The 282,607-nt window shown below is 48.1% G+C and overlaps 9 protein-coding genes, 1 long non-coding RNA gene and 1 pseudogene across 23 annotated transcripts in view; 5 read left to right on the plus strand and 6 right to left on the minus strand.

The window, feature by feature from the left end:
- Positions 1-4,014: 4,014 nt before the first annotated feature.
- SLC9A1 (solute carrier family 9 member A1) lies at positions 4,015-52,485 on the minus strand. Of its 2 annotated transcripts, none has more exons than XM_042948501.1 (12): positions 51,343-52,485; positions 17,676-18,136; positions 14,175-14,425; positions 13,039-13,256; positions 11,624-11,826; positions 10,016-10,105; positions 9,457-9,527; positions 9,165-9,338; positions 8,800-8,914; positions 8,563-8,664; positions 7,307-7,379; positions 4,015-6,648 (listed from the first exon to the last, which is right to left on the minus strand). In XM_042948501.1, exons 1-12 carry the CDS (start codon positions 51,695-51,697, stop codon positions 6,311-6,313), a joined length of 2,451 nt encoding a protein of 816 aa, XP_042804435.1. In that variant the 5' UTR covers positions 51,698-52,485; the 3' UTR covers positions 4,015-6,310. The 2 variants fall into 2 exon arrangements, with proteins under 2 accessions (XP_042804435.1, XP_042804436.1); XM_042948502.1 differs by lacking the exon at positions 51,343-52,485 and adding an exon at positions 28,941-29,703.
- A 3,434-nt stretch (positions 52,486-55,919) lies between these two features.
- On the plus strand, positions 55,920-56,428 carry LOC122228604 (annotated as a pseudogene).
- Positions 56,429-76,530: 20,102 nt separating this feature from the next.
- On the minus strand, positions 76,531-86,373 carry LOC122228068. Of its 3 annotated transcripts, none has more exons than XR_006206381.1 (3): positions 86,252-86,373; positions 83,863-83,952; positions 76,531-76,616 (listed from the first exon to the last, which is right to left on the minus strand). It is a non-coding gene; the product is annotated as an uncharacterized LOC122228068 (long non-coding RNA). The 3 variants fall into 3 exon arrangements; XR_006206382.1 differs by lacking the exon at positions 76,531-76,616 and adding an exon at positions 77,144-77,216; XR_006206380.1 differs by lacking the exon at positions 76,531-76,616 and having other exon boundaries at positions 83,457-83,952.
- A 584-nt stretch (positions 86,374-86,957) lies between these two features.
- Positions 86,958-150,675, plus strand: WDTC1 (WD and tetratricopeptide repeats 1). Of its 3 annotated transcripts, none has more exons than XM_042952925.1 (16): positions 86,958-87,213; positions 103,728-103,875; positions 105,588-105,671; positions 130,099-130,145; positions 130,545-130,656; positions 133,364-133,551; positions 135,964-136,146; positions 137,094-137,188; positions 137,598-137,713; positions 139,172-139,247; positions 139,858-139,966; positions 140,974-141,147; positions 144,201-144,436; positions 145,988-146,203; positions 147,119-147,311; positions 148,659-148,818. In XM_042952925.1, exons 2-16 carry the CDS (start codon positions 103,828-103,830, stop codon positions 148,726-148,728), a joined length of 1,947 nt encoding a protein of 648 aa, XP_042808859.1. In that variant the 5' UTR covers positions 86,958-87,213; positions 103,728-103,827; the 3' UTR covers positions 148,729-148,818. The 3 variants fall into 3 exon arrangements, with proteins under 3 accessions (XP_042808859.1, XP_042808858.1, XP_042808860.1); XM_042952924.1 differs by having other exon boundaries at positions 86,959-87,213; positions 145,988-146,168; positions 148,659-150,675; XM_042952926.1 differs by having other exon boundaries at positions 86,959-87,213; positions 145,988-146,168; positions 147,177-147,311.
- A 9,256-nt stretch (positions 150,676-159,931) lies between these two features.
- TMEM222 (transmembrane protein 222) lies at positions 159,932-171,677 on the plus strand. Its single transcript, XM_042952927.1, has 6 exons — positions 159,932-160,186; positions 166,048-166,132; positions 167,366-167,397; positions 169,138-169,234; positions 169,319-169,449; positions 170,592-171,677. The coding sequence occupies exons 1-6, from the start codon at positions 159,993-159,995 to the stop codon at positions 170,677-170,679; spliced, it is 627 nt and encodes a 208-aa protein (XP_042808861.1). The 5' UTR covers positions 159,932-159,992; the 3' UTR covers positions 170,680-171,677.
- Positions 171,678-174,200: 2,523 nt separating this feature from the next.
- On the plus strand, positions 174,201-182,959 carry SYTL1 (synaptotagmin like 1). Of its 3 annotated transcripts, none has more exons than XM_042951492.1 (15): positions 174,203-174,545; positions 176,946-177,174; positions 178,148-178,296; positions 178,450-178,573; positions 178,654-178,699; positions 179,119-179,191; positions 179,527-179,612; positions 179,750-179,863; positions 180,042-180,208; positions 180,448-180,544; positions 180,886-181,044; positions 181,310-181,388; positions 181,496-181,595; positions 182,380-182,585; positions 182,793-182,959. In XM_042951492.1, the coding sequence occupies exons 2-15, from the start codon at positions 176,984-176,986 to the stop codon at positions 182,930-182,932; spliced, it is 1,731 nt and encodes a 576-aa protein (XP_042807426.1). In that variant the 5' UTR covers positions 174,203-174,545; positions 176,946-176,983; the 3' UTR covers positions 182,933-182,959. The 3 variants fall into 3 exon arrangements, with proteins under 3 accessions (XP_042807425.1, XP_042807426.1, XP_042807427.1); XM_042951493.1 differs by having other exon boundaries at positions 174,205-174,545; positions 178,489-178,573; XM_042951491.1 differs by having other exon boundaries at positions 174,201-174,545; positions 178,148-178,573.
- MAP3K6 (mitogen-activated protein kinase kinase kinase 6) lies at positions 181,602-196,148 on the minus strand. The gene is made up of 29 exons (XM_042951490.1): positions 195,470-196,148; positions 194,064-194,203; positions 193,954-193,977; positions 193,515-193,705; positions 193,231-193,399; positions 192,742-192,848; positions 192,144-192,314; positions 191,945-192,057; positions 191,137-191,296; positions 190,750-190,912; positions 190,563-190,670; positions 190,388-190,437; positions 190,203-190,298; positions 189,964-190,051; positions 189,730-189,863; positions 189,248-189,375; positions 188,857-188,993; positions 187,272-187,377; positions 186,616-186,773; positions 186,321-186,513; positions 186,075-186,213; positions 185,614-185,773; positions 185,297-185,473; positions 184,876-185,017; positions 184,456-184,627; positions 184,249-184,361; positions 184,089-184,162; positions 183,715-183,791; positions 181,602-183,502 (listed from the first exon to the last, which is right to left on the minus strand). Exons 1-29 carry the CDS (start codon positions 195,810-195,812, stop codon positions 183,412-183,414), a joined length of 3,924 nt encoding a protein of 1,307 aa, XP_042807424.1. The 5' UTR covers positions 195,813-196,148; the 3' UTR covers positions 181,602-183,411.
- A 1,610-nt stretch (positions 196,149-197,758) lies between these two features.
- On the minus strand, positions 197,759-203,020 carry FCN3 (ficolin 3). Its single transcript, XM_042953736.1, is given in 8 exon segments — positions 197,759-198,040; positions 198,868-199,002; positions 199,111-199,240; positions 200,506-200,633; positions 201,023-201,067; positions 201,423-201,518; positions 201,788-201,869; positions 203,015-203,020. Coding segments are annotated over 8 exon segments (864 nt in total). The 3' UTR covers positions 197,759-197,798.
- Positions 203,021-204,526: 1,506 nt separating this feature from the next.
- Positions 204,527-208,734, minus strand: CD164L2 (CD164 molecule like 2). Of its 3 annotated transcripts, XM_042953064.1 has the most exons (6): positions 208,566-208,732; positions 207,934-208,101; positions 207,762-207,833; positions 207,110-207,154; positions 205,413-205,557; positions 204,527-204,855 (listed from the first exon to the last, which is right to left on the minus strand). In XM_042953064.1, exons 1-6 carry the CDS (start codon positions 208,651-208,653, stop codon positions 204,849-204,851), a joined length of 525 nt encoding a protein of 174 aa, XP_042808998.1. In that variant the 5' UTR covers positions 208,654-208,732; the 3' UTR covers positions 204,527-204,848. The 3 variants fall into 3 exon arrangements, with proteins under 3 accessions (XP_042808998.1, XP_042808999.1, XP_042809000.1); XM_042953065.1 differs by lacking the exon at positions 204,527-204,855 and having other exon boundaries at positions 205,409-205,557; positions 208,566-208,733; XM_042953066.1 differs by lacking the exons at positions 204,527-204,855; positions 205,413-205,557 and adding an exon at positions 206,586-206,737 and having other exon boundaries at positions 208,566-208,734.
- A 157-nt stretch (positions 208,735-208,891) lies between these two features.
- GPR3 (G protein-coupled receptor 3) lies at positions 208,892-218,770 on the plus strand. 4 transcript variants are annotated; one of them, XM_042953062.1, is made up of 4 exons: positions 208,892-209,035; positions 211,084-211,400; positions 216,715-217,637; positions 218,467-218,770. In XM_042953062.1, exons 3-4 carry the CDS (start codon positions 216,720-216,722, stop codon positions 218,653-218,655), a joined length of 1,107 nt encoding a protein of 368 aa, XP_042808996.1. In that variant the 5' UTR covers positions 208,892-209,035; positions 211,084-211,400; positions 216,715-216,719; the 3' UTR covers positions 218,656-218,770. The 4 variants fall into 4 exon arrangements, 3 of the variants coding, with proteins under 3 accessions (XP_042808996.1, XP_042808995.1, XP_042808997.1); XM_042953061.1 differs by having other exon boundaries at positions 208,892-209,010; XR_006206438.1 differs by lacking the exons at positions 216,715-217,637; positions 218,467-218,770 and adding an exon at positions 211,903-212,391 and having other exon boundaries at positions 208,892-209,010.
- Positions 218,771-227,577: 8,807 nt separating this feature from the next.
- The window catches only part of WASF2 (WASP family member 2), a 71,793-nt gene continuing 16,763 nt past the window's right edge, over positions 227,578-282,607 (minus strand). The window contains exons 1-9 of one of the 2 annotated variants that reach the window (XM_042953060.1): positions 248,866-250,535; positions 247,516-247,688; positions 239,923-240,057; positions 239,251-239,404; positions 236,979-237,096; positions 235,825-235,955; positions 233,579-233,734; positions 231,434-231,948; positions 227,578-230,019 (exon numbers count right to left, since the gene is read on the minus strand). In XM_042953060.1, the coding sequence (XP_042808994.1) occupies positions 229,862-230,019; positions 231,434-231,948; positions 233,579-233,734; positions 235,825-235,955; positions 236,979-237,096; positions 239,251-239,404; positions 239,923-240,057; positions 247,516-247,645 (1,497 nt within the window). In that variant the 5' untranslated portion in view covers positions 247,646-247,688; positions 248,866-250,535 and the 3' untranslated portion in view covers positions 227,578-229,861. Of the gene's footprint in view, positions 230,020-231,433; positions 231,949-233,578; positions 233,735-235,824; positions 235,956-236,978; positions 237,097-239,250; positions 239,405-239,922; positions 240,058-247,515; positions 247,689-248,865; positions 250,536-282,607 lie in introns of those variants that run through there. The other variant, XM_042953059.1, reaches the window with a different exon arrangement.

The following is a 282,607-nucleotide window of genomic DNA, read 5'->3' on the forward strand; positions in this document are numbered from 1 at the left end:
ATCTCACTTTGGCTCAGGTCGTGATCTCACAGTTTGTGAGTTAGAGCGCCACTTTGGATGAGCTTGAACCCTGCTTCGGATGAGCCCTGCTTCTCTCTGTCTCCCTCTGTCCCTCCTGGGATTCTCTTTCGCAGCCCCTTGCTCACTTGTGCCCTCTTTACCTCTCTCTCAAAAAAAAAAAAAAAAAAAAAAAAGACAGCTCCTGGCTCACAACTGGACATAAATGGAGACTGAAAGCCTGACTGTGGACACCAAGTGACCCATGGCAACCAGAACTGGATATTATCTGATCCAGCTAATCATAAAATTGGACATGCATGGTAGCATTCTATTATTAAATAGTATATAGGAGATCAGGTCTGAGCAAGTCCAGAAGGCACAGGGAAATTGCATGAGCAGGTGGTTCAAATTCCCATGGCATCTCCTCTCATTGCTTCACTGCTTCTCCCTCTAGTTGGGGAAGTTGCTTTGACCAGTTAACATGGAGGGAAAAGCACAGACGTGATTTCCAAATGGGTCTGCACGGTATGTAAGCACCGGCCACAAGTGGACAGCTGCTGCATTAAAGCCACACTGAGGGCATCTCTAAAAGACAGCGATGAAGGGATAACCTCTCAGGGTATCAGGGTAGAACTTCTGATTATATGGATTGTCCATTTTGTGGGGAAGGTGAGGTGACCTGAGGTACGGATCTACACTGATTCACGAACAGGGACTAACAAGTTTGCTGGCTGGTCAGAAACCTGAAAATAACAAGATTGAGAGACTGGTGGTGAGGTCTAAGAGAGGAATATATGGACAGACTGCCTGAAATGGGCACAGGTGGTAAAGCTATTTCTGACCCACACAAATGCCCTGAGAGAGCATCCATTATGAAGAAGCCTCTAAATAATTGGATGAGATCTATTCTGCAGATGTCAACTTCTTCTCCCAGCTACCTTGGTTCTTACTCAATGGGCCCACATACAAAGTGGTCATGGTGGCAGGGATAGGGGCTATTCATAGTAAGGTAGGCAGGATAAGTGACCTCCCAGAGATGTCCTAATTCTTGGGATCTGTGAATATATTTTATATGGCAAAGGTGAATTAAGGTAGCAGATACAATTAAGGTTGCTGATCAGCGGACTGTAAAAGTAGGGAGATTATCTTGCAATATCTGGATGGGCCCAAAGGAATCACAAGGGTCTTGAAATGTGGAAGCAGGAGGTAGTCAGTGTCAGGGTGGTGTGATGTGGGAAAGGATTGGCTGTGACTAGTTTTGAAGATGGAAGGAGGGCACATGCTAAGGAATGCAGGTAGCCTCTAGAAGCGAGAAAAAGATTCTCCTCTAGAGACTTCAGAAAGGAATGCAGCCTTGTTGACACCTTGATTTCAGCCCAGTGAGACTTATGCCAAGCTCTTGACGTCCAGAACTGTAATACAATAAATAAATCTGTGTCATTTGAAGCCACTAAATCTGTGGTAATTTTTTACAGCAGCCACAGAAAACTAATACACACAGGCTCAACTCATTTCCCTCACCGAATCGAATGGACAGCTGGCACTGCTGAGCGCCCAAGCTGCCAGCAGCAAAGACCAAGAGTTTCCCATGTGGCACCATTCCCTGGGGCAATGGTTCTCAAAGTGTAAACTAGGAACCCCTGGGGGTCCCCCAAATTCTTCCAAGACTTCTGTGAGGTAAAATCTATTTTCATATTAATACTAAGGCATTCTTTGCTTATTTCATTGTCATTGTTTCATGAGTGTATAGTGGAATTTTCCAGAGGCCTGACATATGTACAACACACTAAATGCTGAAGATTTGAGAAGCTAGCTGTCTTGTATTAAGCCCAATCTCTTTAGAAATTTGTAAAAATGTTAAGTAATGCTGCTCTCCTCACAGTTTTTGTTTTGAAAAAGTTTTCATTCAAAATTTTATATTAACATGTACTAGATTTATTCATTTTAAACGAGTATTTTAAAGCTTAATTTTTAATCCAGGAAAATAAATATGCCCCCCCCCCAGAATCCCTTTTTAATTTTTAAGAGTATAATTTTTCAGTAATTTTTAAGAATGTAAAGGATTTCTGAGACCAAACCTTTGAGAACCACTGTTCTAGGGTTGCCAGCTAGCTAGCTTCCCATTGGCAGGTTGATTACGCTAACTCCTTCTTTTGTGAAGGGAACAGTTATCAGCTCACGGTAATAAATATGTATTTGTGGTATCGACTTGCCTTCCCTGCCTGCAAGGATTCCGCCAGCACCATCATCTCTGGACTTTCCAGAATGCCTTACTCATCACTAGGCCATGTCACACATTGCCTAACTTCATTTTATGGTGAGGGACAAACAGCAGTGGTCTTAATGCACTGTACTTACAACGTACCCTGTCACTCAGAAACAGCTGAATGGATAGAATAGTGTTAAAGCACCAGTTGGGAGGTACTCTGCAAGGTTAGGTTGACAAGTAGAAAGCAGTATGTGCTTTAAATCAGTGGCCAATATCCGGCTCCACCTCTCATAGCCAGAAGGCAGAAGCCCAGGGGCCAAGGAGTAGGTAGCAATGGGAGTGGCTCCTCTCAATATTATTCCGAATAACCCACTGGAGGAATTTTTGCTTTCCATCCCCTCAACTTTGTGTTCGGTGGGTCTACAGTCCTTAGTGCCCAAAGGAGGAATACTTCCTCCAGGGAGCACATAAATGGTTCCTTTAGATTGGAAGTAGAGTTTTCCCTTGGCTCAATTGGAGCTCTGTATGTTATCTAATCAAAAGGCAGAGAGGGGATCAACTGTACCAGATAGTGTGATTGATCTAGGTTACCAGAAGGAAAATGGGGGATGGGCAGGAAGACTATGTTTGGAATCCAGAGTACTGGGTGCCTCTTGGATCTCCCATGGGATCTCCCATGTCCAAGGGAAACTTGGCAACCCTGCAAACCTAAGACCAAGAAGAACCTGAACTGTATGGCTCTTACCCACCAGGTAAAGAACCAAACCAGCTAGAGAGCTAGCAGCTGGTAAGAGGGACAGAGACGGGGGTGGAAGAGGGTTGCCATTGAGTGGAAAATTACGTCTTGTGACCAGCGGCAGAAGGGGGTGCTGTAGTGGGTTTCTGGGTTTCTGTTGTTGGTTTTCTGCACCCACCCACCACCCCACCTTACTGGAAGAGCCCTGGTGATGGGTGACATTTTAAGTTAAAGGGTATGACCGGAGGATATCAAGAGTATGGTTAAGTATGAGAAGGAGGTGGTGGTTGATGAGACTGTGTTTCTCCTATTGAAGGTGAGCTTTCCTTCCATTTTTAGAAAATTGAGGTGAAGTTTACATGAAATGAGCCATTTTAAAGTAAATGATCAGTGGCACTTTGTACCTTCACAGTGTTCTGCAACCAGCATCATAATCTATTTCCAAAACTTTCCATCACCCCAAACAGAAATTATGTAATCATTAAGCAACAGAGACATGAGTTTTTCATCTGAAGGATCAGTGGATGGTGGGGGCAAAAGGCATGGCTGTTTGGATGTCTTGTCCCCTAAATCCACTCTCTCCTTGCTCCCTTTACTGCAAGGCTGACCCTTGTGGACTGAACTCCGTGAAGTTACTCAGGTGCCTTCCCTTCTGGCTCCCTAATGGATTTGGCTAAGGGGAGGCACCAGCAGGATCAAAAGCAGAATATTTATCCCCTGCTTCCCCATCTGGCAGGGGCTTTGCTCTGCTCCCTATGGCTGTGGCTCCAGCAGGGTGGCCCCCTCCTCTAGGAACAGCTCCTTCTTCTTGTTCTAGGGGGAGGGAGTCTAGGGGTTGTAATGGCTTTCTGAAGTGTGAGTCCCCTGGGCCCCATTCCTGGTAGGTTCCCTTAACCCTGCCCATACCTCTGTAAAGAATCCTTTAGTTGAAGGCTCTTCAGTATCCCTTTGGGTGTATCGTCTGTTTCTTGTTGAGACATCGATTGCCACAGGAACGGATGGCATGGTCCTTCCCTACAGTCCTTTTGCACTGACCACTCCTGACTCCCAGTCGAAGCAAACAAGATGATTTCCTGGACAGCCCACCTTCCAAGGGTGCCTGGGGCGTGTGCCAAGGCCCCACTGCCCTCTGGTGGTCAGCTCCTGGAAATGCACCTCAGGGATCCAACCTCCACTGAACTGAGCCCATTGGGCACCCTGCACAGTGCTGAACCTCATACACCTGAGCACTTTCATCCACGTTACTGTCCCCACTTTACAGGTACCAGAACCTTCCCACTGCCATTATGTATAAATCAAAATCTAGCCAAGGATTACAAGGTCCCATCTTTGTCTCCCTTCCTGTCACTCTCTGACCCAGCCAAACCGGTCGTTTCTCAGATCCTAAGGTCTTCGCATGTGCAGCTCCCGATTAGAATATTCAGGAACTCTCTGAAACCTTCGTCACCTGATCAATCTCAGCTTATTCTCTAGTCCTTTCCTAAGATCACTCAGGATAGTCCTCCTTGCCACTCCCGACCCCCTCTCACTCGCTGTCATTCACAAACACACTGGGTTTTTCGTGGTCTGCATGAACGTCTGCTGGATAGTGCTCTCTCCTCAGGAGGCCGGAGGCTCCGGAGGGCAGGGACCATCTTGCTTTGCCCACTGCTGTTATCTCCAGGGCCTGGCACACAGCAATAACCACACCAGTGCTGACACGGATTAGGCATTTCTCTGCGCTAGCCATTGAGCTAAGTCCTTCAGGCGCCCAGGCCAGGCCACCCTCCTTCCCAAAGTCCTGGTCCCTAGGAAGCAGCCCTCAACTGTATAAAAACTCACACGTGTTTATTAGAATATGAAAAAGATTCGGTTTCTTCTGTACAGGCAGCAGAGCGGCAGCAGCTGTGGTGGCTTTGAACATGGTTGTCAATGTCACCCTTGCATGGGGACTCCTGCCCAAAACAGCACTTGCACGGAGAGGAGGGGGACAGATGAGCACCCACTGCCCAGTCCACTGGGAAGAGGGGCACTCTGACTATTGCACAATCCTGGGGAAGGACAGACACCAATAGGCCTGGGTCTGGCCATGGTGGCAGTGGGGGTGGAGTGTGTGCCTGTGAGCAAAGGCCCCTAAGGGCCCAGGACTCTGCCCACCACCAGCCCTGGTGGGGTGGGAGATGCTGGGGGAAGGCCTTCTCCCCCAAGGGCTGGGCTCCACAGCAAGCTGGGTGCGGTGCACATAAGAGGGGGAGTCTGGGGGCACATAAGAGGTCCAGGGGCCTAGGGGGTGGGTGGGGGGAATGAGAGAAAGAACAGGTCAGCAGGGACTGAGGGTCAGGCCCAAGAGCAAAGGAGGTGCCAGGAGGCCCAGCATCAGTGAGTTAGAGAGAATCGTGAATCGGGATGTGTGTGTGGTCACTTCTAAAATCACGGCCTTGGGGCCACAGTTAAGAGCCCAGGAGGCAGAGGACTGATCTGGGGGAGAGTGTTGGGCACACAGGCACAAATGAGGAGGGGTAATGCTCTGGAGTAGGAGGGCCAGAGCTCTGTTCAATCAGGGGTTTTCAAAATGTTTTAAAAACAGGAATGCCCTCTGTGCAAACTGAATCATACATGGAGTGTGAACAAACAAAACAGATAAAAAGGCAGCACTTTCTGGATCCCCTGACAGTCCCTCCCCTGACAGTAGCCCCTGAAGGGTCTGGTGGTCCCTGGGGAAGCAGTCTGGAAAGCTAAGTCACATCACTGTCCAAAGTGCCCCAGCTCCAGTCAGGGAAGCTCAGATATGCCCTCGGCCTGCAGCTCTGAGTGAAGACAGGTCAGGGTGGCTGGCCAGGTGACAGAGCCAGCAGGAGGAGGGTGGGCCTGCCGTGTGTCACTGATTCGTACCCCAGTCAGATACCTGGTCCCCTAGTCTTCCCACTGTTAATGTAGGGCCCAGCCTAGGCCAAGAGAGGTCTCGGCTCCTTCCCTTTCCAGGTGGAACCAAGACTGAGCCAGAGGCTCTTTGGTTAGGAACTAAGATTGGTTTGAATGAGAAGGGCGACGGAGTAGGAGGCAGGCCTCTGAGGGCTGGGAATCCCAGAGGCCCTGGACCAGGTTTGGGAGACAGCCTGGATCAGGAAGGGGCAGAATCTGCCTCCCAGCCCAACAGTTCTGCCAAATGGATTGGGAAGGCAGTTCTGGTGGGAGGGAGGGCGCTTCCCAGGAGGCAGGGGAAGCCGTGCTGCGGTTGGGGCTGTGGGCCCAGCTGCCATGCGGTCAAGGTAGGGGCAGGGCCAATCCAGGTCAGGAAGGACGAGGGGAGTCCCCAGCTCCCCCAGCAGCCCCTGTTCTGGTGGGAGAGTCTGTGGTGGGATGGGCACTGCCCACTGACTCCAGTGCTACTGCCCCTTGGGGATGAAAGGCTCTCCCTCCCCAGGCTCAGGGTGAGGACCTGGGTCACTAAGGCAGCGCTGTATCCTCTGGGAGCTGGGGCTGTCACTTGGTCCAGGGGTGAAGACATCATCGGTGCCTGGGGATGAGGGCTCCTTGGTCCGCATCACAATGCCCCCATCGTCCTCCTCGTCCTCCTCCACCACCCTCGCTGGATCCCGGTTCAGCCCCAAGACCTTGCCCTTCAGCTCCTCGTTCACCAGGTCCACAGACTCGGGAGACTGCGGGGAGGCTGGGTCGATGGTGATAACAGGCAAATCGGCCTTCGGCTCATAGGCCAGGGGGTCTGGGGACCAAGAGCAAGGCACACGTTGGCTTCTGCCCTGAGTCTGGCCTGGCGTGTGCTCCACCTTGATGTGGGTCAGCAACCCCCCCAGAACCTTCCTAGGAGCATGGCAATGCTGCCACGTTTCAGGATTACTCCACGTGGCTCCATATGAGCCCTTATCAGATGGTTTCTCTTCCCTTCAGGCTGGGGCTCCAAAGGTAAGACTGTGCTCCTCTCCTTAGACCAGGGACTCCCACAGGTGACCCTCCTCAGACCAAGGATTAGGGCCCCTTCCTGAGTCACCACCTGCCCCTGGGGCCCAGGCCTGGGAGAAGGTCCGCTGCCATTTCCCTCACATGTTGGGATATCCCAATGGTGCAGACCCTTCTTGCCTCACCGCCAGGCACCAAACCCCTCCACGGTCCTCACCGTGAGCCCCACATGAAGCATCTCTGTCCCTAGGGAGGACAGCAGGGCCATTCTTCTGCCCCCTTGGGGAATCCCCAACTCCATCTGATGTAGGAGCTCATGGCTTGGGAGGAGGTCAGAGGGAGTAGCCTGTCCTCCCCAGCGGTTCTCTGAGCCCCATTCCTGTCAGAACCTCATCTTCAGGAGACACTGGCAATGAGTGCCCCACCTCAAGGCCCCTCGTCCGGCACCCTGCACTCTGCCTTACCTGAGCCGATGCGGGCCCTCGACATGGTGGGTGAGTCCAGCTTGTGGGCCGGCACCGTCAGGTAGTTGTTGATCTGACAGAGAGAGGGCAGACAGGGGTGAGTACGGGCAGCCCCTCTGGATGGCGCCTGAGGCCGATGGCCACACCCTCCTTTGGCGAGCTGGTGGTGCCCGGGTGCTCGCTCCCTCTTTGGCAGTTCCTCACTAGGCTCTTCACTTGCCTCTGCCAGCGCTGAGGCCATGCTGGCACTTTAGGGGTTCCTGAAGGCTTGGCCCAGCCTGTGGTCAGGCCACGCAATCTCCTGAGCAGCCTTAAACTGCCCTGCCTCTCACACAGTGACACTGCCCTGGTTTCTATCTACTCCAGTCCACACTCGCCCCTGAGGTCCATAAAGTCAGCTCAGGAGAACTGGACCCCAAATGGCCCTCAGGTATCTCAGTGCAATATGTCTAAACTGAACTCAGGTTATCTTCCCTTAAGCCCTTGTTCTATCCTAGGGACACCTGGGTGGCTCAGTCGGCTCAGTCTTGATTTCAGCTCAAGTCCTGATCTCCCTCATATATTTTTTTAATGTCTATTTATTCATTTTTGAGAGAGAGGGAGAGCACAAGAGGGGGAGGGGCAGAGAGAGAGAGAGAGAGAGAGAGAGAGAGAGAGAAGGGCGGGGGCGGGAGACACAGAATCTGAAGCAGGATCCAGGCTCTGAGCTGTCAGCCCAGAGTCTAATGTGGGGCTTGAACCCATGAACTGCAAGATCATGACCTGAGCTGGAATCGGACGCTTAACGAACCGAGCCACCCAGGTATCTGTCTCTCATACTTTCAAGCCCTGTGTCGGGCTCTGCTCTGACAGTGTGGAGCCTGCTTGGGATTCTCTCTCCCTCTCTCTCTGCCCCTTCCCTGCTCACATGTGTGCGTGCAATCTCTCTCTCTCAAAATAAATAAATAAACGTTAAAAAAAAAAAAAAAGAAAATGAGAGGTTAGAGCACATGGATAGACTCAGATGTCTGAGGATACGATGAGAGAGCAATGGCCTCTTTGCTGCTCTGAGAGGGAAGGAAGTGGAGGAAGAAGCAGCTTTCTGGAACCTGCCCTGGGGCTCAGCCTTCAATACAAGTGGAGGAGGCCCCCCCCCAAAAAAAAACCCCAAAAACCCAGACTGCAGTGGCTCTCTCTTCACAGGGGCTTGGTGGTGGGGGTGTGGGAAGAACCCAGACTCCCGGAAAGGCGGGAGCCAGCTCCAGTCCTAGACGCACCTTCTGCTCTAGTTGCCGGGCCTTCTGTCTGCGCAGCAGCATCTGGTTCCAGGCCTCCTCATAGGGATCTGCCACCAGTGTGTGTCTGTTGTAGGACCGCAGCTGTGGGAGGAACAGCCGTCAGGCACTAGAAGCTGGGCCTGGAGGAGCCAGGGGGGGTCTGGGCATGTGCGGGGCAGGGCTGGAGCAGAGAGACTCCTCTGCTGGAGGGGCACCAGGCGGGGAGCAGCCCCTCACCCGCTGCCTGGTCTTCTGCAAGTTGTTCCTCAGGATTTTGCGAATCTCCTCCTCCTTGTCCTTGGACAGAGCTGGCAGGATGCGCTCGGCAGGCAGGGACTTGGGGTGGATGTTCCTGGACAACAGGGCACAGGTTAGGTCCCCGGGAGAACTCCTGTGACCCTGGAGTGCAGGGTCCGGGCCAGGAGGTCACCCAGGGGGTGGCCTGGGGGTGGGGGTGGTCCTCACTGCGGCCCTGCAGCCCTCTCACCCACCCTGCTTGGACAACAGAGGGGCCTGCCCCCCTGCCCCCCCCCCCCCCCCCCCGGCGGCCTGCCAGGTTGGTGTGCGTGCAGAAGCTGCCAGCATCGGCCACGGGCACTCACTGCATGGAGACAGTGGAGACAGCAGAAGGGATCTTCCCCATGCCACCGCTCTCCACCAGCTCAATGGCCTGCTTCATCTCCATCTTGTGGTAGAAGGCGATGAGCTGTGGCTCCTTGGAGCGCTCCCCGGCTATCAGACACTTCTTCACATACTTCTTGTTAAACCGGTTGAGCCTGGCGGGAGGAGGGAGGAGGGAGGAGATGCGTGGAGCCAGTTCCTCAGGGTGGGATGACACCCAGGGCCCGGGAGACCCTCACCTGCCCCTCCCTGCCCACCAGGCCTGCCACCTACTTGTCCTTCCAGTGGTGGTGGCCGTAGTGGCCACAGATGTCCTCGATGCCTGTCAGAAGGTGGTCCAGGAACTGAAATGGGCCCAGGGCCAGGTCAAGCCTCACTACTGGGCTCCTTCCCTACGGAGACTTCTGAATGGCCCCCCCACCCCACCCCACCTTCCACTCTAGTGTAGCTCTGCTCAGCCCAGCCCTGTAGTTCCAGGAGCAGCCAGGAGGTGGCACCAACACCTCACTCATCCTGAACCCATGGCACCTCAAACCCTCTGCCTCTGGGGCCTGGCTGAGCACCCTTCCCTGAACCCACCTGTGCCCAATGCCTGCAATAGGTTCCCAGTAGAGGTAGAGATAGCATGACCCCCACCCCCCTCCGCCGGCACTCCTGGCTGCCCACACCACACCTGCCTATGGCACAATATGGTGACCTCAAGGGGCTGAAGGATGACCCAACACTGGGATGAGGGAGGAAGGAGCTGAGTGAGGCAACGGACATGAGGCCTGGCTGCTCCCCAGCTCCCTGAGCCTTTTGCAACCGAGCGCCAAGGCCCAGCTTCCAGTACCTGTGTGTGGATTTCCTCGTTGATAGAACGCTTTGTTTCTTGCTTTTTCTTCACAGCCAACAGGTCTACCAGGGGCCGAATGGTCATGCCCTGGGGGGCAGGTAGGTGTCAGGCACTCCAGTTCTGCTACCCTGGCAGGGAGGCCCAGCCTCCCCTGCCCCCACCTGCAGAGCTCCTGAGGCTGGTATGCCCTCTGCTCTGAGGTCCCCAATCTCCCAACCTCCGTGCCAGCCATCGTATAAAGGTAGGTCCTTAAGGGCTGCTTCTTCCTGAAGACACGAGCCCATCCAGGGGAATGACTCCCTTAGCCCGGGCGAGGGGTTGGAGGGCCTGGGTTCAAATGTGAGCTCCGCCACAGACATACTTTGCAAGCCCAGAGAAGTCAGGCCTGGCTGATAGGGAAAACTACTTCTGCTCTGCCTCCCTCACAGGACTGCCACTGATAACCTAGTAAGAAGTGACAGCAAATTTAACTGCATGTTTTCCAGGTGCCAGAGCCAGCTGTGATTTACTAGTATTAGTTCGTGAATACCCACAATGACCCTAAGAGGTAGATCTTTCCATTGTCCCCATTTTACAGACGAGGAAACTGACATAGAGGGTAAGTAACTTTCTAAGGTCTCTCAGGAGTAGTAACGCTGGATTCAGACCCAAGCAGGAAGGCCCTCCCTCAATGCTGACTTCATTGAAAATGGGCTCGGTAAACCATTACCATATACAACTGCAAAGTTAAGGTCATAAAATATTTTTGAAGATGGAAACAGGGCAAGCGGGTGAAAGAGGCAGCCCCCTATCCTTATTAAGGACAGAAGGTAAGTCTAGCCCCAGGAGGATGCCGCCATATCTTTTTCTTTTGAGAAGGCAATGCTGTTTCCCAGCTAAGGCTTTGCCACGATTTATATCTAGGAAAGACAGAGGGGATAGAAATGGAGGCCTAGACAGACCATTTCTCACTTGCCCAAAGTCACAGGTCAGGTAAGGTGGAGCAAATTTCCGCCATCCAGGCTGGGTTTCCTTGGGGATTCTGAGGGGTTTGGGGGGACTCTCAGCTAAGCCAGGTTCATTTAAATGCACAGAAAATACTGACCAGCAAGGCTGGAAGGACTCTGGGATCATCTAAGCTGATGCCCTCACTTCACAGATGGGGAACTGAACCCAGAAACGGGAGGAGGGTCTTTCCCAGGGTCACACAGGGGCAGCACAGCTCGGGCTGACTCCAGACCTCCTGCTGCCCAACTCAACAACCTTTCTAGCTCCCCCCGTTGTGCTATGATTATCCCATTTTACAGGCGCAGAAACTGAGATCCTAGGACATTAAATCACTTCCCCAAAGCCCTGTAAAGAGCCTGTGGGCCTGCTGACCACACCCACTTCTCTCAATGCCTTCTGGATCTCTAACTAAGTTAGGCAGCATTCTGGCTGCTCTACTTTCTGATCGGTTGCTCACTATCATAATTCCCCCTTCACAATTAAGGAAACTGAGGCCCAGAAAGGGGGAGTGGCTTGCCCAAGATTGCACAGCAAGTGATCAGTGGACTAGAACCCGTGGCCCCCTCTCACTGGCAGACCCAGGGTCCCCAGGCAGGGCTGCTCCGCCCTGTCCAGCACCTGCACAAAGACGGTGAAGAAGATGACAGTGATGATGGCAGTGAGGAACAGGTCACACATGGGGAAGTGCTTCTTGTCCAGGAGGTAGCCCAAGGAGAAGGCGATGGCCCCTCGCAGGCCTCCGTAGGCAATGATGAACTGGTCCTTGGGGGTCAGCTTCACGATTCGGAACTTGTTGATGAACCAGGTCAGGCCCAGCACACCTGCCAGGGAAGGGCAGGAAGAGTGTCAAACTTTCCCCACCCCTCCCGGCTTCCCCGCAACCGCTCTGTCTGGAGGAAGCCTCCACGAGTACACCCACCCAGCGTGCTCACTTCCTGGGTCCCTCAGCCGACAGCTGGGTGGATCCCTCAGAGGGTTTCCCAACCTGGATGTGCTTTAGAGATATCACAAGGCCTCCGGTGGCTGGATGTCAGAAGGGGGGTGGGAGAAGAGCTGAAACAAGGCTGGCCACATGTTGGTATCTATTAATTATAATGGGTTCATGGGCTCAAATTTTCTGTGTGCTTCAAATTTTCCATAATAAAAAAGTTTTCTTAATTTCTTTTTTTTTTAATGCTTCTTTATTTTTGAGAGGGAGAGACAGAGTGCAAGTGGGGGAGGGGCAGAGAGAGGGAGACACAGAATCTGAGGCAGGCTCCAGCTGTGCTGACAGCTCAGAGCCCAATGCCGGGCTCGAACTCAAGAACTGCGAGATCACGCGTGACCTGAACCAAAGGTGGACGCTCAACCGACTGGGCCACCCAGGCGCCCCTAAAACGTTGTGGGTATTTTGGGTTTTTTTTGTTTTTTAAATGCAGAGACTTGGATGCAACCTCAAGCATAGAACCACAATCTCTGGAGGATGAGGCCCTGGAAGAAAGGGGATTTAGAACAGTGCACCAAGTGGATGTGACACCCAGTCAGGCTTGGGGACCAAAGACTGAGTCTCAGAGGAGAGGTGAGTGAGACCCAGAGGGGGAAGTGATACAGTCTCTGCGGTGAGGCGTGTCTGTATAAGTATAAGCAGGACCCAAGGACTGGAGGCCTGGTCCCTGGGTGTGGCCCTGGGCTGGCGGCGCGGCCAGATTTGGAGGAGCCGTCCCCAGCTTTCCAAGGGCTCGAGTCACCAGCGCCACAGGACCACGCAGAAAACATTCACAGATCCGAGCTCTGGGGCACAGGCTCCCCGAGGCCCCTCCGTGCACTCACACACGACTGTCTTCCCAGAGGTCACAGACTCACCGTGAGCATGGGCTCCTTTCGAGGACCCATCGTGGTCTCAGCGTGGCAGAGAGGGGCAGGGGAGCACCTGCTGCACAGCCAAGCAGGGGCTCTCCACACAGGGCACCCTTCCCTCCCCCCAAGCCGACCCCCTGCCCCCACCGTGCACGCTCGCACACACACCTCCACCCGGCTCCAGCCCAGGACCTCACCCAGCACTCGGGCGATGAGGCAGAAGAGCAGGGTGCTGATGACAAAGGTCCAGTTCCAGTGGTGGGAGCCAGCCACCGTGGAGACGCCGAGGAAGATAAAGATGAGGGTCTCACTGACACTGCTCCACATCTTCAGGAAATATTTGATGGTCGTGTGGGACTTGTGGGAGATGTTGGCCTCCACGTAGGGGCGCATCACCACTCCCGAGGCAATGAGTCTGGGGTCAGAAAAGAGCAGAGTTCGGGGCTCAGGCGAGCTGCACCTTCCCAAAGCCCTTCCACTGCCAGGGAGGCTGAGCGATACCCATTTACTGAGCTCCTCTGACGGGTCGGGCACTCACGGTGGGCTTCACGCGACTTTTCCAGCTCAATCCTCTCACCCAACCCTCAGACACCGTCATGTTTTTGCATTTTTCAGCTGAGGGACCTGAGAGTTAAGAGACACTTCACCCTTCCACTGTTACCCAGGCAGTGAGTGGCAGAGCTAAGATGCAAACTGAGGTCTGCCCGACTCCAAGGCCTGTGCCTCCTCCCCAAGGCCGTGCTGCCTCTCTGCCTAACAGGAGTCAATTACACATGTCCGTGGCCTTGGTTTATTACCCTGGAGTGCGGTGTCTCACAGATGGGGGTCTCCACAGTAGCTGCCCAAGCTCTCCCGGCCTGGGGTCCATACCTGAGCTCTGCTCCTGCTGGCCTGGCCTCCTCAAGGTCACCCTGAATCCTGTGATCCAACCCGGCCTCTCCACTTCCAATGTCCTGCTCTACCGGGCACACCTCACTGCTTCTCCACCTTACCCTGACTGCAAGGCCCAGCTGAGGCCTCAGGACCTCTACGACTCCTCACAGCAATGGAAGCCCCAAGCCTCCTCTCTAGGGCTACAGAAGGGCACACACAGTGAATGCAGGAGCCTGTGTCTAGCTACAACCAAGGAACCCCCTTGGAGGCCAATGAAGGGAAGAAGTAGCAGGGCTGAGGCTTTCCAGAACTTTAAACTCAGTGCTTCCGGGGGCAGTCCCAGGACCTGGAGCCTGGTGCATGAATCTTATCCCTGGAGCTGGAGGCTGGGCGATGGGGAGCTCCCTTGTGTTGGCAGGCCGCGCCCCCCACCCCCCACCCATGCCACGCCCAGACTCACGCCATGATACCCGACAGGTGGAAGAGCTCGGCTGATAGGTAGGCCATGTAGCTGTAGAGGAAGACGAAGAGCGGCTCGATGACACGGATGTGGGAGGTGAATCGGGACGTGAAGGCTGCGATGACCCCGTAGACCACGCCCACAAACACCCCGCCCAGGGACACCACGAAGAAGCTCAGGAAGCCAAGGACGATGTCCACGATGCCCACTCGGTCGTAGTTTGCAAACTCCTCAAAGAGATGATACAGGACCTGGGGAGGACGTGCAGGCTGGTTGGCAGGAGGGCAGGGCCCTGGCCCTCCAGCTCTCTGGGGTCCACCCCAGGGTGATCATGTGCCTTCCACTGACCACGGCCACAAGAAGAGGCCACGTGATAGCGGAGACACGCTAGTGCCAAGCAGGTGGTCCAAACCACTGGGCCAGGGGCTCGAGGGCCTCGCTTCCGGCAGGCAGCGTGCCGTGCTGATCAAGAGCACAAACTCTGAACCCAAACTGTCTGGGTTGAACAGTGGCTCTGCCGTGCCCTAGCTGTGTGCATGGGGCAGATTACGGTCTCCCTGTGCTGCAATCTTCCTAGCCATAAAATGGGATTACAGTACCAACCTTACAGGACTATTGTGAGGACTAAACTAGTTAATAAAGGCAAAGTGCCCAGGACCATGCCTATCACAGTGTTGGCTATTCCTGGCACTAAGGGGCCTCTCTCACTGTCTGACCTTGGGCAGGTCATGTCCCTGTCTGGATTTCAGTCTCTTCTTCAGCCTAAATCAGGGAGAATTCAGACAATGAACTAGAACAGGACTTCTTAACCTGTGAAAATTTCTGAAAATATACACAGGCAGGCCATACCCGCCTTGGATTCTCTGGAGGTGGGGCCCAGAAATCTCTACTCAACAAGCTCTTCAGGGGGTTACCGTGAATGGCCAAATTCAGATACTATGGAACTAGAGGCTTTCTAAGGCTTCCCCACCTCCTGGACTGGGAAAGAAACAGTCACTGTAATGCTATTGTCAGATGTTTAAATGGGACTTCATATATTGTAAAGCCCTTGGACAACGGTCACCCTGCTTGACACACAGCAGCCTCATGAGGTAAGCGAGCCAAGGATGCCCACTCCTTTGCTCAACTGAAGCCCACAGTGGTGGAGCGACTTGACACAGGGCCCTCAGACCCCATCAGCAAAGCCAGGCCCAGAACTTACTCCCTGATAGCAGTGGGCAAGCCCTCCCCAGCAGGTACAGCTCTGAGGATCCACCCCCACTCAGGTGCCAGCTCCCTGGCTACCAGGCCTTCTCCTAGACAGCTGTGCCAGGAAACCAGCTGGAGTTTTCAGGCCTGGGGGTGCTGAGGGAGAGGGAAAAGGACCTGAGGGTTACTGAAAGGGGACTCTCCAAAGCCCCCAGCACCTAGAGACAAGGAGGCCTGGGTAGGAGTGGTGACCTGTTCCAGGGCAAAAGCCTGAGACCATGGGACTCAGGGGGAGCCTTCAGCTTTAATGTTGGGGACAGGGCACTCACGTTTGTGGCCAGAGCTCCAGAAAGGGTCTGACTTGGGGCAGACAGAAGGGGAGATGCCAAGCACTGGCCAGTTGCAGTGCTGCCTGGACCATAGCTGTCTGGGAGACAGGCAGGGCTCCCGCAGTGGCCAGCAGGTGCATTCTTAGCCCTCGGCTACCTAAACTCACTCCTGGCCTGAGGAGGTTCATGGGTCCTCACAGTGCACTACCTGGGCCAGTGGGGCAGGTGAAGGGCGAGGTCCTTCTCTCCCATCCGGCTATAGACTAGAGAGGCAGTGTAGCATAGTGGTAAGTGTGTGGGCTCAGGGCTCCGACTGTGTAGATCTGAACCCCAGCTACCTCATTTATCAGCTAACATGACCCTGGATGAGCTCCTTAACCTCTCAGTATCTCAGTTTCCTCACTTGGAAAAACGGGATAGTTACAGTGCCAACCTCCCGGAGTTTCTGTGTGGATCAGATGAGGCAAATACATATTCAGACAGGAAGTGCTCACATAGGAAGTGAGCTTACTACCAGCACTGCCACCACCTTGGGAGGCATGGCCAGATGCCCAAGTTGGCCAGACTGCGGTATCCACTTGACATAAGCAGGCCCCACTGCTCCCCGATAATGCCAACCTGAACCCCAACACCCAGATCCAACTGGGGAGGGCTTTGGCTTTGGTACTTGCTGGTAAGCGTGCCTCCTGTAAGAACCCTGGGAGGATGACAGGCTGGGTACTGCAATCCTTGTTACAGATGGAGAAACTGAGGCAAGAGCTGGTGCCAGAAGACCCAGCACTGAGGCCTGCCTGCTTAGACCAGACTGCTGCTCCCCCAGCCCCACAAGGACCCGATGAAGGCAGCAGGGGAGGAAGAGGAAGCTGAGGCTGCCGGGGGGGCCCCCCCCACCCCCCTGCTGTCTGTCTCTTCTTTGAAGTGCGGCTTCCTGAGGGGCTGGGGTGGGTGAAGAGGGAGCGTGTGTGTGAGCATGCACTGGCGTGCAGGTGTCCTTGTGTTTTCCCGTGTGTGCAGTGCTCTCTGAGGGGGCCAGCTAGGAGAATTGGAGTGTTTTCACAATATGTGAGTGTGCACATACACATACCTGTTTCCTGAGGAAACCAGCTGGGAGGAAGGGCATGTGTGAGCACATACAGCACAGCCATGTGCCAGACTCTGTGTTGGGGGTGTCTGTTCTTATTAGATCCTGGGAGGAAAGCAGTATCTGCTCTGCCACTTTGCAGCTATCAAGGTGAGGCCCAGAGAGGTATGGTGATTTGCCTAAGGTCAGGTAATAAGCAAGTGGCCAACCCCAATCTATTTTACTTATCACCTTCTGGAGGGTTCTTTTTTTTTTTTTTGATAAATTTTATTTTTTATGTTTTTAAAGTAGGCTCCATGCCCAATGTGGGACTTGAACTCGTGACCCTGAAATGAAGAGTTGCCTGCTCCACTAACTGAGCCAGCCAGGTGCCCCTTCTGGAGGTTTTGAGGGCAGGGTCCCTTTCCACCACTGCTGCCCCCAAACTGCACACACCTAACTATAACTCAAGACCCAGCCAACATAAAGCTGAAATGGCCCTCATAGACTAAATGGCCTATAAAGGACAAACTGAAGTCTCAAGAGGATATGTAATTTAACCAAGATCACATCACGATCTGAGTCAGGGACAGAGAATATGCCCCGGGAAGGCCAAGAGCTCAGGTCCGGGCGTCTGACAGACCTGACTTCTAACCTTGGTTCTATCATATGTTAGCCAGTTGTCTAACTTCAGCGAGCCTGATGCTTCTTCGTTTGTAAAGTAAGAAGCACCTCCGAAGATCATCATCAGGATTAAATGGGATAATCCACACTGAGTGCTCAGAGTGATGCCTGGCACAGAGTAAGCAGGAGTGGACATTAGCTGTTTGGCTACTGTGATTAGCGGGTGGATGTGGGATTCACTCTGGACCTGGATTCAGGTCTGTGCCCAATGTGCACGTGTGTGTGGCCACTGCCCCTCACCACAGTGACGGCGTCATTGAGCAGGGACTCCCCAAAGACAAGGATATGCAGCAGCTCATTGATGTGAATTTCCTCAAAGACAGCCAGCACGGCCACGGGGTCCACGGCTGAGATGATGCTGCCAAAGAGCAGGTTGTCCAGAAGGCCAATGTTGTTGATCTGCTCGCCGCCCACCAGGCACACGGCGTACATGAGGCCGCCCAGGAAGAAGGCATTCCACAGTGTGCCCACCACGGCGAAGATCAGGATGGTGCCCAGGTTCTCTGTGAACTGCCGCAGCGGCAGGAAGTAGCCCGCGTCCAGGATGATGGGCGGCAGCAGGAAGAGGAAGAAGACGTCGGATTGCAGGAAGGGGGGTGTCTCGCCCACGCCCTTGATCAGGCCCCCCACCAGCAGCCCCACCACGATCAGCAGGCAGCTCTCCGGGACGATGCTGGAGATAGTGGGGATCACATGGAAACCTGCGGAGGGTGAGAGAACAGGAGGCCATGGTCTTGCGGCGAGCCAGGACGGAAGGTTGGGGACAGGGCTGGGGACAGAGGAGCAGCTGGTGAGAGGGGCACAGGCTTGGTCTCGGAGGGCCGCTCTGTTAACTCTCTGAGCCTTGGCTTCATCATCCGTAAAATGGAAGCAGTAATACCAGCTTCACCGGGTTTGCCGTATAAACTAATTGACAATGTTTTTAAAGTGTTTTTTCCAAAGGATATACAGATGCTATCTCTGGCTCTGTCATAAAATAGTGGAAAGAAGCAGCTCTGTATGCCTCCGGAAGACAGAAAGCATACATTGATTACCGACGTTCCAAGTATCTAAGGGCATTAGCTACACCTGAACCCAAGTCAGCTTTCTAGGTACAAGTTCAGGGTGGCAGATGTGAGCTCGAGACCAGGCACAACAATCTAATGATTCTGTCTGAGGGAAGGAAGTGAGTTCCCCATCACGAAGGTGTTTAAGCAGAAAGCAGACAACCGGTTGGTCAAGAAATAACACAGGAGATAGAAGGAAGCACAGAAGAATCAAAGAACATCAGCACAGAAAGGAACTTGGGAATCAAACCACCTGACGTCTGCAAACCTACAGAATGTACACAGTGACCCCTAACTCCAGATTCGTGTGCTTTCCTGCTAAGCCCAGAGAGCTGCTCAAGAAGCCAATGGCGATCAGTCCATTTTGCATGTGAGACAAAACCTATATGCCATCCTGTTTTCTAGCCTAATCCCATCCACTTTAAAGATAGAGCAACCGAGGCCCAGAAAGGGGAAGGGACTTGCATGAGGGCACACGGCAAATCAGTAGCAGAACCAGGACAGAACCCAGGTCTGACCCCCGTAGCTCCCATCAAACTCCTAAGTTCTAGAAGTCAATCCTCACTCTCCCTCCTCCTCATCAGGGCATGAACATGCCCCTCTGCCTGACACCCTCTCCCCAAGCTAGCAGCAGTGGTCCACACTGAGGCTCCAAACCCAGAGCTAGGAAGTAGCAAAAATCCCCTTCTGAGAGGTGCTCCTTCAATGCCAGGTTTGGTCCCAAGCTCCCTAAGGGTTTTGGGTTTATTTTTGGGTGGGGAGGTGGGTGGAGAAGACCCAGGCATCTAACCCCATGTTGAGTACCATAAAACCCAGGGTAAGCTTGGTTAAGAGAGTATGACGGTTTGTTTAAGTTAAAAGTTCTTGCTCCCGTCCCCTCCCTAGTCTGTAATCTGTGCAGGCAGATTCCCTATCCATTTATAATGAGATCCCCAGGGCTAGGGACATAGTAGGAACTCAACAAGTATCTACTGATCTGAAAACGCACAGGGCTAGGCCATTACTGACATAATTCCTGACAACCCATCTGGCCAAGCTTTGGCTCTCATTACCCCTGAGATCCGTGGGAAGGAGAAGAAACATCCCTCCTCATGCCCAAAGCCCCTTCTACTCTCCAATACCGATCTGGGTAGTGCCAGTATAGCTACAAGTCAAGACTCACCCTCAAAACACTAGCTAGGCCCAGAACCGTTGGTACAGTGCCAAGCACCCAGGAGACACTCAAAACATGTTAGAAAAAAACACGTCTCCATTGTAGGCGAGGAGAGAACCCCAAAGCCACCAGTACAATTCTCTTGACTTCAAAACAGACCTGACCAAACTCACCTCTTGCTGAAAAATTCCCCAGTCTTTGTAGTGTCTAGGAGTAACCCCCGTGTTCAGTTGGCTGGTGCAATGGAAGGGGCATTTCGCCCAAATGAACCACATCCTCTCTTGTCTATAGATCTTTGCCTGGTCTAGTCTGTCTCTCCAGAACGCCATTCCTGTACCTCTATCCCCACGTGTGTGGCTGATGCCACATGCTTCTATCCTCCTGCGGCTCCAGGAAGCATTCCCTGACCATCCCTGTCTGTTCACATTAGGGCAGGAGTCCCTCTCTGGTGCCTCCCCTTCTCGAACCTTCAATCCACAGACCCTGTCCAGATTTCTCGCTCTCCCCGGCACCCAGCAAGGTCAGACAACCCAGGCAGGAGCAGTGGAGACGGGACAATGGTACCACACCCAGAGACCTGCACTGCCCTGGAGGGGAGATAGGATGGCGTGGGACTTTGGGGGAGCAGAGCTCCTGCCGGCCACCAGGAAGCTGCTCCTCAAGGCCAGGAGTCCAGCTCCAGGTCTAGCCAGCTGACCTTGACATCCTGCCCTGGAACTGAGCACCAACAGCTAGCTGCCTTAGGAGAAGGCATAGTCTAAAGAGACAGCCCAGGCAAGCAGACGACAGCCTCCACCTCCATCTAGCACATTAGGCTTTGAAAATTCCTCCCTGCCCCTCCACCCCCCAATGCTATCAGTCCGATCCACAAAGCTTTCCTGGGACCGGGAAGTGCCACACCATGCATCGGAAACCCAGAGAGGAGTACCACATGGGAGGACGGGGTAGGGGGACATGCAAAACAAGCCAAGAGCAGTAACGTGAAGAATGTTCCTTGTTCCTAAAGATGCACTGTGAGCCAGGCACTGTGCTGGGAGCCTGGCATATAGCATCTCTTTAGTCCTCACGACAGCCCCGTGGGATAAGTATTGTCCCCATTTTGCAGAAGAGAAAGGTGGGGCCTGGCAAGATTCAGTGGCTTCCCCAGAGTCTAAGGGAAGAATTCTACTCTAGCTTAGAATGTCTGTAGCAGAGAGAGCTAATTAATCTTGTACTGAAACATGGGTATTTTCTCTGAGCCCAGGCTGGTGCTGTGCACTGGGGACACTGAGGTTACTGAAAGTCAGAACCTTCATGAAGAACTTGTGGGAATGGCCATGCTTTACTCACCCTTGGGACTTTTTAGGCCATCAGGCCTCCCTTGCTAGGCTAGGAGACAACTGGCACTCCTATTTGATGGAAGAAAAGCTAGAGCTCAGAGGAGGCAGGACAGGTCCCAGCTACCCAGGATCACTAAGTCTCAGGCCTCCTGACTTGAGTGCAATGCACTTTCTTCCACATAAGCTTGCTCCCAGAGTACCTGGGACTGGAGCCATGTTCCCAGAGTGAGTCTCCCCGGGTCTTCCTGTGCTGGCCTTGCCTCTTGGTGAGCAGACCCTGATGGGCAAGGACAGGGAAGGGCCAAGCCCAGACTGAAGAGGAAGGTCTGGGATCCACACTTGGCTCCTTACCCCTGGTAGGCGGTACATTACTGGAAAGCAGTTTCCAGTGGGGAGGGCGCAGTGGTACACCGGTGTGGGGAGGGGCATGAAGGCCTGTTCTGGCTTGTCCCTCTCCCAAGGCCCTGACTCTACCAGCTGTCCCCACCCTGTAGCCCTAGAGATCTCAAGGTGCGGGAAGTTTGCTGACACCACGTGTGGTGAAAGGGGAATAGTCAGGCCCCAATCCCCTGACAAAGGCCCAGCACTGAGGGGAGATCCCAAGATGCCAGGAAATGAGGCTGGACTTCCAGGGCCCAAACTTTGTGGCAGCAGTGATATCATCAGGATGGAATCTGGGGTGGGGCAGAGGCGGCTGGAATCAGATCCAGAGCCAGGAGAGTGGAACAGACCCTGGAGACCATCCAAACCCTCTGCCACATGGTCAGGGAAACTGAGACTCAAAGACAGCCAGTGACCTGTCAGTGTCACGTGACCATTCCACGGTGAGAAGCCAGGAAGCTCCAGGCCCAGTGATCTCTCAAACCACGTGGCCTCCCATGAGGGTGTGGAAATTCCACATCCCTGGGCCACAGGGCAAACCCACGGACATAGTTCCGACCATGGGAGGGGAGAGATGTTTCCCACTCTGTCCAGTGTAGGTGGCAGATGGGCAACTGCGGGGACTAGGGGACACACACACTCACCCACACTCTAACTCTCTCTCATAACACACTCTTACACACATTCACACACTCTAGTTCTCTCTCATACACACACACACACGCACACTGAGCAGACACTGACCGAACTTCAAAGTGGTGAGGGGCTCCCGGTGCCTCTGCAACCTCCACGAGAACATTTGATTTACATCTCCTGGGACGGTCCCCATCTGCTGAGACTGGTGCAGTGGAGCAGCAGGCAACGCTGTTGTACGTCACCCTCGGTTGCCAGGGTGACCGGACACCCCCGATCCCGCTTCCCGCATCTCACCCCTGGCCTGGCCAGTCAGAGGGGAGTGCCAGGAAGAGGGGCCTCCTTGGGCCACCAGTGCTGGTCACCAGGGACCCAGGGGTGTGCGAGGGGCTCTGCCGCCCTAGTTCCGGGCCTGAGGCCTGCTCTGGGGCTGCAACTCGGCCAGGTCCCGAGGGATTCCTGGTTGCACACGACTCCGTTTCTCTAACTCCCTCTTCAACTGCCCCAGCAACCAGTCTCAACTCCCGTCCTGAAAGGTAATACCTCCCAATGAAAGCCTGGCGCTCTACAGTTTACAGCGGTGTGCTCTCGTACTTTCCATCTCGTTTGCACCTCACCACAGCTCCGGGAGGTCACAGTGACCATCCCCTCATTTTACAGATGAGGAGACCGAGGCACAGAGAGGTTAAGCAACTTGCTCAAAGTCAAGCAGCTGATAAGTGACTCAAACCCAGGCAGCGTGGCTCCAGGGTTTGTGTTCTTAGCCACTCAACACATTATCTCTGGTTTTATTCTTATTTTGTTTCTAAGGGGAGCATCAGCACCCAGGCCCAAAGAGGCCCGAAGTGGCCCTGAGAAGGCCAGAGACGGTATTCTCTTCACGAGCTCTCCTCCAGGGAAGTCTTACCACTGCTCCCCTTTCACTCCAGTGGCCTCGTAAAGACCTTGGGAAATCCTTTCTATCGTCTAGGTCTGTTGCCTTCAGGAAGCCCTCCCCGTGTTAACTCAGCCAGAAGCGCTCAGTCTTACCCACTAAACTCCTAAGGTAGGAGGTGGGAATTTTCAGACTGCTCAGCCCCTGCCTGCCTGATCTGTATTCAGCTCCGGTTTCCGCTGGGGCTGGAGGCTCCTTTGGGGTAGGAGGGGCTCTGATTCTTCTTTAATCTGATTCTTTCCACCTACAATGTCAGCTATGAGGACCAAGGAAAAAGGTAAACAGACCAGAACACACTCCCCACCGCCCCAGCTGCTTCACAGCCAGACCAGCAGAGACAAAGATATGTGGCACTAGTCTCTCCTCCCTGGGTTCCAATCAGGGCTCCCAGCTGGGCAGCCTTGGGCATTTATGTTTTATCTCCTATTCTCAGTTTCCCCATCTGTGTAAAAGCCTATTTCAGAGGGTTTATGGAGTACAAGAGGAAATAATCCAGGCAGAGAATGCCAAACAGTGCTTGGCACTCACCGTTAGCAAAAAGTGGTGACTGCTTTTACTATTATAATTTTCTTCAAAACCCAAGTATAATGTGAATCGCTCTACATTATCATGACGTGTCAGTGTAAACTTGTCCATCACTGGGCCTTAAGCTCCCCGAGGGTGGAAATTCTCTAGAGTCATCTGGGACTCCAGCTTCCAGCATATAGTAGGCATTAACTACTTGTGAACTGAGATAAAACTGACTTTTAGATGTCAGGAAAGAGGAAAGAGGAAGAAGGTGGGGATGGCTACATTTGATTTAGGGTAGGTGTTGCTCCCAGGGCAGGGACCATTTGGATTGGGCTTTGAAGGATCAACACAAGTCTGCCAGAGAGTGAGAGAGAAGCAGAAGGAATGTCATTCTAGGATCTGTATCCTCTAAAGAGCCCAGGACAAGTATCCTGCACATAGCAAATAAATATACAGGTAATGAATAAATGAAACATGAGGAAAGAGAAAGACAAAGGGGAAGGCAGGCTGACTTCAACGAGCCTCTGCCAATATCCAAGTATGAGTGCCGTTGTGAAGGTTAAATGTTACACGGTACACGTTACATGTGTCTCTGAATCTTGGTCCTTCCTCTGTAACCGGGGTGATGATGCCACCCTCAGGGTAGCTGTAAGGGTCACTGAGATCATTTATTTATAGCTCCTGGCCTATAGGAGTCACCCAATGAATGACAACTTATAAACATGTCAATCAATAGTGCCCACTCAATAATACTGTATTTGATCATGATTCACTTTAAGATACAATCTCTACACGGAGAAGAAAAAAAAACACTCACTAGATAGACGCACTTAGAGTGTCTGATGCAAGGTGTGGGGCTGGAGCCTTTACGTATCTCCTTTCATTTCCCCTCTTTAAAAAAAATTTTTTTAATGTTTATTTATTCTTGAGAGGGAGAGACACACACACAGAGCGTGAGCAGGAGAGGCGCAGAGAGAGAGGGAGACACAGAATCCTAAACAGGCTTCAGGCTCTGAGCTGTCAGCACACAGCCTGACGCAGGGCCCGAACCCATGAGCTGTGAGATCATAACCTGAGCTGAAGTCGGACACTTAACCGACTGAGCCACCCAGGCACCTCTCATTTCCCTCTCTTGTATCCTGACCCTCATTTGATAGATGAAGAAACTGAGCTGACTTGTCCAAGGCCACCTAGAGCTGGCAAGTGACAGACTAAAAATTAGAACCCAGCTCTCCTAATTGCCAGTTTTTTTGTGTCGTGCTGCATCAGTGAAAACAAAGCTTGTCAGGACCAATGGGAAGAAGATTCAAGTTTGCCATATGCCTCCACTGTGGAGGGAGCCATAAGTAAGTCTGTTCCAAGGGTGATACTCAGGAAAAGGGGGTTCAGGGAATGATGGAAGTTTCCTAAAGGATGTGGGACTGAACCTGGGCCTCATGGGCAGGAGACTGGAGGGGGAAGAGTGTGAACAGAGGAGAGAGGGGATCTCAAAAGTCTTTCCAAGGGCCCTGAAACCTCCAGCCGGCCTGGAGATGAGACTGTGCAGGGAAGGAGACAACACTGGCTCACAGCTGGAGTGGGCAGGTCACAAGGGAATAGAGTCAAGGGGCCCCAGCTGATGCTGCAGGCCTCAGAGGGTCCCCTGACCCTTTAGGTCTGGCCCCCAATGACCATGACCCGGCCTTGAGCCAGGTTATACTTCTACCCTGCTTTTCATTCCCACTAGCCTTTTCCCTGGTCTCAGGGACACACATCAGCAGCCCCTACCCCACCTCACCCCACTAGGGCAGTACTTCTTGGTACCCAGCCCAGCCTCCCCAATCACCTAAGCGCCCCATAAACATTTGTGGGATGCATTTCACTCCAGCAGATTCTCCCCATCCCCCACAGGAAAGCTCGGGATTGAGAGTCCCTGTGCAGTGAGGTAGAGGATGAGTCACACGGCGCCGCACCGGAGGTGGGGGGGAGGGGAATAGGGACAGGGACCAGGGACTGGCAATAAACAGTCGTGTGTGTTGACAAGATATAGAGCTCCAGCAGGCAGCAATAGGACCTGGCAAGCCAGAGGTTCCCAGGCAGCCAGTAAGGATAGCAGCTCAGGGGGGTGGGGTAAGACCTCAGGCTCCAAAGACCTGTGGCTGGTTTGGGTCCTTGGCAGGTATGTGTTACACATACTGTTTCTTTTGATTTTTTTCCAAAATGGAAATCTATTGCTTTGGTGATTTTAAACAGAACGCTTGGTCAATGAAAACTTTTCCCCAACAGGATATAAGTGCATTAAACAGGAAGAGGATGATCTCCCAGTGATTCTCCTCCTTTCCCTTTCCCTGCTGTACAAGACCCCTCCCCTTAAACCCACACTGTTAACAGTTCAGTGTGCAAAATTCCAAACTTTTCGGTACCTATAGTTTTAGAATTTAGTATAAATGGTATTCTGTATACTGTGCTAGAACAGCTTTTATGGGGCAGGGACCGCACCAAGCACTTTACTGAAGCATCATCTCCCCCTAATGCAGTAGGCACTACTATTATCCCCATTTTAAGATAAAGAAAGAGAACATCAGAAGGATGACTGCTTACAGGCCCCAAGGTCACGGAGCCAGGGCCATGGAGCAGTGTTTCAGACCCAAGATTACCTTACCTCCTCCCCAGCCGTCCCATGGAGCCGTCTCATCATATACATGGCCTTGCCTGTGCCACGGTATATTGAACAGTCCCTCCCTGATGGCATTGGGGTGGAGGCTGGCTTCCATACTGAGATCCTCCTTAAGAGCCCCAGGCAGGCCTTGCCCCTGCGGCCGGCAGTGAAACCAGAGGGCCTCTGCTTCCATTTTCTCTGTACCTTCCCCTGATCCCATAGTATCACTGGCACCAGAAACATCTAAATCGCGTCCCTTGCAGAGGAGGCCCTCTGGGCTCCCTGAAATTTCAATCATGCGGGGTGGAGGAAGCAAAAGCACAGAATGCTTTAGCTGGAGAAGAATCTGGGCTCAGTCTGGATTCAAGCCACCCTCCCATTCCTTTCCGGGTGCCCAGGTGTGCGTCTTCCACTCCCCCACCCATCCGCATCCCTCCTCCTGCCAGCCTGCTCTCAGGACCTGCAGGCCCTACTCGCAGAAGCTCCTAGCACCGGTCTGCCCACACCAGAGGCAGGCGAAGAAACAAGAAGCTCGATAAGAGAGGTTCCATTTCCAGAAACTTTAGACCTTGGGAAAACTGGATTTCTCTTTTCTTTTCCTTTAGTGAGGGTAGGGTAGGGTTTGCAAAATGCAAATTTAGGAGAAAAACTGAAATCGAGTATAGCAAATACCTGTTGTTCTTAGTGTCCCTTCCAGTTGAGAGTCCCTTAGCTTAGAAGCTTAACAATTAGATCCGTTATATAGAACTTGAACTTGCTCACAAGATCATCAAAGCAACATAAAGAGAAATTCTGCCATTTCCAGGACAACGGCCCTGCGGAAAGCGAGGCCCAGCGTCCCATTTTCAGCTGCTCCAGGGGAGGGGGGGCAGCTGTGAAGGGAGAACAAGACAAGACTTCAGAGGCGCCGTGGGAGAGAACAGCACCCAGGGAGGCATCTGGGGCCCCTTCTACCCCTGCCAGCTCAATCAGTGCTTCACAGCCTCTGGGTGTGGTGATGAAGAAGGGGTGTTGGGCACCCCTCAACTTGGGCTTTTTGGGGACCTTTCAGAAAGGCCAGAAAGACACTGATGAAAGAACATGACCCTCAGAAGACTGAGCCTGGAATAGGCCTGAGAGGAGGAGGAGGTTTCCCAAAGGGGTGGGCATGGGTGACCCTTAGGCCGGTGTGTCCATGTGCACGTGGGGTGGACTCTGCGTGGCAGGGGCACAGGAGCTGAACTCTCTCATTCCTCCACCTCCAAACACGCTCCTCCTACACTGTTCCCCACCGCTCCAGTATCATTCAGTTGCTTGGCCCCCAAACCCTAGAATCATCCTGACACATCTCACACCCCACATCCAACCCAAACTCTTGTCTGGCTCTGTGGCCTCCTTGCTTTTCCTTGAGCACGAGAACAATTCCACCCCAGGGCCTTTGCATTTGCTCTTCCTTCCTCCTGAACCACTCTGTGCCACATAGTTGAACAGCAGATTCCTTCCCTCTTTCAGGTCCTTGCTCAATTGCCACCTCCTCAGGGAGGTCTTCCCCAGGCCTCTCTATCCACTCACCCTGCTTTATCTTTCTCTACAGCACCTGTCACTTCCCGACGTCTGCATGTGCTCACTGATGGGTCCCCCACCCAGAACACAAGGTCCGCTGTTGAATCTCTAGCACCTGGAGTTGCGCCCGTCACACAGTAGGTTCACAATCAGTATTTACTCATCGAGATCATCTCCTGACTCGATGACCTAACAAGGGTGTTGTGGGGACCACGTGAGATCACAGATATGAGAGCACTGAGCAAACCATAGGCTTTGTCAGGTGGGTTACCGGAGAAATACTCTAGCTCCTCCAGCAGCTTTCCCTAAATACCCCACCAGGGAGGAAACTTGTCACTTTAGAGTCTGGAATCTTGTAGCCCTCCACATTGTGTGGTTGGCGGGGCGTCTACGCCTCCAGACTGCTCTCAAGGACAGGACCCTGTCCTAGTCATCTTTGACCCACCAGCACTTAGCACAGAGCCCGGCACATGGCAAAGACCAAAACTTGTTTGTTGAGCCTGTGTGACTGTCCAAGGGCAGAATTCAGGTCTGATTGAACCTCACCTCCAGGTTGTGGCACTAAGCTCCAGTGCACCAAACACTGGCTGAACTGGCCTGAGCCTGAAGGCAGGGCTGGGGTTGGGAAGGCACTGGGAGAGCCTTCTGGGCAAAGCAGCAGCATATGGAAAGACAGAAGGTGTGGGGAACAAACATGGTATAAGTAGTGGGTTTCTATCGGGCACAGGGGACAGTGAAGACTGGAAAGGAAGTGATGACTTAGGTAGACACAAAGCAGCCACTTGTCTGGGCAGTAGACAACAGGTGAGGAAACAGAAGGTCAGTGAGATCCAGACACTCTCAAGATCACATGGGTAGCAGCAGAGCCAGGTCACAAATGTGGGACTGCTGCCTCCCAATCCGGTGTTCAGCCAGGGTCACTGAAAGGCTCTGGTCTGGGACGGTGTGAAAGTCCTGCCTGCAAGCACCTCAGGGAAGAAGGGATGGGAGACGGGGCTGGCAGTCTAGGCTTAGCACCCTGGGGTGGGGAGAGCTGTCCAGCTGCAGGGTTGTTAAGTCTAGGTTCCAGGAGCGGCTTCCACTGTCTCCTGCAGACGCCAGCAGGATGGGTGAGCTCACCCCCAGATGCCTCAAGAGACCAGAAAGCTACATTTGGGGGAGGAAGAGCCCAAGCCGCAGGAGACCTGGGTTCCGGCCCAGACCCTGTCACCAACCCACTAAGTGCTTTGAACAAGCCCGTGCCTTACTCTGGCCTTAGTTTCCCCATTCTCAGAGGCATGTTGAGAGCCTTTCCAGCTCTGACATCTGACCGATGAGCTCTGCCGCTGGACAAAGCACTTCACACTCACCATCTCTGTCCATATGCCAACAAGCACGGTGTCTGGGCCCAGGACAGTCTTCATGCGGAGTAAGATAGCACGAAGCACGGGCTGGTGTAAAGGGCCCTGGTCTGCCAACACAGGAGCTGGCTTCTGTCCCAGTTCTAAACCCGAACTTCTCTGTGATCTCTGGCAAATCACAGTATTGCCCTGCGCCTCACTTCCTTCCTCTCCGGCATGGGGATAAGCAACGCTCATGGCGCTGGGTGGCTGTGAGAAAGAGAAAGACCTGTCTTGGACGGAGGGGCGGGATGGCAAGGGGCCTCCCTGTTCCCGGGGAGCAGAGCATGTCTGCCCTCCAGGGCTCAGCCCGCTCTGCGGCCCAGCATGGTTGCCGCCTAGACGTGGGTTCCATGGGAGAGCACAGTAGAAATATCAAGACACCAGAGGGGCTGGGGGCCCTCCGCCGGAACAGAAGTCACTCACTGGCTCACACTGGAGCCAGGCCTTAGTAAGAGGAGGACCCAGCAGTCAAGTGACAGCCATAGCTCTGGAGGACTGAGGCCGAGCAACTGGGCCCGGGCCAGGGGAAGCTGTCCCACACGTAGGCCGGAAGATCCTCAGTGAGATGGCTGGGAAGGGTGACATCTGGAAAAACAAGCAGGGGTCCAGTCGCCTCAGGGATCTGTCCAAGGTTTCAACCCAAACTCAGCCAGCAGTGAGCCTGTGGTTAAGAGCGAACATGGTCAAGGGGCGCCTGGGTGGCTCAGTCGGTTGAGCGTCCGACTTCAGCTCAGGTCACGATCTCGCCGGTCCCAAGTTCAAGCACCGTGTCGGGCTCTGTGCTGACAGCGCAGAGCCTAGAGCCTGCTTCAGATTCTGTGTCTCCCTCTCTCTCTGCCCCTTCCTCACTCGCGCTCTATTTCTCTCAAAAATAAACATTAAAAAAAATAAACAAGAAAAAGAGGGAACATGGTCTTGAGAACCGGCAGCCTGGTTTCCTGGCTCTGCCATCTCCTAGCCAGGTCTCCCTGGCAGGCACTCAACCTCTGAGTGTTAGGTGAAACTCAGTTTCTTCATCTGAAAAGCGGGCTCATAACCACTTGTCTCACAGGGCTGTTCTGAGGATCCAACGACATTATGTGTCGGAGCAAACAACTGCCAAAGAAAGCGCTCAGTGGAAGGCACGGCTCCAATCTCCGAGCCCCTAGTCCCCAGGCCCAGAGAGGGCCTTCTGGCACCAGAGCACACTTGCCAGGGAGGGAGCTGGACTCAGGAGACGGGGCCACACTCTGAGAGAGCCCCTCTGAAACAGGGCTTCGTACCCTGTCCCTGTCATCATTGGTTCCAGGCTGAGCCAAGCTGGCAGAAGCCTGCAGGGGTGCTGAGGGGAAGTGGAGAAGAGGCGGGGCGGGAGGAGGGGGGGAGGCAGAGGGAGGTGAGAGGAGGCAGAAACGCTCTGGATCCCCACTGAACCTGTTTCTTATCCCCTATAAAATCTATAAAACTGCCTTCTAGGGCACCTGGGTACAGGTCGCAGGAGCTGTGGATGTGGCTGAGCCAGGCAGCAGCAGGTCCCAGAGGCAGGTTGGCAGGGTGGGAGGTCAGAGCTTCCCCTGAGCAGGTGCCCAGGGGATGCCCTGAAAGGCTCCCACACACTTCTGAAAACAGCCCAGCTGGCTGAGCATCATGAGGAGGGAGACACAGAGGGCACACTTGGAGGGCCTCTCCCTGCCCACTGGGACAGTTTGTCACCTCAGGCCTCTAAGAGCCAGGAGATATACTGAGTGGATGGGAGAGCTGAGCATGCTCAGAGGAGGCTGCCCTTTAGAGGACACTGCAGAGAAAAGATGAGGACATGGCTGGCTGCAGGCCTTGGTCCTGGTGCCAGGAAGGCCCAGGGCTCCAGGAACAGCAAAGGGAGGTCAGGCCTCTCCCGGGGCTCACGAAGAACCTCAGCATGAAGCCACAGGAGGTTAGAGGAGACAGGGCCTTCCGAGACCATTCCAATCCAACCCCTTCATTTCCTAGATGCAAAGAATAATACCCAGAGAGGGCAGGAACTCGGCAAGGTCACATGGCGAGGTGTTGGCAGAGTCGGGATTTATTCACACCGAGGACTCATACTCCAAAGCCAGTCCTCACTTAGAACACAGTGCCGCCCCTCATCACTCCCACCTTTTCTTTACAACTACCTTTTACCGGGCACTTCAGTGTGATGTGTCTGCACACCTTAAGCTGCATGAGTCCCCGAAAATCTCTGGTATCACATCCTTATTCTGAAGCTGAGGAAACCGAGGCAGGGAGAGGTGGAGAGACTTAACCAAGGCCCTACCGTGGGGTCTTTCTGACTCCAGAGCCACGGCCCGGCATGCTTCCTCCAGCTCTGAGCCCTGGCTTTCTGTCCTGCCGTGCTCGGAACAGGAGGCACGGGTCGCTTCGGCTGTCATTTGCTTGCTACGTGACCTTGGGAGTGAGACACTCACCCACCCTAAACTCCTGGTTCCCTCTAAGACCCACCCCCAGCAGTACCAATATGCTCTGGTTCTGTGTGTGCTCTGCCAGAGGGAGGACCAGGACCTGTCTGTTACCCTGGGGAAGAGGAACAGAAATTTCCAGAGGCACCTCTCAGGCCTGGGGTGAGGCCTACGAGGCCCCTGCTTAACACCTGTGTGCACTGCCTTGGGGGACACAGTGCAGCCCACTAGTCACATGCCAGCATGGGAAGGGAGAATTGTCATCAAGCCCCGTGCTTTCTCATTTGGCCTCAGCGATGCCACGAAGTAGGCACTGTTTCTATTTTCCAGAGGAGAAACTGAGGCTCGGAGTTTAAAGAACTTGCCCAAGCAGCACACAGCCAGTAAGCAACAAGACTGGTACTTGATCCCAGGACTGCTTCATCCCAGAGGCTGAGCTCTGCCCTCACACCAGGCTGCTGGATAGGAAATGGCCCATAACTGCTTCCTGCTGCCACTCTCATCCGCAGGCACAGGTTCCGGAGTCCAGCCCCCACGTGGCTATGCGGTGAGGGCCTGGATGACGGCAGGCGCCCATCCGTGACGAGCCGAGCACAGAGAGGCAAGATACAGGCAGGCTGAGAGGCTGTCGGCCTGCCTACTTGCCTGCCATCGGTGTGCTCCATATAAGTCACTGTCCCGTGCCCAGGAAGAAGCAAAAAAGGCTTCCAACAGCACCTGCTTCCACCTAAGCTGGGCCCATCATATGACTCTGCACACGGCACAGAGGTGGGGATTCCTGTGGCAGCAGGAACCAGGAAGCAGCACTGCAGGGCAGAACAAGAAAGGCCCAGAACTCAGGCTGGAGCCCTGGTTCTGATCAGCTCAGTCGCCGGCTTCTTCATGAGATGGGGACATTGATGATCATAGCACTCACTGAGGGCTCCTTAATCCTCAAACCATCCAGTGAGGGAGGCACTATGACACTCACATCATAGATGAGGAACCTGAGGCTCAGAGAGGCCGGGCTACTTGGCCAAGGCCACCAAGCTGGTAAGTGGTAAGGCCGAGCGGGAGTCAAGTCCAGGAAGCTGACTCCAGAGCTGACAGGTACTTGTCCTCCAGGGCATTTCTCAACCAGGTTCCTCACCTGAGCCACAGGAAAAATAAGGTGGATAATCATCTTCTCGACTCTCCAAAGGATGGGCCTAACTGGACTGTTTCAGAATGTTCAAAGGAGCAGGCTGGGGGTCTTACTATGGTACTAACTGTGGTTGTTATCAATGGAAAGGAAAGAATACTAGCCCTGAGTGCCAGTCCCCATGTGCCCTAACTCTGGGCCTTGGGTTTGCTCAACCATGAGGAGAGAGGGCCAGGTAACCTCAAATGACTCTCTCACCCTGGTTTCCTAGGATTCAAGGTTGCTCGGTTCCACCACTTTCTTGTGCATGTGACCCTGGGCGAGTTAGTTAACTCTCCAGACCTCAGGGTCCTCATTTATAAAATGAGGACACCTCCCCTCACCTCACAGGGTCAGATGAGGCCCACCCAAGATGCTGAAGGCAGAGGGCCCGGAACGGTGACATGCAAGGCAAGAGCTCCGGCACATGGTGGCGGTGCCTCCTATTCTCTGTGCAGGACGTCTGTGACATCACCATTCACTGCCATTTGAACATGTGTCCCTCTACAACCTCGCCCTGAAAGTGGATACAAGGGCTCACACTCCACCCTGGACCAACAGGGCACTCCCAGTGGCCCTGCCCAGCAACCTGATATCACTGCCATGGGTGCTTTCATAATGAGCTGTGGCTCCAAAAGAGGCGGGAGACGGAGCACAAGGAGCCACTTCCGCCTCTGTGTGCCTGGTACCGAGTGTGGTGGCCAAATACGGGGGAGAGTGGGGCCCACCTGGGCCGGTACAAATCTTATCATGCCAGTTCTTCCGTGGGAGGAGCAGGGTGAATGAGGCACAGGCCCCAGCCCATACTGGTCAGGGTTTTGTTTCCAGATTCCTGACCTCAGCCTGGGCCATCGGCTCACAGGCCTGGGGGAGCCCTCTCTATCCGTTTATAAAAGCTGGGAGGGTGAAGGCTCAGGAGATCCAAACACCAAACTACAAGAAGTCTCAGAGACTACTCGCCTCCAGGCTGTCACCTGCGGGAAGGAAGAGCAGGGGTGCTTCTTAGCGGGAGGCAGTGAGCTCTGTGGGAATGGACAGAGGTCCGGGTTTGGGGGCAAAGCTAGGATAGAAAAAGTGCTGTAGCTTGGACTGGGACAGCATCTCCTCTGCCCCACCTGCCTGTTTCCCCACCCTCCTGGACCAGAGGATGGTGGACACCCCCTCCACTGGGAAGCTGCAGGGCTGATGTCCCCCTTGGCTTGATTCTGGCGCTGCAGCCTTCCCTGGGCCACGGTTTCCTCACATGTAAGGCAGCGGGCTGGGTTAGCCTCTCAGAGGCTCTTCTGGTTCTGATAGCCCGTGATTTTGCAGAATAAGCAGCATACATGCGTCACCTCCCACCTTGTACTTTCTACCTTCCACTTTCCACTTTGTACTTTGCTATATGTTATCTCCTACCCTGATATTGATCTTTCCTATATGTTATCGAATTTAGAGTTAGACTTCATGGCATCCTTTTATGAGGCAGGTGTGGGTTCTCCTGCGTTAAAGAGGAGAAAACCAAAGCTCAGGACATTTAAGCCCAAGAACACACCCAGGCAGGGCACAACAGAGCCTGCACTTTATACCCAGGGTTCCAGAATCCAAACCCTGGGTTCCACACGGAGGAAAGCCTGCACTTCACGCCCAGGGTTCCAGAATCCAAACCCTGGGTTCCACATGGAGGAAAGCCTGAGGGCAGCCCTGCCAGGCCTGAGTGGAAGGCCCCGAGCGACTGATGCAGGAGCTCATTCCAGCCTGTCCTTCTCGATGTTGCTCCTTTAACGCAGATAAGGGGACTCTTAAAAAGTCAGACTTAATAAAAAAAAAAAGTAAGTTGCAAAAGAGTATAAACAGTATGATTACCACTTTAAAATGATTTTTATTAAAAAGAACTTCACACAAAGCTAGGGAAAAGTCCAGGCAGACGCTCAGAACTGTGAAGTGATCAGCTCTAAGGAGCAGGTGAATAAAAGGGATAGGACTTGCACTTGGTTCTTTACATACTTAGGTCGCGTTTGAATTTTGTTTCCTTTTTATGAACAACAAGACCTGGGAGGAAATTTGTCTGAGCATCTGCTCTGAGTCCAAGCTCAGTATTAAACACTTTATTATAGGGGGCACCCAGGTGGCTCTGTCAGTTAAGTGTCTGACTCTAGGTTTCGGCTCAGGTCAGGATCTCATGGTTTCGTGGGTTTGAGCCCCGCGTTGGGCTCTGCGCTGACAATGCAGGGCCTGCTTGGGACACTCTCTCCCCCCTCTCTCTCTGCTCTTCCCTCACTCAGGTGCGCTTGGTCTCTCTCTCAAAATAAATAAATAAACTTAAAAAAAAGAAACACTTTACTGTAATAAATTATTTCATTTAATTTTCACAAAACCCCATGGAGTATAAGAATGTTCATAGCAGCTTTATTCATAACTGTCAAAAACGGGAACCAACCCAAATGACCATTAGCAGAAGAGTGAACCACCATGGCTTATTCATAGAAGGCAATGCTGTACGGCAACAGAGAGAACAAACTCTCATTCATGTGACGACAAAGAGGAACATCCCGAATAAGGTGAGCAAAAGAAGCCAGACACAAAAGAACACCTGTTGTCTGACTCCAGTTATATCAAGGTCAGGAACAGGTACCACAAACTGATGATGACGGGAGTCACAACAGCGGTTACCTCAGAGGAATGTGGGGGTACAGACTGGGAAGGGCAGGAGGGGACCTTAGGAGGGTACACAGATATCCTGTATCTTGATTTGTTAACATGGTCGCAAACATTTATAAGTAATCACTGAGCCATTCACTTTAAGAGTAGTGCACTCTACTGTATGTATATATGTATGTTATTCCTCAATTAAATAGAGGGAGGAAAAGGTTTAAAAAAAGACATGCAAGGGAGAATTATCTACAGAAAAATGATGTTCACAGGTCAGGTACTCAGCCTAACGTCCCACAGCTAGCAGTAGTGCAGCTGGGATTCAAAGCCAGGTCTGCTGGACTCTGAAAACCTTAAGCCACCAGACTCTACTGACCCTGACTGCACCAAAGGATGCCCTGAATCTCCACCATCCGGGCCCCTGCACAGGCAACCTTGTCTCTGCTTGCTCCTCACTGCTGATCAATGGTGGCTGTGGTTTAGTCACCTGCTCACACTGAGTGGAGCCTAGCTCCCTGGAAGCCTCAGCATACTGAGAGCTGCTGTTGAACCAGCAAGGCCGATGGGGAGCAGAGGCCAGGCCTACAACTAAAACTTCGGGCCTGCAGGGAGCTGAGATAGGAGGTGTGCTGTGTGCCTGGAGAGGGTGTCCGGTGCACCCACTCGCCATAACAGGCCCTGGCCCACAATGATGGAATTTCGGATGTGGAAGGACAGCTGAGCAGCAGAGCTGAGCCTGGACTTGGCTCTGACACTTGGACCAGTGCTGAGACTGCTGGGCCACATTGCCTCACAAGGACTCAGAAAAGCTGATCCTGCCAGTCAACATCACCCCTCTTTCCCACCAGGGGAGCAGAAGAACTTTGAGGAACTTGGCTCCCCGGGAGACACCCACTCTGATTTAAATTCCTAGCCTGCTCAGGCTCCCCTCCCTTCTCCTTCCAAGGGAGCCACCTCCTGCTGCTAGGCATGGATCCCGCCTCCTGCTACATCCTTTTCATTCTCCCCCCAACTCCTACACAATCCTTGTCCCAAACCATTTCCTGCAGTTTCCCATCTGATCAGTTTCTTAGGAAGGATAATTATCTATGGAGGGAGGAGGCGGAAAATTCCCAGAGCCAAGAACACTGTGAGAAACTTCATCTAGTCCATTCTCCACCTGCTGGGAGAACCTTCATCCTAAACACAGGCTGGTCGTGGTCATGCCTCACCCCAAACTCTCTGCAATTCCCATCACCACGAGAAAAGTGTCCACACTCCTCTACGCCGAATCAGAGCCCTTCTCAATCTTTCCCAATTTCGACTCGGGCCCTCGTCACCACTACATTCTAAGTGGCAGTGCCAGAACCGAGACCCGTCTGCCACCAGGGCCCACACTGCATTGTGCTGCCTGCCTGTGTCACTTCAGCCTGTCTTGTATTGTAGCTGTTTACACGTCTGTCTCCCACACACAACTGTCAGCGCCACAAGGGTGGGAGCCACTGCCCACACTTCTGACACACAGTAGGTGCTCAGAGGCGAGCTGAAGAGCAGGTGGGAGCCAGGGGCAGCCGCCTCACCTGCAGAGGGAACAGGGGGCCGTCCCGGAGGGAATGGTGGAGGAAAGAAGACCCACACTTATACCATCACAGAGGGGCTCCGGACTAGGGGTTGGGAGACCTGAACTAACCCCAGCTCTGTCACCTCCCACTGCGGCCTATGGGCAAGTCATTTCCTCTCCCGCTCTCTGCTTCCTCCTCTGTGAGATGAGGGGGTTGGGCCCGGCTCCGTTACTGCTGGGTGCTCGCCACAGCACTGTCAATGACCGTCCCCAGGTCTACGTGCCAGGCCCCACCCCCACTGCTGCAAGAGCTGGCATCCCAGTCTAAGCCTCTTGACCCCCAACCCCCTTCCTTATCTTTCTCTGTCTCACCTCCTGGATCCCTCACTCTGTCCCTAGATCCCTCCCGACAATAAAGTCTACTTCTCTGATTCTAGGCCTGGTGTTTCCGGGCCCGGCAGTCCCCCAGGCCACGTGGGATCATAGGATTCGGCAGGGAACAGGCACGTCACAGCCCTGGTGCTCAGCCGTGCCAAGGCTCGCACAGGACAGGTCCGGTGACGGCCTGCCTGTGGGCACCGGGGTGGGGCAGGGGAGGAGAGGGCAGGAGTCCAGCAGGGCCTTGCGTCCCCACAGCCCCTCCCTTCCTCACGTGCCTTCATCCCCCCCTGCTCTGCCCTGCTCCCTATTCACCCCTCCCTGGCAATGACTCTCCCAGGCTGGAGCTTCCAGCCCACCGCTGGCCCGGCCACAGGAGCCTGTTTCAAAGCTTCACACCTGTTGCTCTCACAGACCTGGGCCGAGTGGCTGTGGGCCAGGGACCTGCTTTGCTTGGTTTACTGTGGCCAGCCCGAAGCCGGAGCCAACCCTCTATCTCTGGCTCCCAGGCTGCTCTGCGCATCCCTCCCCAGGTCAGACCATGTCACCCTGATCAAAAGCCTTCAGTGGCTCCACATAGCACCTAGATTCTCACACCACACCTCCTTCCCTCCCTCTCTCTCTACTCCAGGTTCCTCAAATGTGCCCTCTCCAGGGACGCTGGTCTTTGAAAGGCAAGCTCCTCCTTGTCATTTGCTCAGCTCAGAAGCCACCTCCTCAGAGAGGCCTTAGCTAACCATCCAAAGTAGCACATCTCTCTCCTATCTATTTTCTCCAGGATACTTATCACTGCCTGACACTGTTGTGTCTACTGTCCAACACCCCACACTGCCCTGGGAACCCCCTGACACCAGAAGCCTCCTTGTCCTGCTCCTGGCTATGTCTTCAGTACCCAGAATAGTGTCTGGCATGAGAGGAGGTGGGGGTTCTACACATTAGACTCGGTGGCCAGGGAGGCCTCTCTGAAGAGAGGACACCTGATCCAGGACCTGGGCAGGGAGCTGGCCTGCGGCAGCCTTCCAGGCTGGGGAGAGCAAGTGCGGAGGAACAGGCCTGGAGAGGCTCGTGCACTTGAGAAACCCAGGAAGACTGGAGTGAGTGAGGTCAGGAGAAGAGCAGCAAGGAGTGAAGCTGAGAGAGCTGAACGCCACACCTCTCCTGGATTGGATTTCACCCCAAGTTCATCAGGAAGCAACTGAAAAGTTTGAAGCAGGGGAATGGTGAGTTCTGGTTTACATTTCTTTTTTTTTTTTTTTTTAACATTTATTTTTGAGACAGAGAGAGACAGAGCATGAACAGGGGAGGGTCACAGAGAGAGGGAGACACAGAATCTGAAACAGGCTCCAGGCTCTGAGCTGTCAGCACAGAGCCCGACGCGGGGCTCGAACCCACCGACCGCAAGATCGTGACCTGAGCTGAAGTCGGACGCTTAACCGACCGAGCCACCCAGGCGCCCCTGGTTTACATTTCTGAACGATGCCCCTGGCTGCTCTGTGGAGAGCTGATTACAGGCAGAGGGGAGTGCAGCCAGGAGACAATTCAGGGGGCCCCTGGAGTCACCCGGTTAGAGATGCTCGTGGCTTGGACAGGGAAAGCAGAGGTGGAAATGGAGTGAAGGGTGTGTGATCGATGTGTGTGATCGAGCTTTCCAGAGGGCTGACCAGCCCTCTGCTCTGGCTGGAGTTCTAAATGCCTGGGAATCTAGCCTAGCCCACCCACCCAATCTTATTTCTCACTGACCCCCAGCCCAGACGTCCCCCGCAGCTGGTGGGCCTTCCTCTCTAGCCCCTTCTTTCCCCTTCCTCAGCCGGGTGCCCGCTCACACCCACTGTTCGGAGCCTCGGCTGGTGCCACGACCCTTGCCTGACCCGCTGCTTCCCCTCCCCTTGTCAAGGCCTTGTGAACGCACCTGCACAAAGGCCTCTGCCCCCTCATTCCGGCCACATCTCTTCTCTCCCTGAAGTCCTCCTGGGCTTTGAGGCAGTGGCACAGCTTCACTGGGCACTTTTATTTGCTCTTTCACTCTCTGAGGTGGCTGTAAGCTGGATAAAGGCAGACACCGGGACTCGTACCCTTCAGGGTTGCCGTGACACTCAGACAACCATGTACCACGTGGAGCCCTTAGCACAAGGCCAGGCGCTCGGCGGGTCTCAAACAACCCAGCTGCTTACTCAACAACCTGCTTACTGCCTCCATACGGCAACATCCAACACTGGTGCTCACGGCCCCGCAGGGTGGCTCAGCTTCTCTGCCCAGCCGGCCAGGCAGGTGAAGTATGTGTGGGGCTGAGGTGAAGGGGGTGAAAAATGCCCCAATGGGTTTCACAAGCAAAGGTCAATGGCTCCGCATTATCTACTGCTCTGCATTATTCACGTCTCCGTGCCTTTCTCCAGCTCCACCCTCCATATGAGCAAACTCCTGCCCAACCTTCAAGGCTCAGCTCAAAGCTCTGGCATGTGCTCTGATCCACCACCCACCCAAAGCCTCCTGTGCACCCACAGCCCTGTGGGGCCCTGCTGTGGCACTTCTCAGCACATCCCAAGTGCTTGTTTAGACCTCAGCCTCTCCCGTGAGGCTGGGATTATATTTATTCCTCTTTCCGTCTTCATTCAGCACAGCCTTTATGAGGCATGAATCAGTGTTTGCTGAATGTGCCTCCCCCTCCCAACTAAAGACCAAACCTCAGACATTTCAGCTCAAGATCTCATCTATGTGCCCACCCCAGTCCTGGTGACATTCAGCATTGCCCGGTGCCCTCTGGCTCTCTCATGACTGAAACCACCTTCCAACCATAGTGGCAACTCCCCTTTCGGAGCGCTTCCGGTGTGCCTGGAGCTTTACATGCATTATCCGTTTCACTGGAGAAACTGAGGCTCGGCCAGGGCGGCGCAGTTACAAAAGTGGCAGCACCTTCTGCCCTGCACACTGGCACAGTTCACCTGGTACCTCATCAGAGCTGGGCCTATTTTAAAAACCATCATCTGTTCTGCAAAATTTAGTGCTTTTATAGCTACACATCAAGTTGTCATACAAAATCGTGCTTTGCTCATTAAATGCTTCAAGTGATAAGTCTTGCTACTACAGCTACATGGTGAAATGACTGTTTTATAGGAGAAATTGCACAGGACTTGGAATGAGAAACTGTGGGTCTGGCTTCGGCTGTGCCACAGTCAGGCCATCCGCTTCTAGGCAAGGCACCTAACCTCTTGGGACCTCAGTGTCCTCATTCATAAAAAGGAGAAGAACAGCATCTCCCCAAAAGGTTTCCTGCTGCATCTGGAAAGTGCTCTCGCCACCTTAGGAGTGTGCTCATTAAAAGGATAAACATTATTTATCCATAGCTGCCTCACCCCTGCGCTTAGCACAGCACTGGACACACAGCAGGGCATCAGTAAGTCTTGCTGAGTGATTATTCAGTTGCTGGGCGATTCAGGAGTCAGAGAAAACAACCCAGCATCTCTCTCCCTCCCGATCCTAGAGGGACTCCCAAGTGCCATCATTTATCGCGTGTTCGGGATGTGCCAAACTCTGTGACAACCATCTTACACCGGTACTCTCCCCAAATCCTTCCAACATCCTGCCAGGTGTTACACCATCACGGTTGCAGGTGATCAAACTGAGACTCAAAGAGGGGAAGTGACTTACCCAAAATCATGGTGCCATGAAGTGGGAGAGCCGAGATTTGAACTCGAGTCTGTGGCGCTTCAAAGCCTGTGTTCCCAACCACCATGTTTCCAAAGGGAACTGCTCTAGGATACTCCTCTGTAATCCCCAGGTAGAAGCTTCCGGATGTGCCCAGTAAAACCTGTTTCGCTCAAGCATCTCATCTAAATCCTACTTATCCTTCAAGGGTTAGTTCAACTGTTACCTCCACACAACCCCTTCCCCCCCATCCCCCGCCACCGTCCTCAGGTGGGAGGGTCTTTCTGTTTCCTCTAAACCCTCATAATTCCATCTGCACCTCAAATCACACCCACTTTCTATTGCCTGAGTGTGCTGTATCTATATGGCCTTTCTCAGACCAGCCCCTGATTCCTCAAAAGAAGTAGTTCTCGTGCATCCTTGCTTGGTCCACCAGCCAGGCTGGCCAGGGGAGGCTGGGCCACTCCTGCTGCCTGCTCCCCTCCTCCACTGAGCCGTAACGGGAGTCTCGGTCTGTGCTCAGCGAGGTGAGCTGGCTCTGCCTCAAGCAGGCGTCCTGCCTACCTGGTATAGCATCCGGATTCCTGTAGGCCCTGGCCCAGGACCCAAAAGATAAGATCTTGATGCCTGGCTTGATGGCAAAGATGCCCTAAAAGCACAGCACGCAGGCTCAACGCTGGCTTGGTTCTCCTGCAAGGGCCCGTGTGGCCAAGGCCAAGTAGCTTCCCTGCCAGGAACAGCTCTCGGACAGATACTCCAGCAGGAAGTTGCCCTTCTTAGGCTTAAACGGCCCATCAGAGTTACCAGTGCTTAGGAACCAAGAACCAAGCCAAAGACCACAGCCCCTCCTCTTGGCCCAGCTCTTACTGCCCAGAGCCCCCTGGGTTATTAGTTAACAGAGCGGGGAAAGCCCTCCCTCAGCCATTAACTCATGTGTGGCTCTGGGCACAGCCTCTCTGGGCCTCAATTGGAAAATGAGAGGATGGGACCAAAACATCTCCATCTCCCCTCGGGGCCCGGGGGCCACAGGTCACTTTCTACCTCTAGTATTCTACAGGCAGAAAAATTTCTCTACTTTACTCCCAGAAACAGGGTGAGAGCAGGAGATAAGGGATCCTCAGTCCCGGCAAGAGCAGAGGCCAACAGGGGCCACCTAGCACCGCGCCCTCAAAGCCCAGCACTGCGTCCCCTTCAGAGGGGATCCCTTGCTTCTGCTGCTTCCCCTAACAGAGGCTCAGAGGTATGTTTGGGCCCTAGCCACTTTAGGACAAAGGGCCAGAGGCCTGAATTACCTCCTGGGGTGTGAACTGGACTTACCACGGAAACCTAGCGGACTCCAGGGGCAGAAGGAGCCCAGCACCTTCCCCACCTACACAGGAGGGCAGCTACATGTGCTTTGATGCCCAACCCAGAAAAGCTTTCTTCAACTTTACAGGGTCAATTTCCTTTCTCTTCTCCCAGGACACAGCTTACTCATTCTGACTGGGTTCATTCCCCTTGCCTAGAAGGAGTTCTGCGGTCCCCCAGGCAAACTCCACTCATCCCAGGGTTAAGTATGACACTTTGCCCAAGGAAAATCCTTTACCCTTCTTCCAATTTGCACAAAGGGCCAAAGCTCTTCAACTTTGTGGGGCCACACATCCCTCGGAAAAGCTGTGGCTACTACTACTACTCCTCTGATAAAAATACACATATACAACGTCTGCAGACTATTTGAGGGGTCCCCAAACGCCATCATAGACTCAGAAAGAATTTTAGGGGCTCCTCGCTGGCTCAGTCGGTGGAGCATGCGACTCTTGATCTCAGGGTTGTGAGTTCAAGCCCCATGTTGGGTGTAGAGATTACTTTAATAAAAATTTAAAAAAAGGAACCTTAGAAATCTAGATCCTAGAAGAAAAGCCAGTCATCCAGTCCATTCTCCCACCTAAGCCAGAATCCCTTCCAACAGCAGCCTTACCAAATGATGTTCCTCTTCTCTGCCTGGCTCATTCCTCAGAACTACCTCCTTCAGGAAACCTTCCCTCATGTTTCCTCCTCCCATCCAATGTCCCCAGCATCTCAGGCTGAGCCACGTACTTTCCCACTTGTGATTTCTCCCTTTCTCCAACAACAGAGCTGGCTCTCTGCGAACCCATTCATTTAGTCCCATAACCCTGAGCTGGAGTTACAGGAGACCGTGACCCTGTACTTGAGAATTCTGTACTCTTGAAGCCAGGGCTAATAACAGTAGTGGCCCATCTCCCAAAGGATGGGCTGTGGAGATCCCCCTCCCAGGGCCTCACGGTCTGCCCAGGGCTCACCACACCAGGGACACCCCTGGGATGACTGCCTTTCCTGCTGAAAAGTCCTGAAGAGCCTCTTAACAACTGAAATCGACGGACAGGAAAACTAAGGCCCAGGAAGGCAAAATGACTTACCATAGGTCAACATGCATGAAAGAGGCAGAGCTAGATCTAGGACCCAGGTCCCAGCCTAGAACTCTTTTCTTTTACACACGTGGCTTTATGAAAACTAAATCTGCCCTCACACTCCCACACTCATATGTGTATAGAGAATTTATGAAAAGATACACAAGAAAGTTAACTCTAGAGAGCATGACAGTCCAGTAATCAGAGAAGTGAGGAGGGAAAATTTTACTTTTTACCTTAGTACCCTTCTGTACTGTTTTATTTTTGTTTGTTTTGTTTTGACCACAAACATGTTTTATTTATTCATATTTTAAAAATAAATCTGCCACAGAAAGGAGATTCTGGCCCCAGCCCACTCCCAACACACATAAAACAAAGAGAAGCCATAAGTCAACCTGTCTAGGCATAACCATAAATTAATGAGATTGCCTTCTTGCATGGTTTATGGCCACTGGTCTCATCCATTCACAGTCACAGAGCAGTTGATGGCTTGAAGAATCTTCCCAGGAAAAGCTTAATTCAATTAGGGCTCTTGACAACTCCCTGAGGAAGCTCTGGTATCTTGCTTTTACTTACACAAATCAAGGGCAGATGAACAGACCCACACTCTCCTGGAGAGACCCCACCCAGCCCACAGAGGTTGCCCTTGCAAGACCCTGCATTAGAGCCAAGCCCATGGAGGTGACAAGGGAGGGAGGGAGGTGGCCTTGAAAGCACCACTCACACACAGGCTGATGCCTAAAAGCGCTCTGAGTGTCACTTTCGGAGCTCAGTTAAACTCCTGGCCTGGCATTTGGTCTGATAACTAGCCTCTCCAACCCTTGCTCTCCTTCCCCTCTGAGCAAACTGGTTTCCTGTCTGTCCCATGCTTCAGTCACATGGACCCCATCTCTACATGGAAGTCAATCATGCACTCCTCCGTTCTCCAGATATTCAGGAGCCCTTAGTCTGTGCCAGGTACAGATGAGAAAGCAAACAAAGGCCCTGTCCTCAAGGGGCTTACATTCTTATGGGGATCCTGCTAAGAATAACTCTCTTGGTCCCACATCTTTATCTCGTTCCTCTCCATCCTTCAAGACTGGCTCAAGTTCCACTTTCCCTGAGAAGCCTCCCCTACTCACTCCTGCCCCCAGAGACTGGTTGTTCCCTGAACTCTGCCTGCCCAGAGTCTGCCCATCCCTCGGCATGGACTGGCCATTCTCTCCTGAGCACACTGGAAGCCCTAATGAGCAGGGCCCGGGGTTTCACTCTTCTTGGTTCCCTGATGGGCCACAAGCTAAACGCCTGGTGGCTGATTTTGGCCGACCTGCTTCTTCCATCCCGGCTTGAAGAGACAAATTAATTAGCTGCTCTCAGTCCTGGCTGACCAGTACAAAGACACAGCCTTTGTGAGCTTTGCTTGGCATACGGCAAGTGCTATGTAAGTGTTAGCTATTTATTATTTTGGTGAGCTCGTGGGCTCTGCCTGACACACAGCTGTGAGGTCACCGCTCTGCTTTCAGTGGCCTGGTCTCAAATAGGCTGAGTTCTCTGGAAGTGCCAGACTGGGCTTAGGGGCAAGTGTCCCCCCCAAGGGACTGAGAAGGGGGCCTGGGAAGGAACAGAACCGCTTATCCTGGACCTCACTCCAAGCTGCTTAAGGACATATCTTTTCAGAAAAGAACTCGCTGGGGGTAATTTGGGGAACTCCAAATTCTCAGCAAGTCAGTATCAAAACTCAGGGGTCAGGTCTGGCCTAATAGACCCCCAAACTGGCCCTGCCTGTTAGATGAGCTTTAGGGGGGAAGAAAATGAAGTCAGCATGGAAGGGGGGAGAGCCCACTGATCCAGGCCCAACCCAAAACTTAGTTCAGTTAAAATTAGATTAGCCCATAAGATTAAAAATACCCACATATAATCACGGGCTGTCTAAAAGTATCAGTTGATGTTTATCGGCATCTAAAGAGATGGTTTGGCCCAGGGCGGTGTGTGCAGACAACCTTGGGGAGACATGTCTGACTCAGACGTTTGCAGGGGGTGTGAGTTCTGCAAAATGAGGCCCACACAGGTGACGGATGACTCAGGAATAACCCAGGTCCTGGGTTTGCTGAGTGAGCCTTCTCTCCCCACCACAGAAGGAAAGGGGGCAGGTGAGGGGATGATGGAAGGAGGCAGGCCAGCCAGCTCAGTACAGGCTGGCATTCCCAAGGGAGCCTGAGGCCTCTCCACTCCAGTTCCCTGCCTCTCCTGTGTTTCTGAATGCCAACACCCCAGAGAAGGGCTATTTAATTCATGGTGGGGCTTGGGGGAGAGGAGTGTCACAGTCTTTCCCTAAACCCAAGAAATGATCCACAGATTGCAGCCAAGACTCAAACTCTTCCTTGTTCAAAATGATTATGAGAAAAATAAAACTTCGGAGTTGAAAGGGAGTCGGGGCATAATGAAGAACACGGGTTCTAGAGTCAGAAAGATCTGGGCTTAAACCCCAATATTTTCTAGCTGTGCAAGTACCTGACACAGCTTCTGAAACAGGAGCTTAATAAGTGGCAGCTAACGTAATTAACAAATACTTGACAAAACTGTTACGTGTATTTCCTAACAGGAGCTCAGAGAGGATGTGTCTTGCCTAAGGTCACACAGCTCAGCAAAGAGCTAAGACCAGATCGCAGGTTTCTTAACTGCCTCATTCCTGCCTATTTATTCAGCATGTTTTCGGTTGTAATTCACTTCCCTGCCTCTCCTTTCTCCTCCAGGAGGGCCTACAACACTTCAAGGAAAAGGAAAAGCCCTCCATTTCAAAGGTTTGCTGTTCCACTGACCAGGGCTCTGAGAATGACAGGTCCCAAGGCTGAGTTCAGCTCTTACACTCTCCATAAGAACTTGGAGATGATCTGGCCTGAGCTCCAGACTACCCCAGACTTCCCTGCTCCTTCAGCTCTTCCCTCCTACTGAGGGAACTGGTGTCTCTCCTGGCAACCATTCAGATTACCAATATGGATATGCCTACGAAACCCCTTTGGATCTCTGGTCTCCCTTGATCTTTATAATGACCCAGTGTGTTGGCCAGGCAGAAAAGAGGATGGGCCTTGGGTTAGAAGTCCAGGGACTGTGTTCTTTGCCACTTACTTGCTAAGTGACCTCAGGGTCCTTAGATGTTCAATGGGCAACATCAATACCACCTGCTAACCCACTGAGACGATCAGAATTAAATACTATATATGCAGTGCTTTGGAAACAAGTTACAGTAGTGATGATAATTACTACCAAATACTGCCTGCCTTACAGGGCTAAAAAAATGTGTGCCACCTGCTCCCAATACAGAGGATGCCTCTCAGGGGATCCTGCCAGGCCCTGAGGGTAACTGAAAGCAGCCCAGAGGCAGAAGATCACAATCACAAGGTTAGCCTCCCCCTGCTGGCTAACCCCCCTTCCACTGGCACTCCCCTCCCCAAGCAGGGAAGAAGTAAGCTCTGGTCAGACCACGGAGAGGGCAACGCCAAAGAGATGGCAGGTGGGGCCACTACCAAAGGACCAGGGAAAGGCCCAGCCTCACTGCAGGATTCAGTTGTATCTGTGCAACTCAGAGGGACAGGGGATAGGCCCGATGCCAGGCACAGAACCCCAACAGCAGAGAGGGCTCCCACCACCGACGCCTGCCCCAACCCTAGAGGGAGTCCTAAAATTCCTGAGTGCCCGCGCAGCAAGCTGGGCCCCTAGTCAGTGGAAGGCTGTGTGCCCCTGTGGATGTGACTGTGAGGGACAGGAGACAGAGTTGCTGTAATCCTCCAACTTCACAGCACCCCTCTAAGAGGCTATGCCAAGTCTCAAACAGAAAATAAATAGCAATTCAACATCACAGAAGATAACCTCTATGAGCTGTTTCCTCATCTGTAAAACAGATAGCCTTTATTTCATATGATTTTAGTAGGAATTAAATGAGACCACTTTTATAAAGTGCCTAACACTACTCTGTAGATACTCAATAAATGGTAATTCTGATTAAAATACAAACACACCCAACAGAAGAGATGTCACAGGGCAGGCTAGGCCTCATGCCAAAGTTGTGGATAAACAATAAGGGAAACGGGTTCAGGGGAGAAGTCAGAACTGCTGCCGTGGACTGGAGTGGGCTGGGAACACCGCCCATAGGGGTGGAGTCTGAACAGGCCCTAGAAGCTGCCTCATCAGCAGGGCACTGGGCTGGGCATTCCCACGTTTGTCCTCTATACCCGTCTTAGAAGGCAGATACAGTATCTTCGCCTTACAAGTGAGGCAAGTCAGGTACAGAGAAATGAGGCACCTGGCCAAGGTCACTGGTACCAAGGGGCAGGGACAGGGCCCAGGATTTCTGACCCTGTCTTTGCTTTCCCAGAGCTGCAGGAGCAGGGGTGGGAGCTCAGCTGAACGAAGTCCAGCAGCATGACCAGTCGAGGCCCTCCAAGTGTCCTGACGCTTCTGGAGACACATATTCAATACCTGAAGGCTTCCTCCCAGCCCCCAGCTGGCCCTCCCCTCCCACTGCCCTGCCGTCAGGCAGCTGTTTTCCCAAAGAGAAAAAGATCACCCCTTTCTTTTTAGAGAGTGCCATCTGGGCTTCTTGAGACAGTTTCAAGGTGACCTTTAAAGTTGTATCTCTCTCCTGAGAAGTGGGAGAGGGGAGTTCTGGTCTTATTTTTACAGGAGACCGGTTGTTGGGGCTGATATCCAGGTGTGTGAAGTGGGCAGTAGTGACCCCTACCTCCTCTATGCACAACTTGTTTAAGGAGGAAATGGCAGGATACACCTTGCAAAGACCAAAACCAAAAAAATTGTTATAACATGTGAAGAGACAAAGGAAGGCTTTTTTTTTTTTTTTTTTGTCTCTGGTCCAGAGACAAGATGAATACCTGCCTTATGGGCTCTCGGGCCTCTGCCAGGAGTTCCAGGTCAGGGATATGGGCAAACAAACGCAGGGGGTGCCAGTGGTGAGTTGTGTTACCGTGAGGCTTTCCCTTGGAAAAAGGCTAGACCGGGAGTCCGGTGAACCGGGGACAAAGTGGAATTCACACAGGGTCCAGATCACAAGGTGGGGAGGGGGCCAGCGGCAGACACAGCCTAAGGCTTCTTGGGGGTCATTCTCACAAGACTCCCAATTGTCTAAACTCCCCCCTGCCACACCACCAGCCCCTCCCTACCAAGGAAAAGTCAAGAATCCCTGACTGTTGGAAGGAGCAAAGAGGCCCAGAGACGGGCCAGATGTCACCCCCTGAGCCAGTTAGAAAAGAACCCAGAGGCATTGCTCTAGAACTTCAGCGCTGGCCAATCCCACCCTCCCACAACCATCTCCAACGGGGTCTACTTGAGGCTCTGCTCAATGATCAGGGCAGGAAGGAGAACTGCACACGGCACTTTCTAATCTTAAAGGAGGGGTACCTTGCAAGGGAAGCAGCTGCCAGAGATGACAGAATGAGGGCTCCAACACAGCTCCTACCCACACTGCGGTGCTGGGAGAACAGGCAAGACCCCAGAATGAACTCCTAGGTGCTTGGGGATCTGGGCGTGCAGAGGGAGTGTGGCCTCAGCCCCCACCCCCGTCCCCTAAGTCAGTAGGTGCTATCTCCCTTCCCCCCAGGACCAGCCCGGGAGGCAGCTGAAGTGAAAAGAAGAACAGTGGGTAGGACACACCCAAAACCCTGAAACCTTAAGGAAGGACACCCAGTGGCAGCCTAGGGTTGAGAGATTTGTAATCCTCCAACTTCACAGGAAGACGGCAGGGCACATGGGTGGCTGAGGTAGGGATGCACTTGCCTTCGGTGGTTAAAATACCAACAGGGGCAGCTGCCACTCACTGAGTGCTTCCTGTAGGTACCCAGTTGACTGTACATGCGTGAATTTATGTCACTGTCACATCAGCAGCACTATAACTAGGTACTATTACTTCCCCCATTTTTATATATGAGGAAACTGAAGCTCAGACAGGCTAAGTGGCAGAGTGGTGGAGACTTTATCTAACCGGAACTCTACCCTGCAAAGGGAAAGGGAAAAAATGGGCGCTCACTTTTGCCACCTGAACAGGGACCCTTGAGATCCTTTGGTCGTTAATTCTCTTGACTCTCTTCCCCAGAATGGCCAGGTGCTAGGGCCCCTCTGTTTTCAGAACGCCCTTCCAAGCCAGAGACACAGACTTTTGGAACTGCAAACGCCCTCGGAGATCATATCCAGCCTCCTCGTTTTACAATGGGAAAACTGAGGCCCAAGGCGGAATGACGTGCCAGGGTTACCCGAGTCAGTGGAATGGCAGAAATGTCGGTCCTGGAAGGGGCCAAAGATCAGCTGACAGATGGGGAGGCATGACTGGCCCAAGGTCACAGAGGGAGGTGGGATGAGAAGCCAAGTCCTAACTTTCTAGACTGATGCCCTTGCCATGGCATCATCTCTGTTCTCCACCTGCTCAGGGTCCCTGGCACAGGTTCCGGTGGAGACAAAGCAGGCCAAGCCTGACCCCATTAAAAACAGATATCAGGCCTGCAGGGACAAACTCCTTACTGCCCTGAGTAGGATCTCTGTGGTCATACTGTCGTCCCAATAGAAGGCACTGAGACTGGCAGTGTGTGTACCAGCTCCCGGTGCCCTAACACAATGCCAGATGTCGTTGGGAGGTGAGGGAGATGGAGAGAGAAGGGCAATTTATGAACAGTGATTGTGATCAGGTCTCCTCCTGATCTTACACAGACAAATGACACATCATGGTCACCGGTTTCTTACAAAAAATTCAGACACTGGTTTCATGACTCAATTGATATGGTCACATTTAGAGATTCTTGCCAGTTTCACGGCTGGACAAGACCTGCAGAAAAAGGCCCCAGCTTGTTCAAGGTCATGTTGTTGTCAGAATCAGTACACATAGCTCCTCTTGCCCAGTCCTTGACTTTTACCAGGAAGCTGGCTGCCATCAGGGCATAGGTGCTGGTGGCCCAGCTCCATATACAGGCCCTGCTACCGTCACAGCACCAAAGCTACACGCCAGCCACCGGATCTGTCAAAACAGAGTGTCCTCCTGCAGCATGTCCCAGAGCCTGCCTCACACAAGCCTGGCATCACCACTCAGCTCCTACACGCCCTTGGAAAAGCTGCAAGGCTTCCTACCAAGAGTCACCAACTCCCCAAACCCAAATCTGCAGCATCCCCGATCCTCATGCCTTCTACAGCTAGCTGAGACTAAAAACTCAAAGGCAGCTTCCAAAGCCCCCCGGACACACACTTCCAGGGACTTCTGGGCTATTCAGGCTCCGGTGAATTCCATCAATCACCCAGCAGAACAGAGTGTTCAGGCCTAGGAGGGAGGGAGCCCAGGGAGGGGAGGGAACAACTTTTCTAGTTCCTTCTCCCAAAAAGAACATTTCAAAGTCTCTTCAGACCGGAGCATCCCAAGCCAATCCACTTGTCCCTCTCCCACTTGGTTGAGTGGGTGGCCAGCATGACTGGCCAGCCCATACGGCACCTTGAGACACAGCCGGGTGCCAACCTGGAGGTGAGCAGGGGCCAGACCAGGCTTCAACCTCCTCCACTCCCCTTCCACCTCCAAAACAGACTTCAGAAATTTCCAGGGCCCCAGTCCCATAAACTGTATAAGGGATGGCATTCCTGGGCCGGAAACTGACTCAGGGGCTCCCAGCCAGCCTGGGCAGGCAGAGCTGACAGATAACATTCTGGGAAAAAGGGAAGGTGATACTATGGGGATCCCTCATGTTCCGCCACACTTCTAGGTCTCCAGCACACGGGTCCCCTGCTATACTTAAACTCCTCAGACAGGCCAAGTAGATATACACTCCATCCTGGAACACCCTCCCATGAAGCATGTAATTGCACTGGTTGTTGTTGACAGAGCAGGCTGTGCCACTTGCTGGAAGACACTCCTCTGGCTCACACACAGCTAGGTGCCTGGCTCCCCTCGGGGTCTGGCCCAGCCAGAGGAGACCTGCAGGCCTGGAGCCCTTGCTCAAAGTACCCAGTACCAGAAGCATCCCAGGCTCTAATCCTGCTTTCTCCCACGCACAAAGCTGGCTCCGATCTCGGGAAGGCTCAGACCACAGAGTTCAAGTTTGAGAAGAACAAAGATGGCTGGATGGAGGTTGGAGTGGTCCAGACCCTTATTCCCGGGCAGCCTCAAGGGGTAAGGATGGGACAAGAGGCTCACCAATTTGGTGTTACCAGAAGTGTCGGAGCAAACTGGACTTACCTATCTTCATGAGGCAGGCCAGCAGGATCCAGAGCGAGATCTCAAAGGGTGTGCGCACATGTGTGTAGTCGATGCCCAGGACTGGAAAGGCCTTTCGAGTCTTCATGCTGTGTTCAGTGACGGAATGATTAACAGGCCGGCTCTCGGGGGGAATCTCCGGTGGGGCGGTGGTGACATCCCCAATAGAGCGTTCCCGTGGTGGCTCTGAGCCTCGGATGGTGCTGGCAGTAGGACTGGGCTGGAGGCCATGGCTCCTGAGAACCGGAAGCAACCCCACCAAGGCTACCACCATGAGCAATGAAGGGAAGATTCGTGGGGGAGAGCGGCCACAGATGCCCGACCACAGAGGCATCATGCTGATCCCTTGGCTCAGCAGGCCTTGACCGTCAGCAAAGTGAGAGTAAGACCTGGGACATAGGTAGCAAGGGGTCAGCAGGTAGGAGACAGTCTGGGGCAGTTCCTAGGAAAAGTTCATGTTTTAGAGAGGTAATTGTGTGGAAGCAGATCTCTGGGAATGGAGGGAGGCTGGGTTTGCAATGGAGAACTCCAAACTGGGGAAAGGGGACAAGGACCCAGAAAGGACCACAGGAAGAGACTAAAAGGTCTGGAACTCCAGGCCTGGAAAAAGGGGTGGGGGAAGAGACTGCACCCTAGAGACAGAGGAAGGGACAGGATAGGCTGGACCCCAGGCAAGGAAAAGGAGGAGGGAAGGCTGGGACCCTTGGCTGAGGAAAGTGACTGAGGAGCTGGGACTCAGCTAAGGGAAGGGGCAGGGAGCCCGAGCTAAAGGAAGGGGAACGAAAGGGGTGGGAGCCAATCCAGGAAAAGAAGAGAGGGGGCTGGGAGCCCAGCCTGCGAGGAAGGAGTGAAGCCGGAAAGCGGCCCGGAGCTTCCCCACCCAGAGAAGGGCCGGGGTGCAGGCGCGCCGGGCTGAAATTCCGGGGAAATGGAGGGAGGCGGAAGGCGGAGGCAGGCGGCCTGGCAGGAGGGCACCTCGGCGCGGGCTGGGGGCGGCTCGCGGTGGGCCGGCAGCAACACACCCCTCCTTGCGGCCCCGGCGCAGCGCGGCGCTCCGCCCCGGCCCAGCTTCAGGTCCGCCGCGTCCAGTTCCAATGACAGCTCCAGCCCCGGCCCCAGCCCCGGCGGCGGTGCACTGATGCCTCGCTAAGCCCGGGGCTGCAATTTATAGGCACCAGCGAGCAGCCAGCGCAGCAGGCTAGAGAGACCTGTCAGCGCCCTCTCGTCGCAGCGACCCCTGTCGCCAAGGGAAGGAAGTACGCGTAAGAAGAGGAAGAGTCAGAAATGGCAAAAAAAGGGACTGAAGAGAAAGTCTAACTAACAGGGGTGAAATGCTTTACCATTTGCAAAATGCTTTCACATGACATCTGCAGTCTCATGAAGAGTTCCTAACAGTCTTGTGAAGGATATATTATTACCTTATGTATTTAGTTATTATATAACCTTGAGCAAGTTACTTAACTTCTCAGTTCCCTAGCTTTCTCATCTGTAAAGTGGAAATAGTAGCAGTACCTATTTTGGAGGGATGCCATGATGACTAAATGAGATAATCTACATGAAGTATTTAGAATACAGCACAGCATATAGAACCATTATTATGATTCCAGCTTTGCAGATCAGAAAACTTAGTATATAGTTACATTCATTGGGTAGGGCTGCTGTAACAAAGTACCACAAACTGTGTGGCTTAAAGAACAGAAATTTGGGGTGTCTGAATGGCTCAGTCGGGGGGCTCCTGGGTGGCTCAGTCGGTTAAGCGGCCGACTTCGGCCCAGGTCATGATCTCGCAGTCCGTGAGTTCGAGCCCCGCGTCGGGCTCTGTGCTGACAGCTCAGAGCCTGGAGCCTGTTTCAGATTCTGTGTCTCCCTCTCTCTGACCCTCCCCCGTTCATGCTTTGTCTCTCTCTGTCTCAAAAATAAATAAACGTTAAAAAAAAAAATTTGGCTCAGACGGTTAAGGGTCTGACTCTTGATTTTGGCTTAGGTCATGATCTCATAGTTTGTGAGATTGAGCCCCAAATTGGGCTCTGAGCTGAGTGTGGAGCCTACTTGGGATTTTTCTCTCTGCTCCCCACCCCCTCAAAATAAAATAAATAAAACATTCTTTAAAAATAAAGAGGGACGCCTGCGTGAATCAGTCAGTTAAGCATCCTTACTTCGGCTCAGGTCATGATCTCCTGGTTCATGGGTTCGAGCCCCACTTTGGGCTCTCTGCTGTCAGCACAGAGCCCATTTGGGATTCTCTGTCCCCCTCTCTCTCTGCTCTTCCCCAGCTCTCTCTCTCTTTCAAGAATAAATAACATTGTTTAAAAAAAATAAAGAAAGAACAGAAATTTGTCTCATACTCTGGAGACTAGAGGTCTAAAATCAAGGTGTCAGCTGAGTTGTTTTTCTCTGGGGCTGTGAGGAAGAATCAGTTCCCTGCCCCTTTCCTAGCTTGTTTGTTGACAGTCTTTGGTGTTCATTGATTGTGGCACCATAAATCCAGTCTTCACATGGTGATCTCCTTGGGTCTCTGTCTTTGGGTCTAAATTTCCTTTTTTATTTTTTTATTTATTTTGAGAGAAAGGCAGAGAGAGAGGGAAACAAAATCCCAAGCAGGCTCTGCTCTGTCAGTGTAGAGCCTGATGCGGGGCTTGAATCCACGAACCACGAGATCATGACCTGAGCAGAAATCAAGAGTCAGCTGCTCAACAGACTGAGCCACCTAAGGGGAATCAGCCCCCAAATTTCCCCTTTTTACAAGGCCCACCAGTCAGATGGATGGGAGCCCACCTTAATGACTTCATCTTAACTTGATCATCTTCAATAATCCTATTTCCAAATACATTCACAGGTACTGAGGGTTAGAATTTCAACATCTTTTATGAGGGTACAATTCAACCCACAGCAGTAGTGGAACTGAGATTTGAATGTATGGCGTCCATTGGAACTGGTAAGATTCAAGAGGTCATGGTTGTACACAGGAATCGTTGGAAAGCTTAGAGCAGCACCTAGCAACACCACATATATTTATCATTATCTTTCTTTGTGTGTCCTGAGGGCCTCAGATGTAGAGTTTTGGTGTTAAGACTACATGAAGTTACACATTCAGTCACAAAGAATCATTGGTAGTCTAGAAGGAAGGCCTTCACATCTGCGAAATTGGTTCCATCATGAGACCACCCCACCTATATACTGTGCTATGAATTTAAGACTTTCAGATAAATCATATCACTGTGTATTATGCATGTTAAAAGCATGATCTTATTAGAGCTAAGTATTAAATATACTGTAATATTCATAACCCTGTTTTGGCAAGTCCTCGGTTTTTAACCATTCAAGGCCCATACTTCTCTTGACTCAGAGAGTCACGTTTGGGCAGACCTTCCCCCTGCAGATCTAGGGCAGTCTCAGGATGCTTGGACCCTGGGTGGCATCTCCCCCTGCCTAGGCCATGTCTACTCCTCTGTCCCCTCATTGAATCTTTTCACTAAAAGTGATGGGAATTTTACAGAATTGCTGTAGCTATGACATCAACAGATATGTGGCAAATAATGTGTGGTATTAGGAAAGAATATGCTGGGTCACTTAATAGTTGTACATCATGACCAGGTCACATTTTGTTTCTGTCACTCAGTTTATTCATGTGTATGAGGTGGGTGGGGTGAGGGGGCACCCTGGCTGGCTCATTCAGTAGAACATGTGACTCTAGATCTCAGGGTCATGAGTTCAAGCCCCACATTGGACGTAGAGTTCACATTTTTAAAAAGTGGTGGGGGGGGTGCCTGGATGGCTCTATAAGTTAAGCATCTGACTCATGGTTTTGGCTCAGGTCATAATCTCACAGTTGTGAGATTGAGCCCCTCATCAGGCTCTGAGCTGGGCATAGAGCAATTAAGATTCTCTCGCTCCCTCTCCCTCTGCCCTTCCTCTATGCACATGCTCTCTCTCTCTCTCTCTCAAAAAAAAGAGGTGGGTACAACCATAATACAGACATGCCTCAGAGATGTTGCAAATTCATTTCTAGACCACTGCAATAAAGTGAATATTACAGTAAAGCAAGTCAGATAGATTTTTTTGTTTCCCAGTACATACCAAAGTTATATTTATAGTATAGTGCAGTCTAGTAAGTGTGCAATAGCATTATATCTAAAAAAAAAAAAAAAAAAAGGGCGCCTGGGTGGTGCAGTCGGTTAAGCGTCCGACTTCAGCCAGGTCACGATCTCGCGGTCCGTGAGTTCGAGCCCCGCGTCAGGCTCTGGGCTGATGGTTTCCGATTCTGTGTCTCCCTCTCTCTCTGCCCCTCCCCAGTTCATGCTCTGTCTCTCTCTGTCCCAAAAATAAAATAAAAAAAAACAAAAAACAAAAAACAAAAAACATTGTGCCTACCTTTTTTTTAAGTAAGTTAGTTCTACACCTAATGTGGGGCTTGAGCTCACAACCTGACATCAAAAGTCACATGTTCTACTGACTGAGCCAGCCAGGCCCCCCTGTGCATAACTTTATTAAAAAATACTTTATGGTTTTTTTGGCTTTCACCTTGCAGGAGGTGAAGGTGCAACTGTTTTTGGTCATCTCGAGTCCGGATTAATCCGACACCAGGTGCCTCCGCCATGCAACCTCAGTTCAACCCCAACAAGATCAAAGTCATCTACCTGAGGTGCACCATTGGGGAAGTTGTCTGCCCTGGACCTGTCGGCCCCCTAGGTCTATCTCCAGAAAAGGTTGGTCATGACATTGCCAAGGCAACCAGTGATCGGAAGGGTGTGAGGATTACAGTGAAACTGACCATTCAGAACAGAGAGGCCCAGATTGAAGAGCTACCTTCTGCCTCGGCCCTAATTATCAAAGCCCTCAGGGAACCACCAAGAGACAGAAAGAAGCAGAAAAACATTAAACACAGTGGAAATATCACTTTTGATGAGATTGTCAACACTGGCCGTCATATGCAGCACAGATCTTTAGCCAGAGAACTCTCTGGAACCATTAAAGGGATCCTGGGACTGCCCAATCTGTGGGCTGCAATGTTGATGGCTGCCACTCTGATGACGTCAATGGTGGTGCAGTGGAATGCCCAGCTCGTTAAGAACTACGAGCGAAAATATTTCAATAAAGGATTATTTGGGACTTGTGGCTGGCTCAGTCGGTAGAACAATATGACTCTTGATCTCAGGGTCATGAGTTTGAGCCCCATGTGGGGTGTAGAGATTACTTAAAAATAAAAAGTAAGTTAAATAATTTTTTTTTTAAAAAAGGAGTATTTGAAAACCCACAAAAGGAAACTTTATAGCTAAAAAATGCTAACCATCATCTGAGTTTTCAGCAAGTCATAATCTTTTTGCTGGTAGAGGGTCTGACCTTGATGTTAATGGCTGCTGACTGATGTTAGTAGGTGCTGAAGGCTGGGGTGGCTGGGGCAATTTCTTAAAATAAGACAACAATGAAGTTTGCTGCATCAGTTGACTCTTCCCTTCACAAATGATTTCTCTGCTATGCTGTTTGATGGCATGTTACTCACAGTAGAACTTCTTTCAAAGTTGGACACAATCCTCTCAAACCCTGCCATTGTTTTATCAACTCAGTTTATGTCATGTTCCAAATCCTTTGTTGTCATTTCAACAATCTTCACAGCATCTTCACCAGGAGGAGATTCCATTTCAAGAAACTACTTTTTTACTCATCTATAAGAAAACAATCTTTCATCCATTCAAGCTTTATCATGAGATCGCAGCCATTCAGTCCCATCCCGAGGCTCCACTTCTCATTCTAGTTCTCTTGCTGTTTCCACCCCATCTGCAGTTACTTCCTCCAGTGAAGTCTTGAACCTCACAAGTCATCCATGAGGGTGGGAATCAACTTTCTCCAAACTCCTGTTTTAATGTTGATATTTGGACCCCTTCCCATGAATCACAAATGTTCTTAATGGCATCTAGCATGGTGAATCCTTTCCAGAAGGTTTTCAATTTACTTTGCCCAGACCCATCAGTGGAATCACTATCTAAAGCAGCTGTAGCCATATGAAATGTATTTTTTAAGTGTCTTTCTGTTTTTTTAATTTTTTTAATGTTTATTTATTTTTGAGAGAGAGAGAAAGAGAGAGAGAGAGCATGAGCAGGGGAGGGGCAGAGAGAGGGGGAGACATAAAATCTGAAGCAGGCTCCAGGCTCTGGGCCATCAGCACAGAGCCCACTGCAGGGCTCGAACTCACATGCTGTGAGATCATGACCTGAGCCGAAGTTGGACGCTCAACCAACTGAGCCACCCAGGCGCCCTCAAATGTCTTTCTTAAATAATAAGACTCAAAAGTCAAAATGGCTCCCGGATTCATGGGCTGTAGAACGGACATTGTATCAGCAGACATGAAAACAACATTCATCTCAATGTACATCTCCATCAGAACTCATGAGTGACCAGGTGCATTGTCAATGAGCCATAATGTTTTGAAACGAATCCTTTTTTTCTGAGCAGCAGGTCTCAGTAGTGGACTTAAAACACTCAGTAAACCATGTTGTGAACAGATGTGCTGACATCCAGGCTTTGTTGTTCCACTGATTGACCACGGGCAGAGTAGATTTAGTATAATTCTTATGGACCCTAAGATTTTCAGAACAGTAAATAAGCATTGGCTTCAACTTAAAGTCACCAGCTGCATTAGCCCCTCAGAAGACAGTTGGCCTGTCCTCTGAAGCTTTGAAGCCAGCCATCCAGTTCTCCCCGGCTATAAAAGTCCTGGATGCCATCTTCTTCCAGCAGAGGGCTGTTTCTTCTCCATTGAGAATGTGTTGCTTAGTGGAGCCACCTTCATGAGTTATCATCGCTAGATCTCCTGGAGAATTTTCTGCAGCTTCTACATCCGCACTTGCTGCTTCACCTCGCACTTCTATGTTCCGAAGATGGCTTCTTTCCCTAAACCTCATGAACCAACTTCTGCCAGCGTCAGACTTTTCTTCTGCAGCTTCCTCCCCTCTTTCAGCCTTCACCGAATTGAAGAGAGTCAGGGCCTTGCTCTGGATTAGGCTTTGGCTTAAGGGAATGTTGTGGCAGGTTTGATCTTCCAGCCAGACCACTCAGACTTTCTCCATATCAGCATTAATGCGATTTCACTTTCTTATCATTTTGTGTGTTCACTGAATAGCACTTTTAATTTCTTTCAAGAACTTTACCTTTGCATTCACAACTTGGCTAACTGGCACAAGAGGCCTAGCTCGTGGCCTATCCTGGCTTTCGATGTGCCTTCCTCACTAAGCTTAATCATTTCAAGCTTTTGGATGAAAGTGAATGAGGTGTGGGTGCAAGGTGGCTCAGTCGGTTACGTGTCCGGCTTCGGTTCAGGTCATGATCTCAAGGTCCATGAGTTCGAGCCCCGCATGGGGCTTTGTGCTGACAGCTCAGAGCCTGGAATCTGCTTCGGATTCTGTGTCTCCCTCTCTCTCTGCCCCTCCCCTGATCATGCTCTGTCTCTGTCTCAAAAATAAACATTAAAAAAAATTTTTTTAATATATATAAAATATATAAAAATAAAGTGAATGAAGTGTGTCTCCCTTTCATTTTAACACGTAGAGGCCACTGTAGGGTTATTAATTGGCCTAATTTCAATATTGCTGTATCTCAGGGAAAAAGGGGGCCCAGGGAAAGGGAGAGAGATGGAGTGGGGCAGTCAAAACACACACATTTATCACTTAAATTTGCCATCCTATACAGGTGCCGTGCATGCCTCCCCAAAACAATTATAACAGTAAGATCAAAGATCACTGATCATAGATCACTATAACAAAGCTAATAATGAAGAAGTCTGAAATATTGTGAGAATTACCAAAATGTGACACAGGGACATAGAGTGAGCAAATGCTGTTAGAAAAAATGGCACCAATAAACTTGCTCAATGCAGAGTTGCCACAAACCCTCAATTTGTAAAAAACGCAACATCCACAAAGCGCAATAAAATGAGGGATGCCTGCACCTGCCTTGCAAGGTTATAGTGAGGATTAAATGACTGAAATATGTCAATCTCTCTTCCCGGCAAATAGTTAGCACTCAGTACCTGTTTATGTCTTTCCTTTGTTATGTAATCTCACACCCCTGCAAGGTTCTTTTTTCCACTCTCCCTTCACTTGCACCACTCCAACCACACTCCCTCTTGGTTATTTCGCAGACACTGTCAGTCACACTTCTGCCTCAGGGCCTTAAGCGTTTGCTGTGTCTTCTGCCTGGAACACACTTCCCCAGATATCCACTTGGCTCACTCCCTCACATCCCTCAAGCCTTCCCATAAATCTCCCTTCTGCACATGGCCTACTGCCTGATAACTCTATTTAGTAGCGATGCTCTCCCTGCCCAACCACCACCACTACCCCCCAGTCTCAGCCCTTACTCTGCTCCTTTTTTCCCCCATAGCACATTCTCCCATACGGTCTAATTTACCTATCTGCTATATTTATTGTTTATTGCCATTCCCCCCCCCCCCCAAAAGGGATGTCAGCTCCAGGCAGGAGAACCCTAATGAGTGAGTGAATGAATGAAAGAATGAATGCATGACAGGATATATTATTTGCACAAGGCTCTGGGGCACCTGAGTGGCTCAGTTGGTTAAGTGGCCGACTTCGGCTCAGTGAGTTCAAGTCCCGCGGGGGGGCTCTGTGCTGACAGCTCGGAGCCTGGAGCCTGCTTCAGATTCTGTGTCTGCCTCTCTCTCTGCTCCTCCCCCACTAACGCTCTGTCTCTGTCTCTCAAAAATAAATAAACATCCTCCCCGCCCAGAGAAAAAATAAATAAATAAATAAACATTAAAAAAAATTTTTTTAATAAAGAAAAAAAAGAAAATCAAGGCTCCAAGAGGAGAGCTGTTTGTGCCCAGCAAGCTGGGGGGAAAAGGGGCCAGGTGTGGATCCAAGTCTGTCTAACACTGAATCATAAGCTTATCTCTAGGCTGATAGCCAGTGTGAAAGCACACACACCCTGGGCAAGTAGAAGAGAGTTGGAAGGAAGGTCGGGAATTAGAATTTGGAATTCAGCGAGGGAGCTTTTAAGCTAATTCATCGTAATTCGCTCAATAAACATTTAGTACCTACTATGTGCAAGTCCCTGTGTTTCTTGCAATGGGAGCTTGATGATGAAGCTGATAAACACCTGTCGGTGAACTTGATACTCACATCCACTCCCCCCCCTGGACATCCCATGGGCACTTCCATCTCTAGGTACAAAACACAGCCTCCCATAGTCGCCTGAACTTGCTGCCGCTCTGTGTTCCACATACAGATTGTTTGGCCCTGCTGGACAGGTTAGAATTTAGCAGGCTGGAAGGGAAGGGTCCAGGGCTGGAAATTTTATTAAGTGTTTCGGGAGGTTTTGAAGCCGATGGTCCCATCCTCACTCTGGAAAACTCCGGCCTGATCCACTAAAGTAGACTTTGTATCACTCCCACCTCCAATCTGCTGTACACAAGCTGGCCACACACACAGCTTTCAGGGAGAACTTTCTGAGCCGTGGTCATCCTCTGTTTAGACAGCTGGATACCCCCATTCTCGGCATGGCACACAAGGTACTTCATACGTTCGGGCCCATAAACTTTTTTCCCCCTAGTGATTTATAAGACAATTTGAAAGTAAAAAGATAATATAACAAACACCAAAATTTTCACCTCTCTGAATTATCAGCTGTTAGTTTCTTTAAAAAAAATTTTTTTTAATGTTTATTTATTTTTGAGAGAGAGAGAGAGACAAACGGACAGACAGAGCACAAGGGAGGGAGGGGCAAGAGAGAGAGGGAGACACAGAATCCAAAGCAGGCTCTAGGCCCTGAGCTGTCAGCACAGAGCCCAATGGGGGTGTTCAAACCCACGAACCATGAGATCATGACCTGAGCCAAAGTCAGATGCTTAACCGACCGAGCCACCCAGGCGTCCCTTACAGTTTCTTATATTTGCTTTCAACATGTATATATGTATATATACATATACATGTACGTGTGTGTGTGTGTGTATATATATATATATATATATATATATATATATATCAGATATATGTACTATTTTATCAAATCTTAAAAAGTCTCTGAGTTTTTATTGACATCAACCTCTCTCATGAATGTTATATACATCAACTTCTATCAATGGCAGGCAACTTCTACTGTGGGGTAATGTATTATTTTGACACTTGAACACACACATCTCTGTAGCCCACACACCCTCCAGCTACTGCCACGAGCGAGAGAGCTGTCTGTACTGTCTGCATCATCTCACCTCCCATTCTCCCCAATCCAGTCCAGTTAGGTTTTCACCCTCATACGCCATACCCAAACCCTCTTGTCAATGTAACTAATGGCCTCTGTTGGAGAGGAAAAAAATCTCTCCCTCCACCCCTCTTGGGTTCTCCAGCTGAGGCCCTGTAAATGAGACTGGCCAAAGACAGGTTAACAAAGGAAAAGCAAACGGTAGTTCCCGAACACATGGATCACGCACCCAGCAATGAGAGACTCAAAGGTTTAGTTGGAGCTTGGGCTTATATATCATCTTAGCAAAGGACAATACATTTTTAGGGAAGTGACAAGACAATGGAAAAGAACCTGTCTCCAGGGGCAGCAAATTGTGGGAAGGCAAACATATGGGAAACTAACGATAGAGAAAGGTTCATTAGTGATGTTTGTTATACAGACTCCTCTGGTGCTATCTCCAGGCTAAGGGTCTAAGGCTGTCTCGGGGATTAACTCTTGTCCTTCCTGGTAGAGAAGGAGCAGGGACACGTTTGGAAATCTGCGTCCTCCTTTCATCCAAAGAGGGGGAGGGCAGAGAGCCTTCCTTGCATCTGCTTCTTCTCAGTTACCTTCAGATCAAAATAATCCTTTTGGGGCACCTGGGTGTCCCAGTCAGTTGAGTGTCCCACTTCGGCTCAGGTCGTGATCTCATGGCTGTGAGCTCAAGCCCCGCGTTGTGCTCTGTGCTGACAGCCCAGAGCCCGGAGCCGGCTTTGCATTCTGTCTCTGACTCTCTCTGCCCCTCCCCCACTTGCACTGTGTCTCTCTCTCTCTCTTTCTCTCTCTCAAAAAAATGAATACATATTTAAAAAAAAAAAAAACAAACCTTTTACCGAAGTGATATCTTTTGGGGAGGCCTACTACTTCCCCTCCACATTTCCACGTTGCTCAAACAGCCACTCCTCAATTCTCTTCTTGGTTTACCTATAAGAGCCTTCAATGCTTGTGATCACTTGTTCCTTCTTGAACTCATTTCTTCAATTAGCTGATGAAACTCTGCTCTCTCCTGGTCCCCCCCCCCACCCCTGCCCTTCCTCCTCCACCCCACTGGCCTTTTGGTCTTGTTGCTGTATCCTCCCCTTCTCCACTCTCTCCTCCTCAGCCTCCTACACAGACTCTGCATATCCTGGGGCCCCAGGGCTTGGTTCCCACCTTTGCACTGCTCTGCATTGATACTCATTTCTCTGGTGATCTCACCCTTTCTTGAGGTTTCGAATAACATCTAAGTACATATCATACACAGATTTTTATCTCATCTGATCTAAACTCCAGGCTACGGTGTCCAACTGAATACTCCACATGTCCACCTGGTTGTTGGATGGAAACCTCAAACTCAGCACGTCCAAAAGGGAATTTCAAGGCCTTCTCCCCACCACCTTGGCCCCAAGCCTGCTTTTCATACTGTCTTCCCCATCCAGGGAACAGTCACTCCATCTTTCCACTTACTCAGGCCAAAAACCTGAGTCATCCGTTCTTTCTTTCATGTCAATCCTCAGTCAGACTTCACTAGTGAACCTTTTTCATGTCAATACTGCCAATTAGATCTGCAAAATATGTCCAGGACCCAAGCACTCCTTAGCACCTCCACCGCCATCATTCTGGACCAAACCATGACCATTTCCTGCCCAAGTTATTACAAAAGCCCCTGAGCAGTCTCATCTCAACAAAGCAACCAGAGGGAGCCCTCTAAAGCCCAAGTCATATGCTGCCTCCCTCTGCTCAGGACCTTCCAAAGTCCTCATTATGATTTCTAAGACCCCCCATCCAATGTAGCCCCCACATCTCTCTGGCCTCATCTCTGACCATTTCCCCTTCTTCTCTCTGCTCTAGCCCTCCTGGCTTCCTTGCTATTTATTTTTCAAACACTCCATCCAGGTTTAATGGACATTGAAGTTGCTCTAATTTTATGGTATTGTGAACAATGCCATGCCATATCAATTGCCCTTAACACATGCGTCTTGGTGCACATGCTTAAGAATTCCTCTCCCTAAGGGCTCCTGAATGGTTCAGTCATGAAGTGTCTGACTTTGGCTCAGGTCACGATCTCTCGGTTTGTGAGTTCAAGTCCCACATCGGGGGAGCTCGAGCCCCGCTTCAGGTGAGCACAAGCCCTGCTTCGGGTGACCCCCACTTCTCTCTCTCTTTCTCTGACCTTTGCTCACTTGTGCCCTCTCTCTCCCTCTCAAAAAAAAAAAAAAAAAAAGAATTCCTCTCTTATATACTTGAAAATGATTATTTCTGGATTGTAGGGTTTGTATATTCTCTGCTTTACTAGACAAAAGTGTTTTCCTAACGTATCTTTTTTTCTTTAATCTCTACACCCAATGTGGGGTTGAAACTCACAACCTTGAGATCAAGAGTCACATGCTCTACTGACTGAGCCAGCCAGGCACCCCTTCCTAAGGCATCTTTTGCCCTCCCACCTGTAAGTATAAGAGACCCACCTTTCCCATATCTTCCTCAATACTTGTTTGAGTCAGACTTTCTAACCTTCGTTAATTTGATGGGTATAAAATAGTGTCTCAGCATTTTTTTAAATAAACTTTTTACATTGGAATATCTTTAAATCAAAAGAGAAGTTGCAAACAAGTCAAGAGAATTCCCACATACCCCTCACTCAATTTCCCCTAATATTAACATTTTATATTACCATGACAGATTTGTCAAAACTAAGAAACCAACATTGGCTTATTACTCGTTTTTTTTTTTTTTTTTCAAAGCAATCTCTATATCCAATGTGAGGCTCAAACTCAACCCTGTGATCAAGAGTGCTTCAGATTATTACTATTAATTAAACTCCAGATTAATTCAGATTTCATAACGTCCTTTTTCTAGTCCAAGATCCCATCTAGGAGACTGCATTGTATTTATTCCTCACTTCTCCTTAGTCTCTTCAAGTCTGTGACAGCTTCTCAGCCTTTCCTGGCCCTATGACCTGGATAGTCTTCAGAAACACTGATCAGATATTTTACAGAATGTCCTTAATTTGGGCTTATCTATGTTTTCCTCATGATCATGGGTGTAGAGGAAGGATAGCATGGAAGTGAAGTGCCCTTCTCATCACATCCTATCAGGGGGCACGTGCTACCCACGTGACTTACTACTGGTGACATGATTACCCTCAACCACATGGTTCATGTGGTGCTTCCAGGTTTCTCCACTGGAAAGTTATTATTTTTCCCTTTTCTACACTTGTTCTTTGGAAGTGCTATCTAATCGTGTTGATCTGCATTTCTCCGCCTTCGGGAGTTCCTCTTACAGAAATGTCTGTTCCTGTCCTTTGCTTATGTTTCAACTTGCTTGCTTATCTTTAGTTCTTACCGATTTCTAGGTGTTCTTTATACATGAATTGCAATTATCTTCTTCCTGGGAGCCATTTAGTATTTTAACTTTGTTTATAACGCCTTTTGCCATGTAGAAGTTCTTTATTTTAACCTAATCATACTTACATATTATTTCCTTTATTCTTTGTGCTTTTTGAACCACCTTTGGAAACACAGCCATGACTCAGCAATCCTTTGATAACCATTGGTTCTCTATTCACGTTGCCCCTTTGCCTTGAATGCCCTTTCTCCCTTTTCCGTCCAGCAAGCTCTTACTTAACTTTGCAGCCATAAAACAAATGAAACATCCCCGTGAAGTTATCCCCAGTTCCCCCAGGTAGAATTAGGGCTCCCACAACTTATTGTCCATACTTTTATTTATTTTATTTTTTTTTTAAGTAGGCTTCACACCCAGTGTGGGGCCCAACGCAGAGCTTGAACTCATGATCCTGAGATCAAGACCTGAGCTGAGATCAAGAGTCGGATGCTTAACCCGCTGAGCCACCCAGGCACCCCTTGCCCATATCTTTATTAAAGCACATATCAGGGCACCTGGGTGGCTCAGTGGGTTAAGCATCTGACTCTTGATCTCAGCTCAGGTCTTGATCTCAGGGTCGTGAGTTCAAGCTCTGTGTTGGGCTCTGCATTGGGCTGTGGGTTGGGTATGAAGCTTACTTAAAAAACTAAAAGATAAATTAAAAAATAAAGCACATATCATTCTCCATTATGTTGCCTTTTGCTTAATTATGTGTGTGTCTTCTGTCCCGCTCAATTATTATTACCTGAGGAGAGGGACCCCATGTAATTCATCTCTGTACTGGAGCACTAGGTATGATGCAGTTAATGTTTATTGAATGACTGGATGAGGCTATAGGGTGGATCAGTGGTCTTCAGAATTTTTGCTTTTTTTGGCTCCCTTAAGAGGTTTTTAATTTTTTTTAAGTTTATTTATTTTAATTTTGAGAAAGAGAGCACGTGTGCGTGAGACAGGGCGCACAATCAGGGGAGGGACAGAGAGAAAGAGCGAGAGAGAGAATCCCAAGCAGGCTCTGCACTGAGTCTGACATGGGGCTCAATCTCACAAACAGTGAAATCATGACCTGAGCCAAAATCAAAAGTTAGATGCTTAACCAACTCAGCCACCCAGGCGCCCCAGGGGATTTTTTTCAAATTCTGCATCCCTTCTGCATTTGTGAGAATTCTAACAGAAAATGAATGGCACACTCAAATTAAGACAATTCAAGACAGTTATACCATATACAAAGGGGTAATTTAGAAGGTGTGGTCGAGGTAGAGAAAAATCACAAGGGATCCTGCAGGAAGCTGGGATAGGCAGCAGCCAGGCTGTTACCACCTGAGGCCTAGAGGTCCTTTGCTTGAGAGAAGCACTAACTTTCTGTCCAGGGGCAGGGTCAGATAAACTAGACCTCCAGAGAGTAGGAACCTAGAGCCATAGAGTCACTGACCTCACTTTGTTTTCCCCCTCTGTCTCCTGCTAAGGCTCCGCATTGGCCCAACCCAAACCAAGACCGGAAGACACAGAGCCATTGATGTCCTCCATCAAAATCAGACAACTAGGGGAGTAGAGGTGGGGGGGAGGGCAAAGAATGGGTCTGCAGGAGCACAGGCAGGATATCTGGCTTTTTTTTTTTTTTAAGAGAGAGAGAGGAAACAGCGTGAGCAAGGGAGGGGGCAGAGGGAGAGAGAGAGAGAGAGAGAGAGAGAGTGAGTCTTAAGCAGGCTCCATGCTCAGTGTGGATCCCAGCCCATGACCCTGGGATCATGACCTGAGCCAAATCAAATGTCCGATGCTCAACTGACTGAGCCACCCAGGTGCCCCTGGCATAGTTTTTAATTGACAACTAAAATGTTCATCTTAAATGTAAATCATTGTAAAGAATATACTTCCTAGAATACTGTAAATATCAATATTTTAAATAAAACTGTCCCAATCATCAATATACTATCATTCATTTTGAGAACATACTGGAACAAACTCTACTTTAACAGACAGAAATGCTATATCATTATTTTTTTCTTCTTGAATGTATAGTTACATTTTGCTTCCTCTCACACATTGTTATCCTAGGATGATATATTTTATGCTTGAAAGTCTGTTATTGATTACCTAATTCATACTTCAAGAGAAATTTACATATAAATTACAATTTGAAAATTTTTGAAATTTAAATAATACAAAGATTACCGGTATTATTATTATTATTATTATTATTATGTGTATTATTACACAACTGATCAAAGCAACGTAATATACATCTTTTGATACATGTTAAAAAGAAAACCACAGGGGCACCTGGGTGGCTCAGTTGGTTAAGCATCCGACTTCGTCTCAGGTCATGATCTCGTGGTCCGTGAGTTCGAGCCCCACGTCAGGCTCTGTGCTGACAGCTCAGAGCCTGGAGCCTGTTACGGATTCTGTGTCTCCCTCTCTCTCTCTGACCCTCCTCTGTTCATGCTCTGTCTCTCTCTGTCTCAAAAATAAATAAATGTTAAAAAAAAAAAAAAAAAGGAAAGAAAACCACAGGGGCGCCTGGGTGGCTCAGTCAGTTGAGCATCTGACTCTTAATTTTGGCTCAGATCATGATCTCATGGTTTGTGGGATCAAGCCCAGCCCTGGGCTCTGCACTGACAGTGAGGAGCCTGCTTAGGGTTCTCTCTCTCCCTCCCTCCCTCTCTCTCTCTCTTTCTGCCCCTTCCCTGTGCGTGTGTGCAAGCTTTCTCTCTCTCTCTCTCTCTCCCCGCCCCCCAAATAAATAAATAAACATTAAAGAAGAAGGAGAAGAAGAAGAAGAAGAAGAAGAAGAAGAAGAAGAAGAAGAAAAGAAAACCACAGGTCCCACAAGGCATTACTTGAGCCAGACCAAGTCACCAAACCAGGGCTTAATATCTAATCGAAATGCTCTTTCAACCTCCCTAAGAAATGTAAAATCCTAATCAGTCAGTCAGGAATTTTCTGATAAGCACCCTTGGGGTAATCCATGCATAGGCCTTCTCCATCCCATAAAGGAAGAGGAAGTAGTCTGCATATCAAGACCTTTTCCCCAAAAGGAAAAAGATCTTGCCTGCAACAAGGAAGGTGGTCTTGCCTTTCTTTTTTGTTTGTTTTTTTATAAGCTTTCATGGCCTGTGCTCCTTCCTATAAAAACCTTCCATTTCATACAACTCCTCCAAGCACCTCTCTACTTGCGAGATGGGATCCTACCTGATTCATGATCATCAAATTTATTCAGTTGAATTTTGTTTTTTAACCCAAGTAATTATTAAGCCAACAGGAAAATAATACTGGAAATGCATTTTTTACTGAAATAGACTTTTTGTAATTAGTACATGTATTTCTGTGTTTTTTTTTTAATTTTTATTTATTAAAAAAAATTTTTTTTTGAAAGAGAGTACATGCGCATGTGCAAGCGGGGGAGGGGCAAAGAGAGAGGGAAAGAGCATCTTAAGTAGATTCCACGCCTGCCTGCGGGGCTTGATCTCATGACTGGGAGATCATGACCTGAGCTGAAATGGAGAGTGGGACGCTTAACTGACTGAGCCACCCAGGCTCCCCAGTTCATATATTTCTGGATAAATATTATTATTGTTGGAATAAAGCTGGGTTCAACTACAATTTTATGTCTATTTTTTATGTTTATAAATAGAATCACTGAGAAACCATATTCACATAAATAAGCAGAAGAGAATGGAGAGAGCTTCGTTACAATAATATAATCATGTCACCTAATTATCTGAATTCCTTCTGGGTTACAAGACAAAAATCACATAGTGGTCTGTTATCAAAAGTTATTTTTAATGACAACAAAATTAGAACCTCTTTCAACTTTATTGAAAGCAAAGAACTAACAACTGCCCGATTTGCAAAATGCCTATTATTCAGTCATTAGAATCCTTCATCTTTAGTTGGTGCCCTGAAGTGCAACATCTCCACCCCCCAATGCTGTGGGTAAAAACTTGGGTGAGTGGCTTTTGTAAAGTGTAAGCTGGGGAGATGGGAAAGAAAATGGCCCTGGACCTCAGCGTGTGTTCTCCAAAAGGTGGGTCTTCAGAAAGAGCATAAGTAAAGTTTGAGGATCTGGACATTGGTTCTTACAAGTATCTGTGCCATCTACCCCTGCCCTCAACGTGCTTCCAATCTAGTAGGGGGATGGAAGTCAGCAAATTGCCAAAGTACAGAATGTATGGAGGGGGGTGGTGGATAGTGGAGCTGGAGATGTTTAGAATTTACTTCTGGCTGTGAGGGGCCATGAAAGGCTTCATGGATGAGGTGGCATGTAAGTTGCTTTTCAGGTTTGGTAGGATTCTGACAGAAGAGATAGTAGAGAAGACACTCTAGATGGAGCATACCGGGTAAACAAAGGCTCAGAAACAACCAAAGGGAATGTTTGGGGAATAAGAACAATTTGGTTCTCTCTCTCTTTCTCTCTCTGCCCCTCCCCCACTTGCTCTCACTCTCTCAAAAATAAATAAATAGACATTTAAAAAAAAAAGAGAACAATTTGGCACAAGCAGAGTGTAGGTATAGTCAAAGAGTGGGAGAATGACTAGAGGAATAGAATCATAAGCTCTCAAGGATAAAATCTACTTTAAAGATCAAGTAACCCTAGGGGTGCCCAGGTGGCTCAGTTGGTTAAGCATCTGACTTCAGCTCAGGTCATGATCTCACAGTTCGTGAATTCAAGTCCCTGGTCGAACTCTGTGCTGACAGCTCAGAGCCTGGGGCCTACTTGGGATTCTGTGTCTCCCTATCTCTCTCCTTCTCCCCTGCTCGTGCTCTGTCTCTCAAAAATAAATAAACATTAAAAAAGGGTTTTTTAATACATAAAATAAATAAGATCAGATAATGCCAAAAATATATAAATAAATAAAAATAAAGATCACATAATCATGGAGTCCCTGACTGGCTCAGTCGAAAGACTATGCACTCTTGATCTCAGGGTTGTGAGTTCAATCTCTGGGTGTGGAGATTACATAAAAATAAACAGACAAATAAATAAAACCTATTAAAAAAAGATCATGTAATCCTGACGAAATAAATTGAAGATGACACAAAGAAATGGAAAGATATTCCATGCTCATGGATTGGAAGAACCAATATTGTCAAACTGTCCATACTGCCTAGACAATCTACAGATTTAAATGCAATCCCTATTAAAATACCAACAACATTTTTCACAGAACTAGAACAAATAATACTAAAAATTGTGTGGAACCACAAAAGACCCCAAGTAGCCAAAGCAATCTTAAGAAAGAAGAACCAAGCTGGAGGTATCATAATCCCAACACATACTACAAAGCTGTAGTAATCAAAAACAGTATGGTACCGGCACAAAGACAGACACATAGATCGGTAGAACAGAGTAGCGGCCCAGTAGTAGCTTATATGGTCAATTAACCTATGACAAAGGAGGCAAGGATACACAATGTGGAAAAGCAAGTCTTTTCAATAAATGGTATGGGAAAAACTGGACAGCTATATGCAAAAGAATGAAACTGGACCACTGTCTTACACCAATCACAAAAATAAATTCAAAATGGATTAAAGACATAAACGTGAGACCTAAAACCATAAAACTCCTAGAAGAAAATGTGGACAGTAATTGCTTTGACATCAGCCATAGAAACATTTTTCTAGATGTGTAGGTCACCTGAAGCAAGGGAAACAAAAGCAAATTAAGCTATTGGGACTGCACCAAAATAAAAAGCTTTTGCAGAGCTAAGAAAACCATCAACAAAACAAAATGGCAACCTGCTGAATGGAAGATGATATTTGCAAATGATATATCTGACAAGGAGCTAATATTCAAAATATATAAAGAACTTAGACAACTCAACACCAAAAACAAAAACAAAAATAAAAACAATCTGATTAAAAGTGGGCAGAGGACTGAATGGACATTTTTCCAAAGAAGACATACAGATGGTCAACAGATACATGAAAAGATGCTCATCTCCACTGATCACCAGTGACATGCAAATCATAAGTCACAAATCAGCACATTATACCTGTCAGAATGGCTAAAATGAAAGACAAGAAATAACAGGTGTTGACGAGGATGTGGAGAAAAAGGAACTCTTGTGCGCTGTTTGTGGGAAAGTAAATTGGTGTAGCCACTGTGGAAAACAGCATGAAAGTTCCTCAAAAAATTAAAAACCGAATTGCCATATGACCCAGTAGTTCTATTACTGGGTATTTACCTGAGGAAAACAAAAACATGAATTTTAAAAGACATTTGCACTCCTATGTTCATGCAGCATTATTTACAATTGCCAAGGTATGCAAGTAAACCCCAACTGTCCATCTATAGATGAATGGATAAAGAAAAAAAAAATATATATATATATGCAACAAAATGGATGGACCTAGAGGGTATCATGCCAAGTGAAATAAATCAGAGAAAGACAAATACCCTATAATCTCTTTCATATGTGGAATCTAAGAAACAAAACGAAGAAAAAAAGAAACAAACAAACAAAAACACAGAATCTTAAGTACAGAGAACAATTAATAGTTGCCAGAGGAGAGGTGGGGAGGGGGAAGGGAGAAATAGGAAAAGGGATCAAGGGCACTATCTTAATGAGCACTGAGTAATGCATAGAGCTGTTGACTTATTATATACCTGAAACTAGTAGGACATTATATATTAATTATACTTCAATACAAAAATAATAAACAAACAAATAAATAAATGTCACCTAATCCAACCTCCACTGCTGCCATCACCACTCTACCAAAATCCACTCAGTGCTCAAATACATCTGGTCAAGGGGCACCCCTGTCTGACAGAAATATAATGCAGGCCACACATATAATTTAAATTTTTCTGTTAAATACCAGATAATAAAAGAAGGAGGAGGAGAAGGAGGAGGAGGAGGAGGAGGAGGAGGAGGAGGAGGAGGAGGAGGAGGAGGAGGAGGAAGAGGTCAACAGAAACAGGTGAAATTAATTTTAATAATGTTTTATTTTTTTAAAAATTTTTAATTTATTTTTGAGACAGAGACAGAGTGTGAGCAGGGGAGGGGCAGAGAGAGAGGGAGACACAGAATCCGAAGCAAGCTCCAGGCTCTGAGCTGCCAGCACAGAGCCTGACGCGGGGCTTGAACTCACGGACTATGAGATCATGACCTGAGCTGAAGTCAGATGGTTAACCGGCTGAGCCACCCAAGCGCCCCAATAATGTTTTCTTTAATTCAACGTACTCAAGACATTATCCTTTTAGCATATAATCAATATAAAAAGCTGTTAATGAGGTATTTTACATTCTTTTTTGGTACTAAATCATCCCAACTCAGATCCAGCCACAGTTCATGTGCTCACTGGCCCCATGTGGCTAGTGAATGAAGCACAAATCTGAAAGAGAACCCATTATATTCTCATACCACTGTGGTCATTAGACAGTTTTCCCCTGTACCGTGGAAATGCTAGCTTGATTTCTTCCTTAAACATCTGCATCTTCTAACTTGTTTTCCATGGACATGCATCAATATAGAATCAGGACAGGAATAAGTACTAGGTGCTACAAATGCTCATATGAGGGGCACCCAATCCCGGCCTTGCAGGTCAGGGGAAGGTTTCAGGAGGAAGATACAAAGGAATGAATATAATTAATGACTTTATCCTGTGGCAGTGGGGTACAGCTCAAAAAACAAAACGATGAAGGTGTGGCAAAGGACACAAGAGTCATCCTGACAGCGCTCCCAGTGGCTAAAGCTGGGAGCCACAATTTGAGCAACAAAATAAATAACATAGTATTGAGGGAGGGGTGCCTGGCTGGCTCAGTCGGAGGAGCATGTGATTCTTGATCTTGGGGATGTAAATTCGAGCCCCACTTTGGTGTAGAGATTACTTAAAAAAATAAAATCTTTAAAAAAACCACGACAGCATAGTATTGGATTTTAATCCAAAATATAATATAAATATACATGAGCTGAGTTCATTAGGACATAAATAAGTGATTGAATGAATGAATAGGGGAGAAGAGACAGATCTTTAAAGAATTACAAATAAGTAGACCTTAGTCCCGCTCTCTACTCCTTGAGTGTGGGCTGGTCTTGGTGAGTTGCTTAAGAATAGAGTATGGAAATAGCAGAGGGAGGGGAGGGAGTAGGGTGTGCGGGTGGGTGTAAGTATCTTTACAGCGGAGGAACCTGGCAGATATCACGGAGTGATCCAGGGTGACGTCACCAGTAATAATTCACATGGGTAGCACGTGCACTCTGATAGGGGGATATGATGAGAAGGGCATTTCACCTCCGTGCTATTCTTCCTCCAAACCCATAGTCATCAGATAAACCCAAATTAAGGACATTCTGCAAAAGATCTGATCAGTGCTTCTGAAGACTATCCAGGTCATAGGGACAGGAAAGACTGAGAAGCTGTCACAGACTTGAAGAGATTAAAGAGACATGAGGAGTAAATGCAACATAGTATCCTACAAGATGGGATCTTGGACCAGAAAAAGGACATTTGTGGAAAAACTAGTGAAATCTGAGTATGTCTGGAGTTTAGTTAATGAAATGTATCAATGTCGAGTTCTTAGTTTTAACAAATACACTTCAGTAATACAAGATGTTAATATTAGGGGAAGCTGGGTAAATCGTATATAGAAACTCTCTTGACTATCTCTGTACCTTTTCTTTATTTCTTTTTTTATTTGAGAGAGAGAGAGAGAGAGTGCAAGTGGGGTAGAGAGCAGAGGGAGAGAGAGAGAGAAAGAATCCTAAGCAGGCTCTACACTCAATGCAGAGCCTGAAGCGGGGCTCGATCCCACGACCCTGGGATCATAACCTGAGATGAAATCAAGAGTCAGACGCTCAACAGACTGAGCCACCCAGGCTGCACCTTTGGGGCTGCCCCTACATCTTTCTTTAAATCTGAAATGGTTCTGGGGCGCCTGGGTAGCTCAGTCCATTGGACATCTGACTTAGGCTCAGGTCATAATCTCACGGTTCATGAGTTCAAGCCCTGCATTGGGCTCTCTGCTGTCAGAGCAGAGCCGCTTCGGGTCCCCTGACCCCCTGTCTCTCTGCCCCTCCCCCATGTGCACTGTGCACTCTGTCTCTGAAATAAACATTAAAAATTTTTAAATCTAAAATTATTCTAAAGGAAAAGTTTGGTTTTATATACCCTATATATATATGATGTGTGAGTGTGTGTGTATATATGTGTGCATACTGAAATATAGACATATATACAACTACACATATATATGAAATGGAGAAAAACATCAGAAAAAAAAAAAAAAGACAGTCTTGCTTATTCTAAGCAGAAAGCATTGTAGGAAGCATGTGAAGGGGTAGAGTAGCAGGCCCGCCTGAGACCGTAGGCTGGGTTCTGGTTGAGCCTTTAGGACTTTATCCTGTGGCAATGGGGAACCATTGAAGGCTATTGAGCAAGGGTGTGACTGATTACACAATGACTCAGCCGTGGTCACACAGATCAGCTTCCTGAGGCCCCCTACAATCCTCCCCTTCTGATGCCCCTTCCTTCCACATGCTCTTCCTTCTTTGCCTGCAGAGGCCAAGCTCTGGCATGAATCCAAGTCACTAGCACAGAGATGGCCACCTCCAAGATCCACCCTGCCACCCCTACTCGGTGCTGGTTCAGTGGTCCTTGGAGGTTCAGCATTTAGAATCTCAACATGTCACACCTGGTAAGGGTTGGAGCCACCCACCTAGCACAGAGACCCCTGGGCAGGGTGGAGCTTTCTTGTAAAAATCACCAAGCTCTGGGTTGAGTCATTTTTTCCACCACACCCTCTGTTTATTCCTTCCTCCCAGAGTAAACTGAAACCAGTCATCGGTTGGGACAGGGGGCTCGGGTGCAAAAGAGGGACTTCTAGATTGAACCTAGGATACCGTGCCGTCAGGAGAATTGTCCAATATCAGTCTCTCTTCAGCAGGCTTGCTTGGAAACAAATACATCAAGGTCAGAAGCTGGGAGAGGAAAAGAAGGGAGAGGAAAAGGAAGTGACAGAACATATTGGTGTGCACCAGCCAGTCGTAGCCATGAGAGTTCAATGACAGAATTTATCAGATTCTCACCTCAGCTCAATGAAATCAGTTTTCTCCATCCTATAACTTTTAATCCCTCCACGGAAAAAGAAAACAAAAGGCTACAGTTACTGAGAAATCTGTTCTGTGCCAGGCACTATGCATAACCTTGTTTGGTCCTCCTAGAAACTCTGTAGTAGTATACCCATTTTGTAGATGAGAACGCTGAGGCTCAGAGAAGGTAAGTGACGCGCCCAAGATCATGCAGCTGGTAAGTGGCAGAACAGGGAGAAAGCAAAACCAGTTTCTGAACTCACCCCCTGCCATGGTTAGCGTGGCCCCAGCATACAGAGAACCTCTCCCTTTAAGCCCTGCCCTTCTTTCTACCCAGAAGGGTGAACCGCTGCTCCCCATATCACTGCCTCGCTTTGTTCAAATCTCTGCCTAAAAGTCAGAGAAGCCTTTCCTGATCACCCCATCCAAATGGCAGCCTCCATCACCCACCTCCCTTTACTCTTCGTCATTCATAGCAACTGCCCTACCTTAACATATTTACTTATTTATCTGCTTCTTGTCTGTCTCTACCCACTAGAATGTAAACTTCATGAGGACAAGGACCTGGTCTGTTTGGTTCACTGCTGCATTCCTGGTGTCTGACACATAGTAGGTCCCTAATGTACTGAACGAATAAAAAGAGGAAATTCTGCTTTCTTCCACTAAGAGTACCCCCTCATCCCCATCTGCTGCTAAATCCCCTCACCCTTCAAAGCCCCTCCCCTTTGCTCTCCCTGCAAGGGACTGCTTCTCCCTCTTCTTCCCCAGCCCAGGGATAAACCCAGCCGCCCACGCAACTGCTCCAGCTAGAAACCAGAAGTCACCCTCACCTCCTCTCTTTCTGCCTGACTCTCCCCGCCCCCCCAACACACCAGCAGTTTCCAATCAATCAGCAACTCCAGTCCATTCTGCCTCTTAAATTGTCTCCCAAATCTGCAAGATCTTTAGTCCCTGCTATGCTCTCTCCACCAGGCAGCTCTCCTTTCTTGCCTGGGTGCTGCGTCAGCCTCCTTACCAGTCTTTGTCTCCAGTTTGTCCCCTGCCATTCAGTCTCCACATTGCAATCAGAGTGATTTGTCTAAAGCTCAAATTACCTGGATAAACATCCCATTGATTCCTCAGTGGCCTGAAATAAAGTTTAAGATCTTAATGTGGCTTACAAGACTCTGCCCCATCTGGCCACAGCTTCACTTTTAACACACTCTGCTCCTGCCTGGTTGAACCAATTCCAGTTCCCCAAATGCGCTCATATTTCTTCTCCCTGGGAGGTCTAGCCAACACCTGTTCATCATTCAGGTCTCAGCCTAGATGCCACTTTCTCCGGGAAGCCCTCTCCAACCTCTTCTGCCCCACCAGGCTGGGTTAGGAATCCTTAGTGTATAGAATCAGGGCTTTCTCCCCACTCAGAGGGATCCTGGTGTTCATCTGGGCCAATTTCATACTCTCTTCCCCTGAATCCCCAATCCGTATCCCTGCTTGAAGAACCTCCATTGTTTCTCTGATGCCTGTCAAATTTTAAGACCATCCCAAGTCCAGACTTACACAGAAAACCTTCTGGGGAGTGGAAAGAAGGATGTGACTGAGTCAGGATGCCTCTAGCTCAAGTCCCCTCTTTGCTCAGAGCCTCAGTTCCTTCTGTAAAATGGGGATGACAACATTAATATCCACTTCACAGCTGTTATAAGTAAAATTATAGATGTTAAAGAACAGTGTAAACACTGAAGTGTGATGAGACATGAGGATGATTATTATCTTTCCTGGCTCTGTGTTCCTGCAGCACTCTCAGGCCATGACCCACCATTTTGCACTTAATTATACCCTGCCTTCAATTATCTATTCTTGCTTCCGCGTGGCAGGCTGCTGTTTACAACTGCTGTGGCATCCTCCTGGGATCACATCTTCTACAACTCTTCTGCATCCCCTAGAGTTCAGATATCAGTCCCAACCAAACAGAAGGTGTATATTATTACTGTGATTATAACCAACTGCCATTTATGGATCACCTATTATGCACTAAGTACATATTGTTTCTGATTCTCAAAACTACCCAAGAAATAGATATTTTTTTATTTCTACTGTGCAAACTAAGGCTCAGAAAAATTAAATAACTTGTTCAAGGTCACATGATCCTGGGGGTAAGAACCTCGAGAATCTTTCTTGCACTGGTCTCCAGATTGATGTTAAGGGCCTCATGGATTTCCACCTGCTTGGCTCTTTTCTTGGTCATCAGTTGAGCTGTGTCCAGAGAGAGAGAAAAAAATCAAACCGGGGGCTTAGCAGAGGAGGTGGCTGCCATGCCACGGACCAGACACAGGGACTTTTGACATGTAAGTTGGGTATGGCTTCACCAAGAACAAAGCCACAAAGCTTGTTCCTGTGGTTGAAGGGTGTGGGAGGTGGTCAGGAAAAGCCCTGGGACATCTAGCAGTGCCAGCACCGAACTGCTGCCCAAGTCTGTGAGGAGAGTAGACTGGAGTGGGATCTGATGGCCAAATCACTCACAGTAAGGGAGTGGTCAACTCACAAGAGTTTCCATCCTCCATCAAGAAATTGATGGAGGAGGAGATGCAGGGTTCATAGAGCGCCACTAGGTGGCACTGTGCAAGGAGGGCACAAAAAGAGCCCTTTGGAACGTTTCAACGCGAACAATTAGAAGGGATTTTAGAGCAAGCAAATGCAACGTAAAAGCCTCCTTTTACAGAAGAGTTGTGAGGCCCAGAGAAGTTATTTGAGTTGCCCAGTTTCTTGGGCCTGAAACCACTACCAGAGACCTAGACCTGTCTCTTTCTAAGCTCTGTGCGCTTCACCTTCGGTACTCATCAAATCACATCAAGGTGCCCATCTACTCGCGGGGTGAGCTTACTCAAGTCACTGATATTTTTTTTTAAGCCTCAGTCTTCCTGTCCATTGAACAAAGGATTTGTCTAGGCCTGTGATGACAATGTGGTAGCCACTAGTCACGTGTGACTAAATTTAAATTAATTAAAACTACAACCTAAAATTCAGTTCTCATACTAACCAACGTTTCAAGCTCTCAATAGACAGTTGTGGGTAGCTGCTATCATATTTGACAGCACAGATATAGAGCACCCCCCCCCCCCATTGGTGCAGGTAGTTTGAACAGACAGCACTGGCTGGTAACTGAGGTCCTCCCAGCTTCAGTATTCTATGGATCCTCTGTGAAAGCACTGGAGAGTGTAACACTAAGTGCATAAGGTTTCCTAGCTCTCAGCTTGGGTTTTTAATCATATGCAAGCACTGCGGGATACAGAAGAGAATAAGGTGGGTAAAAATCCTCCCTTCATGGAGCTGACATTTGAATGCGTGTAAGGTACTAAGTCCAAAAATTACAGCTTCTGCAATCAAGGTACAGTGCCTTAAGCTTTGATGTGTTTATTTATCTAGATAAAACACAGTATCTGGGGCACCTGGGTGGCTCAGTTGGATAAGCGTCCCACTCTTGATTTTGGCTCAGGTCATGATCTCACAATTCGTCGATTCAAGCCCCGCATCAGGCTCTGTGCTGACAGCATGGAGCCTGCTTGGAATTCTCTCTCTCCGCCCCGCCCCCCCTCTGTCCCTCCCTGCTCTCTCTCTCTCTCTCTCTCTCTAAAAAAAAAAAAAATAAACTAAAAAGTAGGTCTGGGGTGGAACCCATGAACCTGCATTTTTCTAACAAGCTCCTTGGTGATACCATTGTGGTCGGTCCCAGAGCCCATTTTAAGTAGCAAGGATTTGGAGAATTTTGTGGCAGGACAAGATGGACATGTGTGATTCAACTAAAACATTGTGTGTTCATATTGTGGATCTTCCTGGGAAGCCTGGGTTCAAATCTCGCTCCTGGGTAGCGCATTCTTCCTGATCCTCAAAACTAGAGTAGGAAGGCTCTTCTGGCCTCTATCATTCCTCACACTTCCCCAGCTTGGCGCTGCTCACACTACCTTGCCTTTCTTTCCAAAATCTTTGTCCCAGCCTCCCTCACGCAGCTGCAACCTGTCACTGGTCTCATTTAGTTCTATATCCATTAATTCCCTCAATAAGTACTGAGAGCCCCTGTGTGCAGGTATCCACCAGGCTAGCTGCTGGAAATCCTGCAGGCAGACACGGTCCTGGCCCTCAGAGGGCTCACAGAATAGGAAAAGCCGACAGTGAAAAAAAAAAATCATGGCAGGTGAAATAAGAGTCACAAAAGAGGAAGTAGAAGATGCTATGGGAGATTATGACCAGGGACCTACCCCAGTTTTGCTCAAGGAAGACCTTCTAGAAGAAGAGGCATTTCATCTGAGAGCTGAACAAGTAGGAGCGAGCCAGGCAAAGAGAGGAGGTGTTCTAGTTACTATGGGCACAAATCAAATTCCCCCAAACCTTAATGGCATAGAATAACCATGGGACAAAAAAGACCACTGTGGCCAGTTTTGAAAAACACACTCTGCCCCCATGGGAAGAGTGTGACAGTGTAGAGAATGCTCGGGCAAAAATCTTCCAATGAGAGAAACAGAGCCCATCCGAAGACATAAACACAACTTAGTAAGACTGGCATGCAGCCAAGAGAAAGAGACTGGTATAAAGATGAAACATAAGAGGTCAAAACCCCAAAACCCTCATCCCTGCCCTTGGGGAGTTAGTCATCTCAACAGCTATCGTACCTCCCTGTGTTTCATGATTTACAATCAACAAAGCAGTGCCTAAGTTATTTCCTCATTTTTTTTAAAGCTTACTTATTTATCTTGAGAAAGAGAGAGAGAACAAGCAGAAGAGGGGCAAAGAGAGAGGGAAAGAGAGAGAATCCCAAGGAGGCGCCAAACTGTCAGTGCAGAGTCAGATCTCGCGAACTGATACCATGACCTGAGCTGAAGTCAAGAGTCAGACGCTCAACCGTCTGAGCTACCCAGGCGCCCCTTCCTCATCTGTTTTAAACCACAATCCTGTGAGGGATTTATTAGCCCTAGTTAACAGATGAAGACACAAAGTATCAGTGAGGGAAGTGGGAGGCAGTACAGGAAGAGCAGGGGTATTCAGCGATTTTAGTTGACGCATGGATAAACATCTTACGTGTTGATAAACATCTCACGTGTTGATAGTTAACATGTGTTTTTCATAGAAAGATAGGTCTAGGGCATCAAGCTCATGATGTCACTGACATTATGGCTTGGGACAAATCAAAGAAGTGAATTGATTTAAAGTGAACTTAGGGGAAACTATTAAATGCAGAATAGTATAGAGGGTCTGTGACTATGGTACTGATGAGAAAATTGGAGGTAGACGAGGAGAACTTGAAAACTACGGCCAAAGGAGTAAGTGTGGGATCTGTCTGGAGTCAGGTCAAATCGTGGCCAGGTTCTAAGGACAAACATCCCAAGAGAGAGCCAGCCAAGTTGTTTAGCCATCCCATGCCTCTGTTTTCTCATGTTTAAAATGAAAATACTCTATTACCTGCCTTCATAGGGTTGTCACAAAGAGTAAACTAGTTAATATTTGTAGAGCTCTTAGACTAGTTCCTGGCATTTATTAAGTGCTTGTTAAATAACTAAATTAAATTAACTGACTTAAGAATAAAAGGGGATGTTTTGGCTCTTGCAACTGAAAAGTCCCCGGGTATTTGTCTGTCTTCAGGCTGGATCCGGCAGCTCTCTCTCTCTTCCTCTTCCTCCCTCTGTCTCCCTCCAACTCACTTCTACTCTTCTCCATGTTGATCCATCCTCAGATGACCAACCTCTCACCCAGTGCTGGTCACTGCAGCTCCAGGGTTAGAGGACCTGGACACAGCTACCAGTCGAGAACAAACAGACACCCCCTTGCCATCATTGTAGGAAAAGCCCCTGAATTAGCTCTGATTGGTCCTACCTGAGTTTATTCATTTATTTTTGAGAGAGAGAAGGAGAGCACAAGAGGGGGAGGGGCAGAGAGAGAGAGAGAGAGAGAGAGAGACAGAGAGAGAATCCGAAGCAGGCTCCAGGCTCTGAGCTGTCAGCCCAGAGCCCAACGCAGGGCTCGAACCCATGGACGGCAAGATCATGACCTGAGCCGAAGTAGGACGCTACACCCACTGAGCTACCCAGATGCCCCTAAAGTTTATTTATTCATTTTGAGAGAGAGAAAGCACAGCAGGGGAGGGACAGAGAGAGAGGGGGAGAGAGAGAGAGAGAGAGAGAGAGAGAGAGAGAGAGAGAATCTCAAGTAGGCTCTGCACTGTCAGCATAGAACCCGATGTGGGACTAGAACTCACAGACTAGAACTCACTCATGTGAAATCATGACCTGGGCAGAAATCAAGAGTCAGACGCTTAACCAACTGAGCCACACAGGTACCCCACTAATTTCTTTTTATCATTGATTAATATTCTGTTGTGTGGATGCACCATGGCTTATTTATCCACTCACTTTTTGAAGGCCATTTTGGGTGCTTCCAGTATTGGGCAGTTATGAATAAAGCTGCTGTAAATCTGTGTGTGCAGGATTTTGTGTAGATGTAAGTTTTCAACTCATTTGAGTGGATGCCTAGGACTGCAATCACAGGATCATATGGTAAGACTACGTTTAGCTTTATAGGAAACTGCCAGGCTGTCTTCCAAAGTGGCTGTACCATTTTACATCCCCACCAGCAATGAATGAAAGTTGCTGTCGCTCCACATCCTTGCCAGCATTTGGCATTGTTAGTTTTTTGGATTTTAGACATTCTTATAAGCATATAGTGGTACGTTGTTTTGAGCTGCAGTTCTCTGATGACATCTGATGCTGAGCATCTTGAAACATCTTTTCATATGCTTATTTGCTACCTGTACATCTTCTTTGGTGAGATGTCCAGATCTTTGTCCATTTTTTAATTGGGTTGTTTTTGTTGTTGTTGTTGTTGAGGTTTTTAAAAAAATTTTTTCAGAATGTTTATTTATTTTTGAGAGAGAGAGACAGAGCATGAGCAGGGGAGGGGCAGAGAGAGAGAGGGAGACACAGAATCCGAAGCAGACTCCAGGCTCTGAGCTGTCAGCACAGAGCCCAGCGCGGGGCTCGAACTCATGAGCTGTGAGATCATGACCTAAGCCGAAGTTGGACGCTCAACCAACTGCGCCCCTGTTGTTGTTGAGTTTTAAGAGGTCTTTATATATTTTGAATACAAGTCCATTAGCTGATATGTGTTTTGCAAATCCACACTCCCCCACACACTCTGTAGGTTGTCTTTTTATCCCCTTAACAGTGTCTTTTGCAGAACAGAAGTTTTTAATTTTAATAAAATCCAGGTTTCCATGTTTTTCTTTCACGGATCTAAAAACTCATCACCCCACTCATGGTTACCTAAATTTTCCCCTGAGTTATCTTCAAGAAGTTTTATAGTTGTGTGCTTTACATTTAGGTATATTATCCATATGAGTTAATTTTTGTGAAAGATGTAAGTAAGGGCAGTATCTAGATTTTTTTTTTTTGTTATGTGGATGTCCAGTTATTCCAGCACCATTTACTGAGAAGACTACCTTTTCTCCATTGAATAGTCTTTGCTTCGTTGTCAATAATCAGTTCATTATATTTGCGTGGGTCTCCTTTGGGGTTCTCTATTCTGTTCCATTAACGTACTTGTCTGTGCTTTTGCCAATACTGCACTGACTTGATTATTATAGCTTTATAATAAGTCTTGACGTTGTGTAGTGTCAGTCCTCCAATTCACTGGTGTTTTAAAATTTGAATTTCATAATTTCAGTGTGTCCCACATACATACTGCTAATTTCTATTTATAACTCTTGTCAAGTAGATAGCGGCATATGGTATACTCTATTTACAGAGGCATAAAGAGGCTAAATAACCTGTTCTTCCAACAGGTAACAGAGTCTTGGCTTTTTAGTGCCTTGATGCACTAACCCAGTCCCTGGGGAAGGAAACTTGATCTATTGCCTGCAAGGTTAACTATTCCTCATGTACATTAAAACACTGGAATTCTATTTGATCTGTTTTTTTTTTTTTCTGAGTTTAAGTATCAGAAGTTATCTCCCTGATTTTTTATAAAAATTTTTAATGTTTTTTAAAAATGTTTATTTATTTTTGAGAGAGAGAGAGAGAGAGAGAGAGAGAGAGAGAGAGAGTGGGGGAGGGGCACACACACACACACACACACACACACACACACAATCCAAAATAGGCTCCAGGCTCTGAGCCGTCAGTCCAGAGCCTAACATGGGGCTTGAACTCACAAACCGCAAGATCATGACCTGGGCCCAAGTCAGACGCTTAACAGACTGAGCCAACCAGGTGCCCCTCGTGTTTTGTTTTGTTTTGGTTTTTTTTTTTAAGTTTATTTATTTGCGGAGAGAGAGCACAAGCAGAGGAGGGGCAGAGAGAGAAGGGGAGAGAGAATTCCAAGCAGGCTCCAAACTGTCAGCGCAGAGTCCGATCTCACGAACTGTGATATGACCTGCGCTGAAGTCAAGAGTCAGATGCTCAACCGTCTGAGCTACCCAGGCGCCCCTTCCTCATCTGTTTTAAACCACAATCCTGTGAGGGATTTATTAGCCCTAGTTACAGATGAAGACACAAAGTATCAGTGAGGGAAGTGGGAGGCAGTACAGGAAGAGCAGGGGTACTCAGCGATTTTAGTTGACGCATGGATAAACATCTTACGTGTTGATAAACATCTTACGTGTTGATAGTTGACATGTGTTTTTCGTAGAAAAATATGGTTGTGTAGTGCTTCACTGTATGAATAAACCATGATTCATCCATCCATTCCCCTATAGGTTAGGTTTTTTTGACTTTTTTTGCTATCATAACGGGCCAGAAGTAGTGTTCCTTGCCGTGTTTTCTTGTGCACACATGTAATGTTTCCTCTAAACTCTTAGAAGTAAAATTTCTGGGTTGTAGAATAAGAGAATCTTCAATTTTAGGTTGAATATACCCACTTTTTCCCAGGAGTCCAATCAGGAAATGAAAATGGTTGTATCAGTGACTGCCTCTGCAGAGCTGCTCAGTTGGGGCATTATCTAGTGCACCTAGGAGAGAAAAAGGAGCTACATTCATTGTCACAAGCCTTATTTGAATAATCCTTGTCTGCTTCCAAAAGCGAAACAAGAGAATATTGGAAGTATCACTTAAATATCTACCCAATAGAATAACTGCTTCTGCAGTATCCTGAACTATCCTATCCTTGAATACTATCAAAGACAGAGAGCTTACCACGTCCCAAAGTAGCCCAGCTCTCTTGATTAGAAAGTTCTCAAACATCTATGGCTGGAAGCGAGAATGAGAAGTTTCCATTCTAAGAGATGACAGTATCTTCTTTTTTGAATCTGTTTTTTTCTATGTAAAAATGGGAGTGGGGGGGCACCTGGGTGGCTCAGTCAGTTAAGTGTCCAACTCTTGATTTCGCCTCAGGTCATGATCTCACAGGTTCCTGAGATCAAGTCCTGCATTGGGCTCTGTGCTGACAGCTTGGAACCTGTTTGGGATTCTCTCTCTCCCTGTCTCTCTGCCCCTCCCCTGTTCATGCTCTGCCCCTCCCCGGTTCGTGCTCGCACTCTCTCAAAATAAACATATTTTTAAAAATGGGAGTAGGAATAATACCTAAATCATAAGGTGGTTGTGGGAATCAAATGAGATAGTGTGTGAATGTATGTGTGTATACATAGATAAATATATACACTTGTACATACATATATGCATATACATGTATAGATATGCAATATACTCATATATGCATATATATTCATATATGTAGAAAAGAGAAAGAGAGTGCATGAGAGGGCAAGCGAGCTCTTGGCAGAAAATAATCAATTAATTGTAGCTGCAGCTATTATTAATATTTTTCATCCTATCATCCATTCCGTAACAACAAAGTTCATTCTGCTAAACAAGTATTTACTGAGTGTCTACTATGTGTCAAACAAAGACTGTGCTAGTAATCACAGAAACATCACCCACACTTCTCTGTATTTATTTTTTTAAGTTTTGTTTATTTTTGAGAGAGAGAGGGAGAGTATGCACACATGTGCATGAGTAGGGAAGGGGCAGAGAGAGAGGGAGAGAGAATTCCAAGCAGGCTCTGGGCTTCAAGGGCAGAACCTGACTCAGGTCTCAATCTCATGAACCATGAGATCATGACCTGAGCTGAAATTAAGTGTCCCATGCCTAAACTGACTGAGCCACCCACGTGCCCCTCTGTCAGTATTTCTAAGAGTCTCTGTGACATTGCCAGCATAGAGCAATGGTTTAAAATGGAAGTTCTGGATTCAAATAATCTGGGTTTTAATCCCAACTGTATCAACTATGTGATTTGTGGGAGTATTGCTTAATTCGCTGATAAGAACTTATCTCTCATGGTAAATGTTCAATACATGTTAGCTATTATTCAATTTAATTGAGCCAGTGACCTTAGCCAGGGTTTCAGCCTGAGCCTGGAGAGCTACAGATAGATAATCTTAAAGCTCTCTTTTAGTCCTAAAGTTTATGATTTTTTATATTCAGTGGAACATCTGTGGGGGAGAAATGAGGAAGAATGACCCACATTTATAGGCATTTCACAAAGCTGAATTTGCAAGTAGGTTCTAACTCCTCCAAATGGGAAGAAATCACCCTTTGGGAGCTCACAGACTAATTTATACACTTGATGTGAGCAGAAGCAGGAAAAAAACAAGCAAGTCATGGAGTGATAAACATGGGACAAACACTATAAATGCTAAATATGTATATTCCTTTCTGAGAGTGGGTACTGCCTGGTTCTCACTGGAGGGACAGGTAGTGTTCAAAAGCTCAGACTCTGGTGTAATACAGATCTAGGTTTGAATCCCTATTTGGTTCCTTGTCAGCTATGTGACCCTGGGCAAGCAGCTTTTAACCTTTGTGTCTCAGCTTTCTTTTCTGCAAAACCCAGATAGTAAGAGTATCTAAAAATTATACTCAATACAGTGGTGACATAGTAAATGCTCAATAAAAGGGAATTATTTTTATCTGACAAATGGCACCCTACAGGTGAGTGACAAGTTTCCATTCTCAAGAGATGACAATATCTTTTTCTGACTTTAGGCGCTTCATGGGTGGGGCCCGGTCTCTGCCTTCATAAGTTAGGCACGATGCCTCCCTTGTCACCTTGGCAACTTCCTTAGAGAGGAGGGTGTCTCCTCTGTCAGACTTGGCACTCCACTAGGCTGGAACTTCCTCTTCCTTCGAGGTGGGAACAGTAGTGCCTCCACCAGTTAGTCTCAGATGGACCTTGTCTCTGTCAGCCTGAGGGTTTCCAGAGTTGTGTGTGGTTGGCTCCCCTCCAAGCCACTCTGCGTAGAACTGACTGATTACCTTTTCTCCTCTTCCTTGAGGCCCAGGAACAAGAGTGAGGAATGCGCCTCTTCAGTAGCCACCCAGGTCAGGGAGGAGTTAAGATGAAGGTCGGCTTTAGGGGGTGGGAGTCGGAGGGTGGGGGGGGGGGGCACTGGGGCCCCAGCCTGAAAAGTCTCGCAATTCAGGGGATCTGAGGAAGTCTCGGTAAGGCTCTTAGGAGACTGCGCCGGGCTCTGAGAAGCATTTGGGTGAGTGTGAGAAGTGCCCCAGAAGCAACGCGAAGGAGCATTTTACGTGGATGTGGGGTGGGCGGTGCGTCAGGGTAACTAATGGCAACTGGGCGGGGTGAACCCGCCCGGCAGGAGCTCTTCGACGGAGAGAAACTACGACTCCCAGGATGCGCCGGGGCTCAGCCCGGCTTTCCCGCCTGCCCACTGGCTGCCGGTCCGGAGAGCGCAAGAGCGGATTGGTCGCGGCGGTGCGGGTCTCCCCCACTAGCAGGTTAGTAGGCACCGCCGGCAGCAGACGTTGACCGGGCGCGCAAGGGGGGAGGGGCCCGTCTAGCTATTCTGGAAACCGCTGGACGCTCTCTCCGTAGCGTAGCCGCCGGCTGTGAGGCGCGGGGCGGGGGCGGAGACTGCGTGGCGCAGGCGCAGTGCTGGGCTTCTCCCGGGTCCCCAGACAGCTGGAGGAGATAAACAGAGGAGGAGGAGGGAGGGGAGTGCGTGTGTGAGAGCGCGCGAGGGAGTGTGAGTGTGTGTGAGCGCGGGTGTGAGGCGGTGCGCAGGGGCGGGCGGAGGCGCTGTCCGGCCCGGGCCAGGCGCCGGGCGGGGAGCATGGGAAGGGGCTAGATCTGCCCGGGCCCCCAGCCCCCTCCCCGGGATCCGCGCCCCCCCTTCCCGGGAGAGGGGCCGGGCCCCCCGGACGGACATGGGCTCCTGAAGTTGCGCCGCCGCCGGTCCTGGGAAGAGGCCTGACAGGTACGGGTAGCCACCGCCCCCTGCCCTCGCCGGGCGCCGAAGCAAGAACCGGCTCCCGCAGCCCCGGCACACGGGCCGCTCGCTCTGGGCCGGCCGCAGCCCTGCCGGCCCGGGGGCCTGAGCCCGCCTGCCTCGGGGCTCCGGGGTGTCCCGAGAGGGGGCAGGCCTCGCTGGGGCGAAGGGCACAGTGGGCCGGGGGCGGGGTGGGGATGGAGGGCTGGCCGGGACGTGGGTGGTGCGGGAGGCTCAGGGAGGCTCTGCCAAGGGAGAGGTGGAAGTCGTCCCATCACGGGACTTTTTTGCGGACTTTTTTGTTTGACATCTGATCTGGCGCGGGTCTCAGGAAGAAGGGGGCAGGTGGAAGTGCTGGGAGGGCTACGTTGACCTGACCTGCTCTCTTAGTTTCCTGCTCTCCTGCTCTCGCTCTGTCTCGCTCGCTCTCGCGCTCGCTCTTTCTCGCTCTCTCTTTCTGTGTGTGTGTGTGTGTGTGTGTGTGTGTGTGAGTGTGTCCGTCCGTCCGTCCCGTGTGTCCGTCCGTGGTCAGGCTTCTTGCAGCTGCAGATGCCTTCAGTGGCCCATCCTGGCACCAAGCTGAAGTCTGCCAAGGTGTTTCCACCAGGCGACTGCAACGCCCATACAGAGGGCCTTTACTTGGGAACGGGCTCTTCAGTACCCACCTCAAAGGGAAATAGGAAGTGTGGAAAAGAAGAGAGGTTGAACCAGTAGGATCCGTGATTCTTGTAGGATTCAGTGATTCTTGTCACTGAAAGCTGCAGTGGGTCGTACCCCCCTTCCCCCTTGCCAGCCAGGTTGAATTTGCTTAGTGACCTCTGACTCTCCTCTGCAGGTGTACTACCAGGGTCTCTAGAAAAGATGTGTCAGGACTTATGACTAAAGTCTGACTGCCTAATTTGACTGTTTTCCTCAAAGTCCTTTTTTTCGGTGACTTCCCTTAACTTCCTGAGGTAGTGGTAGAGCAACTTTAAAGTTTTCCTCTTAGGTTTGTGAGTTTAGAAGCCTGATCGGGTGGCTGTAACTTCCCCATTCTTTGCAAGGATGGGGTAGATGATCAGAGTAAAGTGGCAGTTAAGTGTTCCCTTTTAACAGAGCCTGGAACAGTTTTGAGAAGAAAACTATTCGGAAGACACCTCCTGACTCAAAAACATTATGAAATCTCTACCTAGGGCACAGATATGCTCAGTGGTCTGAACAAAGCTTTTCTATACCTTAAAGTCCCTCCGGAGTGGCCAGTCTCTTCGCTAAGTGAAGGAACTACTTAAGGCTATTTCTGGTTTGAGTTTTGGCCTATTCTTCCTTGTAATTCTTATATTTTTAAAGAGATTGAATTGAATCTTGGCTGTTGAGTATAATAATTTGATCCTTTATCACAGACCAAAGAGTAACTGGTAAGGCTCATTTGGGCTAACTCTGAGACTAACAGTGAATCATCATTACAGGTTGTTGGATTTCATTGGCAGATGGGAAACAACCTTTTCTGCCATAGTCTGTGATCCTGCTGCTTTAATACTGGGGTCCTGTTATCCTTCCCTCTTTTGACCTGTTGGGGGGCACTTATGTTCAAGCCACATCTCAATTTGTAGAAGCAGTGCTTTGGGTCACCTCTGAAGAATAATTGAACAACAACTCATATGTCTGCCCGAGACTCTTTACCTTGGAGTTACTGAAAGAAAGAGAATATGTGTAATGATTGTGGTGATGGTATTAACATTGGCAATTTGCCACTTTTGGGTTTTAGAGTTGTCATGCAGCTGACAAATTTCCTAGCTTAAAGGAGTGTCCCAGTAGTGACTCATGGGACATCATATTAGGGTTTTTTTTCACACACGTAGACTTTAGGATCTGGAAGTATACGACTGAAGATCTTAAAGCCCTCTGCTAAACATCTTTGGATTTTGAGGGGCCAATTGCTACGAAGACCCCGAACTGTGACTTTTAATTATTTTTTAATTATTTTCTTCTCTTCTTTTTAAGTTAGGGAATGTGGCCCACGTGTGCAGTCCTGGGTCTCAGAGAGAGAATCCTAGACAACATGTAATATGGTGATACTTATCTTTCTTTTGGGTCACTGAGTGATCCTGACTCCTTTCTTCTTTCATCCTTACCTTTCTGGATTCCACTGCATCTTTGGGCCGCCATTGCAGAGGGACTCCCATAACTCCTAAGTTTCAAAACTCCTGATGGTTTTCATCAGAAACCAATCCCTTGGTGGTACATTTAATTATGAATAACTTACTTTAAGAGGTATTTGCCAATTAGAATACATTCAAAAATGTGACTGACATTTATTGAGGGCCTGGTATGTTGGACTGTGTGCTAGGTGGTGTTTTTACTTTATCTAATTTAGTCCTCATCACTGCTCTGGTAGGCAGAAATCATTTTCCCTATTATACATGTGAAGATACAAGTTCAGAGAGATTAAATAACTTGTCTAAGGTCACACAGCTAATAAAGGAAATGTTCAGAATTCAAACCAGGGTGTAGCACTAGGATCAAGGGATGGAAATTCGAAGAGGGTGCATATTGGCTGGATAGGAGAGAATTTGTTTTCTAAAAACAAAATGGGCCACCTTGTGGGGGAGTGAGTTACCCATCATTGTAGGTATTCAAGCAGAGGCTTCACCACTTCTTATCCAGGATATACTAGAGGAGTTCATACTTATTTAGGTAACTTGACTGAGTAGTCTTTCAGTATTTTAAACCCTATTATTATATGGAAATGGAGTCAAACTCCTGTTTTTGTGATCTGTAAAAAAACTAACGCATATTGCATACATACTGTGTGCCAGGCACTTGTTAGACACTTTTCCTACAATCCTTCATTTAATCCTCAAATCCCCTATGAAGTGGGAATTATTATTATTCCCACTTTACAAATGAGGCAGTGGAGGCTCCAGAAAGTTAAAAAAAACATGCTAGAGGTTACGCAGTTAGTAGTAGTAGGGCTGATATTTGAACCTTTGTACCATCTTCGCTGTGTAACATAGGGTAAGTTGTGTGTCTTCTCTGAGCTATAGTTTCCTCATCTGTGAAACGAGATGACAGTACCTTCCTTACGATGGGTTTATGAGTACTAAATGATATAACATACACTTTTCACTAAATGTCACTGACTGCCCTTGAGAGCTTGGGTTTGGGATAAAAAGGTGTGTTTATTTCTTTAGGGTGAATTCAGGGCTGAGAATTTTGGGGTTCATTCTTTGTGCTATTTGTAATAGCTGCTAACCCCTTCAAGGGCTTTGTGGCATTAGTGACTAATACCTTAAAAACTTGAGGCCTGAATGAGAGGAAGATTCAGCCAACACATTGGAGTATAGGAGGAAGTGTCAAAGGCCTTGTAGGGAAAAAAAGTCCTTACCCCACTATACGGTCAGATTCAGAGATCACTGTTTGCATTTTTACATTTAATGTCTTATTTTAGAATGGACAAGGTCACAATTGCTAGAGCTGTGATAGAGCTGGATGCCAAGAATAATAACCCTTAATCCTCCCTGTAGCCATCTGGGGAGGTATTAACCCCATTTCCTTGGGGAGTGGGGCAGAGCAGGATCCGACCTTACCCAGGTAGCTGTCTAGGGGCTCTCCGGAGGCAGTGTTAGGATCAGGATGGTGGCAAAATTTTATCCTTGTTCGTAACCCCAAGATTCTATTTTCAGAAAGCTCTAAACTGTGCTTATCCATGAACCTTTAGGGAGCCTTTCTCAGAATGGGAATCAGGCATTTCTGGTCTTGGAACTTCACCAGTTGAGACCTGAGTGTTTGGGTGCCAGTGGCTTACCTGGTTCCTTCTTGAGTCAGACATCTGGATGTAACACAGCTGCAATTGAATTGGAAAGGAAGCATTTCCACATTGATTGGCTTACTTTTCCTTAACCTTTCTGCTAGGAGGAAAGTTAGAGGGTAAAACTTCAAAGGCTTCCCTATGAGGCATACTTTGAATCAGGCAGAGTTTGGAAAGATGCAAGTTAAGGGCAAAATCCAAGACTGCAGATGCTCATAAATACAGTGAGAGAAGACAGCATTATCCAAATATGCTCTCTTTTCTCTTTCTGTTCCCTTCCACTATCTTAAGGTAATGGTGGCCCTAGGAGAAGGCAGATAAATTAGCTATAATCACTGCAAAGCAAAGTTCTGAAAACATCAAGAAAGATTTTTCACAAAGCTTGAATGGCAGTACAGAGCCCATTCATGCAGAGAAGCCATTGAGGTGAGTTTTCATCCAGAGTTTCCTACAAAGTGAAGCATTTATTTTTTTTTTTAAGTTTATTTATTTTGAGAGAGAGAGAGGGAGAGCAGGGAAAGGGCAGAGAGAAAGGGAGAGAGAGAGAATCCCAAGCAGACTCTGTACTGTCCGCATAGAACCCAATGTGGGGCTCAAACGCACAAACCATGAAATCATGACCTGAACCAAAACCAAGAGTCGGACGCTTAACCGACTGAGTCACCTAGGCACCCAAAGTGAAGCATTTCTTAGGATGGACTTCACAGAGAAGGCTTTAGTCAACTCCGTATAGAATCATTTGAGCCAGGATCCTCGAAGATGGCAAAGACATTTTGCTGATGGGCCTGTTCCACCAACCAAACCTTTCCCAGATGCTGTCCTTGCGCCAACTTAGTCCATGACCTTGAAATATACTTTTGAAATTTGTGTCTGAGACCGTCAGAGTCTAGGTGATTTTGCTTCCTTAGTTAAACCCTAAATGCTAAGTTAAATGCTTAGTTAAAACCTAAATGCTAAGAGATGGTGTCTTTTAGGTAAGACTGCTTACACATGATCTAATTAAAGACAATAACTATTTTTCAGTGGCCAGTGACCTGGTCTTAGGGTCGAACTATTTAGTTTGACTCTCCATTTAATAACTAACTTTAGGGAAATTAACTTCTCTGTGCCTTAGATCCTTCATCTGTAAAGTGAGGATAATAATAGTACCTACCTTCATAGGTTTATGAGGAATCTGTTGGATAACACTTATGAAATGATTTGAATGTTCACTAAATATTTTTTACCAGGTGGGGCACCTGGGTGACTCAGTCGGTTGGGTATCCAGCTTCAGCTCGGGTCATGATCTTGTGATTCATGGGTTCAAGCCCCATGTCAGTCTCTGTGCTGACTGCTCAGAGCCTGAAGCCTGCTTCATATTCTGTGTCTCCCTCTCTCTCTGCCCCTCCCCTGCTCATGCTCTGTTTGTCTGTCTCTCTCTCTCAAAAATGAATAAACATTAAAAAAAATTTTTTTTTTAATTTTTACCAGGCTTGATATCAGGCATTTTATGTGTGTGGCTCTTCACTCTGTGAAGATAGGCATTATCATCCTGTTTTGCAGATTAGAAAGCTGAGATTTAGAAATGTTGTCACACAGAAGATAGTTGGCAGAACTGGGATTTGAACTTTAGGTCTGCCAGACTCCAGTACCCAACTCTTTACTTTATTATGCCACCTCCAGTGACCTTTTTGCTTTGAAAGTGCATGTTTTTCTCTTCTGTAGGATTGCTCCAGTAGGTAAACCACTGCAAATAGAGTGAAAGGAAACTTGCATACATCCTTTGCATAATTCATAATGTTGGAAGGGGGCGGGGGCCAGTGGTCTCTCTAGCTGGGGACATCTCTCTACAGTGGGAGGCACTGTCCAGAGGAAAAAGAATACAGATGACTTGGGTTCCATCTCCACTCTACTGCTACCTGGCAGTGTGTCCTTAGGATCACAGGATAGTGGAAGGGATTTTGTAGCTCATCTTAGAGTCTGCCTCTCACTTTGCAGATGGGGAAATAGGCTGAGAGAGTGAAGCGCCTCACTCAGGGTGTTTAAGACACTTAGAGGCAGAGCCTGGCCTGGAGCACGAGACCCTAGATTCCGGTCCAGTGTTTCTTCCTCAGTAGCATTGTGCTTCAGTTCTCCCTTGTTAAACGGGGGTGAAAATAGCTTTCTAGCTTCCTCACTGGATTGTTACGAAGTTCAAGTTAAAAGCATGAGCAAAAGTACTCTGATAGTTACAAAGTGCTGTACATATGCAAGACAGTCCACGCTGTCATTCATTCAGCAAGTACTCATTGGCACCTGCTAAGCCCACATCACTCCTTGGAGACCTAGGAGGTTCAGTAGATGAATCAGATGAAGAGCTGACCTTCAGGATGCTTTTAGTCTTTTAAAGAAGAGAAGCCACAAAATAATTATAGTTCAAGGCAGGAGACAGACGAAGGAAACGGTGAGAGCTAAATTTTTGTAAGTTCTGATTTTGAGGCAGAGAAAAGAAGAAAAGGGTTTGAGGACTTTTCTTCTTATAGTTGAGATATAATTCTTGTATCATAAAGTCTACCCTTTTAATTCTGCACTTTTTAATATATCCACAAAGTTGTGCACCCATCACCACTATCTAACTCCAGAACATTTTCATCATGCCCCAAAGAAACCCATACCCTTTAGCTGTCACCACCACCCCAGTCACTCCCATCTTCCTCAGTTCCAAGAAACCACTAATCTTTCTTTCTCTGTAGATTTTGCTGTTCTTGATGTTTCATGTAAATGGATTCATACAATATGTGGCCTTTTGTAACTGACTTCTTTCAAGTAACATTATGTTTTCAAGTTTCATCCATGTTGTCACATGAATCAGTGGTTCATTCCTTTTTATGGCTGATTGATACTCCATTATATGGATATATCACATTTTGTCCATTTATGGACATTTATCCATTGATAGACATTTGCGTTGTTTCTACCTTGGGGCTGAGAACATTCATGTACAAGTTTTTGTGTAGACATTTGTTTTTATTTCTCTTGGGTTATACCTAGGAGTGGAATTTCTAGGTCATATGGTAACTCTATGTTTAATTTTTTGAGAGGAGACTTTTCTTTTTTTTTTTTTTTTACATTTTTTATTTTTGAGACAGAGAGAGACAGAGCATGAACGGGGGAGGGGCAGACAGAGAGGGAGACACAGAATCGGAAGCAGGCTCCAGGCTCTGAGCTGATGCCTGACGTGGGGCTCGAACTCACCGTCTGTGAGATCATGACCTGAGCTGAAGTCGGACGCTCAACCGACCGAGCCACCCAGGCGCCCCGAGAGGAGACTTTTCTTAAACAATTTTTCTTATTGCAAATAATACTGTCACTCACGGTTAATAAGTATTTCCAGTGTGCCAGTTATCACATATAATCCTCACAACAACCCTGAGGTAGGTGCTATTATTATCTTTGTGTAACAAATGAAAAGTAGCCAGTGTTTCTTGAGCACTTACCATATGCCAGGTATTGTGCTAAGTGTTTTGCAATGCATTGTCTTATTAATGTTCCCAGTGACCCTATGATGTAGATATTACTTCATATACCTACATGACAGGTAAAAAACAAACAAACAGACCAACAAAACCCGGGAGCTTAAAGGTAAATAATTTTACCCAAGATCACACAACCTAGTATATAGTAGAGCCAGATTTAGACTCAGGTTTCTTTCAGTCCAAAGCTGGTTCCTAATGGCTGTTTCTATATTAACTATAAGAACAATAAATGTTCACAATAGAATACTTGGAAAATACAGAGAAACAGAAAGAAAAAATGTATATATTTTTTTCATAAGTTCTGATTTTGAGGCAGGAAAAAAATGCATGTAACACACACACACACACACACACACACACACACACACGTGTGTGTGTGTGTGTGTGTATTACCTGTTGTCTTACCAGGGAGAAGACCACTGGCATATTTTTAATGCCTGGCCTTCTTTTTTTTTTTTAATTTTTAAAAATGTTTTTATTTATTTTTGAGACAGACAGAGCATGAGCAGGGGAAGGGCAGAGAGAGAGGGAGACACAGAATCCAAAGCAGGTTCCAGGCTTTGAGCTGTCAGTACAGAGCCCGATGTGGGGCTCGAACTTGTGAACCATGAGATCATGACCTGAGCCGAAGTTGGATGCACAACTGACTGAGCCACCCAGGCACCCCAAACACATATCCTTCTTGTTATAGCATTGTAGATATGTACACTTCTGGTTTGTCTTTTTTTTCCCTTCAAGGCTAAGATGGTCACATATATGTCTTGAACGTGATTTTTTAACTATATATGATTAACAGTTTTCTGTTTCATTAATCAGTCTTCCATGTTTTGAATGACTCTTAATAGGAAAGAAAGATTTTTAAAAGGACTTGATAAGAGAGGATTCCAAATATATATGAAGTAAACAGAATAGAACAGAATAATGAACCCCCATTTATCTGTCATCCTATTTCAATAACTGTCAACATTCTGCCATTCTTATTTTATCTATACCTCCTTTGCTTTCCACTTCCATTCTATTTTTTTAAGTGTTTATTATTGACAGAGAGAGAGAGGGAATGAACGGGGAAGGGGCAGAGAGAGGGTGGGGACAGAAGATCCAAAGTGGTCTTTGTGCTGACAGCAGAGAGCCCCATGCGGGGCTAGAACTCACAAACCCTGAGATCATGATCTGAGCCAAAGTGGGACACTTAACCGACTGAGCCACCCAGGCGCCCCTCCTCCATTCTATTTTTTAAGTAAAATTTACCAACATTAAAATTCACTAATCTTGATTGTACAGTTTTGACAAATGGATATACTCATGTCACCCATACCCCCAGTACCTATATAGCCATATTCCCCTCATATATAGAACTTTTCTGTCACTTAGAAAGTTCTCAGGGCTCCTTTTCTCATTAATCTGTATGCACTCAGGCAACACTTTTTTTTTTTAACTGTATTTTTGCCTATTCTAGAACTTCATATATAGTTGACTCTTGAACAGTGTGGGGGTTAGGGGCACCCACTCTGCCCAACCCCCTCCAGGCAGTCAAAAATTGGCATATAACTTTTGACTCCTGAAAAACTTAACTACTAATAGCCTACTGTTGATCAGAAGCCTTACTGATAACAAATAATTAACCCATATTTTGTATGTTATATGTATTATATCTGTATTCTTAAAGTAAGCTAGAGAAAATAAAGTTTTATTAAGAAAATCATAAGAGAAAATATATTTACAGTACTATACTGTATTTATCGAAAAGAATCCACATATAAATGAACCCACACGGTTCAAACTTGTGTTGTTCAAGAGTCAACTGTAAATGGAATCATACAGTATATACTTTTTTTTTTAAATGTTTACTTATTTTTGAAAGGGAGGCGGTACTGAGGGACAGAGAGAGAGGAAGACATAGAATCTGAAGCACGCTCCAGGCTCTGAGCCATCAGCACAGAGCCCAACATGGGGCTCAAATCCAGGAACCGCGAGATCATGACCTGAGCCAAAGTCAAACGTTTAACCGACTGAGCTACCCAGGCCCCCCAGTATGTACTTTCTTAAGTCTGGCTTCTTTTGCTCAGAATCTGTGAGATTTATCCATATTGTTGCTGGTATCAATAGTTCCTTTTTAAAAATACAATAACTTCATTGGGATATAATTCACATACCATACAATTCACTCATTTAAAGTGTATAATTCAGTGGTTTTTAGTATTCTCACAGATATGTGCAACAATCACCAGTCAAATTTAGAACATATTCATCACCTCAAAAAGAAACATCAAACCACAATGAAGTACTGCTTCATACCCGTGAGGATGGCTATAAATACATTTTTTTAAAAAGCAAGTATTGGTAAGGATGTGGAGAAATTGGAACCTTTTACATTGCTGGTGAAATTGTAAAATGGTGCAGCTGCTATGGAGAACAGTTTGGCAATTCCTCAAAAAGTTAAATATAGAATTACCATATGACTCAGCAATTCCACGCCAAGGTATATACGCAAAAGAATTGAAAACAGGTAGTCAAACAGATGCTTGTACGTGGACATTCGTAGCAGCACTATTCATAACAACCAACAGATAGATGAATGAATGGATAAATACGATGTGATATAGCAGTGCAATGGAATAGTATTCAGCCATAAAAAGGAATGAAGTACCGATGCATGCTACAACATGGATAGACCTCAAAATAGTATGCTAAGTGAAAGAGGCCAGTCGCAAAGGTCACATATTGTAGGATTTCATTTATATGAAAAATCTAGAATAGGTAAATTGACAGGTGCAGAAAGTAAATTGGTGGTTGCCAGATACTAGAGGGAGGAAGGAAGAGGGACTGACTACTTAATAGGTATGGGATTTTCTTTCGGTGTGATGGAAGTGTTTTGGAACTACCTAGAGGTGATGGTTGTATAACATGGTGAGTGTACTAAATACCACTGGATTATACACTTTAAAGTCCTCTCTAGCCCCAGGAAACCATAAATCTACTTTCTATTTCTATAGATTGGCCTATTCTGGCCTTTGCATATAAATGGAATTATAGATATCCCTCGATTCTTGAAAGTTCATGTTATGCCACTTCACTTTTACGAAAGATCTACATCAGTACCTCTTACACTAACCGAAGAGAATCCAAAGGGGATTTTTGCTTTTATGAAAAGGGTGAAAATCAAATATAGTGCTCAGCATTTGTTTTGCGGTGAGCCTATTATAGTGGCAGTGCGCACCCTGGCGAGAGTGGCGAGAGTGGCTCCTCCCAGCTTCCACCCTGGGAACTACACTCAGCATCCAACCACCACAGCTTTGAACTGTGTCTGTGAGCATCTGTGCTTTATAAAATAAAGTGTGCTTTATTTATTTATTTTGCTCATCCTTTAGCAAGATGGTAGCGGAAAAGCCTAAGAGAAGTTATTTTTGGGGTCTGGAAATGCCAAAAAATTTTTTCCATTTAATAAACTGATGGTAATTGCTTCTTCGCTTTATGCCCTTGCAGCTTAGGATGGGTTTCATAGGAACACTTTGCTTTTGGATAGCAGGAGAAACCTATATACGACATGTGGCTTTCTTTCACTTAGCATAATGTCTTCAGGGTTCATCCATGTTGTAACACGAATCAGCACTTCATTGCTTCTTATGGCCAAATAACATTGCATTGTATAGACACAATAAACACCACATTTTGTTTGTCCATTCATCAGTTGATGGGCATTTGGGTTTCTACCTTTTAGCTGTTATGAATAATCCTGCCCTAACCATTCTTGTACAGACTGTTGAATGGAGTTTCTTTGTTTTTAGCAAAGTCACCATTTGCCTCCTGATCTTGCAATTCAAAGCTAGCAGAGGTGAGAAAGATCCCATTCTCTGTGCCCCACCATCCTACAATGGAATCCCCAATGTCAGCTTTGTCTCTCTGGTAGGGAAGGAAGTAAGAGAGAAATGTTGTAACCATGCCACTGAGCATAGATCAGGAGCTATCAAGTCTTACTAGAATTCAGATTTGGCTAATAACATCTGTTGAGCACCTGCTGTAATCCAGGTCCTATTTTGTACCTTCATATATATTTCATCATTTATTCCTCACAACAACTAATTGAAGTAAATGAGTATCCCCGTTTTACAAATGAGGAAATTGAAACTCAGAAAGGTTGAATAACTGCCTAAGTAGGTACTAATGGGTACAGTGAGGGGGCTGGACTGCAGGCCCAAGTGCCTAAGTATTTTAAGTCCACTTCCCTTTCTGCTACATTAACTCAAACAAGGACTGTGACACACCTGAAATGGGTGTTTCCTCATGTTTATTTGGATGTTACTGTTCAATCTTTGGTTCCAGACGAGTAACATTTGCCAGGCGTACTTTGTTCTAAGGCCTGTTAACCTCAGGCTATTATATTACTGGTACCCTTTGCATTATGGAGTAGATTAATTCCTCCGAATTGAGCTGTTAATTGAATTTTCTTATTAGCTTCCTTTGTAATAGCAGAGATGCCCGTGGAAAAAAGTTTCCCAGTAGCCCGAGTTAAAGGTCTGTGGAAGGGATAGGGTTAAGTGGCGACATGGTAGACATTCTAGGCTCTAGGAATGGAATACCTTTTGGGCAGTGTATCGATATACATGGCAGTTCATGTTTTCTTTATAACATTATGTCATATATTTTCCTCGGTGTCATAGGCATTTTATATTTTTCACATTCCCAACTCCCAGAAACTGGCTTCCTTCTTCCTCCTTATCATCGAGTATCAACTAGAGCTGGCCTGTAATGACAGAAGATGCCATGTTCAACCCTTTGTACTTTAGCTAGAGAGATTTTTTATTGAACTTTCATGTTCTGCAAAATTAGCCCTCAATATTACTAGAGCTTTAAGTGCAAACATAAGGGTATACTCAGTTCACTGTGCTACCTTTAGAATGAAGAATACACATTTAAAGTTGCTTGGGTCTGTTACAGTTCTAGTTTTTTGTTAGCGATTTCCAAGTCACCTTTCTTACTCTACTGCCCTATGTTTAGTTTGTTTCCCCCCACTGTCATTTTGTTCTTTCTTCTAAGGTGTGTGAATAAATGAGTATAAATAAGATTTAATTTATTATTCCTTGTTGCTCCTTCTGAATTTACTGTCTTGGCTGTTCATTTTGGTCATTCAGTTAAATTAGCCTTTTTCAGTCCCTCTGAGGAGCCCTAGTTACAATAGTCTTGGTACCATTGGTATTCAATTCATGACAACTATATTGTGTGCTCTTGAAGAGAAGGGTCTGTGTTTGGCTTGTTCTTTGCTGGATTTTCAAAGTCTAGTGCAGTGCCTAGCATACTAGGCATTGAAAATTTTATCTTATGGATTCTTGAAGTCACTTATTTCAGTCTTTTTGCATCTCGGCAGAACTGAACATACAATTTGCATACTGCACCAGAGAGAAATCCCCTTGATGTAGTCTTTTCTGGTGTTTAATCATAAATATATAACTTCCTTTCTTCAATTCCAAATGTCTCCATCATGTCATTCTATATCCGTGAGTTCTTTTTGCTCCATAGAATTGACTATTCCAGGATACTCCTTAAAATAATGCTTTTAAAATTTGACCATAATTAAATCTCCTCATATTCAAATAACTATTCATTTATTGATCTAATTATTTATATTTGAGAAATTTTTGAAGTCTGAAACTAATTATACTTCTTGCAGATTTAGGGGTATTTCCCTCCTGATGTGAACCTTTAGAATAATCTCTACTCAGAAATGTTTTTTCAGTTACACATGCCTGCCTTAAAAAGTTTGTGGAAGATGCTGAATCCCTGTTTCCTGGGAGGGGGTGGTGAAGGTGGGCTGTGCTCCAGAATGAGCTATCGGCCAGTGTGCTGTCATTTCTTCTCAGGATGGGAACAGAAATGTTTACCACAATGCTAACTGAGCAGCAGTTATATTAAATTTGACATTTTGGTTTTTTAACCTCTACCTATTAGTCTGATACTGTTTTTTTTTTTTTAAATATTTATTTTTGATAGAGAGAGACAGAGCATGAGTGGGGGAGGGGCGGAGAAAGAGGGAGACAGAGAATCAGAAGCAGGCTCCAGACTCCGAGCTGTCAGCACAGAGCTCAACGCAGGGCCCGAACTCACAGACCAAGAGATCATGACCCGAGCCAAAGTCGGACGTTCAACTGACTGAGCCACCCAGGCGCCCCCTAGTCTGATACTGTTTTGAATCCCACTCTCTGTTTTACCATTTACCTGAATTGTAGTATGGGTTTTTTTTGTCTGCTTTCTCTGCTTTTTCCCTCTTTTATTCCTTTTCGTTTTTTCAAGCACACACCAATCTTAGCTTAAGTCCCTTGCCTTTGATTCTCTGCTTTTTAGGTGCTATGTCTTTCATCCTAGTCAGTATTCCTCCACGTCTAGCACAGTGCCTGGTATTTGGTAAAAACCCAGTTAACGTTTTTAAGAAAATTAAAGAGTGAGTAGTAACAGATTAGTTGACCCTTATGGGTGGTCATAGTGATATTACTCTGGGAAATTATGTACCATAGTAATTTATTCATACATACAAAATGGTTAAGAGTGTGCATACAGCTCTCCCTGCTCCACCTCCATTTATTACCTGTGTGACATTTATTATCTATTCCCTCCTGCTAGAATGTTAGTACTGTGAGAGTAAGGAACTTGCCTGTTTTGTTCACTGCTGTATCCCCTGGGTCTGCAATAGTACCTGACGTAGAGGAGATCCTTCTTGCACTCATTTGTTGAACGAATAACTATATAAAGCTCTTAGCACAATTCCTAGTACATAATAAGTGTATATTTGGCAATTTACTATTTCTTAGCAGATAAAAGTACTTACATTCTTTTAAAAATAAAATTAAAGAAAAAACTTTATACCTACATTATTTCATTTGACCTTTCTAGTAGTCTTCCAAGAATAATGCTGTTGGGGGTGAAGAATGAGCCATTTTCTGGTGAGGCATCTGTGGCCCCTTCAGTGTTTATTCCACTTCTTCCTGTGCCTATGAGACACAGGAATGAGAACCTACTTGGGGAGATTGAGAGTTTACCAAGGCCACATAGCTGGTCCTACTTAATACCAGGTATACTCCATGACTTTGGTGTTCTTTCCATTATGATAAGTCTCACTCTATATTCTTGGTGATTGTGGGGGAAATTACTGTTGTTTTGGGGGGGGGGGGGCAGGGAGGCTTGACCAGTATATCACAAACCAGAGCCATAAACATAATTGCAGGCCAGTGTTTAGTTTATGCCAGTTTGTCCAAATTCACATTTTTAATTTGATGGCCAGAGGCCCCTGGAAAAGTCCTCATGAAACCATAGTTGTTTACAGTTGGCATCCCTACCTGTTCTTCATGTTCACAGGTTTTGTGATCGTAAACAGTGCCAGTGGCTTCCGTATCTCCCTGGTAATGCTCACAAAGATGCAATGCTGGATGGTTTCCACATTGTGAGGGAAGGCTCTTGCCCTTTTAAGAGCTTATGATCCCCAAATCAATCATGGAGGCATAAGCCCCAAAGTACTCAGGCTGAGTGAGAACATCTAATTAGATAGCAAGATTTTTATTGTCCTACTCTGTGCCTAGCACTAAAGAAAAAAATCTGTGATAACATAGTGTTTATATAGAGAGTTTCTTTTTGTGATTAAATGCCAAAGGAAAAGAAGGAGTCTGCTCACAGAACAGGTGGAGAGAGTGTGATTTCAGGAGGGTGTGCTAGGAGTCTGTAGGAGGGCAACTGATGGAAAAGCAGGGCCAGGAGATCCAGAAGTGGTCTTGGGAATCCTGCTGGCTTGGGAGAGGTGGCAGGGAGGTCTGGTGGGCCCTGAGAGCCATCATCACAGCACAAAGGGCCAAATGGGGAAGAAAGACTAGACCTCCTGCATGCCTTCAGAGGTGGAACCAGGACCAAAGGTTGGAAATAACAGGAGGTAGAACTTTCTTTTAAAAGCTTTGGAGTTTTTTCTGCATTTATTTTCTTTATCAAGCATTTTTTTTTTCTGATTGCAATATTAATGTGCTTTTGTAGAAAAAAAAATTGAAAACCTCAAAGAGCAGAAGGTAAAAAATCAGTCACACTACTGTTTAAAGATGGCTATTATTATTTTTTATGTTTCCTTTTTTAAAAAAAACATTTGTAACATTTATTTATTTTTGAGAGACAGAGCACAAGCGGGGGAGGGGCAGAGAGAGAGGGAGACACAGAATCCGAAGCAGGCTCCAGCTCTGAGCTGTCAGCACGGAGCCCAACGCGGGGCTCAAACCCGTGAGCCGCAAGACCATGACCTGAGCCAAAGGCAGACACTTAATGGACTGAGCCACTCAGGTGCCCCTTGTAATTCCTTTTTAAACACAGCTTTGATAATAGTATTTATTGAAAAAGCATCATGTTATCTTGGAAACATTTGGTATAATGTAAGCATTTTTCCTTCATAAGTAACATTTCTAATGCTGCTTAATATCATATGGCTATACATTGTTTAGCCATTCCTCTATCATTGAAAAATTTGGTACTTTCAGTTTTTTTGTTTTTACAAAATCTGTGATGAATATGCTTGGGTATAGACTTTTGTATTTCTTATATTTTGTAATTTCTTATGTAAGTTATCAGAAATGAGATTAGTAGGTCTTTCTAATCATCAGAGTTTATAACAAAGGAATAAGTTGCTTCAGGAGATGAGACTGAAAGCCTACCTATCAGGATATTGAAGAGGAATATCTTTATTAGATTGGATTGTGGACATGATCACCTTTACATTCCCGGTCCACTCTTTGATTCTATCAATTTGTTAAAGGGTTGAGTGCTCTGTCTGTGATACTGATTTGGTTTTGGAGAGAGCCAAGCTGAGCAGCAAGGATTCAAAATATAATTAAAAGACTGGTTGCCACGTTGCATATTGAGCAAGTGGAAGTTGACATCTTTCTTGCTTGCCTTGTTCTTACTTTTAGGATCTTCCTTCATACTCCTATCCAACCCCCCACTTTCTGGTGAAGCATGTATGACTCTTTCAATGTTTGTTCCAATACTTCCTGTAGCTCTGAGTCATTGTCTCCCCCCTCCCACCCTCTTTACCTTCCAAAAGTTCTTCAACACTATGGAGCAGAGCCAGCCCACCATGTCATAAATCACAGGCAATAGCCAGTTCACTGGGTAGGCTGGTGGGATGTTTTAGGGGTGGAACCAGGACTCTGAAGCCACCTTATTCCATCCCCCAAGGTTTGATGATTTTTCTTTCCCCCCAGGTAATTAAATGTGTGTCTTGTGGACCTGGGCTTGGCTGGAATGCTCAAGGGTCCTGAAGATCCTTCTATAGCTTCCTGCTGTTGAATTCATTAAGAGAAGATGGCAAAAGTCAACATAACTAGAGACCTCATCCGTAGGCAGATCAAGGTAAGCAGCTCAGCCCTTTGAACCAGAGCATGAAGTCCTTTCTTCCTAACAGATTCATTTTACAGCTGAAGAAACTGAGGTCTGGAGTTGGTGACTTGCCTGAAGTCACATAGCTAATTAGTGGCAGACCTAGGACTAAAATCAAGGTCTCTTGACTCCCATCTTCTTTGCCCAAGAATATGGAATTCATGGAAACTCCTCTAGCCCAGTGCTTTGTACTTGGGCTGCTGAAATTAATGGAGGTCAGTGGGGAGGGGAGCTATCAGTGTACTGTGCATGTGTGTTGTGCATGTGTGTACACAACTGTGTGTACATATGTAGGTGTGGGGGGGGGGGTGTGGGTGTAGCAGAAGAAAATATGACATCTTCATGTTGCTCCAGCTGCTAAGCTGTGCATATAACAGACCCTAGAAGAGTCTTAGTCCCGGTTCAGCTTAGACTCTTTTTTCTTTTCTTTAAGGGTCTTCTGCACCTGTCCTGTGCAGTTTGTACATTCTGTGAGATGAATGGATGATGAGGCTGTCAAGTTCATTTAGCAAGATAACCCAGGCTTTGTCAGGAGAACCTGCAGTAAAGGAACACAGAGATTTAATGGAAGAAATTCTACCAGGACTTGATGTGCTCCTATAGTAAGAACCCCAAGCTGGGTCAGGAGCTTAATCTTACCACTGCCCTAATTACCTATAAGACTTGAATCATTTTACCTCCCTGTGTTTTCTGTTGTTGTTAAATGATAATAGTGTCTGCCTTTAGGCTGATCATAGAGAATGAAATCTGAAAGAACACAGGAAGTTCTTTGAAAAGGTTAAGTGCTAAAAATGTTTTTAATTAAAAATCTTTAAAAAATTAAGTGGCATGCAGCATAAGCTATGATCATCAAAAAGGATTGAGTGTATACATGAGCTATGTGCTTAGTGCACGGAGCACATCAATCTGTGTTTTGTATATTTTTCCCTTCATCCCTGAATCCTTTAGGGGCTTTGTCCATTTGTGGGAGGTTTTGTTTGTAATTTTTTTAGACTGGGTGGCCCTCAAGGGCAAGGACCATTTCCTAGAGGCACAGAATCATAGAGTTGGAGGGACCATGCAAATTATTTTTTTCCTTTGAATACCCCCCACATTATGTGTCCTAAAGGTGATGCCCACCCTCTCTCTCTAACCTAAAGATGGAAACTCCTTTATTTGTTGTTTTCAATTTTTTTTTCATTCTTTCCTTCCTCTTTCTTTCTTTCTTTCTTTCTTTCTTTCTTTCTGCCTTTTGTAACCCAACAAGCACAATTTAATGCTTATGTTTTTAATGTTTATTTATTTATTTTGAGAGAGAGAGAGAGAGAGAGAGCAAGCATGCATGGAGTAGGGGCAGAGAGAGAGAGAGAGAGAGAGAGAGAGAGAGAATATCCCAGGCAGGCTCCACATTGTCAGCGCAGAGCCTGACGCAGGGCTCGATCTCATGGACTGTGAGATCATGACCTGACCCAAAATCAAGAGTCAGACACTCAACCGTCTGAGCCACCCAGGCACCCTATGCTTAATTTTATACTCTTTTATTATTCTCTAATCCCTGCCCAAGTATAGTGCAGGCTCCTGCAGCCCAATTTCTTACTGCCTTTTGTAGCTCCTGCAGTGCCCAGGACAGTGCTGGATATATAATAGGCACGTAGTAAATCATATTGAATTGAATCAATGAAACTGAGTTTGTTTCTGTCCCGCAGGAGCGGGGTGCTCTGAGCTTTGAGCGTCGCTACCATGTCACTGACCCCTTTATCAGACGACTGGGCCTGGAAGCAGAGCTACAGGTAAGAAATCAAGTTTGCACCTTACATGCAGATGGCTGGCTCTTAATTCTCTGCCTGTAGAGAACCCTTCTGGCATTATTCAAGGCAAAAACAAGTTTTTCTCTGCAGGTCATACCTAATGGTTTCCTGTCCTTTCTAGCAGTTTTATTAAGCAGGTAAACATAGGCAGGTAAATCAAGGTTAGTGATTGACATGGTCACACAGAAATTGTTTTTTGGTCATATTATTTGCTTTGTGTTTGGAAAAATATTGTTGAGGTGCATCCCACTGTTTTTACTATTGACTTGGACAGTAATTATTCTTACCTTTGCAAAGGAAGTTAAAGTTTACAAAGTGTTTTTACATAGTGTTTTCTCATTTTAGTTTCAAAGAAATGCTGTGGGGAGGTATATAGGGAATGGGTATTTTCTTAAAAAGGGTTTAGTAAGGCCAAGCATCTTGTCCAGTGTTGTCCTGTCCAGTCCATGGAGAGCCAGGCCTTTAATCCAGAAGTTCAACTCTTTCGTTGTGTCCAACAGAGAGACTCCATAGTGTTAATTCCAGGCCCTTTCCTTCCTCCAGATCATGTTTTGAATCCAACATTTAGCTGTCCTGTCCAACTTCGCATTACCTGCAGGTTGAGTAAGAATTCTCTTTGGTTCCTTCAAGTTAGTATATATAAGTGATCCTGTTGATCTTAGAAAAAGACTAGAAAGAAATTTATTGAATGTTCACAGTGTTATCTTAGGGTAGTGAGATTACAGATGGTTGTTACTGCTTTTTTAAATTATAAACTATTATCCATTTTAAAATATAACTACATTATGGGGCGGCTGGGTGGTTCAGTCAGTTAGGTATGCGACTTTGGCTCAGGTCACGATCTCACAGTTCATGAGTTTGAGCCCTGTGTCAGGCTCTGTGCTGACAGCTCAGAGCCTGGAGCCTGCTTTGGATTCTGTGTCTCCCTCTCTCTCTGCCCCCTCCCCCATGGATGCGCATGCGCTTTCTCTCTCTCTCTCTCTCTCTCTCTCTCTCTCTCTCTCAAAATTAAATAAACATTAAAAATTTTTTAAAAATAAAATATAACTACATTAATGGTAATATGGAAAAGATAAGTAAAAATTACTTCTTAGTCCCATCTCCCTAAAACAATTATTATTAGCTTTTTGTGTACTTCCTTTTATCTCCTGCATATTTTCACATAATTGTAATCCTACTTTACATTGAATTTTGTATCTTAAATTAAGATACATATTAACATATGATTAACATATAATAAGTCTTTTCTCCATGTTACCAAGTAGTCTTCACAATTTTTACTTAAAATTTTTCTTTTTTCTTTTAAATGTTTATTTATTTTTGAGGGGGGGGACGATGTTGGCAGCAGAGAGAGAGGGAGAGAGGATCCGAAGCAGGCTCCACACTGTCAGTGCAGAGCCCAAGGCAGGGCTCAAACTCAAATCGTGAGATCATGACCTGAGCCAAAGTCAGACACTTAACTGGCTGAGCCACCCAGGTGCCCCCCAATTTTTCTGATTATAGAAGTAATAAATATTACCATAGTTGAAAATATGGAATAGACAGAAAAATATAGAAAAGAAAACAAAATTACCTTAAATTCTATCATCTAGAGATAAACATTGTTAACCTTTGGTATACTGCCTTTGTGTATTATGAAGCAGAATACTAGTTAAGAGATGGGTATTAGAGCTGCATAAATTTAGTTTTAAAACCTATCTCTTGGGGCGCCTGGGTGGCTCAGTCGGTTAAGTGGCCGACTTCGGCTCAGGTCATGATCTCGCGGTCCGTGAGTTCGAGCCCCGTGTCGGGCTCTGTGCTGACAGCTCAGAGCCTGGAGCCTGTTTCAGATTCTGTGTCTCCCTCTCTCTGACCCTCCCCCGTTCATGCTCTGTCTCTCTCTGTCTCAAAAATAAATAAACATTAAAAAAAAAAAAACAAAAACCTATCTCTTCCCCAGCTATATAGCCTTGTGCATGTTACCCCTAGTTTCCCAATCTGTAGACTAGAACAATAACTGAGCATAGCTGTAATGATTATATGAGTTTTGTGTGAAGGACTAACACAGTGCCTGGATTATAGCAAACTAGTTCAATAAATAACAATTATGATTCTTAAGTCTTTCAGTTTTTTTCCATGCTTATATAAATTTTCCCCCCACAAAATTGGGCTCATACCATTTACACAGTTGGGTAAACTGCTTTATACTTTTTATATCTTGATTGCTTTCCCATATTTCTAAAAATTCTTTGAAGGCATAATTTCTACTAATTTGTTTATCCTTTATTGTTCTGTAGTTTCTTTCTATATTTCCTTTGGAATATAAGTCAAAGTACTTCCCTCTAGTGCAGTTGGGGGTCGGGCATGGATGATTTTACCTACAAAGGGATTTTTAGCAACGTCTGAAAACAATTTTGGTTGTCCAAACTCGAAGGGTACTACTGGCATATAGCAGAAAGGGGATAGGGATGCTGCTAAACCTCCTACAGTGCACAGGACAGCAGAGAGTGCGCAGCAGAGAAATATGCAGCCCCAGTGCCAACAGTGCCGTGGTTGAGAAGCCCTGCTCTGGTGGATGCTGAGTAGACAGTGATCACTGACTGGCTCAGCCGTTTCTTTTAGCTGTACCTCTATCCAACCCATATTCTGTTCCATCTCTTCGTAGTTAAATAACTTTGTTCAGAATAGACTTGGAAACTTCTATGAACACAAGAAAGGATCCCATCTATTGTTTCCCAAAGGTTGGAACTCAAATACAAAATTACATTAAGGTGAATTATTTCAATTTTCACTTCCCTAACCTATGTAGCAGTGCATAGTATGAAAGAATGTCCAGATGTACAGATTTTTTTGAGAGAGAGAGAGAGAGAGAGCGCGAGCATGAGCAGGGGAGGGGTAGAGAGAGAATCCCAAGCAGGCTCTATGCCCAGCACGGAGGTATGGAGCCTGACATGGGGCTCAATTCCACAACCGTGAGATCGTGACTTGAGCCGAAATCAAGAGTTAGACACTTAACCAGCTGAGCCACCCAGGTGCCCAGGAATGCACAGATTCAGATGTAAAAAACAAACAAAACAAAAAAGAAACAAAAACTCTAGTTTAAATCCCAGCTTTGCCACTTGTGAGACTTAGAGAAGTGAGAGCAGATGGAAAGAAGAGGACTGGGAGAAAAATAGGTTTGGGAAAGATTCAGGGGTTGGACATTTTAAATTTGGAAGCCTGTTGGATAACTTTGTGGAGATGTCAAGTAGGAAGTGATGGTACTAATTGGGAGAGAGAGCTGTGGACTGTAGGGAGAAATCCGGAGACTCAAATGTCTATGGACCTCTAGAGAATAGGGCCCAAGACCTGGCTGTGGAGACACTCCAGCTTTCAGGAGTTGATTACCAGCTACCCAAGAAAGTTACCCAAGAAGGGGTGGTCAGTGAAGTAGAAAGGAAATAAAACCAGGAGAGTGGAAAGCCCACATAATGAGAATATTACAAGAAAGGAATGGTCGCTTCTGCTCAATGCTTTTGAAAGGTTCAGTAAGATGAGGATAGAACAGTGACTGTGGTCTTTACTGGAGCAGTTTTATTGGAATGGTGGGAGTAGATGCTAGACTGGAGGGGTTGTGAGAGTGAATTGGAGGTAAAAAAGTGGCAACCACAGTGTAGAGAACTCTCTTTTGTCTCTCTTGTTTTTAAAATTATTTTATTATACTTTTTAATTTACATCCAAATTAGCATATAGTGCAACAATGATTTCAGGAGTAGATTCCTTAATGCCCCTTCCCCATTTAGCCCATCCCCCCTCCCACACCCTCCTCCAGGAACCCTCTGTTTGTTCTCCATATATAAGAGTCTCTTATGGTTTGCCCCCTCCCTGTTTTTATATTATTTTTGTGTCCCTTCCCTTATGTTCATCTGTTTTGTCTCTTAAAAATGTTTTTTTAATGTTTATTTATTTCTGAGAGAGAGAGAGAGAGAGAGAGAGGCAGAGACAGAGCATAAGCAGGGAAGGGGCAGAGACAGAAGGAGACACAGAATTCGAAGCAGGCTCCAGGCTCTGAGCTGTCAGCACAGAGCCTGATGTGGGGCTAGAACCCACGAGCCGCGAAATCATGACCTGAGCCGAAGTCAGATACTTAAATGACTGAGCCACCCAGACGCCCCTGTTTTGTCTCTTAAAGTCCTCATATGAGTGAAGTCATATGATATTTGTCTTTCTCTGACTGACTAATTTTGCTTGGCATAATACCCTCCATTTCCATCCACGTAGTTGCAAATGGCAAGATTTCTTTCCTTTTGATTGCAGAATAATACTCCATTATATACATATACCACATCTTTGTCCATTCATCTATCGATGGACATTTGGGCTCTTTCCATACTTTGGCTATTGTTGATAGTGCTTGGTATAAACATTGGGATGCATGTGTCCCTTTGAAACAGCACACCTGTATCCCTTGGATAAATACCTATTTGTGCAATTGCTGAGTCTTAGGGTAGTTCTATCTTTAGTTTTTTGAGGAACCTCCATGCTATTTTCCCGAGTGGCTGCACCAGCTTGCATTCCCACCAACAATGCAAAAGAGATCCTCTTTCTCCGCATCCTCACCAACATCTGTTGTTGCCTGAGCTGTTAATGTTAACCATTCTGACAGGTGTAAGGTGGTATCTCATTGTGGTTTTGATTTATGTTTTCCCTGATGATGAGTGATGTTGAGCATTTTTTCATGTGTCGGTTGGCCAGCTGGATATCTTCTTTAGAGAAGTGTCTATTCATGTCGTTTGCCCATTTCTTCACTGGATTATTTGTTTTTTGGGTGTTGAGTTTGATAAGTTCTTTATAGATTTTGGATACTAACCCTTTATCTGATATGTCATTTGCAAATATCTTCTTCCATTCTGTCGGTTGCCGTTTAGTTTTGATGCTTGTTTCCTTCACTGTGCAGAAGCTTTTTATTTTGATGAGGTCCCAATTTCTCTCTCTTTTTTTAAGAAGGTGATGGAAATTTATTTATTACAAAATTGCCCCTAGGTGAAAGGAGACAGGATGTAGGCAGTAAAAAGGATAAACCGTAAAAGATAGTTTCTTCTCTTGCCCCTCTGTGTCTACTATTCAGCTTTCTTTTCTTCAGCTCTCTGTCCTCCGTCTTCGGGTTGGCTTTAACCAATGGGGAGTCATTTCAGAAAATTGGAGGAAGAATGACATCTTTTTTATCCCCCTCACTTCTTTCCTTCAAAGTCATTTTGTTTTTGTTTTCAGCTTTACTGACTTGTGTAGACAACTCTTGAAGAAATTTATTTACAAAAGGAAGCAGAGAACTAGAGATGTGGCTAGGAGGGTCTGTGGGATTAAGGGAGGGATTCATAAGAATGGGAAGAAATACTAGCACATGATTGTATGTTGATGGCAGGAGAAAGTTTGCTGATTTAGGAGGACAGAATAATTGAAGGAACAAAGTCCTGGGGAATGCTGGAGGGGATAGGATTCAGAGTTCAAGCAGTTCGGGCCTTGGTAACAGCAAAGATATCTATCATTTTTACAGGGTCCAGTGGGTCTGGGATCAGGAGAGAGGCATAGACTGGAATAAACACTAGAGAGTGACTGACAGAGAGATAGTCTATAGTAGCATCTTTCAGTGTGGTCTGCAGGCCCCTGGGGATCCTCATTGACCTTTCAAGGGAATCCATGAGGCCCAAACTACTTTCATAGTATTATTAAGAAATTGTTTGCAAAACAAAAGCAAAAACAAAAATTAGCTCATTTAAAATTTGCAAAAAAAAAAAAAAAAAGTGATGCACCGTTGCATGAATCAAGGCAAATATTGCATCAAACTCGATGACTTATTAACACCATGCATTTGCAGTAACCAAAAAAAACAAAAAACAAAAAACAAACAACAAATTTTACTTAAAACGTCCTTGATGTGAAGCAATAGAAGGTAGTAGTTTTATTAAATTTCAACCTTTAAGTACACATCTCTTTCGTATTCTGTATTCTGGGATGGGAAGTACTGCACCATGGTGGTTGTCTTGAGGAAAAAGCACTTGTGCTGTTGTTTGAGTTGCAAGCCCTACTAGCCACTTTTTTCATGAAGTGCCATCTTAAATAATGACTACCAGACAAAAACTGGGGTTATTCAAATATGAGTATTTGGGCAGACATTTTCTCTTTTTTTACATTTTTATTTATTTATTTACTTTTAAGTTTATTTATTTTGAAAGAGAGTGTGAGCAAGTGGGGAGGGGCAGAGAGAGGAAGAGAGAGAATTGCAAGCAAGCTCCATGCTGTCAGCACAGAGCCCAACTTGAGGCTCCATCCCATGAACCAAGAGTTGGATGCTTAACTGACTGAGCCACTCAGGTGCCCCAATATTTTATTTATTTTTTTAAAGTAGGCTCCACACCCAACATGGTGCTTGAACTCACGACCCCGAGATCAAGAGTTGCATGCAGAGGGCACTTGGAATTCTCTCTCTCTGCCCACCCCCCTCCAATAAATAAATAAACTTTAAAAAGTAATGATTAGGGGCACCTGGTGGCTCAGTGGGTTGAGCATCCAACCCTGGATTTCTGATCTGGTCATGCATGATCTCTTGGTGTATGATATTGAGCCCCTTGTTGGGCTTTGTGCTGACAGCACAGACCCTGCTTTGAGAATCTCTGTCTCCCTCTCTCTCTTCCCTTCCCCCACTTGTGTGTGCATGCTCTCTCCCAAAATGAATAAATAAATAAATAAATAAATAAATTTTTAAAAATAATTTTAAAAAAGAGTCACATGCTCTACCAACTGAGTCAGCCAGGAGCCCCATGGCAGACATTTTCTTAAGAATGAATGAACTGAGGGGCACCTGGGTGGCTCAGTCGGTTGAGCATCTGACTCTTGATTTTGGCTCAGGTCATGATCCTACAGTTAGTGAGTTTGAGCCCCGCATCAGTCTCTGCACTGATAGCGTGGAGCCTGCTTAGGATTCTCTCTCTCTCAAAATAATAAATAAAATAATTAAAAAAAAATTTTTTTTTAATGAAATGAGCTGTCACTTTAAGAAAAACAACTGACAATATTTGTTGTCAAGGATAAAACTTGAACTTTTAGGCAAAATAAGAGAGAGAGAGAGAGAGAGAGAGAGAGAGAGAATGAATGAGAATATAGGAAAACTTGTATCTGCCACCATGAGCGTGGTAACTTCTCAATACTTAAAAGGCTTTTTCCATCCGTGGTGATACAGACAAATGTCAACAATATTGTATAATGAATGTTAGCATTGAAGATCTTTAAATTCAGTGAGTCACTGTTGTCAAAATGACCAACATATGATGTAACAGACTCATACATGCATAAAAGAGATATGCATAATGCAAACTAGACCAATGCACTTGAATGTAGGAGGGTACCAATAGTTCATTTATGTGGTTTCAGATCCTACATTGTAATATAAGAACTCATTACTTGTGGAGTTTTGGTGCAATATCAAAGAATGATATCTACAGTTATCTGAAAAGGGAATTAAAATACTCCTTCCTACTGCAACTACATATCTTTGTGAGGATGTATTTTTGTTATATACTTCAACCAAAATAACATATTGCAACAGACTGAATACAAAAGTAGGTATGAGAACCCAGTTATCTTCCATTAAGCTAGACATTATGTAAAGCAATGCCACTCTTCTCATTAAATTGTTTTGTCTTAGAAAATATATTTACTTTTCATTTAAAATGTATTAACTTATCATTTTTGTTATTTTTAAATGAAATAATATGAACGATTTCCATTTTAATTTCTAATAGGGTAAATATCAATAAATATAACCCAGGGCACCTGGGTGGCTCAGTCAGTTAAGCATTCAACTCTTGGTTTTGGCTCACGTCATGATCTCACAGCTTCGTGGATTCGAGCCTTGAATCAGGCTGTGTGCTGGGCAGCTCAGAGCCTGCTTGGGATTTTCTCTCTCTCCTCTCTCTCTGCCCCTCTCCCTCTCACTCTGTCTTTGTCTCTCTCAAAATAAATAAATAAACTTAAAAAAAATAAAATAAGTAAATACGTAAAGCAAGCCCATATAAACAAAAGCTCTTTGAGAGCCTCAGTAATTTTTTTTTAATGTTTATTTATTTTTGAGAGAAAGAGAGAGTGAGCAGAGGAGGGGCAGAGAGAGAGAGAGAGAGAGAGAGGAAGATAGAGGATCAGAAGCAGGCTTTGTGCCTGACAGCAGAGAGCCCGATGTGGGGCTTGAAATCAACCGTGAGATCATGACCTGAGCTGAAGTCGGATGCTTAACCAAGTTTGAGGTTGGAAGTGTATCTTTTTGTGAGTATCTCACACCTCCCCTTGGCCAAATAGTAATTGAAATGCCATTGTGAGTCATATGACCTTGAGTAAGTCTATCTTCTAGCACACATTTCTTCATCAATAAAATAATACACATATCCTGTTAGGTTTATGAGGAGGAGTAAACAAGTTAATTTATCTAAAGTACTTAGTACAATGCCTAGCATATTGTAAAGTCATGTTATATAGTCCTCAAATATTAGCTGATATTGTTGTTGTTATTTGTAGAAAGCTCTTAAAGTTTCCTGAGATGCCAGTTTGATGGCATCTAACTTTTTAAAACACTTGACAGTCGTTTCCTTTCCTTGTTTTATTTCCCACCCATTGTCATATATGGACTGCACATTGGTTAACAGCAGTTTATTTTTAGCATTAAAAAGAGGGGATTATTGGAGACTGGAGATGGGATAAAAGAGGTAAAATCTCCTTTTTGTGGTTATTGATTATAATGTTTTCTTCTTTATTATCTGAGGAAGATTTTTTCCCCTGGATTTCCTAACTTGCTACTTTGTATGCTTTTGAAAAATGCAAAAGGAAATGCAAAAAAATACTTTTAGGACGTATAGCGCTGAACAGTTAGTGGATGTTCACTAAAAACCTCTTGGTTTGATTGGCTTTTTAAATTTTCTGTAGTAAAATTCACTTTTTAAATCTTATCCCTGTTCACCCATACTATTTCTCTACCTTCCAGTTTAGTAACCTGGCCCTATTTTTATTTTTTGACTTTGTTGTTTGCATTGTGAGTTACTTGAAATTTCAGAGTTCAGCCACTCTGGTGTCTTGTTACCTTTCCTGTGTATGTAGAATTTATATCCACAGAGATGCCTATTGAAAAAGCATCCAAGGGGCGCCCTAAAGGTTCCACCACTGAGTGTCTGACTCTTGATTTTGGCTCAGGTCACGATCCTAGGTCATGATGCTCAGCGTGGAGTCTGATCCCAAGGGCAATGGAGAACCATTGAATAGTTTTTACGGTGGGAGCAATGTGATCAGAATTAAGCTTTAAAGAAAATGATCTTGGCTTCAAAATTAATATTGCATAGGTCTAAATATACCAGACCAGTTAAGGGGCTGTGGCAGTGATTCAAGAAGACGTGATGGGTTACCTGAACCAAGATAATGGTAATTTGGATAGAGTGAAGTCAGTGAATTTGAAAGACATTTAAGAGATAAAATAAATAGAATTCTTGGTGACTTGATATGAAACGTTAGGAAAAGAGGAATCAAGAGTGAAGGTCAAATTTCTGCCTTAGGGAGCACTGGAAAAGGAATAGGTTTGAGGGGAAAGATAACAAGCTCAGTATGGAGGCTCTGGAGCTGTATGTTATGTGTTGTCTAGCACTTTCTGGATAGGTAGTTGGAATACTTGGGTCTGAGCTTAAGATAGAGGTACACACTGGAGGTGTTGATTTGGGAGCAGTGAGCAGTATAGAGATTGGAGCAATGAAAGTGAGTTGTGATTGCCTTTGGGGAATGTGTAGAGCGGGAGGAAAGCCTAGGATAGAGCCATAAAGAAGACAAACATAAGGGCCATGTGAACAAAAAAGAATATGGCAAGGATACCAAGAAAGACTAGCTAGAAGAGTAGGAAGGGAAAACAGAGAGACGGTGATGCTACTGAACCCTGAAGAAGAAAGTTTCATTGAGGAGGAAGTGGTCAGCACCATCAAATACTACCAGGGGCCAAGTAAGGTAAGGATTAAGAAGTGTCCATTGATTTAGGTCAGGGAAGCTACGTTGATTTAGGGCAAGGGTAACCTTGGCAAGCACCATTTTTGTGGTGTGTGGTATAGATAATAGGAACTACTGGAAGTGAGGAAGTGAAAATACTGAGTATAGACTACTCTTTCATTCTTCTCTGTGAAGGGGAAGAGAAATGGAAGGCATAGCTCAACATGGATTTGGCGTCAAGGAAGTACTTTTCTAGATTAGAGAAACTTGGGCATGTATAATTCCAAGGGAAAGGAATCAGTAGAGAAAGGGAAAGTTGAAGATACAGGAGAATATCATCCAGGGTTGGGGTTTTGTCAGATGAATGTTGCAAGAGAATGATTTTAGTAATGAGTCATGAATTCTTAAGGGAATAGGAAGGCAAGTAAAGACATAAAGGCAGCATGTGAAGAGAGAATAGAGGGAATGACTAGACGTGGAGGACTTGTTGATGATGAAGAATGAGTGAAACATGACTTGAGATATATATATATTCTCTCTTTTCACTTACCAATATATCTTGGAAATCACTTGTATAAGTTCATAGAGTCCTTTTCATAGGTGCATGGACCTCTTATTACAACTCTATTATGTAGATGAACCAATATTTATTCAATGAATTTCCCATGTATGGACTCTTATAGTTGTTTCTAATCGTTCATAATTACAATAATACCATAATGAATAACCTTGGGTACATGTATTGCTGGAAATGTATCTTTAGGGTAAAAACCTAGAGGTTTGAGTGCTAACCAAAAGGTAAATATATATGTGGTTTTGTTAGGTATTGCCAAATTTCCCTCCATGAGAGTTGCACCATTTTGCCTTCCCAGTAGCAATACATGAAAGTGCCTGTTTCTCCACAACTCAGCAATGGACTGTGTGGTTAAGCTTTTGAATTTTACCATTCTAACAGATGAAAAATGGTATCTCAATATAGTTTTAAGTCACATCTCTCTTATGAGAGAAATTGAATATCTTTTCCATATGTTTAAGGGATATTTTAATATAATTTTTGCCAATTTTGGTTTAACAAAGAGTTTATATGGATACCTGCATATTTTTGCAAACACAAGCCCAGATGGGTAAGCAGAAACTAATGAAACCTCTAGGGAGTGGAAGATATAGGGTAGAGAGGTAGAGAAAAGGGAGTAACCTTTTTCTGGACGTTTTTGCAGAGTTTTACTTTTAGAACCATGTTGAGGTTTTGCACATTCAAAAAAGTAAAATAAAATGAACAAAGTTGGGGAGAAGGATGCCAACTAATCCAAGTAATTTTTGAACACAGTACTTTGTATTCTTTGACCATATGTATTTTAAAGACAAACTTTAAAGAAATCTTGATTGAACTCTAGATAGTAGATTTGTCATTTGCAGTGGTATCGCTGTAGCAATTACATAACTATTTTGTATTGGAGAATTGGACAAATGAGTAAATATATCAGTGTTGTTGAGATAAATATATTAATGTTAATAATAAATATAATATTGATATAATAGATATTTGAGTGTTGTTCCCTTCTCAATGTGGGAGAAGGGAGATTCAGATATGGAATATGGAAAGGCAAAGAATAGCTCTGGGGTATTCGATTGGAATTAGCAGTATCAGTATGATCTCATGGTTTAACAAATACATATATATTCATATATATTTATACATTATTTCCAACTCAGTCTTTGATAGGGTCCAGAAGTAATAATACCTCAATGGCTATAAGTTACTGGTTTCTCAAATAGCATTCCCCACTAAAAAGAACCAGGAGTCCTTGAAAAATAACTGATTCCAGCTCTGGGACAAGGAGTGTACAAGATGAGCCTACAACATCTTAAAGCAGAAGATAAACAAAAAGTAAAAAAATATATGAAAAATGAAAGAAACGTACCATTAAGGACACAGAACCTAGCTCAAAAGACATGCTACTGGCCAAATCTGTGACAATTTGAACATCAGGATGAATAGTGACAATAATGAATTAAAACCCACTGAGTAAAAAATATCTGAGTTGGGGGGCTTAGTAGGTTGAGTGTCTGACTCTTGATTTCAGCTCAAATCATGATCCCAGGGTCATGGGATTGAGCTCTGTGTCACGCTCCACATTGAGCGTGAGATCCTGTCTCTCTCCCTCTGTCCGTCTCCCCTAGTCATGCTCTCTCTCTCTCTCTTAAAAAAAAAAAATCTGAGTTTACACTAGTGAGAGAGGGGCGGCAGGGGAGAGAGACAGAGGAAAGCCCTTTATTCCAGTAGATTGCCAGTTCCTAAATGAAGAAATGATAGAGCTGGACAAATTGCCATTTTATAACCATCATACCACGTCATCCTAGTAATTAATTCAGGCAAGAATAATCAGTGAATGAAACTATTGAGTGGAAATGTGAATGGAGGACATTTATTTGCACAATGGAAAAGTATTCCCTCACAGATAACAAAAGGAAAATAGTAACATTATAGTGGAAAAACTTGTCAGATACCACCTTAAACAAGACAAATTGTACACATATGTCACCTAATAGTGTACACTGAGGAAGATACAAGATTACTTAGGTAGTATTTCTGTCAAAATGCATTACTTAAATCTAATCATGAGAAAATAATCAGACAAATCCAAACTGTGAAACATTTCTCCAGAATAGCTTCTGTCTTCTTTAAAAATGTCAATGTCATAAAAAACAAGAAGGACTGAGGAACTGTTCCAGATTAAAAGAGACCAGGGGTGCCTGGGTGGCTCAGTTGGTTAAGCGTCCAACTTCACCTCAGGTCATGATCTCATAGCTCATGAGTTCAAGCCCTGCATCGGGCTCTGTGCTGACAGCTTGGAGCCGGGAGCCTGCTTCAGATTCTGTGTCTCCCTCTTTCTCTCTGTGCCTCCCCCGCTCATGCTCTGTCTCTCTCTGTCTCTCAAAACTAAATAAACATTAAAATTTTTTTCAATAAAATAAAAAAATAAAAGAGACCGAAAAGAAGCTGACCACTGTGTCATCCCAGTGTTTGATCCTGGATTGGATCCTGGATCAGGAAAATCAAAGAGACATTATTGGACACTTGGTGAAATTTTAATATGGACTATATATTAAATTATAGTATTATATCATTGTCAAATTTCTCAATTTTGATAGATGTGCTCTGGTGAAATAAAAGAATGATCTTCTTCTTAGAAATACATACTGAAGTAGTTAAGTGTGTAAGGGGCCCTGAAGTCTGCAACTTTTTCTCGAATGGTTCAGGAAAAAATTTGTGTGTGTGTGTGTTCATGTTTGTGTGTGTAGAGAAAGAGGAGAGGAAGGGAGAGGGAGTAAGCAAATATGGCAATATTAGCAATTAATGAATTAGGGGACAGGTATATATGCTTGTTTTAGTCCTATTCTTGTACCTTTTTTATGTTTGAAATTGTTTCAAGATAGAAAGTTAAAAATGTTCATTGAGAAAATACAAAGAACTGATGTGTTGGCAGCAACTGAGTAAGATAGGCAGAAAAGAAATTGAGATTAGAGGATTTAAATTTAATATTAACTAGGATTAATTCTAAGATGTTCTGCTATATATTTCCCTTGGACATCTTTGCTAACTCATCTTGTCTTAATGATTTTTAATGTCATAACTAGACAGGAGCCAAATATCCTGGGATTTCAGTTTATAGCCTGCAGGCCTCACTTTTGGGGGGCCACTTTCATTTTTGGTTGCATCACCAGGATCTTCTAAGGCCACTTTAAAGTTTTGGTTTTTTGGGGTTTTTTAAAGTTCTATTTATTTATTTTGAGAGAGAGAAAGAGAGCACGAGCAGGGAAGAGCAGAGAGAGAGGGAGAGAATCCCAAGCAGGTTCCACACTGTCAGCACAGAGCCTGACGTGGGGCCCAAACCCATGAACTGCGAGATTATGACCTGAGCCAAGATCAAGAGCCAGATGCTTTAACTGACTGAGCCACCCAGGCACCCCCCACCTTAGAGTTTTGAACACATTTTGATCCATTCTATTTCTTTTACTTGTGGGTTTTCTTGGCAATTGTGGAACATTGTTCCACACGTGGTAGACAGAGGGAGAGGAAAGGATTCTCACTTTACAAATAAGGGGAGTAAAATTGAGCATTTCCAAGGTCACAAAAGTGGTAGAAATAAGATTAATAAGATTTATGTCAGGCCTGTCTGGCCGCACAGTTCATAATTCTTTCTACCTCAGTCTTGTGTCTCCTTACTTACTTTTTTATTTTAAATGTTTTTTTTTTTTTTTTTTTTTTTTTTTTTTTGAGAGAGCGCAAGCAGGGAAGGGGGGGGGGAGGGGACAGAGGATCTGAAGCAGGCTCCGCACTGACACCAGCGAGCCTGATGGGGGCTCAAACTCACAAACCGCAAGATCATGACCTGAGCCAAAGTCGGACGCTCAGCCACCTGAGCCACCCAGGTGCCTCATGTGTCTACTTTTTTAAAAGGGCTTAGCAGCACCTGGCTGGCTTAGTTGGTAGAGTGTGTGACTCTTGACCTCAGCGTCGTGAGGTTAAGCCCCATGGTGGGGATATAGCTTACTTTAAAAAGATAGGTAGATGATAGATAGATAGATAGATAGATAGATAGATAGATAGATAGATAGATAATAGATTTAACAAATAGTTCTTGGCTTGGTGGATTTATTTTCTTGCTTTATTAATTTTCTTAATATTTTCCTTAAATAAGTTACAAACATGTATCTCACCTTCATGGTCTGGCTTGATTGCTTTTCTGTTTCTGTTTTGTTTCTTACATAATTTGAGCATAAATTCACTAGAAGCAAATCATATCAAATTAGATTGGTTTTTTTTTAATATAGTTAGGAGCCCAGGGAAGTTTCATAACATAACCTTATTCTAACAAAGACTTGTTTAGAGTTTTTTTACAGTGTTGTCTTTGAGAAGTAAGTTGTATGCCAACTTTATTAGTTACCCACAAAGAAAAAGATGGAAGTAAGACCTGACTTTGGGAGAGATTTCAAGGAATATCCTTTATTATTTTTAATGTTTATTTAGTTTGGAGAGAGAGCACGCGCATGAGCTGGGGAGGGGCAGGGAGAGGGAGACAGAGGATCCGAAGCAGGGTCTACACTGTCAGTGCACAGCCCAATGCAGGGCTTGAACTCACAAACCATGAGATCATGACCTGAGCCCAAGTCAGATGCTTAACTGAGCCACCCAGGCACCCTCAAAGAATATACTTTAGATCAGGGGTTAGCAAATTATGGCCTGTGGGCCAAATGCAGCTTGCCGCTAGTTTGTAGGCTTGTTTTTAGTTTATTTTTTATTTTATCGAAGGTTACAGTTTATTGGGTTTTTTTTTCTTTTAGTATATTCGCAAAGTTGTGCAACTATTGGGGTACCCAGGTGGCTCAGTCAGTTAAGCGTCAGACTCTTGATTTTAGCTCAAGTCACAATCTCATGGGTTCATGGGATAGAGTCCTGCGTTGGGCTTTGTGCTGACAGCGTGGATCCTGCTTGGCATTCTCTCTTTCTCCCTCTCTCTCTGCCCCTTGCCTGTGCACTCTCTCTCTCTCAAAAATAAGTAAATAGAAACTTTTAAAAAAAGTTGTGCAACTATCACCACTATAAAATTCAAGACATTTTTATCACCCCCAAAGGAAACCTTTTACCCATATTAGCAGTTATTCCACATCCCTGGCAGCCATTAGTCTACTTTCTGCGTCTGTGGATTTTCTTATTCTGGACATCTTACAAAAATGGAATCATACAATATATGGCTTTTGTGTATGTGGCTTCTTTCACTTAACATGATGTTTTCAAGATTCCTCCAGGTTGTGGCATGAATCAGGACTTCATTCCTTTTTATGGCCAAATAACCTTCCATTATATGGACATACCACATTTTGTTTATGCATTCGTAGTTGGTAGACATTTTGGTTGTTTCCACTTTTTGTCTATTATGAATAATGCTGCTGTGAACATTTCTGTACAAGATTTTGTGTGGGTGTACATTTTTAGTTTTCTCATGGATCATACGGTTTTTGTTTATTTTTATGTTTAATTGTTTGAGGAACTATCAAACTCTCAAAGTGGCAGCATCATTTTACATTCCCAGCAGAAATGTGTGAGGATTCTGGTTTCTTCATATCCTCACCAAAACTTACCCGTCTTTTTTGTAATAACCATCCTATTGGATGTAATGTGGTATTTCATTGTGGTTTGATTTGCATTTCCCTAATGACTAATGATTTTGAACATCTTTTCATGTGCTTATTGGCCATTTGAATATTTTATTTGGAGAAATGTCTATTCAGATCCTTTGCCCATTTCTTAATTGAATTTTTTTTGTCTTTTTGTTGAGCTGTAAAAATTCTTTATATATCCTGGATACTGGACCCTTATCAGATATGTGATTTAAAATGTTTTCTCCCATTTGGGGGTTGTCTTTTCACTTTTTTGATAGTGACTTTGACACACAAAAGTTTTTAATTTTAATGAAGCCCAAATTATTTTTTTCCCTTTTATCACTTGTGCTTTTGGTGTCATGTTTAAGAAACCATTAGTCATCATTTACAGCACACACACACACACACACACACACACACACACAAAAGGAAGAAAAGAAATAATTGCTTAATCCAGAGTCACAAAGATTTATACCCATGTTTCCTTCTAAGAGTTTCATACTTTTAGATCTCATATGTAGGTCCTTGATCCATTTTGAGTTATTTTTTGTATATGATGTGATGTAGGGGTCCAACTTCATCCTTTTGCATGTGGATGTGCAAGCTGGTATCCTCAAAAATCCTTTAAGCTTGTTCCTAAAGCCTGATGCTCCTATCTTCTTCTAGGTTTTGGGGTATTTCTCTCCTTTATTATGGTAGATCTTTGTCTCATGTTGCCATGGACATGGACCTGTTTTTGTTTATCTTCCAGTTTATTCCCTTCTCTCTCGGTACCCTATATGTAATGGGTATTGAATAAATGAATTTTCTGTTTGGTCATAGTTTAGGGTAGCAACTTAATAGCTGCAGAAATAAACCCTTTTGGAAAAGTAAGTAGATAGGAGAGAATCCAGTTGTTCAAGGTGTGTACCCATGTGAGTATCCTAGCTGTATGGGAGGGGTCTTTGAAAGTAGCATCTGGAAGGTACACACACAGATTGGTGAGAGAATATACCTGAGGACTAGTTCCAGGGATGGGAGCCAGCATTTACCCAAGTGTGCTTGCATGTATTATACCACGTGATTTTCACAATGATCTTGTCAGGTTTACATTATCATCATCCCCATCTCCAAATGAAAACTCAGAGGTTCTGGGAATCTTAAGTGACTACCCATATACCTAGGAAGAGGTCAAGCCAGAGTTGAACCCAGACAACTCACTTTACAATTCTGATTCTCACTAACCAGTCTCAGCTTCTTGTAAAAAGTAAACTTAGACAAAAGGCTCCCTAGTCCTTTTGGCTATACCAGTATACACACTGATTTGCAGACTTCCTAGCTCTTTGCTTCTCTCTCTTTTTTTTATTATTCCCATGTATGGTGGGTCCCATTTTTTCCCTTCTAGAACTGAATGACTAGAATGACTTTTATTATTTTTCCCCTGTGGATCCCACATCTTGATAGATTGCTGTCTACTAACTTGTATTTATTAATAATGTTTTCCATTTAAGTACACTTTGCCACACCACGACTGCTCATCAGGCTCCTAAGTAGCATGGGCTATATCTAGCATTACAACACAGATTTTATATATTTCCAGCCAAATGCAAAAAATAAAAATAAAAAACATGACATTATGCCTACTCTGGGCTGACCAGTCACCTGTAAATGTTCTTTTCCCACTGGAATTTTAAAATACATCAACTCACCAAATTTGGAACTAACCTAAATGTACAACACTAAGGTAGAGGTGAGTACAGTTTAACTTTTGGAGGAATATTCTATAGCCATTTGAAGTGATGCTTATGAGGAGTTTATAATAACATGGGGAAAGGCTAATGTTATATATTTAGTGTAGAGGAAGAGAAAACAAAACTCATCAGCTCTGTGAGGACAGGAGACGCGTCTGTCTGACTCAGTTATGTCTCTCTGAGCCCGGTATAATACTGGCAGGCACATAGCAAGCATTTAAGTTTTAGGAGAGACAGTTTAGAATTTAAAAAGGCAGTCTAACATCATGGTTAACAGCCGAGTTCTGGAATCTGTCAGACATGGGTTCATCGTTTGGCTACACTATTTATACAATATGGGGTCGGGTATTAACCTTTTCCTCCTCTGAAAAATGAGAATAGTAATGATGTTTCCATCATAAGACAGTTGTAAAAATTAAAATTATATATGAAGGGCACAATAGTGTCCCTGGTACATGGTGAGATCGGCTCAGTATATATCAGCTGCTACTATTGCTATTATTATTATTACCTTTTTTCTCTCTTTATTGATGTATGCTTTACACAAAAATAAAGTGCATAGGTCTCAAGTATTGAGTTAAATGAGTTTGACACTTGTGTAACAACCATCTGTAACAAGTTAGAAAATACCATCACTGGAGCACCTGGGTGGCTCTGCTCAGTCAGTTGAGAGTCCAACTTTGGCTCAGGTCATGATCTCACAGTTCATGGGTTCTAGCCCCATATCGGGCTCTGTGCTGACAGCTCTGTCTCTCTGTCTCTCTCTCTTAAATATAAATAAACATTTTTTTAAAATTATATTAAAAAAAAAAAAAGAAAGTACCATCATGGTAGAAAGTTCTCACAGTACCCTTTCCAGTCAACCCTCCTACCTCAGAACAACCACCTTGTGGCTTTTGTCTTCAGAGATTAGTTTTGCTTATTCTGAGGCTTACTGTAAATGGAATTAGATAGTATATTTTTGTATGTGTTTGGCTTCTCTTGCTTAGCATAATGGTTTTTGAGTTTCATCCATGTTGTTGCATGTATCTGCGGTCCGTTCCTTTTTATTGCTGAGTAGTACTCCATTGTGTGGATAGACTACATTTTATTTATCCATTTTCCTGTTGACCATTTGGGTTATTTCCAGTTTGGAGCCTTTGTTTTTTAAATTTTGAGATTTTTTTTTAAGATAATAAAATCTTTTTTTTTTTTTTTAAGTAATTTAAGTAATCTCTACACTCAATGTGGGGTTTGAACTCACAGCTCTGAGATCAAGAGTCACATGCTGTACTGACAGAGCCAGCCAGCTGCCTCTGGAGCTTTTAAAACTAAAGCATCTATGGATATTCTTATGTCAGTCTTTATGTGGACAAATGTTTTAATTTCTTTCAAGTGATTACCTAGGAATGGAATTGCTAGGTCATAGGGTAAATATAAGCTTAACTTTACATGGAACTGCCAGTCTTTAAGGTGATGGTAGCAATGAGATTTTTTTTTTTTAATTTTAGAGCACAAGCAGTGGGGAGGGGCAGAGGGAGAATGCAGGAGAATCCCAAGCAGGCTCCACACTTCAGAGCGGAGCCTGACACGAGGCTTGATCCCACGAACCTGGGATCATGACTTGAGCCAACATCAAGAGTCAGACACTCAACTGACTGAGCCACCCGGGTGCCCCGAGATCTCTTCTTAATACAGGCAGTAATAAACGTGGTGTCTGAGGTAGTCCAGCATAGAGAAATACTTTGGAGTTATGTTGACCTGGGTTCCCATCTGGGCTTTGGTATTTATAATTTGTGCAACCCTGGGTAAGTTATCTCTGAGACTTGGTCTTACCTGTGAAAAGGGAGTAATAATGAGATTGTGTATACTACTAACTAGCATTTTACCTAGTAGTGGCATACCAAGGTGGGGACTGCAGTGCAGGCTATAAGGGGTACATAGTCTGTAAAGAATTTTAAAGCAGTAATAAAACCCACTAAAAGTCCATTTGCTTTTTATCATCATTATGCACCTAAAATTCTGAGCAGTGTCAGTGATAAAATACTTCTTCCTGCCTCCTCCTCCTCCTCTTATACACCATGCTACTCAGCAAATTATAGGGACTTACAACAAATAGTAATTGTAATCAATATTTAACAAAGTTAAGCAGGATCTAAAAGGTTGGAACTTAAGTGAGATTTAAAAGTTTTATTACAGGTTCTATCTCTGTGCACTTTCTGTTTCCTCTAGGTCCCCAGTGTGCAAAGCTTACCCTAAACAGCAGTATTTCCAAGGGTCCAGGGAGGCACACAAAGGTCTGTTCCTCTCTAGGAGTCATCTCTAAACATCCTTGCTCCCAGTTTCTTAAAAGTTTAAGGTTTTCTCTCTTCATTTTTTACCCACTTTTTAATTCTGATAGATCATAGGCATATTTCCTTCCATTGTATTTTACAACATAATTATAGATTGTGACCCAATATCTAAGCCAGTCTTAGTTATCAAGCCCAAAGTAACCCCCCCCCTTACTCTGCTCCCTATTAAGTAGCTTCCCAAACATGTGTTCTAACTTATAAAGCTCTTTATTAATATTTTTTGTCAATAGTTACTTTGTATTTTTGTTAGAATCTGGTTTGAGCTTTTTCTCTATACTCTCTTCAACTTACCTACCTCTAAACTAGCTTCTACCATGTGAAAATTAGTCATAAGTATCATATTTGTCTACTGTGGCCTCTGTCTTCCATACTTTGGATGGATTACTGATTTGCGGACAAGACAATAATTCTAGAAGCATTCATCCATTTTCTCAGACAATACGTAAGAGCTCAGGCTCTCAAGTTAAAATCCTGCTTCATGTCACCACTGTTAGCGGTGCCACACTTGGCAGGCCCAATATGTGCGGGGTTTTGTTTATTTTTACACACTAAGCAATTCTCCAACACCTAATGGGTGCCCTACAATTTAACTCAATTCTGACACTATCAATCTGGAGACAGCATTACATTGTACAGGCTAAGGGTTTAGTCCTATGACTGCCCTGCCACCCCCTGCACCCCCCACTTCAGACACCAATCACAAGTCCATGTTGTCACCTGTGCTTCTGACCAACCATCTGTAGATTGGAGGGTCCAACAACCTCTTCCTTGGATTTGATTAATTTGCTAGAATGGGTCACAGAACTCAAACATATTTTACTTACTAGACTACCCATTTATTCTAAAAGGATATAGTTCAGGAACAGCCCAGATAGAAGAGATACCTAAACAGTATGTAGGAAGGGGCACAGAGCTTCCATGCCCTCTTGGAGTGTACTGCTCTCCCCCAAATCTCCACATGTTTCCTAATGCATAAGCTCTCTGAACCTCTTCTTTTGGGTTTTTGTGGAGGCTTCAATAGATAGGCACAATTGACTAAATCATTGGCTGTTGGTGAACTATTCAACCTCCAGCCCCTTTCCCCTCCCCAGAGGTCAGGAGGGTGGGACTGAAAGTTCTAACCCTCCAGTCATATGGTTGGTTCCTTTAGCAACTTGACCCCATCCTTAGGCGCTTTCCAAAAATCACTTCATTAACATAAACTCAGGTGTTGTTGAAAGGGGTTTATTATGGATATCAAGACATCTTTTTCACTCTTATCACTTAGGAAATTCCAAGGTCTTTAGGGGTTCAGATATGGGAAGAAGACCAATTACATATTTCTTATTATAAATTACAGTATCACAGCAGGTTACCGAATCTCTCTCAGTGCTGTCTTTCTTATATGTGAAATGAGTAGTGATACCTGTTTCTTTTTTTTTTTTTTAATTTTTTTTAACATTTTTTTATTTTTATTTTTGAGACAGGGAGAGACAGAGCATGAACAGGGGAGGGTCAGAGAGAGGGAGACACAGAATCTGAAACAGGCTCCAGGCTCTGAGCTGTCAGCACAGAGCCCGACGCGGGGCTCGAACTCACGGACTGTGAGATCATGACCTGAGCCGAAGTCGGCCACTTAACCGACTGAGCCACCCAGGCGCCCCGAGATACCTGTTTCTTAAACAAGACAACAGATACAGAGTGCTGGATTAGTGTCCTATTGCTGCCATAACAAGTTACCACAGACTTAATGGCTCAAAACGACACAAATTTATTATCTCACAGTTCTGTGGATCAGAAGTCTGACCTGGGTTTCACCAAGCTAAAAGCAAGATCTGGACAGGGCTGTGTTCCTCCTGGAGGCTGTAGGGTAGAATTCGTTTCTTTGCAATTCCCAACTTCTAGAGGCTACTGCATTTCTTGACCCGTAATCCCCTTCTTCCATCTTCAAAGCCAGCAATAACAAGACAAATCCCTTTCACACCTACATCTCTCTAGTTCTCTGCAGCCAGGAAAGGTTCTGTGATTTTAAGAACTTACATGATCATAATGGGGCCACCTGGATAATCTAGAATACTCTCCCTGTCTCAAGGACCTTAACCTTAATCACATCTGCAAAGTCTCCTTGGCCACCAAACATTACATATTCATAGGTTGCAGAGGATCAGGACACAGACATCTGGGGGCCATTTTTCTGGCTACCACAAGTACTTAGCACTGTGTCCAGCTCTTTGTAAGCTCTCGGTAAGTGGCAATCATTCAAAGCTCTTGGTATTGCAAGGGAGATTGCAAGCTATAGATGTGACACCCCCGCCCTCACCACCACCACCCCCTCACCACCACCACCCCGGCCCAGGCACAAGTAATTTACATCCTGGTGAGAAAATGAAAGTGCTGAGGACAGAAATGATTCTGACCCTAAAAGAGTGATCAGAGCCATGTGTGGGGTTTCAACCAAGTGCCATGGGAGAGTGAGAGGCTCAGGTCAACAAGCAGTCTGACAAGTCTGAACAGAGTGAATGCACATTAAGTGCAGAACCTGGAAAGAAATGTGGTTCAACCTAGCTAAGAATCTTTATAGGACAAAGGGTAAGAGGGAAGGAGAAGGCAGAGGAAAAGCCGTTCTAACTAGACAGTTGGGGAATTAGATTTGTTCATATCTCTCGATTCTTCCCACTAGTCTCACTGGACTCATTTGTTCATTCAGGCAACTGATGTATGCCGGGCTCTGTATCTGACCTTGAGGATGCAGTGAATATAAGACACAAAGCCTGCTTTCTCGGGGCTCAGTCTGGTGAAGCAGACTACCATGTCAACACAGAGTCATAATCCAGTGTGACAGTACGAGCCCACAGGAAGGGTATGCCTCCTTCCCAAATTTACAGGATAGGAAAGGCACCTTGAAGAAAGTGCCTCTAAACTGAGACCTGAAGAATGAGTTGGGAGTTTATCAGCATGTTTTGGGCCACAAGTAACAGCCCAAGTCAAATGACCTTAAACAGTAAAGAACTGATTGTCTCGCTTAACTGGAAGTCCATAAGTAGAGTAGGCAGTAGTATTGGTCACTCCTCTGTGTATTGACCTCACTCTCAGGCTGGCTTCCCTTGTGGTGGCAATTCCAAGTGTCACATTGGTATACGCAACATCCGAAAGAAGAAAGGTATCTCTTTCATAGACTGTCTCCTGAGAATGAGAAAACTCCTTTTCAGGAAGCCTCCCAGCCACTGTGCCCCCTGCATCTGATTGGGGTCAGGCTTATTTCTGAGCCAATCCCTGTGCCCAAGTAAATGCCACGTCCAATTTGGCTTATGCCTAAGTTCCTAAACCTATCAGTGTGTCAAGGACAATGGATTTACACTTGCTGAAACCCATGGTCTAATTTGGAACATAGAGATAAATAAATGAAAATCTAGGTATCATTAGGAATGAAGGAGGGTGAGAGAACAGAAACCAGTATATAGGAATGCCTAGTGACTTGTTCTTTCCTTCCCCCACGTAAGACTTGGTTCTGCCACTTTATACCTTCTGCTTTTCATGGATTCTGTTTCCTCATAGCTCTAGCTTTACCATGGTTTCTCTCTGTGCATGCTTTCAACCTCAGTGTCTATTGATAACTGCCTCACTCTCTCCATGTTTCTCATTTCATATGCCCAAGCTTAAGACTCTGGCCCAGTTAACCTTACTATACCAGGCTCTACCTACTTGAAGTAAGCTCCAGAAGATCGGGGACTTTGTTTTGTATACTGCTGTATCCCCAGTGTCCGAACGGCACCTGGTATGCAATGGGTGCTTGATAAATTAAGTATATGCCAAATGAATAAAAGATCAACTTTCTAGTTAGTTGGCTTCCTTTGGGTTAGATATTCTCTGGGCAAATTTTCTGTGGCTGAGGGGATGTCCCTTGAAGGGACAGTGGTAGGAGCAGAAATTTGTTTGGATCTCACTTCTACTACTTACTTTCATCTGAACTTCAGTTTACTTTTCTGCAAAATAGGATCAATGAAACCTGCCCTTTAGGGCTCAGTTGTTCAGTATCAAGTGAGATCATAATATGAAAGTACTTTATATATTGTAAGGTACCAGGCAGTTTAATTCAATTCTGGTCACTCACATGCACCTGGAAAACACTGATGATGGAAAGGCTGGTTCACCTGTTCAGTTCCACGTCTCAGTATTGAGTTCCCCAAGAGAACCTCTAACTGGCTGTCTTCTTGTCCCTTTCCATTTACTCCCCAGGGTCACTCAGGGTGTGTCAACTGTCTGGAGTGGAACGAGAAAGGAGAGTGAGTATGAACTAGAGTACCGAAGAGGGTGCTGGAGAGGGGAGTGGAGAGGCTGGGAGAGGGGACTTTCCTCCTTCTTGGTAGATCTAGGGAAAAGAGACTACTGCTCGTTTCTGTGCAGTGAAGTTTAGTCCAGCACTATCAACGCACTGTCGAACAATAAATTGGATGACCATCCAAACCCTGTGTTTTTGATAATCTAATGTGTTTAAGGAATAATGGGAAATCTTTAGGACAAAGTAGAAGAGAATCAACTGATGTTTACAAGATATGCTTGAATTCTGTGACATCTCCTGTTCCTCACGCTCTGTGTGGCCTCACTCCCTATCAGTGGGAAATGTGGGGCTTGGGGGGGCGGGGCCGGAAGAGGAGAGGTAGAACCCCTTATTCTGCTTGCAGCTTGCTGGCCTCTGGTTCCGATGACCAGCACACAATTGTGTGGGACCCGCTGCACCACAAGAAGCTGCTCTCCATGCACACAGGACACACTGCAAATATCTTCTCTGTCAAGGTGAGCTGGATAAGGCACAGAGCAAGTGAAAGGCATGCATGACTGGTCTGCGTGCATGGTTGTATCTGCACATATGTGTTCCATGTACTCCCTGGGGTCACAGACACCTTTGTGATCTGAGTATCTGATGGTGATTCCTGAAACCCCGTCTCTTTTCCATGTTCTGCTTCCTCACTTATAGCATCTAGGCCAGCTCTAGATGAAATGCTGTTTATATTTATTTGAGTGGTGATGGTGGGTGGTATGGTTCCAACCATGAACTTATATAGCAGGGAGACCTGTGTTTGACTCCCTGATCTGCCTCTTGGAAGCTGTGTGACCTAGGCAAGTCACCTGTCCTCCCTGAACCTCTTTACTCATCTGTAAATAGGAAGTAGCTTAGGAAAATCCCCTGGACCCATGAATAAATGAGTAAATAGATCATTTAATTTTAAAAGGGAAGCAGCCATCCACAGGCTTGATATTATAGTTCAATAAGATGATTTGTAAAAAGGCACCTGGCCACAGGTGTTTTAGCTGTTCTGTGTTTGAGCTGCTGATTTGTTGGTGGAAGGGAGTTGAGCTGAGGAGAGGTGGGAAGGGGACTTACAAGTGTCTTCAGGCCTCTGAAGTCCTCGAAATGGAAGTGACATGAAACTTTGTGCCTTCTGGTCCCAGGCAACAGACTTGGGATTAGTGGCTCCGAGTCCATAGAAGCAAATGTGGACCTCATGAAGTAAAGAACTGTGTAATGCTTAGAGCAATTTGGAGAAGGTAGAATAGGCCCTTTGAGACCATAGCAAGTGTCCTAGCACTGAGGTACTCTCAACACTGGGAACTTTATTTGTCAGGTTGAAGTTTGGAGGAAATGACCTTTAAGGACCTTTCCAGCCCTGTAATTCTATAATGGATGTATGTGAGAGTGAGACTGTCCTTTAGAAAGCCTCACTAATCTAAGAAATATTTTCCTAATTAATATCAAGAAGAATTACAAGATACATGAAGAAGGTAGATTTGAGAGCCAAGAATCTACTTACTTCCCTAAACCCCGCCTCCTTCCCAAGCTCTGATTTTCACCTCCTGCTCCAGGGACCAATCCTAGATGATTTTCTGCAATTTTAGAGACAGAACAATGCCTCTTCACCTCTTGCATGGCAAACAGATGGTTTCTGCCCCATGAAAAGTGTTAGGTCCAATCTGAATCTTTGGGGTGGGATCTGGGAAAGGGACCTAAGCCATCACTTTGGCATTATAGAGCACAAAATGTTGAGTTCAGAAACCAGAATTTGACAATGGTCTTGTAACTTCCTAATAGTATGATTTGGGGCAAGGCATTTACATTTACAGACCCTCAGCCTCCTCTTGTGAAAGTGTAGAAAAGGATTCTTCTCTCTTCAGATAGTAACATTCCACAGATATTTATTTAGCCCTCAAGCTCCCCCTGGTGGCAACTACAGAGTGTGGTGAGTGTGGCAGTAGCCCTCAAGGGCTCGCCTATTTATTACTGTTGTGCATGAAGTATATTCTGTCTCCAGACAGGGTTAAAGACTACTGGTTGCCCCTAAAAATGATCAAATTTCATTTGTTTCATCTAGCCCTTGTCCTGGTGATCCAATAGAGAATGGTATGTAGAAAGTGAATTATTGCTCTTTTGTGAACATTTAAGTCCAGTAGGACTTGAGCTGTTTAAATGCGGAATAATGCCCCACCCCCAGCACCCATTCAGCCTTGTTGTGGATTGGGAGAAACTTTTCAATTAAGAGAAAAGGTAATTAAATCTTTTGAACTCAAGAAAGAGAAAACTCAACTAAATATTTTTCTTCCTCAAAGCTAGGTGATAGAATGACATGCTTTTAAAAATTACTGTTTAAAGCTATGTTTATGGCTGTTTTCCTCTTACCATATGTCATCTGGAATATTTTCTCAATTTCGTCAGAATGGTGGGATTCTCATTCTTTATGATAACTGTAGGGAGATGTTTCTTCCTGATGCTCAGCCCTTCCCCAAGGGTCAACATTTGAGCCATTTCTAGTATTTGCTATTATGAAGAGTGCTGCTCTGAGCATTTCTGCACAGGTCTCTTTTTTCTAATAAAATTATTTCTCAGAAGTGGAAGTTTGGGGTCAAAAGATAGAAGCAGTTTTTACTTTGTTACCTATTGCCAGAGTGTTCTCCAGAAATATTTGAACCAATTTAAAATACTACTTTCTCCTTAAAACACTGGAAGTCCTTTTCACCTTAAGACTAATTTATTAGGTAATCCTCAGGCTATCAGACAGTCCTCATGAGGCAGTATGCATTTGGGGAGTCAGACTTGAGTTTGAACACAATCCTGCTGAACCTCAATTTTTATTTTAAGTATCAATAAGATAAGATACCTACCCAGATGGCAGCCAGATGGTAAATGCTTAGTGAATGGTAGCAACTATGATTATCATCCACTCAACCCTCATCTGGGGAAGAATCAGAGGAAGATTTCTTAGGTAGTCCGGTTTGGCACAAGTCAGGACCACTCCGGCAAAGTAAAGGCGTATGTCCCAACTTTGACCTTTAGGCCTATGGGCTGATGCTTGAGATCCAAAGTTTTCTTAGTGGACCGCCTTGGATGAGTTCATTTCCTGCCTGATATGGAGAAGGAAAGAGGGTGCTAACATCCATGCTAGTCTTCTTCCGTGGCCAACCCTACCCCCACTGCCTGCCAATCTCTTCTTCAATCTCTCTGGAGCAGTTCCTGCCTCATGCTGGGGACCGCATCTTAATCACGGGGGCAGCCGACTCCAAAGTGCATGTCCACGACCTGACAGTAAAGGAAACAATCCACATGTTTGGAGACCACACAAACCGGGTGAAACGCATCGCCACAGCGCCCATGTGGCCCAACACATTCTGGAGCGCTGCTGAAGATGGGCTTATCCGGTAAGGGCCTGAGGCATCAAGTGGGGCCTGCGCCTCCCCTGCTCCCACTGCATGTTGGCTCCCCCGCCCCATCTTCCCATACCGCTTCCTTCCACAGGCCTGGCTCCTTCCCTCCAGCAGAGTTCCAGCCTCATTTGTCTGCCCAGGGCACTTGTCTGGGACATACAGCTGGGAACATTTGTTTGTCTGCTCTCGGCTTCCCCACTCTTTACCCTCTCCTGCACTACATCCGGGCCTGTCAGCCTGCTCTCACCAGTGCATAATGTCGGCCTCCTCTGGGCTTTCACTCCTGCTGTTTGCTCCGCCTGGTTTTCTCTGTCCCCAGTTCTTTCCATGCTTGACTCTTTCTTACCCTAAGATCAGCTCAAGACTCACCTCTTCATAAGCACCTTCTCTGACTATCCTGTCCAAAGTAGACCCCCCCCCATCATTCTGTCTCAGCACCCTAATTGTATCCTCTGTAACTGTAATCACCCTCTGTAGTTCTTTTATTTTATTTTCTTCTTGGTTTACCTTTTTGTCTGTATCACTCACTGAATAGTGAACTGTCAGAGCACCTCCATCTCTACCTTGTTCCTAGTTGTGTCCCTAGAGCCCAGCACAGTGCCCAGCACATAGTGGTGCTTGATACATTTCTCTCGAACAATTGATCAGTGGGCATATGTGTGGGAAGGGAATAGTCAGTCAGAAATGGGAAAGCGGACTTTCCCCTTCTCCGTTGGCCTGGATTGTCATATCTTTGCTCTAGTTTTCTTCATCCTAAAATGGTCTCATTGCTCTTTAACTCCTTTCTTCAGAGGTGACCTTATCTCCCCAACCTGCTTTAATGCCTCCTTTGAGATCTTACAGGATTCGCTCTTCCCTGTTACAAAGGAGGAGAGATATCTAAGTCATGCACGAACTATAAAACAGCAGTTAGAAGCAGGGCACTGATGTCAGACAGACCTGGAATCAAGTCCTACCTCTGTCACTCAGTGTTTGGGGCAAGTAACTTTACCCCTGAACTTTAGTTTCTTCACCTGTAAAATGAGAATTATCATAATATCTCCCTTGTTGGCCTGAGCATCAAAATGAGATAGTGCCTGTGAAACCTTGGATGGTACTTGGAAGACAGAAAGCACTTGGTCGGTGACAGGTAAAACTCTGTGTTACTCTTATTGACCTTACCTAACCAGACTGTGCCAGGGCAGCAGGTAGAGGCCAAGCATCTAGGTAGGATTGGAGCCTAAGCAGTTAGACACAGGCACAGTCAGGGAAGGTGTTCTAGCAGAGGGTGAGCATAAGCTGGGCCTTCCAGGATAGACAGGATTTGGATGGGCAAGGAAAAGCAGAGTGGACTCTCCAGCTTGAACAGTTTGTGAAGGCAGGGGTAAATGTGCCACATGGGGGATAGACAGTTCTGTCTGTCATCGTGAGTAAGGCAGTTAGAAAACTGAGGAACAAGTTTAGTGGCAGTCAGGTCTTGGGAACCAGACTGAGGAGTTTGGTAAAAGTAAATTAACAGTAAACTCATGCTAAAAATATTGAGGAATTTGTGCAGGTTTTTGAGCAGGAGACTGATGGAACAAAGACAGTATTCTAGGAAGAGCAGTCTGGTGAGGACGGCTTAGAAAGGTGAGGCAGACAGGGTAGAGATCATTGCCGATATCTGGGCAAGAAGTGGGTGACCACATGGGGACACCCTCCTCATTCTCTGTGCCTGTGGAGTGGCAGCACAACGGTCCCCCAGACTGCTTCGAGGGGTGTGCTACTGCCAGGGATGTCTGGCATGACATTTACTACCTGAGTGGGACTCAGGCTTGTCTTGGCGCTTAGCGTTTCTAGATAACTCTTGGCGACCTCTAGATTCTCTTTTATATCACCTCCGTACTTCTGTCTCCTGCAAGAAATTAGATTAAAAGTTGGAGTTAAGGAGCAAAGCCAAGTGGTTAAAGGCTGTCTCTCCGGTTCCGCACTATTCCAGCTTCACGCTGGAAGCTGTGTCACCCCAGACAGGTTCTCTACTTGCCTTTAGCCTCAGCGTTCTAACGATACCTGGGGCTGGTGTGAGGATTTAATTAGATAATCCATGTACAACACTTAGGGACACAAGACACAAATCATTTTCTCAACGTTAGAATCAGTAGAAATAGTACTTAATGGCAATATCACTGATCTCTGTAAAAAAAAAAAAATACAGTAGTATTCACCTTAAGTAGTTATATGAAAAATAAAACAGATTGTGTGAGAAGCCTATTTCAGGTGCCTGGCACACAGTGAGCACTCGGGAAATGGGAGTGGTTTTTTTACATTCTTATTATTTATGAACAGGTCAAAGCCCTTCCCAGTTCCTTTGTATAACAAAGCCTTGGCTTCTCCCCTGCCTCACAGGAGGACCCAATCCCCATCCCCTAACACTGTCCTCTCTCACAGCCAGTATGACCTTCGGGAGAACAGCAAACACTCGGAGGTGCTGATTGACCTGACAGAGTACTGTGGCCAGCTGGTGGAGGCCAAGTGCCTCACCGTCAACCCCCAGGACAACAACTGCCTGGCAGTAGGGGCCAGTGGGCCTTTTGTGAGGCTCTATGACATTCGCATGATCCATAACCACAGGTATGAATAGTTCAGCCTCCTGTGGGCAAGTCCCTGGGAACTTGCTGCCCCTGTCCCTCATTGCCATGACCTCTTCTTTTTTGAAGTGGGTTTTTAAAATTCTGTTATTTTTTTTAATGTTTATTTTTGAGAGAGAGAGTGCGGGAGGAGCGGGGGGGGGGGGGGGACAGAGGATCTGAAGCGGGCTCTGGGCTGACAGCAGAGAGCCCAATTCAGGGGCTCGAACTCACAAACCGTGAGATCATGACCTGAGCTGAAGTCAGATGCTTAACTGACTGAGCCACCAGGTGCCCCTTAAATTTTGTGATTAAAAAAAAATTTAATCCATGCTTGTTTTGGAAAATACGGAAAGTATAATAAACTACAAATAATCCATTACCTAAAAGAAATCACTGTGTATATTTTCTGCTTGTTCTTTTACTATGAGTATTTGTACAGAGTTATAATCGTGTACATGTAATTTCTTTTTTGCACATGTAATTTTATTCTTTTTTTTTTTTTTAAACAAAAGTAGAATATACCCCAAACCTCCACAGAAGTCCCAGACCTGAACAGCTCCACCAGCGTGGGTTTTCAATGGACTTCTGGGACAGGGGCAGGGACATCTGGCCTGCTTTACTTTCATTTGTGGGTTTGGGCAACCACTGCTGCTCCTCACACACTACCTGACCTGGAGCGGGACTTAAACCTTAGCTTCCTTATCTATAAAATGAGGATGATAGGGTGGTCATGAGGACCAAGACAATGGACAGAACCTACTTGTAAAGCACTGTAATGTATGTGTGCATGGCTATCTAGCTGATGGACCTTTAGGGTTGCTGAGGTAAGGAAGGTAAGGGTACCTCCTTTCAGTGATACAAATTTAGGTTTTCCTATAGGGAGTATGGTCTGGTCTAGCCAGGGGTATGCCTAGGGCTTATAACCTATATGGTTTGTCTTCCCACCAGGAAGAGCATGAAGCAGAGCCCTTCAGCAGGTGTCCACACCTTCTGTGACCGACAGAAGCCCCTTCCGGATGGCGCAGCCCAGTATTACGTGGCAGGTAGGGCTCAGCCCAGCTCTGGCCCCAAGTTCTTGGCCGGGTGCTGACTCTTTCTGGGGTGGTGCAAAGAGACAACATGGCATGGTGGTCAAGAGCATGGGTTTTAGAGTAAGGCAGATTCAGGCTTTAATCCTGACTGCCATTTACCAGCCATCCTGTGACCTTTGGCAAATTACTTACCCTTGATGAGTCTTCATTTCTTTTCCATAGAATGGGGCCATAATGATTAAATGAGATAAAGTATATAAAGTAGTTGGCCTAGTGCATATAGTAAATGCTCAACACATGGAGCTGCTTTTATGATGAAGATAATTGCTATCGTTATTGACATGTTGGCCTCACACAACTCCCTGCTCCTCTTGGGGGAGGCGAGGAGTCTCACATTGGGGTGACTGAACTTTTCCCACAGGTCACCTGCCAGTGAAGCTGCCTGATTACAACAACCGTCTGAGAGTGCTGGTTGCCACCTATGTGACCTTCAGCCCCAATGGCACAGAGCTGCTGGTCAATATGGGAGGGGAGCAGGTATGTGTGGCTGCCCAAGCTGGCGCTGCCCCCACCAACCCAAATTCAGCATCCAGGGCTTGTACCTCACTTCCACTGCCATGAGGCAGACAAGAAGCACCAACCTTATGGTAAATGGCTTTACAGTGAAATATAGGAGCAGCGTGGCATCATTGGAATTCCCAGGAGGTGCCCTGGCTTTGTCTTTTTCTTGAGCATAGCTTTAGAACTGACAGACCCGTCTTCAAATGCTGGCCTTCTGTGTGCTATGACTTTGAACAAGTCTCTTCATTTTTCTGAGCCTCAGTTTCCTCATCCTCTTATTTTCCTAGGAGGAAACCCTGGGGCTGAGAGCATGCAGCCAGGCTGTGGTTTAAGGCCAGCTTTAGGAGTGTTTTTTGATAATGGCAGGTTACTAAACCCTCTATTTGCATGTTCTCAATCAGGATATTTAGTAAGCCTTGCATAAATCCACTTATTCTACAAATACTCACTGAGCACTTACTCTGAGACCGGCATTATTATAAACATGAAGGAGACAAATGTGAAATATGATCCATCCCAAGTTGACAAGGCAGACATAGCACGTGAACCAGCTAATGACATTACAAGGCAAGGTGGATTATGTACAAGAGAAATGGGATGGAGAATAGACGAGCACCTGAGCTCAGAATACGGCTCTGACTTCAGACTGCTGAGCCATCACCTGGCCTAAAGGTAGCATAAGGATGAGTAGAGAGGCATCTAGCAGAGTGGTTTGGAGCCAGACAGACTTGGTTTTATGTCCTGACTATGCCACTTACTGCTTTTATGGCCCTGGGTAAATAAACTCGGAGCCCATATTTCTTCATCTATAAAGGGGGTGATAATAATAGTACTTCTTAGGGCGCCTGGCTGGCTCAGTGGGAAGAGCACGTGACTCTTGATCCTCAGGGTCATGAGTTCAAGTCTCATGTTGAGTGTAGAGATCACTAAAAAAAATAAACACACTTAAAAAAGTAATAGTACCTCTTTAGGGGGTTGTTTCTAGGATGAAATGAGGTAAGTCATATAAAACACTTAGCAGAGCTCCTAAAGCAAAGTAAGAATTCACTAAACGTTAGATAATATAGATAATGTTTATTGAGAGAAGTAAGTAGCAGTGTTACTTTGGGCAAATGGCTTCCCTTCTCTGAGACTTCAGTTTTCCCATGTGTAAAATGAGACCTTTGGCTTTGTGACTTCTGAGAACCTTTCCAACTTAAACATGTGATTCTAATTAATGACAGTGTTTTAAGCAGTCCACCCTACAGGCCAGGAACCAGGAGAATTTTCCTGCCTGAGGTTTGCCCCATAGGAACCCCTCCAGGCCTTGCTTGATGGTTCCGTGCTCAATACTTACTATATTCCTGAGAGCCACCAACCCCCAAAGCCTTGCTTTGGTCCAGCCACATTCTTACCTCACAGCCGCCATCTCTTTTCTTAACCCTTCCACTCTAGGTCTATTTGTTTGACCTGACTTACAAGCAACGGCCATACACCTTCCTCTTGCCTAGAAAATGCCACTCCTCAGGGGGTAAGTTCTCCCTTGGGTTAGGGGTATCTCTGCTGGGGAGCTTGAATGTGTGCCACTTCTGCTGCGGAGGCTGCCCCTTCCCTTGTGCTGTGGCTGTGATCCTCCAAAAGGAGTAGTTTCTCTGAAAGAACACTCTGTACAGTAAGAAGGAAGATAACAATAGGTCAGAGAGATCTGTCAAAGGGGTTTGCATCACAGCCCTTTTCACTTCTCTCTGCAAAAGTTTCTTTCCGTGGCTTTTCTCTTGAGGACATGTAGTAGTTGCCCTTCTTTCTTGTCCTGAATGAGTTTCCTCACTGACTCCTTCCTAGGGCCTCCAGCTGGTTTGGAAACCTCTTCACCTCCCACTCCCTCCAACCACCCCCAGCTAAGGGTAATGCCAAGTTGAAGCTGTGTCCCTCTCCAACCAGCAGAGGGCGCACAGGCTTTTCCCTATGCTCTTGCCTGCCTGCCTGTCTGTCAGAACTTAACTTTCTGGGAATGGATCTTACCTGGGAGGATGGCCCATAGTGGAACCATCAGATTCTGTGATGGAAGCTGGAGGGCTGCTGAAAAGAAATGAGGACCTCTTCCTGAGTTGTTGCTGTTCCTTTCTCCCCACCCCTGCCAGAAGTTCAGAACGGCAAGATGTCCACCAATGGTGTATCCAACGGCGTGTCCAATGGCCTGCACCTTCACAGCAATGGCTTCCGGCTGCCAGAGAGTAGGGGACATGTCAGGTGAGTCCGGCCTGACTTGTTCAGCCCCCCCAGTCCCAATTACACCTTATGGTACATACCTTACAATGTAATTTGGAGGGAGGAGCATGTCCTGTAAACCGTCCATCCAGGCACATACCTCAGAGTCTGGGAACTGAAACAAGGGATGTAATGGAGTATATCTGGAGTGTGGCTAATGGTTCCAGTACCTCTGCTACCTGGTAGGATCCCAGTCACACTCAGACTGAAGCTCCAGTCCCTGGGTATCAGTAGTTAGGTCAGGACCCAGGGGCCCAGCTACCTCTTAGTACTGAGCTCCCTCTTAAAGGTGTTAAACACAGAGGGGCCTCCCCCCATTATATTTTTCTTCATCCCATACCATCTTTTGGCCTCTATTCACTGCCAGGCCCTATACTGGGCTTTGGATACAGGTGTGCTCAAATCCTCTAAACTTTGAAAGAAATAGAAGTCTCTGTCGAGAGATCCATGGGAGGGGCTTGGGTGGTCAGCTACTATCATGCCCAGAAGTATGATTAAGAATTACCTTTGGGGGGTGCCTGGCTAGCTCAGTTGGTAGAGAATGAAACTCTTGATCTTAAGGTTGTAAGTCTGAACCCCACATTGGGCATAGAATTTACTGAAAAATGAAATCTTAAAAAAAAGGAAAATCACTTTTGGGGCACGTGGCTGGCTTAGTCAGTGGAGCATGCAACTCTTGATCTTGGGGTCATGAGTTCGAGCCCCACATTGGGCACAGAGTTTACTTAAAAAAAAAAAAAAGGAATTGCCTTTAACCTGTCCATGACAGCTTCATTTCTGTTTTTTCACTGGTTCAGAGTATCTGGAATTGTGCCTATTACCTATTACAGGAACCTAGGCCAAGGATAAGAGTGGTCCCCTCTTCTAGATGACAGTGCAGATCCCAGGGGTCAAGACAATATGGGTGGCCCTCAGGCAGGGCTTCAGACTTCCTGAGAGGCTGCTTGGACCCTCTTTGGCTGGCCTGACTTGGCTCTCCTTCACCACAGCCCCCAGGTAGAGCTGCCCCCATACTTGGAGCGCGTGAAACAGCAAGCCAACGAGGCCTTTGCCTGCCAGCAGTGGACCCAGGCCATTCAGCTTTACAGCAAGGCTGTGCAGAGGGCCCCTCACAATGCCATGCTCTATGGGAACCGAGCTGCTGCCTACATGAAGCGCAAGTGGTGAGTGGGCCTGAGCCAGGACGAGGGATGAAGGCAGAGGACCTGATGGAACCAAGTTCCTGAGGCCTCCAGGGAAGGTGGCGGTGGCATCCTGCTGCCCCTTAAGGCTTTTTTAGGCTGTTTTCTAACTCCCACCTCCAGACTAGAAGTCAGGAAGTCTCACAGTGACGTGAAACATGTCCACAAGTAGCTTCAATGTGGTGCTTTGTTATAAAGTGATGCGGCCACTGGGCAAGTAGAACTTGAGAGAATGGTTAATCCCAGCTGTTAGATAATTGGGCCTTGAATTGGACTATGAAGGTGCAGTAGAATCTTGCTAGAGAGAAAAGAGGCATTTGGTGAATTCAGTTGGTATCAGTCTCAAATGATTCTGTAGCCCCTTGACCTTGGGCTTGCTTTCCTGTGCTCTTAGACCATTGGACCAAGACAAACAAGATACCAGGGATCTGAAGCTGGCTGTGGGTCATGTTGGGTCATAGTGGCTGGTGGTAAAGGAGTGGGTCCATATCCTGAAGAACCTGCTATCTTTGGAGACCATCAGGGCTCCCAGCCCTTCTGCCTACGGCACCAGCAGGCAAGCAGGCGGGCAGACCCCACCCCCCAGCCGGGGCCAGGACTGAAGATGGATAGAGCTGGGCCCACAGCCATTTCTGCTCCGTCTGGCATCCGTCGGCTCTGCCCAGACAGACAGGCCAGCTGGTGTGCCATCGTCTGGCTGCAACTAGGCAGGCCAGAGAGGGAAGCTTAAGAAACCCACCCAAGTCAGCAGGATGGTAGATAGGGGTTTGGGAAGATGCTACCCCCACAGGCCTTAGCCCAGGCGTCAAGAGTTTGCCAAATGCTCAGATGGCAACCCAACCCAGGAGGTGATGGTTTGGGGGCCATCCTAAGGTGTTTTGCTTCTCTGTCCCAGGAACTGAGTAGAATGCGGTGTCCTCATCCAGGCTTTATGCCGAGAGCTGTTTCACTCCTACATCCTTGCTAAGGGAGGCTGATGACTTCCCAATCCATGGGTGCCCTCGACATGTTCTCTAAACTCCCACTGTGTGCTAGGTACTAGGGACACAGAGTTCCTCACTTTGAGTTCCTGTGCTCCAGAGTGCCCAGCCTCTGGACCGAGGACAAAGACATGATTATGGTTCATCATCATCGAAGAAGCAATAAGCCTTTGAGGGGTCAGGTGAAGTGCCATGGGCATTAAGACAAGTTAGGTCACTTTAGCTGGGGTCAGGGAAGTGTCAGGAAGATGAGGAGTCTGATGGGCTTTAAGTGTGGGCAGGCTTAGGCAAGGAGATGAAGAGGAGGAGGGGATTATGGGGGAAAGACATTCCCAGGGAGATGAATGGTGTGAACAAAGGCATGGGGGTGGGGGCCTGACTGAAGAGCTTGTTTGCAGAACAACAAATCCATTTGGCTGGAGCAGAGGGTTCTGGAAGGGACTGGCAGGAGATGAGTCTGTGAGGTAGCCTGGGGCCGGCCTGGGAAGAACTTGGAATGCAGAGCGGTGGCGTTTTGGCCTGGATTCAGTGGGATGATGGGCAGCTACTGAAGAGTTTTGAGCAGGAGAGGGATGTGCTGAGGGCTGTCCTTTCAGGGAGATTGATCTGGCAGTGAGTCTGGATGGGTGAGCCCTGGGGCCAGCCTGCTCTCTCCCCATCCCCACATGCCTGCCAGTGACCCCTAGAATGTCACATTCTGTCCCAGGCCAGTCTCTCCAGGGCTGCCATCTGCTCCTGGATGCGGTGGGAGCTGTCACCCTCCGGCTCCTGGTTGGTCTCTGTCTGGCTCTCTCCAGGAGCTCTGAGGGGCACTTTGCAGGTGGCAGTTGGATTTCCAAACAGTCCCTCCTCCTTCATCACAGCCAGTCGTTCTGACGCAGGACATGCCTTCAAAGCACTTTGTCCCCTGCCTCCTCCCACACTGGTGAGCTGCTTGGTCCTGCTGCCAGGGCTGGATGCTCCCTCTGGTGCTGTAGGAGAGGAGTCAGGAGGACATTTCCCCTGTTGGGTATGCTTTGGCCCTATTCAGGCGAGTTGTGAGCTGTGCTTTGGTGGAAGGAGCATCAACTCTGGGGAGTGCTGCTAGGCCCACCTCAGCCCAGCAGAAAAAAAAAAAAAAAAAGGAAAAAAAAAAGCTGCCAAAGGAGAAGTGGCCCCTGTGACCGGTCTGGCTTTCCAAATGAGAGGTGGGAACAGATGAGAGGTGCTGGGGGGAGTGTACCCTATATTCTGGCATGGGGTGGGAGAGTGGGGGCTTTCTTTTGACCCGTCCCTGCTTGCTCTCCCCCAAAACCATCCCCACTTCCCTTTATCCATGCTTTGGGAGGTGGAAGAAGTGAGTAGAGACGATTTGGAGCTCCTGGTGTGCATACCCCCCTTTACCATCAGCTTCCAGAGAGCTGACTCTGCCAGTCTGTCAGGCCCCATCCTTCAGCCCCGGGAGGTAGAGGCCACAGCTGCTGTGGATCAGTCAGCCAGGACAGAGGGGGGTCTGGCTGAGGGCTTGCTGCCTGCTGGTCAGACCCCGAGTCCCCAGCCTGGCACTTCTGGCTTCTCCAGACCACAGAACTGTCCTTGAGAGCCCCCTGCCTTGGCCATGGCTTTGAAGACCAGCCGGGGGGATTTGAGGAGGTGGTTGGAGAAAGAGAGAAGGAGGGCTTGGGGAGCCTGAGGTGGGCAAGATGCCAGGCCTTCTGCTGCAGAGCTGCGGGTGCCTGGGGTGAGCCAGTGAGCAGTTGCACTCTGTGCCCAGCAGAGGGCAGCCTGGCACTGTTTTTTTTGTTTTTCTCCCCACACATACCCCCTCCCCCCTCCCCCATTCCCTTTCTCCCATCCCCCTCTTAGACTTCAGGATTCCTGACTTATCTCCTTAATATACTGTGTCTCCTGGGGAGCAAAGCCTGGGCTGAGCCAGGGTTCTCTTCATTCCCAAGTACCCTTATCCTGAGATCTGTCAGAGGTGGACTGAGGTGGCCACAGAAAGCAGGGGAGACTGAGTGGACTCCTGATTGCCATGCAGCCCCACCTCCAAGCCACACTCCCCTGCCTTCCCAGGGATGGTGACCACTACGATGCCCTGAGGGACTGCCTCAAGGCCATCTCCCTAAACCCATGCCACCTGAAGGCACACTTCCGCCTGGCCCGCTGCCTCTTTGAGCTCAAGTACGTGGCTGAGGCCCTGGAGTGCCTGGATGACTTCAAAGGGAAGTTCCCGGAGCAGGCCCACAGCAGCGCTTGTGATGCATTGGGCCGCGACATCACAGCAGCCCTCTTCTCCAAAAATGATGGTGGTGAGTGGGCGCTGGGGAGAGGGTGCTGTTCCTCTATTTGAGGTGCTACATGACATCTGGAGAGGACATGGTTCTGAGATCAGAGAGGCCTGGATTCAGCTGCTAATTCAGAAACCATGTGACTGTGGGATAGTCACTTAGTCTCTTTGAGACTCAGGTTTTTCATCTGTAAAGGGAGAGTGATCGCACCTCCCATTCAGAGTTTCTGTTGAGGATTAGCAATAGCATGTTTCAAACACCTCGTGTGATGCCCGGGACTCAAGACAGGAGTAAGTTGAGCCCAATCAGGCCGTGTGGCTCCAGCTGGGCATTCTCACCTGCTCACAGACAGGGCCTTGGCTGTCCCGTTGGTCATCTGAGTAAGGGGCGGCAGCTGGGGCTTGCACTGGTTCCGGTTTGCATGCTTGCGGCAGAGGCAGCAGTACAGGGCGATAGAAATGCTTCACACATGGGGTGTGGAACCTCGGGCTCCAACCTCAGCTCTGCCAAGTGGTAACCATGTGATCTCGGGTGAAGCACAGCCTCTCTGAACACACTGCCTTTACCTGCACGGAGAGCATTTGAAGCCCTGCCCAGCTCACCTCAGTAGCATTGGAGAGTGAGCTGGGGATTTGTGGGATTTGTGCTCTGGAGGCAGACGTGGATCCTCACTTCTCTCCTTATGCAGTTTACTAACCGTGGGATTGATTCACTTGTTTGCATAGTTATCAAGTATCTACCTTGTGCCAGGCATTGTGCTGGGTCCTGGGAGTATAGCTGTGAACAAGTCAGATGGTATTTCTGTATTAAGGAATTCACAGCTCTAGTGAAGGAACCAAGTGATGAAGGAGAAACAGGGTGTGATATGTGCCATGGGGGCCTGATGTGGTATAGGTGTATGGGGTAGGACTTGATGGAAGGCTAGGATTCTAGGGGAGGAAACATTTAAGCTGAGATCTCAAGGATGAGGAGGAAGAGGTAACTGGATACAAAGTGTAGCTGTGGGAGGTGAAGAATTCCTGGCCTAGGGACCAGACATGCAAAGGCCCCGAGGCAGGCAGAATTAAGGCACTTTTAAGGCACGAGAAAACTGGTGTGTTTTTTGTTTTTTGTTTTTTTTACCCAAGGCACTTAACTGATCAGTGCCTCAGCTGGGATCCATGATAACTTGTCTTCCAGTGGGGAAGGGTTTGGACCGTACTGCCTTCAGAGCTATGGATCTGTTTAGAAAAACCACCCCCTCACGGCTCTCTCGGAAGTGCTTCACCTTCCCCTCCCTGCCTCTCACCTCCACAGAAACAGAATGCATGGGTCTATGCATTCTTGGGGCTTCTAGACATTATTCAGGGACCTGAGCCAAGGCCCTCCTAGCATCATAGGTCACCTCTTGAACATCCTCAAGGGCTGGGTCCAAAGATGCTTCTTCCTCAGAGTCATTCCCGGTTTTCCAGATAGGTTTAGGCAGGTAGCCCTACATTGCTAGCACCTGGGCTGAAAACAGGGCCGGGGTGGAGACAAATGGGGGAGTGGAGAGAGGGACAGGCTTCACCTTTCCTTGCTCTCTGCCTCCAGAAGAGAAGAAGGGAGCTGGTGGTGGCGGTGGCGGCCCCGTCCGCCTCCGCAGCACAAGCCGCAAGGACTCCATCTCGGAGGATGAGATGGTGCTGCGGGAACGAAGCTACGACTACCAGTTCCGCTACTGTGGCCACTGCAACACCACCACGGATATCAAGGAGGCCAATTTCTTTGGCAGGTCCGAGGCCCTGAAGAGAAGGAGGGCACAGCCTGGTTGGCAACAGGAGGTTGAAGGGGGCGTGGGGGCATAATGCTTTTAAAAAAAGTCTCAAATCCCAGCTCTGCCTCTATATCCTTGATCAAGTGGTTTCACAACTCTGTGGGCCTCAGCCTCTTCGTCTACAGAAGGAAACCAACCATCCCCACTCATGGGGCCATAATGAGGATTAATGAGGTAATCCATAAGGTACCCAACGAGGGGCCTAGACCGTGCCTTTAGCCCCCACCTCCTCCTCCTCTGTCTCCATGTGCTGGAGCTTGGTTTCTTTATGTGGATGCTTGGTGCTTCCCTCTGCTGAGGCTATGAGGCAAGAGCCTCAGAAGCTGGTAGTCTAGGCACAGTTGTCTTCTCAGAACTGTGCCCCAGGTACTGAGGGACATAGCCCGTGTCACATCAGACCCTATCACCCCCAACCCTCCTTTTAGATGGTGTACTTTCTTAGGGTAGGTGAGACACTTGAATGTCAAGAACCTCTCCATCAAGATCCCTTCTAAGTGTCACCGGTGTGTGGGGGGCAGACGTACTGTAGGATCAGGATACTGGACCCCGAAAGCCGAGGACTGCTGAGGGAAGGCTTAGACAAGAGTGTTCCCAGAGACCTAAGAGATGCAAGATCTGATCCAGCACGCGAGGAGCTTATAATGTACTTTGAGGGAGAGTATCTTGGGGGGGTCCCAAGCAGTCCCTGATCTGAGTTTAAGAGACTAGCTGGACAGCGACTGGAGCTCTGTAGTATGGAAAGGATTACCATGTGTATGGGAGTTCTAAGTCAAGTGAGGACCCCAGAGTTTGGGGGGCTCAGCAGCTCCAGACCTCCATGCTCCCCCTTGCCCTAAGCCACACAGCCTCTACTTGAGGCTGTAGGGCGGTACCCCACCTGACCTCCCTGCCCTTTGCCCCTCTGCCAGCAACGCTCAGTACATCGTCAGTGGCTCTGACGATGGCTCCTTCTTCATCTGGGAAAAGGAGACCACCAACCTGGTCCGCGTACTCCAGGGGGACGAGTCCATCGTCAACTGCCTGCAGCCACACCCCAGCTACTGCTTCCTGGCCACCAGCGGCATTGACCCTGTTGTGCGGCTCTGGAACCCCCGGCCAGAGGTGAGGGTGTAGAGAAGATGGCCAGAACTAGACAGGGAAGAAGGTTGGGTTGGAGCCTGTGCAAGGCCTTCAGCTGAGCCTGGGAGGGTTGGGAAAGCACATGAGTCACCCAAAGGCTAGAAGCTCTTACCAAAGGGCTCAACACCGTGTCAAGGTGGGAGCCATCAAGTTCTGAAAGTGCCAAATGTAGTGGGCAGCTCCAGGAGCAGGAGTTGGTTCCTGGTTTCTGGGGTCATATCCCTGAATGAGCTGAGAAGATGAGACTCACGGGAAACAGTAACCAAGGACAGGGATGTGGGAGGGTAGGGAGGGTACCAGAGCTCCGGCACCATCTCATGAGAGCAGTACCTCAGAGGCTCCCTGGGTACCCTGCCCTTCCTATACCACTGTGTTGTGTCCCCCAGAAGCTGGGCAAAGCCAGTCCCTTAGTTACATGAGAAGTGTGCGGGCTTCGGCATCTGGTGAGCCTAAGTTTGAATCCTGGTCCCTTCACTCACTGCCTGAGGGACTGAACTACCTCTGACCAGGTTTTTATCGTTTACGTTGGAATGGGAATGACAGCCCCACCTCAAAAGGTTACTTTAAGGATAAAGTGATGCCTCCAGATGCAAAGTGTCCAGCCCACAGGAACACTTAGGATGGTGTGGTCCCCTCTACTCCCAGGGTGGGTAGTTAGGCAGGCTGGCCTGAGGCCTCTCCTGCCCTCTGTCCCACTTGCCTTCCCTTTCTAGCCAGAAAAACAGAAGTCAAGTGGTGCATCTAATTACAGAGGCAATTTACTGTGAATTTTAAAGAGAACTCTACAGGGGTTCTCCCATGAGGGGAGAGGAAAAGGATGAAGGGTTGTTGGGAGTGATGACAGACAAGAGTGGGGTGGAGGACACAGACAGTGCCCCCATCCTGGGTATCTAGTATGCCCAGCAGACCCTGGTGTGAGTCCCTATTGTTTCCTGGTATGGGCCCCCCTGCAATGTGTACCCTGATATGGGTATGCCCCCCCAGTATGTATCCCAGCATGTGCACCCCCCTCATATATATGTTGTGTCCCCTCTCAGTTGTATATATTACCATGTGGCCCCCCCATGTGTGTAACCCCCTGGTGTGTCCTCTCCCTCACATATATATCCTGGTGACCATGTGTCCTGTACTTACCCCAGTGTGTGCGTTCGCCTGCACCCATGTACACATAAGGGCGTATGTACAAATGGACACCCCTGCGCGTCTCCTGCTCTGTACACCCCTCTCCGCATGTATTGCTGCAGCTGTGTGTGTGTGTGTGTGTGTGTGTTTCCTGACTTCCCCACACATCCATCCCAGGACTATGTGTGCCTTCCCCCCCACCCCCAGAGTGAAGACCTCACAGGCCGAGTTGTGGAGGACATGGAGGGCGCTTCCCAGGCCAACCAGCGGCGCATGAATGCTGACCCGTTGGAGGTGATGCTGCTCAACATGGGCTACCGGATCACAGGCCTGAGCAGTGGGGGTGCTGGGGCCTCCGATGATGAGGACAGCTCCGAGGGCCAGGTTCAGTGCCGGCCCAGCTAGACCCTCCTGGCCTTGGTCCCCAGCGCCCGCTGCTGGCTGGACCCTCCACCACGGGCAGGAGGTCAGGGGGTTCTGTTTTGGTTTGTCCCCCCCCCCACATTTTTTTCATTTCCCTGTTTTGTTTGTTAGTTCGGCATTGGGGGTGGGGGGTTGCTACAACTTGCTGGCTTTCAGATTGCCCCTTGACTGGACCCAGCTCTGAGCAGAAGAGCAGGAGGGGAAGCCCCTCCATATGCCCCCCACCCATATGCCCGCTTCCACATCCCTGGAGGGCTCTGACCTGCCTCGGGCTGGGTGGGAGACAAGGGCTGAAGCTGTCTTCAAGGACTGTCCTACCCTTCAGCTGGCGGCAGGAAGGGGAGTGGACTTCCAGTCTAAGGGCTAGCCTTGACCTGCTGCCACTCTTGCTCCTGCGGGCAAGGCTAGCTCCTCCATGGCTTCAGGGAAGGTTCTGAGAAAGGATGGCCCCCCCCTCCAGAGCTCCCTTCACCCGCCACCCCCGCCCCGTTTCAGGGTGGAAGCAGAAGGAAGGTGGGAATCCTGCAGTAGGCAAGGCCAGGCCCCTGCCTGGGCACTAGAGCTTTCTCGCCCTTCTCCCAGTGCTAGCTCTGGACGCTGTGCCTGCTCTCACTGGCCATCTCTGGGGGCTTAGGGGGCTTAGCCTTTCCCAAGGGCCCTGGCAGAGGGTGGGGCACCGCACCATCCCCTTCTGCGCTGCACTGCAACCACTCCCACTCCTCTTTCTGGGGGCTCCTTGGCCTCACTGTGACCTTTCTGCCAGAGCTCCCAGCCAGGCCTATTCTCTCTCGCTGAGGTGGCACTCTCTGCTAAGGGCCCTTTCTGCCCTCCCTCCCACCCCATGTGCTGAGCCGCCACAAAGACCAAAGAAGTGATGGCTTTTCTCTGTCCCCTGCTGCTCTTGGGGGTGGGGGAGGGAGAGGGGATCTCCTGAGTCACTCAGATGGGAAAATCCGTAACTCAGCCCCCTCCCTCCTCAGCAGCCCCAAGCTTGACACTGGACAGCAGTCACCCCACCACTCACCAAGCATCTCTCTGCCCCCTTGGCTCTCAGCTGGGAGCTGCTCTCATAGTTGCTCAGCCTTCCTCCCTCTCCCTCCCTTTCCCCTCAGTGCTTACTTGGCTCCAGCCCTCCAGCTGCAGCCTCTGGGGAGCTGCAGCCTCCCTTCTTCCCTCCCTCTGTCCTTCCCTCCCTCCGCCTGGTCTCTGCCAGGTGCCTCCTCTCAGTCAGGCTTCAGATCAGCCCTGGAGACAGGAGGGCCATGTTAAAAGCTTTTTCACAGTTTTAAGAAGACAGGGGGAGGGGGGTGAGGATAGTGGTGGGGGGTCTGGCACCATCTCGTCATTGCTTTAATCCCAGCAACACAGGTGGCAGCTTCTCCCCCTTCCTCCCCACCCAGCCCCTCTCCCGCCCTTCTCTTCTAGCTTGGTAATGAAGTATATTTATTGGTGAAGGAAACAGCTGCTGCTGCTTTTCCTGCTGCTGGGACTTGCTCCCCTGTCTCTTCTCCATGACCTTTCTCCAGCCAGGGAGGGGAAAGCAGGAGTACTGGGGCTGGGCCCTGGGGCCCAAAGACCAGCAGGGGCCCCTTTGCTTTCCTGTGTTGGAGCCACCTGCCATTTCCTCTCTCCGTGCCTCCCCCCTCCCCCCCTCCCTCCCCCAGCCTGCCCAGCCTGGGCCCTGCAGTGTGGAGAGACACATTAAGCCTTACTGTCCTCTGGGGGCAGGAGCCGAGCCTTTTTGTTGCTCCGCTCCCAGGAGAGTGAGGGTGACGCAATTGATTAAAACCATTTTGTTCTAGGTGTGGCTGCTGGCATTTGTGGGGTGCGAGGGGGTCTTGGGACCAAAGTGAGGGCACCTGATCCCTCACCTGTGTAGCTATGTGACTTTGAGTAACCATACCTCTCCTGGGTAGAATGAGACCTGCCTTGGAGGATCCCTGTGAAGCAGTGGCCACTCAGCCTAGCAGGGCGAAGCGCAGCAGAGCCTGGCACTGGTGGCTGTGAATTGCAATAATCAGCTTTCACTCTCCGGGCTGTTTTCTCAACTCTAAAATAAGGAGGTGAAGTCTTAGTGGCTTTTCAGACTTCTAAAATCAGAACCCAAACCAGAAATACACATTTTACATTGTGACCCAAGATACCCATGCTTATTTCTATGTATATAATGAACATAAGTTTTATACAATAATGTTTATTACCCTTGCTACATGCAATATGTTCTATTTATCATTCATATTTACTTTTCTATTTTATTAAGGAGAGGAAATGCTGGCCATAACCCACTAAATGGTTTCACAACCTACAGTTTTTTTGTTTTTGTTTTTTTTTAAGATTTTATTTTTAAGTAATCTCTATACCCAATGTGGGTTCAAACCCACAACCCTGAGATTAAGAGTCGCATGCTCCACCAACTGAGCCAGCCAGGTACCCCTAACAACCTACAGTTTTGTGTGTTTTTTAAGTTTATTTACTTTGGAAAGAGACAGCAAGTACGCAGTAAGCCGGGAAGGAACAGAGAGGGAGAGACAGAATCCCAAGCAGGCTTGGGGCTGTCAGTGCAGAGCTTGGGGCTCAAACCCACAAACTGTGAGATCATGAGCTGAGCCAAGGACCAATAGTCAGATGCTCAACCAACTGAGCCACCCCTGGTGCCCTATACCCTACAATTTTTTGATGTGCTCTGGATTAGAGGATTTCTTAGACCAGATTCCCAAACTTTCTCAGTTCACAGCACTCTCACCCCAGCATTAGTGGCTCAGTAATTTTCCCATGGAGTCTCTAAACCAAAAGAAATACCTAACAGTTCAATTTATCAAGTAATTAAACCGAAATCACATTATAAGAATTTATGTCCTACCAAGTCAGTCATCATTTTAAAAAATAGTACATATAAACTAGAAAAAAACTATTTCATTTTTAAATACAATAACTAATGGGATCTGTGTGCTTGTTGGGCACTATAAAACTTGTCAAACTTTCTAATCAGATTAGACACTACCACCCTCATTTCCTATTCCACATTGACTTTCAGTTGCTTTTTATCACAGCAACCACTAAAAACCCAGCTTCTCAAAGATGACATAATCAAAGGAATGTGCCACAACTTAATGATGAAACAATGAACTACCTTGAGCTAGTAGATCTCTCAGTAGCAACTGATGTTGAGTATCTCTCAAATTTTAAAATCTCCTACTGTGCCCCCTATGAACTTGTTATGGCACCCTAAGGTGTGTTGGTGAAGTTTCAGGACTGTGGTTTAATATTGTGGGAACAATAGCTTCACTGCTGGAATTTTGTGATTCTTCTGTTTGTACATTTGGAAAGAATGGGGTGGGGGGTTGGAGGGAGAGGCAGCAGGGCATGCTCGGTTTAGTACAGGAGACTGGAAGGAGATCCCACCAGGAACAGAAGCACAATAGGCTGTGTTATGAAGCAGGTGCTTTGGACTGGTACTATTTCTTTGTGTCCAAACTGAAGTCTTCTAGAAGCTTCTTCAAGACACCTGCAGACCAGGCAAAGGAGAGACAGTGTTCCAGGCCAAGGCAGTAGTGTAAAGTCCCAGATTCCCTCGTGGAGCCTGAGTGATTCAGTTCAGCTGCACTGTAGAGGGTAGGCTGGCTCATGGGCTGAAGGGGCAGTCCAACTGTAGAGAACTCCCTGTGCTTGGTGAGAGGCTGTGGACTTGACCCTGTAAGCAAGGAGGAGTCACTGGAAGATTTCACCAGGAGTTCCCTTTCATTTGGAGTTGGTACTCCCTTTTTCTTTTTCTTTTTTTAATAGACTTTGTTTTTTAGAGCAGTTTTAGGCTTACATTCAACTGAGCAAATAATACAAAGAGTCCCATATACACCCCCTCCCTGGCTCAGTTTCCCCTGCTATTAATTTATTGCATTACCATGGTACATTGTTATAGTTAATGAGCCAATATTGATATACCATTATTAACTAAAGTCCGTAAGGTTCAGTCTTTGTATAGTTCTGTGGGTTTTGACAAATGCATAACGTCATGTATCTACCATTACACTGTCATACAGAATAGCGTCACTGCCCTAGAAATCCCCTGTGCTCCAGCTGTTCAGCACCAAAAACAAAACAAAAAAACCTTAGGAATAACTCTGACAAAATATGTACAGATCTATATGAGGAAAACTACAAAACTCTGATTCAAGAAATCAAGGAAAATCAAAATAAATGAAGAGATACATTATGCTCATGTATAGGAAGACTCAATATTACGATGTCATTTCTTCCCAACTTGATCTATAGCGTCAGTGAAATCCCAATCAAAATCCCAGTAAGTTATTTTGAGAATATCGACAAATTGGTTCTAAAGTTGATATACAGAGGCAAAAGACCCAGAATAGCCAACGAAGTCAAAGAAGAACAAAGGAGGACTGGCATTACCCAACTCAAGACTCATAAAGCTACGATAATCAAGACAGTGTGGTACTGGCAAAGGAACAAATAGATCAATGGAATGAGGAGAGGAACCAGAAGTAAATCCATATAAATACAATCGACTGATCTTTGACAAAGGAGCAAAGTCCATCCAATGGAGAAAGGATAGTCTTTTCAATAAATGGTGCTGGATTTAAACACTGTACATTGTTCACAAATGTTAACTCAAAATGGATCATAAACCCAAATGTAAAACACCAAACAATAAAACTTCTAGAAGATAAACGAGAAAAATCTGAGTGACCTTGGGTTTGGTGATGAGTTTTCAGATACAACATCAAAAGCATAATCCGTGAAAGAATTGATAAATTAGATTTCATTAAAAACTTCTGCTCTGTGAAATCATCATTACGAGAATGAAAAAGACAAGCCAAGGACTGAAATTGTTTGCAAAACATGTCAGATAAAGGATTTGTACCCCCAAATATACAAAGAACTCTTAAAACTCAACAGTATGAAAACAACCCAATTTAAAAAATGGGCAAAAAATCTGAATAGATACTTCACCAAAGAGGATTTACAGGTGACTAGTGAGCATATGAAAAGATGCTTGCATTATGTCATTAAGGAATTGCAAATTAAGTCAAAAATGAGATATCGAAAATGTTGACAAGGATGTGGAGCAACAGGAATGCCCACTGCTGGTGAGGATGCAAAATGGCACAGCCACTTGAGAAGACAGCGGGCAGTTTCTTACAAAGCTCAATAGTCTTACCAGAGGATTCAGCAGTCGCTCTCCTATTTATCCAAATGAGTTGAAAACTGAACGTCCATGCAAAAACCTGTGCACAAATGTTTGTAGCAGCTTTATTGGTAATTGCCCCAAACTGAAGCAACCAGGAAGTCCTGCAAAAGGTGAATCAATAAATTGTGGTATTGCCACACAACGTATTATTCAGTGATAAAAAGAAATGCGCTATCAAGCCACAAAGACATGGAGAAAATTTAAATGCATATCTCATAATGAAAAAAGCCAGTCTGAAAGCCACACTGTATGATTCCAACTATATGACATTCTGGAAAAGAGAAAACTAGAGAGAGAGTAAGAAAGATTGCATGGTGCTCCATTTTCTACATGTTTCCACATGTGTGACTCACCCAGAGCTGTCACCAGCCCTGCTGATAAGAGAGGCTGGAGTCAGATAAGCCCGCCCGGTGAATGTATAGCAAAACACATTAGAAGTGGACCTCCTGTGTTTGTGGGGGCAGACATGGCCCTAGAGGCCTGCTGCCCATCTCTTTGCTTCAGCATGTACTAAAATATGGCTGCAGAACTTAAAAGGCATCTAGCTCAGAGGTTCTCAGCTCTGGCTATACCATCAGAATCACCCAGGATCCTTTAAAAACTACCAAGGTCTCACCCCAGAGATCGTTTTAATTGATCTGAGATATCTATCCATTTTTAAAAGTTTATTTATTTTGAGAGAGAGCAAGCAGAGGAGGGGCAGAGAGAGATCCCAAGCAGGCTCCACACTGTCAAGCATAGAACCTGATATGGGGCTCAAACCCACGAACTGCGAAATCATGACCTGAGCCGAAACCAAGACTCAGAGGCTTAACCAGCTGACCCACCCAGGTGCCCCTCCATCCATTATTTTTAAGCATCCCAGATTCATTCTAAGCATGGCCAGAACTGAGGACCACTGATCTAGCCCTAATCTCCACATTTTCTAAAGAGAGACAATCAGTTCTAAAGAGGGGTGGAAAAGAATGGACTCCCCAAGGACCCCAGTGAGTTAGAAGCAAAACCAGGACTGGATCCCTAATCTCTGATTCATGGTCCAAGTCCTTAAAAATCATTTTCTTATTTAAATGCTGTGATACTTTTTGAGTTCCTACATGTGCCTAGCACTGGTTTAATGAAAGTGCACACAACAGACTAGTTCCTGCCCTGTTGGAACCTCTACATTATCTGAAAGATGTGGAATAGAAATGTGGAGTGTGCATGGTCCCTGAACATTAGGTTCCACTGGGAATCATGAGTCCTCCCCTGTACATCCTGCCATCGAGTGCTCTGTCTGGCAGGGGTCATGTGGGGAGAAAAGCATCCTGATGGACAGAGGGCAGGCATGGGGGCATTCTATTGTTCAGTCTTGTTCTCCTGCTCCCAGCTCATTATATATATATATATAAAATATATATAAAATATATATAAAATAGCCTGGTCCTAATGAGGTTGTAATTTGCACCAATTTTGTGGTGATTTACAGAATCTCAGGCCGGCTTCAGCCTCATCACTCGTCAGTAGACCTCAGAGGGGTCACCAGCAGAGGTGACCAGGATCAAGGTCAAAACCCCAACTCAGTCTAATACATGCTTAGATCTCAGAAAAGTTCCTGAACCTCTCTGGGCTCATTTTCCTCATCAGTAAAATGAGTATCTTGTTACCTGCTCTGGTTACTTTACCACATTGTAAGAAGGCCCCAAATCATAGTGAGATTAGGTGCATCAAAGTGCTTTTTAAGTGAGTAAGGATTCTACAATGGTAGTGTGTGGTTTTCACTGCTATAATAGCTAACATGGAGTGTTTATTTGGGACCAGGAATGGTTTAGGTATAGCCTATCAAATAAACCTTGCAAGAACTCTGTAAGATGTGAATTATCATTTCCCATTTTAGAGATGAGGAAACTGATGCCGACAGACTGAGTTACCTCCCTAAGGTATGATAATCACTGTCAGAGCTTAAGTTGAAACACGGGGCTTGCTGGCTGACCAGAGTTCATGTTTAACCATGTGCTTTACTGCCACCTGGAAGTAAGAGACTTAGATTCTGGTCCTGGCTGTGCTTTCTATAATCTTGGGCAAGTTTGCCCATCTGTAAAATGGAACAGAGAAGGAAGTCGTTTTGTAAACTCTAATGTCTGAAGAGTCGGGGTGGGGGGGATGTCCCCTCCCCACCATGGAACGGTTTGGAGCCATCCTGGAAGACAGTTTAGGGTTTAATGGGGAGAATCCCTGTCTCTAGGAGCCAAAGAAGGTAGTGAATGGAGCAGAAGCAGGAAGACTGAGGAAGAGAGGACTCTGCCCTTCCACATGCCAGGCACAGTGCCTCATGCCCAGCAGAAACTCCAGCCTGCAGAAGTGATTGCCCCTGGCTTGGCCCTGCTCCCCTGGATTATTGATTGAGGTGATTCTTCCACAGAGCCCTTAAGGAGACCATCTATGGTCAACGGATAGCAATGGTGACATTTCACGAGCACTTCCTATCTGCTGGGTGCTGTGCTTGGGCTACAAGGACCAATAAATCCAGTCAGAACCCTTCTCAAGGAGTTCACAGTCTCTCTGGGGAGACAGACATGTAAACAGCTAATGCTAATGCAAGTACACATGAATATTCAATAGGTAGAAAACACAGCTCTCGTGCTCTGGGAGCAAAGAGGGAACATTTGCCAGAAACCTTGAAAGTAGTGTAGGAGAGGAGGGGAAGGGCATTCCACCGAAAGAACAGTGTGAGCAATGCCATGAGGGATGACGTGCTGGGCTCATTCTCTGAAGGGCAGCCCAGTGAGGTTAACTCCAAGCAAGTCCCAAGGGAGACGGCAATGAGGCTTGAAAAGCAGGTTGGGGTTTAGAGCCAGACCATGGGGGCCTTGAATGCCAGGATGAGGAGTGAGGTCGCCTGAGGGAGGTGGTATGTGAGCCCTGGGGACTCATAAATGGGGCCAATTGAGGGGGTGGGTGACTCCCACCGAGAGAATGTGCCCTGAGTTCACTCTTCAAGCAGCATCTTGCCCTCGAAGATTTCCCAGCTTGGCAGTTCCAGCTCTACTATCCTTCCCTCCCCCAGCCAGCCCTGTAAGTGGATCCAGATGGTCATTCCTATTTTAGGTCGGTGTGTGTGTTGAGGGGAGGGGCAGCTGTGAGCCCTGTCAATCCTTTCCTGAGCTGTCTGTTAGAGGAGCTTCTTCCAGGACCCTGCTGTGATCCTCTGAGCCTGGAAGGAAGTGTTGGTCTTTGATGGTGATTTCCCATCTGTCTGTGGGTGATAGAGGTGGCAGCAGCAAGGGAGGCAAGTCACAGGCCAGGGAGGCTTTTTTATTGGGTGAGAACACCCAAGTGATGTGTGCATGTGAGAGGGGGCCTTGTGGACAGGCTGAGGGGTTGGGGGAGAAACCTGGGAGAGACGTCCCAAAGGAGTCATAGGAGCTGGCTTCTTCCTCCAGGTACCTGGCCCTCTTCATGACTCTGCTTCTGTAGCTGCCTAGGCTAAGGAGCTAAGGACCGCTGACCAGACACTACTCCTAACTACGTGCCCAGCAGTCTCCATGGTCCTCTTTAAGAAGCTTGGGACACCAAAAAGTAGCAGGTGATAAGCTAGGCTCCTGCCCTGGGACTGTCTGTAGCCAGCCTATGATACCAAGCTTGTGTGTGCCATTCATTCATTTTTTGCAAATGTTTATTAAGCAAATGCTATGTGCTAGACACTCCTAGGCACTAGGTTTACAGAAGTAAACAAGACAAATATAGTCTCTGCCCTCAAAGACTTTCCAGCCTAGTGGGGGAATCCAGCAATACATAGCTACAAATGTACTATAAAGGAAAAGAACAGGGTATTCCAAGGGAGATTAACAGGGACTTTCTGATTTAGGGAAGGACTCTCCAAGAAAGCCACATTTAATCTGAGACTTGAAGGATAAATAGAAGTTAGCCAGTTTAAGGAGGTGAGGAACATTCAGCAGACGAATGTGTGCCAAGTCCTTGGGGGCATGAAAGTGTGTGGCACATGAGAGGAACTGAAAAAACGGCCAGGGTGGCTGCAGTGTAGTGAACAAGTAAGACAAAGGGCATGACGCGGAGCCTTGTAAGCCACGGTAAGAGATTTGTGTTTTAGCCTAAGTGCAATGAGAAGCCACTGAAGGTTGTCAGCGTAAATGTGGTACTTGTGTTAGTGCTATCAAATTTGTGGCAGACCCTAAGAAAGACTTCTTTGATTGTTTATTCCTCCATATGTACAATAAATGATTAAAGGGCACCCACCATCACTGACGGAGGAATGTATAAGGCAAAGACCTTCCTCGGAGCTTATAATCCAGAAGAGATTAGCTATAATGACTGAATCAAGAAGTAGTGTAACTTATTCATTCAACAAACATATACTGCACACTGAATCTATTCCAAACTCTGTGCTAGATGCTGGTTGCTGTTCTTCAAGGATCACACACTACACGTGGATCATGGGAGAAGCACAAACCCACTCAAAATGTTTTTACTAGGTTAGAATCATCATCAGCTGTGATCTCTGTAAGGCCTTTTTTTGTTAATTTATTTTTTAAATGTGTGTGTTTATTTATTTAAAAAGTGCAAGTGAGGGAGGGGTAGACAGAGGGAAAGGGGATCCCAAGCAGGCTCCAGGAGGCTCAATATCACAAATCACGAGATCATGACCTGAGGGGAAACCAAGTCTGATATTTAACCGACTGAGCCACCCAGGCGCCCCTGTAAGGCCTTTATAAAACACCCATTCAATCATTAAATCAATAAACATCTAGTGGACATCTGTACTAGAAACTCTATTAGCTCATTGAAATCAGGACCTTAGAGTTCCATGAGACATAACCCCCAAAATGTATTAGAATATTAGCTGTTAGAAACAGGAAGGATAGCAGGCTTTTTATAGATCAGCATTGAGGGGGGGTAATTCAATGGAAGAAAAATACATTCCCAAAAAGGCATAGCTCCCGCTTTTCTGATTTTGTCCCTACTTCCCTCTAGCATGATTTTTAGCTGCTGCCTTTCTTCTTGACCCTACATTTCCCCTTCCCATCCCAGCAGATTCCGTTTTCTTTGGCTATCTTGGCATCTTTAAAAAGCCCAATGTATCCATGATTTAAGCCTATCTTCTTTATATTGGTGTGTGATCTCAGACAATTGGTTAACTTCCCTAAGCCTCAGTTTTCCATTTGCACAATGAAGGGATTGGATCAAATCTAAGGTTTGTGATTTGTTCCAGCCAAGGTGATATTCACACTCCTGCACACTGCGCTCTGCAAAGCCTTTTTCTTTCTTTGCACGGCTGCACGCATCCCTGCACCCCCACCCCCGTGCCACCTGGCAAACATCAAGACAGCTCCCAATATCTCCCGGCAAGTCTCCCCTGCTTATACACACACCACGCACAGCGTTTTAGTCTGTCCTTCCTCTACCCTACCACTACCTCATCAGAGACCACAATGAAAAGGACATGGGAGATAGCCTTGAGTTTGAGTCGTGGCCACTCACCTCACCTCACCTCATGAGCCTCAGTTTCTCACTTGTAACCTGAGGGAAATAACCCAAATTCGCATGTTTGACCAGTTTATGGGGATTAAAAACAAAACATTTGTATGTCAAGTGCTTGGCACCTAGGAAGTGTTCAATAAATAGTGACTATATCACACCTCCTGGGAGGCCTCAGCGTACTGAATTATGAATTCCTTGTTCAGTCTCTCGCGCTAGACTCCGCGCTGCCTGAGGGCATCCCTTCCGCAGCCGTGCAGTGTAGGCGCAAACACTCCGGGCTGACGGGCGCCGAGACCGGGAGTCAGGCGGGCCCGGCCCGGAGGGATACGGTTCCAATTCCCCGGGGGAAGGCGAAGCCAGCGGACCTCACCTGCCGGAAGTGACGCCACGGGGCGAGCGGCGCCGGAGTAGGGGCCTGCCGGAGCGGGGCGCGCAGCATGGCGGAAGCGGAAGGGAGTTCGCCGCTCCTGTTGCGGCCGCCGCCACCCCCGCCCGGGATGGCGGAAGTGGAGGTTCCGACGGCGGCCGAGACGGACAAGAAGCAGTTCAGCGGCTCGGGCAGCAGCGCCATGGACGTGGACCGGAGCCGCTTCCCCTACTGCGTGGTGTGGACGCCCATCCCGGTGCTCACGTGAGTCTCCCCCGGCGGCCACCCGGGGACGCGGAGTGTCGGGCGGCCCCAGGCCAGCCTCCGGTTCCGACGCCCTGCAAGCCCTTCTCTAGGGTCCGGCCCGCACTCCTCGCCCCCTGCGCGGAGCCAGTTTCTGCTGACGGATGGGACACGCTCCTCGCCCTCGTTACACCTGGTCTAGTCAGGGAGAGAGGCAATTGTAGACTGGCGGGAAAGGTTCCGTGGCTGGGAAGCTCGACCTGTGGGCGTGCAGAAGAGGGGCCCCTTACCTGGTCTGAGGAGACATCTCCATTCATTCACTGCTTTGTTCATTCATTGAGCAAATGCTTGCTGATCACTTCCTGTACGCAAGAAGACGGAGTCCCGAGGCGAGAGTGGGAGTGTGGTTGGGACCACACCGCTTCTTGGGATGTCAACATTGAAAAGGCCCCCAGAGATCTGGGAGTCCAGCCCTTTGTCTCAAAGATGATGAGCCTGGAGATCACATACCATTTCGGTTCTAAGGCGAGTTTAGGTCCCAGAGTGTCTGCCTCTCAAAGCAGTGTTCCTTCTGTGGCCTCGTTTTTTGTCAGGAGAGAGAGCAGGTGCTCCTGTAGTTCTGCCGCCTGTTTTAGCGGGGGAGCTTCTGGGGTGGGGGGGGAGCTGGCTTGCTGTCCTATTTCAGCCTTGACAACTGATGAAAACCACACAAAACCTCACAGTTTCTCTGAATTTCACAGTCACTTTCTAAGGTGGGAATTTCTCTGATGAAGAAGCTGGGCTTCCTCTGCACCGTTAAAGGTCTGGATCAGGTTCACATGCCAGTAAGCAAGGGCATCCCAAACTCAATCTTCTGACTCCACAACATGCTCTCTTTTGACTACTTCCCCTCACCTGATGAGGAAAAATTTGTTCCCTCCATCATAAAGAGCCAAGTGGTGGTGTGGAGAAGGGATGGTTTTTTGGCTTTATACGTTGCTGATCCAAAAATGACTTTAATTTCTGTATCACGTTAAAATGCTTCACTTGCTTTGTGTTTTCAACTGCTTATGCATTTGTTTAAAGCATCCAAGTCTGAATCCTTTAAAAATAAAAATTTTAAGAAAGAGTGTTCATTTATTCATTGAGTGTGCTTGTAACACATTTGCTCAGTGACCCCTTTGTGCCTAGAGTAGTTCTGAGTGATAAAGATTTGAAGAGACAAAGCAGATATGGTGCTTGCTGTCATAGAGTTTAAATCATGGTGGAAGGAGATAGACAGTAAACAATAAGCTAATAAGAGAACTTCTGATAACAATTAGTGCTATGAAGAAAATAAAATGGCAACATGAGAATAACTGGAAGAGATAGGGAATATATTGGTTTTGCTAAAAACCTGTCTTGGTTTTGTTTGTTGTTTTTTAATTTTTTTTTTTTTTTTTTTTTTTTTTTGGTGTTTATTTTTGAGAGAGAGACAGAGTGCGAGCAGGGGAAGGGGCAGAGAGAGAGGGAGACAGAATCTGAAGCAGGTTCCAGGCTGAGCTGTCAGCACGGAGCCTGATGTGGGGCTTGAACCCATGAACTGCGAGATCATGACCCGAGCCAAAGTCGAATGCTCAACCAACTGAGCCACCCAGGCATCCCCTGAAACCCATCTTGTTTTCTTAAGATCTCTTTGGCTTTTCTCGGTTCTCAGAAACACATTCATAGAGTCCTCTGCTCTTCAGAGAACTGATAGCAACATAAGGTGGAGGCACCATGATCCCCAGTCATCTCGGCTAGAAGCAGCTCACACCCCCTTTTTATTCACATCTGTATGCATGCGTTCATAAGATAAATAAGCCATAGTTTCCCTGTCAAACCTCCAGCAGGAGGGGGAGAGAGAGATGACCTAACGATTGTAGTGCATTGTGATGATTGCTGACCTAGAGTGCAGAGCTAGGAATAGATGTGGCACAAGGAACCGTCATGTGTCTTTGGAAGAGGGATCAGAAAGGAGGCAACTGAATCCAAAGATTTGTCCACCCCCTCAGAGATGTTGACAATTCTGCCTGAAAAGCCAGATGATAGCTGCTGCTACTAATAAAAGCAGCTAAGATTGGATACGAACTCTGTTCTCGGCTCTTTTCTAAACATTTTATATTCATTATCTCGTTCAGTCCTTACATCAACCTAATGAAAATAGATACTGTCATCCCCGTTTTATAGATGAGGAAATAAAGGCTTAGAAGCTAGTATGGGGCTTTTTCCACTGAGACAGTCTACCTTACCAGGTAGAACCCTCTAGGGTCAATACCTGATTCATCCTTCCCTCCCTCCCTCCCTCCCTCCTCCCTCCCTTCCTTCCTTCCTTCCTTCCTTCCTTCCTTCCTTCCTTCCTTCCTTCCTTCCATGAATAGTATTGAGGGTCTATTATGTACTAGGTCTAAGTAGACAGTAGTCCATAAAGCCACCTTGGAGCTTGCCTTCATGGAGCTTCCAGACAGACAACTACTTGGAGAGTTGTTGTCTCCAGCCTCTACTCTGATTTGTGACACAGCTGTGGTATGTGGGGTACTGGTCAAACCAGATGAAAGGAATTGGCCGAAAGAATTAGGCGGGTGAGATCAGGGTCTGAGAAGCCAGAGGAGCTACTTTCCCGGAATTCTCAGTGTCCATCCTGTGGCCACTGTGGCTGTTCAGCAACTTACTCTATGCCAGTCTGGCCAATTAGATAGCAAGTGTTTATCATAAACACCTCATGGTAACAACATTGAGCAACTACCAAATGCAAGGAAGTGTGTCAAGCACTTTGCAAACATAGCCCATTTAATCCTCACAACAATTGGCCCACATTGAGGTAATTATTCCTCTCCACCTCTCACTGACGAAGTTGGGAATGAGTAACTTGCCCAAAACAAAGACGCAACCCAGCTCTGCCGTCAGAGCCTGACTCCACTCTTAAATGCAGGACATTGATTTATTCATCATTTATCAGTCAATGAATTCATAGCTCCAGCTGCGTGCCAGGCACTGCTCTGGGGACCATAGTAAATAAGAAAATCCCTGCTCTCTTGGAGCTTCTATACACGGGAGAGGCAGACAGTAACCATGTAAGCAAACAAGATGATTTCGGGTAGCAGCAGATCCTGTGAAGAAATTAAAGCAGAGGAATGAGATCTGGGGTGGTATATGGCTGTTCTAGAAGGCCTGGCCAGGGAAGCCCTCCCAAGTTGATAGTTAAGCTGAGGCCTAAATGATGAGAGGCAGCCAGCTGTGTGAAGATCTAGGGGAAGAGTGTTCCAGATGGAGGCAAATGCAAAAAGAGCATTGAGGTGGGAGGATTTGGTGTGTTTGAGGAACCAGAAGCAGACAGCAGCTAGAAAGAGGAGTGAGGTTATTTCAAGGGATAGGCAGGGCCAAACTGTCGGAAGGAGTCTTAAGTGCATGTTAAGTGTCATAGGAAGCCATGAACGGGTGTTAAGCAAGGGAATGATGGAACCTGAATTATGTTCTCAAAAGACCACTCTGGCCGCACCACCCTTTCAGATGCCTGGGCTGCAGACCTAGGAAGACCTCTGTCTCATCAGTCATAAAACCGCCCAGTGTGCCTTTTAAGGACCTTTTGAATCCATTTTTCTCACCACCCTACCAGCAATACTCTAGTTAGCATCTCATTTCTGGCCAATATTCCAGAACAGCCTCTGAACTGGCCACGCTTCTTCCCTCCACTCTCGTCCCCTCACGTTCTCCAGACACGTGCAGCACTTTGCTGCTTTGGAGTTTTGCTTTCGTCTGCCTGTTGACATCCTGTCGTTTCACAGGCCATGGTTAAAAGTGACGTGCTCCGTGAAGGTCTTTGCTAACTGCCCCAGCCCCTAATAATCGCTTCCCTCCAGGTTCGGCCTCCACCTCCCTAGCAAGGTGCAGCTTTGAACCCAGCACTTGGCCACTGGCCCTGTAACGAGTCCTTTGTTTTGTCCCCTGTGAGTCCTTAAACTGGATCAGTTGGTCCAGCACCCAGGTAGAGCCCGGAATACCATGGTTCTCACACTACAGACCGCTTAGGGGTTCCTGTATGTTTTGCATATTGGGGTCCAACTGAAATTTGGTTTTTAAAAAATTTGAACTTTAAAAGTTCCTGGAATATACCATGCTTTTATCCGTATCTTTTATCGTTCCACTTACTGTTACTTTCCGTAGAGCAGCCTTCCCTAAAACCTTACCCACCAATCCCCGCCCCAAACCTGCACACAGATTGGTTTAAATGCCCTCCACTTTTTTTAAAGCCTTTTTACTGAGATATACACCATAAAGGGGACAGATCTTAAGTACATGGCTCAATGATTTATACATGTACTTTTTTTTAAAGTTTATTTATTTAGAGAGAGAGTGAGTGAGTGTGTGTGTGTGTGTGTGTGTGTGTGTGTGTGAGTGAGCAGAGGAGGGGCAGAAAGATAATCCCAAACAGGCTCCACACTGTCAGCGCAGAGCCTGACACAGGGCTCAAACTCACAAACTGCTAGATCATGACCTGAGCCGAAACCAAGAATTAGACACCCAACTACCTGAGCCACTCAGGTGCCTCTTATACATGTACTTTTATGTAAGGTTTCTTTCACTGCCTAATGTCTTTGAGAATATGTGTTGTGTGTAAAAGTTTGTTCTTTTTTCATTGTTACATACTATTTCATTTTATGACTATATTCTAATTTACTTACTCCTTTTAGTATTGTTAGACATTGGATTATTTCTAGGTGTTTTTTTTTTTTGGTAATCAACTTTATTGGGGTGCCTGGGTGGGTTAGTCGGCTAAGCATCTCACTTTGGCTTGGGTCATGATTTCACGGTTCGTGGGTTCGAGCCCCTCATCAGGCTCTCTGCTGTCAGCAGAGTGCCTGCTTCAGACCCTCTGTCCCCCTCTGTCTCTGCCCCTGCCCCACTTGAGCTCTGTCTCTCTCAGAATAAATAAATAAACTAAAAAAAAAACAACTTTATTGGGGGGGGTATGGAGGGAGGCTGGTTAAACAGGTGATGGGGACTAAGGAGGGCACTTGTGATGAGCACTGGATGTTGTATGTAAGTGATGAATCACTGAATCTCGCTCCTGAAACTAACATTGCACTATATGTTAACTAGCTGGAATTTAAATGAAAACTGGGCGGGGGGGGGGAATCCATTTTATTGGGGTATAATGTATATACAATAAACTGCACACATTCTAAGTGTGCAGTTCAGTGACTTTTGACAAATGTTTCCAGCTATTTTGAATGAAGGTGCCATGAATGTTCATGCACACAGCATTGGTGGACATAAGGATTTGTTTCTGTTGGGTGTATGCTCTCAAGTGGGATTGTTGAGGGGCACCTGGGTGGCTCAGTTGGTTAAGCATCCGACTTTGGCTCAGGTCATGATCTCATGGTTCGTGAGTTCAAGCCTCACATCGGGCTCTGTGCTGACAGCTCAGAGCCTGGAGCCTGTTTCACATTGTGTCTCCCTCTCTCTCTGCCCCTCCCTGCTCATGCTCTGTCACTCTCTGTCTCTCAAAACAGGAATAAATGTTAAAAAAATTTTTTTTGAAGTGGGATTGCTGAGGCATATAGCCTAATTGCCAGTTTTTGAAGGCAGTAGAAACGCCCTCCAGCAACGGAGAAGAGCTCCGGTCACCCCCCACCCTCATCACACTCCACGTGATTGTCCTTTGGGTTCAGCCATTCCGTGGCGTGCAGTGGTGTTCCATTGTGCTGTTCATTTGTACTTGCCCCTCTTTTCTTGCTTCCCCAGTCCCCCCGGCCACCCTAATTGGCACTCACTGTATAAAATTATATTCACATATTCTCACACCGGATGGAGTGTCCCCAGTGTCTGTCTGACCAGCTGGAAAACCCCCTAAGCCCCGTACCTTCCCTGTCCTTTTTTCACAGGTGGTTTTTCCCCATCATCGGCCACATGGGCATCTGCACATCCACAGGAGTCATTCGGGACTTTGCAGGCCCCTACTTCGTCTCGGTGAGTTCCCACTCTGCCCACCTCTGGTGGGCTCCAAGGCTTAAGAGGAAGGATGGCCTGTCTTGCCTGAAGCAGCCTTCCAGTCTCCCCGAGGCCCAGGAGAATGCAGGCCCCATACAGTCCTGGCCCTGGCCCTCTGCTCTTCACCAGTGTTTGACCCCTTTCCCCCTTCTCTTGCCTCCAGGACAGGCCAGGAGGGCACTGTGGCCAGAAGGATTCTTAACTAACTGACCCAGTCCTTTGCTCACCCCTGGGGTACCAAGACATGGGTAGGGGTTAGAGGCAAGAGTGGAGAGTCAGATCATCCAGGAAGCACATCTCTGGACCTTCAGAAGGTGGGAGTCACAAGGTGGGGGCACAGGGGAGGCTGACATGGTTCCCCAGGTGTGGCCACGGAGAAGAGGAGGTGGGGCTTGTAGAGTGAACCCGCTGTGTTCTTAGGTCTGTTTCCTGGGGATGTGCCCAAGATGGGTACGGTGGGCTTCCTCCAGATGAGTGGGCAGCATCCTGCCTGTTGGCAGGTGGCAGCTTCATCTCCATTATGGGCTGGAATGAAGAGATGTGGTGGTACCAAGCTGTTTATATTAATAGTTGTCGTGATCATCTTAATATGACATAGGTCTTTTACCCGTATATTTTTATAGCGATTCATCTTTGACCAGCTCTGTCAGCTGGTCTTCCTGATTCTGAACCCAGCATCTGTCCCCGCAAAACTCCCGTACCCAGATCTTACGCGGCAGGTCCAGGACTTGAGTGAAACATGTCCCTCCTAGGAAGCCTCTCAGGCCCCCTCCCCAACCCCTAGTCGTGCTCTGAATGCAGGCAGGCTGCCACTGCGTGGGCCACCACCGTTGGGTCAGGAGCGCAGGGGGTGTTGTCATTTTTACCCCCGAGGGGACTGCCTCCCTGTGATCAGTCAGAGGTTGACCGGAGAACTTGGAGCAAATGAGGGCCAGAGAAGGAGAGAAAATTGCCTGGGAGCCGCACAGAGGGGCAGTTGTGGCGGCCACTCCGAGTCTCGGGTTTCTGTGCACTCCTGCCACAGCGCTGTCTTCTCACAGAGAAGCTGCTGCTGGCACCTCAGCTGCTGTGGCAGCCCCAGAGCAGAGCCCAGCCCCACTTCTGCCCGCCTGTCATACCCCCTCTTAGTCCCTGCACTTCCACCGCTGACCAGGTCTGTCTGCCAGGCTAGATGCGCGTTCTCCACTGACTTCTGCACTTTTCCCTCAACAGGAAGACAACATGGCCTTTGGGAAGCCTGCCAAGTAAGTGAAGAGCACCCGTGTGACTAGCCCTAGGGCCAGGCTCCTGCACGAAGCAGCAGGGCAGGCCTTCTGAGACACAACAGGAGCCAGCCCCCTGAGGAGGGGGCGAGGGGAAGGGTGGCCAGGCCCCACCAGAGCATACAGCCAGTGCCAAGCGTCTTCCTGCACCAGTCGCTGGCTGGGTCCTTTACCTACATTCTGCCTACACTCTGAGACTTTGTCTCAGCTCTGCTAGGTCATATTCAGCTCCACTGGAAGGATGAGGAAAGACAAAGGTCTAGTCAAGATTGCACAGGAAGTAACAGAGCTGAGACTCACACGCAGGTGTCTCATTCCAAAATCTAGATTCTTCTGCCCCTCAGGAGTGAACAAGCCATTTAAGGTATAAGGAGGCACTGTTTGGAATTCTGGTTACAGAAAATAAAAGTAGTCAGGTCCTCTAGGAGCTATTGCTATACTTTGCTTGGGATTTTGGGTCTTTGTCTTTTCTTTTCTTTTCTTTTCTTTTCTTTTCTTTTCTTTTCTTTTCCTCTTTCTTTTCTTTTCTTTTTCTCTTTCTTTTCTTTTCTTTTCTTTTCTTTTCTTTTCTTTTCTTTTCTTTTCTTTTCTTTTCTTAAGTATTCTAAGTAATCTCTACACCTAATTTGGGACTTGAACGCACAACCCCCAAGATCAAGAGTCACATGCTGCACCAGCTGAGCCAGTCAGGCGCCCCTTTATTTTCTCTGTCTTGGGGGCCCACCTCAGCTATGGGCCTAGTGACAGTGCCTCAGTCAGTATGCTCAGAACAGCCCCTATGGTCTGAGGCTGCCCCCGGTTGGTCAGGTCCCAGGGAGGAATTGGTATCCCACACAGCAGAGGCAGCCTGAAAGTGGCTCCCTGACCCCTGCTTACTTCCTCAGGCAGGTGGAAATGTTGGCCAGGGATCTCTGGGCTGTATGTCTGCTGCAAGGCTGCTTTTCGAGGTCAATTTTCAGGGTACCCGTTCCCAGACAGGAGCCTCCTAGCAGCCCCAGTCCATGCCCTGCCTCTAGGCTCCTCCACCAAGCCATTCCCCACACAACCGCCAGAGGGCACCCTGCCCTCCCAGCACTTCCTGACCTGAGACCCTCTGGGCACTCCCTTGCTTGGAACTGCTGGTCTCAGCTTGAGGTCTGTGAGCTTTCAGCTCCTCAGGCTCTTCTCCCCCTCACCCCCGTCGGGCATTTGGGGGAGGGAGGGACTAGGAGAATGCTGCTTGCGAATAAACTCAGGGTGACATTCACGTCCCCCACGACATGGCCCCACCTGCATCTCCCAACTCACCTTCTAACGTCCCATCGCTCTGTTTCTTCCTGTGAGTCCCCTAGCAGTGCCCAGCCACTTAATTCCTGGTGCACCCCGCACAGTCTTGTGCCTCTCCCTCTGTTCAAGCTCCTTCCTCTGGCCAGCATGCTCATTTCCTCTTTTGTGCGTGGCTAACCCCTCTTCCTTCAAACTAGACTCAGATGTCACCCCAGAAGCCTCTCATACCCCCCACATCAGCTAGTCCGTATCTTCCCCAGGATCCACATGGTACTGGGCATGTCACACTGGGTTACAGTTGTCCACCGTGTGGCTCTTTCCCTGGACTCGCCTCACCCCTACAGCCTCAGCACCCAGCTCAGGGCCCTGCACGGAGCAGGCGTCAGGGAACATCTGTGAAGCTGAGTGACCGTAAAAGAGGTGAGCCAGTGCCCAGAACTCCCTCTCTCTTCCCAGGTACTGGAAGTTGGACCCCGCTCAGGTCTACGCCAGTGGGCCCAACGCATGGGACACCGCCGTGCACGACGCCTCTGAGGAGTACAAGCACCGCATGGTAGGTGAGCTGCTCCTCAGAGCGGGAGCCAGGGTGGCAAGGCCCCCACAGTCCAGCCTGACCCAGCCCTTCCTGCGTCTCTAGCACAGTCTCTGCTGTGACAACTGCCACTCACATGTGGCGTTGGCCTTGAACCTGATGCGCTATAACAACAGCACCAACTGGAATATGGTGACGCTCTGCTTCTTCTGCCTGCTCTATGGGAAGTACGTCAGGTGAGCTGTCCACCTACCGCTCACCCCTGGGGCTGCTCTCTCCTGAGGATCCCAGCAGGGCCATTGTGGAGTCCTGTAGCCAACAGGGACAAAGCAGATGCTGGTTGGAGCCATGAAATTTCTAGAGCGACTAGCTGAGTTCCTGGTGGAGAGGAAGGTGACTCTGCTGAAGTTCACCTCCACCTGGGTCCCACCCGTGACATCTCAGACACCTGCCTTGGCCTCTCTAAGCTGTAACCCCCCTTGATAAAATGGAGATCATGATTCTGGCTCCTGGGAGAGGCTGTGAGTCCACAGAGCCTGCTGAGGTCAGGTGAACAGGTAGACCCTCAAAGGAGGGTGTGGTAACTGCCCCAAGGATCCCTTCCCCCCATCCCTCAGCAGAGGCAGGGTTCTGGGCAGGTGGGCCTCGGTGGTGGCCTGGGAGGACCTTTGAAACCAGAGCCTGACAACCTGTAAGGTCAAAGGCAATTTTCCAATTCACAGGTAAAGGGAGCTCAGAGAAGTTGAGCGACTCACCCACTTGGGAGGCAGCACTCACCTGGGCTCACCTGGCCACCTCTCTGAGCTTTCCTGTAGTTGCACTCATCATTAAGAGCTTCTAAAAAGGAGACACTTAGGGGTCTTTTTTTTTTTTTTTTTTTAAGTCCAAAAGTCTTTTAGAGGCTCCTTGAGAAGACCATAACTGTGGTCACACAGAGACTGAGGCAGAGCCCTGACTCCCAATCCCTCAGCTCCAGCCACAACATTATGCTAACTCTTGCCAATCCCTTCCCTCCCAGTGGGCCTCGTTCTGAGGGCTGTGGGCAGAGGGCAGCCTGGCTTCCACGCTGAGACTGAAGGCCTCCCTAGAGAGGGGTGATTGTGGATGGAGCAGTGAGGCCCAGAGGTGGTAGACACGCCTGCCCAGTGAGGTGTCAGGTGTCCGCCAGGAACCTGGAACAGCCCCCGCATAGGACTGTGATTGGTGGTCCTGTGTAGTCAGTGCCGAGCTGGGCTGGCCCCATTCCCTTACCTGACCAAATTTGGGGGTTAAGTCGTGGTTCCAGGAGCTTCCTTAGCGGGAGCAGCCCCGGACAGGGCTCTGTGAAGTGCTCCCACTCATTGGGCCCTTCCCATCCTGACTCCCCTCTCTTCGTCAGTGTCGGGGCCTTCGTGAAGACCTGGCTGCCCTTCGTCCTCCTCCTGGGCATCATCCTAACTGTCAGCCTCGTCTTTAACCTTCGGTGATGGCTGCCTCATGGCCTGAACCCACCACACTCCTGAGGAGGCAGTCGCCACCCCTTTTGGTTCCAGATTCTTTCTCACCCCAAAAGGCAGGGATGGGTTTGCTGGTTTTGACCCAGGGGTCTGGGCTGGATGGGATGGAATAAGGGCTGAAGATGAGCATGGGGCGGGGGTGTTTGTTGTGTCTCACTGGTCACTAAGAAGCTCCCTGTCCCCTCCTTCCCAGGCTTGTGACCCCCGCCCTTGAGGCACCCTCTTTGTTCATCTGTTGGAAAAGCCTTAGCTTCCCTCTGTAGCGTTGCTCCTGCCACTGCCTGCGGGGCTCCCTCTGCCTCAGCCCAGTGCCCGGTGGGGAGGGGAGCACATTTGGACCACCGGACAAGGCAGCACAAGGGGCCAGAGCTGGATTTGGAGCACATCTGCCTGCCAGGACTCTGGTCCCAGGGTGGGTGGAGGACACCGAGAAACCTTCATAAGCTAAGCTGCTCTGGGACCTTGACTACTAGCCTCTAGAACTGTCTAGTAGGGCTGGATGGGCCCCCAATCAGTTGTCTGCCAGAAGCTGCACCAGGGGCAGGTTGTGCCCTGTCTCCTGGTGTCCTCCAGCCCCTGCAGCCCCTGCTTCCTACTCTCCCTGGGCTTCCCGGCACTTGAGCCCATCTCCCCCTGCAGTTTGGGGCCTGGGCTCCCCCAGCCTTCCTGGACAGGTAGCGTGATGCTGACATGTCCAGAGCGACCCCCTGTAGCCCAGAGCAATGTAAACAGAACTGGGCTCCAGCCCCAGGTATGGGCCTCGCATCGGTGAGGGCACCCCGTGCATCCAGGATGTGGGGAGCCGTCAGAGCAGCCAGTGCCATCAGGGAGCGGGAGGGGAGCCGTGTCCTCCCACCTGCCATAGCTTCCCTTATCTTCAAGCTGTAGAAAGGGCACGTGCTGCCCCTCACTCCCGCTCCGTGGATTCCTTGTGCAGGGCTCCCTGGGCAGGGCAATAAACAGTTTGACTCCAGACTCCAAGGTGTCTTGTCCTTGTTTTCTCCCTTCAGTGGTCTCTTGCCCCTTCAGCTCCTTTCTCCCTGCTGTCCTGCCCCCTGGAGAGCCGTCTGGTTGGCAGGGCCGTGGTGGAGTCCTCGTCCAGTGCTTACCTCATGCAGAGCTGGCAGGCATGTCCGCCTCCCTCCAGTACCCCCGGCCCTTGCCCGGGGCTGTGGGAGCTCTGCACCCTCCCGTGTCCACCATCCGTGGGCTTTCTCCTCAATGCAGATGAGTACTGATTGGCAGGTGGGGCTGTGCAGACCAGCGCCCTGGGCAACCAGGGGTACACAGTTTGGGAATCACCCCAGCCTTGGCCCCTACCTTAGCCATCGGTCATGTCGCCGAGTTCCTCGTGCTGACCCCCAGCGATCAGGTCACCGCCCTGCCCCATGGCACCCCACTTCTCAGGGCCCTCCAGGACCCTGCTCTCCAGCACGATGGCAGCATTTCTGTTGCTTTGCTTTCCTCCTGTTGAAGTTACGGCCCTCCTTGCCAAGGCTTGGCTTAAAAGCCACTTCCTTAGTGACGTCTTTCCTAACTTGCTCTATGGCATCTATCATTTTAGTTGAACTAGCCAAGGATTTGGTCTCTGAATCCTGAGGGCCCTTTGTGTTCATCTTGAGGATGACCTTGAGGGCAGCTCTAGCTGCTGGCCCTCAGGGCCCTGGAGGCCTCTGTCAACTCATCCCTGACCCTGCAGGGCTGGGGTTTCTCCAGGGCAAGACAGAGCCACTCCCTCCCCACTTGAGAGCAATTGCATTTTCAAAACTCCATTTTGCATGTTGGGATCCATCTGCGAGTTGGGGGGGGGGAGTTCCTGTACAGAGGACAACCACAGCAAAACAGAAAAAAGTTGTAAGGCCTGCTCCAGCCCAGCAGAACTTTAAATTAGCCTTGGGAAAACAGGATATAAAGGGGCCATAAAAATCACCAATAGTTATTGAGTGCTTACTGTGCTCTAGGCCTTGGAATAAAGTATCATTTATCCTCACCACAGCCCAGTGAGGTCAGTGCTATGGTCCCCATTTTACAGATGAAGAAATACGCACAGAGAGGTAAAGTGATTTGCTCAAGGGCACAGAGGTAGGAAGAGTGGAACCGTGTTCAAGCTCAGTAGCCTGGTTCCAGAGCCACCCCACAAGATGTCCTGGCTGGAGCACAAGGGGTAAAGTAGGGAGGGGCTGTTCTCCAAAGGGCTGGGTACTATGATCAAAAAGGAGAATGGAGTAAAGGGACACTCCTTTCAGCGGTCCCCTGAGATGGCTGCTGTCATTGCCCTTGTTTTATAAAGGCAGAGAGTGAGGCTTAAAGAGATTGTCGTTGATTCAAGTCCACTGGGGACCATGTGGCAGAGCCAGAAGTTTAAGCCAGACCCACTGGCCTCCAGGCCCCTGCCTCTTCCCCGTGGGAGTTGCCCAGTCTAAGTGCAGAGCACAGCATGGAGGCAAGGAGCCCTGGAGGGACAGCGGCGGCAAGTGGGGAGACCACTCCTGCAGCAGGGGACCAGGGCGTGCCAGCAGACCGGGGTGTTGAAGGGACAGGAAGCAGAGTCTTTGGGGAGGGCCCTAAGGATGTGGGAGACCAGGACATCACAGTGGGGTGTCTGGGGGTCAGCCTGAGGAGGACAGCCCAAGAGTTAGTCAAAGTGTCTAAGGGAGGCTGGGCCGGTTGGGAGCACATTTGTGAACCTGCCACAAGGTCACCCTGGTTGTCTGTCAGCACCTTCCAAAGCTGAGGAATGACAGATAAAAGTGGGGTGCTAAAAGGGTCCTCTGATAGCCGTGTGCACAGGCAGAGCTGGAGAAGCTGAATGGAGGCCAGGAGGCAGGGAGGAGGAGGGTTCCAGAAGAGGCTGGGCCGGTACTGACTCCTGGGAGGGCAACAGCGATGGGGGACGGATGGGGATGTGGGGCGGGGGACAGTCTGGGAACTGGCAGCAAGCAGCAGGAGGCCGGGGCTGTTCACAGCAGTGGAAACTTGGAAGTTAAGATTTGATAGGTGAGGGGGAGGGGTGTGGAGACAAAGTCAGGGGACCAAGCAGCTTGGCTGTGGCCAGCGCTTCCCAGGAGGCACAGGTGGACAGGGTGGAGCAGTGATTGTGGACTGTGTTGGAGAGGGGACACTTGTGGAAATGGACTGTGTTGGAGAGGGGACACCTGGTACCTACCACATGCCGGCTTGTGCCGGGCGCTCTCCTGTCTCTTAGAATAGGGCTCTTCCACTTCTATCCACAGTGTGCAAGAGAGGAAATTGCAACTCGGCGTGTTTGAGACACCTGCCTAAGGTCACAAAGTGGCAGAGCGAGAACTCTCTCTACTAAGGGTCCTCTGACTGCAGTCTGCAACCCTTCCAACCCTGCTTCTTAGAAAGGTCTCTAACCTTGCTTTCAAAGCAAGTTCCTATCAGCAATTCAGCGGGCAGGGTAGGGGCACCACCCATTCCACAGCTGAGACAACCAGGGCTCTGAGGGGTTGGTGCCGCTCTGCCCTGCGGTACAGGAATTACAGAATAAGTCCACAGTGGAGCTGGGGCCAAGCTCCAGGTGCCTCCCGCCCACCAAATTGGCTCTGGGTCCTCTGCAAGGCAAGGCTTTGCAGCACCCCACCCCACCCCCTGCCCCGGGTGCCGGGAGTCCAGGCCTGGTTTTGCATCGGGCCCTGCTGAGAAGGTGAGAAGGTGTTTCCTCCTCCTCCTCCTGGGGCAGCTGCTCTGGGCTGCTGATTGAGTCAGCCTTAGTCCCTCACTGCACGTCTCCTGAAGTTCAGCCCTGAAACTCGGCTGCCAGGGGAGCTGGAGTCATCCTACGAAGGTGTCTGAGCCATACTGGACCCCTCCAGGTAACATACCTCAGGACCAGGGTTCCCTGCCAGTGTCCAACGGGTAGGCACTTCCACCTGGTATCCTGGGTACCCTCTGGGGCCTTGGGTGTGGGAGGAGGTGGGAGAGGGTCTGGGACTGGAACATATTGACCAATGGGTCTGTCCCATAGGGTCAAAACAGAGTGGGGAGGACGGGACACTTGGTTCTGCCTCTAGAAGGAGAAGGGTCTGCAGGGAGGGAGGCGCTGCTGGGGACCCCAGGCTCAGACCTGCAGGACAAGGGCATGGTCGGTTCTGCAGAACATCCCCCACCTCCCTACTCAATCACACACACCCGGTGGTCCCCAGGGCACCAGAGCATACCCCACAACACAGCCCAGTCACACATACAGCACAGGAGGAAATACACAGTGTGTGGCACGCGCCACACAACGCTGTCACCGGAAAGTTACTGAACGTACCAACACAGACAACAGTCACCCACGCGGCATCACATTGTGACATTATGCACAGACACACACGCATTGATACAATATTCACACCCACAAAATAAACAGCCTCCTAGATCCCACAGTATGCAGACTCTCACAAGGGCACGACGTAACACAGAGACCTCAACACAGCCTTGCACACCATGCCACAGAAGAGCCCCCGACCGTGCATTTGCAACACCCAGCACTTTGAACACAGCAGATGTGCAGGAAGTATTGTTAACATTGGGCACATGGGCATTCACAGTGTTATACGTGGTACTCGATATAGACATTCGGGAACCCCAAGCCCTGGGGTGAGGGTGGGGCAGCACAGGGAGAGGGCTCTCTCGGGCTTGACTCAGCTGGGCGGGCACAAGCCAGGACCTGCCTGCAGAGCACCCTCTTCTCATCTCAGCCTTGCCCGGTGCCCTGGTGTGGGAGAGGCTGGGAGGGGCAGCAGGGGAGGAGAGGCTGCCCAGCGGGCTCACGCCATGCCTCTGCTCTGCCCATGGCCCAGTCATGGGTCTCTTGCCGCGTTCACATGCCCCTCTGAGCTTGGCAAATGTTTTCCTTCCGGAGTCACCATGGTACCTGAGCAGCCTGGGCGGCTTCGCCGAACTTGGCCTCCACCTCTGGGACCCCAGCCAGGTCCTGGGTCAGGGCAAGGGGGAGAACCCATGTGGCCCAGAGGAGAGGGGCTCAGGGGCTCGGGGAAGAGGGCAGGGGTGGCAGTAGGGGCATCCCTGGCTGGAGACCTCAGTGGGAGTGGGTGCAGTGGTTACCTCAGAGGGGAGGAAGTGGGGGTGTGGGCTGGGGAGGAGGTTGCTTCAAACAGGAAGGCCAAATGGGCCAGGGCAGAGTGGAGGTGAAGGGTTGGGGGAAGGAACCCATATTGGGAGGTTCCCCGGGGCAGGAGGGTAAGCAGATATGTGTGTGTGTGTGTGTGTGTGTGTGTGCCTTCCCCATGTGTGTGCAGGTATATTTCTGCATTCAATTAATCAAACTTTTACCAACTATCTCTTGTGTATAACATACGGGGTTTTGGGGTGAGGCCCTGTCCCTATCTTCAAGGAGCTCACAATCCAGTTGGTGGAGGGGCAATTTCTGTGCAAAAGTCAGTGTGATTTGTATGAATCTCAGGTCAAGGTTTTGTCCCCAGAGTTATTATACATTCTGTGGGTCCTCGTGTGCAGGTTTAAGAAAATGTAGGTACAGGAGCACCTGTGTGGCTCAGTTGGTTAAGCCTCCGTCTTCGGCTCAGGTCATGATCTGGTGGTCCATGAGTTCAAGTCCTGTGTCAGGCTCTGTGCTGACAGCTGGGAGCCTAGAGCCTGCTTCAGATTCTGTGTCTCCCTCTCTCTTTGCCCCTCCCCCACTCCCACTCTGTCTCTCTCTCTCTCTCAAAAGTAAATAAACATATATATTTTTTTAAATTTAAGAATATGTTAGGTACATGTCCTGGTCTGGGCATGGGTCTATATGGGACTATAACTGCATAGGGTCCTTTGTGGAGGAACATGTGTCCACGTGCCTGTCTATGCAGGTATGCCCATGTGTATACCTCCCTGTGGGTAGTTGTGTCTTTGGTGTCAGTGTGTGTGCATGTGTGACTCTGTACACGTCTTCAAGTGTGTCTATGCGTGTATTCATGAGCTGGTGTATGCACGTGTCCATGGGGGTGCATCATGCCACCTTGATCTGCCAACATTTGGGTGTATATTTGGGCAGAAAAGGGCAGTCGGGGTGCCTGGGTGGCTCACTCGGTTAAGCGTCTGCCTCTTGATCTCAGCTCAGGTCTTGATCTCAGGGTCGTGAGTTCAAGCCCTGCGCTGGGCTCCGCTCTGGGCGTGAAACCTACTTTAACAAAGAAAAAGGAAAGGCAGTCAGCTCCAGGATGTGCCCCGTATTCGGGCAGGGCCTGACCTGACCTCTGGTCTGCCCCCAGGGAGCCACGTGTGCCCAGCTGGGGCACTGCCCCAGCTGATGCCCCACAGGGGTCCCCCATCTCAAGAGGGACTCTGGACCCTGCCCTGCCTCCTCATGGCGCATGAGCCAGAGCCTGAGACTGATGGACTGTTAGACCTCAGCTTCCTGACAGAAGAGGAGCAGGAGGCCATTGCCGACGTCCTGAAGCGAGATGCCCACCTTCGCCAGTTGGAGGAGGGCCGGGTCAGGTGAGGCAGGGCAGGGGAGCCCAGGAGGAAGGGGCCCCAGACTCTGGGAGGCTCAGGTGCGCCAAATATCTGGGTAGTTCTTGTTTTTGCCCATTGGTTGCCTCCGCCCTTAGCCAGCTCAGCTCCTTACCCCTCCCAAGGTGGCTGCACCAGCTCCCTTACCAGCCTTCCTGCCTCCCAGCTTGCCCTCTCTGAGCCCCTGGTCATGCTGTGCCCGGAGCTCCCCAGATCTGTTCTTAATATCCCCTAGCAAAACCTCCTCTGTTTCCTCAGCATCTCATGTCAGGGCCAAGCTCCTAAGTGTGGTCTGCAAAGCCTCCCTGATTAGTCCCTGCCAGCCTCCCCGATCTCATCCTCCACCAGCAAGCCCCACCCCTGACACACATAAGTGTCCACTACAGCCACCCAAGTGCTTAACAGTCTGAACACACCCTTCACTCCTATGCTGTCCCTTCTTCCTGGAAGAAAGAGCACAGTGGCAGAAGAGCATGGGACTTCAAGTAGCATTTGGGGACAGACAGACACCTCTCAGCCATGTAACCTTGGGCAGCTTACCCGACCTCCCTAGCAACACTCTCCTCATCTGTAAAAGGGGCCTAAGGAGCACTACCTCATAGAATTAGGAGGAGGGATTATGCACAGTAGTCATTTAATGAATGATAACGATTCTCCTTCTCTGCCAGGAGAACTCCAATTTGTCCTTTAAGAAGCAATTCAAATGTCACCTCCAGTGGGAAGGCCTCCTAGATTCCCACAGGCAAAGCTGGCCCTTCTCATATCCATCATGGCACCTACCTCATTATAGTGTACTTATCTACTCTGGATGCAGTCTTCCCACCAACCCGAGCTCCTTGACCCAGAGTAGGGATCGAGTCTGATTTGTTGTGTCCTTGGGTCCGGGTCCAGGGCTTGGCACAGAGTGGGTGGCAGGAATGTTGGTTGGGTGACAGCCATCCCCTCCCTCATCCTCCAGCAAGCTCCGGGCCTCGCTGGCAGACCCCGGGCAGCTGAAGATCCTGACGGGAGACTGGTTCCAGGAAGCGCGCTCACAACGGCACCACCATGCGCACCTTGGCTCTGACCTTGTCCGAGCCTCTATCCGCAGAAAGAAGAGCTCCAGGGGTGAGAGGAGATCCCTAGGGTCGGGCTGGCTGCACACAGCCCAGGGCACTGGGTATACATGGACAGGAAGAGAGGGCCCCTGGTACTGTGTGTCTTTGGGTGGGCACCACCCCTCCCAGGAGCAGGAGGTAAGTGAGCATCTTCAAAGGCCAGACTTCCTGAGACTGAGGGTTCACAGAACTTCTCACCCAGGCACGGGAGACCAGGCTCCAGGCAGCGATAGGGAGGCTGAGGCTGCGGCTGCTGAAGAAGAAACTGAAGAGGAGCTGGAGCCCAGGTGAGGAGGGGTGGCAGGGAGGGGAGGGTGCCTACCAGTCCCCTGGGGCCTGTCCCCTGACAGCCACCTCTCCCTTCTAGGCTCCCCACGGACAAGGCCCCCCAAGAGATGCTCAGCAAGGCTGAGGTGAGTAATGAGTCACTGAATGAGCTGATGAATGAATGGGATGTGAGAATCAGGAGATCCTGGTCTGGGCCGCTGTCATCCTCCTCTGTCCAGTGGAGATACGGACCTGGCCTCTAAGGGAATCTCAGAAGCCGGCTATTAGAGGTGGTGGGGGACGGAGCTGGGCGAGGTCCAGGACTCAGACACTACTGTCTGCCACCAGCGGGACCCTGGGAGTCAGGCAGGGCAGGCCCTGGCATGTGAGGGGGTGTGACGTACAGGCCCAACTGGTCCTGCAGCTGCTTGCCAGCCCTGCCTTGAGGGCTGTGCTGAATCTGTCTGGAGTAGCCAGCTGGAGCCTCTGACCTCTGACCCCACTGTGACCTTTGACCCCCTTGTCACTAGACCCCACTGTGACCTCTACGCCTTGCTTCTTTCAGGAACCTGATTCTCCCTCACCATATGTCCCCCTAAAGACTTCAGAGCATGAGGAAGAGCCCCAGGCCCAGGAAGGTGAGTGGGAGGGTGTGCACTGGGGAGTAAAGAGGTTTCGGGGATCAGTCTAAGTGACCCCAACCACCTGTGGGGGTCACCTTCTCTCTCACCTTCTCTCTCTCTCTCTTTCTTCTCTCTCTCTCTCTCTCTCTCTCTCTCTCTCTCTCTCTCTCTCTCGTGTGTGTGTGTGTGTGTGTGTGTGTGTGTGTGTGGTCTCCTTGGGCGTCCCGCAGCACTGGGGCCTGAATCTGCAGGTCACCAGGGTCGCAAACCAGTCCCTCCAAATTGGCTCAGGGGCGGGCAGGAGAGGGCCACGCTCAGCAGCTTGTGCCCCATCCCCGCCCCGGGCCCAGGGGCCCCACAGGTCTACGCGGTGGAGGCGGACCCGGAGCCCAAGCCGCGGTCGCGGGGAGAGGAGCCACCGCCTACTACAGCCCAGGTAGGCGGGAACGGCCCGCGGCTGCTCCCAAGACCCGGAGCGGATTCTGGGCGGGCAGTGCCCTTTGCCCCAGACTTTAAGCCGCCTGGGAAGGGGCTGGGAAAGAGGGGGCGCCCGGTCACTTCCCCCCTCCCCAGACCCAGGCGGCGCCAGAGATCCTGGAGAACGGAGAGGAGGCTCCGGGGCCCGGCCCCTCACTCGACCGCATGCTCAGCAGCAGCTCCTCCGTGTCCAGCCTCAACTCCTCCACGGTGAGGGGTGAGGGCGAGGACCTGGGGACGCGGGAGACCGGTGGGGAGGGGGGCGCCTTCCCTCCGTAACTCCGCGCGTGGCCCGGGCCTGACCCCTCCCTCGCCCCCCCCCCCCCCTCCCCTGCGGCGACCTGAGCCCTGCCTGCACGCTCTCCCTGACCTGCACCCTCGTCCGCAGCTGAGCGGCAGCCAGTTGAGCCTGTCCGGGGAGGCGGAGGCGGGCGCCGTGCAGGTGTGCGGCTCTGTGCACTTCGCGCTGCGCTACGAGCCGGGCACCGCGGAGCTGAGCGTGCACGTGATCCAGTGCCAGGGCCTGGCGGCCGCGCGACGCCGCCGCTCGGACCCGTGAGTGCCCGACCCGCTCTCGCCGCCCCACCCCACCGTTCTTCGTGACCTCAGTTTCCTCATCTTCAAAATGGGGAGTATCAATGTCCATGGGAGGTGTGGGTGAGATAACTCCTGGGAAGCGCTGCACGGGAAGCCGTGCTCCCCGGCTGGAGCTGGGGAGGCCCACTGGGGGGGGGGGGGTAGGCCCTGGAAGGGCCCCCCCACTCAGCTCCAGTCCTCCCCTCCCCCTGCCTCAGCTACGTCAAAAGCTACCTCCTCCCGGATAAGCAGAGCAAACGCAAGACGGCGGTGAAGAAAAGAAATCTGAACCCGGTCTTCAATGAGACTCTGCGGGTGAGGCTGCGACGACCAAAAGACTCCCCCATTAATGAACCCGACGGCCCTTCCTGCGGGGGCCGGGTGGCAGGGACCGCCATAGTATGGTCATTGCAGGTCGCTCCGATCCTCCGTTCTGCGGGAGGAACGGCAGGCAGGGAGGCCCTCCGTCCATGCGTTCTCCAGGGGGTCAGTCTAGTGGTGGGCATGGCGCTAGTCCAGACCCCCATTTAATGGCCTTCGGGGCTCCCCCGGATTCCCTCGTGCAAGGAGAGCGGTAGGACAGGGGCGTACACTCCCGCAGCGCTGAAGCCGGGGCCAGCCGCGGTGGTCCATTAAAGCGCACTTCCTGTCCCCAGTACTCCGTCCCGCAGGCCGAGCTCCGGGGCCGTGTGCTGAGCCTATCCGTGTGGCACCGCGAAAGCCTTGGTCGCAACATCTTTCTGGGCGAAGTCGAAGTGCCTCTGGACACGTGGGACTGGGGCTCTGCATCCACCTGGCTCCCCCTGCAGCCCCGGGTGAGGCAGCTGGCCCGCATGGGGAGATCTCCCACCTGCACCCTGCCGAGCTTTCCTCCAGCCCCACTCAGACTCCGCCTTAGGCCTCCCCTCCCCTCGGGGCTACCTTACTCGCCACCTTACTGCTCCCTTCGAGGGCCTGGCCCCCGACGGCCGGTTGGGTGCCCCCGGCTGGCCGCGCCCGGTCGATGTATGGAGACCCCACCCCTTTGCGGCCCCTTCGGCTTGGGCCTGCTCCCGCCCCTGACGAGACCGCCTCTCGCAGGTCCCGCCCTCTCCCGACGACCTTCCCAGCCGCGGGCTGCTCTCTCTGTCGGTCAAGTACGTCCCCGCCGGCTCCGAGGGTGAGTGACCGCCCGGCGAGAGGCCGTGCTGGACCGGCCCTGGGAGGAGGGGACCTCCAGTCGCGCAAGGGCGTGGAGCCTCGGGCCTGAGCCGTGCCTCTCCGCAGGCGCGGGACTGCCCCCCAGCGGGGAGCTGCACTTCTGGGTGAAGGAAGCTCAGGGCCTCGTGCCGCAGCGCTCAGGAACCCTGGATTCCTACGTACAATGGTGAGGGGCATCGGGACCTTCGCGCTTCCCTTCCTCCGCGCCCCCTCCTCGGGAGCGCCCCACCTCCGACAAACCCCTCCTAATCAACCACCCTTGATCCCCCCAGTCTGATCTTTGACCACTGAGCGGGGGTGAAAGGGACGACTGGAGCAAAGGCCTGTCAGGGAAGTTAAGGACACCCTTGAGGAGCTGCATTTCAGAGTGACTGGCTCTTGCCTGAAAAGACCTGGAAGGCCAGGCTGTGGGGCTTGGCCCTGAACTTGCAGTTCAGTGGTTTTCAAAGTACCCTCTAGGGGTCTTCTAGGGGTGCCTCTAGGTGGTACCCCACACTCCGAGAGTGAAATGGAATTCAGCGGATCAGGTTCTGAGCTGCAGACCCAGATTCCACCACGGACAGTGTTGGGCTTTTACTTTTTCAGTGATATTTTATCTTGCAGAAAGGGTTCTGAGGCTTTAAAAAGTTTGGAAACAACTTTTGAGGGCAACAGGGAGCCAGTGAAGGTCATTGTGTGGGGAAGTAGCAGAGACATTACTCCAGGGTCTTGTGAATAAGAGTTGTAACTTTTATTATTTTTTTTTATTTGTATTTTTTTGGGGGGAGTTGTAACTTTTAAAGGCAGGAGGCCTGAGAGGTGGCTGGCACAAAGATCCCCGAATTGGGAAGGTTTGAGGCCCAGGTGTCAGGCAGCAGCCAGGGGACATGGACATTGTGAGGGAAAATGGGTAGGATTCAGTGAATGGTTGGTTCTGGGTCATGTGATTGCCAGCCCACCTCCCCCCACAGTTCAGTGCTGCCTGATGACAGCCGGGCCAGCCGCCAAAGGACAAGGGTGGTGCGACGCAGCCTCAGCCCTGTGTTCAACCATACCATGGTTTATGATGGCTTCGGGCCTGCTGACCTGCGCCAGGCCTGTGCTGAGCTCTCCCTCTGGGACCATGGGGCCCTGGCCAGCCGCCAGCTGGGGGGTACACGCCTCAGCCTGGGCACAGGTGAGTGGGGCAGGGCCCTGGGGAGATCTGATGCTGAGAAGCAGGGGCTCCGTGTGTGGCCTCGGGCACTTCTCTGCCCTCTCCTGGGCTTTGGTGTCCACTGAGAACTGGGAGTGGAAGTGCATAATCTGGGACCAGGCAGGTGTTCCTTGAGACCTGGGGTGTCCGGTGTGAGCACGGCCTCCACCCCTGTCTGCACATATCTAGGCAGCAGCTATGGGCTGCAGGTGCCCTGGATGGATTCCACACCAGAGGAGAAGCAGCTGTGGCAGACACTCCTGGAGCGACCATGCGAGTGGGTGGATGGCCTTCTGCCACTCAGAACCAACCTGGTCCCCAGGACATAGTTGTCCTATAAGCCACCCAACTCCTCTCAGGACCCCCATCTCAGGGCCTGCCCTTGGCTAAAACCAATAAAGTTTATTCTAAGGGCAGCGAGGGGCTGGTGTCTGTTTGGGGGTGAGGGTGATGTTGGGAAAGGGTGACGGTAAGTGAAGGGGAACAGGTGAAGGAACTTTAGACTCAGACGGAGAGACCTTAGGGAGCTACGCCCAGGAGCCCCTGCCCCCACCCCTTACTTTGGAAGTTGCCAAGGCTCAAGCGTACAAAGGTGTTCTGTTTAATAGTCTTTGCCTGGTGGTACTTGATATGCTTGGGGCATCTCTGTGGTTGATTCTGCCCACTGGGGCTAGGCCTGGGCCCTACCCTGCCCCCCATCCACCTGGCCTCCTCCAGTTGACCCGGAGTCCTGGGGCAGGTATATCAGAAGCTTCTCGTGTCTTCTCCATTCATCCATCCTTGGGTCTAGCCTCCTGTCTCTGAGCTCTCATTCAGCCTCTTGGGGGCCAGGGGTAACCGGCGTGGATCTTGCTCGCTGTGCCAAGATGGCTCTCCAGATGCGGCATACCATCCCTCCCCTGGGGATAGCAGGCTCAATGTGGCTTGCCAGAATAAGGTCCTGGGCCCTCTCTAATACCCACTGTCTGCCTGATGTCCTCTCTGTCCCCAGAGGACACTGGTTTCCCTGTAATTTCCAGGGAGGAATCCAGGCAGGCATGTAGCTGGGGGTCAGGATCTGACCAACACGAAGCCATACGCATGGGTCATCCTTGGAGGGCCCAGGACATACCTGATGCGGGTGTAGATGAGGTCATCTCGAGTGGCACAGGTCAATAGGGTATGGAGGGTGAAACTGTGGTTCAGCAGCTGGTTGTGGATAGAGACCCCGATGCAAAAACAGTGGAAGAAAAAATCAGAGAAAGATGTGTTCAGAGACTCAGGTACTAGCTGTGTAGTACCACCAATATGCTAGGGCAAATACCCCTTTTGGGGCTGCAGTTTTCTCATCTGTACCATGGTGGGGGGGGAATACTAAGTGCTCTTCCCACAGTGAATTCTCTGTGTGAGGGGAAGAGAGAGGGGAAGTGAGAAGAGCTGAAAGATGGGCAGAGATGGAGTCTTTGGTCGGTGGGGGTCAAGGATAGCCAGCACTCTCCCCCTCACCATCTGGATGGTGCCTGAATCCACATTCAGTTCCTGTAGCCACTGCACCAGGCCCTGATCCACTGTGAGAGCAGCTGTCAAGGAGGAGTCAGGTGGTGAATCCAGGGGTACTTCCTGCCAGAAGCTGCCTCACACTCACAGCTAGTGTTCACCAGCTCACCTGGGGGCTCGGAGGCCAGGGCAAAGATCCCTGTCTTCCCGCTGACCTGCTGTAGAGCTTGGTGCACCAGGGCCTGGCACTCCCGCTCCTTCTCAGCCAGGACATCTCGAAGCCTGTTGGAGAATGCAGAGGCTGGGAGAGTAGAATAGCCGGAGGAATGAGGGTGAAGCTGGCCCAGAGGGGATGGACAAGGCCCAGGGGCTTTACCTGTCAGTTTCTGCTCTCAAGAGGCTCAGCTGCACCATCAGGGGCGGGGATCCCTGCTCTGGTTCCCCAGGGAGCCGGCTCAACTGGACCAAGGTTTCCTGCTGCTTGGACTGGGGTTCCTCTTCTTTACTTGACTCCTCTGACCTCGGTAGGACCGCCTCCGTCTCCACCTCTGCCAAGCCAAGTGACTGGGGTGAGGTCAGGCAGGGAGGGAACGCCCATCTGGGATCCCCAAACACATCCCCAAACACTGGGGGTAAGGCGCAAGGCGCTGGGTACCCGCCAGGCAGTGCCAGTCTGGGATAGGCCCGTTTGGCCACGCCCCACCCGTTCCTTTCCGCCCCTGCAGAGCCTAACCCCTACGGGCCACGCCCCCTCCCGGCCCCATTTGTGCTCGTCACGCCCCCGAAGGGGTTTTACCCTCGCTGGCCCGCCGACCAGCTCCATTCGGCCCGCCTGGGCCCAAGACAGCCAGGACTACCCGTACAGCTCGGCTGAGCAGCGAGTCCAGTACGAACATCCAGTGTGGGCGGATATGGCGCCTGCGGAGGATCTGCTTCACCTGGAGAGGGAGAAAGGGCGCTTGGCTGAGTCTCAGATAGAGGTGGGGCTCGAGTTGGAAAGCCCTAGAAAGCCTTCTGCCAAAGGCTAGTCGGGTAGGCGGACTTGGGGCCGAGGGAGGGGCTGGGAAGTTAGAACTGGGTAGATGTCCCTTTCCTGCGGGCTCTATCTTCACAGGGAGGACATGCAACCTTGCAACACCAAGTCCTTGCACATTCCCAGGCACAGGGAGCTCACTACCTCTTATTAGGCAGCCCTAACTTCAAGAAAGCTCCCTCACCGCATCCGGGAAGGCGAAGAGCGGTCCATGCAGAAGCGCCGGCCCGAGGCCTTGGGCCCGCAGCTGCCCTTGCAGCACCCGCAGCTCCTGGGCCAGCTGCCGACGGTTGGGCGTGTGGATGTGCGCGGCGAGGCAGCGCAGCAGCTGTTCCACATGATTCCTACCCAGACGGGGACCCTGAGAAGGAAGAGGGGTTGTCAGTGGGTGTTGCCGCCTGAGTCAAGAGAGTTGCCGGTGGGTGGAGGAGTGAGGGAGGCGGTCCTCAGGCTTTCCGTCCGTGCTCGACCGCCAGGGAGCGCTGGGGCGGCCGCACCCACCTGTTCCTGCTTCAGGCGCAGATTCTCCGCCAGCGTGGGCAGCTCCTGCTCCAGCACCGAGGCCAGCATGGCCCTGCGCTTGCTCTCCTGGTGCAGCAGGCTCAGCCCAGAACTCTCCTCGGGGGACGTGGGCTCCTCCGCCCCGGGTTCCTCAGGCACCCTAGTGTAATGGGGAGCTGCCGGTGGAGGGCGGGTAGCAACACCGGCCAGCCACCTCCGCCCCAGGGTTTGAATCCTGGCTCTTGTATTTTTATGCCTACCTCACAGGCATACAAGAGATAAGCCTGGCACTGAGGTGGCACAATAAATAGAAGTCAGAGCATCTGGGAGGGGGCACCAAACGCCACCCTTGCAGGTGGCTGGAGGTGCCAAGGCCGGGCGGGGTGGGGGGCTTCTTCTGGAGGGAGTACAAGGGCAAACCCAGATGAGGCAAAGTCACTCTCCAGACCCTGGGCTCTCACCGGAGCTGGCTGGTGTCTCCATAACTGAGGCAGCGCTTGGGCGGAGTGGGTGGATGCTGAAAGGGTGCCTGCGGGCACGGGAATGTCTGGGACTGGGTGGTCGAGTCGGCCGAAGGAGTGGGGCTGGCTGAAGGGGCGTCTGAGGGAGGGACATGGCTGTCAGCATGGGCCCCCGTTCAGTCTTGTCACCTCCACAGCTCCTCTGCCCTCACCCCAGCGTGCCCCCTCCCTCCACTTGTGTAGTACCTGAGGGCCGTGGTGCGGGTCTGGGGGAGCCAGGGCTGCGGCTCCTCTTCCCAGGCTGCAGGAAGGGGTCCCCCAGCAGTGCCTGAGCACTGGCTCGGAGACGGGGGTCTGGCTCAAAAGTTCGGAGAAGGAAGGTTTGGGCCTCCGCTGACAGAGAAGTGGGCATTGGCGGATGCACCTTGTACATGCCCACCTGGGAAGGGTCGGGGAGGGTAGACAAAGGTCAAGTTTAGAGGCGTTCAGGGTCCAGTCTGTCCCCACCCGACCTCATGAGCCAGGCCATGGGGGGTCTCACCTGAAACATGGCGGCTTGCGGGCTCCCTAACTCATGGAAGGGTGGGCGACCTGTGGCCATCTCGATCACAGTGCAGCCCAGTGACCAGATGTCAGCTGCCTTCCCATACCCTCGTGGGCCCTGGTCAATGATTTCTGGGGCCATATACTGTAGGGTCCCTAGGGCAGGAGCAGTAGCAATAAGGCTCACCTAGGCTTGATCACTGCGGGGATGGCAGGGGGCTCTATCATCCTCTGGCCACCTGCGCCCACAGTGAATTCTATCATCCAAACAGTTCCCATCACCTACCCTGGTGGTCAAACACCTGTCCTGAGTTTCCTCACTCATCCTAGGCTCCATCATATTCTGACTCCTTCACCCCCTGGAGGTTCCATCATATATCCTGGACAGCATCATCCACTCTGAACTCTGTCACACGCTTTAGCCCGCATCGACATTTCTGAGCTCCATTGCAGGCACTTAAATTCACCATCATCAGCTATCCGAGCTCCAGCTCTAGATTCTATCACCTCACCTCTGGCTCAATCACCAGCCCTGGGTTACATCCCCCATTAGGGCTCTAACTCCGTAGCCAGGAGAAACACCATTCCCTGAAAGGTCTTAAGAGTTCTTCTGTCCTAGGTCAGCACCCCACTCACCACCCCACACCCCACTACCTGTGAAGGTCTCAGTGCAGGGTGTGATGCCTGCCAGCCTCTTGGACGTGCCGAAATCAGAAATCTTGAGCAGCCCACTGAAGGTGTTGATCAGTACATTGTCCCCCTAAGTGGAGTGGACACTGTGCTCAGTGCACATCAGGCTGGGCTTCTGATGGCAAAACCGGACCCTATCCTGGGATCCCATCTCCTAGAATCCCAGCCTGACCCCACCTCTATCAGCCTCCTCCCTCTGTGATCCCACTTATGACTCCTGGGACCTGGCACCTGGTTTGCCTTCAGGTCTGAAGTTCTTTCCTTCCCTAGGGAGCCTCCTTGATTAAATTCCCCACCCTTTGCAAAGGGGTCTGCACTCTTAATTTAAATTGTCAGTCTCTGTCTGGAGCCATATCTCCTCCTGTCCCCCTTCACCAGTGAGCCAGGGTGGGCCAGCTACAGGGCTTACCTTTTTTCATTTTTAAAAATTATTATGAAAAAAAAAAAAATTATTATGATGATTATGCTTTTTAAAAAGTCAGCTTTATAATTACTTTATAATAAAAGCCAAGGATATAATTTACATACAGCAGTTTTTACCATTTTCAGAGCGTAAGTCAAATGGCTTTGAAAAATCTATACAATTGTATAACCACAACCAAAATAATAATATTGAACATTTCCATTACCCCCAAAGGATTCCCTCATACTCTTTTTTTAAAATATCTCAGGAATAGAATTTAGTGATTCATCACTTACATATAACCCCCAGTGCTCATCCCAGCAAGTGCCCTCCTTAATGCCCATCGCCCATTTAGCCCATCCACCCACCCAACACTCCTCCAGCAACCCTCAGTTTGTTCACTGTATTTAAGAGTCTCTGATGGTTTGCTTCCCTCTCTGTTTTTATCTTATTTTTGCTTCTACAGGGCTTACTCTGATGTCGCTCTCTCTCTTTTTAATTTAATTTTTTTAATTAAAATTTTTTATATTTTTTTAAGAGAGAGAGACAGAGTGCAAGTGGGGGAGGGGCAGAGAGAGAGAGGAAGACACAATCCGAAGCAGGCTCTAGGTTCTGAGCTGTCAGCACAGAGCCCAACGTGGGGCTCGAACCCATGAACCATGAGATCATCACCTGAGCTGAAGTCAGACGCTCAACCGGCTGAGCCACCCAGGTGCCCCTAATTTAATTTTTTTTAATTTAAAAATTATTTTTTAATTTATTTTGAAAGAGAATGAGAGCAGGGGAAGGGCGAAGGGCAGAGAGAGAGAGAGAGAGAGAGAGAGAGAGAATCCCAAGCAGGCTCTGCGCATCGGCGCTGAGCCCAATGCGGGGCTCAAACTCACAAACCATGAGATCACAACCTGAGTCAAAATCAAGAGTTGGACGCTTGACTGTCCACTCAGGCGCGCTCTCTCTTTTTTAATGGTTATTTATTTATTTTGAGAGAGAGCACGTGCACATGAGCAGGGGGAAGGGCAGAGAGAGAGAAAGAGAGAGAATTCCAAGCAGGCTCTTCGCTGACAGCAAACCCGTGAGATCATGACCTGAGCTGAAACCACGAGTCGGATGCTTTAACCTACTGAGCCACCCAGGCGCCCTGCTTACCTTGATGTCTCGGTGCACAATGCGGTTGTCATGCAGGTAGCTGAGTCCCTGCAGGATCTGGCGGGTGTAGAAACTGATGGTGCTCTCATTGTCCTGCAGGGGTCCCCACACTGACCGCAGCAAGGAGGACAGGCTGCCTGGGCAGAAGCAATCCGAGGTCATCACTGGCGCCCACTTACTCCCGCCCTCAGCTCTCTGCTCAAGGCCCGGGCACACCCATGCCATGACCCAGACTCCATCACCACCCAGCCGCACTGTGTCAGCTAATGCCAGGCTACGCCACCCACACACGCTAGGATTCATCTTCCCCAAGGGTTTCCCACCCCTCCCTGGCTCCATCCCCATGCCTCGCACTTCCAGTTCCACTTGCCATCCCATGCGGGGCAGGTACCTCCGGGCACTTCCTCCATGAAGATCTTGAGGTAGCCGCCCTGGCTGGCGGAGCCCAGATAGCGCACAATGTTCTTGTGGCGAAGGCGTTTGTGCAGCGCGATCTCTTCGTGCAGGGGTTGAGAGAACCTGGGGGCAGGTAGGGAGAGACCAACAGGCGAGCTTGGGGCAGAGACGCTCCCCCAACTCCAGCACCAGCCAGGCCACGCCCCCAGGACCTGCCCCAACCACACGCCCCTCTCTGACCTTCCCCACCCTATCTGTCACCCAGCCCACAGGCCCCTCCGGACCCTTCCGCCCTCCTGGTGCCTGCCGTTCTGCCCACAGGCCCGGGCCCACCGGGCATCTGTAAGCCCGACCAGGAGGGCATCCGCGGTTCCCGCGCCTACAGCCGCGCCCACAGGACCCCCCTCAACTCGTGGTCCCGGCCACCTGGGCCCCAGCGAGCGCCGAGCCCCGCCCGCGCGGCCCCGCACGCCGCACCTGCTGTCCCGCTCCGGGATCTCCTTAATGGCTATGCGCACCCGTGTGTGCCGCTCGCGGCCCGCGTACACCGCCCCGTAGGTGCCCTTGCCCAGCACCAGCCGCTCGCCGGTCTCCGTGTACTCGTAATCGAACTGCGGGGGCGCGGGGGGGGGGGGGGAGGATTGGTGAGATGGGAGCTCAGCAGGGGCCCGGGCCCTTCCTCCTCCCCGCCCTCCCAGCCCCCTTCCTCACCTCCAGCACCTCCCCCACGCCCTCCGCCTCCTCTGTGGGCACCGTGGAATCCGGATTCGTCACCAAGGCTTGGATCAGGCTGCAGAACCTGAGGGTGAGGGAGGTCAGGCCCACGGGAGGGGTAGCTTGGGCGGGAACCGTCCCCTCCGATGCCCGGGAGCACCCAGGGGACATGTCCCTTCCTTTCCCTCACTCCCCTGGCACGCCCCACCCCCGCCGCCCTCCGAGAGGCTGCGCACCACTGGCAGTGCCCTACGCTGGGGAAGCACAGCTGCACGTCCTGAGCCGGTGGGAGCGCGTAGAGGAAGCAGCAGCGTTCGTCCCTCTTCGAGGTGCTGAGAAGGGAGGAAGATCCCCAGTGAGTGCCCGGTGGCTGGCAGCGCCGCCCCTCCGGGGACCTGGTCGCCCTGGTCTCGCCCCTCACCTGACCCCGCAGATGGAGGCCACTGGGAAGGTCCAGCTGGATGGAATGTCCTGGGAGAAGAAGGTGGGTCTGAGGGGGCTGCTGGGGACTGGGAGAGTGGCTTGGGGGTGGGACAAAGGTTCTAGAGAAGGGGTGCACAGCAGTGAGGGGTGGGGGATCTCAGCAGTGACCTCACCTCGCTTTCGGGCTCCAGCAGGCTCAGGGTCACTGCGCTCACCGGGTCAGTACCCTGAATCTCGAGCCTCGCAGGCAGCAGCACCTTGTTCATCTCCAGGACCAGCACCTGCAGGTGATGAGGAAGGGGCTGGGTTAGAAGGGGCCTGCCCCTCTCCCAGTCCCACACTCCCACTGGGCGGCCTCACCAAGCACTGGTCCCCTTGGGGACAAGCCGTCTTGAGTGGCTGACAGGACTGTAGCAAAAAGCGGAGCCAAAAGTGGGCACGGTGCGGGGGTCCTTCAAGAGGCTCTAGCGTGGGTCTGAAGTGTTGGTACAGCAGGAAGGTTTCCATCATGGACACCAGGTACCTGCAGGCACAGCCTCGTCCTCAGCTCAGCCCAAGCCCCGGCTGGCACTGCCAGGGAGGGCGGACTGGCTTGGACGAGGCCAGAACACGGGCACTGGGTGCGGCGGGCACCGGTCTGGAATAGGCCATGTCGTTGGCTCCAGGGCTCAGGCTGGAATGCCAGTGGACATAAGCGCGGGGGCTGGCAGCCCAGGCCGGGCCAAGACTGTGGAGGGGACCACCTACCATATGGGAGCATTGAGCTTGTACAGCTGCTCTGCAGCCAGCGCCACCTGGGCGAGGTCATTGGCGAGGATCTGAGCTCCCAGGTAGAAGCCTACATCCCAGTAATACTGCATCTTTTCCACACAGCCTTTTCGGGCCAGCAGGCAGCCCAGCTTCATGCCTGGGAGAGAGCAGTACGGGTCCTAGGGAGCGTGGTGGCAGGTGTGGGCAAAGCCCAGGTGTGGGCCACAGCATCCGTGTGGGTGGGAAGATGGAACCAGGTGAGGGGCGCGGTGAAGCGCCCGACTCTTGATTTCAGCTCGGGTCACGATCTCACGGTTTGTGGGCTCGAGCCCTGCGTCGGGCTCTGCGCTGATAGCACGGAACCTGCTTGGGAATCTCTCACTCCCTCTCCCTCTGACGCTTTGCCCCTGCCCACTGGTGCATTCTCTCTCTCTCTCTCTCTCTCTCTCTCTCTCTCTGAATAAATAAGCATTAAAAATTATTAAAAAAAAAAAAGAAATAGCTGAAAACTTTAGTGGGACTCTCAGATGGGAGTAGGAGCTTCGGCACAAGGAAGGTTTGGGGAACAAGTGTGTGCAGAATTCAGTGTATAAGGAACACAGGTGTGGCCTTAGGAACACCTGTGGGCTCAAGGGCTCATGAGGGCCCAGGACAGGTATGAGGGTCCAGATGTGGGTTCGGGAAGGATAAGTCCAAAAGGGGACAAGGCCAGTCCCAGCTCCGGCCCCGTGTCCTTTCTCCCCATGCTCTCCCCTGGCCCCTCGGAGGCCCTGCCGGTGGGAGGAGGGGTGCAGGACGGACTCACCTATGAGCTGGAGCTCCTCAGAGTCCTCAAAGCGCTGCCCAGCAGCGATGAGCAGCACAGCTGCGTTGATGCCCGAGTGGAGGCTGGGCTCCACATCAAAGGCCTTGCGATACCTGGGGTGGGGGTGGGGACTCAGGGCTGGACTGATGCCCACAGGCCCGTCCTTCAGCCCACTGTCTACCCACTGGCGCCCCCTTACCAGTGATAGGCTTGCTCCCGGTGCCCAGCGTCCTGGAAGCCAGAGCTGAAGAACATGTCCTTGTAGACACGGCCGCACATGCAGTACAGGTCAGGTGCCACGGAGCCCTCACACTGTACCAGCGGCAGAAGCACAGCCAGGGCCTTCTCCCGGTCCCCAGGCCTGTTCCTCCTAGGGAAAGGGGAAGATAGGCTGGGGACTTACCCGATGGCCCCACCCCCTCTCTACCCAGGAACCCCTAGACCCTGAACGGCAGGGCCCCTTCCAAAGGCCTGACGATAATGAACCCAGAATAGCTGTGACTCTGGTCAGCACTGACGTCCCTAGAAGTAACGATCCAGAGAGAAGTGATTCCTAGCAGCTGTGACTGGAGGAAGAGTGACCGCGGGAACTGTGACCGCTCCAAGGGCAGCAGCGCCACCCCCACCCCACTCCACCCCAGAGGCAGCGGTGACAGGACAACAGGGACCATTTGACCTCGGTGTGACCCTGGTCAGCAAATTCCCTGAATGGCACTGATCCCAGACTGCGGTGACGTCACACGGCAGAGACCCGTGTCCTCAAGTGGCTGTGACCTGAACGTGGCTCTGCCACTCACCGGTTGAGGGCGAACGTGTAGTGGAAGCAGACGTTGTGCTGCTGGGCCACGTCACAGGTGGGCAAGGCCTTCAGCGTCTCCACCAACTCGATGATGGCTGAGTAGTCCTGCGGGAGGGCACGGCACACACTGGCACGATGGCCTCTGGGGGGGGGGGTCCCATCGGCCCCCAGACCCTGAGGAAAACCTTGAGTTGGGGTCCCCTCCCATCCCTGACACCCCATCTTCCCACCCACCACACCTAAGGCCCAGGAGGCAGCGTAGACACCACACCTTTCACAGAGAACCGACCGTGTGCCCCAACTTCCCTGCTGCTCTGGGAGACAGCGACATGATCGTCCCCGGCCGCAAGTAAGGAAACTGAGGCTCAGAGACATCAGATAATTTGCTCGAAGCCACCAGTGACTGAGGGGCACAGCCCGGGGATGGACTCGGGCTCCTCTGACACGGAATACCGCTGCCCTGCCTGCCTCCCTGAGCACCACACACCTGCACATCGCGGTAGGAGAGCAGCAGGTTCATGATGATGTCGGGGCTCAGCAGCTCCACGCTGTCCAGTCTCCGCTGCAGGCGAGCCAGCTCCTGCCGCAGCTGCTGCCCGCAGAACCGCTCCCGGGCCTGCCGGATGTCCTGCCGAATGGTCTCCCGGAAGTAGCCACTATCGCCCCCAGCAGAGGAGGGAGGGGGAGAGAATGACGGGGCCTGTCCCTCAGCCCCAGCCCACTGGGCCCTCACCGGCCTCCTCCTCCTGCGCCCTCTCTGCGCCCCATTACCAAGAGTCCGTGGGCGTGGCCTCCAGCAGGCGGGCGAGCCGGCCCACCAGGGGTGTTAGCAGGGCCTCCGTGCCCACCCCGGCCTGTACCAGCCCATCAGCCAGGCCCCTCAGGAGGCCTGCATCACCGCACAGCACCCGACCCGTGGCTGTCACCACATAGGGGATCAGTGTGTAGCTGCCAACACAATCCTGGTGGGAGGGAGGCAGGAATCAGTGCAGGTCAGGGGTCAGCACCAGGTCAGAGAGGGGCACTGAAGTGGTCAGAGGTCAGCACCAGTGAGGATGGGGACAAAAGAGAAGGGGCACACTTCATGAAGGCTGGCCGTAGGGAACAGAGGCCCACATGGGGAACTAGTGAGGTCAGAGGTGACTGAGGAGGCCAGAAAAGGTAGTGGCGGTCAAAGGGCACATTGGAGGGAAGGCTGGATTCTGCTCACCGAGTTCTTCTGGAAAACATCCTCCTGCAGGGGACAGTCAGATACTGGTATTCTAGGTAGGCACCACCCCAGGCCCTGTGCCTACCCCCACCAGCCACCTGGCCACCTACCCGAAGGGCCTGCAGGTCAGGGAGGTCAGCCTGGGAGCAGAGGAGCACGTTGTTGGTCATGCTGAAGCTCTCACGCACGCCGAGGTGGTAGAACAGGGAGGGCTGTGCCAGGGAGCTGCTCACCTCCAGCACCACCACATCTGTGGGCACAGAGGTGGAGGCTCTGAGCCTTGAAGCCTGGCTGGGTGGGGAAGGAGCCTGGGGATCCACCCTGGCTCGGTCGGTGTTCCCATGTGACTCCCGCAGGGTCCCGTTCTGCTCTGGGTCTCGGTTTTCCCCTTCTAGGCCCCTCTAGCTCTTCTACAGGACTGATGATATCTGTGGTGTTGCAGGAGAGGATTGGGCTCAACAGGCTGGGACCTTCATCCCACTGTTCAGAACCAGTGAGCACTGAGCATGGAGGAGAGGAGCTGTGCACCAGCCAACAGCCTGTTCCGCGCCATTTGAAAGGCATTCGAAAGGTGTGGCGCAAACACAGAAGTCCCCTACCCTGAGTCCTCAACGCAGTCTCTTGACAGGGGCGGGCACCAGCAGTGTGTTTAGACAATGCTGTGCCTGTGTGTGTATCGCTTAATGTTTCTACCTCTGTGAGTGACAGTGGCTGCGAGGGCCTGCGTGAATCAACGTATGTGCGATTTGTGAGTCTAAGAGTATGTGTGTCTTTGTATCCTCGAGGTCGCGTCAGCCTTCATTTTTAGGCTGCGATTTTAGGACCATCAGGCAAGCTCGGTTCCCAGACTCTTGGATGAACAAATAAGTGTCAGGGGCGGGGCGCCTGGGTTGGCGGAAGGGAGGGGTGACCAGAGCGGGAATAGCCGCCTGTCTGGCCCCGCCCCCGAGCGACCCAGCCCTGCCTCCAGTTCCGCCCACTACCTCACAACCACTGGGGCCTCACAACCTAAACCCCCTCGCCCAGAATCCCGCGCCGATGGATCCCTTGGCTTTTCTTTCGGCCTCTCTAGCCCGATCTTCCCAAGTAGTATGCTACCTCCCCTGAACTCCAGCCCCCCAAGTACGGCCCCTTTCCCTACTCCAAGCTCCACCTCCCAGGATCCTCCCTCACGAGCTCCGCGTGAGATCGTCTTGAGGCTGAGCCCTCCAACCTCACTCCTGAGATACCACACTCTGTCCCGCTCCCAGCCTCGCCCCAATCCTAACCCCAGGCATGGTGCCGACTCCAGAGTGCTTTAAGCCCCAGTCCAAGGCCGGCCGCGCTCCAGATCCCCTAAATTCCACTTTTATCATGGCCCTACCTCGACCCCTCAGCCTAGCTCACCTTGTGCCCCCCAGACCCCATACCCATCTCGGGGTCTCCCCGGAATCGCCGAACCACGCCCCCTTCGGCCCTCCCCGGGACCCCCCAAGCCCCGCCCCGGCTCCTGACCCCGCCCCCAGCGCGCCCTCACCCGCGTTGTAGAAGGAATCCAGCGCCGCGGTGTCTCCCAACGCCAGCGTCCCGAAGGGTAGGCTGCGCAGCTGAGGTCGCGGTCGCGGCCCGGGGAGCTGCGCGCAGGCCTCGCGCAGGCAGCGAAGGGGCAGCGGCTCCGCCTCGGCTCCAGCCTCGGGCTCCACCCCGGGCTGCGGCTCCCGGGTCAGCACATAAACCACGCTGAGCGGCCGGCTTCGCGCGCAGCCCCGGCCGGCGGGCGCGGTGGGGGGCCGGCCCCGGCTCAGCGCCTCGGCGAGCGGGTCCTGCCAGCAGCTGCCGGCGCGCTCCAGGGCTCCAGACCGCTGGCACGGCCCTGCCATGCGGGGGCGCTCCGGTGTCAGGCGCCCGGCTCTGGGCACCCGGGGCGGGGCAAGAGCCAGTGGCTACGGCTCCAGGGATCTCAGGATTGGGAATCTCCTACGAAATCTGGAAACCCAGAGTCGGTCAGAGGCCCTGTTCCGGGAATCTGGAGCCCAGGGCCAAAGCCAGGCTCCGACCAAAGGTCCTGAAGATCTGAAGTGGGGATTGGGTCCCGAGAATCTGGGGCATCCAGTGATCCGCCGCTCGGAGTCCCGGGAATCGGTCTGGCCGTGTCCACCACCCGGACTCCGCAGGAAAGAGTCCGCCGTCGCTCTCTCCTGCCCTCACATGTAGGCCGGGCCCAGCCCTTTCCCGGCCGACTGGGAAAGCTCCACCCTCGGCCCTGGGGCAGCGCCGCTCCCTAGCGGCCCGGGACTTGGCCTCTCCCCTCCCTCCTCTCCCGCCAGAACCTCTGAGACTGGCCGCTTCCGGAACAGCCTGTGCCCCTGTGCAGCCAACCACTGTGGTCTACTACACGGCAGGAGCTTTTAAGACGTGTGCCCAGGCAAGGGCTAGGAGGGACTTGTGAACTTCAGACCCCCCCCCCTGCCCCCCGCCCCCCCGCGCCGTGCAGGTGTCTGTGGAATGAATGGATCTCCAGAGAAGACCAGAGTGTGCAGAACACAGCGAAGGACATACATTCTCCAGGGCTCCACTGTGCAGGCAGAGAGGGACTAGAATGGGAGAAACCTGCTCCTTTGCCTGCCAGGAACATGGTACTTGGCATCTGAGCCCAGGCTTTATTTTGCCTTTTGCCAGGAGGCTGCTTCCCCCAGCATCCAATCTCCTGTGGAGCCTTGCTGACCTTTGACCTCCACCTGGAATATGACCATGGGACCTGAGTCCCCACACCCACACTTCTCTTCCTACCCGAAGAAGAACCCGAAACCTCAGCCCTTGGCCTGCCACACCCGCACAGCTCCCCAGATCCCTAACCTCCTGGTGTTGGCGAGGCAGCAAACCTCAGTGGGCTCTGAAATCAGGAACTGGGGACTTAGTCTCCAAGATCACTCAGTTCCGTGACGGAGCAGAATGCAAGCCCACGACTGCCTGTCAGACTACAGTTATTGTGCTCTGTGTGTTGCTCTGCCACTTTCTAGAATGTGACTCTAGCGAATTAAGGGCTTAATAAATGCTAACTCAGTAACTGCTGTTTCGCTGCCTTGTTACCCTGCGGAAGAAAAACGGACCTTCCCTCGTTTGACTCAGAGTTCAAACGAGCCCCGAATGGGACAGACAAGAAGTAGTAGAGAATGAGAACTTGGCTGCCGAGAGAGGAGGGGGTGGAAAACAGATGACTTAGAAGGGACAGGCATGGGTCAACAGGGGGAGAAAACTGCGCAAATCCCCCCACAAAACTGTACACTTGTAGGACCCAGAGGACGCAAGGGTGCTGTCAGTGGATGCTTGAATCCTTCTGAGTCCTCCCTTAAATGCTCCTCTGGCTTCATCTTGCACACCTCCAGAGATAGAAGCCTCACTACCTTATGAGACCAACCCTTCCATCTTCCTGACTGGAAGATCTTCTTTGAATAGAGCTGCACCCCGTGTCTCTGCTCTGCCCTCTTTTTTTATCTAATTTTTTTAAATGTTTATTTATTTTTGAGAGAGAGAAAGAGCACGAGCAGAGGAGGCAGAGAGAGAGAGGGGGACAGAGAATCTGAAGCAGGCTCCAGGCTCTGAGCTGGCAGCACAGAGCCCGATGCGGAGCTCAAACTCACGAACTGAGATCATGATGCGAGCCGAAGTCGGACACTTGGCCAACTGTCTGCTCTGCCCTGTTGAGTTTTTCCCAGTCACTAGAAGAGTCCTGCAAGCCTGGAAAGGGTTAAAGTGATTTTATTTTTAAACGTGGACAGGGGAGCAGAGGCGTTTGGCAATGGGGAGTGTAGCCCTCGGTCCGGAAGCTGTACAGGATAGATAAGGGTGCTGGCTGCCACGGTGTCCTAGCGAAGCATCATGTGAACCTTGCGGTAAGGGTGGCCCACGCCCCGGCCTGAGGCCCAGTCGATGCCATACTTGTGAGCGGCGGCCTCAGACGTTGCGTAACGCCTGTTGAGATTGGACCGGTAGCAGGATCCGTACCACCAGGCACCGTGGACAGTCACGGCACAGTTGCTCTTGCTCGTATCGTGGTCAGCATCGTAGGTGGTAAAGGGCTTCCCGTTGTGGAGGCTCAGGGAGTCTCCTGACAGGGGATGGAGGCACCTTGGAGCCGGGCACCATGCCTGGCACCCTTGAAGGGATGATCTCACAGGAGCCTCAGAGCCACCGTGAGGTGGACGTTATCAGGCCCCAGGAGGAAACAGCAGTACCAAGGAGCCAGAGTGTTCTCCCAAGGTCACTCGGCTAGTCACGGTGGTACTGGGACTTGAACTCGGGACTGCGGCTCCAAGGCCACTTGCTCCTCCCTCTGCCTTGTCTCCCTCCCAGAATCCCCAGCTCCCATCAGCAGCCTGAACAGCTCTGCCTGGGGGAGCTGGGAGGGACTTCTCAATGCCCGGGCAAGGGGGATCCTGAGGCACGTCCCCACAACCACTTCCCTCTTTGAAGTCTCTCCTCAACAGTCACTGTTTCTCTGAAAAAGAAAAAAAAAAAAACAAAACCAAAAAACCAAACCTTCCCTGCTTCCTCTTCTGAAGCAGATAGGGCAGATGCTCAGCAGGGCCTCAGATGGCTCCCACATCCTCCCTCCCTGCCTCTTCGCCCATTTTACAGGGGAGGAAACTGACAGGGGAGGAAACTGACAGGCAAGGAGCTCGCCCAAGGTCACGCTGTTAGTAAATGAAAGGGCTGGATTCAGACTCAGGACTGTTGGCCTCCAGAGCCCAGTTTCTTCACTCCTGCCTGCACCATTCTGTCTCACGGGTGCCATTTCTCAGATGAGGAAACCAAGGCTCGCAGAGGGGAAGAAATTGCCCTGGGTCCGTGATGGAGGCCGTGGTCACACTGGGAGTGGATCCAGCCTCCCTCACCTTCTTTCCCTGCTCTGGGCCCCACCTCGGGTTCACTCACCTGCAGTGCCCTCCGAGAACTTGCCCAGCACCAGCTGGTAGTGATCTGCCTCCCCGAGGAGGCGGAAAGACTCGTAGCGGGCAAAGGTGTGGTTGCCAGTGAAGTCCTCCAACTCTACCCGCAGCTCCCAGGTGCCTGGAGGGAAGAAGGAGGCAGGGGTGGAGGAATCCTCAGATCCAGGGTGAGGATTCAGAGTGCCAGAGAAATGCCCCCCAAACTCCCTGGGACCTGCTGGGAATTTACCCTGAACAGCGAGCTGGTGCAAATTCTCATTCCCCAGTCAGAATTCAGACTCCTGGCTCCCAAAACCTGCTTTGTAGGCGGACCAAGAGCGGAAGAAATCCACGGACCCATCCTGTCGCCTCTGGAACACCTAAGGAGGCAGAGAAGGCCAGCTCAGCAGCCATTACTCCAGGCCGGGCAGGTCATGAGGAGAAGCCAGGGGTGGGGTGGTGGGGGTCTGTGGCAGCGGAGAGTGGGTGCACTGTGAGGGGAGGGCAGACACCTGCCCCCTCTTTGGATTGGGGGCTTGTTAGTAACGTGTAAGTCCAAGTGACTTCTGTTTTTATTTTCTAAAGATTTTTATTTTTTTTAGGTTAATCTCTACACCCAACGTGGGTTCAAACTCACGACCCCAAGATCAAGAGCTGCACGCTCCACCGACTCAGCCAGCCTGACGCCCCAATCTTTGCCTGTGAATAGTGATGAACTCCACATTCCCTCACTAACTTCTACGGACACTCAACCTCTTGCCAAAGCCTGACAAGTCCCAGGGAGACTGAAATGATTGGGAACATCCGCCCTGTCCTTAGAGGACGGTCAGTCGTGCGGGGATCAAATTTGATCAAGTCAGGTCAAAATAACCTCCTTAACTTACTATGGGAATCGAGATATTAGAGCAGAGAGGTCACCTCCAGAGGTGCAAGCTCGAGTCCTGGCCTTACCCTGATGTCCCTCGGTCCCCACTGCAGGCTAAGCTGTCCTTAGGCCCTGCAGTTTCCCTCCTCAATATCCTTCAGTCTAAGCACCTCCCCTTCCACTGTGGCCCGGGGCCCCTGAATTCCTCCTGACCTGTGTCCCTGCCTCCATCCTATCCCCCACTGCCATGCACCTTCCATGGTGCAGCCTGAGTCTTTTCCCTAAAACGTAAGTCTGATCAGGTCCCTCCCCTGTTTACAACACTTTCATGGCTGCCCGTTGCCTCCGGTGCTCCTCAGTCAGTTATTCAATGCCCTCCGTGAACTGGCCTTTGCAGAGGCCCTTAATCCGTCCTTGACCCACACCTGTAGACATTAGCTGGCCTCTTATCTGCTCCCAGCTCATTCACATGGTCTCCTCAAACCGTCTTGTGTTCTCCTGCCCCCCTGTGTGTTTGTCTTTCCTTCTACTTGGAATGCCCTTCAGTTCCGCATCTACCTAGAGAACTTCTATACAGCCTTCAAGGCCCTTTCAAATGGCATCTCCTTTGAGGAGCCTTCTCAGACTTCCTCAGGCCCTCTGGGAGCTCAGTAAGCATTGGTCCGGGAAGGACTGAAGGAATGCTTTAGCTCCAGAGGGCTCTGGCTCCCCCTAGGGTCCAAGAGGAAGAAGTGCCCACTGGGCCTGGCCTCTGAGCCCCGGAGTCTCCCTGGCACTCACCAGCCAGCCACCCTCTTTGGTGTCCATGTCACAAAAAACTGGGAGGGCTCTGCCCTCGAGTAGGCATAGACGGTACCAGCCGCTCAACGTGGCACCCCGGCTCCGCAGCTCCTGGCAGTTTCTGGGGCCTGGGGAAGGAGAGATGGGCTGAGATGTGTTGCCACAGTGTCTCGCAACCCTCACCCTGCAGGCAATGGAACAGGCCAAGTGTGGGACCCCAGGAACCCTCTCGATGGCTCCTGAAGAGGGACTCTACACAGGGAGTCTTTCCCCAGGGAAAGACAGAGTGTTGGACCTGAGGTCTGAGTACTCCCAAGGGAGGGCCCTCAAACCCAAGGGAGGGTGCCCAGGCCCCTTCCTAATCTTCCCCTCCTCTCCCAGCCTTCTACCCCCCCCCCCCCCCCCCGGGGGGCGATCATAGTGGATTGCTGAACCATGGCTAAGCAGAGACACCCCTCTCTAGTCCAGGGACAGAAACAAAGAAAGCAGAGGAAGTCCATGGTCCCACACACTCCACCAGGCTCACCCTTGGGGCCCATCTTGCCAGGTGGTCCAGGTTGCCCTGAAATCCCAGAGACCAAGGTGCCTTAAGTCCCACCCCATGCCCAGGGCCAAAAGGCAATGAGTGACTTAGAGGCTGAAGTCGGATCCCAGCTGCAGTCCTTCCTGGCTCTGTGATCGCGGGCACACAGTTTATCATCTCTGAGCCTCACACCCCGCTCAGCAAACTGGGGATAGAACCAGCTACCTCACAGAGTCAAACTTGGGGTGCTGGGCATCCAGCCCACGGCCTGGCACACGTTAGGTTCCTTGCCTCTTGGTCATGGCCTCTCAGCACAGACAGTAACCAGTAACCGCTGATCCCCAGCCTGCCCAGTTCACCCCGGGTCCCTGCCTTCTCCCCCGGCATCTCTCACCTTGAGGGCCTGCAGCTCCTTTCTCTCTGGGACTTCCTGGGGCTCCAGGACAACTGGGCAGGAGGACCACTTTGCTGGCTTCCAGTCCCCTGGGGTCTGCAGGAAGAAGCAGGGCCGGGTGGCCACAGGGTGGGCATGGGGGAACGGGTATATCTCTTCCAGGCCCCTCTGCGGTTCTCTTTCCATCTCCCAGATTCTAGCTGTCAGGACCCTTGCCTCCAGAGCTGCACCATTTGCATCAATTTGCATACATTTACAGTCCAGAGCCCACCCTGCTCCTTGCAGCTCCGTGAGGTTGGGCGGGAGAAAGACCCCCAGGGAAGGAGTGAGGGCGGGTGGGCGGGGAGAGCATCTTAGGCTGCTACCTGGGCAGTTGGGGTGGTCCTGGCAGGCTTCCCAAGCAAGAAGAGCAAAAGGGAGAGTGGGGTCCACAGTAGGCCCATCTTGCTGGTGCCCCAGAGGATACCAGTTTATAAGGGGGCCAAGCTGGTGGGAGAACCTGCACTCCACAAGTCCTGCTGGGTGCTGTTTGTGCGTTGCCTCTGGTCCTTACACAGCCTGGCTCATAGTCATTATTGGCCTCGGGTTACACGCTTGGCACAAAGCAGGTGCTCAATAAATATTGGTTAAAGGAATGAATAAACAAGGAGAAAATGAGGTCCAGAGGCAGGACGTGGCTTGTGCACTGACACTTGTCTGCCTGGGCCCACAGAGATCTTGCCCAAGCGCCCCGCCAGGGAGAGAGGCACTCTTGACAAGGGGACTTCATACCCACTCTCAAGTCTGTTGGGGAGCCCCTGGCAGGGCTTAGGAAGTAGTTACTAATATAGGCAGACCATTGAGTGGGCAGACTGTGCAGGGCAGGTCTGGAGGCTAGGAGGCCAGTGAGGGGGCAGTAGCCACAGTCCAGATGTGAGGACTGACGACTGAGCTGGAGAGGGACCTCAGGTGACAGGAAAGCAGAGAGAAGCCTCATTTGCTTGTTTGTTCACTCATCCATTCTTTCACTCACTCATTCATTCATCAAACCTTCCCTGAAAGCCTTCTCAAGCCCTCTCTTCTCAGTGCTTGTGGGGGCAGGAGGGCTGGGGTACAAAGCGGGTGTCAGAAGGTGGGGGCCGAGCTTGCCAGACAGGATGGGTCCATGAGATGGACTCTGAGATCCTGAAATTCCAATTCAAGGGATCTCTCCTCCCCACATTCTTCCACAGGTGGGCCAAGATTTGCAGACAAGCGTATTTATCATGTGCTATTTATAATTTAAAATTTTAAGTTTATTTATTTTGAGAGAGAGAGAGAGAGAGAGAGAGAGGATGAGTGGGGGAGGGGCAGAGAGAGAGAGAGAGAGAGAGAGAGAATCCCAAGCAGGCTCCGCGTTGTCAGCAGGGAGCCCGACTCAGGGCTCAAACTCAGGAACCATGAGACCATGACCTGAGCCAAAATCGAGAGCTGGACGCTTGACCGACTGAGCCACCCAGGTTACCCCTGAAATGTGCTGTTAAGCATAATTATTTCTGGGGAGTGGGACCAGGGGGAAAGGGTTTCTCACTCTTTCTATAAAAAAAAATCTGTATCGTCCTTTTGTTCCTTACAGGCATTTACTACTTTGGAAAAAGCAAACATCCGAAAGAAATTTCCTTAACTGATGGTAAAATCAGAAGGAGGTGGGGGCATTTCCTCCCTCAGCTCTGGAAAGGATGGGCATTATCCCTGCCAGCACTAAGTGCTGGGTGGAGAAGCCAAGGGAGGGCGATCCAGGCAGGAGAAACTTCGTGTATAAAGCCTTGGAGAAGAGAGAAAGCCAGACAGGCTGGGAGCAAGGAGTAGATCCGAGTGTTGAGAAAGGGGCGCTCGAAGGGGAGGCTGATGTCGGAGACGGGGGCTTTGGTGGAAGCGTGGAAGGGGAGGGGCGAGGAGGTGACTGTTAGGCATGTCGATGGTGGCACGAGTGGGCAGGTGAGCTCTCTGTGAGGCCGAGGAGGAGCCGGAACTGCTGCGGGCCCCAGGGTCCCTCAGTGCCCTTCCAGCTGGAGTGCAGGGAGGCCGGGCCCAGGGGCAGGAAGGGGCGCGAACGCTGTGGGGTGATGGCGTCTGGAATGCGGATTGAGCTTGTGCATCCGCTCTGAATCTTCCCCAGAGCCCACGGAGACAGACACTGCTGTCACCCCACTTTACAGATGGGGAAGCACGGCCAGGGCTGGGAAATAACTTCCTCCAGTTCACACAGAGCAGTCAGGCTCCACCCGCTGACCTCGCCACCATCACCCTCTATGGCCTCTCCACTCCACTTCCTGGGACAATCATGGGATGAAATCAGATAACACCGTCAGACTCTTAGCCACATGCCCTGTTTCCAGCAAGTGCCCCCGCAGTGGGAGATGTTATCAGTCAGGGAAGACTTCTGGGCAGGGGTGGGGTGAAGTGGGGTGGGAGAGAAGCGGAGGAGGTGGGCATGGGAGGGCAGGGGCTTTCCAAGAGGACCTGAGTGAGGAAGGCCACGAGTACAGAAATGGCTGTCGAGTCCCGGGGGCATCTCCACCTTGGCATTGGGGCAGAGACCTAACTTTAGGAGCCGAGAGAGCCCGAAGATGCCTCTGTGGGGGAATTCTGAACTTCTGCTTATTCTGGAGTCAGAAAAACCTGGATTCAAATCCCAGCTCTCCCCTGTCCTACTGCATGATCTTGAGCAAGTGTATCTACCTTTCTGAGTTTCCACAGACTCATCTATAAAGGGCGGGGGAAGAGGGCTAAACACGTATAACAAATGAAAATATTAAAAAAAAATTTTTTTTTAATGTTTATTTTTGAGACCGAGAGAGACAGAGCATGAGCAGGGGAGGGATAGAGAGAGACGGAGACACAGAATCCGAAGCAGGCTCCAGGCTCTGAGCTGTCAGCACAGAGCCCGGTGCGGGGCTTGAACTCACGAGCAGTGAGATCATGACCTGAGTTGAAGTCACACGCTCAACTGCCTGAGCCACCCAGGCACCCCTGAAAATGTTTTAAAAGGCGGCAGTAACAGTCCAAGGTTGAATTCTCATTAAGGAGAGGACAACAGCTGTACCCCAACCCCAACAAATCCACACAGCCCAAGACACAGGATGTGAAGCACCGTGCTGGAAAGAATTCCTTTATTTGGGGGCAGTGCCAGGTGGGTGGGAAGAGGCAGGCACAGACCCCGTGCCAGGCAGGGGGCCCACAGGGATAATGGATAAGACGCGAGGTGGTTGAAGGATGCTCTCAGCCTCAGGTACCAGGCCCGGGACAGGAGGGGATGTCAGCTGCCAGGCACTGAGCCTGCTTAATGCCCACAGGGGCCAGAAATCGGTGGCCAAAGTTCTTCCCACCCCGGCACCTACAAGGGGGCCGAGAGGGCAGCCTCTTCGTCCTCCTTCCCCTCAGTGTGGAATCCAGGCCTGAAGGGGGTCAGATTCTGCAGAGGCCAGACAGAGAGGGCACTCAGGGCAGTGGCCCTGCCTCAGCCGGGCTGAGGACCCCCACCCCCAGGAAGCAGGCAGTGGCTGGAAGAGCACACTTGAATGGAGGCTGCAGCAACCCGCCCCACCGCACGCACACGCACGGCACACGGGGGCCTCAGAGCAGCCCCCCTTCTTAGAGGAAACCCAAACTGCACACACATCCCAGGCTCCTGCCTGCGGCCCCAGAGCTGCAGAACGAAGGCTTGCCTGGGCTCCGTCACCTACTGGTTCTCCTCTCTGCTGGCAGCATGAGGGACAAAGACAGATGGGCTCAGTCGGGCTCTCAGACACAGGGTCCAGGCTGAGTCCTGGCCCCAGCCAGCAAGGGGCAGAGAGAACCCCACATGTTGAGAAGCGTGGCTCACATGGGCGATGATGTGGGGAACACACTGCCCTGCCCTTAGTGCTGCCGCATTGAGAAGACAGTGTGCTGGCACTTAAAGGGGACCTAAAGGGCAAGAGTCAGGTGGGGGAAGTGAGCTGAGACCCTACTGGCAGGCCAGGTACTCACAGTGTCTGGTAGGTGCTGTCCTTGGCCTTGAGGAAGCGCAAGACGAAGAAGGCCGCTGCCTGCAGGCTCAGCACGAGCACGACGCCCCCAATGAAGCTGGCCCCATCAAAGCCAGGGCCGTGGGCTTCAGGGACTGGGGGGCTCCCTGCAGGGTGCAGGTCATAGCAGGCCACTGTGGACCGGGATCCTAGCCCTACCCCAATAACCAGCACAGGTCACCTGGAGGCCCCAGTCCTCCAAATGGGAGCCTTGAACAGCAGGCTCAGAAGTTCAGCCCAATCCTGTGGGCAGTTGGGAAGCACCTGCTGCGAGGGGCAGTGCCTGGGGCAGGGGTGGGTGAGGCCTTGGCTCCAGCCCTGGCTCTGCTCCCAGTTGCTCTGTGGCTTGATGTCTTTCACGTCCTCTCTGGGCCTCAGGATCACATGGTCCTGATAGCAATGAGCTCCCTTCCAGCCCCCCTATCCCACGCTGGCCAGGCAGGGTGAGGGTAGACCCAGAAGTTAAGCGTCTAGAGCCCTTCAGCTGAGAGTTTCTTTTGGCCTCAGGTCTCAGGGTTCAAAGCCCAGATGCAGATGATATAGTCCCTTTTCAGGACTCCTAAGTCCCCGGACCCTGGAGTCCCCCAACATCCGGGCCCTTAGAGAAGGAAGAAGGGGAGGCCCACACCCTACCAAGTGGGTCCATGGAGACCGGACGATGTGTGTCAGAAGGAGAAGCTGGGTTCTGAGGGTGAGATCTGTCCAGTCACCTCACAGTTAAGACAGAGCCAGTCTCACAGCATCCCCTGACCCTTTCCCCTGTCCCGTCTTAGGGCCCACGGTTGCCAGGCTGTCTGGGTGGCTCCCAGCTGTGCCATGTCAGCCATCAACTCCCACCACGGATTCGATTTCAGGCCCCAGGCCAGGTGCCAGGGCAGGGCAGGACTGGTGGCAGAAGATCATTCTGGGGCACTGCAGAGGGGCCCAACTAGGAGCTGGGTCCTCCTCCTGGAGGGTATAACTTGTGTAAGGGGGCCTGAGAATAGGAAGGGCAAAGGGGGTCCCAGCTACAAGCTCAGGGAGCCCCAGAGAAGGACACTGGGGGAGGAGGAGAGGGAAGAAATGAGCTGCCCAAGACCGATCTGGGGCTCAGCCGGAGGGAGCTGGGCCATCAATAATTCAGCCTCCAAGATCAAGTTTCTGGCTTTAATTAACCAAAAGCCTCTGCAGCCATCCCTACCAAGTCTGGTGACCTCCAGGCCCTGAGGGACAGTGGGAACCAAGGGGCAGAGTTCTTGCTTCCGCTCTGCCAGGAACCTGCTTTGTGACCCTCTCTGGACCTGGGGGCTGCAGTGGGCAGGTAGTCACTGCGCTACATCTCGTTGGCAACCTGAGCCACACACCCTTCAGCACCAAGGGCAGGTTCTGAGAGTCAGCCCGAGCTCCCAGAACTGCTGGTGTTGGGGAGAAGGGACGGCAACCATCATTTCCCGATTGTTTCTATGTGTCAGACATTGAACTAGGCGCCGTACACCTGCTCATAAGATTCTCGCAGCAACTCTGTGAGGGATTACCCAACCCATTTTACAGATGTGGAAACTTCTTCTCAGCAGAAGTCACAGGGCTGAGGTCACAGAGCATGTAGTGCCTGAGCCCGGCTCTGTCTCTGCTGGCAACTCTAGTCCTCCCACCGCTACCATTCCCCCAGGTAGCACCTACCTGTTGTGACTGTCTTTGGTTCATAGGTGGGGTGGTGGTGGGCAGCTGGAAAGACAAGGGAATCCATACAAAGCCAGCCCTCCCATTCTCTGACCCCCACCAAGACCCCAGCCCAGGCGAACGGCCGGACTTCTGACTCAGATCAGGCTCCCTGGTCCGGGTCCAGGTCCACCTGACATACTTCCAAGCCTTAGTTCACACAGCTCTTCCACCAGAAGTGGCCTCTCTCCATCTCTACCTTTAAGGGTCATCTCTGATGCCACCCCCTCCAACAAGCCCTCCCTCCCCATTCCCTTCGGAACTTCTGATTCTGAAGTCCTGTGTTTTAAATTAGGCAAGATAACTCCTCCATCCCCCTCTACGCATCTGTCCTGGACCCTCTGGCTGTGCCAATTTTCAGATGGGAAAACAGGCCAGAAAGGGGAAGGGATTTCTCAGTGAGCTAAAGGCAGAAACGCAAGTGGACCCCACTTCGTGGGCAGTCTGCTCCCAGATACAGACGATATAGTCCCTTTTCAGGACTCCTAAGTCCCCAGAGCCTGGAGTCACTGGAGACCCTGGAAAGAGGCCGATTCCTTCCTGAAGGGCAGGCTCTAGCTTGGGGACACCGTAGTCCCCTCTCTCCAACTTAGGCCAGTGGGAGTCCTCTTACCTGGACACGACTCTGAGCGGTTGTAGACGGAGCAACCTTCCTTGACCACCTCAGCTCGGGCCACACAGTGTCCTGGTGGGAGAAGGTGTAAGGGCGGGATCTGGGGAGAGCGGCCAAGGCTCTGAGGTGCAGAACTGGGGGCACTCGACTTGGGGAGGGCCCAACTCCATACCTGGCTCCTCTGGCTGACACTGCTCCCACACGCAGCCAGAGAGGTTGTGTGCTTTGTGCCCCTCCACACAATGCTCACAGAGCTTGAACTGTTTGCAGGCCCCTGGGACAGCTGGCCAGATGTTCATGCGGAGCAGGGCTCCCCGCCCAAAGCCTCGAGCTCCTTTACCTGGGAGTGGGAGCAACTCCTTGAAACTGAGCTGCAGCCGCTTCCCCACTACCGTGGCTCTCCCCCGTTTACACACATACACTCACCTGGATCCGCTAAGCCCCACTACACACCTGGAGTTTCCACAAACACATGGCTACACACACCCACAACCTCCCCCACATTCATCCAGAGTCCCCTTCCTTTGCATACACCTGGGGTTCCCTGATCCATGTAGAACTGCTGCCCCCAGACACACCTGAAGCCCCTAATCCCCCAACCCCTGGAGCCTGTTACATACTCCTAGCTCCACACAGGGCTAGAACCCCCTTCGACTACCCCTAGAGCCCCGAACTCGTCTGGAAAGTCCCCTCCTGCCCCCCACCCCCAGGCCAGACTGCTCCAGAAGAGGCGGCTGGATGAAGGGCACGCTCCCCCTGCCCCAGCCCGGGCTGGGCCCTCAACCAGATCCTGGTCCGCGTTACCAGCCACAGCGAGCTGGGCACACAGGAGGAGGCAGCAGCAGCCGCCACAGAGCGCGGCCCGTAAGGCGCGGGGTCCCGGCGCGGCCATGGGCGGGGCGGGGGCTGGGGGTCGGCTGAGAGCTGGTGTGATGCGTCCCTCCCGGACTCGGCTCCGCTGGGGTGTGGGGAGCGAGACCCAGGCAACCTGGGCGTGGCCAGGTGGGCGTGGCCATTCTGGGGCGGAGCCAGTGGCAAGGCCGGGGTGGGGCCAGGTCGTCGGGGGCGGGGCCAGGTAGGGGCGTGGTTGATGGGTGTGGCCTGGTGGGACTCGGTTGGGCGATCTGGGGCGGGGCTCGGACAAAAGGGGGCGGGATCCAACGCTAGCCTCACACCTGGTTTTGGGAGCCCCCACCAACGGCTTCACGAAAACTCTGCTCGGTGGAGAGTTATTATCCCTACTTCACAGGTGAGGAAACTAAGGCTCAGAAAAGGTGAGTGGGTAGGCGGAGGTCACAGTGGCAAAATCTGGATTCCACGCGAGGTTACTTCCTCGCAGGCCGGGCCTTGTCGAGCGAACCCCACCAACCAGGCTCCACGACTGGGGGACTGGCTTCAGCTGGCCCCTAGGCTCTGGCTGCTCGCCTTGCTTCACCCCTTGCGTCGTACTCTCTTCTGCCCCTCAGCCTCCCACGTCTGCCTCCAACCCACCACACTCTCTGGTCTCATTATTTTTTTTTTTTAATTTTTTTTTTTTAACGTTTATTTATTTTTGAGACAGAGAGAGACAGAGCATGAACGAGGGAGGGTCAGAGAGAGGGAGACACAGAATCGGAAACAGGCTCCAGGCTCTGAGCTGTCAGCACAGAGCCCGATGCGGGGCTCGAACCCACGGACCGCAAGATCGTGACCTGAGCTGAAGTCGGACGCTTAACCGACTGAGCCACCCAGGCGCCCCTGGTCTCATTATTAGTAGGACAGTTGGGACTTTACACAGCCTCCCCTTCAGCCTCAACTCCTGCCCTGGCACCGGCCTCTTCTGGTTCTTCCCCCTCTACGGCTACTTCTCAGGTTCCTCGGAGGGCACCTCCTCTCTCTCTTTCCCCCCTCCTCTTTCACGTCCACTCTCCTGCCCCTTCTCTGCTGCTCCTCCTTTTCCTCTTTCCCCCTCTTCTTCCCCGGTGGCCCGGTTCCTTCCTGAGCCCTAGTCCACCTCTCCTGGGGCCATTTTGGCCATTCCTCTGCCATTAGTTCCCATCTGAAAGCCATCAGGTCTCATAGCGTCATCTCCAGCCCCCTCCCCAGCTGCCACCTGTAACTAATACATACTTACACTTTTGACCTCTTACTATTAGCAGAATATACATTCCACTAAGAGCTTTTACCTGCAGCTTCTCATCTAATGTCCACAACTGCCCTCTAGGCATGGGTTTTGTTATCCCCAATCTGTGGGCTTTGGAGGTAAAATCAGGGGCACCTGGCTGGCTCAGGCAGAAGAGCACGCGGCTCTTGATCTTGGGGTCGTGAGTTCAAGCCCCACGATGGGTGTAGCGATTACTAAAAATAAGCAAGTAAACTAAAACAAAATCACCTGCTCAGGGGCACATAGTTGTAAAGAGGGGGGCCAGGATGTAAGCCCAGGATCCAGTGGGTCCATCTGCTTCATGGGCACCTCCACCTGAGTATGCCTCAGGTCTCTGAAACTGCCCTCTTTCTCTTCCCCACTCAGGGAAGCTCCCGAATCGAAACCAAGATCTCGTCTCCATCCCCTCTCTCTGTCTCAGCCACATCAGCTCTTTCCCTCTTCAGAGACTTCGTACTGGTGTGCCTTCTCCTTGAAACTCTTCTCTTCTCTCTTCAATGACTTGTTCCATGACCTCCCTGCTTCAAAGAGGGCCCCTGGTTATTCTCCATGCTACTTCCTTTTTCCTTCAGAATATGTATCATATGTATAACGAATTACTCTTTTGTTTCCTAGGCTATAATTCCTATGAAGGGAGAAACCGCGTTTATCTTCTTCTGTAGTTAACTCCCTATACACTTAAGGGCTAAGTAGGTGTTTATTTGGGGGGGGGGGTTCTTTTTTTTTCTTTAATATGAAATTTATTGTCAAATTGGTTTCCATACATCAGCCAGTGCTCATCCCAACAAAGTAGGTGTTTATTAAGTAACCATATTGTATCGTGTTGTGACTGTGTACATGTTAGCCTGTCCTTCTGGTCTGTGAGACCCTCAAGGACCCCCTAGTTAATATCATGTTAAGTGTCTACTTACAGACTGTGCATCTTTCCCCCATCAGAATGGAAGCTCTGTGAAGAAGCCAAGGATTTTTGTTCATTGCTGCATCCCCTGGGCCTAGAACCATGCCTGGAAAATAGCACAATGCTCAATAACTATTTATTGCATGTTGAAAATGCAGGGATGTGGGGGTGCCGGTTTGGCTCAGGTGGTAGAGGATGTGTTGATCTCAGTGTTGTGAGTTTGAGCCCCATGTGTGGCATGGAGTTTACTTACAAAATAATTTTTTTTTTTTTTTTTACAGAGAGAGAAATAAAATGCAGGGATGTGGCCAGATCATCTCTCTGTCCATAGCACCCACTCGAAGCCCAGGGAATTTTCAGTGAATACTGGCTGAATGAACAAATGGGTCTATGCTAAGAATGTGTGCGCTGATGATGCCCAGATTCTTGGGGCTTGGACACGGAGCTTGTGTGAATATTATCTGTGCCTCGGACACACACCCACCGCCAATGAGAGCCTAGGCCCATGGGATTCCCCTGATCGGAGAATGGTGAAGGAAGAAGTCTTACCTGGAGGCGAGTGCTCACGGCCATCTGGTGGTCACCTGGGGAACTGCAGGTATTGTCAGCCCTGGTTAAATTTCACTCCCCGCTGCTTCAGGGGAGACGGTGATGTTTAGGATAGAATGGAAGGCACAGCGGATTTGGCTACACATACACTGGCTTCAGATCCCAGCTCTGCCATCTACTCTGTGATTTGGGGCAAGTCCTTCAGCTTCTTTAGACTTCAACTATGAAATGGGGATGCAGGGTTGTTGTAAGCCCTTCGATCTAGTCTGGCACCTGGTAGCTGGAAGGGACCGGACAGGGTATCAGCGGTGGGAAGGAAGCAAGGAGGTATGGCAGAGGGCATAAGGAGGAAAGAAGAGGAGGGGCCGCACAGTAGCCCTTTAGAGAAGAGAGACCCAGTTGGCAGTGTTGGCCTCCATCGTCCCATTGATATAGGGCAGTTTGGAGCGTGGAGAGAGTGCCCATGTGAGAATCCATAACTTTGCTTGAGTCTCTGGGGTTTCTCATGACTAGAAATATCATTGCCCTCTTCTCTTTCCTGGCTGCCTGAGGACCAACTTCCATCTTGAACTACACCGTAATTCTATGGATCAGGGCGTTCTAACCAACCAACTACTTCAGTGGAAGCATGGTCACTGATGTTCTTTGCCCTGAGAAGGCAACAGTACCTAAGACAGAACTTTGAGAAAAACTAGCCAAAATGTACAAGACCACACCAGCTGTCATCTTTATATTTTGAGTCAGAACCCACTTTGGTGGTGGCACAACTGGCTTGGGCCTGATTTACAATTCCTTGGATTATGCAAAGAAAAATGAACCCAAAGAGAGCCTTGCAGAACGTGGGCCGCATGAGAAGAAAAAGACCTCAAAAAAACAGCGAATGGCACAGGAGAACAGAATGAAGAAAGTCAGGTCTCCACACAGGCCAATGTTGGCGTAGACAAACAGAAGTAGTAAAGATTCTGCCAGGGACGCCTGGGTGGCTCAGTCAGTTAAGCGTCCAACTTCAGCTCAGGTCACGATCTCGCGGTCCTTGAGTTCGAGCCCCGCGTCGGGCTCTGGGCTGATGGCTCGGAGCCTGGAACCTGCTTCTGATTCTGTGTCTCCCTCTCTCTCTGCCCCTCCCCCGTTCATGCTCTGTCTCTCTCTGTCTCAAAATAAATAAAACATTAAAAAAAAAATTAAAAAAAAAAAAGATTCTGCCATGACTATCTGTGGTGATTGTGCAAACTTTTCATGAGAGGATTAATAAGCTATGAACATTTTTTTTGTTTTTTTTTTTAAATGTTTATCTTGAGAGAGTGCATGCACAAGTTGGGGAGGGGCAGGGAGGGAGGGGAGACAGAGAATCTGAGGCAGGTCCCACACTGTCAGTGCACAGCCTGATGTGGGTGGGGCTCGAACCCACAAAACGTGAGATCATGACCTGAGCCGAAATCAAGAGTTGGATGCTTAACCGACTGAGCCACCTAGGCACCTCTACTTACTGAGAGAGAGAGAGAGAGAGAGAGAGAGAGTGAGAGAGAGAATGCGTTCACGTGAGCAGGGAGGAGCAGAGAGAAAGAGGGAGAGAGAGAATCCCAAGCAGGCTCTGCGATGTCAGCACAGAGCCCAAAGCTCCATCTCATGAACCCATGAGATCATGACCTGAATCGAAATCAAGAGTTGGAAGCATAACTGACTGAGGTACCCAGCCGCCCCGTCTTTTTTTAATGTTTATGAAAAAAAATTTTAATAAAGAACCATAACTGCTACTGAGAATGACAGAAGACAGTCCCTCATGCCACTCTTTCCTGCCTACCTCCCAGCCACCTTTACGCATCCCTGAGACCAGCTGGATGGTTGTTGGAACCCAGCTCTGATGGGGGAGAGAGCAGATACCTGAGGTCTGGGGGACTGATGGCCCTGTATTCTCTCTCTATGGCGACCCCACTCTCTTGACAGTGTGCCTATCATTATTCTCCTCTCTGTCTAGATGCTGCTTTTTACTTTAACCATCCAATCAACAAGTGTTTGTTGAACGCCTACTATATAGCCAGGTTCTGTTCTCAGCCCAGAACAGAACAAAGTCTCTACCTTCATGAAGCTTACATTCTGGTGGGGCTGACCCGTAGTAAAAAAGAAGCTACGTGCATAAACAGATAATGTAAGGAGTGGTTAGTGCTCTGAAAAATAAGAAATCAAGGAAAGTGGGGGAGAGAGTGATGGGGGGAGGGGTAATCGAGGACAGATGTCAGGGAAGCCTGCTTCAGAAGAAGTGACTTGAAGGCAAAGTCCTGAAGGAAGTGAAGAGGTTCTAGGGAGAGGGAGGAAATTGGCAGGGACACACTCATCCATGGCCTGTGCCCTCAGCGGCCATGTTCCCTGGGGCTTTTTTCCTCACTCTCCGCTCCCTCCCCTGCGTGGTATCATCTACCCCTAGAACCTCAATTATTACCTGCACATCTGTGCCTCCCAGGCGTCCTCCTCCTGCCAGGTATACAATTGGCAGCCCACACAGCCAGTGCTGATATGGCACCAGGCCCTCCCAACAATCCTGAGGTAGACACTAACATTATCCCCATCTCACAGACGACAAAACAGACACAATGGGCCTAGGAAGCTCACCCAAAGTCACACAGGAAATGGAGGAATTGGGATTTGACCATCTCCACCCCCAACTCGCCACACCCAACCTGAACCGCCTCATCTTCCCCAGCTCCTACCGTCTCCTCTTCCCTCTACCCTGCCACTGGCCTGTCACCCCCTCCCCCAACAACTACAGGGGTGTCGTGTTGAGGGAAGAACAACAGGCCCCGGTGGGGCCTGGGATCTGAGCCCCTCTCGATTCCTTAACCCCTAACCTGATCCCTGCCCTCCACCCCCACCCCACACGCCCGGATGGTTGCACTGAGGACCAAAGCTAGAGACAGAGGAAGGAGAGCGGCCAGTTCCTCTCCCCCTGGGCACATCTGGCACATCTGGAAAAGTCAGCTGGGGGGAGTGTATGTCCCCGGGACAAAGGACAGGCAGGGACGGGGAAGACGGAGCCCCTTCTCCATACCCCCCCACCCTGCCAGGATGCCTAAGGTGGGAGGTCAAGAGGGGCCTGCTCAGGGGACTGAGCTGCCAGGTTTTCTGCTTCCAAGTTCTTCCCGGCTCCCCCTCTCCTGCTGCTTCGGGGAAGTGCCCCCCACCCCCCACCCCTGCTGGCTTTCCAGATCCCTGAATAAATAATTCAGGGTTTGAAATCTTGCCAGGCCCACCTCTCCCGTGCTGGGAGGGCGCTATTGGACTGACATGAGTGACGTCACCCAACTCCTTATCCCAGCCCCAGCATCACGAGGACCTGCCCTGACAGCAACTCACTTGCCTGGTCACTGTCCGCCTAGACCGCGTACCCTGTCCCTCTCACCCTGGGGCTCATTCGCCACAGTCACCTGGTATCTTCATTCCAGGACCTTACAACCCTCTTCTCGTTGTTTTGTCACCTCAGTCAGTACCTCAACACTTGTGACAGGGTCATGGTGACCCCAAGTCCTATCATCTGGACATTTCCCTTCACCACCGCCTCTGACACCCTGGGATCCCTGAGCCCCATCACGTCAGTCACCTGACCCTGCTCTGGTTGCCCTGGGGGCTTCCCTTTCTATGGCACCGTGGCCCAATGGCCACCATCCCCAAGATCCTGTCACCATGCTCATACTGTCACCGCCACCCACTTCCCTGCTCCCTCGCGCTGCTGTCACCATCACCTCAGGGCCCCATCATCTTGGCAACCCCCGTCATCCTCGCCGAGGACGCCCATTCAGCCTCATCCCTCGGTCTCCGTCACCCGAATCCCGTCCGTCTCTACCACCTGAGGGGTCCCATCACCCCACAGCCTTTCCGGGGCCCCTTTCTGCTCTTCCTACATATTCCCCGCAGCCTCCCTGCGACTGCTCCGAGGCTCTCCCACCAGCGCCCCCCGAGACCCCGGCCCGCAGAGGGCGCCGCGTCAAGGACAGCGCGGGCCGATTGGGGAGGGGGGCGGGGCCGCGGCCACGGTCGCTTTTTATGAATGGGGGAGCGGGCGGTGCGAGGCCTCATTACTATGCCGCGCGACGCGCGCTGCGCCCCAGCGCGACGCACCCATTGGCCGGCCGGGCCACTTACGTCACCGAACCGGTGGCCGGGGGCGGGGCGGGGCGGGGTGACTCACGCCGCTTCTCCCGCGGCCGCGGGGGCTTCTCCGGGTCCGCGCACACCCTGCGCCGCCCGGACCCGAGCAGAGCTTCCCCGCGGCCCGGCCACGCCGAGTCCCGAGAGGTGAGTAGGGGGCCCCGCGCGGGCACCAGGCGTCCGGAAGGGCACGCAGGATGCTGGGGCACTGGGTCCGCGGACAGGCTCCCAGCGGCTGGCCGAGGTCGGAGGTCGAGACCCGGAGCCCAGAATCTGGGGTAGCAGGCGGGGACCCAGTGTCCGGGTGCTGAGAGCCGTCAGCTGGGTGACCCCGCGCGGGGTGCGCACTCCTCCAAGGCCCCGAGGCCCTTGAAGGGACTGATGGTCCTATGAGATTGGGCCGGTGGGACCGGCAGGAGGCATCTGGGGCAGGCACCCAGGCGTCCGAGCCGGAGGAGGTGTCTGACTTAGGGATCCAGACTTACGGACAGGATGTGGAGTCAGGTCCAAGATCCAGGTGTCCGGGCAGAAGGAGGGGTCTGACTCAGGGATCCAGGCCTCCAGCAGAGGGTGTCTGTTCCAAAGATCCTGAGACTCAGGAAGAAATAGAGGTCTGGCGGGGACAGAAGTCTGGGCCGGTGTATGTCGGAGGTGGGGCTGAGTTCCTAGGTGGTGATACCCCAGGAGTGGAGAGTGGGGGCTGGCAGGAGCTTCACGGCGCATTCCCTGGGGGCGGAGCCTGGGACTGGCAGTCCAGAGAATCGTGAGGGGTCTGGTGAGCCTCAGAAACTGAGCGTCATCCTGATCCGGAGGAAGTAGAGCTCCCCTCAGTCTAGAGATGTTTCCCTTCCCGGGTCCTGGGCCTACCTCGCATCTTCTGGATCCTGTGGGCCCCCATCCACTAATGGTAGTCCTTCATCTGGTTCTTCTCTGGTCGCACACGTGGGAGAAAGAGGCCTCAGGACCCAGGGGTTTGGAAGGGAGAGTGAAAAGACCCAGGCCTGGGGTCTGCTGGAGACCTGCTGGCCTGGGGGTGTGTATGTAGGGGAGACAAAGGTATTCTGGAAGGAGCCCTGGGGCATGACTGGGGGACAAGGCACTGGGACCCAGCCAGGTATTCTGAGATACTCTTACAATGTATCCTGAGTGACACCTCATCCCCTCCAGACCCCTTCACCCAGCATCCGGTCCAGCCAACTTCTCACAGGGCCTTTCTCCTACAGGTACCATGATGTGGGGTGCAGGCAGCCCCCTGGCCTGGCTCTCTGCTGGCTCAGGAAACGTGAATGTGAGCAGCGTGGGCTCAGCAGAGGGGCCCACAGGCCCAGGCGCACCGCTACCCTCACCCAAGGCCTGGGATGTGGTGCTGTGCATCTCAGGCACCCTGGTGTCCTGTGAGAACGCGCTGGTGGTAGCCATCATTGTGGGCACTCCCACCTTCCGCGCCCCCATGTTCCTGCTGGTGGGCAGCCTGGCCGTGGCCGACCTGCTGGCAGGCCTGGGCCTGGTCCTGCACTTTGCTGCTGTGTTCTGCATTGGATCGGCGGAGATGAGCCTGGTGCTGGTTGGCGTGCTGGCGATGGCCTTTACCGCCAGTGTCGGCGGCCTACTCGCCATCACCGTCGATCGCTACCTTTCTCTGTACAATGCCCTCACCTACTATTCAGAGACAACGGTGACTCGGACTTATGTGATGCTGGCCCTAGTGTGGGGGGGCGCCTTGGGTCTGGGGCTGCTGCCTGTGCTGGCCTGGAACTGTCTGGATGCCCGGGCCACCTGTGGCGTGGTATATCCACTCTCCAAGAACCATCTGGTGGTCCTGGCCATTGCCTTCTTCATGGTGTTTGGCATCATGTTGCAGCTCTATGCCCAGATCTGCCGCATCGTCTGCCGCCATGCCCAGCAGATTGCCCTCCAGCGGCATCTGCTGCCCGCCTCCCACTACGTGGCCACCCGAAAAGGCATCGCCACACTGGCCGTGGTGCTTGGCGCCTTTGCTGCCTGTTGGCTGCCCTTCACTGTCTACTGCCTGCTGGGCGATGCCCATTCCCCACCCCTCTACACCTATCTCACCCTGCTCCCTGCGACCTATAACTCCATGATCAACCCCATCATCTACGCCTTCCGCAACCAGGACGTGCAGAAGGTGCTGTGGGCCATCTGCTGCTGTTGTTCCTCTTCCAAGATCCCCTTCCGATCCCGTTCCCCCAGTGATGTCTAGCCACATCTTGGTGACCCTTCAGCCCTGATCACTACAGAATTCCAGAATGTTAGGTCCTCCAGGGCTTTGTTCCACCCCACCCCCCACCCCACCCCCTCCCAGCTCCACACCCCGAAGACCCAGCTGGTTCTGGAGTTCTAGGACATTGGGTGTTTCACAGGATTCTGTTCAGATCCCTACAGGGCCCAGCTGGCTCCATGGTTCTCGAATGTTCAGGTGGCCAGGGTTCCACTCAGAAATGTCCCACAGCCCAGCTGGCTTGGAGTTCCAGGATGCTGCTGGGGGTTTTACAGTGCCACTCCAAGTCCCTGATCTTCCCCCTCCCTTGACCTTAATCATGTCACTTTACTTTTGAGTTTCTGAGCTAAAGAGTCAGAGAGGTTAGTCACTCAGTTGCCTAGATAGGAGAAAGAAAGATGTATCTCTATATATGTGCACATACAAAAAGAGTATCTATTTATAATTTATTTATTTACTTATTTATTTATGAATTTATTTATGGGTGGTAAGGGGAAAACAAGAGACCTACACCTTGAAATCCAGGCCATACCAGGGTATCCCCAGTCCCCAGACCCCCATTGCTGACCTCAGTTCCTAGAGGGGGAAAAGGGAGAAAGAGAAACCACGTATTTTGTTATTATTTTTGCTTATTTTTTATCAAAGAGATCATAGAAACCAGAGCCTTCTCCCCAGGCCCGCCCCTCTCGGGTTTGCTGGGAGAACACACCAGCCTCTGGTTTTTTATTTTTTTAAGAAGCCATCACCTGAGCAACCGAGAATTCCTCTGCGCTGGGGGCCGGCTGCCCTCTGGTGGCCGTTTGGGGGAAACTGCAGCCCGGCCAGGCTGCCCGGACCGGACCGCGCGACCCCACCTCCACTCCAGCCTGGCGTCCAGCGCCACAGCCAAGACCTGGGGGCCAAGCCCCACCCTGCGGTGCCCTAGAGGAGGCAGGGTGTGAGCCAACACCTGATTCCTCTGCCAACCGGGGTATGGCCTCCAGTGCTTCCCTAATGCCATCCCTGACCCATCCCTCAATAAAGAATGATTTTGTGATAAATGTTTGTATGTGTGAAGAGGGTGGAGTGGGGCTGATGTGGGGTGAGCCCCGAATGGGAGGGTTAGGCCAAGCCTGGGAGCCTGAGAGATCTGGGGAGCTGGAGACCCAGAGCGGCGTGTGGCTCTCAGGTGACATCCCCACCCCTTTAGAGGATCTGATGAGCCCCACTCCTCTGCTCAGACCAGGGCATTGCCAAGCAAGGACCCCCATCTTATCCTGGGGACAGGAACCAGGGTGCTAGACCCATCCTGGGTTGAGGATGCCCAGCTTAGCTTTTGTTTGGAGCTTTAGCATGAAGTAGATGCTCAAAGCATGTCCATTTCCTTAATAACAGCTCCGAATTGTGGGTGTTTACTGTGTGCTAGGCACGGTGCCAGCACACTACATATGTTACCACATTTACGCCAAACAAGCATCCCATGGCACAGGTAATCCCTTCTCCATTTTACAGATGAGAAAACCGAGGCTGAGGGAGGGCTGCTGACTGGCCCAAGGGAACATCCATTTCCACAATCTGTGCGCTCTATTGGCCAACAGCCTCTCATCTCCTTCCTTCCCGAGACTGGTTTGTATTGGGGTTCATTCTCGGGGCCAGAGGCCACATTTGGGAGGAGGTTGGATGGAATACGGTCATTCTGGAGCTGAAAGAGCTTCTCTCCTATCCAAAGGAGAGTGATGGTAAATGTGCGCATGTACCCTTGTGTGCATTTGACGACCTAAGTGTGCAGGACCCTGAGCGTGGGTGTTTGGGAACCAGAAAGAGTATGTTCACCAGGCAAGGGCAGGAGCAGGTTTTTGGGAGTGTGGCTAAAGAGGAAGCTCTTGACTGAAGCTTCTCAGCCTCCCAGGCCTCACAGGTAGGCAAAGCCTAGAGATGGGACCCTCGGAGCACACCCCTCCATTGTACAGATGGGGAGACTGAGGCCTGGAGAAGAACAACCACTTGCTCAAACCCACACAGCTGCTCCAGGCTAGGACTCAGGTCTTTCTCCATTTCTCCGGCCAGAGCTCTCTCGCCAAGTATTCAAGGCTCCTTCCCCATAGTGGCCACAGGACTCCAAGGGGAGTGGACATGCCAACAGGGGCTGGGTCAGAGCTGGTGGAGGGCAGACCCAGCTCCAGTGCAAATACAAAGCAGGGAGGTCCCGTCAGGTCAGGTGGAGTCTTTCCTTCCCCACCTTCCTGGAAGGTCCCCAGAAAAAGACCCCCACTGAGCAAACACCTCCCCCATGCCAAGCTTTGGTGCAAACATTTCACACATCACCATGGCCTTTTCGGTGATGGCTCTCTTCCCATCTTACAAAAGAGGTAGTTGAGGCTCTGAGAGTAGAGGCTCTCATTCATTCACTGCTGTCCTTATGGACAACTTGAATTTCAGCTCGGGGAGATAGTAATAAGGAGACAAATTTAAGATTTGGCAATGTCAGAGAGTGAATAATCCGCAGAGAAAAATAAAGTAGGAAAGGGGGCCACAGGGAGTACATGTACTCTGTAAACAAGGGCTCCCAAAAAAGGCCTCACTGAAGGGGACATTTGATCTGCTCAAAGTCACATAGTAAAGAGTTGAACTGGGATTTGAACCCAGGTCCATTTGAGTCCAAATCTGTTTGTTTCCCTGGGTAAGGGAGTGAGTTTCAAGAGCAACTCAGAAACAGCAAAAGCAAAGAAACTGCGGCAGGGAACCCTTTCCCCAGGCTGAGGAGAAGTTGGGGGTCTCCAGACTCCCCCCAGACCTCTGGAGTGGGCAATGTGTAGAAGGGCCTCCTTACTGCCTCTCCCGTGTCCGAGGAGCCCCGCCAGGGGAGACCAGGTGCCCATACTATTCTGGGCAGACTCGGCCTTTGGCCTCCCCTTCCCAGCTTCGGTATCCGGGGCTCAGCAGAGCCTGAGCCTTTTTGTCTGGGAGGGCCTGGGGGTGCCCCGTGCCGGGGGTCCTCCTCGGTTTATCCGGGTGTGGTTGTGTGGTAGATCTGAGGCATTTCTGGGCGCCTGCGGCTGGGGTGTCTCTGCCTTGGGCTCTGGGCCCACCCTGAGGGATATCTGAATCTGCCCCTTGGGTTGCAGCCTGTGTGTGAGGTGGAACTGGCTGGCTTCTCCTTCTTCCAGGGATCCTGTAGATACAGCTGAGGTCCTCCCTGTACCCCCACCCTGTGCTTCCTCCCAGGAAGCCTCCTTGGCTGAGTCCTCCCATGGCCGTGAAGATGTGCTTTATGCAACATACCTTGCCACACTTCTCGAGTAGACATTATAGAGCTTGACCTCTTGTCAGCATGGGGGCCCCCCGAAGGCAGGGCTGTGTGTCCCCTTGCAACTGAGGGTCCCTGAGAGAAGGGACATGCCTGCCCTCTCAGAACGAAGCGTTCTATGTCTCTTTCAGCCTCAATTCATCTGGTACTCAGCCTGGGGCTGCTCAGCACTGCATGCCTGGCTGTACGTGTGTATGTGTGTACCTGTTTTTTGGGGGTGTCTCCAAGCCCCTGACACTTTTCCAACCCGGTGCCTGATCCCACCCTACCACAGAGGCTTGGGAGGGTGACCTAGGCAGCAGAAGGGGGAGTCCCCAGGATTGGGGGGAGGTAAGGGCTGGGGTCTAGAGCCCTGCCTTCCTGCTTGGATAGGCCCTAGGGCCCACCTTTCCTCCTCTTCTTCCCAGGTCCTGTGTGGGGGAGGGGAGGAGCCCTGAGTGCTGAGCCCCCGCTGGGGCCATGACCGCCTCTCCCTGCAATAAGTGAGGAGACAGCAGCTATTAATATAAGATGAGTTCACGGGCTCACAGCTTCCGCGGGCTGGAAAACAGGCTCCCGGGGCTGGGGGCTGCGGCAAGTCTCATCGTCTGTCAGATTCTCTCCTGGAGCCCGGAGCCCGCCAGCCCCACGTTCCCTAGCTTCCTACATGCTGAGGCCTGTTATACATGCAGACCTATGAGTACACACACATGGGCACACACAGGCACACATGGGGGGGGGTGTCCAGGCCCCTGGCCAAACACACATATGCACATACATCCAGACATGCGTGTACACCCAGATGTATTTGCACACTGGTACATACACAGTGTGCACACAGATATATCACTGCACACATGCTAATCGACTTCACGTGCACATTTGCAGGCAGATATACCTACTTCAGTGTACGTACATGCCTTCACACAGAGTATACACACAGACTTACCCCTGTATACACATGTGCACGAGGGTCCAGACATGCTTGCATACCCATCTGCACACCACTGCACACCCACATATATACAGACACAAAACTGCACATGTATATACAGATGGTATCTGGTCAGGTACGCACATTTGCATATAGGACCACATTCAAGGACTTGAATGCATGTATATATGTCCTTTTGCACACAGTGTCACACAGGCTCCCTGCTGCTATCGGTGCTCAGCAATCATGAATTCACAGGCAGACCCTCAGTTTCCAGCCAGTAGGCTGGCTCTGCCTCCTCTCCTTCTCTCTCCCCTCCCCCACCCCCATGACAGGCAGCAAGTGCTCCTGCCAACCCCAATGCCTGCCTTCAGCTTCCCGCCCCCCGGGGGTCCCCAGATCCCTGATTAACCCCCTCGCTAATTGGCCACCAGCCCCTTGACTTTGCTGCAGGCCTTCTCGGGGAGCTGGGAGCGAGAGGCTGCAAATTGGCCAAGCAGGATGGGTCTGGGGAATAGAGTGCGGGGGTGGGGTGGGGGTGCTACGAGCCCAGTGCCTGGCTGGAGCCAGAGCTTAGGTGAACACTGACATCATATTCCCTTGGGAGGGCACCCCTATGATTCATGTGTACACAGTCACATGAAACCTTCCCTGCACACACATTTACATACACTCCCCAGTCATGCAAATGGATAGAATTCACTCTGCTTTTTTACACAAATGCATGTATTTGCATATACCCAAGTACATTCATGAACAAACCCAGTACGTGTGCAAACATGTTACACGTACATAAACGTACCTGCCAGATACACAGAAACCACTTACACATGTACATCCAAACACACCTCACCTAAGCACACAAATATAGTCACATGTATACAGACTTGCAAACATGTACGCTTACATGTTACACATGCCTATTTGTAGGCATATATGAACGTACGTCTACATGTGAGTGCACGCCTGTGGAGCCTAGGCACGCATGCACACCACTCACGTGTGTGTACATACCTTAGTGAATATAGCCTCCTCCAGCTCTGCAGAAGAAGCCTGAGGTTTGCAGCCTGCTGGTAGGGTGGGGGGTGGCAGAACCCACCCAGGGTGCAAGTTGCCGTTTCCCAGTCTCCATCTCAACGCCTAACTCTGGAACGTCCGCTGGGTTCCCCTCAGCCTTCAGGACTCCAGACAGAAGTACAGAGCTTCTGGGACACCTAGCTGGCTCAGTCAGTGGAGCACGTGACTCCTTGATCTTGGGGTTGTGAGTTCAAGCCCCACATTGGGTGGAGATTACTAAAAAAATAAACTTAAAAAAAAAAAAAAAAAGCAGAGCTTCTGGCTTAGTCTCTGTTGTTCCTATCTCCTGGACTCTGGGTCTGAGCCCCCAGGGTGTTCTACTCTCTTGTAGGCAGCTTGGGGCCTATAAGAAGAGGATTCTATTTCCATGCCCACTGCCAACTTGCTGTGTGACTTTGGACAAGTTGCTGTGTCTCTCTGCGCTTTGTTTCCTCAACTGTAAAACAGCACTAAAAGGTTTTGTGTTGGTAATCCTCCCAGGACTGGCCTAAAGAATCCATGGGGTCGTGTTTATGGATGTAATGTACTCGGGCACATATGTTTGGGAGAGGTGTTATTTCCGGACATGGTGAGATGTCAGGATGGAGAGGTTTGCATACATCATGGTCAACTTAACTCTTCACTAAATAGGTGAGGAAGCTGAGGCCCAGAGAGGGAGCAGCAAGGTGGGAGCTGAAAGACCTGACCTCTGACTTCTCAGCCATGAAGTCTGCTCCTCTTTAAATATGTATCCAGCGTGAGCAGGTAGGTGTGTGCACAGTTCGCAAGGTTAAGGGCAGAGTGGCTGACTACTGAGGTGGGAGGGGGTATCCACGCAGGACTCCCGCCACCAAGGTACTGAGAAGTCGACCATGAGAGTTTCCTGAGGGTGTGAAAGCCTTTTTCTTTTTTGGTCCTCCAGCTCCAGACCTCTCTCTAGACACCTTCATCTCCTGGGGCTGAGGGGCAGTCTACGCAGAGCACCTGAAACTGCTCCCAGCCTCATTATCAAGAAGGGAACTAGCTGACAACCACCTCAGAGCAGAAGTCACAGGAAATAGTGCCAGGTTGCCCTGGTCACTGGGCGGCCAGGAGGGGGCAGTGAGGAACTGGCGGAGGCAGCGCGAAGGGAGGGGTGGCTCCTGAGGACCGTGTGAGGTTTGCTTGCTGTTACGTGTTCCTGTAACCGTGTGCCGATCTGTGTCCTTGTTTGCACAAGGGCAGGGCTCTGTGTACGGCGTGCGCACGTGACCCTGGGCCTGGGTTCTCAAGTGTGCCCACTCACGTGGATACGTGTCGTCTTGTGTGTGTGTACGTCTTTGTGCAGAAACGTGTGCACCTTCGCGGGTGTGCGTGCGTGTACTGAGCGGTGTCTGTGGGAAGCCCCAGGCCACACCTAGGGAACCCACTTTGTTCCCGGGCAGCTGAGGGTGCAAGGCATTTTCAACTCTTATGATCTGGGACAGTTGGGCCCTCGGCCCAGCCCACTTGATTTCAAAGAACAAAAATAGCCAACACCTGTAAAACTGGGCACCAGAGGGTGGGGCAGACCCAAACAGAAGACCTTAACATGCCCCCAACGACACCAAAGACCATGATTCTAGATGCAGAGGTTCTGAAAGCTGCTTAGAGTTGTGTGGTGGACAGAGCACGAGCTCTGGCTTCAGAGAGACCCGGGCTTGAACTGTGACTCTGCTCCTGGCCAGCTAGACGGTCTTAGGCAACTCGACCTCTGGACTTGTTTTCCTCACGTGGACAACGAGGGACCGACCCTTCCCTTGTAAGGCTGAAATCAAGTGTGCGCAGTCCTGAGCAGGTAGCAGGCACTTAGCAAATGCTCGTTCTTCTCAGGATTAGCCCCAAGAGGTGAAGCATGGGGTCACAGCTCCCAAGTTGAGGAGCCGGAATTTAAGCTGGGGCCGCCCGCTTCCCAGAACCACATTCCTCCCTTCCAATTCCCCAGCAAGGGCGGCTCCCGACACCACCGTTTTGTCTTCTCCCAGGGCGGGCGTCTGGCCGCCTGTCAGTCACCGGTCTCGGGAAGCCAAGTGCTGACTAAACACAGGCCTGAGCAGGAGGGTGGAGCGAGGGGCTCCGCCGGGGCGAGCTGGCTCCCGCGCCCCCTCCCCTGCACCCCCACCTCCAGCGATGAGCTCAGAGCGGCTGGCGCAGCAGTTGCTGACAATTCAAAACTTCTGCCCCCTCTCCTGGGACGCCAGTGGGTGACTCTCTCTGAACAGCAGGCGTGACCAGCAGTCACCAACCTTGCTCCCACCCCTCTCCCAGGGCCACCCCACTGCAGTCTGCGGGGCCCGGGACTGGGACTGGGTGTCAGCCCATAAATTACCCCCAGGGACAGTCACCCGCAGCAGCTGTGCTCGGAACAACCGTTGCTTCCTGGGTAGGTCATTTTTTTGGGTCAGAATATAAACCCAGCCCCTTCGCCTTCCCAGGCGGGAGAAGGGGCGTGCGGCAGCCGAAACTTTTTATCAGATTCCACTGAAAATCATTCTATTTAAGGTAAGTTGCTTGGGTCTGAGAGGCAGACAAGATGCCGGCCAGATGTTGGGAAGCAGTATCAGCATTCAGCCGGTGCTCTTCTCCTGCCTGATGAAATGGCCAACAGCCGGTCTCCCCCCCTGGGCCCACACACCCACCTCAGCCAGCTAGGAGGGCCTGGGGATCGGGCCTTCTGGGTCCCCCAACCTGGTCTCCTTCTAAACCAGAATGGTTTCCGCCCTTCATCTCCACCTCCCACACAGGGTATACCATCCAGAACCAGAGGCCTCCTGCTCCTGGAGCCCACCCACACTAGACTTCCCTCCAGAGCTCTGGCCACCACCTATGGCATTCAATGTTGTCCCCTTCCGATCACTTTTCCCATTAGAAACAGAGAGACGTGCACATACACAGACACACGCACACACACCAAAGGTGGCTGAGTAGCTACAAAGACTTTATCAAATTATTTAAAATGTCGGCATTTACATATTCGCATGTATATATAAAATTGTTACATGGAATCCTCAGGTCATGGGGGTGCTAATGTGGTCCACACATGAGCCTGGCAGGGAAACAAATGAGGCCAGGCTTGGAGCCACGGGGCTTTAAAAAAAACAGGACATCCTCCTAAGGGCCTAAGAGGAGGAGTACAGCGAAGAGGAAAGGGTCACCTCAGGGGTTTGGTTTAACCTCACCCTCACAGATCTCTGAATCTCCTTTCCCACCCTCAGGGGAAAGGGACCCATTTCCAGACCATTTCCCTACAATGTTATAGGCCCACTCCCTAAAAATCGATGTGGCAAACATACCCAAGAATCCACTGGAATAGGTCCTTATAAATATATTTATATCAGAGAAAACAAGGCACTTTGGGAGCTTTACAGCTCACTCTCCTACATGTACATCATTCTAGACAGAAAGTAAAAATTGGTTAGTTTCTCAAGTGAGTTAACTGAGTTAAGTTAATACAATAACAGAATTGTTCCCTAGCCCTCACTGAGACACAATATGAGGCACAATCTCCTAGCGAAACCTGGTCCCAGGTATGCAGGACCCCAGTAGAGCTCAAAGCCTGATGCCCCCAGGAAGCCTGACACTTCTCTGGAGCAAAAGCCCCTTGCCCTGGGGGCACTGGCCCCCTCCCCAGGCCCTGAGGTCAGGTGAGGGGGGCTGCAGAGGGAGGCAGGCAGAGAGCCGAGCTGGGACACGGTGGGAATGCTTAAGCAGGGTCACCAAAGCCACAGAGACCTCAATCTGTCCAAGCTGGCGCTGCAGAGCCGGAGGATCGGCGCCACGGGAAGAGATTTCACATTAGCCCTGACAACACCGCCTCGGCTCTGCGGTGACATTGGCCAGGGTCGTTTCTGAGGGCGCTTGAGCTTCCGTTGGAGGCGAGCTGGAGCTTGGGCCAGCTGCTCTGAGCCCTCCAAGGGACTGCAGAGCCTACCCCCTCCCGGTAGCTGCTCCTTTGGAATGTAGTCATCTCACAAGCATGGCAAAGCCACAAGTCACTTCTGACACTGCCGAATGGAAGCTGGGTCCCTGGGCCACAGGAATGGGGGCAGGTCCCCTGGGCTGGGCAGGCCAGGGAAGGGAGGTGGCTCCTTGGCTTCAGAGCTTAAGAGTCCTTATGAGCCATTGCTCCATACTCCTACCAGCCTTGGCCCAGTTTAAATAATCACTAAACTTTGCATTCTACAATTACAGGATTCCAAAGACACACAATTACCTGCACAGGGTCCTTTATCATCTTAAAGGGCTCTGGGTTTAAAGAAGTTGGGTTTTTTGGGGGTGGGGGGGTGGGGGGATGCGCATATGCATAAATAGAGCCCAGAGGGCCTCTCGGCTGACTGGGTCCCCAGCCCCCAGAGCTGAGGAGGCTTCGCAAGGCCGGCTGCTACAAAGCACAGAGCTTGGCTGCATAGATTTTAATGAGAGCGTCAGGCAGAGCTGTGCTGTTGCTCTCCGGGACTTGCAGATCATTACCAAACCAGCTGTAGGATGAGAACACAGCACATCGAAACCCTAGGAGGTCACTGAGCTAATGATCTAATCCTACCTTCCGCAGGCAGTGCCCCCCCAACCCCCCCACCCCCGCTCCTGCCCCCAGCCCTTTCCAGGGCGGATTGTGTCCATTCCAGAAGCCAGGCCAACACCGCCCCCTTCAAGGTCAGAGCAGAATGATAGCAAGTGGCGCTGGCTCCCCCTTTTCCGGAAAGGAGGGGGATGGGGGTAATTTAGTCAAAGCCATTAGGCCCAAACCCTGGCCTGGCCAGGCCCCAGGACTCCTATTTGGGAGAACCACTGCCCTCCACCTGCCTCTCCAGCCACTGCTGGGCTGCAGCCAGGGGCACCTTCAACAGCCATTTTAGGGTTCTGAAGAAAGCACCTTCAGCTTCCAAAGTGCAAGGAGGGAAGCAAGGCGGGGGCACACACAGCTTGGTATGCTCAGCACTGTAGCAGGGTACCAGACCTGTGCCGCAGACACCTGATCTGGGGAGGGCGAGGAGGGTATATTCTGGAGCGGCCCCAGCAGGAGGGCATGCTGGTCCCTACTGGCTCAGTCACCACGCCAGAGTTCAAGGAAAGAAGGCAGAGGGGGAGCATCCAGCCAGGGCACAGCGGTAGTACCCGTGATTACACACTCTCCTCAAGCCGGAGGGGTTTATGAGGGCTTTGGCAATTACTACAACCATTTGCTGTGCTGGGTAGAGACAGATCCTGTTTCTCTTTGTTTCAGGGCTCTGAAAGCTGGAGAAGCCAGGAGAAGCCGGTTTCAGCATAAGAGGCTACACAATAGTTAGGGCAGAAGAGAAGAAACCTCACTGTTGGCCAAAGCTGACCAGTTTTTTTTTTGAATAATAGCACCTGTGTATTAGCTCTGGAAAGAGGGGGAGCGAGGGAGGGAACATCACTGCACGCAGTGAGGAGGGAGCTGGAAACAAGACCCAGAGCCCCTCTGCCTTTCAGCCCTCCTCACGGCTGCCAGGCCCCCCTAGGCAGCTACCTGCGGCAGCCGCCAGCCTGAGGGACTGAAGTTTCTACAGCTGGCAGAACCTATGCTTAAATTGGGGAAATAAAAAGGGGACGAGTTGCAGAGGAATTGAAAACAGCACCTGTCAAAGCTGCCTACCCCCTTCCTTCTCTCACTACCTCTGGTCCCCCAGAAGGATGGCTCCCAAGGCCATGTGGTTCAATGGTGATAGTAAAGGGGAAGCAAAGAATTGTAAGACAGGCTATAAGGGTCTGAGCAGCACTGACAGGCCTGGCACTGGCTCTGAGCCCTCCTACTGGGACCCCCACCCATGGGGTAAGGTCTGGAGTAGCACAGAGCCAAGACTGCTCTGCCTAGACTCCAGCAGGTCTGGAACCCCTACCTGGTTCCAGAAGACACAGGTGACTTGGAATGAGGAACTCTGGGCTCCAGTTCTGTCACCAATCATCTGTGTGACCTGGAGCAAGTCATTTCCCGTGTCCAGATTCCAGCATCATCAAGAGGGCAGGATTCAAGGAGTTTACCCTTCTTTCAGTCCCGCAGCTCTGAGTCTCTAAGCTTGATTCCTGACAGCTGGCAGAGGTCCACACACCAGTGTGTTGGGGCCAGTTTGGTCATGGATATTAGAGGTCTGAGCTGGGCTGTGGTGCCTAACGCACCTGGTAGTGAGGGAGGGACATTTAAGGGACACCTGGACACCACCCTCTGGAGAGGGAGCCTGGGAGGGAGGCGAAAACTTCAGCCTTTAGAAAGGTACAATTTCTGGGCAGATGGGGAGATGCTCCTTAGGGCCTGATGGCTCCTAGCATAAAGGGCATCCAGACATAGAGATAGCTTAGCAAAAGGTAGCTCACCCTGCTCACCAGGGCAAAAAGGTGTGGCAGGCAGTCTGGCTGCTAGGACGTGTGGCCTGCTCTGCCCTCTCAGTGCATGGGAAAAGGGGCTGGCCATGTCCATGCAGGCATTAGGACCAGAAGATGGCTCGCATTATTCAAAGGGTGAGGGTAAGGATTCTGGAAGAAGGCCACAGTTGAAAATGGCTCCTAGGGGAAGGCACCAACTCCAATCTAAGCCCAATCAAAGGGATCTGCTCTGGAGTTTTTCCTTCTCTTCAATATGCAACGGTCACTTGAAGGGAAGAGGGAACATCTCAGCTACTGAACCTCAGGAGCCCCCACGGGGCCTGACTATGGGGAGACGGGAAAATATATGTTGATTTGGAGGAAGCACTTGGATATATCTTTGGTTGCTTCAGAAAAGGCTTTGGCCCCTTGAAATTGTTTTTTCCTCCCTCTTTCCCCCCATTGGACTGTTGGGATAGGCATCAAAGAAGGCAGCAGCAGGAAAGAAAAAGGAGGTGGGAGAGCAGGCAGAAAGAGTTAATCCGACCAGTCGTCCTCGTCAAACTCAGAGGAATCATCTTCCGAGTCACTGTACTCCACAGCAATTCGACGTGACAAGATGGTGGCCACGTCGTTGCCCACAACATCCCGCTTCTCTTGTTCCTGCTGCTCCTCAACCTTTCGCAGCTGAAAGCCTGGTGAGAGAGAGAGAGAGAAAGAAGGAGAGAGAGAAGGGTTCAGAAGGTGAGTAGGTCTCAGAATCCACACAGGACTGAGGAAGGGGGAGTGGCTACTGGTGGGTGAAGTATGGGGAAAGGGGGAAGAGCAAAGAGAGAAAGGGGGAAGCAAGAAAAGACAATGAGGGTTTATACGATTCTGGCCCTAGTGCTGTAGGCATGTTGGAGAGGAAGGCTGCCATCCTTTCCGGTTTCCATGCCGTCAGGCTGGTGAGGCCGGTACTCCTCCAGAGGCTCTGAGTGGGGAGTGGCCACCATACCGCACCAAGTGGGCACTCAGTCTGCTCAGTTCATCGATTATCACGGAGCTCAGCTGCCCCAACTTGTCTCCTCCAGACAATCCTTCAGTTCCAGGAGGCTCACACACAGAAGAAACCACTCTAACCCCTAGGGGCCAGACCTGACCTCTGACAGAAAGAGAATAAATGCTCCACAAGGGTCAGATGATGATGATGAGGGAGCACAGAAAGGTGGGGAAGGAGACAAAGAGGGAGGGGATAGGAGAAAAAGGGGAGAAGGACAGGGTGAGAAAGGGGGAAAGAGAGAAGGAAAGAAGGATGTGAAAGGCACAAAAGTGGAGGAGAGGGCCATGATGGAGTCTGGCCAGAGAAGTACCTTCTAGGGAGTAGTGATGCTTTTTTTTTTCCGGGGCACAAAATGAATGCAAACACATGCAAAGCATGTATTTTCAAGGAGTTCAAAGACCCCAAGTTAAGAACACATTACTTATTTTCACGACCCCGATATATCAAGAGTCACATGCTCTTCTAAGTCAGTCTAGGAACCCTAAGAATCCTTTAGTTTTTAATTAAAAAAAAAATTTTTTTTTTAACATTTATTTATTTTTGAGACAGAGAGAGAGCATGAACAGGGGAGGGTCAGAGAGAGAGAGAGGGAGACACAGAATCTGAAACAGGCTCCAGGCTCTGAGCTGTCAGCACAGAGCCCGACGCGGGGCTCGAACTCACGGACCGTGAGATCGTGACCTGAGCCGAAGTCGGACGCTTAACCGACTGAGCCACCCAGGCGCCCCTAGTTTTTGATTTTTTAATAGGCTCCACACCCAACGTGGACTCAAACTCAACGACCCTGGGAACAAGAGTCGGATGCTCTATTGACTTGGGTAGAGTACCAGGTGCCCCAAGAATCCTTTACTTCACACCAAGGTGGAAAGAAATCTAAATCTCTGTTATTTTCAGAGCGAAGCCTTTCTTTAGGCTGATCTGAAGCCTGAGGTCCCTCCCAATCCCTCCCCACCTAATGAAAGCTATTTCCTGGGAAGGGCACAGAACCCCTAGCCCACCCTCCAATCAGTCATCCCGGCTGCAGAAAGACAAGACTTCATGGCCCCGGACCCAGCACTGGGAATTACCTTGACGTATGGCTGAAAGTAAGTCACTGCGGGCATCGCTCACAGGAGGCAAGGAGGACTTAGGCTTGGTGGCATCGGCAAGTGGTGGGGGTGCAACAGGCTGGTCATCCACACCACTGAAAGGGAGAGGAGGGGGCCCCGGAGGAGGGGGAGGAGGGGGAGGAGGAGGTGCGCCTATCACTGGTTGGGACAAGGGAGGTGGTGGCAGAGTCGGGTAGTCAGCTGCGGGCGGTGGGGGAGGAGGCGGAGGGGCAGCAAAATTGGGGTGAGGTGGGAAAGATGGGGGTGAAGGTGGTGGTGGGGTCCCCGGAGACCCAAATCCTCCAGGCGGTGGTGGAGGTGGAACGCCCATCACTGGAGGTGGAGGTGGAGGAGCAGGTGGTGGAGCAAACCCGGGTTTGGAGCCTGGAGGAGAGCCCAGAGGAGGCGCTGGTGGTGGATGGCTTGGGCTGACCACACTGGATCTTTTGGGTCCAGCTAAACCGGACCCTCTTTGGTTGCTGTCTACGGGGCAGCTAAAAGGACACAGAAAGAGACCCATCATCACTCTCAGCATGTGAACATCCACCTCTAATTAAGCTTATCTACGAGCCTAGGTTCATTTCAGTTGACTATTATTTCATTTTAGCTCAAATAGAAAGAAAAACCTGAGAATGGTCAGAACAAACCAACAATGCAATGGGGCAGCCTGGTAATGTAATGAGCTTTCATCAACAGAGGAATACAAGCAGAAATTGAGAATAACTATTTGAAAGAAGTAGACTAGGATTCCTCTACCAGGTAAGGGTTAGCCAAGGTCATCTCTTAGGTCCTCCTCAAACCTTTCAGCTTTCCAAGGGAAGGCACCCTCCTGAACCCTTCTCTAGGAGGAAGAGTCTGTTTAATCCTAGAGCTGGGGACCAAGAAGGCATGCAAAAAAAATCTAAAACAACACCCACTCACTGGGCTCTATTCCTCAGGCTACTGTCATTCACCAGATCTTGTGAGGGCAGGAAACCCAAGCCAAGCTGACCAATCTGAGCAGGGTACAGATTTAGGCAAATGTACCTCCAGCGTTCATGTGGAAAAACCTGACAGGGATGAGGATCTGAGGGTCAGCAGACATGGGAAATGAATGTGCCACTCATTTAACTCATACTGAATTGAAGCTAAGTAAAAAAAGTAAAAGATAAGTTGGTGATCTCTATCTGTTCCCGTATAGCTAAACAGTTAAGAATATAGGCTCTGCAGACAGAATGACCTGCTTTCCAATCATGGCTCTGCTGTGCAACCTTAGGTAAGTTCACTGACCTCTTTGTGCCTTACCATTCACTCATCTGTAAAATGGGTACCTAGCTCAGGATGATTGTTGTGAGGATTAGGCAACATAGAAGGTGTTTGGCATAATGCCTGGCACCTAACAAACACGTAAAAAAAAATGTTAATCATTTCTATTATCTAGACAGACTTCACTGAAGTTATTTTACTGGTCCTGGCCTGGATTTGGAACACACATTTTGTACTTAAAAAAAAAAAAAAAAAAAAAGTTTATTTATTCTGAGAGAGTGAGTGAGCACACATGAGCAAGAGAGGGAGGGGCAAAGAAAGAGGAGAGAAAGAATCCCAAGCAGACTCTATGCTGTCTGCACAGAGCCCAATGTGGCACTTGATCTCACAAACCGTGAGATTATGACCTAACCCGGAACCAAGAGTCAGATACTTAACTGACTGAGCCACCTAGGCATCCCTCGTCGTCTTTTTTTTTTTTTTTAAGATTTTATTATTTTTTTTTTATTAAAAAAACTTTTTTTTTAACATTTATTTATTTTTGAGAGACAGAGAGAGACAGAGCATGAGCATGGGAGGGGAAGAGAGAGGGGAGACACAGACTCTTAGCACAGAGCCTGACGCAGAGCTCAAACTCACAAACCGTGAGATCGTGACCTGAGCTGAAGTCAGACGCTTAACTGACAGAGCTACCCAGGTGCCCCAAGATGTTATTTTTTAAAGTAATCTCTATATCCAAGATGGGGCTCAAATTCACAACCCCGAGATCAGGAGTTGCATGCTCTACAGACTGAGCCTGTTCAGGCACCCTAAGGAACACATATTTTGTTCTTGAGTATGTAACCACTCAAAGTAGACAGAAGAGATAGCATCATTTACCTGAACTCTACGGGTGGGGGAGGCAAGCTGTCCTCAGAGAAGGAAGGAGAAGGTGGAGAAGTGGAATCTGACTGCGGTGGTGGTGGGTAGCTGCTTCCATCCATATTTTCAACAGAGCCAATACTGCCATTCTGGTACACCAAGGTGGGCGGATACCTGCCAATGAACCCAATGCCGAAACAGTCATTTAAAAAGTGTGAGTGATACGCTCATGCTTTTTTAAGCGACTCCACAAAAATGCATTTGATACAAAAGCTATTAGGAAAAAAGAAAGAATAAAATTCCACATAAAATTCTGAAATTTAATTTTAGGACTAAATTCTGGATTAAAATTTAGGACTAAATTCTATTGTTAAATGTCTCCCAACCCAGATAATCAAAACCATGCCGTTCCTTTCCCAGTGCTGGTTGGCTTTGGCAAACCCAGCAGTTGTTTTAAATTCTCTCCCAAATGTTAAGAGCAGCCTATACCCAAATCCCAAAGTCTATCTTGTGGCAAAGGGCAAAGCCAAGCCCCAAGGCTAGTGAGCTGTAAACACGTGACTGGCACACAGCCTCGTTTGGAGGTCAGCAAGCCTCTGGAGTACTCAAAGGCCAAGGAGGCATTTGATTGCAAAACCAAGCTGAGGACAAATGCAAGTTGCTGTGTGGTAGCTAGACTCGGTCTCCCTGCCAGGTCTCTTATCCAACACAACAAGCTGCCAATTTAAGTAAGGTGCTAGGGCCTGCGCCTCATGAAAACCTGTCCCCCAGAGCACTGGGCCTTGGGTGAACAACAAACCTCCAAATGAGCATAAATACACCAACTAGCAGCTAGCAAAATATGGTTGGTTCCGCTCCACCTCCCCCTTCTCTCCACCACTGTTGGGTTCTAAAGAACTCATTGCAAACAGACTCCAGGAGAAGAGAGTTGAAGAGAACTAACAAATCAAATGATGCTCTGATGCAGAAAATCCCCAAAGCCCGGACCCCTGTAGGCTTGGCACATCTCTTTATAGGTTCCCCAACAAGCATATCCAGGTAGGCCAGCCATGTGGCCTGATCCCAAACTTCTTGGACAAGAGGAAAATGGGAGGCAAAGTCCTTGTTTTCACCAGCCCCATTCCACACCCACAAAAACAACAAAAAACAACACGTAATAGTTGGCATTCTGAACATGCAAGATTCTGGCCTTAGAGTCCCAGAACCTGAGACAAGGCCTGACTGAACAAGATGGGACCATGGAACAAAATGGCCCCTTTTACTTGGAGTTGAAGGTAAGGAAGGTGCCCTCAGGGCTGATCTCCCTGTAGAAAGGTTCATTTTTTCTCGCACCACCTTCGTCACTCTTTAAAACAAATCTCTTAATCCAGGAAGAACAAGTGTCAGAAGTGTCAAGATTTTCAAAAGTCAAGATTTTCATGGTAGAGTTATTCCTAAAAGCAAGAACAACTCAACTCTTTCCTTTTATCATTCCTAGACACCCGGCATGGGCTGGCATCGTTCTCTGACAGCCAGGATGCAATGTATTTAGAGGAAAAACCAGGGCAACATTCATGCCAAGCAGTCGTGGTAACTTGGCTTTGAATGTCACACAGGTCGGACATCAGGATAAGCATCAAACCAAGCTCTAAAACCATTTTTTTCCTTTTAAACCTCCAGTGTGATTTGGTATTGGGAAATGGGTCAGACTGACATCTACTATTTCCCCATGGAGATATATAGCCTCAATACTGGCCAAGCGACCTTTCCCACACTGTCTCTGAGGTCTGCTTTCAGTCCCTTGGCCAGCCTCTCTCCCGAGACTGACAAAGGCTGACTGAAAAGTTGCTTTGGTGATGTGCACAAATCCTCTGCCTGGCCCTCTCCGCTCCTGTGAAATGCCCAGCCCTTAGGCACGACCTTCAAATCAAAGCTGTGGAGGCAAAGGGCTCCCAAGACCACTTTTCTTCTCTTTCCAGTCTTTTCTTTGAGGCCCACAGACATACTAGTGTCTGGCAGAGCAAGGGCACTAGAAGCCATGGGTTTTCTTTTCCAGACTACTACAGTCACTTCATTTAAACTGCTGCATCTCTTGATTTATTTAGCAAATTTTAATCACCAGATGGATGCGCTTTAAGGTAGCTGATTAATAGTGGTATGATCTATGCCACACGGCCAGACTTCAGAGGGGTGTGAAAGGTGTCACACCAGAGCTGTTAGGCTGTTGCCCCCAGGTCCCCAGGCCCTTCAAAGAATGCTACCAATAGGACGAAAGCATCACCTACCCAGAAGGCCCCAGCTTTTCTTTGGATTCCACAAATTCTTGTCCCATCTTCATTTTCTCCCACTCTTCCTTACGTGTCTTGATTTTACGTGGATTTACATTCCCTCGATTTGGATTATCTTTCTTTTCTTTCTATAAGGATAAGAAACAGAAAAGCCTTTGTAAAACATTTTCCAAAGTTCATTAAAATTCCACCAGGTTTCATGGATGCAAAGAGATGATTTGCTTGGACAACACACGGTAACTAGAGAATTTATAGAATTGTTCGTTTGGGAATGACCTAGAGTCATCTAGTCCAAACCACCTCCCAAAGTCAAACACATTCACTCAATCCCACACTCAGACACCTCTACAGATGGGAAACTCACTACCTCTTTGGGTAGCTCACTGATGTTTCTGAGCAGCTCTAATTGTTAGGAGGTTAGTAAAAAAGCTATTTGTTACTTGCTCTGCCACAAAGGTCAGTCAACAGAGATGAGGAGTAATAACAGCCGTAAATATCTGGGACAGATATAAGGAAATAGTTAACAAAACAAAATAAAACAACCAAGGCAGAATTCCTCGGCCTGTGCAGCTGCACTAGCCCCTGGCGCTCTCTTGGGCCTCCCGGCAGACATGCTAATGGGATTGTGAGGTTGCCACCGGTAGGTCATATGCTTACACGCATCACTGGAGGTCTAGGGGAAGGGAGCACCTCCCAAAACTAAGTCTATGCCTTCACCCCGCCCTACCGAACCAGTAGTGAAGGTGTTAAACTGTTCCTGTTTGTAAATCAAACACTGTAGGGCCCTGTGCTGATCTCTGAGAAATGAGCTGCAAAACTGGCGGGGAAGGGACTAGCCTAGCTTGAGTGTCCAGCAGAGTCAGGTGCAAATTGCAAGAGAAATAAATGGTGAATAGAAAAGTCAATTTCTAAAACTCAGCCTGAATATACTCAATTGTTAATAGCGCTAGGGGGAACAAACACATTTTTGGTGTGATTTATACTTTCATCTTGGTTGTGCTTGGAGTGGACACATTTTTTAAAGAGTTTCACCTGGCATCCAAGCAAGCAGCCACTTGGAATGATTACTTCATATAAGACTGGCTTCCTTTTTATCCCCCCTCCACAATCGTGCCTACTGATGTGTAGAACAGAGGCCCCTTTCCCCTCACCCTATGCTTTCTCTTCTCTTTCATGATATCCTTGGTGTCCTGCAGCATCTTCTCCTTCCAAAGATCAAAGAAGTACGAAGGGTCTGTGTAGAATTTGAGTGCCTCTTTCCCATCGTCCCTGGGATAGAAATGAAGACAAGTAGCTGTCAGTAGACAGATGAGCTCCCAACCAAATCCAATATTCCAAATACCTACCAGTTAGCAGTTTTTACACTGAGGAATCAAGAAGTCATTCAAATCGACTGCATATTTCCTCTTCCACACCAGCATTCCAATGCCCCCTGAATGGCGCCTCTTTATTTATCTGGCTTTTTAAGAAACTTAGCCTTACTTTCAATTCCTGATAGAGGAATTTGCATGGTCAGGGCAAGAATGGGCTAGAGCAGCAGGGATCCTGATTATTTCTAATGATCTGCATGGCTACAGACATCCCCCTGAGGACATCCTGATATCCTGGCACACCAGAGGGGATTTCTGCCATTGGTTCCCCTTCCCCCACCAATTCCCCAGCACTCTCTAGGAAGCATTAGTGGCTTCCCACCCACATGAAACCTATGCACGTATGTGCAGGTTCACATGTGTACATTATGTATACATATATACACATGAAAGCATTTATGTGTGCAGCTGTTATTTCTCTGTAAAAACAGGTAACCACAGCAATCCACCTTCTTGCTCCCTTCTAGAATAGCTCAGCACCCCCCACCCAACCCCCCAACCACAAGGGGGCCCCAGTGAAAACACATGGCCAGCTGTTTTATGATAAGATTGAATTACCATCTTTTAGTGGCTGTGACAGAAGTACAGAGAGAGCTACTGAGTGTCCATGTAAGGGTTACCTGCCAGACTTGATGTTCCTGGTTGGAATCCTGCACTTTGGCATGACTAAGTCTCTCTCACTTTCTAAAAAGTATGTGCTAGGTAGGGGTGGACATTTATTTTAGCACTATTCTAAACTAGAAAGAATTAGAAAAGCAATTCCATTCCCTGGCCTCCAATCCTGTCACAACACACAGAAAGCATTTCCAAATCAAACACTAATGATTTTTATATTAAATCTTATTCTGAGTTAGCTACACCATTGCTCATTTCTGTTAGGCCAAATCTAGATAATTGAGAGGAGAATGATAAGTAAGAAAATACCATTAACTGGAAAATAAACTTGTCTTAATATCATTTGTTTACCCTATCCTATCACACAAGCCCTTTGTCGTATGTCATACTCCCTTCAATATCAGGTGTACACTCCCTTCTTGCCCTGAAACCCCTCTGCCCAAATCCAACTTGATAAATGATGGAGGCTACAGAGTCAAATCTCTGCCCTGCTCTGCCAGCTAGCCCCTTTGAAAGCCAAGGTGCAAACATAATTTTACGCAGTAATAATGCAGGATAGATGCTATGTACTTTTATCCTGTGTGAATAGCTACCATGCTCCTATTCCAGGCTCCCTGGATCAGGTGGGTGTCCTTGAGTTTCACACACACATTCTACTTTGCAGTATACCCATGTCTCACAGAAGACATCTGCCTCCAGCTATCTGTAATTACTTTTTACCTGTTCCAAAGATATTTATGGATACAAGCAAGATAAATATTCGCTTTCTGCCCCTGCTCAGTGTTTTTTTGCAGGATGATCACACTACAGACCACTGGAGGGGGGAAGGGCTTTAAGCTGTCTATAAGGCTACCTTCTTTCTCAAGTTTAGCTGCAGCAGCATAGGTCTTTGCAGAGGGGAGTGTCGAAAGGATGTTCTAAACAAAGTAAAGACACTCATTTGGAAGGATACGAATTATTCCTTAAGCTCTGAAGGACCCTCAGGGCCCAGAGCAGCCAGTCCACAAAGCTAGCCCCACTAACACACCCAAACATCTGGTAATCTAGTGGTTTCTGAGTAAGTGGGAGCCTTGCTAGAATGCTGCCCCTGGGATGCATGCTCTAGGACTGCCTTGTAACAAAGTCCTTTTGGTTCTATAATAACTAAATTCCTTGGACAGAATCCAAGATGGACCTGGCTTACACCAAATTAAACTCTGCAGCATGCAGTGTTATGGCAAACTTTCAATACATATTATATTTACTATGAATTTCAGAAACCAAACAATAATAAGTGACAAGTGTTTATACGGTAAATATTAGCTTCTGCTGCCACAAACAACTCTGGGGTAGGTAGTAAGCTTTTTGATACAATCCTCTGATGTAAACATCTTTAAATAAAAAGACACTCTAGTGCTGTTAACCACAGGTTGAAAAAGGGAGGAACTAGCCAGGTTACCTGTAAGGGGTAAGATTGTTGAGAGGTGGAGGAGTATCACAGGTGTTATATGTTTCTAAGACAGGTACTGGGAGAGAGTTTCTGTCGAAAAGCTTCTGGTCTTGAATGGTAGAGCTTCTGAAGGCCTTTCGGGTGTTGATTCCTTGCAGTGACACTGAGAGAAGATGGAAGGCATTAGAAAATGGACGACAGGCTATTTGAGCAAACACTGAGTCACACCAGTCTGAGAGGCCTCAGCTGCTGCGTTTCTTGGCTGCGGCTGTCTGCAGCCAGGTTTTTTTTCCTCCCCCTCTGGGGAAGCCCCACAAGGCTGTCAGCAGCCCAGCCATTTCACGACTGAACAAAATGAGGCAACACAAAGGTTTACTATGTGGCCAGATCTAGCAGGCCTCTCCTTGGGAGGAATGAATCTTCCAAGTACTTTTATGGTAACAAAATACGACTGGGGGAGGGGGCATTTGAGCAAGAATTGGGGGAATGGGAGAGAGGGAGTGTGTGGGGGTGTGGTAGAGCTAAAAAGGTTTCTTTACACCACCCAGGCTTGTGTCATTTCAAAGCAGAACTCCATAGGTCTCTGTGATTTTTCCCTTTACTTTTTTATAAATCAGGAAAAAAAAAAACTCTAAGAAACTGCTCAGCAAAGCCTGCAAATGCTGAGCTCAGCTTCCTTACCTTCTTCTTCCTTGGGATCCAGCTGAGTGACTTTAACTTGTAGGCGGTCGACCCTCTCAGCAAGGGAGCTTACCCGAGAGGCAAAGGTATTTGCCTGAGTAAAGAGCTCTCCAACAATGTCCTCTGCATATTTACCTGAAAGAGCAAAGAAACCAAGTCACTAGTGCATAAAAATGACATAAATGGTTAGAAAAACTGGCTACTATAGATTTTACTCCCCACCTCCCCAACACACGCACACACCCCCTAAGATGGTTTGGGTTACATGCAGATGCTTGCTCTTCATAGATAGATACAGAGTTTGAGCAGTCCATAGTTTGAGCAGTCTGCTTATGTTCTCTAATAGTCTTCTTGGCAAACTCTGAACAGTCACGAACTCAATGCAGGATGAATAATACCAAAAGGTGCAATACAAAAAATTAATCCTGGAAGAGCAGACAATATGTAGACATATGCCTACAGCCCTTACCCCCTTGCTGCTTGGTAAAAGCACCTTGTAAAATGGTTCTGGGAAACAGACTGGGAGTTACAAGGACCTTGTAGGTGTCTACCATTAACATGAAAAATAAGAAATTACATCCTCAATGGAGCCTCCAAAGTACATTCAACAACCATGATGAGTTGTGGTATCTTCGAGGGGCCTTGAACTTATCAACAATTCACAGCACAGACTTATAACTTCTTCTAATGGGTGAGAAGGTTATCTTATGTTTTATAACACACAACTTTGGAAGTCTTTGCTTTAGGTTATAATCCTTCAAATTTACATCTCAAGGAAGAAGTGAAAAGCTGAAACTTTCAAGCCCTCCCTGAAAACCAACATACCAGTGGTCTCTTTCTGCAATATCTTATTTTTTTAGAAAAAGAAAAGAGTTCGTACTTTCAACCCTGGAATGCAAGGAGAATTTGCAGCCAAAGAAACCGAACAGCAATTTGACACTACCTCCATATTGTCATTCTAAGCCACAAAGCACATTCTTGCTAGGAATGAAAAGTGGTACATATGAATAAATATATCATCTGAGTTTCTTAACTTGCAAGGTGAAGGTAGGCAGAAGTCACTGTGCCCAACCAAAAAAACTATTGAGAACTATTTTAAGTAGGCTCTGATTCTTAGCTTTGAAATTACATGTATGCTTAGTCCACACTTGAGGGGAAAAATATTAGTCAAAAGGCCAAAACTGCACCTTCAGGGTGAACTAACTACAGCTCACCTTCCCAGTGTAACCTGGAGAGTAAGGATAAGACCAATCAACAGCATATTTTGAATTGCTGGTAAATTTAGTCGATAAGGAGTTTCTAATCAAGAAGGAACAAGTCTTTGCACACTGAACGATTTTGCGATTTAAACAACCATGGGAAGCTCCTGGGCTCAAAGAACACAAATTGGCAGAGGATCCTATCTGATCCCTGTCCATAATACAGCTAAGTCCTATAAAGACCATACTGCATCATGCTCAACCAGGTAATGGAAAACTGATTGGAAAGCTAAAGCAGAGAAACATGCAGCATTATGTGTGGAAAATAGACCAGGCTCAAAAATATCTGTTAACCAGGGCACCTGGCTGGCTTAGTTGGCAGAGTATGCGACTCTTGATCTCGGGGTCATGAGTTCAAGACCATCTTGGGCATGGAGATTAGTTCAAACAAAACAAAACCTCAATCAATCAATCAATCAACCAGTCAACCGATGAGCTATTCTGGAGGAAAAGAAAACCCCAAATCAACCCACCCTTAGGTCACCAAGAGAGTACCCAGGATTTTCTGTTCCTCAGTGAAGGGAGTAGTGGTAACGTGAGTAGTGGCTGAATGTGGCACAGTGATTTTCAAGATAAAATCTTACCCCCAACATATAAACATGCTAACGTTGAGAATGCTGTTTGAAGAGGGAGTGAGGTGGTGTGAAGGTTTCCCCACTGTCACATCATCCCCTCAGGCCCTGGGCCTACTCAGAACTACAAGATGATGTATGGAAAAAGCAGCAGACTTCAATCAGAAAAGTCTGGATTTAAGTCTCAGTTCTTTCTATTTATACCTGTGTACTCTTCAGCAAGTCACAATGTCTCAGCCTCAGTTTCCTCATCTGTAAAATGGGGATAACTGTATCAACCTTACTAAACTGTCATAGGATTAAACAAGCTAAAAATGTAAGGTGTTACAACGAAATTCTCCCTTATACTGCTCAACCACATCAGATGACTTTCAAGAGTGTATCTAAATATCCTATTTTACACTTACAAGAAATTTAAGATATAATTCCAGTCAGTAATATGATAGCCCCTATTCTTCAAGTACTAAAAACTACTCCAATCTCTGAAAACAGAAGTGTGATACTTATATAGGAGAAAACCAAAGTGCCTTGTACAGAGTTAAATTTCATTCAGATTACCAAGATACACCCATTATCACATCAGGACATTCATAATAGTTATCAAACACATTTTGCAAAAAAGAATCCAGAAGCAGTCTTTAATTTATTTTTTTCCTTAGCAGAACTCTTCAAATGTGGAAATGAACAGGTAAAACGGATTTTTAAAACTGTGAAGTTGCTCTTGTTGAAGTCTGAGTGGGAGTCTTGGAGCCCCCAGGGGCATGGCCCCAGTATGCTCAGAAAACCCAGTATCATAGCATGATTTCTTAATGACCCAAGTGGGGATTCCATTCTACCAGGTGGTCAGGATACTAATTCAAAAGTGCAGGCTGGCTGGGCTGTGCCTATATCTCCTAAGATATGGCAACCTAGTATGTGCAATGCCAATCTCCCTGCACTGAGGGAAAATAAAAATTCTGGATATGCTATCATGCAGCAATCCAAGGCTGTGGAATTTTTAATTTTATGCCTTATCCACTCCATAATCACACTTTGCCTACTAGGCCAAGAACTTCGGGCTACAGCACACGAAGACAAGGTCATGACTATGAAGTACATATGAACTTGTCCCTGTGCCGCTCTCTGCTAGATGAAATACTAGTCATCTTTGGAGGCCTGGTGTGAATCTACCCTCTTCTAAGAAGCATTCCCTAACTCTCCCTATGCCCCCACACCATGCACTGAATCCCCATACAGAGTACTACTTCCTTCCCTGTGTTCTCTGTGCACTGACAGCATGGAATGGTGGAGAGAACACAGGCATGCATCATTCAACAAACATTTACGGAGCTTCTACTGGGTGCCAGATTCTACACAAGATAAAACACTGGGGTTCAAGGATAAACAAGACGTGATTTCTGCCTTCAGAGAACTTTTAATTTAGTATAAGAGATACAGAAAAGTTTCAACACAATGTGGCAAGTAATGATATAGCTCACAGGAGCACTTAGTCCAACCTAGAAGAGATCCTTGAGCTAGGCCTTGCAAGAGCAGCTGCAAGGATGGTGAGGGTACTCCAGGCAGGAAACAGCAAGGGCATCGCATGCAAGTATGAGAGTATGATCTCTCTCACAAATACTATAAGTGATAAATCATTCTTCCTTCCTTTTCCCCCCTCTTTTCCTTCTTTCTCATTAAAAAAAAAAAAAATCTTTTAAAAAGATTATAAAATGGGAGGGGTGCCTGGGTGGCTCAGTCGGTTGGGCATGTGTCCGACTTCAGTTCAGATCATGATCTCATGGTTTGTGAGTTCAAGCCCTGCGTCCTGCTCTGTGCTGACAGCTCAGAGCCTGGAGTCTGCTTCCGATTTTGTGTCTCCCTTTCTCTCTCTGCTCCTCCCCTTCTCATGCTCTCTCTTTCCTTCAAAAATAAATATTAAAAATTTTTTTAATAAAATAAAAAATAAAAGGATTATAAAACGGGAGAAGATGGATGGCAGAAAATGAGATTTGAAAGGAAGGCGGGTCTTGAAAAGTCTTGAATGCCAGGCCAAGAAACTTAAACAATTCCACAGTGAGGAACAGGGGAGATTTCTAACATTTGCACTCTTATGTACGTACATATGTACGTACGTACGTATGTATGTATGTATACATTTATTTTTTGTTCATTCATTCATTCGAGTAGGGGAGCAGGGAAGGGGATAGGGAGAGGGAGAGAGAGAATCTTAAGCAGATTCCTCAGGGCTCGATCTCAACAGCTCAGGGCTCATTATCATAATCTGTGGGATCATGACGTAGGCCGAAACCAAGAGTTGGACGTTTAATCGACTGAGCCACCCAGGCACCCTTGTACTCTTATTTTTAAAACACTTTTGGGGCACCTGGGTGGCTCAGATGGTTAAGCATCTGACTCTTGATTTCGTCTCAGGTCGTGATCTCATGGTCATGAGATGGAGCTCTGTGTTAGGCTTCATGATGAGTGTGGAGCCTGTTTGGGATTCTCTTTCTCTGCCCTTTCTCTGCTCTCTCTCAAAATAAACAGACATTAAAAAAACAAAAAACAAAAAACTTTTAAATTGCAAAAGTTAACACAGACTTAACTTTTATTTTATTTTTTTATTTTTATTTTTTTTATTTTTTTTAATTTTTTTTTTTAACGTTTATTTATTTTTGAGACAGAGAGAGACAGAGCATGAACAGGGGAGGGGCAGAGAGAGAGGGAGACACAGAATCCGAAACAGGCTCCAGGCTCTGAGCTGTCAGCAGAGAGCCCGACGCGGGGCTCGAACTCACGGACTGTGAGATCATGACCTGAGCCGAAGTCGGACGCTTAACCGACCAAGCCACCCAGGCGCCCCACAGACTTAACTTTTAAAAAGTCAAATAATTCAGAATTATAAAAGTAAAAAGTGAAATTTGCATTTTGAGCAGACCACTCTGGCAGGGATACAAGTTTTAAGATTTGTAAGATCTTTAGGTTTATATATTTAAGAGGACTGATAGAGAAAGGGAGGCCAGAGGGAGGCTAAGGCAACAGTTAATTTTATTATTTTTTATTATGTTTGCTTATTTGTGAGAGAGAGAGACAAAGCACAAGTGGAGGAAGAGCAGAGAGAGAGAGAGAGACACAAAATTCCAAGCAGGCTCCAGGCTCTGAGCTGTCAGTGCAGAGCAGGCCGCAGGGCTCGAACCCATGAGCCGTGAGATCATGACCTGAGCCAAAGTCGGATGCCCAACTGACTAAGTAACCCAGGCGCCTCTAATTCTTTTTTTAACTTTATTTATTTACTTAGAGAGAGAAAGGGAGAGAGAGAGAGAGAGAGAGAAAGCGCACGCACGCAGGGGTGGGGCAGAGAGAGAGAGAGGGAGACAGAATCCCAAGCAGGCTCCGCACTGTCCGCACAGAGCCTATTGTGGGGCTTGAACTTACAAACTGTGAGATCATGACCTGGGCCGAAGTCAGACACTTAGCCCACTGAGCCACCCAGGCACCCCAAGGGAACAGTTTAGGTGAGAGTTAACGAAGGTCTAAACCAGGGTGGTGTTGGCAGAGACAGAGCAGAGAAATTCTTTGGAAATCTTACTTTACCTCTTACTGGCTGTTGTCTCTCTAGGCAAGTTACTTTTCTGAGCCTTCATTTCTTCACCTGAAAAACGGGAATACCACCACCTACCCTCACAGGATCACTGAATAGATTAAATGAGATCATCTATGTCAAGATCCTATTAAAACCTGGCATAAAGTGGGCAATCAACAAATGTGAGTTCCCCTCTCATCGCCCTCTCCCCTTAAAAATTATTTATTTCTGTCTCCTCTGGTAGGTTATAAGCTCCTATAAAGCAGAGACCTTTTTTCTTTAATTTATTTTTTACATTTATTTTTGAGAGACAGAGAGATACAGAGCATGAGCAGGGGAGGGGCAGAGAGAGAAGGAGACCCAGAATCCAAAGCAGGCTCCAGGCTCCGAGCTGTCAGCACAGAGCCCGATGTGGGGCTTGAACCCATGAACCGTGAGATCATGACCTGAGCCGAAGTCAGACGCTCAACTGACTGAGCCACCCAGGTGCCCCTGGCAGAGATCATTTCTTATTATCACTCTATTCCCTCAGCATCTGGCACATAAAATATGTTCAATACATGTTTATTGGATAAAAAAAAAAAAGGGTCAGTTAGCTCTACAGTGTGAGGAAATCTTGTTTCTGTAGGTACAAACCAATCCTGGCCCTCAGATCAGCTTCTTCAAGATGGGAGTGGTCTGATCACAAGTGAGAGAGTGAGCAATGACATCCATCAACACTACCTTGGAAAAACACCTGAGAGAGAGCATAACTCCTGCTGAGTGAGAGTAAGAAGCATCATTAGCTAGATGTCCTTTGTCCTATGGAGAAGGAACCGGTGTGATTGACTTGCACCCATTTGGCCTTCTCAGGGTGACAGAAGCAGAAATGATGCTTTTAAGAAGCACTGAGGCTCTCTACAGCCTTCATGTGCTTCCTTGTCAGCTGCACTGCTACTGCACTGCTGTCAATGTTCCTTTGTGTAAGACGGGCACTGGCAGGGTTTCGTTTCTTCGTGACGCCCCATCCAGGTTTCTCTAAACCTTAGATCAACAGAGATGGCCTCTGGAGCTAGGAAAAGGCTTAGGAATCTCAGACCCCATACATCATATGGTCGCAGAACTCTGTCTCCTCAGGCCCCTGTTTTAAAGGCAGGGCCTGTTACTATCTGGGGGAATGCAGGCTTTCCTGATACCCCACTGCCTTCACTAAGGGTAGTAGTGATTCAATAGAAGGGGTGAATGTCTGAAAGAATTCATACCAAGATGCCTTTGCTAAGGAAGATCACTAAAATGGCAATTTGACGAAGGTTCTTATGGGAGCTGGAGTGGCACTAAGACAAACGCAGAGCCTATCCAAGCGTCTGCCCTTCCCCTACCTCAGCTTCAAACAAAGTCAGCTTGATTCACAATGAAATCCAAACCATGCACGTACTCCACCCTAGGCAGTCTCATTCATTCTTGCCAATTAAAACAACAACAACAACAACAACAACAAAAATATCATTGAGCTGGCTTTCCCTCAACTCCAAAACAGACTGGGCTAACAACCGTCTTCTTGCTAGAGAAGAACGGCTCCAGCTACACTTTGTGTCATTGTGTGTTCATGCAGCTTGCAAAATTCCCAATACCCTAGAGACTGCAAAAGTAATTTGCATCCTGAACTTGGACCTGGGGGCTTGCAGCACAATTAAATGTGTACCGGGGTACACAAGTCAGCTAGAATCTGAGTGCATGTTTGCTTTACTCTTCTTTGGGAAGAAAAGTTGGGGGAGGGGGTGTAGGGTAGAGAAAGACTATTGGCACATTTGAGGCTTCAACAAAGTCAGCTACATTGAACAGCTCGTGCAATTACGGGCACATTCCCCAACCCAAGATACTGCTCTGTGAACCTCCCACTTTACACACAGAGAATTCTGCTCTGTCATTCCATCTGCAGTTTCTGCTGCAGCCCTTCCTGCCACCCTTCCCACAGATTTCTTTTGAAGCAGGTGGAGGGGGAGGTGGAGGGAACCTAGAGGGTGGTGGTAGATGAAGAAAAGGTTGAGGGGAAGAATTCTGTACCAAAAATGAACCTCTCTTTGGGGAGAGGGGGAGGGATACATTTTCGCATTACCTAGGGAAGGCAGATGGGGGAGAAATAGGAGCACGGGAGGAGAAGGAAACTAAATAAAGAGCACCAACGACCCCTGAGGGCAAAGCACAGGCTCTCTGCGGCACTCACTCAGGCTGCCCAGCTGTCGGATGACATTTGCCAGGGTGATGTTGGTCACGCATTCCAGCTCGCTTCTAACGCTAGGCAACGTCTGACGGCACAGGTGCCTTGGCTCGATGTTCCTCGTTACTAACGGCATGGTGGACCTGCTTCAGGCAATGTTCTGAATGATGAAAAACAACCTAAAAAAGAAATAACAGGAAAGTATTACTCAACCACAAATTCCAGGCACACTAGGGCTGTGCGAGTCTTTTTTTTCTTTTGTCTTGTTCTGATCTAAAACAGCTTTAAAAAAAATCTCTCCCCCATCATTTCTTCTTTTTTAAGCTCCCCCCGCCCCAATCTTTAAGGTTTGCTATTAGAAGGCTTGCCGGATCAGTTTAGAAATTCTGAACTAGTGACTGCTGGCTGAGTTACATAGGCAGCATAAAAACCTAAAAACCTTAAAGTAACAACGACGCTCCAACCAACAAGAGTCTCCAGAGGCAAGGAGGCATGGTCAGAAAACAGTCCATTCAGCAGGCTCTGGATAGTACGGACAGATCCTATCCTTGGTGTGTCCATAATCAGGACAGATCAGATTCCAGATGATCAATTATAAGGATCAAAAAAGAGTTGCTGTCATCTGATCATCTCCACAACGGAAATTAAGTTGCCAATAGCAATTCCATTGATCTACATCAGGACATAACTTCTCCAGTTCTTCCCTGATGGATGACTGTTAATGTACAACTAAACGCTAGCTGCCAGTGTCTATTAACACTACTAAAGTTTAGCCTGTAAATTGACAGAATTAAAGAATATCAAGGAAAATTTTACACGTTCAATATGTCAAACATGATGCTAAAGCAAACTGTGCTCTAAGATTCCCTAGTCCTTTCTCATCTACCCAAGAGCTCCCTTTCTCTCTCATATTCGTATCCGGATCAACACACCTGGGCCAAAAGGCTCTTGAGCCGGCAGGAAGTGTCTGGAGCAGATCCGGAAACCTTCCAGTTACCGTTTCTTATCCTGTCAGCTGAGCCCCTTTCCCTAGGAAATCCCCACCACTTCAGGTTCATGCTGAGCTATTGTTTTAGAATTAGATTACCAAATTCCTAGCTTTACAAGGATAGGAGGAGGTTTTAGTCTCAACAAAATGGGTATGACTACAGCCAAGGCATACCAGGCTGTTCCTGTTTCTGTATCTCGTGAAACTAAAGAAATTTAAAACAGCCTAATGGTTTTCATGCTAGGGAAAATGCAAATTCACTTCAAATGAAAAGGTAAAGCATAAAGGTAACACACCCAAGTCCCCAGTATTCCCAATTCTTCATTTAATTAAAACGAAAAAAAAAAAGGCAAAACAGGTTTACTTACATCAAATCTTAAAACACCAGCTCATCACCAAAAAAAGTTGATTGTGAATACAAAAAGCTAAGTATTACAAATCTTAGAAGTGAACCAACATATTGTCTGACCAAAAGAAAAAGGAAAAAAAAAGCCCTTCAGGCTCAAAGGGGGAGTAGAACCCTTTGGAACAGACTGCTCCTTGTTATGGACATTCTGATCTACTAAGAGTAAAAATAAAACAGGAAGCCAGCAGCTTGGGGAACAAGATTTCCTGTCACCAACAGCAACAGCCCAAGAACCAAGAGAATCAGCTGTTTGCTCATAACTCTGAACCTCCCTTTAATAGTCACTGTGTGGCAGCTGTGCCTATCTTTGGGGTGCAGAGGTGTTTCCTGAATATTTGTCTACTGTCTAAGGAAATAATTTTCATTCCGTTCCTCTGCTAAATTCCCCTTTGACTCAACAGGTTTTCTAATCCAAACTCTGGACTCTCCCTTCCAGTTGAACTCCTCTTCTCTACATGGTGCAGAGGTACTAAGATGCAATCATTAGTAACTAACTCACTGGTGAAAGAGTTTAGAACAAGAAAGGAGGCAGGAGGTTGCAAATGAAAGAACCTCACAGGGCTCTGTACACCATCCTCTGGATGCTCTTATACTCTCAAATTTCAAGCTTTCTGGAAGAATCAAATTCGATGGTACAGCCAGAGATGATTGAAAACAGCCACTGTGGCTCCCTCTATTAGCAATCATTTCAGTACTTGTTCCAGCTTCTCAGAGGAGCTAAAGGAGCCAGATCCCCTTGAAATTGTACATCAAATGTGGCCACTGACAAGGCATTCCAGATGTTCTCTCTGGACACCTAATGGAAACTGGATTCCAGATGGCTAGGTACATGTAGAACTGGGGGCCAGGAGGAGGTTCTTGTAACACCTTGGTACTTTAGAATTTATACTTTCCCAAGGGCCTTGAGTAAGCAGAACACAAATGGAGTCAACTCTACGTCATATGGTGGGGGGAGGGGGGATGGGATACAAGTTTCCAATAGCAAGATGGCTTCTTATCACTAAAAAAACCAGTTCCCACAACCAGCTAGAGAGTGTAGAGGCCACTTTTAGGCAAACAGGCTTGAGCAATGGAACGCAGAAACAGGGCCACAGTGACCACCTGGTTGAATACAGACAGACCCATCAGGTAACCCCCTCAAAATATCCGTAGGCCCTGAATGACCAACGGGCTACTTGCAACTAGGCACAGCTACCAAAAATGGGAGAATTCCATATGTCCCCATACCTCCTTCACCTTCCCTCTTTAAAAACAGCCTCTATACCTCTATACCTCATTACAGACAGCCTTCCCCTGGCTGTCCTCCCCACTGTTCCCCTATGGTGTATTCAATAAACTTCCATCTCCTTTGTTCTGCCTTGGGTGAATTCTTGGCACTGCCTGCACCATCAGCTTCCACCTGATCAGTGATCATTTGGGGCCCTCATCTGATTGGGAGAGACACCCCATTTAGACACCACAGACAGTACTCAAGAAATGACAATATGTCAATATCTATCAAGACAAAACAAACAGAAAAGTAAATCTGCTACTAAAAAAAACCACTTAATATGTTTCAGAACCACCAATGAGAAACAAGATTCCCTGTTATACGGAATTACCTGAATCACTGTTCATTTTCCTTTTGGATAATCAAAGTTAATTATATTTTGGGGCACCTGGGTGGCTCAGCCAGTTCGATGTCTGACTTCAGCTCATGATCTCATGGCTCGTGAGTTCGAGTCCTGAGTCGGGCTCTGTGCTGACAGCTTAGAGCCTGGATGGAGCCTGCTTCCAATTCTGTGTCTCCCTCTCTCTATGCCCCTCCCCTGCTCGTGCACTGTCTCCTTCTCTCTCTCTCTCTCTCTCTCAAAAATAAACAAGAACCTTAAAAAAAATTTTTTAAGTTAGTTATATTCACCATAAGAAGTATGGAATTATGCATGATCTGAAACACAACAGTAACTTCGTTAGGAAAAAAAAAAAAAAAGCCTACATTCCAGTGAAGATAAACTTAGAAATGGGCAAAGACTCTCAAGGCTCTTGACTCAACTCAGCTTCAAGTTGTGCCATTCAAACATACTAGGGTTAGTACCGTGACTCTGATAACCTTACTAGCTATGTGATCTTGGGCAATTTTCCTGGAGACATTAAATAATGTAACATACATAAAATGTCTACTACAAGGCTAAATAAAAAGGTGGTTATTTTGTAGTCCATGGACCCTAGGAAAATCTTACTGTAAAATCAACTTTATGCATTGATAAATATTTTTAAACACCCTCAACTATAGACATATCGTGTGGTAGAACGCAAAGATGAACGTAAAGATGAAACAAATGTAAAGATGAAACCCTGGACTTAAATGAAATTTACTGAGGTTTATTTCCTCCAGAGGTTGCTCCCAGCCAGGCTTCTGGACCTCCTGAAGAACACACATTCTCTCTCTCTCCACTCTTTCACACTGAGTTCCTCATCTGATCCACAGAACAAAGAAAATGATTAGAGTGACTATTTTCTCAATTCTCCTCAAGACCGTACATAACTACTAGCACCATTCCAGATGCATTGGAGAAAAAGTTAATACATTATATACAATGGATGCCTAATGGCATTAGGGTTTAATTCTCTCATGGAAATCCAGTTGAGAAAGGCTCCTCTATCATCAGTAGTCATTTAGTGGAAAATCTGTGGAGTACTGGGTGTTGAGAAACCACCGTATTAAGGAAGTAACATGGCCAAATTTGCATTTTAGACAAGTCATTCTAACAGAAGCAAAGAAGTTATATTTGGGCAGGAGAAGGCTGGAGATAAATAGATCAGTTGGGACTCTTCACAGGTTAAGACAATGACAGGAGAAATGGAGAGGCCCACTACAGCTAGCAAATATGAATGAGGACAGGTTGTAGGGGTAAGGCTAACTCTTCAGTCCTATTTGCTACTCTCTCAATAGGTTTGTACAGTTATACTCACGAAGTGATAAGACATATGTCTCTTTTTAAAAGTACCATGAAAAGGGGTAGTAAATGTTAGTGTCAGTGACAGAAAAAAAGAGAAAGTGAAGAAAACCAAGAAAGTAGTGGTTCTTAGATGCCAAAAGAAGTTTTGGAGCCATGAAAGAGTGAATGACCTGTCTTCCAGGATCAATAAAGTTCTGGGGCACCTGGGTGGCTGAGTGGGCTAAGTGTCTTACACTTTTTTTTTTTTAAACGTTTTATTATTTTTTTGAGAGACACAACAGAGTGCGAACAGGGAGGGGCAGAGAGAGAGACACACACAGAATCGGAAGCAGGCTCCAGGTTCTGAGCTGTCAGCACAGAGCTCGACGTGGGGCTCGAACTCACAAACTGCAAGATCATGACCTAAGCCAAAGTCCAACACTTAACCAACTCAGACACCCAGGCTCCCCAAGCGTCTGATACTTGATTTCAGTTCAGGTCATGATCTCAGGGTCCTGAGATCGAGCCCTGTGTCGGGCTCTGCGCTGAGTATGGAGCCTGCCTAAGACTCTCCCTCTGTCCTTTTCCATTGCTCACACACATTCCCCCTCTCTCAAAAACAACAACAGCAAAACAAACAAAAAAATAAAGTTCTTTTTCAGTTATATTTTACTTTGATTAGGGAATTATATGCTATAATGATATTTGCTAATATGGGGTTTGAGAAGGTCTTTTACACCTTGGGAGATGTTACACAGGAGAGGACTGACCACTGCGGAGATAAAAGTTATAGAGAAACAGACTTCAGTTTAGCTAGTTCCTTTTAATTAGAGCAGTCCTATATTAGAATGGGTTCTCTTCAGAGGTTATGAGTTCCCAGTACAGTCCTGTGGATGACCAGCTATCAGGAATGTTGCAGGAGACATTCCCAGACTGTAGGATGTTGATGTTGAGAGGTCAGATTGGATGACTTCTACAATGTCTTCTAAATCAAAGATGATTGATATAATTCTCACTCTGGGCTTCAGTTTCCTCATCTGCAAAATAAAGAGACTAAGCTAGATGATTTTTAAGAAGTTCTAAAATTTCTAGATTTGCTTCTAAGTTGCTATAACCTCCTTACTTGGCCAACATGGACTTGCATTCTGAACACAAGGCCTGAAGCAGGTCTAAGAACTGTAGAGAGGGATGGGTCATGGCTATGAATCAAACCCTCCTCCACATCTAGATTCATCTAGTTACCAGGACCTGCAGGATACAGAATGGTCCAAAGGACGTTTCAGACAGAGCCCCAAGGTTAAGTTATTTACATCCTGGGCGGCTCCCAGGCTGATCTGGGAGTTGGCTATCCAAGTAAGTCCAAAGGAAAAACTGGCTTTGGAACAGTTCCAGACATGCAGCCAGACTCAGTAGCAACCCCATCTTTACTCCTGGCTATTTTCAGCTTAAGGGACTTGAGAATGAGTCTGAGAACAAGTAAAAGACTTTAGGCATCCCTCCCTAGCCATGACCTGGCAGTATATGGACCAGTCTAGACTGTCAGTACCATGGCAGAATTCATGCTTTGAAATGGAGACTGGATGAGGTATTCTCTAAGGTCCCTTCAAACAGTAAGATTCTACAGGCCTATATATTAGAAGTTATCACAAAATACTTATATATAACATGTGGTCAGTGTAAAGTCAAAAGGAGACTTTGACATCTACCCTACACTCTCACAACTCTGATTCCAACACCGTGAAGCAGAATTGGGGTGAGGTGAAAAAGACAGAGGGTGGAAGAAGGTCATAAAGGAAGGCTACATGTGAGGGAGGACACATTCATCTTTACCCCACTCTGAATTCCTGTTATTACCAGGACAGAAGACAAATTACTGCTCATTCTGGTAGTAATATTTATTACTAGCTATTTATTATAAATAAATATACAATGCTTCATTTAGAGCCAAGGTCACTGACAACGCCTGCAGATTTCTATGGTTCCATCCCAAAACAAGTATATCTGAGCTATAGCAATAACCATAACAACAGAAATGCTTCTCAAGGCAGTTCCTCTTTGAAACATACCCCCAAAATGCTGATCAGCAGTAGCAGGGGATGAGAACATGTGGGGATGTTATATGTGTGACAATTAGGACTTCTGCTTTCACTTCAGCATTTCCCACTGTTCTACAGTTAACAGCAATTTGGATGGGGGCCTATGAGAAGAGCTTTACTTTGTAGACCGGTTTCCTCTTTCAAGAGACAAATTTCTTGCATTCCACAGGGGTTCAAAATCCCAATTGAAAAGTCAAATAATCATTTGATTTCAAAATGACAGACAATACACAGACTTACTGTAATCTAAATCTGTCTACAAAAATGTTTAAAGAAGTATGAATTTACTGTTGCATACAGCAGTCCTCACAACTATGCAACAACCACAAGGAAGAATGCCTCATTATAGACTTAAGCATCCACCCACTTCCTGTTGAAATACTGGGTGAGGCTGAACCTACAAATATAACTAGACTCTTTCTAAACACAAAGCATTACTGACAAATCAGTTTAGGTCACTAACGTCCAAGAGAGATAGCAAGACAGAAATGAAACTCCTTTGGTTGACAGACAAAGTATCTGACTGGGAGAACCAAAAAAGTTATCTGTGATCCAAAACCAAGAGAAGTTTCCAATTTCCTAAAGTAATGACAAAGGTGATGAACCTACATTCAATAAACCTAAGGCTCCTTCTTGTCCTGATTTGGTTTTGGGCAAGTGGTCCAGGAAACAGGACTTCTAAACTCCAGTATTTTACTCCTTGAGCACACTATTGATCTATCAAGGACCATTCATACCTGGTAATTCCCTAAATTTCTATTACACTTTGGGGGCAATACCACCTTTTGTTCTTACCTTTATTACTCTTCAGGCTCTAATCGTAGCTTTGCTCTTAAAGCTAAAACTGGGGGATCACCTTCACCTCTAAAATTGTTTTTTTTCTAGTATAAACTATTCCACAGACAACTGCTTCTTTACTGGTGGAAATTAGGCTCTTTTAGTGTTGTCCATCTGGTTGTCCAAAAGAAAATACATTTAAACAGTAGACCTGGAACTTAGATTCTAGTTCTTAAATTTTGTTAATGTTTTACTTATTTTTGAGAGACATAGAGTGAGAAAGAGTGCAAGCAGGGAAGGGAAGATAACAGAAGATCTGAAGTGGACTATGTGCTGAGAGCAGCAAGCCCGATGTGGGGCTTGAACTCATGAACTGTAAGATCATGACCTGAGCGGATGTCAGATGCTCAACCAAATGAGCCACCCAGGCGCCCCTGGATTCTAGTTCTTAATCTAATGATGACTGGCAAATGGGGGGAGAATTTCAATTCACCCTTCTAGTTCAGCTTTGGGCTGCCCTAAAAAAAAAAAATCTCAAAAGATGCTAATATAAAACTGAGATTTTGTTTGCAAAGTATTCTGATCTCCAAAGAAAAGATTTATTCACATAAAATATTTCTTGTATCTCCATCCTGGCCCAAGTTCCCTGTTATGTATCCACTTATAATATACAAGGTCTACAATGTTATCACTGATGACTTTCAGCCACAAACACAAAACTCATTTCACATTCCCAATCTATTGCCAATTTCTAGCAATACCCAATTCATCAAAATGGAATGGTTTGAAATACGCCAAACTATCCATCCATCTAAATGGGCTTACTTCTACTGACTGAATACATATAAATTACGAATGATTTTACTTAGAAATGGAGAAATCTTACCCCTGGTATTTGTAGGTACTCAAGTACCAGATTCCTTTCAGCTGTAGTCATTAATTCAGCATTGAATTCATACAGGAGTCTAGCATGAAAAACAACTAAGCTCCTCTGAAAAACAAACACCAACATACAAACCAAAACAAAACAAAGCATCAAACCTCAACAAATCAGTTCACAAGATTACTAGAAATATGCCACTAACTCACACAAGCCCCAACAAAGTATTCTTCACTTGTAAGAGCTTCCTTTTTTAATTTTTCGCCAATGACAAAGTGATCTCCAGTTACTGGTGCCTAAAAACCTGAGATAAGAGGGTAGATACAAAATGCATTCCTCTCCAAATACCCAGGCTTGAGTACCTGTGAGTAAGCCAAACCTGGGCATGTGCTACATATGGGAACACACAGTTGGTTTTTATGGAAGAATGTCTAAATCCCACTTTACTATCTTACTCAAAGATAAAGTGGATGGGACTAAGTGCAACCTTTCTTTCTTGGTTCCTGCAAGTAGCAGTGAGTATTGCACTAGGTTAAGCTCCCTATAGACAGGTCACTGGCACAACCACTGGTGATTAGATACAGAGGTGGGTTTGAAAAAGAGGGAGAAAGGAGATAGTCAGAGCCAAACCACACATCAGGCACTGAGTCTCATTTCATCCTGCCAGCTGTCTAACCATTCATTTTAATCCCTATGATGCCTCACTTCGTATTTCAAGCTTCTCTCTGGGATGGAAAGGCCAAAAAAGAAACTGACTTTACACAACTGAGAAAGGCCAGGGGGAAAAAGGTTGCAGAGCAACAACAAAAAAGGAGATTCAGCAAAATGTTTTGCTGACAGCTCAGGGCAACGTACAAACACACCGTGTGGTCATGGAGCAGGCAGAAGCAGCAGTCCTGGATGTGACTGTTAATATACCAACTTAAGTAAGGAGGGAGACCTAGCAATGACAACCGCATCTGAACACCAGGAAGTGGAATTATGGAGCAAACTGCAATTCCATATCAACTGTTCTATTCTGCCAGCTGTAACAAGAATTCATTCCTGAAAAAGTGTCACACACTCATCTGTCACTAATAGCCAAGCCGCCAGCAACTAAGAGTCAGCAGCAAAGGGCAGCTGTACATCTACTTCCTCTCACAAGGTCTATTCACCACTCAAAATATGGGATTTATAAGGAAAAGTCCTTGAACAGAGGGAAAGTAAGTACCCATTCTTTTTTTTCTACCCTCAGTTTACTAAGCAGTTACCAAAGCCGTCAAAACCTAATAAGCAGTGGTGTAGAGTAGCAAGAGCATGGACAGTAAGAGGCAGAGGTGTGGGTTTCAATTCCCAACTGCCAAATTTTAGCTTTGGGACCTTGGTAAGCAGTATAATCTCTCAGTCTGTTTCCTAATCTGTTAAATTAGTATAATGATTCCTAGTTTGTAAGGTTGTTATGACGAAAAATAAAATAATGCATGTGTAAAATGCTTAACACAGTGCCTGGCACAAAACAATTATAGTAATAGTCCTAGTGATGGGTACCTGGCTGACTCGACGAGTAGAGCATGTGACTCTTGATCTCCAGTCAATGATAACGTTGGACACAGAGCTTACTTTAAAAAAAATAGTGATTTCTGTTGTAGTCATAGCAGTAGTAGTGGAAGTACGAGTTCCACACATATCTAGCATTTAACTACATGCCAGGCACTGTTCTAAATGTTTTTTTTTTTTTTTTAAGATGTAGTGACTTTAAACTTTTTTTTAAAGTTTATTTTTATTTATTTTGAGAGAGAGATAAAGCACGAGTTGGGGAGAGGCAGAGAGAGGAGAAAGAGAGAGAGACAGAGAGAGAGACAGAGAGAGACAGAGAGAGAGAGAGAGAGAGAGAGAGAGACAGAGAGAGAGAGAGAGAGAGAGAGAGAGAGAGAGAGAGAGAGAGAGAATCTGAAACAGGCTCCACATTTTCAGCACAGATGTGGGGCTTGAACTCACAAACCGTGAAATCATGACCTGACCTGAAGTTGAATGCTCAACCAACTGAGCCACCCAGGTACCCCTGTTCTAAATGTTTCATGGGGCACCTGGGTGGCTCAGTCACTTGAGTGTCTGACTTCAGCTCGGGTCATGCTTTCACGGTTCGTGGGTTTGAGCCCCACATTGGACTTTGCACTGAGAGCACAGAGCCTGCTTTGGACACTCTGTCCCCCTCTCTCTTTGCCCCCTACCCCCGCTCATGAGTGTGTGTGTGTGTGTGTGTGTGTGTACACGCATGCATGCTCTCTCTCAAAAATAAACACTAAAAAAAGAAAAACATTAAAAAATGTTTTATATGTGGTTCCCTCAACCATTAAACAATACAATTAATAAGTTTCAGGTTGTATTAATACTTAACTAATTATAGTAGTACCCTTATCAATCAATGAATATCTATCAAGTAGACACTAAAAGACACAAAGAAGTATAAATTCCCTTCCTTGACTACAGGAGCTTATTAATTTGAGGAGACAGATAAAACCAGTTTAGTAACAATACAGCAAGTAAATAGAAGTTCAGTTATCAAATGAATGATGCAGTCAATGATAACAACAGAAAGGATGAAACAGTCACTCTGACTTGAAGGGATCAAACAGGCAGGATTTGGATATAAAGTATAAAGAGGGGTACACTTATGATGTACACTAAGTAATGTATAGAATTGTTGGATCGTTATATTGTATACCTGGAACTAACATAACACTGTATGTTAACTATACTTGAATTAAATTAAAAAAAATAAAAAAATATCTAAAACATAATAATAATAATAATAATAATAATAATAATAATAATAATAAAAGAGGAAGGTTTTCCAAGTGGGGGTAATATAAGCAGAAATCTTGAACTCTACCACTAAGAATTTATGGAAAAGTTACAATTCTAATGGGCTCTTTACCACATTTCATCAAATCTAAGATGCCATTGATTATGAGATGTATCATCATGATTCAAGTTCAAGAGATGTTAAAATGTGGGGAGGGGCACCTGGAAGGCTCACAGGTTAAGCACCCAACTCTTGATTTTGGCTCAGGTCTTGATCTCACAGTTCATAGGACTGAGCCTTGTGTGATGGGTGGAGCCTACTTAGAATTTCTCTTTCTGCCCCTACCCAACTTGTTCTCTAAATAAACAAACATTTAAATAAAAATAAAAATGTGGGGAAAACGTGCATCTTAGAATCAATAAAATATATTTATTTTTTCTATAATATGAAAGGGTAGACAAAATGACCTTTAAAATTTGTCTCCAACCCTAAAAGGCTATGATTCTAGAACTCAGACTTCTACAAGCACATTCAAATTCCACCAAATCATTAACACCATAGAAGAACAAAGATAATAAAAATGAGAGATTGGAACTTTACTCCACTAATTATTTGCAAGGCTACAATATTTATCTCCTAACCAGTATGTTCGTATTTTCCTTTATATACTTGAACATAGAGCTATTTTAATATCCTTGTTTGCTAATTCCATCATCTCTGCCATTTCTGACTGTTTCTACTGAATGATTTTTCTCCTAGTTATGGGCCACATTTTCCTGGTAAATCTGGTGACTTTTTTTAAAATGTATGTTTGTTTGTTTAGTTTGTTTGTTTAGAGAGATGCGTGGGGGGCAGGGAGGGCAGGGAGAGAGAGGGGGAGAGAAAGAAACCCAAGCAGGCCCCACACCAACAGCTCAGAGCCAGAGCCAAACATGGGGCTCGATTCCATAAACTGTGAGATCATGACCTGAGCCAAAATCAAGTCAGAAGCCCAACCAACTGAGCCACCCAGGCACCCCAAACATGGTAACTTCTGATTGGATGTTAGACATTATGCTATTACAATGTTGACTATCTAGCAATTTTCAAAAGTGTTTAAAAAAAAAAAAAAGTGGTTTCAAAAGTGTCAGACTTTACTCTGGTAGGTAGTTAAGCTACTTTTGGTTCAGTTGGGTACCTGTAAGGCTTGTTTTTAAAAAGCTTTGTTAGGATGGCTCTAGGGTAGCCTATACTTTATGGGTATTTTAACCCCAGTGCAAAGATGCGGCCCCTCTGCAATCTCTACTGGGTGCTCCCAGTGAGCACCATGGGCTGTCTATTCTGGCTGGTAGGAACTCAAACACCTCCCTGCTCATAGCTTCCTGGTCACTCTTTCCCCATTCTCCCTCAGTGTGATCCCAGTCATGTGTGTGGTCAGCAAAGATTCAATAAGACCCTGAGATTTCTAGAGCAGTTCTTCTTCATAGCTTCCCCCTTTCCAGAACTCAACCACACTGCTTTCAGTTGCTTCAGCTCCCCTTGAACTATAATGTCTCTTCAGTTCAGCAAGACCAGTGTGCTCTGCTTGGAATCCCCCACCCTGCTCCATAGTTAGAAGAGACATCTAGGTGCAGTGTACATACACACACACACACACACACACACACACACACACAGGAATACTACTGAGCCATCAAAAAGAATGAAATCTTGCCATTTGCAATGACATGGATGGAGCTAGAGTATATTATGCTAAAGGAAGTAAGTCAGAGAAAGATAAATACCATATTATTTCACTTATATATGGAATTTAAGAAACAAAACAGATGAACATATGGGAAGGGGGGGTAAAGAGAGGGAAACAAACCATAAGAGACTCTTTTAAAAAAAAAAAATTTTTTAATGTTTATTTATTTTTGCCAGAGAGAGAGACAGGGCATGAGCGGGGGAGGGGCAGACAGAGAGAGAGGGAGACACAGAATCCAAAGCAGGCTCCAGGCTCTGAGCTGTCAGCACAGAGCCTGACGCGGGGCTCGAACTCACAGACTGTGAGATCATGACCTGAGCCGAAGTCGGACACTCAACCGACTGAGCCACCCAGGTGCCCCAAGAGACTCTTAACAATAGAGAACAAATTGAGGGTTAGTGGAGGGGAGGTGGGTGGGGGATGGGCTAGATAGCTGATGGGTAATAAGAAGGGTACTTGTTATGATGAGCACTGGGTGTTGTATGTAAGTGATGGATCACTAAATTCTACTCCTGAAACCAATGCTGCATTGTATATTAACTAACTAGAATTTAAATAAAAATTTAAAAAGAAAAGAAAAAAAAGAAGAGACATTTAGACAGAAAGCCAGGTAATCACAGGGCTCACCTCTTTTATTTCCCTTCTCACAGGGATCACAGCCCTGTCCTTCCTGTTTAGGTCAGGGTTGATTTCCACTCTAGTTTTGCAAGGCCCTCCATAATAAAGAGGTATTATAAAGTATTATAATCTTAAAGTCTGATTAATTTCAATTTATCTTCAAGTACATACACAGAGTAATTCTAGGAATAACAAGGAAAAGTAGGTGTCCCGAAATCAAACAAACAAGAAAGCACTGCCAATAGGTATAATATCACTACCATAAGCATATAACATATTTGGATGACATATTTAATTAATTTTTTGAATGATCACAACTGATGACAATGACAGAAAGTTCTTTTCTTACAGCTAATACTCACATAGGTGCCTACCACCTTCAAAAATCAATACAGCTTGGTGAACTCAGAGGGATGTTCAGTCAAGAGATTCAATGATTTCCTGAGCCACTCATTATGTGACTTTGGGCTGGTTAATCTCTCTAAGCCTCATCTGTAAAATGGGAAAAATAAAATCTACCTCATATGATGGTTCTAAGGATAAAATGAGATAACATATGTGAGCCTTCTAGAGGGATGTCTAACACCCAGTAGGTACTCAGTAACTGATAGCTCTGATTACTATTAATTCAAAGGAATGCAGAGTTTGTTTAGACTCACCTCCTGGTGGTAATGAAATAATTTAAGGACAGCAAATCAAATTAAACAGCATTGAGCACACTACACAAAAGGCTCTCCTAATTGATCCTCTTTTCTTCAGTCTCAGTGGAGGCCAAGTAGTAGGTGGGTCTCTTACCTTCTGGGACAGGCTCTTTGGGAGTGTAGAGACAAATACTGAGAAAGAAATAGATGGCCTCTGTTTATATTATGACAATTTTAAATATTAAGATAAAGAGTATCAGTCTTCCAAATCATAGTCAAAAATCAATTCAGTTTTTTCACTTTACAAACTTTGAAAGACAAATAGTCTCAAAGGGACTATTACTTGGATCATGGCATTTCTTTAAAAAAAAAAAAAAAAATCCTTTCATCTTGAAGGCCCAAGGCAAATGTCACCACTTCTAAGAAGCCTTCCTTGACTCTTCTAGTCTGAAGTCATCTCTCCCTTTCCAAGAGTGCCGAAGAGGTATGCTGAACCTCTTTGATGGCAGTCATTACATTCTATGTTGTAGTACAGATTTTTGGAGTGTACAATTCTCTGAGTACAGGAACTGAAAAACAAAATACCTTCAAACCTAACAGAAGTAGTACTAACAACAGCAGCTAAGGGTGGGATTCTTAAAACTTCTTTGTATCCTATAGCGTCTGCTCAATAAGTGTTGAATGCCTAAAATATGGCTGGTATTTATTCACGTTTTCTTATATATCTCTACTACTCAAAACACTTCTATGAAGTAAGTTTTAGCATTCTGATTTTACAGATGACAGAACTAAGAGCAGTTCTGTAACTTTATCAAAGTCACACAGTCAACTTTTAAACCCAGGTCTATCTATGTCAAAAGTTTATGCTTATTCCATGACTCCACACTGACTCTTCAAAAAAACACACAAACCAAGAAATTATACAAGTAAGCTCCTATTTCTCATTCTCATACACAAGTGCCACGAAGCCCTAGACTAGTTTCTTCTCCCTTGAAAAAAGACTGCATGCTAACACAAGAAAGCCTTCCTGACATATTTACCCTAGAACTGAAACGGTGTTAATGAGGATAACATACTGCTTTCTCCCTCTCTACACCCAATTTTAGCCAGCTGCTCAGGGGCTTCACATCTTTCACTTTAAACAACATAAACACTGGCTCATTTCAAGTGCCAGCCTCACATAACATGCTTAGATGCTACTGCTTTTCAAACAAACTCCTGTTTTCAAACAGCCAGGCATTTGGGGTTCCATCACTTCTGATGAGTTACTTTTATCTGCAGGGTCCCTGAAAATCACTTTAAGTTTCATTCTCTGTGCACTGTTTGGCTCATCAAATCTTGTCATCAGGGGCTTTTTTTTTTTTTTTAAGCACCTCATCTTTCATCTTCTTTTACAATGAACCAAAACACATTCCCATGGGTAATTCTTAAACTATATATGTATTTTTTAAAATAATACTCTTCTGACTTTTTCCAAAGAGCATGGTTGTTTTCCCTTTTTAGCCCAAGTAAAGATAATTATATCAGAAGTGATATAATTTTCCCCCATTTCTTTCTGCATATGGGGAATACTGAAATGATAAGTCTTTTTTAATTATTAAATGTAAATAGCTCATTAAATATAATCCAATTACTTTAATTGTAAAAAGGAAGTAATTACAATATGCACATGTATTCTTGCCTGGTAGATTTAATATCTTAAATTAATCTTTTCAGCATTAATATTTTAAATTAACCTTTGACATTTGAAAAATGCAAGAAACTGATGTCTCTTTTTAAAAATATATACATATAAAGCTGTACTTTACGGATCTTTGTTGTGATTTCACCTACAAACAATTTTAGTGAGAACAGCCCCACTCCCACAGAGAGGGGTAATTAAATACCACCTGCCCTAACTGGACTGGTATTTCTTGTCTGCCATAAATCATGTTAAAGGGTCTAATGCCTTCTGGGACAAAAAGCCAAGAGATGAATTGTGTCATTCTAATAATCACAAAAGCTTTACTTACAAAGATAATTCCAGGCCAAAATTTGTTAGAAGGATGGCTTTGGTATAGTACCCTAAATTTTCCACTACCTAATTTATATTCTGTGACTACCATTTTAGCTCTCTAAGACCACCCCAAGCATTCTCCTTTCTCTCTGGTCTCTAGCCCTTCAAGTTTGCTGTTACAATAGTTTCCCTCAGCAGCCATCTGGTTCTTTGGTTTCTACTCTTTTTTGGTGACCAAGGGCAAATAAATTGCAAAGCTAAATCTCTATGAACTGCTTTGAAAATGGGCTCTGCCACGGTCTGTGTTCTGAAAAACCTCCATTAAAATGGAGGGAAAAGGCTTACACAGAAGAGGAATTAAGAAGATGATACTTTGTTTTGTTTTTCTATATCTTACCAAAATCTACCAGTGAGTGTTATCTTAAGATATGAATTATGTATATAGAAAAAGTAAAACTTGATTTAGATTAACACAGAACTTTTTCTAAACTTTAAAACTATATGAATATTTATGTTGTAGAGGTAACAACCAGGGCTGTGTATATACAGCACTTTCCCTGCAAAAGAAAAGCTCTCTTTAAAGTACTAACAAGGGGCGCCTGGGTGGCTCAGTCGGTTAAGCGTCCGACTTCGGCTCAGGTCATGATCTCGCGGTCCGTGGGTTCAAGCCCCGCGTCGGGCTCTGTGCTGACAGCTCAGAGCCTGGAGCCTGTTTCAGATTCTGTGTCTCCCTCTCTCTGACCCTCCCCCGTTCATGCTCTGTCTCTCTCTGTCTCAAAAAAAAAAAAAATAAACGTTAAAATAAATAAATAAATAAATAAATAAATAATAAAGTACTAACAAGCAGGGTGCCTGGTTGGCTCAATTGGTAGAGCATGCAACCCTTGATCTCACAGTTTTAAGTTCAAGCCCCACGGTGGGCATAGGGATTACTTAGAAGTAAAATCTTTAAAAAAAATGTTTTTACTAAAATAAAATCTTAAAAAAAAAGCATAAGAAGCATTATGTGTTTTCTGCAAGTCTCAAGGATTTCACTGAAATAGATTTTCCTGTTCAGACCCTGTATTAATGAACCAAAGATGCAACTCTGCCTCACTAATACCACTTCCCAAAACAAATTAATGAAATGGAGGAGGGTAACTATGACTAACTCCTTCAGTCATTGACTATAGCCAGGTTGGAGCAGTTCCTGACTACATAAGGCTGGCTTCTGCTGTCATCCAGGCTAACTATGGAAAGCTATTTTATGGTTTGAAAGGATAGTCACATGGGTCATTGTGGGTTCCCTCAATCTCAAACACTGTAATGAATTCTGAACAGTTACCAAAGGTTAGCAGAAGGAATGGAGCCTGATATCTGATGATGATCACAGTCTTCCAGGACAGCACCATTATAAGACAACAAGGAATTTCACAGGTAAAAGGTATACCAGCAGCTAAAACTTAGCCCCTTTCAGGATTTAAATGATTCAAGTTTCATCTTGATAACACCGGTATTTTTGTACAAAATATATCTTATTAGGCCAGCACTTAAAAGTTAAAAAGGTGTCTTTAAATGCCTGCTGACCTAAAATTGCCACGTTCAATGCTTTAAAGGGATTGATTTTCTGGAGAAGGACAATAAGATGCCAAATTCTGTTCAATGGAGATCAGAATATTATTTGGTGAACCTATTCTGCACCTGTGGAAGCGAAAGACTAAGACTGACTTACACACCCCAGAAGGAGGATGGTATTTATCTGGGCTCTCCCTATGACCTCTTTGGCAGCAAATGTAAGAAAGTCCTTTTTTGAGGCTAAGGGGCGTGCCCAGGACTTTCAACTACCCATTCAAGCAGGGTTACAATTCCCCTCCTCCATAATTAAGTTCTCTTTCCTAGTCTCCATGCATGCATGAATTGCAATGACATTGACATGGGGGCCTGACATTAGTCTTTGAAGGTCATTTAAATCCTCCTACTTCCAAGCTGCCTTAAAAGCAATGCGTCATCCATTCCACAATGCCTGAGTGTGGGGTCTGACTAGATGGTACTCAAAGCATAAAAAGCAAGAGGGCTCCAAACTCAAATATCATAAAAAAAAAACAAATCAAAGAAATAAAACACAATAAAACTCAGTTGCTCAAGAGACAATAGTAAGAGAAACACTAAACTTTTAACACTGGATGAATGAAAACACTTCTGATAATTCCTTTTATTTAGGAAAGTAGAAAATGTCATTCACAATATAGTCCCTTTATATGGCTTCAGTCTCATCTACTATCACAACTTCATACATACATACCCATCCCTGAAGTCCCACAGACCCTCCCATGGCTGCCTTGCTTCCATACTTTTGTTCAAATCTGACCACCCACCACACCCTCACCAACTTCTAAGGTCTTCCAAGATTGAGCTCAAGTGAAATGTCTCTTGACATGCCTTGCCCCAGGGGAGCTTGACGCCCCTCTCCACACATTCTTTAAACTCCCGTAACACCCTGTGCATGCCTATCCCATCACACTGCATTAAAATGACTCATTTTCTTACTTGCTCTCCCACTAGACTGCAAATACTTTAAGGCTAGCGATCAATCATCTCTGATCCTAGTGCCTATCACCATGCTAGGTACAGAGAATATGCTCAATAAATATTAATCAAATGAGGGGCACCCGGGTGGCTCAGCTGGTTAAGCGTCCGACTCTTGGTTTCAGCTCAAATCATGATCTCACGGTTTGTGGGACTGAGTCCCACACTGGGCTCTGTGCTGACAGTGTGGATGGAGCCTGCTTAGGTCTCTCTCCCTCTCTCTCTGCCCCTCCCTTGCTCATACTCGCTGTCTCTCAAAATAAACTTAACTAACTTGAACTGAAATAAATTTAAGTAAACAAAAAAACCAAACTTTAATATTAATCAAACGAATGAAGCCACAGTTAGTGGTTCTTGTGCTCTGGCCATTATGAAGGTGAGGATAGGGAGGGTGTGTGGACATTCAGTCTTAATAGTACTGCTTTCTGAGGGACGAGAACTCAATTTGAATAGCCCAAGCTCGACCTTTGTTTTATTTACTTATTTTTTTTTAATTTTTTAATGTTTTTATTTATTTTTGAGACAGAGAGAGACAGAGCATGTGCAGGGGAGGGGCAGAGAGAGGGGGAGACACAGAATCTGAAGCAGGCTCCAGGCTCTGAGCTGTCAGCACAGAGCCCGATGCAGGGCTCGAACTCACAGAGTGTGAGATCATGACCTGAGCTGAAGTCGGACGCTTAACCAACTGAGCCACCCAGGCGCCCCAACCTTTGTTTTAGAATTAAGATTCCTAGTAACTCATCAGATCACAAGACGGGATCTATACATACTCTACAAACCCTAGGAAATGATTAGAGGTCTAATCTGTATATAGCAGAGTGAGACATTAAAAATTAAAAATTAAAAAAAATTTTTTTTAATTACAAAAAAACCACCAAGGCCATCCCAACCAACACAAGCTATCTGCCACCTCCCTTTTATTCATGCACCTCTAAGTTCTTATCTTCTAATGTAAAGAGAGAAATGATTAAAAGTTATCAGCCAAAGGAGACACATTTCTAAAAAGGCTAAGGAAGGTCAGAATAGGGTAAGTCATGAAAATCAGCACATTTTAAAAACTTGAAAGAAATCCAGGCTGTCATTAAAATCTCCAGGCACGTGGCCTAAAACATTAATAAGCCTCTGAACCTTTTCTTTCCCCACCAAATCAGCTTTTTGCCCCCCTCCCCCAGCACCAATACTTTGTCCCCACCAACTGACCCTGCCAACGGCCAACCTGCCTGCCTTTCTTTCTTTCCCTTCCTTCCTGCCATTATAAATACAGATACAGCTAGTGAGAATCTGGCAAACATATGACAGCTTCTAACCATATATGAGATTTGTATAAACTGATATCCACTTTTCCTTTTTCCTTTCTTCTTTCCCTTTTTTCTTTCTCTCCCTCTCTTTCAATGAGCCTTATGTACTGAGCACTTCTTTCCTTCCTTTCTTCCTTCCTTCCTTCCTCCCTCCCTCCCTCCCTCCCTCCTTACTTCAATGAACCTTAGGTACTGAGCGCTGTGCCACACACTGGGGATAAATTCAACAATGTCCCTGCCCTCAGGAAGCTCAAAAGCTACTGAAGGGGACAGAATTACTCTTTTCGCAAGTATGACTACACAAGATGTTGTGGAGGCATCCAGCTCAGACTGCGGGCAGACGTAGTTAAGAAAGGGTGTCTTAAAGGACAAAAAAAAAATTAGTTAAGAGAAGTTTCAGATGAAGGAAGCAGTGTGTGCAGAGGCAAACAATGTTCCAAGAGCAGCAAATAGCTTGGTGTGGCTGAAGTACAAGAAGTCATGAGCGATAAGGCTAATAGGTAGACAGAAGCTGAGGCACAGAGATCCTTGTATGCTGCACTATAGCACTTGGAGTGTGCTGAAGGCTACTGGGAACTATTTAAGATTGAGACTAGAGAGTGACATGATGGGATTTGCATTTAGAAAGCTCTCTCTGGCAGCAGTGTGGAGAACGTACTACATGAGAGGGTGAAAGACTGAGGCAGTATTCCAAGTGGAAGCGCTTCTAATTGATGGATAGAATCTACATAATGGGAGAGTTACAACAGATGACAGAAAATACTCTGTACAGAGTTTGAGGCCAGGCTGTCACTGATGAGCTCTCCCTCTTGAACAATTAAATTATTTAGTCTCTCTGGGCCTCAGTTTTTACATTCTGAAAAATGTGTTTGTAAAAGTATTACCGGGGGGGGGGGGGGGGGGGGGGAACACTGGAATAGATTCAGTATCATCAACCTTACCTTAATGCTTTACAATTTACAGATACAAAAATTTTTAGAAATACGTGTAAGGTAATAAAGAATCGTGAGAGGGCACCTGCCTTGCTCTTTTGGTAGAGCACGTGACTTGATCTCAAGGCCATGAATTCAAGCCCCATGCTGGATGTAGAGATTACATAAACAAACTTAAAAAAAAAAAAAAAAAAGAATTGTGATTTAGCAAACATCAGTGTGCCTGCCTACCACCTAGTTTAAGAATATCACCATTAGGGGCACATGGGTAGCTCAGTGGGTTGAGCGTCTGACTCTTGATTTCGGCTCAGGTCATGATCTCACCATTCCTAAGACCAAGCACCATTTCGAGCTCTGCGAGCTCTGCGCTGACAGCTTGGGATTCTCTCTCTACCCCTCCCCCACAAGTACCTGTGCACACTCTCTCTAAAAATAAACTTAAAAAAAATAAAAAGAATATCACCATTAGCTTTAAAGTCCCCTACATGCCTCTCCCCAAACCTATCTCCTTCCCTTTCACTCTGATGACGCTATCCAGAAATGTGTTTACTATTCCCTTATTTTTCTTTACAGTTTTATCATATCTGTATCCCAAACCATTATAGTTTAGTTTCACGTGTTTCTGTACTTCACATGAATCTAATGCACATTTTTCTGCAACCTTTCACTCTACTATTTGTTGGGATTCATTCATGTTGCAATGGCTGCAATTTAGTCATTTCTACTGTTACATGGTATTCTATTATATGGCTATACCATGATTTATTTATTCAATCTAAAGTTGATAGACACTGGGATTTTTCCCAGTTTGGAATGCTTATGTTTTTGCTATTGCCAACGAAGTTGTTATGGACATTTTTGTACACGTCTCCTTGTACACGTGTATAAGGTTGTTAAGGGTAGACACCTAGGAGTGGAACTGCTGGGTCATGGAGTATGAAAATCTTCAATCATGAGATAATGCCAAATTGTGTTCCAAAATGGGTTTACACTTCTGTCTGTTGGGTTCTGGTTGCTTCATATATCCTTGCCAACATATTTGGTCAGATTTTAATTTTTGCCAATCTGATGGACATAAAAGAATGTGTCATTGTAGTTTTGATTTGCATTGCCCTGATGACTGCTAATGAAGCTGAACATTCCCAACCCTTTTGATAGGAAGGAGCTACTTTTTATTTTTCCAAAACACCGAAATTATCTTCTCTGAAAGCCTAAAATGGCTGTAGGTCATTCAGAATGCTGCCTCCCAGTAATTAACCAGATAAAGACTGGTGTCTTTCAGCACCAGGGTAAAACTGTATGACCAAATCTCAGCCATACTGACACAGAGGCACACCTGAAATTTTTCATCTGAGAACTGAAGGTGAGTTAGGGATTTTAGAAGGACTGAGACTGAGAAAATCTGAGAGGGAATGATCAGGGCAAATATGTGATACGTAAAACCCTTCAGTATCTGCCATCAATGTACTTCTTCAGTTTCCTTTCTGGCCACACCTTTCTAGTGCACTACACTTCAGCCACTGTTCACCACAGATGCCCTCCTGCACTCTCATGCCTCTGTGATCATTCAAGACATTTCCTGCTTCCTGGAATACCCACTTTTTATCTGTTTTTTTTTTTTTTTTTTTTTCCCTATGCTTCTTGAAATTTTATTAATCCTTCCCTGCTCAGTTCAAATGAATTGCTTCCACAAAGCTATTGTGACCCTGTTCCCTAGGAAGAATTAATCAAGCCCTCTGTTTCAACAGCACTCTATTATACCATATATCCCACATTGCACTTGTAACAGGGATAGACTATGAGCTCTTTGAGGGAAAGTTACCATCTTTTAAAACCTGAGGTGCTAATAAGCAGCACTTCTGTCACCCATCAATCCCCCATAAAATACTGGATAAGTATATAGAAAGATGAGCAGAATTTACTGAGAAAATAAGTATCTAAACAATGTAAAGGCCCTTTCTGACTCTTGCTGACTATGAAGAAAAAATGAGAGAAAAGGCAAGAGAGGAGAAAGGGAGTGAGAGCTAATGAAAAATAAATTGTGACAATTAGGTCCCAGGAAATGAAATTGTAAACCATACAGTCACCTTCTTAATGGTGGCTTCCAATAGCACGGAAGAGTGGAATTTATAGATGACTCTAAAACCTTAAGCTGGAAACACTTTTTTTTCAAAATTTATAAAAATTTTTTAAATTTTAATTTTTTAATTTTAATTTTTTAAAATTTATTTATTTTTGAGAGAGGAGAGAGAGGATCCCAACGTAGGGCTCAATCTCACAAACCACGAGATTATGACATGAGCCGAAATCAAGAGTCAGATGCTTAACCAACCAAGCCACTCAGGTGCCTTATTTATTTTTATTTATTTTTTACTTATTTATTTATTATTTTATTTATTTAGAAAGAGCATGGTAGAAGGAGAGGGCGAGAATCTTAAGCAGGCTCCATACCCAGTGAGGAGCCCTATGCAGGGCTCGATTTCACAACCCTGAAATCATGACCTAAGCTGAAATCAAGTGTCAGACACTTTACTGACTGAGCCATCCAGGTGCCCCCAGACTCTTAACTATAGAGAATACACTGAGGATTGCTGGATGGGAGGTGGGCAGGGTGACAGGAAATGGGTTAAACGGGTACTGGGTTAAGGAGGGCACTTGTAGGGATGAGCATTGGGTGTTGTATGTTAAGTGATGAATCACTGAAACTAGTATTATACTGCATGTTAACTAACTGGAATTTAAATAAAAACATGAAAAAAAAAACTTAGGCTGTATTTCAGAATTTCATCTGGGTGTGGTGTTTTCTGAAGATAACTATAATTTCAATTTATTTAATAATTAAAGGTTTTCAATTTTTTCATGAGTCATCTTGTTATCTTTTCCTAGGAATTTGCCCATTTTATCTAAATTTTGAAATAAACCAAGATAGTATTCACAGTATTCCTTAAATTGAGTGGCAAATATTATTATCATTAGAACAAAATGGCTAGATGAATGGAATAATGGCAGAGATAAAGATCCATGACATAAAGATTTGAGATTCCACAATATTTCAACATTTTCGTGTATCTCTGTATTCCAAGAATAGAGCCTTCTTTTGGACACAAGGTTTGATTTCCTATATCAAATACAAAACTGATAAATCAAGTTAATATTTTAATAAGCTGATTTTGGGGGCACCTGGGTGGCTGTCAGTTAAGTGTCTGACTTCAGTACAGGTCATGATCTCGCAGTCTGTGAGTTCAAGCCCCCATGTCAGGCTCTATGCTGACAGCTCAGAGCCTGGAGCCAGCTTCTGATTCTGTCTCCCTCTCTCTCTGCCCCTCCCCACTCACGGTCTTTCTTTTCTTTTCTCTCTCTCTCTCTCTCAAAAATTAATCAATGTCTAAAACAATTAATAAGTTGATTTTGATTAATGCATGGTTGATCAGAATGACACTTGCAGATATCTTTAAAATAAAGGCTCTTTGGAGCACCTGGATGGCTCAGTCAGTGTCCAACTCTTGGTTTCAGCTCAGGTCATGATCTCATGGTTCAGGAGATTGAGCCCTGCATCAGGCTCTGCACTGACAGTGTGCATAAAAAAAAAAAGAAAAAGAAAAAGAAAGCCTCTTTTAAATTAAGTAAAAGCTGGTTTCAGAGGCCACTCAATCATTAAATTAGATGCAAAAAAAAAAAAAAAAACTATCCCTTTAAATATAGCAATTCACTGAATTTAAAGAAAAAACCATCAGAAGAAATTTAACAGCTTTGAACTTATACATCCACATTATTTTTAAAAATAAAAGTGTAATTATTATTAAGACTATTGTTACTATAAAAGCACATTTTGTGATATAAGAAAAAAAGGCACTTTAGTGGCTTAAAAAAATTATGCTAATCATTTGTTTTATCTACTCCTTCCCCAAACCTTATGCCACAGTAGCTAACTGGAAGAAAAACTATCTGATTTAAATTTCAGCATCCTTGCTCTATCTCACCCTCTCCTGTTCTAGTGGAGCTATACTTGGTTAAATACATTCTATATGAAGAAGGAGGAGCCAAAAGATACTGTGATTTTTAAAATCCAGAGCAGGGGCCCCTGGGTGGCTTAATCCATTAAGGGTCTGACTCTTGATTTCATTAAGGGTCGGATTCTTCATTTCGGCTCAGGTCATGATCTCACCATTCATAAGATGAAGCCCCAAGCTAGGCTCTGTGCTGACAGTACAGAGCCTGCTTGGGATTCTCTCTCTCCCTCTCTCTCTGCCCCTCTCCCACACATGTGCTCTCTCTCTCTCTAAAAATAAGTAAAATTTTTAAAGTTTTTTTTTTTTAACTTTTTATTCATTTATTTTGAGAGAGACAGAGAAAGCGTGAGTGAGGTAGAGGCAGAAAGAGAGGGAGAGAGAATCCCAAGCAGGCTCTGCGCTGTCAGCACAGAGCCCAATGTGGGGCTCAAACTCACGAAACCGCGAGATTATGATCTGAGTCGAAACCAAGAGTCAGACGCTCAAGTGACTGAGCCACCCAGGCACCCCTAAAAATAAATAAACTGTAAAGTAAATAAATAAAATCCAGACCAGATCATAGTATAATAATTTTGAAATCCTGTTTAGAGATTGACCAAAAAATACTAGTCCTGTTTTAGTGAAGGTCAACGTCTTTAATTAGACAGAGCTCCAGGGCAACGAAATTGAAAATAAGTATGATTAGAAAAATGGGAATGAACACTACCTGGGCAACAGATCAATGAGACAGCATATCTGCCTTTGATTCTACACTGGTATAATCCTCCTTAACTAACATTAACACAGCCTCCAGCACCATACAATAAGGTTTTTCCAAATATCTATGGGAAGTTGACAACAGCAATACTTCTCTGCCAACCTAGCAATACAGATGCATTTTACCAGCTCCTCTCCTTGTAGAAATCATGTTAATAAAGATGTTTGGAGATTTATGGATTAAATGCCAATATTTTAAAAAACTGGACAACTGTTACAGAAATTCTTGTTGGTATTTTTCAGTCTTGGAGGAAATGGGGTTTGACAAAGAATATTTCCCAAGTGGTCTGGAAGGAAGCAGAAGAATTAGCAAAATCAAGAGGAGAAAATATGAAAATGCATCAGGTGAAAGCCCGAGGTTTGTTGGCAGGAGAAAAACGTGTCTGTATTGTGTAAACTAGAATCTATGGCAAACAAAATTCAATTATAATGAAGCAATTATCATGTCTTGTCACATTTGTTAAAATTGGTATCTGCCAAGTAGTATCCTTTTAGGCTGTCCACTCTTCTTGGTTTGCATCAATTGTCCCACAGTAATTATTAATAGTATATTCCCTCATACTTTTAAAAGTGAACTGGTTTATACAATAAGTTATATGATCACCCTATCCTTGGGGAACCAGGAGGCAGGGCTGCTAAAATGGCTCAAGGTTCAGGATCCAATCATAGTCCCAACTAAAATTCAGTACAGATTTATTTCTTTCATCTAGCGCTATGAATGGAACAATACAATAGTACTGTGATTAAAAACCCAGTGGACTGGTGGGGCCCCTGGGTGGCTCAGCCGGTTGAGCATCCAACTTAGGCTCAGGTCATGATCTTGCAGTTCATGAGTTCAAGCCCTGTGTTGGGCTCTGTGCTGACAGCTCAGAGCCTGGAGCTTGCTTCAGGTTCTGGGTCTCCCTCTCTCTCTGACCCTCCCCCACTCACACTCCTTCTCTCTCTCAAAAATAAACAAACATTTTTAAAAAATTAAAATAAAACAGAAAAACCCAGTGGACTGGAACCAAATGGCTTGAGTTCAAATCTCAGTCCTCCTACATAAACTCTTCAGTTGTGTGACCTCATGACATTTTTTTGTTTTCCTTTTTATTTTGAAATAATTTCAATCTTGGGAAAAAGTTGCAAGAATAGCACAAAGGACTCACTTACGCACTCCACCTAGGTTCACCAATTATTAACATTTTACCACATTCATTTCCCTCTCTCTCTCTCTTTCTCCCTCCACACCCTCTCCCACACTCACACTCTCTAACTTATGACTAATTTTTAAAATCATTTGACGATAGGTTGCAGACATGGTAGCCCCTATCTCTAAATACTTCAGGGAGTCATCTAATAGCAAACTATCATACAAATATCCCATTAGGAAATTTAACAATTGAGGGGCGCTTGTCTGGCTTGGTTGGTAGAACGTGTGGCTCTTGATCTTGGAGTTGTGAGTTCAAGCCCCACGTATGGTGCAGAGATTACTTAAAGAAGTAAATCTTTATAAAAAAAAAAAAAAAGAAAAAAAAAAAAAGGACAGGGGCGCCTTAATAGCTTAGTTGGCTAAATGTCTGACTCTTGATTTCAGCTCAGGTCATGATCTCACAGTTCGTGGGATCAAGTCCCTCAACAGGCTCTGTGCTGACAGCATAGATCCTTTCTCTCTGCCCCTTCCCCGCTCACGCTCTCTAAATAAATAAAACAAAAAAGGAAATTTAACAATGATACATTGTTATTTAACATAAAATCCATATCTAAATTTTATTTTTTAAAATATTTTTTAATGTAATCTCTACACACAAAATGGGACTCGAACTCACAATCCTGAGATCAAGAGTCACACATTCTATCGACTGAGCCAGCTAGGTGCTCCAATACCTAAGTTTTAGAAAATGTTGTCCCAATAATGCTCTTTATAGGAATTTTTTTCCCCTCAACCCAGGATCTCTATCCAGAATCGTGGGCAGGTTTCCTAATCTCTTTGTATATCAGTTTTCCCATATGTAAAATGGTAGATAATATGACCTACCTCATGGGAATATTGGAAGAAATGAAGGAGTAAAAATATACAAAGACTTTAAAACAGTCGCTGGCGTTCAGTACAGGTGTTAGCTGCTTTTAGAGAATGACAGACTCTACATAAGGTAGAATTATGCCAGATAATAGAAATAACTCTCTCTCTCTTTTCTAATGTTTATTTACCGAGAGAGACAGCGAGAGAGCACAGGGGAGGGGCAGAGAGAGAGAGGGAGACACAATCTGAAGCAAGCTCCAGGCTCTGAGCTGTCAGCATAGAACCTGATGTGGGGCTTGAACTCATGGACCGTGAGATCATTACCTGATTAGCTGAAGTCGCTTAATGGACTGCGCCACCCAGGTGCCCTGATAACTCTTTTTTAATAAAGATATCTTCAGATTTTAATTTATTTATTTTGAGAGAGGGGGTGGGCAGCAAGAGAGAGAGAGAACTCCAAGCAGGCTCTGCACAGTGTGGAGCCCAATGCAGGGCTCGAACCCACAAACCACAAGATCATAGCCAGAGTCAGACACTTAACCAACCAAGCCACCCAGGTGCCCTAGAAATAAAAATAACTCTTTAAACACCATACTTTCTGAAGTCATTTTAATGAAAAACTCTATACTGTGCATATCCAGTATTTCCTAAACAGAATACACTAAATATAATTTAACCTTTTCTTGGTAACTCAGGGCCTTCACATTAGCAGTGGTACTATGCTATGAAACCATGATGCTGTCAGAGGCTCCTGAGGTGTGAGCGCTATATGCCTCAGTAGTAAAATGGCTATAAAGTTCTGGACAGACATCTTGAATCTCCTCCTTCTGCTGTCATGCTTCTGATCATTAGTATGTATTAGTACCTCTATTCTATATTATTCTAATAATGCTTATGGTCATATAAAGCTTCTAGCTAAAAAAGCATTTTCATATCATCTCTCATTAATTCAATAAATATCTGCTATATCAGTTAAATAGCTGATTTGAATCTCACAAGATTCTGTGATGTAAAAAGAACACTCCCAATTTAATTACCTCATTATAGATGAATAAACTAAGGCTCAGAGAGGTCAAGTGACTTACTTTGGGCCACAGAACCAAGAGGCAACATAGCCAGCCCTCACACACCTGGATGCTCTGTCCTTCAACATACACAATTATCTCTGAGTGAGGCCCTAGGGTGATGCTACTTTTGAGGTAAAATGAACAAGGTTTCTGAAAGCTCTCTGCCACTCAAAAGCACTTTTAGCTTACTTTTAAATACAAGGAGTTATGTTCTGGTTGGCTGAAACTGCCAGATGTCTGACTTTCAGATGTTCTTCCTCTGCACTTTCTCAATATTCTTTGTAAAATTTTCTGAACTTATGGCAATCCTTTATGAATACAGACTCCACACATTTGTAACTTGAGATAAATTCACACCTGAAATAAAGTTTACCTCTGCACTCTAATAAAGAAAAGACTGGGTAAGAAAACAGTATAAATAAGATTGCAGGGAGAAATGTTTAATGAGCTGTTTTTAAGCATTTCAGGAGTCTAATTTACATACAATTAAAGTTAAATTGCACATCATTCTCAGCTATTCATTAAACCAGGTACAGGGACCTCTACCTACCAAAATAACCTGGTAACACTATTAGCCTAGTTTCAGCTACTCAAAGTAACAGCTGCACCTAAAGAAAAACAACACACAACACTCTCACTAGGATTTACTCCAATTAGTCCAAATTAATGAGATTTGATTGTACTTCCAATGATGACCCACAAAACCTATCTTCCCCTGACAACCTAGAGTAGGAGCTCAAATGCAGTTAAACCATCAGTCCTAAAAACTAGGTACAGGAAACAAGACAGGAAATGGCCATGGTATAGAGCTAAGAGCCAGCAGGCTAGGGTTCTAGGCCAGATTATGCTGCTAAACCTGTGTGACTCTGGTTCAATAACTCTACTTCTTCAGCCTTCAGTTTCCTCATTTACCAATGAAGGAGTCAATAATGTGGTCACTGAAAAGATCCACAGTTCAGGGGCACCTGGGTGGCTCAGTCGGTTAAGCGTCTGACTTCAGCTCAGGTCATGATCTCACAGTCCGTGAGTTCGAGCCCCGCGATGGGCTCTGTGCTGCCAGCTCAGATTCTGTGTCTCTCTCTCTGCCCCTCCCCTGTTCACGCTGTGTCTCAAAAATACATTTAAAAAAAAAAAGGGGCGCCTGGGTGGCGCAGTCGGTTAAGCGTCCGACTTCAGCCAGGTCACGATCTCGCGGTCGAGCCCCGCGTCAGGCTCTGGGCTGATGGCTCGGAGCCTGGAGCCTGTTTCCGATTCTGTGTCTCCCTCTCTCTCTGCCCCTCCCCCGTTCATGCTCTGTCTCTCTCTGTCCCAAAAATAAATAAAAAACGTTGAAAAAAAAAAAAAATTAAAAAAAAAAAAAAAAAGATCCACAGCCCTTTGGCTAAAGGGCAGGAAGTACAAGACAAGTCTGGAACATCTTATACTAGAAAGCAAGAAACACTAATCAACGACTACTGCAGTAACGTCAAAAGAAGTCAGAAGCCAATGTGAAGAGGCACTCACTGATCCAAGATGGAACAAACTGAACATCAATAAAAATAACTACAATGGATTAAAATATATCAAATATGTTAAAACATCTAATGAAATAAAAGATCTAGGTAATTATTATCCATGACCTCTCACAACACAAAGTTACATCTTTATACATCATTATAAGCCACCACTTGTGAAGCATTACTGCCAAAGCAGGAAACCTAATTCAGCCCGAGCCTCGAGAGCTGTGCTGTCCAATAGGTAGCCGCTACACACATGTACTTACTGAACATTTGAAATGTAGCTCATCTGAATTGATATGTGCTGTAGGTGTAAAATGCACACTGAGTCACAAAGATTTAGTATAAAAAATTGTAAAATATCTTATTAATACTCCTTATATTAATTACATGTTGAAGTAACAGTTTACAACTACCGGGTTAATAAAAAATATTATTAAAATGAATTTCACTTGTTTCTTCTCGCCTTTTTAATGTACCTATTAGAAAATTTAAACTTAGGGGCTCCTGGATTGCTCAGTCAGTTAAACACCCAACTCTTGGTTTTGGCTCAGGTCATGATCTTGCAGTTTGTGAGTCCAAGCCCTGTGTCGGGCTCTGTGCTGACAGCTCAGAGACTGAAGCCTATTTCCGATTCTGTGTCTCCCTCTCTCTCTGCCCCATTCCCACTCTGTCTCTCTCTCTCTCAAAAATGAATAAACTTAAAAAAATAAATAAATAAGGGGCACCTAGGTGGTTCAGTCAGATAAGCGTCCAACTTCAGTTTAGGTCATGGATCTCACAGTTTATGAGTTCAAGCCCTGCATCAGGCTCTGTGCTGACAGCTCAGAGCCTGCAGCCTGCTTTGGATTCTGTCTCCCTTTCTCTCTGCCCCTCCCCTGCTCATGCTCTGCCTCTGTCTCTCAAAAAATAAATTAAAAAATTTTTCTAAAAATAAGTAAACTTCAAAAAAGAGGAAAATTTAAATTTAAGGCTTGAGTATTTCTATTAGACAATGATGCTCTAGATCTAATACAAGGGATAGAGGAACATCTATCAGAATGCATGCATCAGAAGCAGGTTCTGTGCTGACAGCAAAGAGTCCAACATAAAGCTCGAACTCAGGAACCATGAGATCATGACCTGAGCCGAAGTCAGACGTTTAACTGAGTCATCACGTGCCCCAATGGAACATAAATGGACTGTAGAAATTCAATTAGCAAAATCCAGAATGGGGGGAAAAAAGTACGAAATAACTTGCTTTCTTCAACAACAACAACTCTATACAAGAAAAAAGATGCAAGAGGACCTATAGATTAAAAGAGATTTAGGAGCCATATAAACCAAATCAATATATGGACCTTTTTTTTGGAACCTGATTTCGAATACACCAAATGTTTAGAGAGAAAAGGGAGCAGGGAAGAAGGGAGAAAGAAACAGAAAGTAATTGTGCAAATTTGAACATTAACGGAATATCTGATAATCTACTTTTTTTTTTTTTTTTTTTAAGAGTACTTATCTTTTATCTCAGACCTATATACTGAAGTGAAATGATATGATGTCTGGGATTTGCTTCAAAAGAATCCAATGAGGGGGTACCTGGGTGGCTCAGTTGTTTGAGTGTCCAACTTGATTTCAGCTCAGGTCATGATCCAGGGTTGTGGGATCAAGCCCCACGTTGGACTCCGCTGTGCTGAGCATGGAGCCTGCTTAAGACTTTCTCTCTCTTCCTCTGCCCCTCTCCCCCACCTGCCCTTTCTGTCCCTTAAGAAACAAAAGACTCCAATGAGGATGAGAGAGTAGGCAGTGGTACAGATGAAACGAGACTGACCACGGGTTGATAGTTGTTGAAGCTGAGCAACAGGTTCATTATCTCATCCTCTCTAAATGTATATATGCTTGAAATTTCCCACCCTCCAAAATTTTTTTTTTACTGAGAGAAAAGTTCATATAAGTTTATCTAAAAGTTTTTCAATCTATAAAAATCTATGAAAATAAATTATGAGGTTGACTAGCACCTCAAGGTCATTAAATCTAATTTTCTGCCTCTAGGAACATTATCTTCAATATTATGTCACTCAACACCTATTTACTGAGTAACTACTAAGTGAAATGGCCCTAGCATTGTAGATACATAGAGATACAAGAAATAGTTTCTATGTAAGGAGTTCATTTAGGAGAGATGAGAAAAGTACACAAATATAAAACAAAAAATGATGAAGTTATGGTTTTACTTCTGGTTAAGTAAATCACAGAAGCACCACAGAGGAGCATCATCTAACTGGACATTAAAAATAGGCAGGGTTTGGATATGCAGGGACAAGGAATATTATATCTGAAGTAGACAATGTAAGCAGAGTCACATAAGCAGAAAATAATGAGACATCTCTGGGGAATGAAAAGGAGTACATTATTGCAAAAGTAGTGGGAAGCAAGGCGGGAAAGACAAGTTGGGCCAGATCACAGAATCTTAAACAGGCTGAGTTTGTACTCTAGTCAATAAGTAATGAGAGTCACACAACTGGAGTTACAGATTACAGAATATTTAGGAAGATGCTATGCATCTCACTTAAGGAGAGTAGAAGATAATAGAGCTGGAGATGGAGACTGGAAGTAGGGACAACAGTCATGGAAAAGGTAACAAAGGCTATGAACTTGAGTAGTGGGAGAAAAAAAAAAAAAAACAGGGAGAAACCTAAGAGTCTTGGCATGAAAAGAGGGAGTTCAGGGGAGCCAATGGTAACTAAGGCTTTACCTCTGGATGAATTTGGAAAATAGTGGAGCCAATGCTTGGTATGTTGGCAGACCTATAACCAGCCCTGAAATATGCTGAATAAATGACTGAGTGAATGAATAAATAGAAATATGCAAGTCAGGATAAAGGGCAGCAAGTCAGGGGATATGGAGGTGAGGAATGAGCAGAAGATAAGCTTAGCCTTCTCATTTTAACCTATGAGGAAGTCAAGGTCCTGAATGAAAATGCTGCCCAGGTGTGCTAAACATCTTTCTTAGAGAAGCAAAGCTTCCATCATCAAAATCTGTATAATGGGTATAAAATCTATCCTTAAAACCTGTAAGCATGTCTCCCGAGCGAGGAGGAGACAAGCTATACCAAACTGACTACAGTTCCCAAAAGCAAACAGTCCATGAAAACCTGGAGATGCAGAAGAGATACCCTGGTGGAATGATCCAGTAGGAATTCTGGGATTGGGGTTCAGAGGTGGAAATACAGATTTGGGAGTTTTACTACATGGAGATTTGTAAATTAAAGACATGTGACAGTAGATGACCTCCCAATACAAAAGTGTAAACAGAGCGACAAGGTCAGAGGACAGCATAGATACTGACAAAGAAGGAAACATCACGAAAGCAAAAGGAGAACCAGAACAATGCTTTCCCATAAAAGCTAAGAGAAGAGTTTCCAGAAGGAAGGTATGCTCAATCCTTCTGTTCTTCCTTGACCCACATATCTAATCCATCAAGTCCTATCAGCTCTACCTCCAAAATACATATTAAATACGTCTACTTCTCTCCATTTCTTTTTTCTTTTACCAACCTAGTTTAAGTCTTCATTATTACTTGGACTTCCACAATAGACTTCTATAACCCACTGCAATCAGTTTCTGCCCCCAGGTAATTCATTTTCTTTGCAGCAATTGGATTAATCTTTTAAAAACGGAAATCAGTGGTGCCCGGGTGGCTCAGTTGGTTAAACATCCGTCTTCAGCTCAGGTCATGATCTCACCTTTCGGGAGTTCAAGACCCATATCAGGCACTCTGCTTAAAGATATTGCAGTGTGACAATGCTAATATAATTATGTTACAGGGGTACTTGGCTGTCTCAGTTGGTAGAGCGTATGACTCCTAATCTTGGGGTTAAGTTCGAGCCCCACACTGGGTATAGAGATTACTTAAAAATAAAATCTTAGGGGCGCCTGGGTGGCTCAGTCGGTTGAGCGTCCGACTTCAGCTCAGGTCACGATCTCACGGACCGTGAGTTCGAGCCCCGCGTCGGGCTCTGGGCTGATGGCTCGGAGCCTGGAGCCTGCTTCCAGTTCTGTGTCTCCCTCTCTCTCTGCCCCTCCCCCGTTCATGCTCTGTCTCTCTCTGTCTCAAAAATAAATAAACGTTAAAAAAAAAAAATAAATAAAAATAAAATAAAATAAAATCTTAGGGTGCCTGGGTGGCTTAGTCGGTTAAATGTCTGATTTTGGCTCAGGTCATGGTCTCACAGTTTGTGAGTCTGAACCCCTTGTGGGGCTCTGTGCTGAGAGCTAAGAGCCTGGAGCCTGCTTCAGATACTGTCTCCCTCTCTCTCTTCCCCTCCCCCACTCACACTGTGTGTGTCTCTCTCTCAAATATAATAAACATTTAAAAAAAATTTTTTTTAATTTTAAAGGGCACCTGGGTGGCTCAGTTGTTTGAATGTCCAACTTCAGCTTATGTCATGATCTTGTGGTTCATGGGTTCCAGCCCTTCATGGGACTGTGTGTTGACAGCTCAGAGCCTGGAGCCTGCTTTGGATTCTGTGTCTCCCTCTCTCTCTGCACCTCCCCCACCCGCACTGTGTCTGTCTCTCTCTCTCTCTCTCTCTCAAAACTAAATAAGCATTAAAAGAATAAAAATAAATCTTAAAATTATGTTTCAATCGGGGAATACTTGTATTTTAGAGATATATGCTGAAATATTTACAAATGATACGAGGTCTGAGATCTGCTTCAAAAGTAATAAGGACAAACACATCTGAACCTATTCTATGAGGCAAGTACTACTGATATCAAAACCAGAAAGATTTTCCCCTCTAAGATCAGGAACAAGACTATGATATCGTCTTATCACTTCTATTCAACAGTGTCCTAGAGGTTCTAGCCAGGTCAATCAGACAAGAAAAAAGAAATAAAAGGCATAAAATTGTAAAGGAAAAATTGGAAATTATTTGCAGATGACATGATCTTGTATACAGAAAATGCTAAGTTACACACACACACACACACACACACACACACAAACTGCTAGAATCAAGGTAGCAAAATATAAGATCAATACACAAAAATGAACTCTATCGCTATACACTAGCAATGAAGAATCCAAAAATGAAATTAAAAAAATAATTTCATTTACAATAGCATCAAAAAGAATAAAATACTTAGGGGTGCCTGGGT

Source organism: Panthera leo, chromosome C1, assembly GCF_018350215.1.
Source record: "Panthera leo isolate Ple1 chromosome C1, P.leo_Ple1_pat1.1, whole genome shotgun sequence".
Classification (NCBI taxonomy): Eukaryota; Metazoa; Chordata; class Mammalia; order Carnivora; family Felidae; genus Panthera; species Panthera leo.

Excerpts from the sequence above, each read along its gene's own strand:
- SLC9A1 (XM_042948501.1), bottom strand. The coding sequence starts at position 51,697 with ATGATGCCTCTGTGGTCGGGCATCTGTGGCCGCTCTCCCCCACGAATC. Across the intron at positions 11,827-13,038 it reads CCTCATCGCCCGAGTGCTGG|GTGTGCTGGGCCTGACCTGG; the intron begins GTGAGGTCCTGG and ends CTTCCCTGGCAG. Across the intron at positions 10,106-11,623 it reads TCTTCACCGTCTTTGTGCAG|GGCATGACCATTCGGCCCCT; the intron begins GTGCTGGACAGG and ends CCTGCCCCCCAG.
- WDTC1 (XM_042952924.1), top strand. The coding sequence starts at position 103,828 with ATGGCAAAAGTCAACATAACTAGAGACCTCATCCGTAGGCAGATCAAG. Across the intron at positions 103,876-105,587 it reads TCATCCGTAGGCAGATCAAG|GAGCGGGGTGCTCTGAGCTT; the intron begins GTAAGCAGCTCA and ends TCTGTCCCGCAG. Across the intron at positions 137,714-139,171 it reads TCAATATGGGAGGGGAGCAG|GTCTATTTGTTTGACCTGAC; the intron begins GTATGTGTGGCT and ends CTTCCACTCTAG.
- TMEM222 (XM_042952927.1), top strand. The coding sequence starts at position 159,993 with ATGGCGGAAGCGGAAGGGAGTTCGCCGCTCCTGTTGCGGCCGCCGCCA. Across the intron at positions 160,187-166,047 it reads ACGCCCATCCCGGTGCTCAC|GTGGTTTTTCCCCATCATCG; the intron begins GTGAGTCTCCCC and ends CTTTTTTCACAG. Across the intron at positions 166,133-167,365 it reads CAGGCCCCTACTTCGTCTCG|GAAGACAACATGGCCTTTGG; the intron begins GTGAGTTCCCAC and ends TTCCCTCAACAG.
- SYTL1 (XM_042951491.1), top strand. The coding sequence starts at position 176,984 with ATGCCCCACAGGGGTCCCCCATCTCAAGAGGGACTCTGGACCCTGCCC. Across the intron at positions 179,864-180,041 it reads CCAGCCTCAACTCCTCCACG|CTGAGCGGCAGCCAGTTGAG; the intron begins GTGAGGGGTGAG and ends CCTCGTCCGCAG. Across the intron at positions 180,209-180,447 it reads CGACGCCGCCGCTCGGACCC|CTACGTCAAAAGCTACCTCC; the intron begins GTGAGTGCCCGA and ends CCCCTGCCTCAG.
- MAP3K6 (XM_042951490.1), bottom strand. The coding sequence starts at position 195,812 with ATGGCAGGGCCGTGCCAGCGGTCTGGAGCCCTGGAGCGCGCCGGCAGC. Across the intron at positions 194,204-195,469 it reads GGATTCCTTCTACAACGCGG|ATGTGGTGGTGCTGGAGGTG; the intron begins GTGAGGGCGCGC and ends CTGTGCCCACAG. Across the intron at positions 193,400-193,514 it reads GCCACGCCCACGGACTCTTG|TGGCTACTTCCGGGAGACCA; the intron begins GTAATGGGGCGC and ends TGGGGGCGATAG.
- CD164L2 (XM_042953064.1), bottom strand. The coding sequence starts at position 208,653 with ATGGCCGCGCCGGGACCCCGCGCCTTACGGGCCGCGCTCTGTGGCGGC. Across the intron at positions 207,834-207,933 it reads GTGTCAGCCAGAGGAGCCAG|GACACTGTGTGGCCCGAGCT; the intron begins GTATGGAGTTGG and ends TTCTCCCACCAG. Across the intron at positions 207,155-207,761 it reads CCGCTCAGAGTCGTGTCCAG|CTGCCCACCACCACCCCACC; the intron begins GTAAGAGGACTC and ends TTGTCTTTCCAG.
- GPR3 (XM_042953062.1), top strand. The coding sequence starts at position 216,720 with ATGATGTGGGGTGCAGGCAGCCCCCTGGCCTGGCTCTCTGCTGGCTCA. Across the intron at positions 217,638-218,466 it reads GCAACCAGGACGTGCAGAAG|AAGCCATCACCTGAGCAACC; the intron begins GTGCTGTGGGCC and ends TATTTTTTTAAG.